Raw genomic sequence first — 249,347 nt, forward strand, 5'->3', positions numbered from 1 at the left:
CCTCCTCTTTGTGTTTGATATTATGTGCCCTTTCAATTCCAGCCTCTAACATCTGTTACAGTGGCAGGAAGTTCTGAGGTGGCTGGTTGATGCTGTGATGTAGCTCATCACTCAAAAGTCATCAATTCAGGATACATACACAGCATTTGTTTCGTACAAATAAGTATTACTGCATTAAGCAGTGCTTTAGCATCTTTGGCAGATGTGGATTTCTCTGTAAACAAACCCACAATCTTCCCTCAGTCAAAAAAACACTACTTTGCATTGATCTATTACCAGTTCCCCTTGTAACATTGCAATGGAAATGAAGACAGACAAGGGAACAAAAAATAGCACCAGGTTTGAATAAATATAATTTTTAATTGCTGAAGATGGTGTCTTTGAATACAATGGGGTACAGTCACTGAATGTAACACATAACATGCCAAGTCTGCCTAAAATAGTAAAAAAAACAAAGAAAAAAAACACCGTGTGATTTGATAGATGTAGTGAAAAATACCTCGGACACATTTTATATAGAAAGAGTAAAACTGGACATTGCAGTAATTGTTGTATGAAATGAGCAGAGGTCAATACACAGCATGCCAAAAACTGGACATCTGACTTGCCAGATTTCGAAACAGCAGCTCAGAGCAACAAACACTGATCAGGGCCACACTCAGACCAATACAAGAGGCCATATTTTAACCAAACCCGCCTGGCAGGAACAGAGTGGGTTCGAGGCGGTTGCCCAGTTTAAACCCCGCCCAATCGGACAAGGTGAAATACAGGCATCCAGCCCAAACCGGCTCTGTCCCTGCCAGGCAGGTTAGGTTAAGATCAGGGCTTAAGATTTTTCAATGAAAAGTTCTTCATTTTTCTTACAAAAATTCACATTTGCCATTAGCTTAGGTTTTTACTTTTTTAGTGACACCTGAATTTATGTGATAATCTGAAGTTGTGAAGTGGAGATAATATAAAATATAAAACCCCACCAAAGTGAACGAATTCAGTGTAAAATATGACACACATGGTCCAGTTCCTAAAAGGGGAGCAGTTCCTAGATTCAGCAGATATATGTCGTCCCAAGTGAAACCTCTTTTTTTAAAAAAAACACTAATCTATCTGTTTTTCATGTAACCTACATGGCATTTTCATGCTATATACAAGCTCTGTTTATAAAACTAAACTATTATATAGATCAGCACTTGTGGCTTGTGCGTGTATGTGAGAGAAAGAGAAAAAAAGAGAAAAAACGCTATGCATTGGCTCAGAAAATGATCACATTTGATACTGATCTTATTCAACACAGTCAATGATTGGTACAGTCATTTTCACTTAGCACGAGTACCTGATAAGGGTATATTTCCATCTACATGACACCTGCACATTACCAACTACAAACAATGCAGCAGAGAGAGCAGCAAAACTGCATCTTGGTCCAGACAGGATGGTTTTGTAAGAGTACTCCCTGCATTTGGAGCTGATAATGCAGCTCGGGCACAGGGGCTGCACATATCCTGCACTGGCGTGCCTGCGTTCCGCTGGGCCGGCCTCACCCGAAAGTGCGAATTGAATTAATTAAGATATTTTAAGAGGTGCTCCCTGAACTCTGCCAGTTCCCTGGGGCTCGGGGTTGAAATGTCAGGTGGCAGCATCTGAGTGGTCTTAAAACGCTGCAATTTTTAAAAAATAAAACCCTTGCAATATAAAGATCTCTTTGTCAAATTGGCCACTGGAGGGCAAGGTAATGGCGGGACATAAATGCTAGATGGCCCTGTTACAAGGAGAGGGTCACCCAGGAGAAAAAAAAAATGTTTTATATCTAGAGTTCTGCTCAGATGCTCCAGTCACATTGTGTGGAGGACCTCTCTTTTAAATACAACTTACGGCCTTAAAAAGCCTTGCATATAGTTGGTGCACAGGCTCCTACCTTGCTAGGCCCTCCCATTCTACATTGTAGTACACTAGGTGCATAGTTACGAAGTAGGCCTCATTTCTCTTATGCTCAACAAATTCGGCCTTGGTGCTTGAAGCATTGCTTCGAGAACCTGACTTCATGTAATTGGCCCTCGTAGTTTTCAGCAGTAGAACAAAGCGCAGTCAAAAATAGTTCTACCTTTTTTTTAAAAAAAGTTAATTATTCTTCATTTCAATAACTCGCTCAGATATTATTAGAAATATATTGCTGCAATGTGTTGTTTTATGAAAAATTCACATCAATGCGTCCTCCCAAAGGGGCTTCCTCAGGATCTTGGCTCATTAAATGATACTGACTCACAGCCTCTTTGAAGCGCGTCTGCTTTGTTCATTCTCACAGTGCTTGGTAAACCAATGGTCTGCTCTCCACCTCGAAACACCAGACAGTGCAGTAATCTACCTATTATTAGTAAATAGCAACCGAAAATCCCAAACCATTTTCAATCCATTCCTGCTTAATTTTTGCACCGGTACCACATTTGATTATGTTTATACCTCAGTTGCACACCATTACCTTCTATGCAATGTCTGTGACCTCGATTATCCTCTCCTGGTGCACAGTGCATTGCCATCTAGCGAAAGAATAAGGAAGATTCGAGTTAAGATAGGGGAGTGAATTATCTCTGAAGGTTTTGGGGACCACAGAATTTTTGAGTGCGTCAACATTGGAAAAACCTGCACCGAATCTGCAGGAATTACTAACAATTTTTGATAAGGTTCTATTTGTAGAATGCATTGCCAGAGAGGCCAGGCCTTCAGAAGGATCAGAGCCATATATGCACAAGATTAGATCTGAAGGAATGTATTGCAAGGTACTGCAATCTGGCCCAATTTCAATCAGTGGGCTCCCTCATTTTTTGCAATCTGCCAAACTACAGAAAGTTTAAATTCATTGCAATAAGAAATTAGACAATCTTCTGTTACAATTAAATGGATAAAACAGATTGCGTAACTGTAACTGAACATAACTCGAAAGATCTTAGTGGACCAAACCTCATCCTTTGCTGCTAGTTCATACCAGGTTTATCCAACCCCTCTAACTGACTGGCCCTGCCCTATGTGACAGCCCCCGCCCCCAGGCTTGTCAGCCATCTTGACTGCAATCCACACAAGAAATGGGATTCAAAATCATCAACAAGTCCAAGGACACATACATGCGGAAAACAGTGAACACATGCATATAGCTGCGTACATCTCAAAGGATTCCTCAACACTAATTCATTCCCACAAAAATTTGAATTTTCTCTTCTGACTGCTAACCATCCAAGCTTGCAGAAGATGAGTTCCTGAAATGTCAACACATTTTGTGGTGAGCAGGTTATTCAGTCAACAAGCACTGGCTATATTGTCAAACGTACAAGATGAAATAGTTAGTCTTATGATGATCAATAGAACAACTACTTGCCTGATAAGTAGGTGTTTTATTGGATAAATTTCCTTTTCCACCAATCTACAACTATCTCTTACTCCTTTTATTTCTCTCCATATCCTAGTCCCCTAAAAAAAAGTTCACCAGTACTGATTTCCAGTTCGAGTTCGGTCATTGCCCTATTATGGCTGATTTTGTATCTTCATTTCAAAAGGTGTGAATCGCTCACTAATACATTTTTGTATCTTTGCAAAGTCCGCACTGAGTACGGAAATTCACAGTAACTCCAGATTAGATATAGAATTTCTCGTCTAAATCACGTGAGATACTGTAATACCAAGCGCTCGCTCCAATCTTCACATAAGAAATAATGCTGCAATATCTTAGGTCATTTTTCTTAGCCGCAGGGAGATGGTTATTAGCTTTAGACATACACCCACCCCTGAAAGCATAAAGCTCATGTAAAATCACAATTTGAGGTACAAACATTCTCAATGGGCTACAAATTATTATACATATTAGCTCGACTGATTTTTTTTTTTCCTTTAAAAAGCTAAAATTGACGTCCCTGTCCTGGAGAATATTGTTTGCATATTTTTATTGTTGTTTTAAAAAATGATGAACTGTACTTAAAAAAAAAACTTGCACAAGATGAGGCCACGTATGGATCTGTGCTAATCAGGTTATCCTGTGCTGAATACAAATCTATCTACTGGAGCTTTACTCTTAGGACTGGTCGACACAGGCTAAACTACCTGGAGTTAAGTGCAAGGCGCACAAAGTGCTTCCATGAAGAAGCTAAACATGGGCTCTTGTGTTATAAAATAAAAAAATAGGTAAGCAAGTTTATGTATGTATATTTCTATAGTTTCTACTTACAACTTTCATCTCTGTATACAGTGTGGCACTGGGATTGGTGCAGTTAATGGCATTCTTGAGGCTGTAAACCCCATGGTTCAGCTTCCCTTCCCCACTCAGTAACTGGCAAAGAGTGCTAGCTAAGAGGTGTACTAAATTGTGTGTACTAAAAAAAAAATTACTTTTTGAAACGTTTTATTGTAAGTGGAAATATTTACAACAATTTTTGTTTACATAATTTGAAAAGAAAAGGATTTATGGAGTATCCCTTCCCTCAGGGCCTAGTGGTTGCTCCCATTGAGCAGCTTTTGTGAAGGCTCAAATGAGAGTGGTCAAAATTAACTATACTCCACTGGATTTGAAGGTACCACATGACCCATAACACAGTGGCATGATTGGATGAATGCGAGATGGTGATTTGTAATAATCATATGCTGCCACAGTGCTTTGTATTTACATGCGTTGTTGTGCTTTGACGATGTCATAACATCCAAACTAGAGTTTACGGAGTCCTTCATTTTGGCCAAACTCAACGTCCAAAATTGGACAAGTCAAACGGACTCCTTTAACAAGCAACTTTAAAAAAAAAACAATCTGTAATATTAGTACTGTACCATTTTATCAAAGTTGGTCAGTGTTTCCAAAGTATTATGGTATAAATGATGTCATACTTGCCCAGCTTTAATATGGGGCACTTCAAAATACTGACACATTATTCCTCTGTTTGAACAATTCATCAGAACAGCATTTTCAAAACTGTTCCATAAAAGAACATAAGAACAAGGCGTAGTCACAATATGCCTACGATGTCAGAGACAATGCTGCAGAAAACTCAACTCTCGACTGTGCCCATACAAACGAAAATATGTTTCTCTTAAATGGCACAAAGACTGAAAAACTACTCGTCTCTCTACCTCTAATATACAGGCTGCTATAGAACGATCTGTAAAATTGACGGCAAAGTTTTTAACTGGCATTCCACCACAAGGGTTAAATCTGCTAAAACTATAAATGGTTTTTAAAAAATAACATTCATAAGAAATAACAGCAGATGGTCAAACACCTTTGGGTTACATTCTGTGAACCATCTGAATAAGAATTTAGCTTTTTTATTGTGCAGTTTCCTTCTTTGAAAGCATTGGTACTTGTTGCTGTCTCTGAATGGACACTTTAACTGGGTATCTGCTGCAGGGCAAGTGGTTATTTCAAATTCTCGACACAAGAGATTTTAGTCAAATATATAGGACATGATTGTAGCTTGGAAAAACAGATGGGTTGGGGGCGGGGCGGGGGGGCAGTAACAATTGCAAAAATCTAAAACCTACCCTCAACTCGCCTACTTCCAGTTTTCACAGGGGCAGGACGAGGGGTGGGCAACCAACCCGCTTTTAGGAGGCAGGTTGGGCATTAAAAGCTTTTAAAGGAGGCTGCGCGCCTCCATTTTGAAAACTTTTTTGATTTTAGCCCCTGGGGGCCGGGATTCCCGGGCCTTCTCCTTCATGCCACGTGAGAAGAGGCAAGAAGGCCCGAAACTGCAGGTAAGTGCCTTTATAGCACTGCTTGTGGGCCCGGAGGAACAATAGTGCTTTCCCCAGGCCCAACAAGCCTACCTGCAGCGACCCCCACCACGATCTCCGTCCCCCCCGACGATGTCAGACAGGCCCCCCCCCTCGGTGACCCCTGACCCCTCCCCCCACCCCCATCTAACACTTACCAGTTCACATCCTCTTCCTTCTTCTTCTCCTGTCCGACTGAGAGCCAGCCTGTCAATCAGGTTGGCCTGTTGGATGGGAAACCGGCAAAAAAAAACGACGTCCTAACAGCAAAATCATAAGGACGTCCGTGAAACCCGTACATCCGGTCAGGAATTCGACCTCTCCGCCCTCTTCCCGGCTCTGGGCTAAAATCATGCCCTTAATTTCAGTAACACATATGGATAAATTCACTAGTCCAATACTGGCAATGGGGAGCCACACACAGTGTTCTGCCCCCATCTCTGACCCATGCCCAGGTCAAGTGTGGCATCAATAAGATTTACCCCAGTGGGAGAAGAGGGGACATATAGCTGGCATCTACTCAACACCATGACAGGTAAAGCAGAGACTTGGCCTTGTAAAGGTTAGCTCTCCAGTTTTATTTTAATGCTTGCCAGTGGAAAATGCTGCTTGTTCTCATTCCTTTTTTTTTGAAAAAAGTAGTGTTGCATTTTGTAATTACTTATCGTGCAGACATTCATGATGTGATGAGAATTAGATGGTTGCTGGGAGATGGGAGGAAAAGAAAGGCGCCTAGCAAGCATTAATAGGAGTCATGGAAACTGTTCCAATTGTGACCATATCCCAATTAATCCCAAGGATCATTTCTGTAATGCAAAGGGCATTTAGAGACTGAGCACCAGTATAGTGGAATTACACACAGCTTATAATTGTACCAAATCAGTCAGGACATGGTCTAACCATTGAGAACTCCAAAATTCTGCACATCTAGAAACATCTGAAGTCTTCTTCATTATAAAATTCATACTGCAAGCCTGCATTTGAAATGGGAATACTGTAAAACCTGTTCCGTTCATGGGGAATTTCACAGATTTTGTGGATTCGTTTAAACATCCATAAAAAAATTAATGCAAGCCTTTAATAATACAGCTTTTAGCGTTAAAAAAAGGTCAAATGTATTGACTATCTCTGTCTTTTAAAACCACAAAATTTTAATCCCATGAAACTAAGATGGTTTTAAAGTAATCGAATAAAGCTTCAAATAAGACAAATTGCAAAAAGGCATCAATGAAATTTCTCTGAAATAAGCTTTACACAGAACAACAAAATCAGAAAGGAATATTCAGTTTAAACACAGAGTCAGCCTTTCACAGGATTCACCAGCTGACCTTTCTTCACCCCCCACCCCCCCCAACTCTGTCCTTTTACATCAGGTTAAAAAATCCGGCCACACATCAGGCTAGTAGTATCATAACAGACCATTCACCTCAACACAAGAGGCAGAAGTGAAATAAATCTTCTTTTAAAAAAAAAATCCAAAAAGCCAATTGATTAAAAATTTCTGAACTTCATGCGACATTTAAAAAGAACTTTCTAAAAAAAAAAGTGAGGCACACTTCTTCGTGCACTTTCCCTGTGTTGTTTTTCAGTGGCTGGCTGGAGTTGGGGCAGTTAAGGCCTTCTTCCTCCTTTTTATCAGCAGGGGGTTGCAAGACTCTTCTATCTTTTTGATTTTAATTTGTTCGTAGTCAACCCTCATGGTTGCTAAGGCACTGGTCATTTCCTCCTGTTGTGAAAGAAAACTGTATTAGAATTGAGAACCAGCACCATAGAAACGACAGAAAATATTGTTTTTGTCCTTCTCATTGATGGGGTCCGTGCGCCATGATCGTCCCAGTTGAAAGGATCAGCAGTGACTTACTCCTAAGCCTGTGTCCAGAATGCTCTCCAACTGGCTCCCAAGAGATGCACAGGAGCAGCCTCCAGTAAACTTTCTGTCGAGTTTCTTTTCTTTCCTGAGTGGAAGCATCTGGTCTCTAATGCTGGTACTCAGCATAGCTCAGGTTCGTAACTCATTGCATGCAGAATTGCGGGCACACAATTGTGGGGCGACACCTTGGGGCTCCAACGTGATCTGGCACCCTAACTGAGCATTTGGGCAAATTCACCGATCCCACACTCACTGTCATGCTCGAAGGGAGTGCAGGTTGGAGAACTGGGGTGGCAAAAATCAGTGAGTTTATTCTTGACTTTTGTAAATTTTTTACATTTTGTTAGGGCGGAGAATAGTATAAAGTGAGAATGGATTTGATGCATGCAAGCTTTTTAATAACTCGGGGGTGCGTGATTCAAACTTTGGTGAGGTGTCCACACTGTCACACGCTACAATAGTGTCACTGCAGCATCCATTAGAACTCCTTATATCGTGTTTTAAACACAGAAATATACATCCGTTTCATGGTTTTCTGGTGCTATGTGAAGTAAGCAATATGACTGCAACGAAAAAGGAGAAAATATATCTTTCAGTATTGTATCCAAATGAAACCTTGAAATTGGTGAGGTACATAAATGCAACTATTTTTTATCATTTTTTTTAAAAAGAAGAACTTGAGAAATGATAGTGAGAGGAATTCAACATTGGATTTTTCCTGCATATGGGGCATGTGCTTCCACGGACTCAGCCTGAGATAAACCAGTTTTGCTGACAGTTGTGATACAAGAGTAGACTGAAATCCACTTTTACCTTTACATCTTCCCATAGATCCTTCTCTTCTTTCAGGACCCTACTGGTGTGAAGAGGTGTCTGTGGTACCTGCATTGATTGCTAAAGAAGGGGGGAAGAAAGAACAATATGTCGAGTCATATTCAAAATACTGAATCAAGAAACAAAATGGATGTGACCTGAATCTGCAGGCTACAGGAGCACTTAAAAGTGTTAAATTTAAGTTTGGTTGCTTCGAGGTTCAAATTAGACTGTTATGGTCTCCTTTAACTTGTGAGTCAAGGTACAGTATCTGAAAATTAAAATTAGATTTTCTCTTACATTAGAAATAAAGAAAATTTTATTGTAAACCTTATCGTTGTGAATTTAAAAGGACTGGCTATTAAAAGGAGTTATTGGGGTTTGAGAAAATATTCAGCCAACCAGACTAAGGCTCAATTTTGAAACGGAGCCGGGAAGGAGGCGGGGGGGTCAATTTGAGGTCAGGAAACCCATTAGTACGGGTTTCCAGGGCGTCCTTACGATTTTGACGTAAGGACGCCCTGGAAACCCGTACTAATGGGTTTCAGTCAGACGGGAGACCAGCCAGGGAGAGGATGTCTGCAGGTTAGTCTTTGTTTGCATTGGGAGGGTGGGGGGGGGGAGAAAACAGGGGCCATGGGTGGGCAAGGGGCACAGGTGAGCAGGGGGCTCGCGAGTCATGGGGGATGGGATCGGGGTTCAGTCACGGGGTGGGGGGAGGGTGGGATCAGGGTCATTGCGGGGGTCCACAATCATTGAGGGGGAGGGTTGGGGGATCGAGGTCAGGGGTCCGCGATCGGGAGGGGGGCTGGGCCCACGATGGGGTGGGGGGGGTCAGTGCAGGTAGGCTTGTTGGGCTTGCGGGAAGCACTCCTGCTCCTCCGGGCCCACATGCTGTGCCTTTCTAGGAACCTACCTACAGCCTCGGGCCTTCTTGCCTCCTTTCACGAGGCGTAAAACAGAAGGCCCGGGAATCCCGGCCTCCCGGGGTTGAAATCGGGAATTAGTTAAAAATGGAAGCCTGAAGCCTTCTTGAAAGGTTTTTAAGGCTCCACCCGACTCCTGGGAGCGGGTTGGCCGCCCGCCCCTCATCCTGCCGTGAAAACTGGAAATGGGCGGGTTGGAGGCGGGTCTGAAATGGTGGCAATTTTCAATGCTCCCCACCCCTAACCCACCTGTTTTTTTACTTGTAAAATCGAGCCTCATGTTTCTGTGAAGAATCTTTGAAAGTTTTTCTACATTAATGGTGCTATATATATGTAAGTTGCTGTTAATGCATTTGTCTGAAATTCCTCTCTTGCTATTTTAAAGAAGACTTTAATCCTTCTAAAGGGTTAATATCGCTGCTAAAATAGCAGAAAGGAATTTTAGACAAACCCATTAAGCATTTGGCTGCTAGCATGGCAGGGCTATAATTTTTTTAAATATTTAAAATGGAATGCCCACAGTCCGAGTGCACAAGCAAGAGTCTAAAACAGAGATTCACAATGCGGTCAACTTGGAACAATACTGGCTTTTAGTGCAGACATTATCGGGAGTTGTAAGGGAGCGGGAAGTAAATAGATGTGCCAAGGGAAACAATTCAATATAAATATAATTTTGTCCCTTGGTAGCCAGTTAGGTTATTGACTCATCAAATCAGTCCAGCTGTCGGTAGCTTGAATTATAGTTGGCTATTGACTCATCAAATCTGATAGTCTAACTCTATAGTAGCCTGAATTACAGGAGATAATGCAGTTCCATAGTCATTAGCTATACTTATTATAAAGAACTTCACTTAATAGTACAGAGGAATCGGAAACCTCTTAGCGGTTCTCTCATTGACTCAGTAACTATATCCAGTAAGTAGCCAAGACATAAAGATCTGGTAGGTCCTAGGTTCCATTCCCAATTGGGTTACCTCAGTTTAGGCAAGGTAGCAGTAGGGGCAATACAATTGGCCTCATTGGATAGGGAAGAGGAAAAAAAAACAAAACGAGTGTTTCCAATCCTGGTTGCTATCCAGCAACCCATGCTGGAACTGCACATGGATGGAAGTCTGGTATGGACAGAATGGAGCTCAGTCGTGACCCTCTCCTGCGATCAGATAGCCTGCTAGCTCTCATTGTCTGTAATCGCACAAAAGATGGCCACCTTTACAAGGTTGGGGGAGCTGTGGAATTATATTCCCGTAATGAATTTGAAAGAGGTGGAGAGGAGAAATTTGGCGGAAAAAGGGGGAAGATTCTATAAGGGAAAAGGAAGTAATTTATACTATAGGAATGGCTTCTCTTAAACCCTTAAAGCCCCATTCCGCAATGAATTACGTACATTAATCCACGGATGGTTCATGAATTCCATGATGGTCATGCGCTGTGTTGGTTCAGTCTTCAGGAGATGTCTGATCAGCTGTTTGGCTGAAAAATTCAACATGAACAGATGCAATTTTTTTTTTTACAGACAGGACATCTTCAGAGTATGCAGACCAAGCATTCTGTAAATTGCAATTAATTACTGTCAATTACTGTCAGCAGTAAAATAGCAAGAAAAAGAATTAGCTCCATTTCGCTTTATTCTGTGTAATACACAATGCGACTGAACATACTGTTGTATGAGGTGACAAAAACACAACTGGAGTCAAAATCAAAGTCAAATCCACTGATATGCAAATCCCATATAAGCAATCTTTACCAAGTGAATTTCTGTCCTACTTAGCCCTGGTGTGCTCAGTCTGGTTATGCACAAGTCTGGTTAAATTTAACTCCTTTGCCTATCTGGATCTTCTGTGTAGAACAAGACCTAAAACACATTTCAGTGCTGTGCCAGGATGTTTCCGTCTTTAGAGCTTTTAAGTTTATGATCTTTTTGATCCCATTTCAGGAGAGGAACCACTTGTGCCATGCTCCCCACCTTTTAGACTCCATGTTGGGAGCCAGGCTCTGTCATGGTGCTGGTCTCCCCTGCACTGAAAGAGCCAGAACACAAACTGAACTGTTGAAATTGGGAGATACTATTTAGAATCATAGAATCTTACAGCATAGAAGGAGGCCATTCAGTCCATCATGCCTATGCCAGCTCTTTGAAAGAGCCATCCAATTTGTCTCATTCCCCTACCCTTTCTCCATAGCCATGATGTTAGTTAGTGATTTGGTATGGCGAGCATTCTGTTTTGGCTGGAAGAAAGATTGACCATACGGAAAATATAAACCCCTCGGGGATTAACAGTGATAAATGTTTTATAGTCAATTTCTCTATCTAGCAGTTATATGGAAACATTACAATGAGGACCTCTGCCTTTACAACGACAAGGATTAAATATGCTTTACTAAAAATGTAGCATTTACACAATGGCCTGTCATTAAAATCTCACCATGGTGTCAGCAGCTACTATCATCTATAAATGTAAGTTAATGTATTATCATTGCCATGGGCCAGGCTTGTGTTTTTTTCGCAATATAATCCACATTAAACAAACCAGATCTGTGTAGATGTTAACATTCTTTAAAGAACGATTCACATTCACTTTAGTAGATTGTCTAAATACCAGTCACTGCACTCCAAAATTAATTCATTGCCTGAAGCTTTTTGAGATGATTCAATTATATGACAGAACTTTTATAAAATGCAGGCATTTCTTTTTTAGATAGTCTTATTGCGCACAATAGGTACTATATCAGGGGGGTAACTGACTGTATCACAAGCTATAAAAGTACAAAAGTACAGAATTTAATTTTAAACTACTGTACTTCTTAAAACAAGCAGATTGGGATTTTGATTCTCCTTTAAGCAGACAGATAGGGCTATTGCTCTCCATTTTTAACATGCTACCAGTTTTAAAATACCATTTTACAATTCAGCATTGTTTGGTTACTGCAAGGTTAAGGATGAGGGAATGTTATACACATATATATTTATTTATTTGGTGAAATATAAAGAGTCAGGTATTTCAAGTCAGTTTAAGGAAAGCTGGATTACCCTCCTCTGACACTTCTGACCACTCCGGATTGGGGAATTCGTACTGTCCCATTCGGATTCGTTTCTTCATTCCAGGTGAGATGGCCAGTCCATGGTTAGAATAGAATGGAGGATAGCCACACAACCTATGGATTTATTTTTTAAAAAGGGTTATACAGATACATGACAGGTTAAAACACAGCAGAACTGAAGATTATCTTTGGACAATAAGTAATACATTTAAAACTGTGTAATCAGTGGCTGTCGATACCACCACTTTCGATACAACTATCTTTCAGTTCAAGCAGTACATTTTCCCTATTTAAAAAGTAAAATCTATTTGTCAATGAAGGAGAGAACCGACACAGGATCTGTACAATGCTTGACTGGTCTCGTTGTGAGGCATGATCGGCAATTATATCTGATCTCAAATTGCTCCAATGTTCTTACACAAGGTTTATTTGTGTCAAATCTATGCATCTAGTAATGTAAAATTATAGTGTACAGTTGGTCAAATTTCACTGACCACTCCAGAGACTTGAGCACAAAAATCTAGGCTGACACTCCAGTGCAGTACTGAGGGAGCGCTGCACAGTCGACAGTACCATCTTTTGGATGAGACGTTAAACCGAAGCTCCATCTGCCTTCTCAGGTGGATGTAAAAGATCCCATGGCACTTGACGAAGAGCAGGGGATTTCTCCCCGGCGTCCTGGCCAAAATTTATCTCTCAACCAACATTACTAAAACGGATTATCTGGTCATTATCACATTGCTGTTTGTGGGACCTTGCTGTGTGCAATTTTGGATGTTGTGTTTCCTACATTACAACAGTGATTACACTTCAAAAGTACTTTATTGGCTGTAAAGTGCTTTCCGACATCATGAGGTCCTGAAAGGCTCTATATAAATGTAAATCTTTGTGTTCTGATAGCTGCACCATGAAAGATGATGAGGGCAAGATCTAGGTTGAGTACGTGTGATTTTCATGATTTTAAAAAAAAAACAGATTCCATCTAAACTGCAACATTGTATTATTACAGTTTCAAACATCAAGTAAGTCATACTGACACAGTTTGCTGCAGATGATGGAAAATGACAAGAGTTGCTACTGCACTGCAATACCAAACCATCGAGACAGCTTTCTGTTTCGACCAATGCAAAAACTGAATGGATTGCATTTTGGTCATCTGACAAACTTCCAGCGTGAAAATTTCATATGTATAACTGCATGAAAAAAACACTAACTGGTAGCATTATGCTGAGATAAGATAGAAGGGTGCTACCCAAGTATTCCATAGGTAGATGAACCTGTAATCCAGTTTCTATGGTATACTGTTGCGGTTGCCATCTTTATTGAATGCATCTTATCTGTCAAGTTTTGATACAACTGTGAACTTATCAGCCTAATGTGCAAAATCAAAACCTCAAACTAGTCAGTCAGAGTGAGAGAAAAAAATGATATTCATTGGCACACTGCACCAGATAGATCATCAACAGATATCGATAATATTAAAAATACAATTGCTTGATGCAAATTCAGCTGTGAATTATTGAGATTATATATGCATTACATGGCCATATTAATTTTTGATCATCTCTTTTTAATGGCACTGATCTTGACTCTTCAATGAAAATGCCAACTGAATGGCATAACTCAGCATGAGCACCCCTTTTTGCTTTTATGTGGCAATACTGTTGAGTAGAAGAACTGAAACACAGGTCAATACACTTTCAGAACAAATACATCAACCATTTCAAAAGGAAATTCATGACTTCAAGTCAGCTATAGTTTAGCAATACAAGAAAAGCTTTTGCAGAAGCAAAGTCACCAGTGTTGGAACTCTCAGAAGGTATGGGGATAATACGTCAAAATCATAAACAAACTTTTCACTGTGTAGCAGGGATCTGTAGTTTTAACAATTTTTTCAGGTTTTCCCACTCCACAAGAAGCTACTCAACTGACCTCAATAAGCAGCTCCACTGAAAATAGCATTAGCAGCATCCCTTTCCTGTGCTGGTTGCTGATCGGGAAGCATCTGGTCCTGGAAAATTCAGGTCCAACCGAATAATGAATCTTCCCAACTCAGACACTTTCACAGGTTAGCACCAACAAAGGGAAAGTGCATCAACATATGAATTTCACAATGGAGCGACTTATTGATGATTTAGGAATCGCTGGTGTGAGTTGAGCAGCCCCGAGTGGGAAGCTCCGAAGTGATGGCGAAAAGTCGATGACAAAATTACAAACCTACCCTGTGTGGAAGGAGGTAATTTTGCTAACTACTAGCAGATCCCCCATGATGTCGCTCACAGTGAGCTCAGAATTAGGTGGGATTTGGAAGTGGGAAGTGATGCAAATCTCAACTGAAAGACTTTGGAAAGAAGCTTGTAAAAAAAAGAAAATCACCCTAAATAGCGGAGAAAGTGTTTTTTGATTGATTCTGGAAAATAAATAGATAGTGGTTTTCTTATCCACTGGAGACAGATATAAATAAATAAAGCTACTCCATCACACACTACATAAACAAACAAACTTTGGCAACTTTTGTGATGGGAATCACTCTTGAACAAGCTACCTGCAGATGAATAGCTTGCCCAGCAAGCTTGGCCAAAAGCACACTTAGTTAGGGAGTGCAAAATCCGATAAGGCAGCAGCTTACCCAAACAACGGCAGTTGTGGGTTGTAGCAGAGAAGTGAACTAGTTGTTCACAATGGCTGTTCCTTTGATGCTGAAGGTTTGAAGGCCCTGCTGCAGGAGGTGATTTTAATACCTCCGATAAAATAGTGGACAAAGGAATTTGATATGAATACATTAAGCATTCATATGGTAATATCGCACAGCGCAAGTTCCAGTCATGTACTACTTAGAGGAAGTATTTTATACTGGAAATTTTCCCCTCGCTTGCTCTTCTTCAGGTATACCTTTTAATTTTTGTCACCTAATGCATAAATGAAGAAAAGAACTATTTGAAACTTACAGAATGTACATTATTACACCCAAGGACCACATATCACATGATTTGTCATACTTTTCAGGCCCAAGAACTTCAGGAGCTGTAAAATAAAGAAAAAACATAAGTTAGTTGTATTGGCCCATCACTGTTGGATTAGTGACTGCGGAAGTTCAAGTGTTATAGTACATAAAAATACATAGAAATTACGAAAAGGAAACAGGCCATTCGGCCCAACTGGTCAATGTTGGCATTTACTCGCTGCACGAGCAAATACTTCTAATCCCCTTTGCCCACCCGGTTCCCATACCGCTTCCACCCCTTTTCTTTGATCCACCTATCTAATCTGATCGTGCAAGTTGACATAGTTATAATGTACAGCTTATCACAGGTTTGAAGCCCATGTTTCTAAACTTCAACGGTCACTTTGGCTGGTGGAATGAACGCTATTAATGTGAAAGAGCAAACAGGGGGTTCATACGTAATGCACCTTGGAAAAATTGACTAGTGCAAGGAGCTGACTACTTAACAGCAGGTCAAAGTTTAAGGAAATCAAATTTCCTGGAAATTCCCTACCTACAGCTGACTAGAGGAAAAAAAATGAAAGGTAGATCACCTCCTCCTACAGATTAAATAGTCTGCATTGGCCCTGAATATGAGGTCTAGGGTCAACAATAAGGAAGAGACTGTGGTAAACAATACTAAAACCTCTGACTGGATACTTGTCTGTTGAATCGCTCAGTAAAGAAACAGGTGACAGTGGGGTGGATGGAGGGTCAAATGGGTCACGTGCCCACCCTGTGTAAACTACTAACTCTTCCATTTCACACCACACCATTCTAGAGGAATACACCCATGACTGACCCACCCTCCTGATTTGGATCATTTCTCTGAAGCTAGAAAGATAGAGATTGAAATAACCATCATCAATTTCCCCTCTCCCCTTGCTTACTGCAAACTCTGTTCCACTCAAGAGTTTTGTATTCCTAGTCATTGCATAACAAGATCATTTACATACACATATCCTGTGATACCAAACCAGTCAAGAGAAACTACCACAGTATCACTTTCCCAACTGCATTCTTGACTCATTGGAGTTACTCTCATTGACCAGTCTTGAACCCTTGGATCAAACATCCTATCTTGATATGATTTGCAAATTTCAATACCACTCCCTCTAGGTCTATGTCCAAATCATTGATACTCAGAGTTAACAGAAGTGGCCCAGAACCGAACCCTGTGGGACACCACTACCCACTTCCAACCACTCTGAAAAACTCCTACTTCCGGTTTCTCCCTTCTAATCAATTTTTAATCCAGTTTGCTATCCTGCCCCTAATTCCACACCACTTAATCTTCTCTAGTAATCCTCTGTGCGGTACCTTGTCATAGGTTTCCCTAAACTCCATGTACACTGCATTTCCCCCATTTACCATATTTATTACCTCCTCAAAGAATTCCATCAAGCACAATCATCCCTTTTGCAAACCATGCTGACTACTTCTAACTATTTTCTCTTTATTTAGATATTTGGTAATTTCATCCTTAATTAAAGACTCTAACATTTTCGATACTACAGATGTTAAAGCTTACTGGCCTGTAATTATCTGGAATAGCTGTCTCCCTTTTCAAAAATGAGTACTACGTTGGCCACTCTCCAGCCCTCCAGCTAACATCCACATTCAATACTGCCCTAAAATATAATTTTTAGGGCCTTTGCAATTATGCCCCCTCAGGATCCTTGGGTGTATCCTGTCGGGTCCTGGCAATTTGTCTTCCTTCAGCTTAGCTAACTTATCTAAAATGTTCCTTTTATCCATCATACTATTGTTCATCTCACTCTCAACCACTTCAGGATTCACCTCCTCTCCAATATCTGTTACTTTATTAAAGGCCGATGCAAAGTATCTACTAAATACCTGCACCATTTTTTGATCATCTATATACTGACCATCCTCTCCTCTCGAGGATCCCACCTCACTTTTAACAATTCTGTTATAGAATCATAGAAAGGTTACAGCACGGAAGGACGCCATTCGGCCCATCAACTCTGCAAGAGCAATCCAGCTAGTCCCACTCCCCTGCCCTATCCCTGTAGCCCTGCAATTTTTTTTCCTTTCAAGTACTTATCCAGTTCCCTTTGAAGGGCGTGACTGAATCGGCCTCCACCACCCCCTTAGGCAGTGCATTCCAGATCCTAACCGCTCGCTGTGTAAAAAAAAGTTTTTCCTCATGTCACCTTTGGTTCTTTTGCAAATCACCTTAAATCTATGCCCTCTGGTTCTTGACCCTTCCGCCAATGAGAACAGTTTCTCTCTATCTACACTGTCTAGATCCTTCACTATTTTGAATACCTCTATCAAATCTGTTGTTACTTATAGAAAATACTTTATTGTTGCTTTTGATGTTTTTTGAAATTTTTCCTCATATTTCTTAGCTTTCCTTAACTTTTCTTATTTTCTCAAATTCTTCTTCAGGCTTTTCATTTTTACTCTTATAGTTCTCATAGGCCGCCTTCTTCAATTTTAAATAGTTTCTAACCTCTTTATTTATCCATGGCACCCTAAAACTATGAATAGTTTCTTTCCTTTTTAATGGGATATACTTATTCTGTAACTCTGCAATCTCACTGTTGCTCTACAGCCAATTTCTCCTTCCACCTCATCTCAGCTAGGTTGCGCCTCACCTTCCGAAAATCTGCCCAATCCAATCAGGTGTTCCAGTTTTTGCACTGATATTTTCCCTTTCCAGTTGGATCTTAAACTTATCATATTGTGGTTACTGCTCCTAAGGTGCTGACCCACATTTAGTTCATCTATCTGATTTATTTCTTTACTCATAACCAGTTCTAGCAATGCCTTTGCCTTTGTAGACCTACTAACATACAGCTTGAGGAAGGAGTCCTGTGTGCATTTTAGGAATTCCATTCTCTCTTAATTTACTCTCTGTCCCAATTGATAAGTGGGTAACTAAAATCTCACTGAACAACAATTCTGTTATACCTGTTTATCTCTCTAATCTGACTGCAGATTTCCTCTTCCATTTCCTTCCCACAATTTGGAGGACTGTAATACACCCCTACTAATGTAACAAGCCCCTTTGATCTTTGGCCTCTAACCATATTGACTCTGTCTGTACTCCTCCTTCATCTACATCAACTCTCTCTACATCAAATGTAAGGAATCTTACAACACCAGGTTATAGTCCAATTGTTTAATTTGAAAATCACAAGCTTGCTTGTGATTTTCAAATAAAACAGTTGGACCATAACCTGGTGTTGTAAGATTCCTTACATTTGTCAACCCCAGTCCATCACCAGCATCTCCACATCAACCTCTCTACATCAGGTATTCCCTCTTTTATAAATATTGCCACTCTGCCTCCTTTCTTAACTTTTCTATCCCTCCCAAATATATTGTGCCCCGATTTGTTTATTTTCCATTATTGCCCAATTTTCAGCCAGGTTTCTGTTAATGTTATTAAGTTTAGATCTTCCTGTAAAATAACTGCCCCAAGTTTATATCCCGTGGTCTGCACATTTCAATACATGAATTTTAATCATTGTTTGCTTTCTTAAAAAAGTCTCTTTCCCATGATTTTTTTTCTCCATTCTACGCCCGACCTTTACTTCAAACTTTCCCCAGTTATAATCAGCCCATTTGATTTAATTCCTCTACACCATATCTCGCTTGCTAAATTGTTTTTTTGCACGAATATTATCCTCATCTAATTCTCCTTTCTTTAATAGCTGTTCTTGGTTGGTTTCATTTTCCTAGCCGCCCTCCTTCTTAGTTTAAACACCTCGTCACTTCTCTCGGTTGCGCATTAGTTGCAATGCATCAGGCCTCACAGGAAGTACGCTGAATAAAGTTGTGGTAAACAGAGTAAAACTTAGCTCTCATTAATGCACTTTCAGTGTGCTAGCAATAATGTCAGCCCTGAGGAGTTTAAAATGGCAGCTTCAACATAGGAGCGATACAAGCAGTGGAAATGTTGCCGCCAATGTCATCATTTTCCCACGTTCAACAAGCTGAATTCAGCAATTCATACAGGTACTGAAACTTGGACATTATGTTAGGCACTCTAATATATTTGAGCTGACAAGCGCGAAAGGCAAGGACTGGTGCAATAATAAAGGAAGCATTAATCTTGGCGTGAAACAGTGAACTCTTTCATTAAAAAAAAATTATTTGCCACATCATGATTTTATGACAAGAGTTTCACCCATCGAGGGACGTCTGAATGACTAACTGCAGCAAGACTTTCGAAACTTAACATCTTAAAAAAAACTATGTTGCGAAAGAGTTTCACTGTAAATGGTCATACGGTTATGCCTGGTGAAGTCGAACGTAGCAACTTACCCACATAATATGGTGTGTAGCAAGGAGTGGCTAATGAATTGTAGCTGGTGGTTTCTTTGGCAAAGCCGAAATCTGTTAGTTTTAGAATAGCATTGGGTCTTTTGGTGGTGTACAACAAATTTTCTGGCTGCAGAAGAAATACAAGAGTTTTTAAATTGAAAAAAACACCGCAAAAACAAGCTGTTAATCTTTAAACTCCAACATGCTTTATTCGGAGCTATTGCATTTAATTGAGCTTTTAATAAAGCTGATTACAGTTTTCACACACCAAAGAATTTTTTACAATTATTGGGCCCATTCATAAACTTGGGAAGAGATAAATATTGCGTAACACAAAGGTGACAGTGTTTGGATGGTTTAAAAAAAACACTTTCACTTGTGGCAAGGTGAATGCCCAGAGAAGTGAGCAATGCTCTCAAACATCCCCCACAGAAAACATTGGCAACAATGACTTTCAAAATCATTCAAAAGGGCTGCGCCAAAATGATTAGAATGAAACGAAGCAGCTACAGGAGCTGATAGTAACAGAAAATATGTTTTATTCTAACCAATCCGATAATGATAGAACACCTCTAACCTGCTGACCTATGAAAAAATGCAAACTGTGTGCACATCCCAACAGTGGAAATCAAAAGGTCGTTGCTGAATTAAGAATAATTACTTTTTTTAAATGGGCATCAAAACAAGGACTGTTAGTGTTGAGGAATGGAACTCTTCGCACCTCAAGCACCCATTGTCAACATCAAAAACTCGCAGGTAAAAGTACAGCATAGCCAAATGCATAGTAAAGCTCCCTCCACTCTGCCCAAGAAAGTGCCTCAGTCCCAAACCTCCGAAGGGCATCCATAGTTCGTGAATAACACTTTTTGGAGTGAGTTAGTGCCAAATCTGTTTGTGCTATAGACTATGCCCACTAGAATCTGGACCGAGACTGGATTTCACATAGGATCGAACACTGGATTTGAACCAACGTCCCAGAAGTGAAAGGCAGTGTCTAATCTACTGCACTAGCCAGCCCCCTCTTCAAAAAAAAAGTTTTCTTTTCCATTATGTGAACTAAAGAGAAGACCTGAATTTCAACTTCCATACAATGACGATCACCAGCCCCCCACTCCCGCCATCAAATTTTCAGTAGTCCTAATGCTCTTCATAAGATGTCTGTCTATTATAGCAACCTATTACACAACAGGCTCCCTCCTCCTTGTCTCACTGCTTGATCAAATTCTATCACTCCTGTCAGGAATTAACTAAGATTGCCTACTTGCTACTACCTTTATCATTCTTCAAATGTAGACATCTCCACACACTACATTCACACTCTACTTTCCCTTTGCTAGAGAATGTGTGGAATCTTGTATCACTCCCTCCTTTTTCTGATTGAGGGCCAAATCAAACAGATGGGTGCTACACCAGCAGAGCCTTGTACTGCACAGCAACAAGGGGCTCACAAAGACAACATCCCAATGTGAAAACCAATTAAAAGGGACATAAGTAATGTTTTTTTTCCCCAATTGGAACATGTTCCACATTCCTGGCAAATCCAGTGTGTGGAGGATCCTCTCCACTCAAAGAATGAAAATGATCTTATCAATTAGGTAATCTATATCCAATGATGGGATACACTCTCATCTGGGCTCATTAAATAAAGCAACATTAATTATCAATCCATTTATTACCATTAGGACTGCAGACCAATGTTGATGTTGATAAAGGATTACTTGTACTGAAACTGGGTATTAATAGAAAGAAGTGTTTCACAATTGCTGGTTTCCTGTAAATTTATTAGTAACAACTGGGACAATTTGTACAGCCCTTGAAAATCGGACATAGAAACAAAAAGAACAAGATTTCTTCATTCCAATGGGTTTTCAATGTTATTTGATACTATGGTATAAAATTAGCCGAACAGTGAAACCATGAAACAAAACCATTTTTTTTTAAAAGATGAACACCAGATGACTGATTAATCAATTGAACTTATCTAATCAGAAGGACAAGCTTTCACAAGTGCACAGAAGAACATAAAGGAAAAAATTACAATATAATCATTGTCTTATCACAGGATATTAAATGAACCATTTTTTCCCGGAGTTAATAGAGAATGCAAAATTAAACCAAAACCTTGCTGAAACAAGTGGAGATTCGGTACACATCTAGGAGGTGGCAAAAGGAGCTTTTAAAAGAGATACTGCCAATCAGTGCACACAGGCAGTCAATATGGGCATGTAATTCTAGATCTGCAATATTAGGAAATGGTCAGATTTGTGGTTTGCTGGCCTGCTGATGCAGGTGGTTCACCATGTCCAAGTGGGTGTTCAGACTGCTCTTCACCCATACACTTAAACCTAATGGACTATAAGCTTCTGCTTACCTTCACATCTCGATGTGCAATGTTCACTGAATGTAGGTGTTGTACTGCTTCCCCAATGCTTTTCATGATTTCTGAGGCCTCTGTAGAAGATGCAGAGGCACAGTACATTACTCCTGTTTTTAATCCTGCATTTGTTTTTCCCTGTATAACTTCCATCGTTCCTCTTTTTGCTAAGAGGATAGGAAGGTGATCTGGACAGTTGAGACTTCTAATTTCACTTCAGGATCTGCTGACAGTAGGTGCACATCTGTTGTTTAGGAATATCTGGTCATCCCCCCTTCATCTCCAACCCCAGAGATGGCAACAAAACAATGCAATAGCTTTCAGCAAACAAACCTAATAAAGTGGGCAGGCGGATCCTAGGGGCTGTCCATAACTCGATTTCCAATAGACCCTCCCTAAAACCCACCTCTTTGGCCAAGTTTTTGGTTATCCCTCCTAATATCTCATCTTTAATATGCTTATGTAAAGTGCCTTGAGACATTTTTCTATGTTAAAGGTGCTATATAAATGCAAGTTGTTATTGTACTATTGTGGGGAGGGGATGTTACATGCACAATCATCAAAAATCATAACTTTTATAGCGTTTGAGATGGAATGAACAAAAATGGCTGCTGTTTGAACTATTGTGAAAAAGTCGAGCACATGGAAGTCCCCTGATTATAATACAGAAATAAATGCATCGGATGCCACCAACAGTAACAATAAAGAACTACTAGGGTGACAGGTCAGCTCTGCCTCTTTGTAGAGGTTGAGCCTCATTTTATCTCTGTGATATTACTTATTAGTGCAGAACCACTGACCATCAGCAATACTCTAGCAAGTTACTCATACTGAATCTGTTAAAGATTGGATAAAGTTTAGCATTTACCTCTTTCTGTGAATGCCTGATCCCCTCGGTCCTGGATTCTGCTAAACAACTCACCTCCTTCCATACTGCAAAAAAAAATCGTTGCAAGGTTAAAAATGACAAAGGAAATTAAGTTGATGGGTTGAAATCAAGCTGGACAATATTAATGGCGAATGTGTTAGCACATTCACATGACATTCCTTTGTCCCCTCCTTAACGAAGGTAATAACACATTTAAAATTTTAAAAATTGTTAAGTCAGCAGACAAAGGAATGTGACATAAACACGTGTCTAGTACTAGTATCACAAAATGTGATTTCAACCCAATAGGATATTGACAGGATGTTAAGAGTTTGACATTATTGACTTTCTCTCCAGCGTAGGAGGGCTCCCATCTCATTAAGGCAGGTCTGTCTGCCTCCTGGGAGTCTGTGCTAGACGTTCCTTATTGATAGATAGAGATTTTTGTATTAACATAGCAGAGATATATATATATATATAAATAAAATATATATATATTTATCTGCTATGTTAATACGAAAAGCTTTCGAAGCGAATGATGTGTATAAATATAACAGCACGAACTTTTACAGATACTTCAATTTAAAAAAAAATGTATTTCATCAGTCAGATATATAGATTAGAAGTTCAGTGAAAGAAAGAATAATTAAACCTGACCCTCCCTAAGGACTGAAGCAATATTGTGCAGGAAACAAAAGATAAACTTGAAAAAAAAACATTTTGTTTTGTTTTAGCCATGAAGGTAGTGACTCAAACTAGGGGCATATTCCACATGTACCAGCAACCTCCAGTCTTCCTTTATGAGCTTAAGACAGGAAGGGTCGGCAGGCTATTCTACTGTACAGACGTAACAGTCAAACCCAATCCGCCCTGCACTTGATGTCCACCAATGGATACTTCACAGCAGGAAGCACTGGACAGAGGTCAACAATTAGCCAATTCTTTTTAACCCTCTCAAGCCCAAGGACCCTGAAGATGATTGCAGTGACTGACCTGATACAGATTCGCTAACTCAGCAAAGACCAGGGGCTCAATTTTAAAACGGAGCCAGGAAAGGGGCAGGGGGGTCAAATTGAGGTCGGGAAACCCATTAAGACGGGTTTCCCGGATGTCCTTACGATTTTGACGTAAGGAGGTCTTTTTTTTTGTCGGTTTCCCGTCCGACTGACCGGCCTGATTGACAGACCGGCCTCAGTCAGACAAGAGGCCAGCCAGGGAGAGGACGTGTTCAGGTAACTCTTTGTTTGTATGGATTGGGGGGAGGGGGGGGGGGGGGGGCACGGGCAGGCATGGGCTGGCACGGGGGTCGTGAGTCATGGGGGAGGAGGATCGGGGAGGGGTCCGCGATCGGGATGGGGGGGGTGCAGGTAGGCTTGTTGGGCCTGGGGGAAGCACTCCTGCTCCTCCGGGCCCACAAGCTGTTAGTCTCGGGCCTTCGCCTCCTTTCATGAGGCATAAAACAGAAGGCCTGGGAATCCCGGCCTCCCGGGGTTGAAATCGGGAATTCGAGAAAAATGGAGGCCGAAAGCCTCCTTGAAAAGTTTTAAGGCCGACCCGACTCCTGGGAGCGAGTTGGTCGCCCGCCCCGGTGAAAACCGGAAATGGGCGGGTTAGAGGAGGGTCTGAAATGGTGGCAATTTTCAATGCCCCCCACCCCCAACCCACCCATTTTTTTAAACTTTGAAAATTGAGCCCCAGAGATCAAAACTATGATCTTCCTTCTCTGTATCGCTCAATGCCATACCATGTGGTATCTTTTCTCACTAAAACACTATTAAAAAAAAAAAAGCTGAAGTGTGACAAATGCTGAAACAATTTTTGGCTCCTGATGCCGCTCAGATACTTTTTTAATTTTTTAAACAAATGCCTTTGCTCCCATTTTTTGTTGCTCCATCCTTTCTTTTTATTATCGTAGGTACAATTTTCCAACTTCCCACTTCTGGCAGGGAGCCTCACCTGGAGGGAATTTAGACTGGAAATCTGGAAGCACACTGCCCATGATTTTCCAATATGCGCTTTCGGCAGGCAAGGCTTCCCTTCTGGAGCACAAAGTCAGAAAGTAACTCCTCGTGCCATTGAGGCATCTGTGGGGCAATGTGATCTATTCCCCTTCAATTTGTGGAAAATCACCGGGGGCTAAATTGGGCCACATAGCGCTTGTTGTGTAGGCGCTACGCGGACTCCTAAGGACCCAAAATGGCGTCCGAGATGCGTGCGCACACTTCCAGCGTGATGTGCACAAGGCAACGTATTGGTAAAGGCGTTTGCGCACGCGCATTTAACGAACGCCGACAGCATGTAAAGTAGGGAGATTATGCGGTGGATCAGTGTGCAACACTGACTTAAAAAGGGACAGATGCGATTTTGGAACTCCACGCTCCAGCCAACACACTGTCTTAACCTCACACAGCTGATCAAGCCTTAAAGGGCATGGATGACCCCCCAGCAGCGCTATTTAAAGGGATCATGCAGGAGTTACAGGTTTGTGTTGGATTATTGCTTCTGGCTGCTGATGCATTTGCACCTGTTTTTGGAGGTCTCCAATACTTGAATACTAGGACTTGTGGACGTAACTCAAAAATTAGAGCCAGGACTTTCAAGAGTGAAGTTAGGAAACACGTCTACACGCAAAGGGTGGTAGAAGTTTGGAACTCCCTTCCGCAATTGGCATTTGATGCTAGCTCAATTGTTAATTTTAAATCTGAGATTGATAGATTTTTGTTAACCAAAGATATTAAGGGATTATGGAGCTAAGGCAGGTATATGGAGTTATATCACAGATCAGCCATGATCTCATTGAATGGTGGAACAGGCTCGAGGGGCTAAATGGCCTACTCCTGTTCCTATGGTTCCTTTAATAAAATTTCAATACTTTATAGGGAGTGGGCTGGCGAGCTGACAGGCAACAGCAAGGGCACTGGCGGAGTGGGACAGGAATGCTGTCATCCTGAGAGGACAGCAGGTTCATGTTCCATGGCGCCACTGCCACTTGCTGCTTCCTGTTATGTGCCACCTTCTCCCGCAAGAAAGCAGGATGTGTGTCGGTGAGTGCCCTGCAGAATGTTTGGGTGATGTGGCTGTCATGGTTGAATAGTTGCCAGTGTGTGAGATCTGTGAGTTGTGGGTGTGCAGCTTGCAAAAGTGGTAATGTATGAGGGTGAGAGGAAGCATCGGATTGGAAGAGTCGAGTACTGATTGAAAGTGTTTGTTTTTGTTGGTAGGTGGGTGATGGGGGATGTAGTGCTGAGCAACAGTCAATGCTTCGAAACATAAGGACAGGACCTGCATCTGTGTTTTACGTGTGCGATTTCTAGTCTCCGTTCAGATCCGTATCGTATATTTTGAAAATATAGGAATCCTGCAAACTTTGAGCAGCCAAATTGTTGCTCATTAAAAATTCCAGAGTTCCCATCATCACCATGCTTCACTATATTGCAGCCCCGATTCACTTCACCATTGACTTCCACCATTTCCTGCAGCAACAGTGCACCTCCCCTTTAAGAGGTGCAGGCTGCGTTTAAGTGGTGCTAGCCACTAGTGATATCTGGGCCCCCTGCTGGTGAGCAGCCACTCAACAGCGCAGGTCGGCCTGGCTGCACGCAGCAATCATGTAAATCACCAGGCAGCACGAATGTTACGTGCTGCCTGCATCTCAACGACCAGGCGCGGGTTAATTGCGCACCGCGATCCCTGCGCCCGTTTTCGGGGGTTAACCAATTCAACCCCCACCATGCCCCCACACAGCATCTCCCTCAGCAAGCACGCTCAAATCTGCAAGACTGCTTTGGAAGCTCGGTGGGTTCAAACTTGGATTCCTACCTTCTATTGGCAGAGTGCAATAGACTACACTGCCGGGACAAATGTGGCTTTAAAACTGTTCAACACCATATTTGTGAGCATTTTAAATCTGTCATTCTAAGGTTGAAAAAGGTCTGTTCAATTAAAATTACCATGAATATATTAAATCCTCACTATATTGTAAATTTCTCTACTACAAAAACAGTTTATACTTGGATAGGTTGTAAAAACTACAAATGGAGCATTCCACTGTCAGGGGTTGAGGTCCAACAGGGTGATTGGGTTGATTAGCACTATTTAACGTCAGCAGTAAAGCACACTAAAATCAGCAAAGCAATGAATAACAAAATGCCAGCGCAGCAAAAAAAAGAGCGGATATAATTCAACCAAAAATCAGCTAATTATTACCGGATGAAAAGTGCAGGACCCAAAGGGTTAAGTATTGTTTATTGTGGCTAATTAACAGGGCATTAATCCGAATCATTAAATAGAAAGCACATGTGTGCAGTAACTGGATTGTTATTGTAGCATGCCTCTTCTTTCACACCTCCAGCATTGCATCAAGTGTGTGTGGGCGGTGCGGTTTTCCTCGCCTTACATTTTAGCAGAGTCATACATTACCCGATTGGCAGCTTTGTTTTTCCTACCTCCACTCATTCTGCACGTGGCACTGCCTGGCCAAGTAAAAGTCACAAGCTTATTGACAAACAATGGGATATTAAGAACAGTGACGGTGAAAACATTGAGCAACACTGCTGCTGTCTATTATAGAGGGGTACGACGTGTCTATGACACAATATTATTTTAATTCAGAGCTGAAGTACTGGGCAGAAACTTTATTCCGTCCCCTTCCAAAATAGCAGAAGTTACAAACCTACTCTATTATTTTCTTAACACTTTGGTTCCTATAACAAAATTAGCTTGCATTAGAAACCAACTATTTCTAGGTAAATTCCACAGATGGATGCAATACCTACATAGCAAGAAGGTTAAATAAAGAATGACAAGTATAATGGCTGGTAAAAACTATTTCAAACTTAGAACTGATTTAGTCCCCCAAACAATAAATGAAAGTACATTCAAAATAGTGGCAGTCAGTTGTGTCTTAGGGACTATAAGGATGTTTCTCATTTCCAGCAGTTCAAGCTGTTCTTTGTAGCCTCATTAATGTCACATTAACTTTCACTCCATGTATAACAGGAGCTGCCAAGTGGCCACTGTCAACACTGATGTCATTGGGAAAAAAATTCCCAATGTAAATAAAGTGGGACTATATCACAATTGGAGGCGACAGGCACCATTGAAATCGGGCGATTTCAGCCATGTCTCTGCTGCCTCAAGTTCCTGTTTAAACATCAGAATGGGTATGCTTTTGAAGAGAGAAGTAGGCAAAAACATGGCCACCCCCATGGCTCCCAAATGTCTCAGTCTAAGCTTTTGTGGACTTTTCCTATTGAGGAAGGCATTAACATCAAGGCAATTTATGCAACTTGTGAACAGCTGCACATGTACAGTTTGTTTTTTTTTAAATGAGAAACCAAGGCAATGGGCCAAGGGCCATAGCGCAAGGAAAGATCCAAACTGAAAAGAGAATGACATAAAATGAGGTACGTCAAGAACTAGTGATTAGGAGACACTGAGCTTGTGCGTTGTATGAGGAAGGGAAGACTTGAGGGAGGTGGAGTTCCACAGTTTTGTGATCCTGGAAAAGAATGAGTTAAATTAGGGGATGAGTCTTGATTTTGACACAATAAAACCCTTTTAAAGTCAATCCAGTTGTGAATTGACTGTCCTACAATATAAAGGGGAAATTGAAGATACACTTCTCCAATATAAATAAGCCAATAATTTTATATTTCTTTTCTAATAATCTCCTCCAAGTTCTCGTTTTTTTTTCCTTCACTCATTCCAGTTACTTTGCCCATGATGAAGATGCTGGGGTTGTGACTCAGTTTCTAATCGACAGACCATCCTTAAACTGCCAGCTTAATCCCACTTCTGTATTCACAACACAATCTTTTCATCTCACACCTGCAAACCACTTCCCGACAAAAAAGTCCAGCCTCCCTTCCTGTGTATTTTGTACAACACTAAAAGCTTTAGTTTCAACAGGAATGTGGTAACCATACTGAAATAGTTTGCACCAATCCAAAAAGCAGGCCTTCATGTGCAAGCTTTGAATCTCCTTCTCTCTGCAGCTTAAGCATTACAAATAGCAAAACAACGCCTGCAGATTTGGTGCATGTTCTATTTCAACCTGATTACAAACAGCCATTATGTTGCTGCATCATACAAACTCAATATGTTTGCCAAGTGGGCAGGAGGTAACGGGCCAGAAAATAATCCTCCTCCTTGGCATTCCAGCATCACAGCCAGTTACTAAGGAAAGTTAATTATTTTGCATCTACGTGGTGTGATGACTATGTCAACTAAAATGAAAACAGAAATACTGACAGTTACATAGTTTGTGATGAAGTAAAATACAAATTCTGAAGTTGGTAACATTTTAATTAATCTAATCTTCACTAAAATATATTTTTAAAATCCATACGCTGGACTTCTCGCAACATGTGGTTAAAATTGTATTTCCCCCTGCACAATTTGTGACATTTTTGATGCCATTTGGTGGCATGCGAAACAACTTGTAAGGCATGCTGCTGGTACAACTACGTAATTCCGTGACGGCGCAGACTGTTTCCAGATGCAGGTTTGACATTGTCTAATCAAAACGAAACCACACGTGGTGTCTGTATTCATGTCACAGCACTGTTCTTCTGAGCCAGTTAACACCACTTTGAATGGCTGATATGAGAACATCCCTCGTCAAAAGTTGCAGCATCTGCTTTCCTATGTCTCATCTGGGGCTTTTGTTGAAATTGCTTTTCAAGCAAACAGTGGATCGGTTCAAATTTCTCAAATTATTTTAATGTTGAGCATTTTAAATAGTTGGAAGAATATCACTGCAGTGAACTCATTATCTTGCTTTAAAATGTTTAGGTCCAGTGAAAAGAGAGATTAGTTTCATTTGCTGAAAGTTTTACAAAAGCGTTTTGTTTGCATAGCATTATCAGATCATCATTTGAAAAGTCCAGTCAATAAATATTGTTTTACGACAGAAACCAGTGGTCACCTGTATCAACTCTTATAGACCCACATTTCTTATCCATCTGTAATTGTACAATCATGTCCATACCAGCCAGAAATATTGGTTAAGGAGCTCATTGGCATGTGGCAGTGCAGTTACCGTCTTATAGAGGAAGCTTACAGGCCTCGACCAGTGCAGTTACCACCTTGTTGAGGGAGCTTACTGGCATGTACCAGTAGAACAACTGCCTCGTTGAGGAAGCTCTCTGGTACATACTCGTCGAGCTACTGCCTTGTTGAGGGAGCTCACTGGCACGTATTGGTGCAGTTACCACCTGGTTGACTGAGCTCACTGGCACATATTGGTGGTAAAATAAAGGCCACTCATTTATAGTTTTCACAGAATAGGCAGAATTTGATCCTCAAAGCACCGGCAAAAATCTCAGAATACCTTTGCCTCTTGCGCGTCCCTGATTTCCTTCGCTCCACTATTGGCGCCTGTGCCTTCAGCTGCCTAGGCCCTAAGCTCTGGAATTCCCTCCCTAACCCTCTCAGCCTCCCTACCTCCTTTGTCATTCTTTAGAACCTACCTTTTTAACCAAGTTTTTGGTCACCTGTCCCAATATTTCTTTATGTGGCTCGGTGTCAAATTTTGTCTGATAACGCTCCTGTGAGGTGCCTTGGGACATTTTACCACAATAAAAGCAAGTTGTTGTAATAAAAAGTGATAACAATAATATTATCCCTTAGTCTCCTACATGGCACAAACACCCCTATTGTTATAAAACAACATATCCGCCGACTCTGTGAGCAATGCCATGGGACATCTTCTAAAAGTACATTAAAAATGTTAGCACTCACAGACGTCACTACCAAAAATGAAGCTCTGAATAACTGGAGGTTCTGTTTACCTAACAATTAAACCTTGTGGACTGAAACGGGTCTACCTCAGCAGAATAATACTTTGTGCTTTACATGTATAACGCTTCTGTCCTTATAAAGTGTGTCATTTGAGTTATCACCAGCAACTCCATAGGAAATCGACATGTCAAATAAAGCATTGGAGAAGTGGTCCACTGGAATAGTAGGGAAAGCAACCACAAGGAGTGAAAACTACTCATCAGAGTGTGCCTCTCTTGTAAGATATCCTGGCTAACCTCTTCTCATAAGAGGCAAGCATTTGTTAATCTTCCTGCACCATCACAGAAGATGGAAACAGATGCTCCAGTATTAGGTGGGGGACAAAGGGAATAATTAAGAGAAGAGCAATTTTAGTCCCCTGATCCCTCGGCACCTCCAATCTAGATGGTTGAGGAGAGTTTAATGATATTTAATCATTGATTACTCAGTATTTTTAAAACTACAAACTGGATGAAAAGACAATACCTTCTGGAAACTAACAGCAATAACCAACCTTCTAACCGTCTCATGAAAGATATGCTGAATGGCACCTCAGAGTTGATGAGTTGCACCTTTCGGATTATACAAGTTCATCATAATGTGCTGAGTGGTAAAAGTGATAGAACAAAATCTAGAATTCGAATCTCAGGCCATACTTGACATGAATTTGAACCTTCCAAATGGGCAAACAATGGTAAACACTCATGAGAACCAAAAAGAGAGGAGTGATGAACAATCGGGTAAGTTCACTGATCCTGCGGGCCCTGCACACCCGAAGGGTTGGGGACCAGACCACTGTACTGCAGATTCCCTGACCTGTCGTCGCTTTGATCACAGCTTCCCACTGGGAGTACAAGATTGGATAATTTATCCTAATATTGGTAACATTGGAAGGTAATAAGGGAGCTCAATGGAAAGGATGACAGACTGCAATTGGGCACTACATAAGTACGCAAATAAAAAAGAATCGTCAGAATTTCCTAATATGTTAGTGGATGCATCATTTTGGTAAAGGCACAAGGAACAGGGAAGGTAGGAGCAATAAAGTTAGAATACTTGATCTATCCCTCAGATCCCTACCCCACAAAGTCTCCATAGGAATGTCCAAGTTGGGAGAGTCAAAATGTAGGAAATTTTAACGGCCATTAAGATGAGAGTCAAATCTTCAGTTGCTTGTCAATCCAAGGACCGGTTAGCAAGGGAGGTGTTTTTCCTTTACAATTACTACCCAAGGATTGCCACCTTCAGATGAGGAAAAAGTGGTTCCCAGAACAGGTCAAGTTGTAGTCCAGACTCACGTGGACCATAATTAAGTGAAATGAGTAGTACAGCTACAATAATTCACCAATTTTCACAATGCAACTGTGACAGGATGTTTTGGCTTCTCCAACTCAGCATCCAAATCATTGGGAGTTAGCTGATACACTTTTCCAAACATCCTGCAGTTGATTGTTTGCAATGTAACACCAAATACTGTAGAATAATGGCAGCTCAGCTGACAGCATTCTCTTTACACTTCACATTCTCATTTGTCTTTGATGAATGCACAGTAGCCTTGGAACAGAAAGAGCTACAACGGAAGCCATCCAGAACTAGATAACACATGAGGAAGGCTGGCAATTCACATGACAAGAAGCAGTCATGCAGTTGGTGTCTTTGAGTCATGAGATACTAGAAAACCCCTATTTATCTCCAAATTGCATAACCATATGGGCCCAAACAAACTAATGGAGGCAACTACCAAGATGATTCCTAGCTTTAGGCTAATAGGTACAAGAAGGGACTGATGGAAGTTAACACATTTTCAAATGGTTATACCCATGTGAAAAGAAAGTTTGCTTCTGGTAACATCATCTTTTATATTGGACAGATTTCTACACTAGTACTTTTGGTTGATATTTGTATAACGCAAAGTTAACATCCAAATGACAATATTATAAAGCAATCATTTGCCTACCACCATATGAAAAATGGACTGAAAATGCTTAATTTGGACTCTTGCTATAAGAATCAAATACAAAACTTTAAATTTCCAAGGCTTGAGGGTACTCTGAACCATTTCACAATCACAATTTGCATTATGCTTTAAATGAACCTGTTCCAAGTGATCAGGGGAGGAACTTATCCATTATACATTACAGTATCAGCCTAGTTCTATGCTTGTGAAAGACATATTTCATCAACTACTACTAACAACAACAACCACATAGTAAAATGTCTCAAGGTGCTTCACAGGAGCGTTATCAAACAAAATGTAACCGAACCACATAAGGAGATATTAGGACAGGTGACCAAAAGCTTGGTGAAAGAGGTAGGTTTCAAGGAGCGTCTTAAAAGGAGGAGAGAGAGGTGGAGAGGTTTCGGAAGGGAATTCAAGAGCTTAGGGCCTAGGCAGCTGAAGGCACGGCCGCCAATGGTGGAGCAATTAAAATCGGGGATGCGCAAGAGGCAAGAATTGGAGGAGCGCAGAGTTCTTGGATGATGTGTTGAACTATTAATACACATTCAACAGAAATGAAAACATGGGAGGGAGAAGATTTCCTCTTTGTGCCATGTGTAATAAAATTGTAAACCCTTTAATAAAGCACAAGCTTCCAATCTTGTGACAGAGTGAACAGAGGAAATCTCCCCATGATTTTCAAAACAGCCAGGGTAAAGGTCTCTTCAGAACCTAGATAAAAAGCTACAGTGCAAGCTCATTTTACTTTCTAGATCTTGACATATTAAAAGGAAGTATGACTTCTTTGAAATCCTGAAAAGATCCCGTTAGCGATAATAGTTCTTTGCAAAGAGAAAGACCGATTACAGTATGTTAATGATCACCTTGTGGTTGAAATGTGGGTGTCATTTCTGTGAATAGGAAGATCAAAAGGAACAACAGAATGACAAACCTTACAACCACCAGCCCTGGTCAAATCTACTACTGGCAAAAAATACCATTTCTGGTACAGTATGGCTTTACTATAATGATACTTTCTACGAATTTCAAATCCGTAGATCACAGAATTTTTTATGCATTTTCCATCACTATTAATGGCCCGTTATAAATTTATACTTGCTGATATTGCACCATTTGCATTTGCTACTCATTAAAAAGGTCAGGCTCAATAGTAAATCAGAAAAAGTGCCATTCCCTTTTAAAAATCATATGAAGCAGCCTTGTGTTTATTTATGTTCTTCATACAGTGAAGAGAACTCAACTCATTCCAAATCTTTTTGCTGGATTTCTCTTACTAAAGCTGAAGTCCCAAGTTTTAATGTCTCAACATTATGACAGTTGTTAGATAAACAACCAGTAAAAATGCTCTTTTCCTTATGGATAGAAACTATCGCTTTCAGATAAAGAGATGATATGAAAAGCTATTAAATAATGCTGATCATTTGCGAGCATCATTAGCACATGTAGAAGTATATTTTGAGGGTCCTAAAAGGTGGATAGGGAAGTGTTGGGGACTGAGAACCAATATAGGTTAGCAAGAATGGGGGCTGATGAACGAGCAGAGCTTGGTGCAGCGATATGATATGGGTAACAGAGATTTGGATGAGCTAACATTTATGGAGGGTGGAGAATGGGAGTCAGGTTGGACACTGGCCAGGACAGCCAGCGTAATGGTCGATGGGTGTTTTTGTGACTGGAAGGCTGTTTCCAGTGGGGTTCCGCAGGGCTCAGTACTAGGTCCCTTGCTTTTTGTGGTATATATTTATGATTTGGACTTAAATGTAGGGGGCATGATTAAGAAGTTTGCAGATGACACAAAAATTGGGCGTGTGGTTGATAGTGAGGAGGAAAGCTGTAGACTGCAGGAAGATATTAATGAACTGGTCAGGTGGGCAGAAAAGTGGAAATGGAAATTCAATCTGGAGAAGTATGAAGTAATGCATTTGGGGAGAGCAAACAAGACAAAGGAATACACAATAAATGGGAGCATACTGAGAGCAGTAGAGGAAGTGAGGGACCTTGGAGTGCATGTCCACAGATCCCTGAAGGTAGCAAGACAGGTAGATAAAGTTGTTAAGAAGGCATATGGAATACTTTCCTTTATTAGCTGAGGCACAGAATATAAGAGCAGGGGTTATGCCAGACCTGTATAAAACACTACTTAGGCCACAGGTTGAGTACTGCGTACAGTTCTGGTCACCACATTACAGGAGGGATGTAATTACACTAGAGAGGATAGAGGAGTTTTAAGAGGACGTTGCCAGGACTGGAGAATTTTAGCTATGAGGAAAGATTGGATAGGCGGGGGTTGTTTTCTTTGGAACAGAGGAGGCTGAAAGGTGATTTAATTGAGGTGTACATAATTATGAGGGGCCTAGATAGAGTGGATAGGAAGGACCTACTTCCCTTAGCAGAGAGGTCAATAACCAGGTGGCATAGATTTAAAGTAATTGGAGAAGAATTAGAGGGGAGCAGAGTAAAAATGTTTTCACCCAGAGGGTGGTAGGGATCTGGAACTCACTGCCTGAAAGGGTGGTAGAGGCAGAAACCCTCATCACATTTAAAAAGTACCTGGATAGGCACCTGAAGTGCCATATGGTACAAGGCTACGGACCAAGTGCTGGAAAGTGGGATTAGGCTGAGTGGCTCATTTTCGGCTGGCGCAGGCACGATGGGCCAAATAGCCTCCTTCTGTGCCATAAATTTTCTATGATTCATTGGGGTAATAGTGTTTGGAAGCGACAAAGGCACGTATGCGGGTTTCAGCGGCAGATGGCCTGAGGTAAGGGCAGAGATGCTACGGAGGTGGAAGTAGGCAGCCTTTGTGATGGAGAAGATATGTAGTTGGATGCTCAGCTCTGGGTTGAATAGATTGCGGAGGTTGAGAACAGTCTTGTTCAGTCTAAGACTGTGGCTAGGAAGGGGGATGGAGTCAGTCGCAAGGGCCAAAGTCAATGGTTTTGATCTTCCCAATCTTTAGCTGGAGGAAGTTATGGCCCAACCAAGACCGGTTCATTTCTCTGCAAATCCTCATCTTCCTCAAGCCCCATGAATTCCCAGAGGAATGCCCGTCGTCACACATTAGGGTGATAACGAGTTTTAAGCTTCCTGAGATGCTGTAGTGTGAAATAAGCAAAATAATTTAAAAAAATAATGTACCAAGTAAAAATCAAAAAAGGAACCAAAATGTAAAACATGTAACTAGCGGAGAAACAATCCTGAATGAGCACCACATCCTTTTATTAAAAAAAAGTCAACAGCCAGGAATGGCTTTCCACTGCAACCACTTTGGGGGCCTAGAGTGCTGGCTGCACAAGTCCCAGGCAAACCTTGGGCCGACTGAAGTTCTACGATTTTGCAGCCTTAATGAGGCTTTCACTAGGAGCAACAGCCTCCAATAATCCAAGCACAACCTGGCCTCCCAAATACAAGCTGTGCACTCCCGTCACAGGTGGCAGGTACAGGGCCAAGGCCTCCTCCTGGGATTTTACACGCAATTCGCACATCACATTGTAAAATCTTTCCTTTCAAGCCACAATGGTGGACCTGGAATTATTATGGAAAGAGAGGGGCAATGAAAATTGTTATTTTTTTTAAAAAAAGAAAATTGCCAAAGCAGGGTTTGTATAGCTAGTTTTAGTTATCTTTATTATGGCACAGAACTCCTTGAATGAATAAAAGGCAATTTTCTTTTAACTTTAATTCACTGTCTGGATTTATAAACATACTTGGGTCCACGCTCTCAAATTCTATTCACAGTTACATTTGAAATTTGCATAATGAAGGTTTTAATTGGTATTTTATGTAGGAACTTGCGCCTACAGTATTCTGAAAATTCAAAAACATCGTTAGTAAATAAAAAAGGTTAAGTGCAAATTATTGTATCTTTCTCCACAATACAAAAAGTAACTTATCAAATTCTATGAAAAGTTTATAATCGTATTTTCCATAGTTTCGGGTTTACTATCAGTAGAAATTACATCAGATCCGAACTAGGCTGCCTGAAGGGGTTCCACCACTTGGGGAAAAACTGACCAATCCAGCCTCTCCATATCTATAATAGGGGCTCACGTAAATTTTACACACCTCTGCCCATCAACCAAATGAGCAGACATGCGCCAACAGACCCTTTCATTTGTCAGCAAACCCAACTGAAGAAACTTGGCAGTGGTGAGAGACAAAACATGGGTATCGGTGTGATCAGACGACATGAAAATGGAGATTTGTGAACCGCTTCAAATCTTTCTGATCCAGACATTCAAAGAACGTTATCTAATTCAAATTCACCGACTAAAAATACCAGAGAACACAAGTTAATACACCTAAGTGTGTTATTGGACCATAGCGTTTCCCAGCCTCTTTAAAGATGATTGTGAATGTAATGAGTGTCAGCATTGCACCAAATATTTCATGGCTTTCGTTAATCAATGGCTAAAATGAAAGCTTTCTTACCTAATTATAACACCAATATATTTCTCATTCGTTAAAATCTTCTAGAAAGCTGGAAGATCTTGGAGGTGAATTGCGCCCGTTTATAATTTTACTGAAATCCTGTTTTTCACTCGTGCTGACCTTTTTTTGCTGAAATTATCAACATGCGGAATTTGGCATCCTCACCACCCCTTACTATTTGATCGTAAGCAGAAAGCACAGCTCTCAACATCTGGGAAATGTTAGGAGTGACATTAATGCACAGGATGAATAGCAGTTTGCAAATCCACTTAAACATAAGAAAACCGTGTTCATTTTTAAACACAAATCAAAAAGCTAACTTCTTCAGCCAAAATACACAATTGCCATTCCTAATAGATGACACCTGTCAACTCTGACAGTTTCTTAAGATTTGCTGACTTGCCAGACAAAAATGGATGCATTTAATCTCAAGAGATCTTTGTACTTACAACAGAACCAACACCAACTTTCTGCCAGTGATATATTTGTAGCAGACTCCTTTTTGTAAACGTTGTCCTCCTCTTGTTTGTTAACTTTAACCAGATTTGCCTCAAGATATCAATTCAGCTTCCTTAATTTCTAAATGATGCTGAACATAAAAGGACTAACTCTGGTCGTATCTTTTCTAATCTTCCTACAGATTCCAAAACCCTGCAATTTAAATTCAATACCATGTGCTAGAGAGGCACACATTTCTGTTATCCCTTCACATCTGCTGCTCCATGTTCCTTTAACTAAAACATCTTAATTCAAATGCTTCTAGCACTCAGGAGTATACAGTTTTCCTCCAGGTGTCAATGAAAATGAAAAATATAGACATGAACTGGCCAGTAATCTTGGTTGGCCGACCGTAGGGTCGGAGATGATGTTGTGATTTATCAGCGCACATGCTTCAGCTAGCAAGTTGGTAAGAAAAAGTCAAAGGAATCAGGAAAGGTTGACTATATTGGGTGTCTCAAAGAGAGCTGCGCTGTTGGTAGGTAGAACAAATCAGAGTGAATCGGCAACATAATTTTGTCACAAAGTCTATTCACCAATTTTGCTACTGCACTGAATGACGAAGATGTGGAGGAGCTATATTGCAGAGGATTGGAAACCATGGGAGGGGAGTAGGGTGCAATGTGCATGACACAAGATGCATAGTAGCATGCAATTGAGTATCCACCAGCTTAATGTGCAGTGAATGAGCCAAATGGGAGCACAATATTCCACAACTGAATCGCAGAGTGCGAGAGAAGATGAGTGTAAAGTGGAGGCGCTTTCTCCTCAGGCAGAGCCGGAAAGTTTGCCGATTAGGTTATTTCGGATTTTGACTTTCTCAGCAGTTTTCAGTAGATGGCTTACGTAGGTTAGTGACCGGTTGAGGGTGACCTCCAATTAAACAAGGTGAGCATCGTGTTTAAGTAGTTGAGCATTTTTAATGATAGTGAGTTCATGAGAGGCACTAGCATTGTGCAAGTGAAAATCGGAGGACACAGAACTTCTGGTACTTGATTGAAGACACCATTTCTGGCAGTACTCTGCCATAAGTGTCATATTATTATTGAGTGTGGTTCCCAGGGTGGAAAAGTTACTAGCTTGATGCTTTCTTTTTCATCTTCAAATACTGAACCAGCAGTTCTAACAACCCACCACCAGGACCCCTGACTCTCTTTCCTGCTCAGCTATCTCAAGCAAATTGCCATTTAATTAAAAGGATCTGTTTCAGTTGCAACACATATACAATTTACCAAAAATAAATTCAACGATACTTATGAGAAATGTGGACTATGTAGGCGATTGACCTACAAACACCACAAGCAGTGTATGATGGGAAATTATGGGCTCTATGTATCACGGCAAATGTAAAGAAGCTGCATTTCACCCCCCCACCACGTTTGTTTCATTTTTTTTTAAAACTCATAATGACCGTAAATGAATTCAATTTTCTAATAATGAAAATGGATAAAATACATAATTTGTGTTCATTTCCCCATCCCCCGATACTTAGCCACACTGTGGTATGCTTACTGAATTGCCCTCACTAATTTATGAAGAGTGGGTGGGGAGAGCAGAATACTCATGTAAACTGCCCCCGATTGCTTATGGTTCAGGCCCTCCACCCACGAGAGTTGCCAAACTAACGCTGTCAGAAGTAAAACAATTGGGCAGGATGCTTTCGCCACCCAGAAATGTATATATAATTCCCCTGGAAAATGCCAATGCTTTGTATCGTCTATATATGTATTAAAATAAATCAAATCAAATTATTGACCTTCATGCAAACTTTCCCCACAATTTTTTAATGTCTTAATTTCAAAAGAGACATGATGCAACTGTTTGCCCCAAAACACATTTGCACCACGTGAGCTTAAATTTTCTCATCACCCTGACTGCATTTTTGCAGCATGTGCTTAACCAGTTCCATTTTTGGCTCTGTCAATGATATTAAGAAAAGTAGTGTGTTGAAGTGGTTAGCCCACTTCCCGTAACATTACGGACATTTCACCGACTTGGAGACTGCTCAGTAACAGAAGAAAGCACATAATCATTTAAGTACCTATGGCCAACTTCAAATGAAGCAGGGCTCAAGTCAAGCCTGGTCCTTTGTCATTAAATTAACCTCACACTTTGGCTAAATACACAGTATGAGGCAACACCATTTAAAATCTAAATGACAGGATCACTTTCTTGTAAGTGCTTCCTGCACAATTTGCACTAACAGTTCTTGTAAGCAATATCACAATCTCATATATGCTCTACTTTCTTTCATTCTTGATGCGTGAGCCATCGTTATCAGCCTAAAGATTTCAAATAGGTTCAAACTACTATTTACTTTTCAATAATCCTTAGAAGACTGGTCATTTTATTTTACTATGCTTGCAGAAATAACCAACACTGCAAAACCTTCAATTTAGTCAATGAACATGATTTGTACACAGACCTTTTTCTGTCACTTAAGTGCACCAAACAGGGACTGAAATTTCTATTGTTCAAGCACCCAAAAGGTAAGAAGAGTGCATAAAATAAAACAAAATGCATTCGGCCTTTGGGAATAAGAAACACACACGTACGACAGCTGTCTAATAATTCTTTCAGAAGAAATCTTTGGGGGATTGGGAGGGTTTAACTGTATTTTATAACATCTATGAAACCATACACAAAAAAACTACATCACATGGCACAACAGAATGCACGAAACACTCAAATCTAGGGCACCATGTACCATAACATTTTTGCTGAGAGTCCAAAAATAGGTGAAGCATTTTATCTAGTTTTTAAACAAAGATTGTACATGACTTTTTCATTTTGTTGATATGTTTAAAATCTAGCTACCACTTAGACTGGTTAAAATTATATTTCATGTTTCATAGCCTGAATGTAAATGTTTTCAAACCTCAGAATGAATCTGGTATCAAATTGTTCTTAGCTGAGTGCCATTTGTTTTTTTGTAGAACTTAATTCAGTCCAATTCAAATTAAGCTCAGTAACCTATGAGCCTCAATGGACCTAAAGTATCCCTGTACCTATAATTGTTATATACAAATACTGAAAAAGCAGCTTCCTGGTAACCCCACCATATCAGGGCACCCAGTCAGAAAATACCCACTCAAGCCTTGGCCACATCAGCTGTTTTAAGCACCTGATCAGCATGCAAAACATAGGAGGGAAAGATGCCAAACCCTACTCAACTTAATAGTTGGCATTAATGGATTAGCTTCCCTGCCCCTCGCCTCACAGAGTATTGTTTTCAGGGATACCCACATTGCCAGTTTCTGCCAACACCCCCAAAATGAAGAACACTTGGAGATAAACTTAGGTCCCATCCCACGTCACCCACACATATCGTGTTTTCCAATATTCTTCACAAGTCACAAAACAGGGGCATTTTTTTGCAGTGTTCATTCTCAACATGCAAATTTATCAGTTCTGGTATAAACAGTGGCTTTCTCGTTAACAAATGATAGTCTCATAACTCAGCTGGCATTTAAGAGGAAACCCACAGATCCCATAATTCCTTCAGCAGGGAGCCACACTTGAAGGTTTGCGTCTTTAGTTCTGGCCCATGCTCCCTTCAAATGCAATGCATATAATTGGTGAATTTACCCTCAAAGTATGCCAATGTATGGAAACCACCTTTGTGCTTCCCCAGTGGATCAGTGCTGTCAACAGGATGGTGCTGATCCTCACAGATTAGGAAGACTCAGATTCAATCCTTAGTTTGGGCTGAGTTGGCTAATCTCAGTTGAGCAGCAGTTTGAAGGGATTGGGGGGGGGGGCTGTGGCAGCAGTGGGGGGGGGGGTTGTGGGGGGGTGGGGGAGACTGGCTTCCTGTTCCCTTGGCAGAGAATCAGATGGGGTTCCCACTCTCGATTGATATTCACTTCCCGCATGCGTGACTGTTGGTTGAGGATAGGATTGGGCTCAGCTATGTTGCGCCCCACGGTCATATATTCCACACTCTCTGTGCCTCGGCCAATTGGATGAGGTACTGAAGGACTGTCAGCACCCCTGCATAGCTTATCACCTTTAAATAAGGGAGAAAAACTAGACAGGATAAAAGTCACAGAAGCTGCCTTTGTCGTCCCTACTTAAATATATCTGAAAATAAAACTTAGTTATATTTCTTCCGCTATTTTTACATTACTAGTATCAAGAGCAAAAAGTAAATGTGAAAATTTGGCTTAGAATTGAATTTTAACCCAATTTGAACAGTGAGGAACATTGGTGTTGCAATGTTGCTTAGTGGTTTCCCACCTTCCTTCATATTTCGTCTAACAACCTGGTATCTTAGCAGCAAGGTGTTAAATCAGTGTTGGATGAGAGGGCATTTATTGCATCCTTTATATTATGCTGACAGCAATATTATTTTAATTGTAAACTCTGATTCATCACTTTGAAAGTGATAATGAAAACAATAGTTTACTTGATTTTGGTCACTAGAAATTCAAACACAGCCTGAGTTCTGTAGCTACTAGAAAAACTTGTCAAGTAAGAAAATTATTTTAAAAATGTAAAATTTTCTGTCGGTCTTACAACATTTTGCTCAGGTTATACAAATTCATCCCACCATGTGAGACTAGGGCCACAACCATAGCATGGTTTGAAAAAATAAATCTCTTCTTTCTCTCTTCCTTGCTGAAGGTACAGCATGGTGTGCCAATCATTCACTGAGAATGTCATCAGGAGGAAGTACACACAGGTGTGTGGATGATCCCAATTTTTAGAAAATACTATTTTGACACTAAGATTAGTTTGTCCTTGCTGTCTACATGTGCCATTTTACAGCAGCACAAAGTAATCAAAAAGAATACATTAAGGACTAGGAGAAGGAAATACTTCAGATGAAGCATGAAATATATAAATAGTGACCAAAACTTGGATTGATTAGCTGCACACTTGTTAATTTGAAGCTGTTTTTTGCTTGAAGAAAATTCAAATACAGAAATTTAAATTTCCTTTAGTGGGGGAATCCAGAACAAGGGGGCACAATCCTAAAGAGAGAGCTAGGCCATTCAGGAGTGAAATCAGGAAGCACTTTCACACAAAGGGTAGTGGAAATCTGGAATTCTCTCTCGCAAAAGGCTGTGAATGCTGGGTCAATTAAAACTTTCAAGACCGAGATCGATAGGTTTTTCTTAGGTAAGGGTATCAAGGAATATGGATCAGTGGTGGGTAAATGGAGTTGAGGTACAGAACAGCCACGATCTAATTGAATGGCAGAACAGACTCGAGGGGCTGAATGGCCTACTCCTGTTCCCATGTTCCTAAAATATGACTAGATTTCCTGAGACCTCACATCTCACTGTGCTCAAGGAGTCAGAAAGCTTACTCTATAGTCTTCAATATAAATGAAAGTGTGCATACACTGAAGTAAAATCATTTCAAATTAAAGAAAGACTTGCATGTGTATAGCTCCTTTCATGACCTCAGGACATCCCAAAGTGCTTTAGCCAATTAAGTACTTTTGAAGTGTAATCACTATTGTAGGAAACATGGCAGCCAATTTACATACAGCAAGGTCCCACAAACAGCAACGTGATAATGACCAGATATTCTGTTTTTAGTGATGTTGGTTGAGGGATAAATATTGGCCAGGACACCAGGAGACCACCCCTGCTTTTATTCAAATAGTGCCATGGGATCTTTTACATCCATCCGAGAGGGCAGACGGGGCCTCGATTTAATGTCTCATCTGAAAGACGGCACCTCTGACAGTGCAGCACTCCCTCAGTACTGTACTGGAGTGTCAGCCTAGATTTTGTGCTCGTGTGAAACTAAATTATTGACCATGTTGAGAAGATGGGACTGTACAAGAATACGCCCATTGTTCTTTTATTTCAACTTAACTGAAATTTAATTCAGTCAGAAACAAGAGAGGTCTCATTCATTATTGTCTCAAATAAATTAAATCTGGATAATCTCAATCTATTTTCTCATGAGCATGGGTTCACAACAGAAGTGCACTCAAAATTAACCACCAATCTGCTCCATTCCTCTAACACAACCATTTCTTACAGAATGCAGACAATCAAGTTTTAAAAAAAATTAAAATCAACGTTTTTAAAGGAACAATAGTGACTAATTTCAATACTCCTGCACCAATTTGATTTGAGGTACTGAATGGCCAGTCAAACAACTGAAACCAATATATAAACCCACAACAGCCCAAGAGACTGAAGGGTGAAGGTCATACAGTGTTCAGCACCAATGCTAGTTCTGACAAATCTTTGAATTTATTGATAGTATATATACTCATTTTTTAAACAGTTAGTGACAAAACATAGTGCAGAGTATCGATCTTTCTCCTGGACACTCTGCAACCCTCTGGTCTGAACATTAACTTTAGTAACTTCAAACTGTAGCCATATCCTCCATTTTCTTGAGTGTGAGCCCATTGTCAGAACAGTGTGGTTGGGGGAGGGGGGGGGGAGGAAAAGAGTGGGGCTTTGCCTATGCTATGTTTTCTCTTGGCGGAACCTCTGTATTTTGCCAGGATTTTTTGCTTTTATTTCGTACCTCCTGCAGTTGTGGGTTTTTATTTTTCATTCTCTTTGATTTTCTCACCTTTTCTTTTATGTGGGTCACTCCATGTCTTTTCACCCTCCTCTTTTCTTTTTTTGTTTTAAAATGTCTTTCCATTGCCTGAAACGATCTAAAACAGTGGGTCATTTAGCCCATTAACTTCCTCACCCTGACTGGAATATCTGCTGTTTCGTCCCTTCCCCCTTTTTTCTCCCTTACTGAAATGCTTGCTTATCTTGTCATTTTCAGTTCTGATGAAGCATGTACACCCAAATCACTAACTTGTCCTTTCTCCTTTCTGATAGTGACTAATCTGCTGTACTTTTCCTGTGTTTTCTCTTTTTCTTTTAGCAGTTCCCTGTACATATATAAAAAAAAATGCAGGTGCTACCACGATAACACATTAGACCAAATAACGTCAACAGCTAGGAAATCATTCCAATAATCCAGCTAGTACACCTTCCCACCACTCTACCTACAGGTCAGAACACTCCTTGTATAAATTTTATTACCTTAGTGATGAGAATCCCGCTTTAGTATTCATGCAGAGTAAGATTTCTAGGAATAAATTACCAGCTAAAAGTCAAATCAGGTTTATAAACATTAGAACTCCCAGAATTAATTATAGCCTTTAAATTCCTTCCTAGGTTTTCTCTTATACTGTTTATGTTTCACATTGAAATTAAAAACAAAGCTAGATCTAATGCAAGAATACATTTCAAGGTGGATTTATATAGGGGATGGTTAAACAGTGAAGTATTTAATGCTCTGATTTACCATGCGCCAAAGCCAACACTAGTACAGTAAAACCCTCCAACATACAGGAACATCAAGGTCGTAGCTCAGTGAGACAAACTGTTCATTCCAATTTCATGTTAAGTGCACAATGATACTAAAGTTGCAACCTAGAGCATTTCACTTAACCTCCAATTTGACCTGCTGCTGTCAATCCAAAAAATAATCCACGTGGAAAGAGATAGAACTTTTGGGGTCAGAGGTCAGCACCTTCAACTCACCGAGGTACCAGTTTTCTTTTTAAAACAGGAGGGTTGATAGTGGTATGTTCACAAATGCCCTGATATGGACGAGATTGTGTGGAGAAGCTGCTTCTCTAGAAAAAGAAATATATAAAAACAGAGTCTTTGGAGCAGCAGAGACCAGCTGTAGGCTGAAATAAACTACTGCAAGCACTGAAACTGGGCAGAAAGGAGGGCAAGCAAAGAAAAAGAAGTTGAGAAGAGTTGCTGGAAAGCAGGGAAGATGGGAGAAGAAAGAGACAAATAAAGACAAAAGAACGAAGAAAGAGAAGTGTAGTGAAAAGAAAAGTTTGGCCGAAAACACTGGTCACTCAAATTATTTATTCACACAAAACCTTACTACTAATTAATTAATAAAATATTTGTTTACCAACTCCAAACCTTTGTATATTTTTTTCATTTAGTGGCTGTGGTGTAGGAGACTGGATTTGCATTTTCAAAAGAGGAACCATGCTACAAGCAAAAGCAAACTTCCAACGTAGACTTCACAGCCCAGCTGACCGCTTTGAGATAAACCACCGAAGGTGACAGTCAACAAGTGTATTGCGTCAATAGGTAGGCTCAATGCCTAACTACTGGCAGGTACAGGTACTCTAGTTAGTGTTTCTGCTGAGAAGCCACAACAGAAATACTCTAGAGTAGGTACAGATTACTCATTCCTTCTCACCATAAGAATGCTGACTGATTTGTAAGCATTTGTTTGGCTTGCAAAGGTGCACCAAGAGCAATGCTTTCTCATTCTCTTCTTTGAAATGGCGTCAGCAAATAGTTCAAATTTGTATTGCTTTCTTACAACTCAATTCTTACCTTAGATAAAAGCATTGCACCTCAAGAATGACGCACATGCATGTCTCACGTTAATTCCTAGTACAACACTGAATAATGCGCAATCCGATAAGACATGTACCACGCATAAAATAGGTGCGGCCAACCTTTCCAAGTTCAAGAGCCAGAAAAAGAAATTGTATACTGAGGAAGAATCCCAAGTTACATAGAATGTAGAGTACAGAAAGAGGCCATTCGATCCAACAGGTCTGTGCTGGTGTTTATGCTCCACACGAACCCTCTCCCACTCTACTTCATGTTACCCTATCAGCATTTCCTTCTTTTTCTTTCTTCCTCATGTGTTTATCTAGATTCCCCTTAAATGTATCTATGCTATTCGCCTCAACTACTCCTTGTGGTAGCGAGTGCCACATTCGAACCACTCTCTGGATAAGGAAATTTCTCCTGAATTCCCTATTGTATTGATTAATGACTTTGGCTAAAGAAAAGAGCCCCAGCCTGTTCAATCTCTCCTGATAGTTATAACCTCTCAGCTCTGGTATCATTCTTGTAAATCTTTTTTGCAAACATCGGTCTGGAAATTCCACGAGGGTTCTCCGGATCTCCAGCCGTAACTTCGGCAGGAGGTGGGCTGATCAGTCGGAGAAAGGCGACCACGAGAATACCGGCAGTATTTCAAGGCCAAAGTACATAAACTAGTATGCTGTCCAATATTCTGACTGCAACTACAACCAGTACATAGACTCTGTCTCAAAAACGCTTATATCAGTGTGACTTTTAAAGTGCTTTGAGTACTTAAAGTCTGGATTGCATTCTGATTCTTTTTCTCTCCCCATCTCATGTGGCTACATCATTCACACTGTGCACAATTCTGCATGGCAGTTTACACATTCTAAACTTATCCACAAAGCATGGCAGAGACCCCTATACATAAATTGCAATGGCATCTTTATAATTCCATTATATTGATTCTTACGTGCAAACTCTACACTAACGCTACTGTGACCACAATGTTTTACTGATTACGCAAAGGCAAATAAAGTTGCACAGGCTTAATGAGGTACAAACACGTCTGCATCTGATGCGTTTAAACCCAAGGTGTGATTCACTGAGTGTGACACTAGCATGAGATCATGACTGATGCTGGGAAATGCAGCAATATCAGCTGATGGTGACATGAAAGAAACATTACATTAAGGAAATATTATTTGTATTCATTTCATAATTTAAAGAGAGGCCAAAGGGTAGAAAATATCACACTGGGGCATTGGGGTAAAATAGATGAAGCATCCAATTCTTTGCACCTGTTCAGAGACAGTGTTTAATATTTACATTGGGTGCTTGAACTGGAAAGTATTCCAATCCTAGCACTAACATCTCACACCTTATTCACAAAAAAAATTCATTTAAATACAGTCCTCCCCGCTTACAGTTGGTGTTAACACGATTTGCCTGCTATATGCGGTAGATGGTGCAACCAAAAAATTGAAAAAGAATACTCGCCCCCTTCCAAAGGAAAGCTCATGCAAAAGCAGGAAAGACGAACGCAAACGTAACTACAGCGACCGCAACAGGGCCTGGGCCCCAGTCCACTTGGCTGCCGTCCTCGAGTGCCTGGCGACCGAGATCCTGGAACCGGCGGGCAACATGGCAAGGGACAAGAACGCACGCATCTTCCCCCGCCACCTGCAGCTCGCCATCCACAACAAGAAGGAGCTCAACAAGCTGCTGGGTGGGTGTCACCATCGACCAGGGCAGCGAGCTGCCCAACATCCAGGCTGGGCTCCAGACCAAGAGATCCCACTGTAACCCTGCCACCAGTGGCGGTAAGTCAGTTGACTAGCAGCAGTCACAGGAGAGGCCCTGGGTTGGGGAAGGCGGTGGGGGGGGGGGGCGGGTGCTGCAGGCAACAAGGCTGCCTGATTCAAGTCGCAGAAATTATAAAAAGGACAAGAAAAAAAAGTCACCATTGACATACATACACACCACTAAAATAGCGAGGTGCGAACAGCTGATTGAAGCTGCTGGAACTGCCCGAAATACGTTATAAGCAGCGTCTTTGAAATTGCCTCCTATGGTAATGGGAAATGGTTAGCACTAATTGCCCAATGTAACTGTGTAAGTGGTGAGGACTGTAACGGAGGTGACCATGGCAACAGCATATTGTACAGCACCAAAGTTCAGAGTTCACTGTGCCAAAAACTGGATTAAAGGCATTGTTATGCAATGATATATGAGCACTGAATTCCCAATTTTTGAAATGTATATAAGGTATTCTGTAATTTTGTAGTGATAAATACAGAAGGAGAAAATGGGCAAAATAATTACTGATGGTACACTCTAAATAAATCTAAAAATTTAATTTATTTTTGGTGCAAGAATGTAAATGTGGCTGTTATTTAACCTTCTCTATATATCATTAATGTATAAGTAGTTGTAATTTCGCAGCATCACAATAGCAAAAATATTCCTGTGCCACTGGCCCTTCCGATTGTGGAACACAATGTACTGGAGGGCTTTTCTTATAATGTTTTGTAACTTCCTCATCCAAATTCAAGGCCCACAACTTATTTCAGGAAATTGTTGAGACAAGAGCAGCCTGGTGAACCTCAGCGCACTATTTGTAACCGATACCTTCCTTTGGATTATAGCTTTGTAATACACTGAGGGAATGCTGCATTGTCGGAGGTGCCGTCATTCAGATGAGATGTTAAATTGAGGCCCCGTCTACCCTTTCAGGTAGATGTAAAAGATCCCAAGGCAGTATTTCAAGAACAGCAGGGGAGTTCTCCCCAGTGTTGTGGCCAATATTTATCCCTCAAACAATATTAATAAAACAGATTATCTGGTCATTATCTCCTTGTTGCTTGTGGGACCTTGCTGTGTGCAAATTGGTTGCCATGTTTCCTACATTACAACAGTGACTACACTTCAAAAAATACTTCTTTGGCTGTAAAGCACTCTGGGATGACCTGAGATCATGAAAGGCGCTGTATAAATGCAAGTTCTTTCTTTTCTTTAACCCAAATATTTCTCGAGCAGCATTTCAAAAAGTCATGACTCATTTTTCAGCGTATTCAAAGATAACCATTTAGGTTCTTTGATGCTCATTGTAGATCATCACTCTTGTCAATTTGAGGAGATCAAGCTATGACTCATGCTCCCTACCATGCCAGAGAAAACAACATGAAAAAGGTAGAATCTGAATACTTTTCTAGTATTGGCATAGCGACCTTGAAATGAGAAACAATAATATTATTCAATATATGACTTGTAAACACTGTTCCACAATGCAAGTGTCTATTAAAAAGTGCAGTCCACAGTTTTGTCTGGCTCTGTAGAGACATTTCGTTGAATAAAAGACTCAAGTAGTAAAGAAAGAACTTGCCTCTCGAGCCTGCTCTGCCATTCAATAAGATCGTGGCTGATCTTCTACCTCAACTCTACTTTCCCGCCCTATCCCCATATCTCTTGATTCCCTTAGTGTCCAAATATCTATCGATCTGAGTTTTGAATATACTCAAACACTGAACATCCACATCCCTCTGGGGTAGAGAATTCCAAAGATTCACAACCCTCTGAGTGAAGACATTTTTCCTCATCTCAGTCCTAAATGGCTGATCCCTTATCTTGAGACTATGACTCCTAGTTCTAGGCTCTCCAGCCAGGGGAAACAGCCCCTCAGCATCTACCCTGTCAAGCACCCTCAGAATCTTGTATGTTTTAATGAGATCACCTCTCATTCTTCTAAACTCCAGAGAATATAGGCCCATTCTACTCAATCTCTCCTCATAGGACAACCCTCTCATCCCAGGAATCAATCTTGTGAACCTTAGTTACACCCCCTCTAAAGGCAAGTATATCCTTCCTAAGGTAAGGAGACCAAAACTGTACACAGTATTCCAGGTGTGGTCTCACCAGAGCCCTATATAATTGCAGCAAGGTCTCTTTACTCTTATACTCCAACCTCCTTGCAATAAAGGCTAACATACCATTTGCTTTCCTAATTGTATGCTGTACTTGCATGTTTGTGATTTATGTACAAGGACACCCAAATCCCTCTGACTACCAACGTTTCTTAGTGTCTCACCTTTTAAAAAATATTCTGCTTTTCTATTCTTCCTACCAAAGTGGATAATTTCACATTTCCCCATATTATACTCCATCTGCCACCTTCTCGCCCACTCACTTAACCTGTCCATATCCCTCTGCAGCCTCTTTGTGTCCACCTCACAGTTTACTTTCCTGCCTAGCTTTGTATCATCAGCAAACTTGGATACATTACATTATACTTGGTTCCATTCAGCTAAGTCATTGATATATATTGTAAACAGCTGAGGCCCAAGGTCCTTGCAGCACCTCACTAGTTACAACCTGCCAACCCGTTTTCTGTCTGTTAACCAATCCTCAATCCATGCTAATATATTACCCCCAATCCCATGAGTCCTAATCTTGTGTAACAACCTCTTGTGTGGCACCTTATCGAATGCCTTTAGAAAATCCAAATATACTACATCCACTGATTCCCCCTTATCTACCCTGCTAGTTACACCCTCAAAAAACTCTAATAGGTTTGTCAAACACAATTTCTCTTTCATAAAACCGTGTTGACTCTGCCTTATCATAATTCTGATTTTCTAAGTGCCCTGTTACCATGTCCTTAATAATAGATTCGAGCATTTTCTCTATTACTGTAGTCAGGCTGACTGGCCTATAGTTCCCTGTTTTCTCTCTCCCTCCTTTCTTGAATAGCGGAGTTACATTTGCTACCTTCCAATCTACAGGGACCGTTCTAGAATCTAGGGAATTCTGGAAGATCAAAGGCATAGATGAGAGATTAACTGGCAGACAGGCTAATGTAGGGGTAGAGGTGGGCAATGCTATGAAGATAGAAATAGGTCGAATAGGACATATTGGTTACAAACAGTCTGGTTCAGCCTGAGACAGTGGCTGGGGAGGGGGATGGAGTCAGTGGGGTGAAGTTTGTGGCACAGACTGAAGTCAATGGCTTTGGTCTTCCCAAAATTTAGCAGTGCCCCAACATACTGTACGCAAACCCTAACATCAGATATACTCCCTATTAGAATAAAATATTTCCAATTCCCACACTATCTTTCAGTTAGGTTTGCTTCTTTTGTTACTTATCATCCTGAGAGTATTTGAATTGGACACCCAATAAGCTTGTGAGTGCATTCCATTTCTTAGTCAATTGCTTTAGCTTAGAGCCTTCAACAGGGATTATCTATATACAGTATAGACATTAGTGGGGCCTGTGATATTGGGATAAAGGGAGGGAACATTAGGGTAAATCCTACAATCTTGCACTCCCAGCAGGAAAGCTGTGCTCAAAGCGAGTTGGGGTTGGTGGACATGGCTACAGCACTGCAGTCCCAATTCTCCGACCCACGCTCCAGGCAAGCACAGCTCCTTGCTGAGAACGTGGGATTATCCCAGTTCTCTCTAAAGTGCAGTAGGCCAGGAATGAATAACCTGGAATTTTGTTTAATTACCTTTGGGAATCAGGGAATATTTATGCACTAAATATCTCTTGGGGATTAAATGGGTGCCGTTAACTCCATAATAGCATTGATTGTACATAGTTTGTGGAGGAGCACAATTGATGGACTGGAAGGTCTTTTTCCATCATCTGCGTTCTTGGAACAAATAGAAATGGTCTACAGGGGAAGAGGAAAATATTGGGTTTGTATATTAAGTCAAAAATATACATTTCCCCATATTTTAAAAAAGTAGTACTTTTTCTCATCGCACATCTCTGAATTGCTGCACATAAGTATTTACAGTCTATTTTTGGAGCACTGAAAATTGTTCCCAGCCTCTGCCAATGCCGCCCTCTGTACACTCACTAAGAGCTGTGTAAATTGGGCCTGGATTGACTCGTGCCCCTAACATTCTCTCCCTCCATTTTGAGAAACTTCGCAGCTGGGCTCTGAATTTTCCTCTGTGAAGCTCCAAGCTGCCTTAAAGGGTCAATAATTGAACAATTACCACCACTAGTATATAAAATAATGAACGGGCTGGATTGCGTGCCTATTGATAGATTGTTTCAGTTTGACAGGTCAGGAGGACCAGAGGACGTGCATTTAAACTACGCAAAAGTAGGAATAGGCTAGATGTTAGGCGGTTCTTTTTCCAGAGAGTAGTGAGCCTCTGGAGTACATTGCCGGCTGAATCTCTGCATTGCCTTCAAGAGGGAGCTGGACCAGGTTTTCGCTGGGGCAGAGGTTGCATCGTATCGAAGGTAAATGGATTAACAGTCAACATACGCTTGGTCAATGTGATCTTCTTGGCTATTTTCGCTCCCCTAAAGGGGTCAGAAATTAATTTTCCATATTTTCCCCCCCCCCCACTTATTGGCCTTGTTTTTTTGCCTCTCTCAGGAGATTACATGGCTGAGCGGTGGTGGTGGTTATATGGTCATTTGTGCTGCTTGTGCGACCTAGCTATGCGCAAAATGGCTGCTACACTACTCACAACAGTAATTGCACTTCAAAATATTCTATATGAGGCACTTCAAAACATTTCTATGAGATGCGATAAAATACGATAGAAATGCAAATTAGCTATTTCTAAGAATGAGCACAGTCAGCAGAAATCAACATAATTTCATTCCAGGTCCCTTTCACAAAAGCATTCGTTTGACATGTAGCTGCTAGTAACCAAAAAATCTGAGAGACATTCGCAAGGTAAGTTTTACACTGACAGGACCTGCCCCTAAATTGATCATCTTATACTTTCTCTTTTCAGCCCTTGATGTGTTTCTATTTTTATTTTAAACACACTCGAGACTATGTTTTAACCTGGATTTAATTCTAAAGGAGTTTCACCACCAAACTTCATTTTCCTTAACTAAATGCATACAAGTCTGTGTACCTCGTTCTGGAAGAACTTACCATTCCATTACTATAAGTAGGCACTTCCTCCCCTGATACAGATTCTCATAGACATCTACAATTCGTACAATGTGAGTACAGCCGGACGCTCGCCAGTGTAGATCCACCTCCCGACGGGCTTTTGGGCAGTCCTGCAACATCTGAAGAGGAAAAATATCATTGAGCAAAGAGGATTCTTCACTTAAATATGGGTGATAAATACATTAACCCAGTGCAGATTTATTTGAGAGAATTTGATACAGAGGGTGTGAAAATAGTCTAAACGTTCCTAGATTTCTTCTCAAGGGAAAAGCTGGGGTCTTCCCTGGAGACTCACTGAGCATCAAGTGAGTTGCTGAGTCAGATAGACCAGGAAGGTCCAGATTCAATCTGGGATCTGTGCTGAGTTATCTGATTTCAGCAAGAATGGCAGCAGGGACACTATAACTGTACTCAGTCCTCCGGGTTAGGAAATTGAAAACTTGGCCAGAACTCTCACTCCTGACAATTATCCAATGGCCCTTTGTTGGAAGTGTACAAGTATGGATGTTGGACGAGGACAGGATTAGGCTCAGCTACGATGTTCTTCATGGTATCGTAGTATGTACAGCAGAGGAGGAGGAATCATGAAGCTACCTGGCAAACTAATTCCCTCGAACGAGAAGAAAACAAACAAACATTCAACATTGATGTTAAATTTGCTATGTATGCCGTGTGCTCTTTATTGGGGCAACTCATTTTGTGACACACAATCATGCCTGCAGCTGCACACTTCCACCTTTAGATGATGCCTCAAAAGCTCCAGAAGCTGAAGAACCCCACAAGCTACCGATATATTCACTAAAGCTTCGCCACAACTTTCTGTGGGTAAAGCCATAGGAGATCCACCAGTAATTATGATTACAGAGAGTCAGTCCACACTGTGTACTCCCCATCCCCAATACAAGTCCCCCAATTTGACCACCCCACAGACAAAACTGTGGAAGTGGGGCACCTTTCTCTTTTTGGAGGGACATATTACTGAGAAATATAGAAGGGGAAAATTGAGGGTAAAAGATATCCTTTGGGGATGAAATTGGTCTTGGGGCATAGTGAGCTGATCAGCAATCCATTTTACACTCCGCCCAATTTTCTTTTCCATTGAAGTTACAGGAAAAGAGAAAGAAAATCGGTCGGGATGTAAAACGGGCTGCTGATTATCGGCCGTTTTGCACTGCCGCACAAGACCAATTTCACCCCCTTTGTCCCTCCAAGTAGTTGATGCATTTTGGACTTTTGAAAAGATATACATCCTTCTTTGTCACTATCTTCAGAACTGAAGGCTTATATAATGTTTTATGCCTATTGTAAAACAGTATTACAGAAGCATCTAGAACTAGAATGGTTCACATTAATTAATGCAGTGGAACCCATGTTGTAACTAGTATTTTTGTTTGCCAGACTGCTGGTACACCTTTAACATACATTTGCAATTAGCAACCAGTTAGTTCCCTTTTCGTCAAAGGAACAACACAGTCACAGTAAACATTTTTTGTTTACAAGTGCACATCATCCCTTGTGTGCAACATCTCAGAGATAAAAATTACACATGTCTGTTTTGGTCCTTGTCCTTTCCCAAACAAATTATTTTACAAGTGTTTTTTTAAATAGCGAGACAGCATCTAGTTACAAATACAAACAGCTTCTGCAATATAATCTTGTAACTACAATCTATTTACAGTACTCAGGAAGGGAATCAGGCAGTGGTCTAGGTTTAACACCCAAACCACTAAGGTGTTTGTACTGTTGGTACTGTGTGAATGGAACAATGCCAGATCTTGATAACAGGTCATTTGCTTATTCTTTAACCTAATAGGGTTCCCAAACAACAGAACCGACAACACAAGCATTCATGTGTAATCAAATCAAAATTTACATGGATTATCACATCCATTCTTGATGCGAGTACATTCTTCTTAGTCTAACTGTTTATAAATTAGTCCGTTGGCTGGTGTTATACATAAACTCGGTTATCACAGGAACCAGTCCGCGTCCACTGTGAGCTGCTAGTTCCTGGACTCGGATCGGTTCCTGTGATAACCTTTTTTTCAAAAAAGGAAGATACAGCAACAATCCTCAATAAAGTAAAGGGGAGGGTTGATGAGGGTAGTGCAGTCGATGTTTACATGGACTTTCAAAGGGCGTTTGATAAAGTACCATATAGTAAACTTGTTAGCAAAATTAAAGCCCATGAGCTTAAAGGGACAGTGGCAACGTGGATACGAAATTGGCTAAGGGACAGAAAGTGGTGAACGATTGTTTTTCAGGCTGGAAGGAAGTATACAGTGGTGTTCCCCAGTGGTCGGTATTAAGACCACTGCTCTGCTTGATACATATTAAATCACCTGGACTTGGGTATAATTCCAAAGTTTGCAGATGGCACGAAACTCGGTAATTAGTAAACAATGAAGGATAGTTACAGACTTCAGGATGACATAGACAGACTGGCAAAATGGGCAGACACATGGCAGTTGAAATTTAACACAGAGAAGTGTGAAGTAATACATTTTGGTAGGAAGAATGAGAAGAGGCAATAGAAACTAATTGGTACAATTTTAAAGGGGGTGCAGGAACAGAGAGACCTGAGGGTGTATCTACACAAATCTTAGAAGATGGCAGGACAAGTTGAGTAGGCTATTCAAAAAGCATATGGGATCCTTGGCTTTATGGAAAGCAAATGGCATGTTCGCCTTTATTGCAAGAGGGTTGGAATACAAGAGTAAGAAAGTCTTGCTACAACTGTACAGGGCTTTGGTGAGACCACATAGAATCATAGAATCATAGAAGTTACAACATGGAAACAGGCCCTTCGGCCCAACATGTCCATGTCGCCCAGTTTATACCACTAAGCTAGTCCCAATTGCCTGCACTTGGCCCATATCCCTCGATACCCATCTTCCCCATGTAACTGTCCAAATGCTTTTTAAAAGACAAAATTGTACCCGCCTCTACTACTGCCTCTGGCAGCTCGTTCCAGACACTCACCACCCTTTGAGTGAAAAAATTGCCCCTCTGGATCCTTTTGTATCTCTCCCCTCTCACCTTAAATCTGTGCCCCCTCGTTATGGACTCCCCTACCTTTGGGAAAAGATTTTGACTATCGACCTTATCTATGCCCCTCATTATTTTATAGACTTCTATAAGATCACCCCTTAACCTCCTACTCTCCAGGGAATAAAGTCCCAGTCTGTCTAACCTCTCCCTGTAAGTCAAACCATCAAGTCCCGGTAGCATCCTAGTAAATCTTTTCTGCACTCTTTCTAGTTTAATAATATCCTTTCTATAATAGGGTGACCAGAACTGTACACAGTACTCCAAGTGTGGCCTCACCAATGCCCTGTACAACTTCAACAAGACATCCCAACTCCTGCATTCAATGTTCTGACCAATGAAACCAAGCATGCTGAATGCCTTCTTCACCACCCTATCCACCTGTGACTCCACTTTCAAGGAGCTATGAATCTGTACTCCTAGATCTCTTTGTTCTATAACTCTCCCCAACGCCCTACCATTAACGGAGTAGGTCCTGGCCCGATTCGATCTACCAAAATGCATCACCTCACATTTATCTAAATTAAACTCCATCTGCCATTCATCGGCCCACTGGCCCAATTTATCAAGATCCCGTTGCAATCCTAGATAACCTTCTTCACTGTCCACAATGCCACCAATCTTGGTGTCATCTGCAAACTTACTAACCATGCCTCCTAAATTCTCATCCAAATCATTAATATAAATAACAAATAACAGCGGACCCAGCACCGATCCCTGAGGCACACCGCTGGACACAGGCATCCAGTTTGAAAAACAACCCTCGACAACCACCCTCTGTCTTCTGTCGTCAAGCCAATTTTGTATCCAATTGGCTACCTCACCTTGGATCCCATGAGATTTAACCTTATGTAACAACCTACCATGCGGTACCTTGTCAAATGCTTTGCTGAAGTCCATGTAGACCACGTCTACTGCACAGCCCTCATCTATCTTCTTGGTTACCCCTTCAAAAAACTCAATCAAATTCGTGAGACATGATTTTCCTCTCACAAAACCATGCTGACTGTTCCTAATTAGTCCCTGCCTCTCCAAATGCCTGTAGATTCTGTCCCTCAGAATACCCTCTAACAACTTACCCACTACAGATGTCAGGCTCACTGGTCTGTAGTTCCCAGGCTTTTCCCTGCCGCCCTTCTTAAACATCTGGAGTACTGTGTACAGTTTTGGTCTCTTTATCTAAGGAAGGATATACTTGCCTGAGAGGTGATGCAACGAAGGTTCACTAGATTGATTCCTGGGATAAGAGGGTTGTCCTATGAGGAGAGGTTGAGTAGAATGGGCCTATACTCTCTGGAGTTTAGAAGAATGAGAGATGATCTCATTGAAACATACAAGATTCTGAGGGGGCTTGACAGGGTAGATGCTGAGAGGCTGTTTTCCCTGGCTGCAGAGTCTAGAACTAGGGAGCATAGTCTCAGGATAAGGGGTCGGCCATTTAAGACTGAGATGAGATGGAATTTCTTCACTCAGGAGGTTGTGAATCTTTGGAATTCTCTACCCCAGAGGGCTGTGGATGCTGAGAAGTTGAGTCTATTCAAGGTTTGGATTCTAAGGGAATCAAGGGATATGAGGATCGGGCAGGAAAGTGGAGTTGAGGTCAAAGATCAACCATAATCTCATTGAATGGCGGGGCAGGTTCGAGGGGCCATATGGCCTACTCCTGCTCTTATTTCTTATTTTCTAATGTTCTTACTAATAGAGGCATTAAGTAAAAAAGCAACAAAGTTATGCTAAATCTTTATAAAACACTGGTTAGGCTCCAGCTGGAGTATCATGTTTAATTCTGGGCACCACACTTTAGGAAGGATGTCAATGCCTTAGAAGAGATTTACTAGAATGGTACCAGGAATGAGGAACTTCAGTTATGTGGAAAGACTGGAGAAACTGGGATTGTTCACCTTAGAGAATGTTAAAAGGGGATTTGATAGAGGTGCTCAAAATCATGATCGGTATTGATTAAGTAAATAACAAGAAACTGTTTCCCGTGGCAGGAGGGTCAGTGAACAGAGGACACAGATTTAAGGTGATCGGCAAAAGAACCAGAGGTGACATGGGGAAAAAATATTTTATGCAGAGTTGTTGTGATCTGGTTAATGCACTGCCTGAAAGGGTGGTGGAAACAGATTCAATAGTAACTTTCAAATGGGAATTGGATAAATACTTGAAAGGAAAAAAATTACAGGGCTATGGGAAAAGAGCAGGGGACTAGGACTAATTGGAAAGCTCTACCAAAGAGCTGGCACAGGCATGATGGCCCGAATGGCCTCCTTCTGTGCTGTCTCATTCTATGAAAGGACACCATCACACCAAGTCATTCCATTCAGCTACCTGGCACAGCCATGCTCCCAGCATCTGCAGGCTGAACTAAGTGACCAGCGGCTCTGAGACTTTAATCCGTAACCATTGGCTTCAAAATCAAGCCAGTAAAGTGTTCCATAGATTATGCTTTACCATACAGCCACTCCAATCACCACTGTATACCATTTGGGTGTCAGCTGTGGCTCAGATAGTAGCACTCTTACTTCTGCGTCAGAAGCTTGTTAGTTCAAATTCCACTCCAGAAACTTGAGCACATAATCCAGGCTGATACTACAATGCAGTACTGAGGGAGTGTTGCACTGTCAGAGGTGCCGTCTTTCAGATGAGACTTTAAACCGAGGCCCCTCAGGTGAATGTAAAAAATCCGATGGCACTATTTCGAAGAGCAGGGGAATTCACCCTGGTGCCCTGGCCAATATTTAATCCCTCAACCGACATCACAAAAATGATCTGGTCATTATCACATTGATGTTTGCGGGCCCTTGCTGTGCGCCAATCGGCTGCCACGTGTCCTACATTACAATAGTGACTACACTTCAAAAGTATTTAATTTGCAGTAAAGCGCCTTGGAACGTCCTGAGGTCATGAGAAGTGCTATATAAATGCAAGTCTTTCTTTCTTTCTATTTTATACTAGGATTTAGATGCAGTCCAGTTCAAGTCAAGTCAAATTTGATAGAACATCAAACCACATCTCTACCACAAATCAGTCCATGCAGCAAATCAGCTCATCTTATACTATCATTTTCATGAAGGATTTTTTTTTACAATTTATTAAAGTTACATCTTTTTCTTTCATTGAAGAAAGTTATGGTTCAAGTCCCGCTCCAGGCTTTGAGCTCATAGTCAAAGATGATAATTCAGTGCAGTACTGAGGGAGTGCTGCATTGTCAAAAGCACCATCTTATAATAATAAACTCAGATCCCATATGCCTGTTCATCTGGGCGATAAACATTCCACCGCATGATTCAACCTCACGATGCTCCACTTTTCCAGCTTCCACCCTAACCACGTCAAAGAGGCCATCCCCTATGGACAGGCCCTGCGAATACACAGGGTCTGCTCAGACGAGGAGGAATGCGATGGACACCTACAGACGCCGAAAGACGCCCTAGTAAGAACGGGATATGACGCTCGACTCATCGATCGACAGTTCCGACGGGCTACAGCGAAAAATTGCATAGACTTCCTAAGACTAACACGGGACACAACCAACAGAGTACCCTTCGTCATCCAGTACTTCCCTGGAGCGGAGAAACTACGCCATGTTCTCCGCAGCCTTCAACATGTCATCAATGACGACGAACACCTCGCTATGGCCATCCCCACGCCTCCACTACTCACCTTCGAACAGCCACCCAACCTCAAAACAACCATCGTTCGCAGCAAATTACCCAGCTTTCAGGAGAACAGCGTCCACGACACCACACAACCCTGCCACGGTAACCTCTGCAAGACATGCCAGATCATCGACACAGATACCACCATCACACGAGAGGATACCACCCACCAGGTGCATGGTTCATACTCCTGTGACTCGGCCAATGTTGTCTACCTCATACGTTGCAGGAAAGGATGCCCCATAGCATGGTACATTGGCGAGACCATGCAAACGCTGCGACAACGGATGAACGGACACCGCGCAACAATCGCCAGACAGGAGGGTTCCCTCCCAGTCGGGGAACACTTCAGCAGTCAAGGACATTCAGCCACCGACCTTCGGGTAAGCGTACTCCAAGGCGACCTTCGAGACACTAGACAACACAAAATCGTCGAGCAGAAATCGATAGCCAAGTTCCGCACCCATAAGGACAGCCTAAACCGGGATCTTGGGTTCATGTCACGCTACACGTTACCCCACCAGCGAACAAATGTTATCTGTTTTTAATATAACGGGTCAATTGCTGTCTTTTCCTTCTGGATGTTTCTATGTTTCTACCTCTCTCGCTCTGTTTTTTTTAATTGGCATCTCCACATCATCTGTTTTTTTAGTTCTGGCCATTTGTATATTCGGTGGGCCTGTAGGTAACACCTATCTGTCTGAACACTTTGGTTGCCTTGGCAACGGGCAGTTGAAAAGACTCTCTGTAATCACCAGGCATAGTTCTGTGATTTATAAATGCGATAGGTTCGAGGATTTCAGTTCCACATTCACCTGAGGAAGGAGGAAGCCTCCAAAAGCTTGTGGATTTTAAAATAAAATTGTTGGACTATAACTTGGTGTTGTAAAATTGTTTACAATTGTCAACCCCAGTCCATCACCGGCATCTCCACATCATGATTCAAAGAAAAGAAGGGTGTCCTCCTGGCATCCTGGCCAACATTCTTCCCTCAGTTAACACAGACTAACTGGGCATTTATCTCATTGCTGTTTGTGGGACCTTGCTACATGCAAATTGGCTGTAGCATCTGCCAACATAACAACAATGACTGCACTTCAAAAAGGTAATTCACTGGACTTAAAGGCACTTTGGGATGTACTTGGGACATGAAAGGCACTATATAATGCAATTTATTTTTCTTTGTGAACTCCAATTAGACATCTGGTCCCGATTGCATACCTCCCATCCTCAAGATGTGTCCCTCCGAACTTAGCCCTGTTCAATGCTATCTCCTTGATTTTTAACCATTCGTGTCATTTGCTGTTTGTGGGATTTTGCTGTGTGCAAACTGGCAGCCGTGTTTACCTGTCTAACTACACTTCAAAAAGCAACCTATTGGTTGTGAAGCGCTTTGGGACACTCTGAAGATGTAACAAGGTATGATATAAATACCAATTCCTACTTTCCTTACTGGAACTATTTTCTTTTGTATATTTGTATGAAAAGAATGTTAAAAATATTAAGATTCCAATCCCAGGTCACCGAACATTAGCCCAATTGTACTAGCACCAGCTCCATTGTAAAGGAATACTGAAGTGAACATTTAATGCAGCCAGCATCTGCAATTTTTTTTTGTTCTACCTTTTTTAACCTAATTCCTATTTTAAGTATGATATGAACATAATACATTATGGAGAGCTGATGAATGAGCTATATCACAAATATACTCGCCCAATATCTGACAGGAGCTGAAGTTGGGAATTAGAAATAGTCAGCATTGTGGGCGCAACACAAGTTATATCACACAAGTCTTTGTAATGAATCCTCTGTATCTTCCGCCAGTATAATGCTCAATACATTGTTACCCGCCCCACTCCATTAGCCTTTCAACATATCTATATTGTGTTCTCCTTCTGCATATCTCTCTTCATGTTATCCTCCTATTGTTGCTTTACATTTCCTTATTGTTTCCCTCCATTCAACTTGCACTTGGTAATTATCTGCGTGGCCTACTTCAGCCCATAACCATTCACATAATTCTTCACCTTATAAAGGCATTTCTCAGTAATGGCAGCTGTGCTTCTTAATTTTCTACATTTTAACCTTTGATGAATGGTTTTTGTGCTTGTCAAAGTAAGGGGAGATACTGCTGGGGAATGGAACATGTTCCCATTGTGAGCACCCAGCGTCAGTAACAAGCAGTCCCAGGTCAGCTCTACCATGGTTGAAGAAGAGTAAAACTGCCCATCTCTTGGCTTAGCATTAGCCCAATTAGAACCCCTTTCTCCCCCCGCCCCCCCAAATCAAATATATATATATATATATATATATATATATGTGTATTCCATTTTAGATTGAAACTGAACTACATTTGAAGTAACAAGGGCAATGGCCTCTTCCTTTACATAGAGTCTACAGCACTGAAACAGGCCATTCAGCCCAACTGGTCTAGCCGACGTTTATGCTCCACACCTGCTCCCACCCCTCTTCATCTAACCCTATCAGCATATCCTTCTTTTCCTTTTTCCCTCATGTGTTTATCTAGCTTCCCCTAAATGCTTGTGGTAGCGAGTTCCACATTCTTACCACTCTTTGGGTAAAGAAGTTTATCCTGAATTCCCTATTGGATTTATTGGTGACTATCATGTTTATGACCCCTAGTTTTGGTCTCCCCCACAAGCGGAAACATCTTCTCTACGTCTACCTTATCAAACCCCTTCATAATTTTAAAGACCTCTTAATTTGTTGTGCAAGGCAATTTAAAGTATCAGTAGATATCAGTGTTGTCACCGATGCAACAATTTGCCTCTCGTTGCAAACTTTTGAATAACGTCCTGAAAAATCAAGAGGTGCTTTGCCGAGCCTTGCATTTCCTCTCTGCATCTGATGTGGTGAGAGTCTTTTGAATGAGGATGTTCCAGGAACTGAGCTTACCAGGAAAGATAAAACTCCCCCACCCAGAGGGCAATGCCCATTTGAAACAATATTATAAATTACACTTCCAGGCTTGATAATAAACAAATGAACGAAGCCAACGGATGGCCCAAAAAATAATTTTCAGAAGGAGTTCTTCATAATAACAACATTTGATCAATATTGTCATCAAATAAATATATCTTGCATTTCTGTCCAAGTATCTCTGATATCATCACCAACATAACCAATAAACCCAATTCTCACACATATTTAACCAAGTCTAAAGGCTGTATCTGAGGGGATTCCAGTAAATCATTAGCACTACTACACGGACAATCTTTACCCAGCCCTTTTTTGACAGGAAATTCACATTGTGGCCTGTGCTCTGTGCTCTGTACATGGTGAAGCGATTACCTCGGCTGTTATCTGTGGTGAGTGATATGCAACATTTTCAGCATGTAAACCACATGGAAGTCATGGTGTGAAGGCTGGTCCCATACTGGTTTGGAATGCAGATTGTGTCAAAGAACATTTAGTCTTTAAAATGACTAACTGAACTTATTTCCAGTAAACCAAATAGCGGCATTCTCAGTATCCGTGGTGCTAACCCTATAGACATCTTGCGGCATTTTGGTAACCATTAAAATTTAATGTGCTGGTCTTTTTCCCACACAAAAAAAAACTAGTATTTTCTCTTCTGCTTTCCAGTTGCCACCTCCTGGTTTCACAGTGGGACGTTTTGGAATGTATCATTCTTCATCATTGCCATTGCATGGTGGGCCTACTACTTAGGGTGTGCAGTCACCAGGCAACCCTAGGGTTGATGTTGTAGTTCCAGTATAAAACTGGCATTGAATGCTTGATTCCTGGTCAAATTCTTTCTGCCACACTTGCATTATAATACGCTCATTCTGAGCGAGATTTACACTGAATGCGAGGGGGGTTGAGGGATGGACGTACTTGGTTTCCCTTGAATAAATTGTCCAGTGCAAACAAAGCCCCTCCAGCTGAGAGTACAGGCACGTGAACAGTACTCTCTCCAGGTAACAGGACACACAATGAAGAGCACTTGCTGCAGACAGAGACACAATGACATTATTGCAGAAGGAATTGTTCTAGTCACTATTTGTAGCAACATTAAAAACACATACTTTTTGTATCCATTTTTCATGTTGCTGTATATAGGCGACCAGAGCAATTCTTCCCTGGGGGAAAGGATGTACTTCCACAAGGTTTCAAGTGGAGGAAAGAAAATATCTTCCTCACAACTGTGTCGAGGTGATTCGAATCGCACACAGACTGTGGAAAGGCAAAATAAGTATTTATTTTTGTTTTATTTTCCAACTTTCTCTCCCTTTCTTCTACTGAATGCACTGACTCATGTTGGGGAGCATACCATCTCTAGCACCTTATCTAACTAGCCATTCGTCATATGCGAGCCTAGACGGTGAGTTTTGGCAGCTTATCTGGCCACAGACACATCAGATCCAAACCCAATCCTGTCCTTGCTTGACACTGAAACACAGACATTTTCTAGCACAGGTCAATGGATAACAATCAGGAACAGAAACTCTTGGCTGACAGTTCCTCCTTCCTTGTTCAGGGATGCTGAGGCCAGTGGTATGGTCCCTACTATCACATCAGCTGGCTCAGAGCAGACTGGGGATCATATCCGGGATCTTTTGGCGCACACGATATTCTTCTGGCGAGAGCAGGATTTATGTGCGTTAGTATCACAGTGCGTGGTATCCTTACTCGCTGAGCCACAGGAACAACTTGAAGTGAACATCTTAATCAGAACATTAACAGGTCAACTCAACTAAGGGGTACTGAAAAAGAAGATTTAGAACAGGATCTTCTTGCGTGCCTACTATAAATATTTGGAGTGAATATTAACACCACTGTGTCAGCCAATGTGTTGGAGGTAGGGTGGGACTTGTGGTTTTAATTTACAGAATCTCCGAAGTCATGACCGAAACTATGGCAAATAGAGTCTCCCGGGTACAGCAGGATTATTTCTCCAGCCAAATGCAGTGAGTGGATTAAGTGCATAAAATCAATCCCAGTTACTTTCAGCAATGTGGTCTCCAGGTGTGATTAACGGGGGAATTACCCAATCATCTCCATTCTGGCCAGTGCTTGTGGTGTCATTATATGCAGCCATGACTATTAAACAACACAATAGGATGGATATTTTGAATGAAGTTTAGTTAAAACACCCCTGTAAATCTGGTGTAAGCAGTTCATTTTTGAATGACGAGTCATTCCTGATTTAAATTTTATTGACAGTGGAGACTTTGCATTGGATAAGCCATTCATTTCTTCAGTGTAGATGCTAAGGTTAAACTGCTGCTGCAAACATGCCCACGCTCTGGATGTTCTGTTCTAGTATTCACCAGTATATCCTCAGTATACATTGGCAACAAGATCAATATGACATAAAAACAAGCTTTACATCATAATGCGTTAGTATCTTGCAAGGGTCCCAGAAGCAGCAAGGTAGGTCAGAGATTTGTCGTACCAATGCAGCAGGACTCAAAGATTTAAAGAAGTGTACACACTGCTGTCCAGGGCTCACAGTTCCAAAGATCACCACACAAGTAACAGGGATAAAGGTGAGCCAAATATCCCCTCTTAGGAATGGTTTTCCTACCAATCTCATTTTGTTTGTCAAGAGCACCTACCATGACATACATGAAAGCAACTTAGTAAATACTCTACACCTGATTTTGCTTACTGCTCCTTTGCAGGCGGGCACTTGGTCTCTGCTCATTGCTTCTCCTGAGATCAGGAACTCAGCAGAGAGAGAGGCTAGCCCCACCACACCATGGTGCCACCAGTTAGTATTCCAGCAAACTATGGAACCAGACCCAATACCAACCCTATTAGAGCAGCTCCTGCAGCCAACATGATGGCAGGGAGAAGGCCCTCTACTGAAATAGCCAACTCTCTTACACACAGGTCTATACTTTTCTCCTGCGGGCTATAGCGTTACATCAGGAAATGCCATCAGTGCCCATGAAGATATCATTAGATGCACTGAGCCGATACACTCACCAACACGTGTAATGCAGCACATGGAATCATGTCATGCATGACTTAGCAGTGGAGTGAAACTCAGGGGTTTACATCCACTAGTCCCTATGGTTTATGAGTAAGAAATTACTCAATCCTATTCCTGTACAAGATTTTCCTAAAACTCAGTGAAGAATCCCCTTTATAGGAGCATTCTATTGCTACCCAACTGTGAACTGCGCTACAAAGCAATGATTACAGTACAGCATTAGCAACTTCCTGCTCATATGATTAAAATAATGGTCAGGTATGCTTAAAAGCAAAGATTTCCCAATTTACAACACCACAAACCACTCATCGCCAACAAGTTTGAACAGATCATGTTCCTGCTTGAACCAGGATACTTTCCATTCAACACAGCTCAACACCTCCGCCCCAGCACTCCTTCCTACAATCTGGGGTTAGACCGACAGCTGCATTTAATACCCAACAAGGATGTTCTATTATCCATGTAATTCCTTTAAGCAGTGTGAAACGCAACAACCAAAACAAGCAACAGAAATGCCCACATAATCCAAGCACAGTATTAGGTATATAGTGTTCAGCCGTGTTGTATGCATGGTTTGCTCTGCAGAGAACGTTTCAGACAATGCAGCGTGGGTTTCACTGTTGTCAATCAGATTTCAGTGGTGTAAATGGCAGCTGTGGGAAACTTTCATGCAGTCACACTAGCCATTTTTTCACTAGCATTTCGGTAAAGCTGCCTGGTGGGTGAGAGAACTTTCATACTGTACACACTCAAAACTAGAGATTTTGGTGCTAAAATTCCAACATTTACTAATATTAGCAAAAAAGTAAGCATAAATAAAGTGATGCATCTACGTTTTCACTAAAATCAGCATCGGCAGGAATTCATGCAATTTTTGGTTCTGCAATTCAGTTGTGGGTGGGGTGGGGTGGGGTGGGGTGGGATGTTGATTGGAAACTAATACTTTGAACTATGCAATAGTACGGTTCGTGGGTGCAACTTGGTTACAGGTCTTGCAAGTGTTTAAGATAAGATTTAAGAATGTCATGAGAAATGTGTCACACAGCGCTGATGCCTATAGGTTTCAGCTTACGTGTGATTTTTTTTCTCCCCATAAAGCATCAATATCAACAGACTGAACAAACCCTGTGACAAAGCTCTAAGCTTGTCCAGATTAAGCTGTAAACAATTTTACAACACCAAGTTATAGTCCAGCAATTTTATTTTAAATTCACAAGCTTTCGGAGGCTACCTCCTTCCTCAGGTGAATGATGTGGAGGCTACCTCCTTCCTCAGGTGAAGACAGCAACTGACCCTGAGGAAGGAGGTAGCCTCCGAAAGCTTGTGAATTTAAAATAAAATTGCTGGACTATAACTTGGTGTTGTAAAATTGTTTACAATTGTCAACCCCAGTCCATCACCGGCATCTCCACATCAGATTAAGCTGGGCAGTACAACTACACAGCTAGTTCCTGACTATACCTCACTTAAATCATCTTTCCAGTCACTATTTATATAACACTTTCCACGTCCGACACGTTCCAAAGTGTTGGTCAGGGAAGGAATGTTGGCCAAGACACCAGGAGAACTCCATAATCTTCTTCAAGCAGTGCCATGGAATTTTGTACGTCCATCTGATCAGGCAGATGGGGTTTCCGTTTAACTACTCATCTGAGAGGCGCACCTCTGATTACACAGCACTCCCTTATTACTGCACTGAAGTGTCAGCCTAGGTTATGCGTTCAGCACCCTATTCGACCCAAAGCTCAGTTTCCAACCCCATATCCTCCCCATCACAAAGACCATCTATTTCCACCTCCAAAATATAATCCGCCTCGGCCTCTGCCTTAGTTGATCAGCTGCTGAAATCATAACCCATGCCTTTGTCAGCTCCAGACTCGACGATTCTAATACTCTCCTTGCTAGCCTCCCATCATTCATGCTTCGTAAACTTCAGCTCATCCAAAAATCTGCTGCCCTTATCCTAACCCGCACCAAGTCCCTATCCTTGTTGATCTACGTTGGCTCCTAGTCCCCAATGCTTTCAATTTTAAATTTTCATCCTTGTGTTTAAATGCCTTCATGGCCTCTCCCTAACCTCCTTCAGCCCTACAATCGCCCCCCCACCCCAAAAACAAACTCTCCATTCCTCCAACTCTGGCCTCTAGTGCATCCCCCTTCCCTTCACCCTATCACTGGCAGCCGTGCTTTCAGCCTTCAAGGGCACACGTTCTAGCATTCCCTCCAGGAACCCCTTCGCTTCTCCCATCTGCTCCAAGTAGACCCTTTTTAAAACCCACCCTTTTGACCAAGCTTTTGGTCACCCCTCCAAATATCTGCTTCTTCAACTTGGCATCCACTTTTGTCTGATTATACCTCTGTGAAGAGCCTTGGAACGTTTTTCTATGTTAAAGGAGCAATCTAAATGGATATTGTTGTTGACGTCCTGGATTGGGGCTTAAACCTATAATCTTCTGACTCAGAGGCACGAGTACTACCAGCTGAGCCAAACTAAAAAACCCTGCAGGGACATTTCAGAACCATAATCGTCTTTATATAGTGTCCCATTTCTGACACTTTAATATAGCCAAACCTGTCTAGAATTCTCTCTGTGGACAGCTAGTTTCCTAATGTGGGTTTAAAACCAATTCAGCAGCCTTGTTTACACTTGAGACTTTGCACCAATATGCACAGAAGCCTGGGAATTGTTTCAGATTCTCCAGTGTAAACCCTCGAAAATAATCCTCACCCCTGAACCCTGGCTCAGATCCGCTGTGTGCTGCAAACTGGAGTGAGCTAATGTCATTCTAGTGCTTGGAACTAACTGAGGCAGGCACAGGACTGGAGAAAAGCAATTGTGGATGTATAACCTGGAATGATAATGTTCAGAACTAGGGGGTGTAAGAGATATATCTGGGGTGAGCTGAACGGTGTGTTGACAAAACAATGTTCCGGTGAAGTGCATGTGACTAGGGTGGATAATGACTACCTGAGGAAGGGTGCCGATCAAAACTAAATGGTGACTGGTGGCTTGAATCATGGCAGAAGTATGATGGAACAATACTACCAAGCTATTCGAAAGTGCCCAAATGGTTTTGTACCTGCTTAAGCAAACTTTATTTTTTTTCTATATCAACTTGAAATTGCACTATGTGGGTTAATGTCTCCGTTAAAAGAGCAGATAAAACAGCTTCATATGAACTCATTGGCACACGTTACAGATTTTGCACATCACGATTACAAGGTGTATGTGCTTATTTTTTTTAATTTTATTTTTTTTATTCGTTCACGGGATGTGGGCGTCGCTGGCAAGGCCGGCATTTATTGCCCATCCCTAATTGCCCTCGAGAAGCAATAGTACGCTGTTTAATTTTGAACCATGGGGTTGCAGATGAAAATGAACCCTGAATTTCAGAAGGACTAGTTATAAACTGTTCCTAAAAGCATATTCCACTTCTAACTGAGCACAGCACTGTGTTGAAAGAACTGCTGGATAAATACCGCAGGATACAACTGCAAACGTGACTGCCCGTGCACTGCATCTATACCTTCAGCTTTGTAAGCTCCATTAAAACATTCGACTGTATACCTGGTGAAAGGTCATCTCAGGTCAACGTGGGAAACTTGGAGCTGGAAGGGACGTGTGCTCAAGAGCAAAATTCACCTTGCGTAAAAGTGACTGAAACCTGGGAGGTGGTTTTTGTATTGAAAACCACAGCAAAGTTATCGCAGAATCAAACTGGAAGGAACAAAAAAGAGCAGGCAGGTTAAGTAAATATATTTTTAAAAAATAATTGATACAAGAAAAATAAATTAGTCAAAAGAAAAGAAAGTTGGCCTTCATACTCAAACAACCGAAACCCAGAATGGGACCGAAAGGAGGCCCAAGTATCGCCTGTAAGGTTTCACTGTCGTTGACAGCGTGCCCAAATAAATGACTCGAAACACTCTACTAAATGCAACATCAACATATCTTGTATGGGCTGAAGAAAAAGGTGATTGTTTCTGAAGGGCCAAGTGTTCTAAACGAGAATACTGGATTCTGAAACGCTGGTGTTACAAGGTCGTACTCTATTCTTTCTGTGTTAAGTGTCTTAAGAGCCAGAAGGGTACAAGTTCCATAGGAACAGGAGTAGGCCATTTAGCCCCTGAAGCCTGTTCCACCGTTCAATGAGATCATGGTTGATCTGTATCCAAACTCCATTGGCTCCATATCCCTTAATACCTTTGGCTGCAAAAATCTATCGATCTCAGATTTAAAATCATTAATTGAGCTAGTGTCTACTGTTTTTTGTGGGAAAGAGTTCCACACTTCTACCACCCTTTGCATGAAGATGTGTGTCCGAACTTCTCTCCTGAATGGCCTGACTCTGATTTTAAGGTTATGTCCCCCTTGTCATAGACTCTCCCACCAGTGGAAGAAGTTTCTCTCTATCTACCCTATCAATTCCTTTCAAAATCCTAAAACCTCAATCAAATCCTTCTATATTCCAGGGAATACAAGCCTAGTTTATGTAATCTCTCCTCATAATCTAACCCTTGGAGCCCTGGTAACATTCTGGCGAATCTGCGCAGCTCTCCTTCCAAGGCCAATATATCCTTTCAAAGATGGGTGCCCAGAACTGTACACAGTACTCCAGGTGTGGTCTAACCAGGGCTTTGTATAACTTTAGCAAAACTTCTTCCCCTTTATATTCAAGCCCTCTAGTTATAAAGGCTAACATTCTATTAGCCTTTTTGATTATTTTTTGTACCTAAATATCACATTTTAGTGATCTGTGTACATGGACCCTTACATTTCTTTGGACCTCCACTGTTCCTAGCTTTTCAATACTTGGGTCTATCCTTTTTTGGTCCAAAATGGATGACCTCACACATACCTGCATTGAAATCCATTTGCCACAGTTTTGCCCATTCACTTAATCTATCATATGTCTCTTTGTAATTTTATGCACCCATGTACTCTACTTACTATGCCACCAATCTTTGTGTTATCAGCAAACTTGGATATATAGCATTCTATTGTCTTTTCTAAGTCATTAATAAATATAGTGAATAGTTGAGGCCCCAGCACAGACCCTCGTGGGACACCGCTAGTCATTTCTTTCCAATTCGAGTACATACCCATTATCCCTTCTCTCTGTCTTCTACTGCCAAACCAGGTCAATAATTTGCATTCAATTCCATGAGCTTTAATTTTAGCTAAGTCTCCAATGTGGAACCTTATCAAATGCCTTTTGAAAGTCCATATAAACTACATCCATAGACATTCCCCTGTCTACTACTTGGTTACTTCCTGAAAAAATCCAATTAGGTTTGTTAGACATGACCTACCCTTTACAAATCCATGTTGGCTCTTTCTAATCAGCTCAAATTACCCTTAAGTGCACAGTCGCGCTGTCCTTAATTATAGGTTCCAATAACTTCCCCACAACAGATGTTGTACTAATAGGTCTATAATTTCCTAGTTTCTTTCTCTCACCTTTCATAAATAATGAAGTTACATTTGCAATTTTCCAACCTAAAAGGACAATTAAGGATTCATTGCAGGACTTTGTGAATAAACTAAGCTGGCAATTTAGTTCTGTATTTTGTGAGGTGCCAGCTTTCAGATGAGGCATTAAACTAAGGCCCAGTCTGCCTGTTTGAGTGAGTATAAAAGATCCAACAGCATTATTCAAAGAGGAACGGTGAATTCTGCCGCTGTCCTGAACAGTATTCCCTCGACCAACATCAGCAAAAAAACAGATAATTCAATTATTTGCTATTTGTGACACCTTGCTGTGACCGAGTAGGCTTCTCTGTTTGCCTATAAAAATTATAACTGTTCTTCAAAGCAATCCATTGGCTGTGAAGTGCTTTGAGATGTCCCGAGGATGTAAAAGGTGTTGTATAATTGCAAGTCGTCTTTTTACAAAAACCCATGTGGTCCTGTTGTTCAGATGGCTTGTTGCCATCTCTCGGGTTTTAAGTACATGGTTTGCTGAAAGAACATTCGAAAAGGATATATCAGTTAACAAAAACTGATCATAACAACATTTAATGCAAAACTCCTATCAAAATTAAACAGATTCCACACTGCTTCAGGAGGCTTTGTTGCTAGTAAGAAGGGCTCAGCAAACTTTTTCTGAGCGCGTATATATATATATATATATATATATATGTATGTATACACACATATATACATATATACGTACTCCTGTGCATATGTCTAAATATATTGACACATACATAAGGTGAGAACAAATTTGAAAATTATACCAAAATAGGATGGGTAGTGTATTTGGAGGAAGCTGTTCAGAAATTACAAAAGTGCACAGGAAAATGGCAGATGAAATTTAATGTGGGGAAATATAAAAGCACAGAGGAAGGAAAAATGGCCAATACACACGAACCATGAACACAGTTAAGGATGAAGTTGAAAAGAGACCTAGAGTCTCAGTAGATTCGACCCTCAATATGTCCAAACGAGTAAACGGCTGATATCAGGAAGTTATTTACACAAAAAAAGTGGTCCATATATGAATGGACTCTGGGGCAGATGCAAAAACCCTGGAATTATTTATGAAAGAACTGGATGCTGCAATGAGGGGACTATAGGGTCGTTCTGATGAATGAACTAAGAAGGGTTAATTGGCTTTCCTCACCTGTAATTTGTCTTGTGATTGGGTTTGGGTGCGGTGGTCCATTTTTAAATAACCTGCCAACACTCACCATCTTTACCCACTTGTGAAGGGCACCTACTTGGGACAAGGTGCAGGATGGAGGCCTGCACTGAGGGGAATTGTATCCCAGCAGGAATCATGGCCATGGGAAAAGGAAGGGAATAATATGGGGCGGGGGGGGGGGGGGTGGGGGGAAGAAAAGAACTGGGAACAGAAATGGTTTTGACAAGGTTGAATGGAATTTGTGGAGGAAATGGTTTGTTTCAGCTGTGTAACAAACACCTTCAGAAGCCTAAACTCACCTGAATTCCCAATATCCTTTCTCAATATTTAAATATTCCTTAAATCAATAGGTTTTTTTTTCAAGAGCAATGTTGTAATACTTCCCAGAAACTATCCAACACAACCAAAAGATGACGTTATTGGGGACACATCTTACATCTTGCAGGAGCCTCAGGATGGTGAAATATTACTGGCTACCTCTCGTTAAACAGGAGGCAGAAACAGTGCAGGTCTCAACACATTAACTGAGCAGAAACTATTCCACTATGCAGTCATTGTCTTGTGCAAAAAAAAAAGAAAGCTTCTCTCATTTTGCAAGTTCTGCGCAGATATGCAAAAACAAAACTAATTACTGTTGACTTCCTCTTTTGAACGGTTGCCCTCCCTTGCCCAGAATGCAGGTCTTTGACCAGTGCAGAGACCCGAGCAGCGTGGGAGGAAAGAGCACCTGAGAGTTCAGACTGCGTGGAAGGTACAAGTGAGGTATATCAGCTGCAGAATTGAGTTATTTTAGCGGTCTGTGGTACACTGGTCTTACTGACGTAATTAACTGTTGCAGTCAGCAGGCAAACTGGGAAACCCAACAAGTCCATCAGTGATGTCCCTGTCTATACTGCGGTTGCAACTCTACAGCACTTTCACATTTACTGTATACAATGAGATGTTGTTAAATATGCTGAAATAATTACCACATCTAGGCCTTGGGGATGCATAAGGCAAGTTCCAAATAGCACAAGGCAAATCTCCTGCAGATTTCAGTAAAATTAAATTTTAAAAATGACTTAGAATATGCAGACAATTTCATAACTCCTCCACCAAAGCCAGCTCAGATAGTTCTCAGTGAACGAGATCTGCATTAGCCTGGCAAGTTGCTGTTACGTTAAGGAAAGAACTTGCATTTAAGACCTCAGGATGTCCCAAAGCGCTTTGTGTGGTCACTGTGGTAATGCAGGGAAACGAGGCAGCCAATTTGCACACAGCAAGATCCCGCAGGCAGCAATGAGATAATGATCTGTTTTAGTGATGTTGGTTGAGGGATAAATATTGGCTAGGACACCGGGATGAACATTCCTGCTCGTCTTTGAATAGCACCATTGGATCTTTTACATCCACCTGAGGGGGCAGACGGGGCCTCGACTTAATGTTTCATCCGAAAGACTTGCCATGCTCAGACAGTGCAACACTCCTTCAGCAATGCACTGAAGTGTCAGCCTAGATTATGTGTTCAAATCTTGAACCCACAGCCTTCTGACTCCGAGGTGAGAGTGCTACCAACTGAGCCAACATCTGCTCTAATACCGTTGGACACATGGGTGTTGTACAGCCGATGGCAATACCAGAGTAAATGTGCTGGATTTGCTCAGTCCAGCAGCTGGGAAGGACCATTTATTTTTTTAAAAAGTCACGGTGCCAGAGCAAAACAGAAGCTGCTAAAGTTCAACAGCCTGACTGAACAGTTCAGAGACTTGCCCCGTCTGACAGCAGGTCCTGGAGTGCTCAATGGATCATCGGCTTCACAAAAAGTGTTTGAAGTGGCCGTGGAAACCAAACAGTTTTCTAGCAAATACTTTAAATAAAACAGACAACCACATGAATGAATATTTTAGCATTTCAGTCATTCTCAGAATTTAGTGAGGAGGACTTAGTCACTACGACACTGGAGCACGGCAGTTCCAGCTGGGAGACGGAGCTCGAGTTACAGACCCTACTGACACTCACAACCACCTAGGCCAGGCACGCCAGTCTCGACTGGGAATACTGGACAAGGATTCCCACCCTGACTGCGCAGGAATACCTCGGACCAGGATCTCCAGCTTGGTTTTAGTCACCGGTTGCTGCAAAGAGACATTGACACTTTCTAGTCACTGCATATAGGTGCTAGCCACAATGTGGAGCTGCATTGTATACACCGAATACAGCATTCTGTTTTTAAAATCACCAGCTACTGTAACACGATTGATCGCAGTCTCTGGAGTTCAAGAGAACACAATGGGCCTTAACTTGCAGTAGCAGGGCATCGAACGGTGTCTGCCATTAGTTAGACTTGTCCTTTCACATTTAGGTTTCTAAATTTTTTGAACGGCAAGTTGCTGAAAGTGCGAGCTGATAACATCGCAGCGAGAGAAAGAGAGCACCTGCGACATGAATGAATACGGCAAGCAACTGTGTATCTTCTTAACCAATCAGATTGAAGGATTGTGAAATTAACACCGCAGGGAGTGAGAATGAGGGTGAATTCGAGTGGGTGAATTCAGAGTCAATTCAGGTACAGAAAGAGAAATAAAGAGGGAAAGAAAGATTGGATTGAGAGAGAAAGGAAAAGTTTAAAAAAAAATAATTTCCAAATTTTACATTTTTAAAATCTCCAACAACTAAAACCTGAAGGAATGAGATTCCACACTTATAATAGATAATTTTCAGTGCCAGAGAGATTGTTTAGCAGTAATTATTATGAAGTTAAAGGGTGCTTAGCCTCAAATGCGCAAGTCTTAACTTTCTGTGGCGAGTTTAGTTATAGAGTTATACAGCACGGACAGAGGCCCTTCGGCCCATCGTGTCCGCGCTGGCCATCAAGCCCTGTCTAATCTAATCCCATATTCCAGCATTTGGTCCGTAGCCTTGTATGCTATGGCATTTCAAGTGCTCATCCAAATGCTTCTTGAATGTTGTGAGGGTTCCTGCCTCCACAACCCTTTCAGGCAGTGAGTTCCAGACTCCAACCACCCTCTGGGTGAAAAAGTTCTTTCTCAAATCCCCTCTAAACCTCCCGCCTTTTACCTTGAATCTATGTCCCCTTGTTATAGAACCCTCAACGAAGGGAAAAAGCTCCTTAGTATCCATCCTATCTGTGCCCCTCATAATTTTGTACACCTCAATCATGTCCCCCCTCAGCCTCCTCTGCTCCAAGGAAAACAAACCCAATCTTCCCAGTCTCTCTTCATAGCTGAAGCGCTCCAGCCCTGGTAACATCCTGGTGAATCTCCTCTGCACCCTCTCCAAAGCGATCACATCCTTCCTGTAGTGTGGCGACCAGAACTGCACACAGTACTCCAGCTGTGGCCTAACCAGTGTTTTATACAGCTCCATCATAACCTCCTTGCTCTTATATTCTATGCCTCGGCTAATAAAGGCAAGTATCCCATATGCCTTCTTTACCACCTTATCTACCTGTTCCGCCGCCTTCAGGGATCTGTGAACTTGCACACCAAGATCCCTCTGACCCTCTGTCTTGCCTAGGGTCCTCCCATTCATTGTGTATTCCCTTGCCTTGTTAGTCCCTCCAAAGTGCATCACCTCGCACTTTTCCGGGTTAAATTCCATTTGCCACTGTTCCGCCCATCTGACCATCCCATCTATATCGTCCTGCAGACTGAGGCTATCCTCCTCGCTATTTACCACCCTACCAATTTTTGTATCATCAGCGAACTTACTGATCATACCTTTTACATTCATATCCAAGTCGTTAATGTAGACCACAAACAGCAAGGGACCCAGCACCGATCCCTGTGGTACCCCACTGGCCACAGGCTTCCAGTCACAAAAACAACCTTCGACCATCACCCTCTGCCTTCTGCCACTAAGCCAGTTTTGTATCCAAAGTGCCAAGGCACCCTGGATTCCATGGGCTCGTACCTTCTTGACCAGTCTCCTGTGCGGGACTTTATCGAAGGCCTTACTGAAATCCATGTATACCACATCCACTGCGTTACCCTCATCCACACACCTAGTCACCCCCTCAAAAAATTCAATCAAATTAGTCAGACATGATCTTCCCTTGACAAAGCCATGTTGACTATCCCTGATTAATCCTTGCTTCTCCAAGTGGAGACTAATTTTGTCCTTCAGAATTTTTTCCAATAATTTTCCTACCACTGATGTTAGGCTCACTGGCCTGTAGTTCCCCGGTTTTTCCCTACTCCCCTTCTTGAATAATGGTACTACATTAGCGGTTCTCCAGTCCTCTGGCACATCTCCTGTGGCCAGAGAGGTTCTGAATATATGTGTCAGAGCCCCCGCAATCTCCTCCTTTGCCTCACACAGTAGCCTGGGATACATTTTGTCCGGGCCTGGGGATTTATCCATTTTTAGGCCTGCTAAAACCGCCAATACCTCCTCCCGCTCGATGTTAATATGTTCGAGTATATCACAGTCCCCCTGCCGTATTTCTATGTCTACATCGTCCTTCTCCATCGTGAAAACAGATGCAAAAAATTCATTTAAAACCCCTCCTACATCTGCCGGCTCCACACACAGATTGCCATTTTTGTCCCTAATGGGCCCTAGTTTTTCCCTAGTTATCCTCTTACCCTTAATATACTTATAAAACATCTTAGGATTTTCCTTTATTTTGCTCGCCAGTGTTATTTCATGGCCCCTCCTTGATCTCCTAATTTCTTTTTTAAGTATCCCCCTGCACTTTTTGTACTCCTCTAGGGCTTCCTCCGTCTTTAGCCTTTTGTATCTGCCAAAAGCCCTCCTTTTTTTCCTAATCCATTCTCGTATATCCCCTGACATCCAAGGTTCCCTGGAGTTCTTGGAACCACCCTTGACCTTTACGGGAACATGTTGCCATTGCATGGTCTCAATCTCCCTTCTGAAAGACTCCCATTGCTCCGATGCGGATTTTCCTACAAGCAGCTGATCCCAGACCATTTTGGCCAGATCCTGCCTTATCCTATTAAAATCGGCCTTCCCCCAATTTAGAACCTTTATTTCCGGCCCCTCCCTGTCCTTTTTCATTTGTAAACAATTTTACAACACCAAGTTATAGTCCAACAAATTTATTTTTAATTCCACAAGCTTTCGGAGGCTTCCTCCTTAGTCAGGTGAACGGTATGGAAATGACATTTTCAAATCCTTCGCATTTTAAAATCACAGAACAATGCCTGGTGATTACTGCCCGTTGCCAAGGCAATCACAGTGTGCAGACAGAAAGGTGTCACCTAAAAAGGCCACTGAATATACAAACCCCCAAAAAAAGAGAGAGAGAGAGAGAGAGAGAGAGAGAAGGAAGACAGTCAATGACCCGTTATATTAAAAACAGATAACATTTGTTCGCTGGTGGGGTTACGTGTAGTGTGACATGAACCCAAGATCCCGGTTGAGGCCGTCCTCATGGGTGCGGAACTTGGCTATCAATTTCTGCTCGACGATTTTGCGTTGTCGTGTGTCTCGAAGGCCGCCTTGGAGAATGCTTACCCGAAGGTCGGTGGCTGAATGTCCATGACTGCTGAAGTGTTCCCCGACAGGGAGAGAACCCTCCTGTTTGGCGATTGTTGCGCGGTGTCCGTTCATCCGTTGTCGCAGCGTCTGCATGGCCTCGCCAATGTACCATGCTCTGGGGCATCCTTTCCTGCAACGTATGAGGTAGACAACGTTGGCCGAGTCACAGGAGTATGAACCGTGCACCTGGTGGGTGGTGTCCTCTCGTGTGATGGTGGTATCTGTGTCGATATCGCTGTGTATCGCTGCGACAGTTTCAATACTCAACACCAACAACAGCCAATCTCCAGACGCCATCATACAACTCATCCGCTTCATCCTGGATCACAATGTCTTCACCTTCAATAACCAGTTCTTTACCCAAACACACGGAACAGCCATGGGGACCAAATTCGCACCCCAATACGCCAACATTTTCATGCACAAGTTCGAGCAGGACTTCTTCACTGCACAGGACCTCCAACCAACACTATACACCAGATACATCGACGACATTTTCTTTCTATGGACCCACGGTGAGGAATCACTAAAGAGACTACACGATAACATCAACAAGTTCCATCCCACCATCAAGCTCACCATGGACTACTCCTCAGAATCAGTTTCTTTCTTGGACACACGAGTCTCCATCAAAGACGGGCACCTCAGCACCTCACTCTACCGCAAGCCCACGGACAACCTCACGATGCTCCACTTTTCCAGCTTCCACCCTAACCACGTCAAAGAGGCCATCCCCTATGGACAGGCCCTGCGAATACACAGGGTCTGCTCAGACGAGGAGGAACGTGATGGACACCTACAGACGCTGAAAGATGCCCTAGTAAGAACGGGATATGATGCTCGATTCATCGATCGACAGTTCAGACGGGCCACAGCGAAAAATTGCGTAGACCTCCTCAGAAGACTAACACGGGACGCAACCAACAGAGTACCTTTCGTCGTCCAGTACTTCCCCGGAGCGGAGAAACTACGCCATGTTCTCCGCAGCCTTCAACATGTCATCAATGATGACGAACACCTCGCTATGGACATCCCCACACCTCCACTACTCGCCTTCAAACAGCCACCCAACCTCAAACAAACCATCGTTCGCAGCAAATTACCCAGCTTTCAGGAGAACAGCGTCCACGACACCACACAACCCTGCCACGGTAACCTCTGCAAGACATGCCAGATCATCGACACAGATACCACCATCACACGAGAGGACACCACCCACCAGGTGCACGGTTCATACTCCTGTGACTCGGCCAACGTTGTCTACCTCATACGTTGCAGGAAAGGATGCCCCAGAGCATGGTACATTGGCGAGACCATGCAGACGCTGCGACAACGGATGAACGGACACCGCGCAACAATCGCCAAACAGGAGGGCTCTCTCCCTGTCGGGGAACACTTCAGCAGTCATGGACATTCAGCCACCGACCTTCGGGTAAGCAAACTCCAAGGTGGCCTTCGAGACACACGACAACGCAAAATCGTCGAGCAGAAATTGATAGCCAAGTTCCGCACCCATGAGGATGGCCTCAACCGGGATCTTGGGTTCATGTCACACTACACGTAACCCCACCAGCGAACAAATGTTATCTGTTTTTAATATAACGGGTCATTGACTGTCTTCCTTCTCTCTTTTTTTGGGGGTTTGTATATTCGGTGGCCTTTTTAGGTGACACCTTTCTGTCTGCACACTGTGATTGCCTTGGCAACGGGCAGTAATCACCAGGCATTGTTCTGTGATTTTAAAATGCGAAGGATTCGAAAATGTCATTTCCACACCATTCACCTGAGGAAGGAGGAAGCCTCCGAAAGCTTGTGGAATTAAAAATAAATTTGTTGGACTATAACTTGGTGTTGTAAAATTGTTTACAATTGTCAACCCCAGTCCATCACCGGCATCTCCACATCATGTCCTTTTTCATGACCACCTTAAATCTCACCGAATTATGGTCACTGTCACCAAAGTGCTCACCTACTAGCACTTCTTCCACTTGGCCGGCCACATTCCCTAGAATTAGGTCCAGTACTGCCCCCTCTCTTGTAGGACTTTCTACATGCTGGCTCAAAAAGCTCTCCTGGATGCACGTTAAGAATTTTGTACCCTCTAAGCCTTTTACACTCTGAGTATCCCAGTTAATATTGGGGAAGTTGAAATCCCCCACTATTATTACCCTATTATTTGTACAATTTTCTGAGATTTGCCGACATATCTGTTCCTCTATCTCCCCCTGACTGTTTGGGGGTCTATAGTACACTCCCATCAAAGTGCTTGCCCCCTTTTTGTTTTTAAGCTCCACCCATATGGCCTCATTAGAGGAACCTGCTAATATATCATCCCTCCTTATGGCAGTAATTGATTCTTTAATTAATATTGCGACCCCCCCTCCTCTTATACCTCCCCCTCTGTCTCGCCTGAAGATTCTGTACCCCGGAATATTGAGCTGCCAGTCTTGCCCCTCCCTCAACCATGTCTCTGTGACAGCAACAATATCATACTCCCATGTGTTTATCAACACCTTCAGTTCATCCACCTTATGCGCAAGACTCCTTGCATTAAAATAGATGCCATCCAGCCTTGCCCTTACATATTTGCCCTGTCTTCCAAGCTGACTTGTTTTTTTCTCTATATTTGGCTGCACATCACCCCCTATTGTAGCTCCACTCTGTATCCCATCCCCCTGCCAAGTTAGTTTAAACCCCCCCCAACAGTGCTAGCAAACCTCCCCGCAAGGATATTTGTCCCGCTCTGGTTCAGGTGCAACCCGTCCGACTTGTACAAGTCCCACCTTCCCCAGAAGCAGGCCCAGTGATCCAGGAAACTGAAACCCTCCCTCCTGCACCAACTCTTTAGCCACGCATTCATCTGTTCTATCCTCCTATTTCTATACTCACTAGCCCGTGGCACTGGGAGTAATCCAGAGATTACAACCTTTGAGGTCCTGCTCTTTAATCTGCTACCTAGCTCCCTAAATTCTTGATGCAGGACCTCATCTCCCTTCCTACCTATGTCGTTGGTCCCAATGTGGACCACGACCTCTGCCTGCTCACCCTCCCCCTTGAGAATGCCCTGTAGCCGCTCAGTGACATCCATGACCCTGGCACCAGGGAGGCAACAAACCATCCTGGAGTCACATTTACAGCCACAGAAACGCCTGTCTGTACCCCTTACGATAGAATCCCCTACCACTATAGCTCTTCCACTCTTTTTCCTCCCAGCCTGTGCAGCAGAGCTACCCTTGGTGCCAGGAAGTTGGCTGCTGCTGCCTTCCCCTGATAAGTCATCCCCCTCAACAATATCCAAAGCGGTAGTTCATACCCATCACACAAATACAGCAACTTCACACCATTCAATGCATTTAAATCGGTGAGGCAGACAGCGAGATGCTGTTTTCACAAAGCCAACGGTGGAGCAGTGCAACTCGGTCACCAACTTTTGAATATTGGAGTTTAACCGCGCACCTGCCCCTCGCCTGAAGTTGCTGTACCATTTGTGCATAAACAACAATGAGTGCCATTAGCCTCCCTGTTATTTTGACAGCAAAATCTAAGCTAATGTTAACAAGGAGAAAACTGGGTAGATTAGGAGACAGTGCTGCTCTGCAGTAAAGCAGCCAAATATTGGAACATGGTTGTGTCAAGACCAACAAAGTCTTCCTGAGTTCCATGACGTTCTTAGTCCGTAAAACAATACAGCTGGGTGAAGGGTTATAAAAGGTTTTTTTTATTTGCTGTACTGGGAGATTTTCAGAGACACTGCACCAGTAAACTGATAATGCACTAAAAACGCTGCACACAAACTTTGTTTGCTTTTGATGGGGATTATGGAATATATATTTGGAGGGACACCATTTCACACCAGAGGGCAATGGCAGTTTAAGTGGAAGATTTTACCTCAGGTCAGAGTAAGAAAAAAAAACAACGATCTCAAACTGAAACTTCAGCCCTGTTACATAAAGAAATTCATCTGTTTCCACGGGAACAGAATTTGCTCTGATTCATACAGACAGAAAGGATTCTTGAATAATGAAACTTTAAGCAAAATTGGAGCCTGCAGTGAAGCAGTGAAAGGTTAATTAGCAGAGAGAGTGCCAATGAACTGATTTTTTTTTAAAGGGACGTGCAGTCGTCCCAGACACCAATATTTCCCATTCATGTGTTAACTTACTGCCACCTAGTGGAAGTATAACAACTTGTAGAACAATTTGGGTTATTTTTGACTGTCCCATTTCTTCATCAATTCCCAGCTTTCCTGGAATGTCTAAGAGGTCTCCCAGTTCACCACACTGGCTTGACTGCTAATTTAGGGTCAGGTTTTATTCCAATTCAGACAATTATGGCCTTTCTGATTGAGATCCTGCTCAGAAGCCTCGAAGCTGATAAAAATTCCCTCCCAATTCGATAAGAGCTGCTGCTTCCACCTCCCCCTCCACAACCCGCCAATAAACAGAATAAAACAAAACAAAATATCTTGGGATCACTTCACTATCTTGTACCTCTTCTGCCCGACTGTTCCTACTAATTTTTTTCCCACTACCCTATCTCTTTTGAAGGTGGTAACTTATACTGGGATGAGGTTCCTCAACAGTGGCCCTCGTCTACCTCACTCAAGCCCCCATGTTTTGTGTGTGTCCCTGGATAGTGGTGTGGTGAGCTATTCAAGCACAGGTGTATAACCGAGCTCAATCTTGTCCTTACCTAGCAGCCGCACACATCTATCTTCTCTATGGGTCACCTGGTACCAATCAGCAGCTGAAACCCTGGCTGCTCCTTTCCCCCTCTTTCCTAACCTAGAGACATTGAAACCAGTCTTGCTGCCTCACTGTACAAAATTGGCCAGTGCAGCACAGGCCAGGAATCAAATCCGAGACCTTCCTGGTCTGTACTACTCAGTGGCACTTCACATAGTGCATTTACCCATTGAGTCAGTGGGGATTCCTTGGGGCCCCTGGAGTTGCTCTGTTGAGGGGGTGAAAGAATGGGAGAACAAAATAAATCATAATTAGAACCATAGAAAAGATACAGCACAGAAGGGGGCCATTCGGCCCATCGTGTCCGCGCCGGCTCGAAGAACATCCAGGTGCCCATTCTAATCCCACCTTCCAGCAACCGGTCCATAGCCCTGCAGCTTACAGCACTTTAGGTGCAGGTCCAAGTACTTTTTAAAAAAGAGTTGAGGGTCCCCTACCTCTACCACCAATTCAGGCAGCGAATTCCATGCACCCACCATAAAAAAGTTTTCCTCATGTCCCCTCTAATCCTTCTGCCAATCAGCTTAAATCTACGTCCTCTAGTTCTTGAACTCTCCGCTAGGGGAAACAGGTACTTCCTTGTCTACTCTATCTGAGCCCCTCATAATTTTGAGCACCTCAACCAAGTCACCCCTTCACGAATTTACGAATCAATTTTCTTTGCATTTACAAATAGAGACCAGCATCATCGGGTCGACTATCGCCGGAGCTCCACGGCTCCTCTTTCATTGACTTGTTCTGTACGGCAGCTGCGTCTTGGCCAGCAGGTTGTCAATGCTGTTGGCTCATCCACCTTTCGATGGCATTTCCTCCCTCAAGGGTTCCACTGCCCTCCTCCAGGCACTCGTTCACCCAAAGCCGTTGGCACTTTCTACAGGAGGCCTGGCTTTCCACCGCCTCCCACCACTCGGCGTTGATCAGTCACAGGTGGTACATGGGGTTGCCAACTCTGGTTTGATGTATTCCTGGAGGTTTCATCACATGACCTCTCACCTTGCCCAGTCAAAACAGCTTTTTTTTTCCCCCCCCCCATCTCCTATATTTTATAACAAATAAACTATTCAAAGAAAATTAAAAACCCTGTAATTTTTCTCCAGGGTTGCTCGCATCAGTGCCCAGGAGATTAATCTTTAATTCCTGGAGACTCCAGGACAATCCTGGAAGGCTGGCAACCCTAGCAGTACCGTCTACTGTTACTACAGTAGCAGGTTTTAACACCTGACCTAAGCGAATAGAGATAACCCAGTATATAATTATAAGTTGGTGCGCCAACACACACCCAACCAGATGTGGATACTGCCCGATGTTAAATGCTGCAACACCTGCGGTGGGAAAACACTGCAGCATTCCAGCAGATTCAGATCAGCAGTCAGAGAATCTGATCAGTGTTACGCAGTACGCTGCTGCCCTCTTGTGGATTGCTAGAGGAAAATCAAATCAGACAAATTATAAGAACATAAGAAATAGGAGCAGGAGTAGGCCAATCGGCCCCTCGAGCCTGCTCCGCCATTCAATAAGATCATGGCTGATCTGATACTAACCTCAAATCTAAATTCACGTCCAATTTCCTGCCCGCTCCCCGTAACCCCTAATTCCCTTTACTTATGATCGCTGTTAAACAAATACCCTGTGTAGGCAACATATGAGCTTCCCCCAATGGCTTGGTGAGTACTGCACAGCTCCTTGAGTAATTTACAAAAAGTGAGGTCAGCAGAGATCTGGGAACAGCCTACTTGGCCATTCTCTTGACCACTGGGTGCTTCAGAAAGCGTGTGACTAAAAAAAAGTGTGTTTTTAATTTTCTTTGATTATTTCAGTTTATTTGTTATAAAAATATAGGAGATGGGGCGGGGGGGTGGAAGGAAGCTGTTTTGACTGGACAAGGTGGGAGGTCATGTGATGAAACCTCCAGGAATACATCAAACCAGAGTTGGTAACCCAATGTACCACCTGTGACTGATCAATGCCGAGTGGTGGGAGGCGGTGGAAAGCCAGGCCTCCTGTAGAAAGTGCCAACGGCTTCGGGTGAACGAGCGTCTGGAGGAGGGCAGTGGAACCCTTGAGGGAGGAAATGCCATCAAAAAGGTGGATGAGCCAACGGCATTGACAACCTGCTGGCCTGGAAAGTAAATACTTACTAAAAAGTTTGACGCACGCAAGCAAATGGGTGTAGAAGTCCAATTTGTGTAGAAAAACAATTGTACACATCAAGATTATCTCCAGTCAGGAATTCACCTTTGCACTGCTACTAACAGATTCCAGATACAGAGGGCTACACTGTTTCTAAACCAAGCTTCGAAAGCATAGCAACTTCCTATAAGCCAGAATCGAGAAACAGGTCTCAGGCAATCCTGGGTTCATTGAGATTTTGCATTCAAACTGAAGTGGAAGCAGGGGAATAACTTAAAAAGTAAACAGTTCTCTTCGTCAGGAGTTTAGTCTGGAAATGAAATGGGAGGGGGGCGAGGGGCGCTCGTATTGAAATGGAGCAAAAATATAACAGCTATAGTGACTAGAACATATTAACTTTGTAGCCGCACAGCCTGAACTGCAGCAGGTTATTTTAATACATAACAGGTCTAATTTCCTCTGATGTTGCACTACTTAATGAGCTTGTGCAAAACTCCCCAGTGTGCTGCTTTAACACAATCATTCACTAGTTCAAAATAAGTGGATTATCAGCAGTGTTCAAACAGCACACACTGAAGTTTTGCACAATTAAGCATCATGCTACCTGAGGAAATCAAACCCATGGTCTCCAGCTCGAAATCCCTGTAAATGGGTCACAGGGAGGGTGAGGAAAGTTTGAGGTTTTTTTTGCTTTAGACACATACTGCCCCCAGGGTACAATTCCAGGGGTGCTGATTACCCCTTGGTACACTTCACCTAACTTGACAGTGGTGAGTGAACCCTTCAGAATGAACTCCGGAGGGTACATGGAGAGATTTAGAAGATGAGCTGGGAGCTCTTTTTAAAAAAAGCACAGCGGCACGAGAGGAATGGTGTGAGACATAAGATCCAGGAGAGTGTTGACAGGTGACAAATTCATCAGTTGGAGGGAGGGGATGATGGGTGTTGTGATATATCTGAAGATCAGCATTCCCTCAAAAGTATGAGAACTTTAAAGAGAACAGTGAAAGCAGAGACTATTTTAGGGAAAGTTTACAAATTTGCTTTTCTAGTAATTTAATATCCAGTATTAATTAGTTCCTAAGAGGACTGAACCCAAACCACTGTGTTGCCAGCAATTAATATCCCCCTCTAGATTTTCGTTGTCCTTTACAATAGGATGACACTCCACTCAACCCTAGTTACTGAAGGTCCTATTTTAAGAACATAAGAACTAGGAGCAGGAGTAGGCCAATCGGCCCCTCAAGCCTGCTCCGCCATTCAATAAGATCATGGCTGATCTGATCCTAACCTCAAATCTAAATTCATGTCCAATTTCCTGCCCGCTCCCCGTAACCCCTAATTCCCTTTACTTCTAGGAAACTGTCTATTTCGGTTTTTAATTTATTTGATGATGTAGCTTCCACAGCTTCCTGAGGCAGCAAATTCCACAGACCTACTACCCTCTGAGTGAAGAAGTTTCTCCTCATCTCAGTTTTGAAAGAGCAGCCCCTTATTCTAAGATTATGCCCCCTCGTTCTAGTTTCACCCATCCTTGGGAACATCCCTACCGCATCCACCCGATCAAGCCCCTTCACAATCTTATATGTTTCAATAAGATCGCCTCTCATTCTTCTGAACTCCAATGAGTAGAGACCCAATCTACTCAACCTCTCCTCATATGTCCACCCCCTCATCCCCGGGATTAACCGAGTGAACCTTCTTTGTACTGCCTCGAGAGCAAGTATGTCTTTTCTTAAGTATGGAGACCAAAACTGTATGCAGTATTCCAGGTGCGGTCTCACCAATACCTTCTATAACTGCAGCAATACCTCCCTGTTTTTATATTCTATCCCCCTAGCAATAAACGCCAACATTCCGTTGGCCTTCTTGATCACCTGCTGCACCTGCAAACTAACTTTTTGATTTTCTTCACTAGGACCCCCAGATCCCTTTGTACTGCAGTACTTTCCAGTTGCTCGCCATTAAGATAATAACTTGCTCTCCGATTTTTCCTGCCATAGTGCATAACCTCACATTTTCCAATAAAATAATAAAGACAAATAAAAAAAACAATTAAAATCTTGTACAAATATCCTTGTTCAGGTGCAATACGGTGCATTTACGATAACCGTGAACCTGTGCAAGTGGATGGCCCATGACACACTACGTTTAGTGTAAAATGATACATCAGGAGAAAAACCTAATGGAGCTCAGACACTGCCAAATTTCTGGTCTACTGAAGGGCCCTGGTCCAGTTTACTTCGGTAAGGGGTTTACAGAGGAGCTGTCTTCCCATCACAATTTCTAGCCTAATTTGTTTTTTCCTTGTCGCTCCATGTGGGCACATCTGCTTAGATAGTCAGTCCTGATCAACCTGGATTGACCCAGGTCTCTTCTTCCACAGCCCTTTCCTCTTAGATTTTTCTGCAAACTCACCACTCATAATGATGCAGCTTCACAGGGAGGGGATTCTACCGCAGAGTTAAGGCCTCTGCCATATGGACAATGGGTCTATAAGAATGTAGAAGACTGAAGAGACCATTATTTTTCATCCAGCCAATGCAGACATTGAAAAAAAACACACTACTCTCTGAGATACCCCTCAGTTGCTTTCACTGCCAAATATCTATCAAATTCCCTTCTAAATTTCCCAAAACTGTCCATGTATTCAACAACCTCTGTAAAGTAGTTCAATCTAAACTATTCCCCTTCCCTCTTCTGCACTGAGTTGATTCCCTGCTACGGCAGAAGTCCATGCCTGAGGGTAATGGAAATATGGAATTCGGGCCTCCAAAAGGCTGTGGATTCTGGGTCTTGAAGACCGAGATATAGATTTTTATTAAGTAAGGGAAGGGTATCAAGGGATATGGATCAAAGGAGGGTGAATTGGGATAAGGTACAGATCAGCCATGATCTAAGTGAATGGCGGAACAGGCTCGAGGGGTTGAATGGCCTACTCCAGTTCCTATGTCCTCATGATGATCTCTACTATCCTATGAATACTTATAACATAATTACTTCACTAAAGACGATGCTTTCTAAATCTCATCCTAGAGGGTAGAAATTCTAATTGACAAACTTCACATATGAACCCCTAATGTGTTTGTACTTTTTTTTTATTCATTCATTCATGGGATGTGGGCGTCGCTGGTGAGGCCGGCATTTATTGCCCATCCCTAATTACCCGAGAAGGTGGTGGTGAGCCGCCTTCTTGAGCCGCTGCAGTCCGTGTGGTGAAGGTTCTCCCACAGTGCTGTTAGGAAGGGAGTTCCAGGATTTTGACCCAGGGATGATGAAGGAACAGCGATATATTTCCAAGTCAGGATGGTGTGTGACTTGGAGGGGAACGTGCAGGTGGTGGTGTTCCCAGTTACCTGCTGCTTTTGTCCTTCTAGGTGGTAGAGGTCGCGGGTTTGGGAGGTGCTGTCGAAGAAGCCCTGGTGAGTCGCTGCAGTGCATCCTGTGGATGGTACACACTGCAGCAACTACATTTCTGCACGCTATTTTTACACCGGTATTAATGCCTGTGCAAAAATAACACACGGGAACATCAGCGATCATAATTTCTATCCGTAAAAGTCCAAGATCAGGATTCACAGCTTCTACCAACCACGGGTCTTTATTCACTTCTACGAGTCTCCTGGGCACCAGCTAATTCTGATCGACTTGAAGGTAAGTAGACATGAAAGTAGCAATTACAGAAGAGGAAATGGAACACATCTGCCTCACTACAAACAGGATAGTGATTAAGAATCTGCAATCCTGCACGGTGCACAGTGCTGTTGGGATCTCTTTGTCTATCTCAGTATGTCTTATGACTTGGCTACAAAGAGGACCTGAACCAAAAAAGGAAGAACTTGCACCTTTCACGACCTCAGGACGTCCCAAAGCACTTCACGGCCAATTAAGTACTTTTGAAGTGCAGTCACTGTTGTAATGTAGACCGAGGCCCTCAAACGGTTTCAATGGACAGCACGGAAATTGATGTGTAACATGCAGAGGTGCATGTTACATGTTAAATATCTTTGAACTCCATTTTCATAAAAATGCTTATACGCAGACATGTGCTGTACGCACTGCACACCTGGGTTTCGAACCTATGCAACACAGTGCACGCTGAGCGATAAACAATGGGAACATTTCCCATGTAGCTAAAATCTAAATGAATTAGCACAAGAGGAGAGCTGGGAGTCGAGTGATTTGAAACCCTAGGTTCTCAGTTAAAGTGGCCCATTAAAATCATTTCAGTTCTGCTCTCTCAAATAACTCATGCCGTTTTCATTCATTCCAATAACACTAGTGCAGAAGTTCTAAAACTGAGCAACTGCATGCCAAAAACTAGGGGAAGGAGGAAAGACTAACTATTTAGGTGCAGGGGTCCTCGTAGTGTTGCTTAAGAACAACTAATTGTAGGTGAAACAAGCAACAGGGGCACTGACCACATACCAGCAGGGAGGATGGCCACGTGTTAAGCAAAGATGATAACGAGATACCTTGGAGCAACTCGGTTTGAGGAAAGGAAGAGAACTAACAAATAATGGGCCGGAAAGAACCATGAACAAAGGATCAAAAGCAAAATACTGCGGATGCTGGAAATCTGAGATAAAAACAGAAAATGCTGGAAATACCTCAGCAAGTCAGGCAGCATCTGCGGAGAAAGAAACAGAGTTAACGTTTCAGGTCGAAGACCTTTCGCCAGAACTGGAAGATGTTAAAAGAGTTAAAGTTTTTGAGCAAGTACAGAGCCAGGGAAAGGGTGGGGGGAGGAAGGGGAGGGGAGGAAAGAACAAAAGGGAAGGTCTGAGATAGGGTGGAGGGCACGAGTGATTAAATAACAAAAGGGATGATGGTGCAAGGCAAGGAGGGTGGTAATGGGACAGGTTACAAAACAAAAGATTGATCAGGAGTAGCTGTAAATGGCAGCAGAACCATTACCAGCACTGGCTGACCGAAAAAATAGGAGCAGTGGTTATGATCTGAAGTTATTGAGATCAATGTTGAGTCTGGAAGATTGTAAAGGACAGAGGAATCATTCTGCAGGGGAATAGGGCAGGGGTGGGGGTCACAGAAAGAGCTTTGTTCATGTGCAAATTCACCCTTAAGACGACAATAGTTCCTAGGTATTGGAAGTGCCCCAATCAAGGCAATGCCTTTCTCAACTGGGAAGTTTGCCAGTATAACCAGGATTAGGTCATTTCTGGAGAAGAAATTTTTTAAAGGAACACACCTACATTAAAAGAGCCAGTTTGGGATAAGATCCATCAGTCCTTGTACACATTTCCTCAGCCATGGTTCGGTGGTAGCTCTCTCACCCGTGTCAGAAGGTCCAAGACCCACTCCAGAGACTTGGGCACATAATCTAGGCTGACACATCAGTGCAGTACTGAGGGACGTCTTTCGGATGGGACGTTAAACAGAGGTCTCGTCTGCCCTCTCAGGTGAACGTAGAAGATCCCATGGCACTATTCAAAGAAGTGCCCAATTAAACTGTTTTGGTTAAGTGATAAATGTTGGCCAGGACTGGCCAACATTTATCACTTAACCAAAACAGTTTAATTGGGCACTTATCTCATTGCTGTTTGTGGGGACCTAGTTGTGTGCAAATTGTCTGGTGCGTTTTCCCACATTACAAAAGTGAAGCGCTTTGGGACATCCTGAGAGCCTGATAGGAGTTGTATAAACGCTAGTTCTTTCGACTGGTACTTGTAATGTAACTAGTGAGCTACCTGCAGCTTGCCTCCCCCTCATTTGTGGCCCTCAGCAGGACATCTATTCCACCAGATCTGGGGAGAAACTAACACGTGGGTAGTGGGATTGATGTCCTTGACAAGAAGTTGGTGAGTGACTCTGCCCTAACCTCATGCAGGGTCAGTGTCTATTTCTACACTGACATTGCCCATAAGTATTTAATATTCAGATCTGCTTTCAGCAGTTTAGTGGTTAGCTCGGTAAACCACCAGTGTGATCGCTTAGCCCTTTCCAAGAAAGAGCAGGCAAACAGCCTGAAAGAAAAATGTATGACAGTCTTTGGAAAGAATGCAACCCCATCCATGCAGTGTAAAGGATATTCTCCCCACAGTACACACACGGCAAGTAACCTTCACAGTGAAGAGCCTGCTGAACTGAGTCCAGGCAGGTCACATTCCTAAGATATGTGCTATTTAAAAACTACTCCCCACCACCACCACCCCTCCTCCTCATCCCCCTTCCCGGTCGAGTCTCCAGAATTCTGGCAAATGAAATAACTGTTGCCTAATTCTATAAATGAAAGCTACATGCACAAAATCTGACTAAACTAACTGGAGCGTTTGCCAATCTAGTTCAAAAAAGTAACTATTTTGAACATCAGGATCATATCAAGTTCACCATTCATGGTAAAACGCTGTGTGTCCGGTCCTCAGCTGCCCCCTCTGTGGGACCCTCACAGCTGCCAAATTATTTTAATCCAACATCCAGGTAAGGACGTGGACCTGTCGTTGCAAATCATTTCTAAAGCCATCAATTACAAAGATATTCAGGCAGTACAAAGGAGCGTTACTTCAACACACAAGCCCAACCACTGTGGGCCGGGGGGGTGAGGGGGTGGGGGCAGGGGTGATGAGGTGTATGTGCTCCTCACCCCGGTCAAGTTTTTGGTATAGATTGTGTCCCCCCTCCCCCGCCCTTGGATTTGGAATTTTGCGCCTCTCCTCTGCCACAAGACTTTCTCAACTCAGCGTTTAAACTCTTGTCTGCTTTTACACCATTGGGGGAGTAAAGGAGTCACTTTTAGGACAATCACTTTTGATGGGGTGCTACATTAAAGTAATACTAAGGGGGTGGTTTTTGTGTCATTAGTGCCTTGTGTGCACCAGTTTACAGGGTGTAACAACACAAGAGAGAGAGAGAGGCGGAGAACACATCTCCGCACTTTATGCGGGACGCGCGTTTCTGGCCAGCCCCGGGGGTGGGGGGGGATTTTAATGCCAACCTGCTAGGCAGAAATCAGGCGAGCGGACAGTTAAAAATGAGCGGATTACCTACCCAATTGAAATTCGATCCTTTAGACCTGCGGGATTCTGCAGGAGGATAAAGAGCCTGCCTAAAGCAGGGTCTCCTGCAAATCGGGGTCCCAGTACGTCAAAGGGGGCATGATTGAATTTTAACTGGGGCCCCGACACCAGGCTGAAACAGGTCTGCAGCCAGAAGAGGCCCTCCCCAAGTTAAGTGTAAAACTTTCCTTTGTGGGGCCAGGAGGAGCAGGAGTGCTCTTCCAGGCTTCATAAGAAAAGTCGCGACCTCTCCTTCCCTCCCGAAACCCCCACGCTCCCCCACCCACCCACCCACTCCCAACAACTTACCTGCCCGTCAGGGAGACTTCCCTTAGTGCCAGTCGGACTGATCTTCCTCTCACCCGCTGGTCAGCTGTCGTTTTCTGCCTATTTTGGGCGGGCCAGCTGACCAGCAGTGTGTAGGCAAGGCCCATGAGTCAAAATACCCCGGGGCTCAAACGTAGGCCGGCGAGTGAGTCTTGTACTCATCCCACCTCCCACCTGCTAGGGGCTAAAATCAACCCTGAGGAGTGAGTGCGTGAAGAGTTATAATAATATTATAATGGCACAGAAGTTACATAATAGCATCTTTAGTGTCATGTTCCAGCCATCACACCAAGTGCAAATCCTGCCCATCTACAATGGGCATCCAGAGTTACTGGGTGGTGAGCGCAGTTAGTTTGAAAGGTCTATTACGATTCATTCAGTAGTTACAAGGCCATTTCTGCACTGTTTGTTCACTTAAATTGGCACTTAGGATCTCCCATCCACATATCTGGAAGAAGAGGGCCAACAGAGGGATGCCAGACAAGACAGGTCCCACAAGAGGTGCTTTGTGCCGACCCAGCAGTCCCAGAACTGGACCTCACTAGGACACAGTGATTGGTGCCTGCAGAGGCTCCTTTTCCCAAAAGAAGCTGGGACAGTAGGCCCAATGGTGCCACTCATATCTAAATGTCTGACCAACCATAATGTTGGATGATTCTTCAGAAGTATCCAAATCACCGTACATCATACACAGAAAGAAGGCATGCCAGGATGATTAACAACCAGCAAAGCCTAATTGGTTACACCCGCCAAGACACCATCAACCATATCAGCAAGCATTCTCACACGTACTTAGCAACACCTGTGGGAAATTGTCCTTACAGGGTCCAAGTCAACAGCAAGCCAGGTGCAGAGCTGTGCCATCTGCTGCTAGGACACTTGTAACCACCTTGCAGCACTGGACTGGCACAGCCAGTGCCAACCATGGTCAAGCCTGCCTCCACTTCCTGATGGTACCACACGGTGGCGCAAAGGACAACCCTCTTTGTAACCACCTCATACAGCACCATCTCTAGTTCAACAACCATCAAAGAAAGGGGTCAGGTGCTGGGCCATTGCCTGCAGCCTCATGCCTGGACATTGGGTTTCTTTTCCCTTCATTTTTGCCCGTCACTTATTAGCCTTCTCCCCCTTTAGCCTTGACAATGGTTTGATGCCTTTTCAAACTTTCAAAGACTAAGAATTTTTGCCCTCCTTCAATTGTCTGCAGCCCTTCAAATATCACTTACACACAATATTCTGCTCCCAGTATTGGCGGGCTCCCTACAACTGTTCAAATTTGCCCCTGAAGCTAAGAATAATGATGCAAATGGTGTGCCCCATGAAATGTAAGCGCTAATCAGCACACGAGCATTCTGAGAGAATTAGCACCAGTTCTTAACCATTTAGAACCTACTGAACACAAAAATCAGTCCCCATGAGTTCGAGAAATTTCAGAAAAAAGGAGGAATAATGCACTGCTCCGCCGCAGTCATGGGCTTATCGATGGGAACATGGAATCTGGTTGGAGAGGAGCCTCAAATTCATGCTATGTCTCCCCTCACCTCTTTATAGAGGGCTGGAATACAAAGTGGTGGAAGTTATGTTACAGCTGTACAGAACTCTGGTTAGACCCCCCACCCCCACTCTGGAGTACTGCATTCAGTTCCGGGTACTACACCTCAGAAAGGATATATTGGCCTTGGAGGAGGTGCAGCGGCTAATGGGTTTAAATTATGACAGGTTGCATAGACTTGGCTTGAGTATAGAAGCTTAAGGGGTGATCTAATTGAGGTGTTTAAGATGATTAGAGGAGTTGATAGAGTAAAGAGGAACTATTTCCTCTGTTAGGAGAGTCCAGAACAAGGGGGCATAACCTTAAAATCAGGGCTAGGCCCATTCAGGGGTTAAATCAGAAAGCACTTCTTCACACAAAGGGGAGTGGAAATCTGGAACTCTCTCCCAAAAAACTGTTGAGGCTGGGGGTCAACTGAAAATTCCAAAACTGAGATTGATAGATTTTTGTTGGGCAAGGGTATTAAGGGTTACAAAACCAAGGCGGGTAAATGGAGTTAAGATACAGATCAGCCATGATCTGATAGAATGGCAGAACAGGCTTGAGGGGCTGAATGGCCTAGTCCTGTTCCCATTTGTGGTCGCCCCTCTGGCTCAGCACCACGGTGTGGGGATGGGATGGGATGGGATGCAGGTTTAAATCCTGCTCCTCTCAAGTTCCTGATCTGAGCCACCTTGTGCAGGGAGGGTTGGATTATCTCTTGGTGTGGGGGGGGGGGGGGACATGGAGAAGAGGAGGGAAAAGCAGAGGTGGGGGGCTGTGCTAATTACAGAGGAAAAACCCAGAGGGAGAAAGCAGGAGTTAGAGTCCCAAAACGCATAAACCCAGCCCTCCTCCTAGAAATCACAGAGCCAGAACCACAGTTAGCAGGGTCAGTGCACACATTGTTCCTTCCTGAAAAGACTCCTGAGCGCAAGGAAAAAAAAAACCCTAATTATTCTCCTAACAGACGATGCTGGCAAGAGAAGACAGTGCTCCATATTCAAGTGCGGTGGGGCTCTAAAGCTTTAAAAAAAACAGGGAAATGTACTGTTCAACCGTTAAAGCTAGAACAGAAACAATGCAGTTGTTTAGGGTGCCAATGTTTGAATTTACCATCTGTGAGACAGCCAGGCCTCTCGCTGTTTCATTAACAGACACATCCTTCACAGGTTCACAGCAATAGTGATCATAGCCCCTTGGGAAGCACTTTGTATTCCAAATGCCAGAAGGTAGTTGTCCTAATTAAGACTGCAACTGATTGAAACAGTTTTGATTCCAGTAAACAAAAGGAAGACATTTAAATCGTTTGCACTTATTTCTGAACTTGACAGTGCTAACAACTTCCTGAACGGTGTCGTTTTTATTTCATTAAATGTTAGGAACTTATCTTGAATCATTGCTCGCAAAATTGGAAATGGAAACCAGAGTAAAAGTATTGTTGATTTGATGGTGGAGTCACATTCCACATGTTTAGACTCAGTCAGAAGCCAAAACCACTTCACGCCGACACTAAACTTGGGAGTAGAATTTGAGTACGGCGGCCCAAACTGACTCCGAAGCAACGTGAAGCTAAACTCTCTCCTCCAGTGACTCTCATTCCACTTCTCTCTGGTGTTAAGGATGGGCCCTGATCCCAAGGATGGGCCCTGATCCCAGATTCAGGCTACATTTACATCATAGCCACAGCGTCGGTGCAAAGTGAAGCCAAGGTGCTATACAAGCACGAGTTCTTCTTTACACGAGGAAAGAATCCACAGATTTTATTCCAATGGTTCAAGTTTAAAATAGCTGAAGGTATGCAGGCTGATAGACCAGAGACAAGGAAGGAAATGGTAGTCATCATTCAGGATTCATACTTACATAGGATGAGCAACAAGGCTTAATATGTGAGGTAACTGTCTTCAGTAGATTATCAAGGTATTGTGTACGTAGACACGTACAAAAATAAAATCACTTGGACAGTGATCACTGGGCTAGCTTATTGGTTGTATAAACTACCAAGAAACAAGAAAAGGCAGCAAAACTCAGAGGGTAGTAGGTCTGTGGAATTTGCTGCCCCAGGAAGCTGTGGAAGCTACATCATTAAATAAATTTAAAACAGAAATAGACAGTTTCCCAGAAGTAAAGGGAATTAGGGGTTACAGGGAGCGGGTAGGAAATTGGACATGAATTTAGATTTGACGTTAGGATCAGATCAGCCATGATCTTATTGAATGGCGGAGCAAGCTCGAGGGGCCGATTGGCCTACTCCTGCTCCTATTTCTTATGTTCTTACACCAAGAGTAAAGTTAATCTTAAGCCACAAGGGTGCCCAATTTTTACAGCAACTGTCCCCTACACATCCTCAAAGCACAGACTCCCTGGCATTACTGATAACAAAGGCAAATCTGGAGGATTGCAATTAAGAAGAATCTATTGTTTCTCCACTATACCAAGCTCAAAAAGAGTCCAGAATTTAAAATTCCAGCCACGACACTGTTACTAGCTTTAGGAATTACAATGGTCAGCGGGATCCAATCTCGTCTGGGTCACTAGGTGCAGCATCAGTAACAGGTAAAATACCGACCAGGTCAAATATCTACAACTGCCCAACACACCATCCATTAAAAGTAAATCATTAAAGATAGAAAGCACTGGCCTTCTTCAAGGAGGAGAGCTTCAGCTCAAAGCACAGTTCGGAGAAGTTAAATTTTGTTTGAAAGGAAGGGGGGAAAAAAATTAGATATTTGGCCAGAAATTCCTCCCTTTCACTAGTTTATTTATCTGGATATTTTTAAACTGTCCTGGATTTTGACATTTATGTCAGTGGAAATTGTTAGACTCAATGGGGTAGATCTTGACTTTGTGCGATAGTGTAAAATCAGTGATAGCGAGTCGGCAGCCCGTTTTACATCTCTCCCGGGAGCACAGAGTCAAGATCTACCCCAATATGCTTACTGCTGGGTGACACTTGCAACATACCCTGTGAGGGCTTGGAGTGTGAAGATGCAAGAGATGAGGCCCATTTCCCACCTCTTCCAATGCATCTTGGGCTTTTCTCCAGGAGAACACCTAATTATCCTATGCTGCTGTGTGCTTCCGCTATACTACTTTATTAAGACAGAAACTCTGGAATATCACTTTAACATGAAAGTGTTGGAGGATATTCTGTTCACAGGTTTAGAACTCGTTCTTTATTGTACCTCTTAAGCATTTTGATATTGGACACAAGTCTGCTATTGCTCAAGTTCCGCCAACATTGTGTGATTTCTGCACTTCATCTTGAGATGGAAGATGCATTATAGACAGCTCCACTTTAGTAGTGAAGGCAACCAGTGTCTATGACTTTTTGTGTGTGACTCTTGTCTGAAATGTTAAAGGTTGATTTCATTAGGGCTCCACTGTATATATGGTGCTGTTCAGGAATCTGTGGCCTCGGGAGTGAGCAAATACATTGCAAATTCCTGTACAGTATTGTAATCTGAGGGCTATATAATAAAAGGAGCTTGCTTGTTTGCCATTAACTATATTACAGGCACAAACCATTAATCTCAAACATTAGTCATGCTGTCTCTTCCTTTAATGGTAGCTAAAGTTATGAAGGCCGTTTGGTCATTTGTCTAAAAGGATTTACCTGCAAGGATAATGTACTTTTAAAAAATATATACATATAGCCTGTCAAAAGTAATCCTAACATAACTCCTGGATTTTGTTCAGTAGCAGCGCTCTTTCTACAAGCAGAAAATTTTCTTGCTACTTTTCTTCAGTGCTATCCTGAAATGTTCTTCTATTAGTTAGGTCTGGTCATGGAATGCCATGGTCTAACGACATGCACTTGTTGCTTTACCAATTGACATGCTGATTAGGGGTATCCACTCAGGATATCCTGGCTAAGCCTGGAGATTAGTTCTCAAAGGTTTCCTGTCTAAAGGTGGCGCTCAGACACAAAATAATTTAGCTGATAAAATGATATCTGCCTGTTTTTGCAAAGAAAGAAACACATTTTTGTAGACTTCCTCAAAGCTAGACAACTCCCTTTTCAAAAGATCTAAACAGTTTAAAACTGACAATCAGCGTAAAGTTCTACTTAATGTGAGCGAGAATCTAATGAGAACAAGTCTATGACGTGATCGTTTCTTTGCTCCGCTTCTATGTGGTGGAAGAGGGTGGAGAATTTATAGATTGGTGTTAGTGCAACAATAACTTTATATAGTGCCTTTAATGTGGTAAAACGTCTCAAGGCACCTCACGGGAGCTCCATAAGCATCAAGGTTAATTGGAAATTAAACAAAGACACTGTTCCAAATTCCAGAAATGTAATTTGAAAATCAATCCAATTAAGGCTGCATAAATTCTACACACACACAAAATCATCTCACAATTCATAAGCAAACTTTAATTACCATCAATCTGCATTTCCAAGATCAGAAACAGTAAATGAAAAACATAAACAAAAAAACATTTCTATGAGCTGGGAAAACAGAGACAACCTATATCCCAATGGAGCTCGGTTATACACAATGATCAGGACTGAACGTCCAATATTTCAGCAAAACTTTAAAATGCTACAATGTGGCCCTGTGTCACCTGTAATAGAAAACTGCAAACACAGACTGATGCACTGTTTCCCCTTTGATATGTCGCACCAATTGGTACAGGTCCAAAAATACCAGACTAACAAATAGAAGGAAATTCTGGATAACACTGAAGAAATGCAGAAGAAAAAGCATCTCTGCTTGTTGAAGGGGCAAATTTATCGTACAGGCCTTCGGGTGACCAATGAAGTGAAGTGAAAATTCATTTTGAATGCAGTTTAATTTTAATTCAGGTTGTGTTTTTGGGCAAGAAAACCTTTTAACCTGGTGCTAAAAATGGATTTAAAAAGACAAAGCATTTTTCATGATAAACTTTTACTCTGGGTGTTTTATCCTTCACCCAAAAGAAATCAATGTCAAAAGTCTTTTTTTTTAAAAACCAAGTATTTGGGTCAAGCAAGCCTCCAGCCCTACATCCCTCCAAGATCTCTACGCTCCTCCAATTCTTTCCTCTTGCGCATTTCCAATTTTAATCACTCCACCATTGGCGGCCGTGCCTTCAGCTGCCTAGGCCCTAAGCTCTGGAATTCCCTCCCTAAACCTATCCGCATCTCTACTTCTCTCTCCTCCGTTCAGACACTCCTTAAAACCTACCTCTTTGACCAAGCTTTTGGTCACCTGTCCTAATAGCTCCTTATGTGGCTCGGTGTCAAATTTTGTTTGATAACGCTCCTGTGAGGTGCCTTGGGACATTTTACTATGTTAAAGGCGCTATATAAATGCAAGTTATTGTTGATGAAAGATTAAACGTTCTACGGGGTCCTTTGTGGAAAGATTGCAGATGGGACAATGAACATTCAAGGTGACAAGATATTTTGTTTTGTAAGTAACTTTTTTCAGGCTAATTCTCCAGTGAAATTTTACAGCACAGTTGATACCTTATATTAGACACTCAATGACTTGAATTTAAAGGAATGAATTCCATTACAAGAAACAACTGTGATGTTAACGTCTCCCCCCGAAACCCTGTCAATTGAAATGGTTTAATTACGACAAAACAAAAATCCAGCAAATTAATATTACTGACAGGGCCAGAATATTCAAGCCTGCTCTTCACCCACTCTCAAGAGGACTCCTGCCAGATAGTGACAGGCATAGCAGGCTCCCCAGTCACTGCAGCCCATCAGGAGGCTGCCATCTATTGGGTCAGAAATGCAATGCAGCAAGTTCAGCAACTGAACACTGTTTGCTTTTGAAGTAGCCTTCAATATAAAAATATATTTAAAAAAAACATTCAAGAAATACTTTCATTTTTGTGGCAATACCAAGAGAAAAAAGGCCTGTGTACAGATTTGAACACTATTCACCCATGATGGATTAGAGTGAGCAAATCCCCTTTAGGCTGGTGTCTGGTGCAGCTTTCAAATGTCTGTATAACATCAAAACACAAAGAAACCATTGATAAGGCCCTTAATGCCGCACACCATCTCTGACACACTTACAGATCCTACCATTATGTCCCTGTAACAAGTAAGGATGGAGTGCACATAATCAATATCATCGAGCCAAACTGACACTTAACTATAACAGTTCAATGAAGGGCAAAGGTCATTATTACCTTGCCTAAACTTAGACAACGAACTGGCATATAAAATGGAAGTGCATCAAAGTCTTTTGTCAAAAAAAGCTTTCTGTTCCATATATGCGACTCTCAACATTCAAGAATCATAACCTTCTGTTGAAGTAGTGGTTAATGAACAGTATGCACTGACATAATGATGGATACAATGTCATCACATTGACGATGAGGTAGTTGCTGGATTTCTTAACTTTCACAGGATAAAAGAGAACAGTGTTAAAAAAATCTGAAACCAAATCCCAGGACCCTAAATATCTCCTATTCCTTTACTAGTTAGGTTTACTGTCTGGACCATGTGAAATTTACTTCTTTTGAACACCAGTAGAGAAAATGTCATTCCATTCAGGAGTACCTTATTCTTGCTGTTAGGTTGGACTATAATCAACTTCTGTATGTTCTGTAGGTTACCATAATACTGGATCGCATCCAGTAAGTGGTGCTGTGCAGAAATGAAGACTTCTAAATACAGTTTCTGCCTAGTCCCAGTGCCACCTATTAGTTCAAATCAATTACTCATAGATGTGTCTTGGCACCCTCGAGGGGCAAGGATTAATTTCTGCATCCACATGGTGACATTTACAAGACGGGTTTCAAGAGGATTTTTTGCTGGTCCAAAGCGTAAAGAAATAAAAAAGGACGAGAGAAGTTTTAAAAACTGAAGTGAAGAGAAAACAATTAAAGATTAAAAAAATGAAACTTAAAATGGGAGGGGGAAAAAGATAAAAGGGAAGAAAGGCGAACCAGAAATGAAAATGAACGGTATAGAAATCCATAAGAAATTTGATGCTTTCCGCGCAACTATCTGCACCCAATAATGACTCCGAAGTTGGGAGTCTTCAGTGAGCAGTGGTACTGGGCCAGCAATAATTAACTACACATTTTCCTGCAAACACAAGCTTTTAAGTGTTTTTGAGCAGTGAGGTGGTTTGTAAGATTCATCATCCTCAGAGATTCCTTCCTTGCAGCATTATTTCTCTGCATCAAAACACTTTGGTACCCTGGGCTGCGGACAGGCAGCTCATTCTGTGTCAGGTGATACATTCCTTAAATTGTCCTCAAAGTGGACGCTATGGATATGCCAGGCTAATGGACATTGTCAGAACATTGCTAACATATGTTCATGCGGAATTCGATATATTCTGGTTTTATGTTGAACTGGGGCAGGATTCACTGAATACAATTCCACAAATATTTTTAAAATTGATACATTAGGTGGTGTAACTACAGGGGCAGACAAATGCCTCATGAATTTAGCGCCAATAATTATTTGAGTAGAGTAACTGTTAAACCTGAAGTATTAATGAGCTCAGATAACACTATGAAAACACTGTCAATGCTATATATAGATAGCAATGACCCACACATCATTTAAATGGAACTTTTTTTTTTATTCGTTCATGGGATGTGGGCATCGCTGGTGAGGCCAGCATTTATTGCCCATCCCTAATTGCCCTCGAGAAGGTGCTAGTGAGCCGCCTTCTCGAACCGCTGCAGTTCGTGTGGTGAAGGTTCTCCTACAGTGCTGTTAGGAAGGGAGTTCCAGGATTTTGACCCAGCGACGATGAAGGAACAGTGATATATTTCCAAGTCGGGATGGTGTGTGGGTTGGAGGGGAAAGTGCAGGTGGTGTTGTTCCCATGTGCCTGCTGCCTTTGTCCTTGTCCTTCTAGGTGGTAGACGTCGTGGGTTTGGGAGCTGCTGTCGAAGAAGCCTTGACGAGTTGCTGTAGTGCATCCTATAGATGGTACATAGGAATATAGGAACAGGAGTAGGCCATTCAGCCCCTCGACATGCTGTAGCCATGGTGCACCAGTGGTGAAGGGAGTGAGTGGTGGATGGGGTATCAATAAAGCGGGCTGCTTTGTTCTGCATAGTGTCGAGCTTCTTGAGTGTTGTTGGAGCTGCACTCATCCAGGCAAGTCGAGAGTATTCCATCACACTCCTGACTTGTGCCTTGTAGATAGTGGAAAGGCTTTGGGGAGTCAGGAGGTGAGTCACTCACCACAGAATACCCAGCCTCTGACCTGCTCTTGTAGCCACAGTATTTATGTGGCTGGTCCAGTTAAGTTCCTGGTCAATGGTGACCCCCAGGATGTTGATGGTGGGGGATTTGGAGGTAATGGCATTGAATGTAAAGGGGAGATGGTTAGACACTCTCTTGTTGGAGATTGTCATTGCCTGGCACTTGTCTGGCACGAATGTTACTTGCCACTTATCAGCCCAAGCCTGGATGTTGTCCAGGTCTTGCTGCATGCGGGCTCGTACTGCTTCATTATCTGAGGGTTGTGAATGGAACTGAACACTGTGCAATCGTCAGCAAACATCCCCATTTCTGAGCTTATGATGGAGGGAAGATGGTTGGGCCAAGGACACTACCCTGAGGAACTCCTGCAGCAATGTCCTGGGGCTGAGATGATTGGCCTCCAACAACCACTACCATCTTCCTTTGTGCTAGGTATGACTCCAGCCACTGGACAGTTTTCCCCCCGATTTCCCTGACAGCAGTACAAAAAGCCATTGCAGAAAATGCTGCCTGGTGACATGGGTTGGTAATTGCTTGACATGAGGGAGCAACGCTCTCCAACCCCCACCCCCAACCCTAAGTTTGCTAAATATGTGCATTGCTAAGCACTGATGTCTGTAACTCAAAAGTACGAAATGCACCCTAGTTTTGATATTTGACTTTCCACTCCTGTTAACACAAGTTCAATTGCTTTCAAATTGCAAACGGAGACACTTTCACTGGGGTCGGTACCTTTGCCAATCACTAGTTGGCTGCAGCAAAACTACTTCATTGCCGCAATGAAACGGAGCACTCAGCTCGCCAGTGGCTGAAAAGCATAGCCAGCTCTACTTCCAACAGCATGCTACTTTGTATTTGTGCTTCTGGCTGTGATGTCGGCCAAAAATCACCTATTCTGGCACTACTTCCAACAGCTCAAGCACTACTTCACTTATACAGTGTTCAGAGTTTACCACAGTCTTTAGAGGTACCATCAGTGACTCAACATAAAGATAAATGCACTGGTTTCTCCCACTTCCCCCTCTACTTTTGAAACTCAAAAGTGCAGCCTTTGCCAATTCCACTGTTCTAGTCCTACAAATTGGGGAGACAGCTGGCAGGAGCTTTAAAGAAAGAGAGAAAACAATGTAAATATTGCTTCAAAAAGGGAAAAGAAATAGATTTATGCAACTCAATTCAAAAACAGTGTCTTCAACTGAAAAGTGAAAATCATTAATCTAATAACTACCTAAACCTGCAAGGACATTATTTTTAAGATGTAAAATGGCTGCTTCAGGCATAATACAGTGCCTGCAATTCATTGTATGTGAAGTGCTTTAGGATGTTTCTACGAGGTGTGATGAGGCGCTATATAAATGCAAGTTCTTTCTGGTCGCAACTGAATTTTCTTTTTCTGAAACACAGAATGGGCATTAATGGATTTCAGACTAAAATAGTTATCTGCAAACTGACGACATCGAGCTCTACTTCTCCACATCTCTCTTGACCCCTCAACTGCCTCTTTGCTGTCAGACTTCTTGCTCAACATCCAGTCTTGGATAAGCTACAATTTCCTCCTGCTAAACATTGGGAAGACCAAAGTCATCGTCTCGAGTTCCGGCCACAAACTCCTCACCCTTGCCAAAGATTCCACTCCTGGCCACTGCCTCAGGCTGAACCAGACTGTTGGCAACTTCAGTCTTTTATTTCACCCCAAGCTAAGCTGCTGACCCCATATCATTTCTATTACAAAGACTGCCTACTTCCATCTCTGAAATTTCATCTACCTTCACCCACCTCGTCCCATCTACTACTGAAACCCTCATCCATATCTTTGTCACCTCCAGACTCATCTATTCCAATGCTCTCCCACCCAGCCTCCCATTCTTCATAAATTTCAGCTCATCCAAAACTCTGCCATCTGCATCTCAACTCGCACCATGTCTTGCTCACCCATCATCCCTGTGCTCGCTGACCTACATGGTCATCCAATACCTCAAATTTAAAATTCTCTACCTCGTGGCCTCACTCCTCCCTACCTCTGTAACCTCCTCCAGCCCTACAAGTCTCACCACTCCCATCCCCCAACATTCAATTCTTCTGACTCTAGCCTCTTTTGCATCCCTCACTTCACTTTGTCCCACCATTGGCGGCCGTACTTGCAGCCGCCTAAGCCCCACGTTCTGGAATTCCCTCCCTAAACTCTCTACCTCCCTCTCCTCCTTTTAGGTTTTCCTTAAAACCCATCTCTTTGACCAAACTTTTGGTCGTCCTCCTAATAGCTCCTTCCTTGGTTCAGCATCCATTTTTTCATTACGCCTCTTTGGGACGTCATTCCTACTTTAACGGTGCTATAAAATGAAAGATGTTGTTGCTATGGATTTTATTCCCCGACTAAATGGCCCAGATCTTCCTGTCAAAATAATGGCAGGGCTAATGGCCCTCGCTGTTATTTATGTGCAAATGGTACAGCAACTTCAGGGCAGGGGCAGATTTGCAGTTAAACTCCAATATCCAAAAGTTGTGCCATTCCACCATTAGCTTTGCATGAGCAGCATCTCACTGTCTGGCTCACCATTGAAATGCACTGAACGGCATGAAGTTGCTATATTTGCGCGGTAGATACGGACTAAACTCGCCACAGAAAATTAAGTTTTGTCCATTCCAGTCTAAGTGCCCTTTTAAATATTAATTACTGCTAATCAACCTGTCTGGCACTGAAAATTACCTATTACAAGTGTGGAATCTCATTCCTTCAAGTTTTAATTGTTGTTGGAGATTTTAAAAATGTAACATTTAAAATTTTTTACTTTTCCTTTCTGTCTCTTTTTTCTCTCTCTCTCAATCCAATCTTTCTTTCCCTCTCTATTTCTCTTTCAAGCTGATTTGACATTGAATTCACCCACTCTAATTTACACTTCCTTCTCAGTCCTTGCGCTGTTAATTTCACAATCCTTCAATCTGATTACTTAAGGAGATACCCAGTTGCTTGCCCTGTTCACTCAGGTCCCAGATGCTCCGTTTCCCTCGATGCGACGTTATCAGCTCGCACTTTCAGCAACTCACCACGCAAAAAATTTTTTAAAACTTACGCCTGCAAGAGCGAATCTAACCAATGGCAGATACTGTTAAATGACCTGCTGCAGCAAATTATGGCCCAATGTTCTAAGGGATTGGCTTTCATATTTGGAACCTGAAAAGTGGTTTAAAAGTAACAGTTAAATGGCTGTTTAAAACTGGGTTCATTAACATTAACTCAGTCAGAATCCTAAGTACTTTCTATAGACTATAATCTTGCTAAATGAAATACTCAAATGCAGCCTGTGCTAAATATTGTTGTTGCTCGTGTGATCTCCTCCTTTCTGTCGGATGAAGCATCTTAGGTTGCAGTTATTTAAGGAAATGTCTGTAACACCACTTTGTGGCAGAGAGGGGGAGGGGAAGGCAACACACACCACATCCAGGCTTGGTATAGGAGGAAGGCATTTTAAAAAGATTCCACCATCATTATTCAGCAAGTGGTGTTCCATTTTAAAACAAACTGCAGATAAAATAAAAAGAAATCTGAGAGTTGAATCTCAAATAAATAAAATAAACTTTATAGTGTGGAGGAAGATGGAGGGAAGAGCTGCAGGAGGCTATGAAGGATGACGGCTGGTGATGGCGAAAGAGAGAAAGCAGCAATAGGTGACGGATGAAATACACCCATTATTTAGAAAGATGGAAGAAGGTATTTGCTTGATAGATGCCAAAGATGGAAAACTACTTTTCCCTTAAACAATTTCCTCCCTCCCCTCCCCTCCCCCCCCTAACCAAGCCAGTGAGAGAAAGAGCTTCAGGCAAGGACAAAGACCCACATATATAGTGACGACAACAACAACAACATGCATTTATACTTGTATCAAGCCTTTAATGTTGAAAAATATCCCACGGCAATTTACAGAGAGAAAAATAAAACAAGAACAGCAAGCCATGAGTTAGGCGAGCTGACCAAAAGCTTGGTCGAAAGAAGGCTTTTAAAGATCGGGAAAGGAGTACTGCCAAAGCAGCTAGAGGTTCTGACACCAGTGGTGAGGTGAAGGGAGAGCGGATGCGGAGAAGGCTGGAGGAAGTTGCAATGGTAAGGTGAAACGAAGCTGAGAACGAGGAGTTTAAATTCAATGCACCGGAGCCAGTGGAGATCAGAAACGGTGAGGATGAAAGGCAAGTGAAACAGTCCAGGAGTGGATATGGGCAGCTGAGTTTTGAGTGAGTTGGAGTTTATGGAGTGAGGAGGGCAAGGGGCCAGCATGGAAGATATTGGAAAGATCGAGACTAGAAGGGGACAGAAGTGTAGATACTGGTTTCAGCAGCAGTGCAATGAGGGGCGGAGGCTGGCGATGTTGCAGAGGTGCAAATCAGCAGTTTTGGTGACAGCAAGGATGTGGGGTTTAAAAATCAACTCAGTCGAACTGGATGCTAAGGTTTCGCAGTAGACTGACTCAGTCTGAGATGAATGGCCAGGGAAGGAAATGGAATCAGTGACAAGGGAGCGGAGTTTGTGCCAAGGGACATAAACAATGACTTTGGTCTTCCTGGTGTTTGGTTCAAAAAGAAAAATGCCCTTTGTAAAATATATTGTTTTATAAGGTTCATTGAAAGAGGGGTATAATGCTACTGCTGTAAGATTAATTCAAATAGATTTTAAAAATAAGATATTAGTTCAATCTGTGGCTTAGTATCCAACTTGGTGCCAACTATCCAACAATTTGTTTACTTCCTTCACCAATTTTCTCCTCTCCTCTCTTGAAAATGTCGACTCCGAACTTCTGTACGGCAGCACTGGACACTCCCTGGCTGCTTACCCAAGCAACCACTGTTCAAGTGAGAGTCTCCACAGCGAGTGCTAACAGGCTATTCCAGCTCAGGGGATATCATAGCCGAGCCTGATCTTGTCCTCATCTGAAATCTACACAGGGACGTGTGTCCAATTCTTCTGCTGTTGCCCTGTCAGAAAATCAGCTGAAGATGATCACTTACTCATGACTTCACAAAAAATAAAAGCTGAGTTTGGCACTCTGCACCTCAAGTTCCACATGTTCCCACTTTCTCTCCAAGCTCTGGAACCACAAAAAAAGCTTAAAAATAGCTTGCATGAATTGTAGTTGCCACAAGTGATCTCTGGCATTGAACCCATGGCACATTCTATGTTCACATTCTTCACCCTCCCCCCAGTAAAAAAAAAACTTTCATGTACTGTACAAAAACTAAACAGAGTTATAAACTGCAATCATTGTGAAATCTCAGGCTGCAAAGGCTGAGTGCCCCTAAAGAATGGACAACGTTGGCTTTCGACTACATCAGGAGGTTAAGCCAAACACAAAGAGCAACTACTAAACAAGCCAATGAGACAAAATTTGAATTGTGGCAAAATGTCAGTGGGTAAAACACCATCTCCAGTGGGATGTTAGGGGAGAGGGAGCTCGCCAAGTCCACTTTTGTCTGATTACGTCTCTGTGAAGCACCTTGGGTCATTTGGTTCCACTCTTGCCTATCAAATTATAGCTAGCACAGCTGGATAAGCCGCAATTTCCTCCAGTTAAACTGTGGGAAGGCCGAATCGATCATCTTTGGCCCCCACCATAAACTCCATACTCTTGCCACTGATTCCATCTTCCTCCCCGGCCATTATCTCAGGTCGAACCAGACTGTTTGCAATCTCAGCATCCTGTTCAACTTTAAGCTGAACTTCTGACCCAATATCCTTTCCATCACACAGACTGACTACTTCCACCTCAGTAACAGTACCCGTCTCTGACCCTGATTCAGCCGATCTGCTGCTGAAATGCTTACCCATGGCTTGGTCAGCTTCGGACTCGACTATTCCAAAACTCTCCAATTAGCCTCCAATCTTCCACGCTTTAACTTCACCGAATCCAAAACTCTGCTGCCCATATCCTATTCCACAACAAGTCCCGCTCACCTACCACCCGTCTCCCTGCTGAGCTATATTGGCTCCTGACCCATGCCTCCAATTTAAAAATTCTCATCTTCATGTTTATGTCTCTTCATGGCCTCGTCCCTCCCTAACTCTATAACCTCCTCCAGCCCTACACCTCCTCCCCCCAAACTCCATTTCTCTGCCACCTTGGCCCCATGCTCAAGAACACCATCCCCTGCATGTTCCCCTCCAAGTCACACACCAGCCCGACTTCGAAATATATCGTTGTTCCTTCATCGTCGCTGGGTCAAAATCCTGGAACTCCCTACCTAACAGCACTGCATGGGTTCAAGAAGGTGGCTCACCACCACCTTCTCAAGGGCAAGTAGGGATGGGCAATAAATGCTGGCCTCACCAGCGATGCCCACATCCCATGAACAAATTTTTAAAAAAATTCCCTCCCAAAACCCTTCCGCCTCTCCACCAAGATCCTCCTTAAAACCAACCTCTCACCCTTTCTAATATCTCCTTCTTTGGTTCAGAGTCCATTTTATGTCTCTGTGAAGCACCTCGGGACATTTTTCGGTGTTATAACGGTGCTATATAAATGCAAGCTGTTTTTGTTTTAAATGGATGCTTTGAAGTACTTTACAGCACAAACCAAGCAGCTGTATTAGAGAGATTTTATTTTGAAAATATATTCAGATATTTCACTCCAGAATGAAAGCCCCTTCAACAAACTCAGGTAATACCCGCATATCTGGCGTATAAGGGGATATCTCAGGTAAGTGCTCTGAATGCAATGTAAAATTATAAGAGAGGTAAAAAGAAAAAGGATGTTTGCTGGAAACTTGAAATAAAGTTTGGGTTTCAGTGTTGCCTCATTGAGTGTTGGCATCAAAAAATATTCAGAGAAATTTCACTTTAATATTGGGCCAAACACTTCTTCTGTGGCACTGTTAAGCCATTTTTATACTAGTGTAAGTTTTAATTCGGAGTCAGGGAGACCGACATCTGTGAGCCGGCTCATGTCATTTAAATTGCTAAATTTGACTCTCTTATCCCAGCGGAAGACTCAGAGTCTCCATCTTTTGTGGGTCGCAGTGCAAATGCCAGAAGTTAGCCGATCTCCCAGAATCCAAAGTAAAACAAGCATCAGTATAAAACAACAACACAACAACTTGCATTTATATAGCGCCTTTAACACAGTAAAACATCCCAAGGCGCTTCACAGGAGCGTTATCAGATAAAATTTTGCACCGCTCTATGTAAGGAGACAGTTAAGACAGGTGACCAAAAGCTTGGTCAAAGAGGTAGATTTTAAGGAGCGTCTTACAGGAGGAGAGAGAGGTAGAGAGAGGTTTAGGGAGGGAATTCCAGTGTGTGGGGCTTTAATATATTAAAAGTGGCTTTAATGGATTACCTCAAATTGCCACCAGGTCTATAACCAGCAATAAGTCACTACCAACAATCCTCCTACCCACCCACGTTATATATATTCCAGAATCATCTCTCTGGATACAGCACAAAATTGAAAGAAATCTTTTACTGTATGTCTTCCACAATTCAAGTGAATGTTGTATAACTGTTCACACTCTCACCATTACAGGTCACTAAAACCATTGACAACACTCTGATCTATTGACAGATTACACCCACAATTTTAATTAGCTTCTCAGATGCTAATCAACTTACTATTCTTTTTGCAGCATTTTCTGGTTTTAGATAAATTGTACACGCCATAACCACAAAAAACCTTTGTTGCATTCCCACAGAAAATTCAGACACTGCGACCAACACTCTCCCTGAAACAGCTCCTATTTTGTTCTTTTACCTGGGAACCATAATCAAGCTCCATCTAAATGGATACATTTACCTTTGAAGGAATGACTCTGGGCCCATTTGCATTGGTTTATTTTTGTCAACTTAACTACCAATTAAATGATTTAACTGCAGCATCTATCTACAGAGACTGTAGCACCAACATCCATAAATAAATCAGTGGCAATGATTTTATTGATTTGAAGAAATTATTCACCAGTTCAACTGAAGGTCAGCATTTGATGGAAGGTTTACTTGGTTTGAAAGAGGTATGTGTCTATGTCCGTGTATAAGTCCTTTATGAGGAGCACATAAATGATTGTAGTGCTAAGTGAACTTCAGGATTACATGTTCCTCATAGTTACAGACAATAGCCCTGCAATTCCTGCTCCTCCAATCACAAGCCTAATTGTTCCTCATTTCATAGACTATTTAAAAACCCATAAAACAAGTGGCAGCAACAACATGCACATACACAAAATTTCCGCAAAGAAGCCGGCAAACCACTATTGTTGTTAGGGCCCCAAGCTCCTGATTACGCTTACATTTCCAGCATCTTATGCTTCCGCCCCTTCCTCTTTCACCCATCCACCTCCAAAGGGATTTTTTTCTCCTCCCATCCCCACTACAAAATTTCTCTCCACTTCCCTCCATCTACTCAATAGGGCCTATCGCCGCTCTTCCATCATCGACTCAACAGGGTCTCTCTCTGCCCCTCACATGGTCTCTATTTCCTCTCCTCTCAAACACTCAACAAGCTCTCTCTCTCTCCTCTCCCTGCCCCACCAGAACCCACAGCTGTGCAGAGGAGAGTCTAGAAGTAGGAGGATGGGGAGGTGGTGCAGTAAAGAGTACTGCCTAGAATGGCAAAGCAGCGATGAGCAGAGCCTGGAGTGGCAAATCTATGTGAAATGAAACCCAGAGTGGCAAGACAGAATGGTGAGATTCATAGCCTGACTTGGGCCAGGAGAAATCTGGAGCACTGGACGGGCCCACCTGCACCAGGATTGGGCACTCAGGGAAGGCTGAGAGAATGCAAGATGGGGTCCTGGATTTTTTGCTGTGGTGGTAGGGAGAGATTGGGCAGGAGAGTGGGCTTGGAGGAAGTTAGCTGGGCATGGAGCTCCAGGATGGAGCAGAAGATGGCAGTGTTGTTAGTCTGACATAAATATGATTTTTTTTCTTATTGAATAAGTCCCTCAACATACTGACTCTACTAACACAAAGTAAATGGAATTTTTTTTAAATTGTTAAGTTTAACTAGCCAAGATGAAGTCAATGTTCTCTTCAACAAAAAGGGTAGATGACTGCATAAATCAAGCAAACAGTGGACTGCCAGCAAGACAGTTGGAGCCAAAATCTTAGGGAATCCACAGTTGAGGCCATCCTGTGGGCTTGTGTTCTACCGCCTATTTCCGTCATAGTAAGTCAAACAGTGCAGTGACGCGAGTGTTGTGACTGATGGTGCAATGATTATATCCAGCGGCATGTAGTATCAAGACTAAGAATATATTTAGCTCCAGTTATAATTGCTTTGAAGGCTTGGCACTCATAGGAAAGATACTTTGTAGCAATCGGTACATCTCACTGGCTCCAAAGTGGAGGCATAGTTCATGCAAAAGCTGAATCTGGTACCAGTTTAGCTTCGGCCATGAGACTGCAGGAAGATATCTTGGTTGTAGAGTGAGTTATCAGCATGTAAATCGAGGTCAATTCACTTTAGAGGACCAACCTGAGACTACACATCAGAAGACCGGGGAACGTGATGTGATGCCATTAAATTCACTTCAATGAGAGATCACCACATCAATCAATCAATCAATCAATGTCCCTACCACATGGGTCAGTACATGTTCTCATAACTTTATTCATTTTACTTGAGTAGGGATCACCCAATTCTCTGCGAAGCTGTCGTTGTGCAATGAGTTTGTAACCAGCATCTAGTCTTTCTTGATCCAAGATTTATTTAACCTGCAAACACTGCCAACAACATGAATTTAGCGCAGCTCCACTCTAGAGCAGCTCGCCAGTACAACAGGCTCTAGACAGGTCTTACCCCTGCAGCAACACATTCACGGTCTTATCAGAGTGTAGTAAAAGGCACCTCATTGCCATGTCAGCTGTGGCTCAGTGAGAGCACTCTCACCTGTGTCAGAAGGTAGATTTAAGACCCCCTCCAGAGACTTGAGCAATAAGTCTAGGTTGACACTTCAGTGCAGTTCTGAGGGAGTGCTGCACTGTCGGAGGTGCCGTCTTTCAGATGAGATGTTAAACTGAGACCCCATCCGTCCTCTCAGGTAGATCCTATGGCACTATTTCGAAGAAGAGCAAGGGAGTTCTCCCCGGTGTCCTAGCCGATATTTATCTCTCAACCAACATCACTAAAACAGATTATCTGGTCATTATCAAATTGCTGTTTGTGGGACCTTGCTGTATGCAAATTGGCTGTCACGTTTCCTACTTTACAGCAGTGGCTACACTTCAAAAGTACTTCATTGGCTTTAAAACACTTTGAGGTTGTGAAAGGCGCTATATAAATGCAAGTCTTTCTTTAATTAGAAGCTCATCCTGGCATTTTACTCCTCTCCTCCTCATGTGTCACCCAACAACTGGGCACTGTAATTGGATTCCACCATGTACATGTTCCACAGCTAATCAACTGTAGTAAACAGATTGAAGGTCTACTGTGACGTAAAATACTGCAACGCGAGGATTACAACCTACAGCCAAGAGGCACTCGGTACGTACAGATGCAAATACACCAAATCCGAATGGGAATCACACAAATTTGGCAATTTTGTTCAACTTGATTTGTTGTTATTTACTTTACGTGGAGTTGGTAAATCTCAGTACAGATAAACCACGCCTATCGTGAATAGTGGCGCCCTCTGCAAGCAGCAGAGGGCACCGCACTTATAAACGAATGATCAGTCGGTCCACAATAATGCATTTGAAATTCAGAATTGCTCCGAGTTTGAACTGCTTACACGAGTTCACGTCCAGCTCAAATGAGCAGCCCTAGAGGAGGCGGGAGCTTGATCTACACAGATTTTTTAAAAAGGGTTAATTCAGTTCCTCCAGAAAATTGTTTGCTTAGATTCTCGGTGGCCGGTATCTAGCTGTGAATTAGCTGTTTTCACTTTATTATTAGTTTCTTTGAATTAAAATACACAGCTGGACAGTGCTCACACCCTGTTGCAGTTCCACACCTCCTACTGCTTGAATACTAATTTTCCCCCGAGAGCTTTTAAAAGAAAAACTAATCGAATTGCTCTTAGATCTTAAAGGCAACAAGAAGGTCCCTGAAGCCCTGCTTGCACGTCCGGTGTTACACAGGGAATCCAATTATATGTAACAAAAAAAAACTTTCACAGGATTGACTATCTTACTACCAATAATTTAAGCAGCAAAAAAAAATTGGTCTGGTAACAATTTGCCTACATTTCATTGCCAGCTCTTCCTGTGAGAAGGTGGTTTTGAACATATCAATATGGAGAGCACTCCCATCAGAAAGCTGGCTCCACAAACACTACCTGCATAGTGATAATAGCATTGAAAATATACCTCCCAATCCGAGGGCTTTATTCCCCTTTCATACCTGTGCCTCCCAGATGAAAGAGATTAGGTACCATGCAAGCAGAGTTGGCATTTTGCCAAACATTATTAGCAAGTGTTTTGTAAATATAACACAACTGAGTCTGGTTGGTAATTGCAACTAGAACATTGTATCAAAACAATAAGAAACTGGGACCAAAGAGGATTCAGAACCCTTCCCTATAATATTTTTTAAAATTTAAAAAGTGGGAAAAAAAATAATTTTAAGCAGGTTATGTTGGGGTTGCTAAATCTTGTTCCATCATCCAGGACTGCAACACTGAGCCACAAAAGCAGGTTAAAATCCCCAGTCCGCTCAACAGAAATCAACGCAAGATTTTTCCAATTTTGCCTCTTCTGTGAGGGGATTTCTGCCTTTGTAACACCATACTTTATATTAATCCTTCATCCCCCCCTCACTCTGGGGACTTCTGTGTGAGGCACGATGCCTGCTTGATTTAAGAAGTAACCTCAGAGACCGTACGAGTCAACAAAACCGTTCCCACACACTAAATTAAAAGTACACACACCTCTGTGTCAATCACAACCCAGCAAAGGCAAGGATCTCTCCCTCTAATAGAGCGGCTAGGCTTTCTTCAGAAGAGGTGGCAAGATATAATCTACGGATGGAGGACATCTGCGGTCCTCCTCGAAGTGCTAGGATTAAAAACTAACTGATTTACAGTTTAATCAGAGAAACTGAAAAAGTATTCCATTCTACATTAGACGTTAGAATACCTTTTAATGGGATGGGGTAGGAAAATGCATTGTTGTACAAGACGATGTTCAGTGTTGTCATTGGTACCGATACATTATTTAGGGGGAAAAAAATAATTGCACTTGGCAATATGCTTTATTGTTATGCCAATAAGGTTCTGTAATTCATGACCTCAATCTATAACCAGCAGGGTTATATTTCATATGCTCCATACACAATCCACAATTGGAAGCCTAGAATCTATAATTGCCCTGCTGGGTGTTATTTTTACAACTCAGGAGAGAAAGAGAGAGAGAGAGAGAGATGAAGAGACAGAGGGGTTTAGGGAGGGAATTCCAGAGCTTAGTGCCTAGACAGCTGAAGGCCAGTGGTAGGGCGAAGGAAACAGGGGATGCATAAGAGGTGAGAGTTAGAGGACACAGTGTTCTTGGGGGGGGGAGGGGGAAAAGAGGCGGCATTGTAGGGCTGGAGGAAGTTACAGAGTTAGAGAGGGACAAGGCCATGAATGGATTTGAACTCGAGCATGAGAATTTTAAATTTGAGGAGTTGGAGGACCAGGAGCCAATGTAGGTCATCGAGCAAAGGGTAAGGAGTGAACGGGTCTTAGTGCAGGACAGGATACAGGCAGCAAAGTTTTGGATCTGAAGTTTCTGGAACATGGAGGATGGGAGACCAGCCAGGAGAGCACTGGAATACTGGAGAAAGGACGTGACAAAGGGTGTGGATGAGGGTTTCAGCAGCAATCGGCCTGAGGCAGGGGCGGAAGTGGGTGATGTTAGAGGTGGAAGTAGATGGCCTTTGCGATGGAGAGGATTATGGTGTCGGAAGCTCAACTCGCGGTCAAATAGAATACCAAATTTACAAACAGTCTGGTCCAATCTGAGAGAGTGACCGGGAAAGGAGATGAAATTGGAAGTGAGTGTACGGAGTTTTTAGCTTTGGCTTTGGTCTTCCTAATGTTTAACTGGAGGAAACTGCAGGTCACCCAGGACAAATGTCTGCAAAGCAAGCCGACAAATAGAGGTGGCGGAGGGGTAGGGAAAGGTAGAGCTGGGCGTCACCAGTGTACATGTGGGAGCTGGACGTCACCAGTGTACATGTGGAACCTGACACCATTTCTTCGGATGATGTTGCTGAGGGGCAGCATGTAGATGAGGAAGTGGAGGAAGCCAAGGACAGATTTTTGGGGGTCTCCAGAGGTAACGATGCAGGGGTGGGAAGAGAAGCTATTGATAAAGATGCTCTGGCTATGATCGGATAGGCAACAGTGCAACCAAACAAGGGCAGTCCCACTGAACTGGAAAATAGAGGATAGGCTTTGGAGGTGGATGGTATAATCGAAGAATGCAGAGAGGCGGGGAACGACGAGGGGGGATAGTGCACCATGGTCACAGTCAGAGGATGTCATTTGTGGTTTTGATTAGGTCAGTTTCATTTTTGTGGTAGGAGTAGAAACCTGATTGGAGTGATTCAAACATGGAGGTGTGGGAATGATGGGTACGGATTTGGGAGACGACAACAACATTTAAGGACTCGAGAGGAAAGGGAGGTTGGAGACGAGGCGGTGGTTTGCAAGGACAGAGGGGTCGAAAATGGGATTTTTGAGGGTGGGGGGGGGGGTGATAACGGCAGTTTTCAAAGGGAGCGAAACATTACCTAAGGAGAGGGAACCCCCCGTTTACAATATCAGCTAGTTTGGGGGCCAAGAATGGAAGTTGGATGGTCAGCAGTTTGTTGGGGATGGGGGTCAAGAAAGCAGGAGGTGGGAGTCATAGACAAGATGAGCTCAGAAAGGGCACAAGGGGAGAAACTAAAGATTATTCACACTAATTGCAAACTGGAGCACGTCAAAAATTGGAAGTGTTTGTCTCTAACTGGACAAACGCGCAAATAAATGAGCGGAGAACGCAGTACCATTGTAAAGTTTATAACGTCTAACTCCTGGTACAAAATTGCACTGAATGAAAGTGCACAAAAGCTGGGAGAAAAAGAGGTTAAAAAGAATACAAGTTTAAACATGCATTTGTCTTAATTATCCATCACTACAGAGAGCATCTTGCTCGGATTAAATCTGTTAAGTAAAAAAAGTTTCTCTTCTGTTCAGGAGGCAAGAAGTCAAAAATAGAACTAAACTAAGTGTTCCAAATCCATTTGGAACTTCCCTTTCCAGTAACTGAAATATAAATTCACTTCCTTTAAACAAGATATTTAAAGCCAGTAACAAAAAAAAACCGAACAACTTTGTAGCACTTCTTCAAACTGATCAACCCTACCAAACTTTCAAAACTCAGTTTGCAGCATAAACTTTATTTCAGGATAAATGTGGTACAGATTTGAGCATCAACTATTAAAAATTACCAAATCTGCACCACTACAAAGGTCAGCGGACAAATATGCTACCCAGCGTGGTACTGAGGCAAACAGACCAAGTAAGTCCGAGGTTCAGTTAGCTGATATCAGACGCATGTAAGGAGTCTTACAACACCAGGTTATAGTCCAACAGCTTTATTTGAAATCACAAACTTTCGGAGGCTTCCTCCTTCATCAGGTCACTCACCTGACGAAGGAGGAAGCCTCCTAAAGCTTGTGATTTCAAATAAAGCTGTTGGACTATAACCTGGTGTTGTAAGACTCCTTACATTTGTCCAGCCCAGTCCATCACCGGCATCTCCACATCATCGATATCAGACACGGTGGTGAAGCTGCTACAATACACAAAATAAAACTAGCCACAGGTTCTGCTCCTGATCAGTAATCAACAGCCCCTGCTGGAGGCGCATGTGTGAACACAAGGTGAGGACAGGATAAGGGTCAGCTGTGACATCTATGGTCAAATAGCGTGACAACACTCACTGTCTAGATTCACAGATGTGGAGATGCCGGTGATGGACTGGGGTGGACAAATGTAAGGAATCTTACAACACCAGGTTATAGTCCAACAGTTTTATTTGAAAATCACAAGCTTTCGGAGATTATCTCCTTCGTCAGGTGAGTGAGTGAAAGGTTCTCAAATCGCATGTATGCGATTTGAGAACCTTTCACTCAACTGACGAAGGAGATAATCTCCGAAAGCTTGTGATTTTCAAATAAAACTGTTGGACTATAACCTGGTGTTGTAAGATTCCTTACATAGATTCACAGATGAATTAAGATGACTTGGATGAGATACCCAGCAAAGAGTCACTCCTTCCACAAGGGGAGGGAAGAGAGAAAATTGACCAAAAAAATCCTAACAGCCCTTGTTGTTTACAGCCTGTGGAGATGCAATATGGTAATACCTGCAACATCTAATGTTTTGCTGTCGTAGGTGTCCCACTCTAAGCCACTTATATAAATACTCCTTGCTGTTATAGGTGGGTAAGCGGGTTCATATATTTAGAGGGTCCACCAGAATTGGCCAGGTGTTAGTCTGATCAAACACTAGGCAATTGATTGAATTGTATCATAAATATGCTCAAAAGTACAATCACATGCCATGATAGGAGAGTTGATGTACCAGAGGAATAAACTTAGATGGGCTGAATGTCCTTTTATCATCGCTGATTTTCCTTGAAGACGACAAACGATTAGAGGGTAAAATGGTCACATATCAAACAATTCTTCATATTTCACTGATCTAATAATGCATAAGTGACAGTCACAAGTTGTGTGGCCCATCCTGATCAGGAAAGGAGAACTGGACTTTTCACACTTCTCGTTATATAGTTTGTTTAAAAATATCCCTATTTAAGTATTAAAACTTTGCAGGCAGTTACACAAGAGGCTCTATTTTTTTTTTAAAAACTGGTTTTTAAAAATAGTATTTTCATTTCTCCTGAAATGATTCCTTGCCTTAATTTAAACTGTACCAACATCCCTCAGTGCACCTCTGCCCAAACCAACTGTTGGTCAGGTACACTGAACACATTCACAGAGAAAGTGTGCTGGCAGTCCTTTCAGTGTCAACAGCAGCTGGCACAAACAGAAATACAAACCAAACTAGGAGACAATTACAAGGAAATATTTGACCTTGAGATACATGTGCTAGTTATACTATAGTTTATGACAACATATGAATCTTTCGTTATATGCTTCCTTATAATCCTATTCCCCAGCAGGAACCTATTATTCTGTAGATAAACCACCTGGCTCTTTCAATTTGATTAGCCATTATATAAATCACCTGAATTCTTCAGTTAGGTTACTGCCTTGTAATTGTAGCCATTATTATTCTATACACATATAAAGCATCCTTTTCGCTCCCTAAATTACTGAAGTATAATCACTCCCAAGTATTGTCTAAGCAATAAATACATTACAAGTGCACAGGGCACTCAATGTCTGTGACTTTAAACACAGTTAACATACTTCTGTTGGTTTGCAGTAGTAGTTTCAGCTATCAGTGATGAACATTGCTATAAAACACTGAAAATAATTTTAAAGACACACTGTTCCAAGTAGTCATGATGTGGAGATGTTCCAAGTAGGAAAGAGGACTACACACTAAACACTACAAGAACGATTGAAATTGTAGTGATAAGACCAGTTTACTTTTAAACATAAATATTAAGGGAGTGTTTACAACATTAGTAAATACCTTTGTTGCACATAAAGAACTTGAATTTGCATAATGTCTTTTACATCCTGAGGATGTACCAAAGTGCTTCGCAGCCTACAGGTTGAAGTGTAGTCACTGTTATTAATGGAGGCAAATACAGCAGCCAATTTGCTCCGAGCATGGACCCACAGATAGTATTGAGATAAATAACCAATGAATCTATTTTGGTGCTATTGGCAGAAGGATAAATGTTAGTCAGAACACTGGTAGAACTTCTTAGCATATCGGCAGTGAATCTTTAGCATCCACCTGAACAGATGGACGGGGCCTCAGTTTAACATATTAATCTGCAAGACACCTCCAACAATGCAGGTCTCTCTCATCCTAAGTACTGCACTGAAGTGGCAGCCTAGATTACATACTCAAATCCTGCAGTGGAGCTTGAACGCACAGTCTTCCGACTCAGAGGCAGGAGTGTTAACACTAAGGCAAACTGGCACTTAACTGGCCTTTCAATGTGCTGATTAACGCTACATATCAAAAACAAATACCTGAAGTGACACTGAAGGAACTAATTTAATCTTGGGCTTCATAGGATATTGCCAAAATGTCTGAACTTCGTTAATTGTTAAGGACATCACAACTGGGTCAACTGAAGACAAATGTAGGTCCCTTATAGTCAGAAATGGGGGAAATTATAATGGGGAACGAAGAAATGGCAGAACAATTAAACACATACTTTGGTTCTGTCTTCACAAAGGAGGACACAAATAACTTGCCAGAAATGTTAGGGAACCAAGGGTCTAGTGAGAGGGAGGAACTGAAGGAAACCAGTATTAGTAAAAAAAATGCTAGGGAAATTAATGGGGCTAAAGGCTGATAAATCCCCTGCACCTGATAATCTACATCCCAGAGTACTAAAGGAAGTGGCCCTGGAAATAGTGGATGCATTGGTGGTCATCTTCCAAAATTCTATAGACTCTGGAACAGTTCCTACAGATTGGAGGGTGGCAAATGTAACCCCACTATTTAAAAAAGGAGGGAGAAAAAACAGGGAATTTCAGACCAGTTAGCCTAATATCAGCAGTGGGGAAAATGCTGGAGTCTATTATAAAAGATGTGATAACAGAACACTTGGAGGGCATTAACGGGATTGGACAAAGTCAGCATGGGTTTATGAAAGGGAAATCATGCTTAACAAATCTACTGGAGTAGAATAGATAGGGGAGAACCAGTGGATGTGGTGTATTTGAATTTTCAGAAGGCTTTTGATAAGATCCCACACAAGAGGTTAGTGTGCAAAATTAAAGCACATGGGATTGGGGTGAATATACTGGCATGGATTGAGAATTGGTTGACAGACAGGAAACAGAGAGTAGGAATAAACGGGTATTTTTCCGGGTGGCAGGCAGTGACTTTTTTTTTTATTCGTTCATGGGATGTGTGCGTTTATTGCCCATCCCTAATTGCCCTTGAGAAGGTGGTGGTGAGCCGCCTTCTTGAACCACTGCAGTCCATGTGGTGACGGTTCTCCCACTGTGCTGTTAGGAAGGGAGTTCCAGGATTTTGACCCAGCGACGATGAAGGAACAGCGATATATTTCCAAGTCGATGGTGTGTGACTTGGAGGGGAATGTGCAGGTGGTGTTGTTCCCATGTGCCTGCTGCTCTTGTCCTTCTAGGTGGTAGAGGTCGCGGGTTTGGGAGATGCTGTCGAAGAAGCCTTGGCGAGTTGCTGCAGTGCATCCTGTGGATGGTACACACTCCAGCCACTGTGCGCCGTTGGTGAAGGGGGTGAATGTTTAGGGTGGTGGATGGGGTGCCAATCAAGCGGGCTGCTTTATCTTGGATGGTGTCGAGCTTCTTTAGTGTTGTGGACGCTGCACTCATCCAAGCAAGTGGAGAGTAGTGGGGTACCGCAGGGATCAGTGCTTGGGCCCCAGCTATTCACAATATTTATCAATGATTTGGATGAGGGAACTAAATGTAACATTTCCAAGTTTGCAGATGACACAAAGCTGGGGTGAAATGTGAGCTGTGAGGAGGATGCAAAGAGGCTCCAATGTGATTTAGACAAGTTGGGTGAGTGGACAAGAACATGGCAGATGCAGTATAACGTGGATAAATGTGAGGTTGTCCACTTTGGTTGTAAAAACTGAAAGGCAGATTATCATCTGAATGATGATAGATTGGGAAAAGGGGAGGTGCAACGAGACCTGGCTGTCCTTGTACACCAGTCGCTGAAAGCGAGCATTCAGGTACAGCAGTTAGGAAGGCAAATGGTATGTTGGCCTTCATTGCAAGAGGATTTGAGTACAGGAGCAGGGATGTCTTACTGCAGTTATACAGGGCCTTGGTGAGACCCCATCTGGAGTATTGTGTGCAGTTTTGGTCTCCTTATCTGAGGAAGGATGGCCCTGCCATGGAGGGAGTGCAACAAAGGTTTACTAGACTGATTCCTGGGATGGCAGGACTGACATATGAGGAGAGATTGGGTCGACTAGGCCTATATTCACTAGAGTTTAGAAGAATGAGAGGTGATCTCATCGAAACATATAAAATTCTAACAGGACTAGACAGACTAGATGCAGGGAGGATGTTCCCGATGGCTGGGGAGTCCAGAACCAGGAGTCACGGTCTCAGGATACGGGGTATGCCATTTAGAACAGAGATGAGGAGAAATTTCTTCACTCAGAGGGTGGTGAACCTGTGGGAATTCTCTACCACAGAAGGCAGTGGAGGTCAAATCATTAGATGTATTCAAGAAGAAGGAGATAGATATATTTCTTAATGCTAAAGGGATCAAGAGATATGGGGAAAAAGTGGGAACAGGGTACTGAGTTAGACGATCAGCCATGATCATTTTGAATGGCGGAGCAGGCCCGAAGGGCCGAATGGCCTACTCTTGCTCCTTTTTTCTATGTTTTCTACATTTCTAGATTATTCCTTGTAATTCCCTTCGAGGTGCATTATCAGTTGGACTTGGTGTGTTTCAACACGAACACTGCCAGAGTGCTGGTGAGACACTCCCAAATGCACATACAACCAAGAGAAGTGATTCTTCACTTTCCCAACACATCCACATTAACAACAAACACTTGTTTCTATACAGATTTGGTGCAAATAGCAGGTCTCCTCTCCAGGCGTAGGTATGCAGCAAATAAAGGTAACATTGTCCTACAGAAATTGAAACGTATTCTCCCGTCTCTACTTTAAGCAAATGGAACCAATAAGATACAATGAACGTGGATGATGTCTACAATGAGTAATCACTGTTGAGTCTGCTCAAAATGACAGTGGGATGGGGCACCAACTCATTACAGTCACTTCCCGCGCCCCTGATTAAGTGGGGTAGTGACTTCGATGTGCTGCCCATGTCTGCCAGCCATCTGAAGGAGATGATGCAGATGAAGTAGACATAAAAGTGTCAACAACAAGTTATAATTTACATGTGGCATTCCTATTAAAATGGCAAAACCCAGAACATAGGAGGTTGCACTACGAATATGTCCTGTTCATTTATATTCAAAAGTGTAGCTTCAAATATTTCGTATCGAATAAGCTGTGCATCCTGGCCCCTAGCCTACGGAAAGCTCAAGTTACTGGCCCAAACTCTTGCAGCATGTGGTTCATTGCAAGCCTTTCATTCAGGTGATGTCATTTGGCCAGTTGTCACTGAAGCCATCTTGCAAATTCCACACTTGCCATAAATAGCCCATCAGAAAAAAATGGGACCTTTAAATAACTCTGAAGCCCAGAGGTCCACTTAAACCTGGGTATCGTGGGATGGTCTTTTGGAAATCTTTATGATCACTCCAGCTGGTGTATCACGAATACAGCAGAGACTGGGTGAACATATATCTGAACCAAGCATACACTGCAACGTAATTTCTCATACATTCACTCTCATTTTAGTTTAAGGACTAAAAACATCACAGAATTCAGCAACAGTTTGAGTCTTCGCTACCCTGCATATGCCTTTGATGTGGAGATCCAACTATGCAGAGCCACTATGAATGAGTCAAGTGGAACCAGTTGACACTGCCTGTATGAAAAGCCTAAAAGATGCTGGTCTGGAGTTTCCTCCTTGGACGCAACCCGAAAGTTAGACCTGAAAATGCGCTTATTTTGCCGATGTCAAGTTGCACCCAAGTATCCTCCCAATCTCATTAGAATACGCACAAACTTAAAATTAGCATAAATCTGCATAAACAATCAGGGCCCAAGGAAATGCCGAACCCACATCAGTATATTTATTCTTAGTCTTAAAATTTAAGTTGCAATTCATTTAACCATCATTCATGCACATCAGGCACAGCATGTTTAAGAATGTGCAATCGGGAAAGCTTTTCAATTTTTGTGATTTATACTTCGCCATAAAACTCCATTCAAAGAAACTGAAAATACAGATCAGGTCTCTGAGGATAAATGTTTTAAAAATGCTCAAAAAATTGCAATTAAAAGACCAGAAAAATGACTGTTTCCTGCTGCGCCTGAAAATCTGGTCACAATATTGAGAAACCCCTGGACAAGCGCAATTGTAGGATACTCGCATTTGAGAGTCAGGGGCATGGCCAATTTTGTGGGCAGAGATTCGGTAGGATGGAGGGTTTGATGGACGGATGTAAAAGATCGAGGTGTCTTGTAGTTACGCAGGTAACACCCAAATTTCCGGGATCTTTTAAGCCATATAATCAGTTTGAGCCCAGATTTCGGGTGTATCTGGGTGCAAATGCAGAGGAAACGCCAGGCCGTTGTGTCTTTTTGAACTCAAGCAACAGTTATCCATATCATTATAAGCATGTCCTAATCCACTACAATTACGAGACGCTTTTGGTTTTAACTCTATTTGAGTTTTAGTCAGAAAAGTTCAAAGCAATGTTCAGACGGTTGGATCCTTTCATTGCTTAAAGGATGGTTATTCCCAAGATGGAAGGGGGTAAATGAGAAGCCCATTCCAAGTGTTAATGTGCTACAATATATGACGAAGTCTCCTGAATTGCAACAAAACAATCATTAATCTTCTTGTGTGAGCATCATCGTTCAAAGACGTGGAGTACACTAATAGGGGCATCTGCATAACAGTAATTACTGGCACAAAATTGTGCTCCCTTACACAACTATATTAAAAGTTTTGTACATAGCCTGCAATTCCTGAAAGTGTCACAATTCCCACCACCCTTCAGCATATCCTCTGACTCACCATGAGCAACTTCTAACGTATGCTAACAGTAGACTGCAGGAATGGTTTTTAATCTAATCATGGGATTCAGGTGATGAGCATCAATCGAGCGTTGCACCCTGTTTAGGACATTGTCTTAATCTTAGACCATGTCTCCAAGATTTCTAAATATTCAGTACAGGTGAAGCATTTTATGTTTTTATTATGAATTTTTAATATGGTGCTATTCCCAATGTGACCTGAAAAGAGACTTCCTTAGACCATTATTCAACACCTCCATCTATTCTAAAAAAATGCGACAGGTTTATAATCAAAGCATTCACCAACAGCATGCTGTCTTGCATAGGTCCACGAATGGAAATGCTTAACTATCTGGTATTTTTCCGCAATGTGGCAAGTCAGTCTGGAGCAGTTAGCACACCACAGAATGTCTTAACAACAGCTGTGTTGAACAGCTCATTGTGGAAAGGTTTTAACCTTGTACTGCAGGAAATTTACTGTACATGTACAGAAAGAGACCCCATTGCTCTGTAATTTTCCTTTTAAAGAGAGAGACCGGTGCTGTATGTAAACAGTGTCAGTGACTGCTGAGCACAAGCTTTGTGAAGCAGCAACGAGCTGTCACCAGATTCCCTGGGCTTCATATTTTGCAAGGAATCTTACAACACCAGGTTATAGTCCAACAGTCAAATAAAACTGTTGGACTATAACCTGGTGTTGTAAGATTCCTTACATTTGTCCACCCCAGTCCATCACCGGCATCTCCACATCATTCATATTTTGCAAGCAGGCAGGCTTTGCTGTAGAAATACCGCCTTTCTCAACTGTTCCTTTGAAGAAATACTGTAATTAAGCTCAGTGCCAGGAGGAGTGTTATGTAAAGCCACTACTATTCACTCTTGGGAACAGATTACAATAAAACAGACACTTAAATCAGCAGGATGTCTAACTAGCTGTCTTCACAAATAATTTGGGATTTTATCTGTGCATGTTATATTCACAGATGAGAGTTACCATGTCTGGGCTTTTTAAAACATGGGAACGAGGCCTTGCAAAATGAGATGAAAGATAGTAAATGGTGTGGTACTGCAGCTTTAAGGCTTCAGTCTATCTTTTTGCCTGTTTGGAAAGTCCTAACAAAAGAAACCTACTGAATTAGTTGAACATTCCTGAAAAAGTTTTTTTTGGCACGGCTCAATGTGGGAGCATTATTGTGTTGTGGACCCCTGAATGATGTACAAGTAACTGACCTCCATTCCTACAAAATTAGCTTTTGTAAAAGTCTTACAGATTTTACTCTTTCCCCTCCACCCCAATAAGTGGGAGAACAGGAGCATTGTGAAAATAGCAATCAGCTTCCCTCTTCCTTTCCCTTCCCTCTATTGCCACCAAGTTTGAACGCCATACTCAGGGGAGGCAGCTAGCAGTTTGGGCAAATGTGAACAAAAGGTATCCTAATGATGGACATCTGATTCAAATGAAAGGCTACAGTGAGGCTTGAACTCATGGCAATCTAGGAAAACGATCACTAAGCAGTGTGATGCCTCTGTATGCTTTTTTTTTTAAAAGTCTGTTTTAATACATAGACTGGTTACAGCACAGAAGGCGGCCATTCGGCCTATGCCGACTCTTTGTAAGAGCAATCCAGTTAGTCCCATTACCCGTAGCCCTACAAATTTTTTCCCTTCAAGCCTTTATCCAATTCCTTTTTGAAAGCTACAATTGAATCTGCTTCCACCACCCTTTAAGGCCGCGCATTCCAGATCATAACTACTCACTGCATAAAAAGGTTTTTCCTCATGTTGCCTTTGGTTCTTTTACCAATCAATTTAAATCTGTGCCCTCTGTTTCTCGACCCTTCTGACAAAGGAAACAGTTTCTCTTTATTTACTTTATCTAAACCCATCATGATTTTGAACACTTCGATCAAATCTCCTCTCAACCTTCTCTGCTCTAAAAGGAGAACAACCCCAGCTTCTCCAGTCTATCCATTTAACTGAAGTCCCTCATCCCTGGAATCGTCTTTTCTGCACCCTCTCTGAGGCCTTTACATCCTTCCAAAAGTGCAGTGCCCAAAATTGGACACAATACTTCAGCTATGGCTGAACCAGTGTTTTATAAAGGTTCAACATAATTTCCTTGCTTTTGTACTCTATACTTCTATTTATAAAGCGCAGGATCCCGTATGCTTTTTTAATTGTTTTCTCAACCTGTCCTGCCACCTTCAAAGATTTGTGCACCCATACCCCCAGATCTCTCTGTTCCTGCATCCCCTTTAGAATTGTACCATTTAGTTTATATTGCTTCTCCTCATTCTTCCTGCCAAAATGTATCACTTCGCACTTCTCTGGGTTAAATTTCATCTCCATGTGTCCACCCATTCCACCAGCCTGTCTGTCCTCAAAGTCTATTACTATCCTCCTCACTGTTTACTACACTTCCAAGTTTGTCATCTGCAAATTTGGAAATTGTGCCCTGTACACCCAAGTCCAAGTCATTAATATATATCAAAAAGCAGTGGTCCTAGTACCGATCCTTGGGGAACACCACTGTTTACCTTCCTCCAGTCCGATAAACAACTGTTCACCACTACTCTGTTTCCTCTCACTTAGCCAATTTCATATCCACGCTGCCACTGCCCCCTTTTATTCTATGGACGTCAATTCTGCTGACAAGCCTATTATGTGGCACTTTAACAAACACCTTTTTGAAGTCCATATGCACATCAATCGCATTGCCCTCATCAACCCTCTGTTACCTCATCAAAAAGCTCAATCAAATTAATTAAACACAATTTGCCTTTAACAAATCCATGTTGGCTTTCCTTTATTAATCCACACTTGTCCAAGTGACTATTAATTTTGTCCCGGATTATCGTTTCTACAGCTTCCCCACCACCGAGGTTAAACTGACTGGCCTATAGTTGCCGGGTTTATCCTTACACCCTTTTCTGAACAAGGACATAACAGTTGCAATTCTCCAGTCCTCTGGCACCACCCCCATATCTAAAGAAGATTGGAAGATTATGACCAGCACTTCTGCAATTTCCACCCTTACTACCCTCAGCAATCTAGGGTGCATCCCATCTGGACTGGGTGACTTTTCTACTTTAAATACAATCAGCCTTTCTAGTACCTCCTCTTTCTCAATTTTTAGTCCATCTAGTATCTCAACTACCTCCTCTTTTACTGTGACTTTGGCAGCATCTTCTTCCTTGGTAAGGCCAATTTACTGCACCAATGCTGATGGCCTTTGTAGGATCACTGAAGCAACAAAGCCTTGAAGGAGTGGGACATCAGCTGTTGACATCAATAACTTGCATTTATATAGCACCTTCAACGTAATAAAACGTCCTAACGCGCTTCACAGTACCAAACAAAATTTGACACCGAGCCACATAGAGATATTAGGACAGGTGACCAAAAGCTTGGTCAAAGAGGATAGAGAGGTGGAGAGCTTTAGGGAGGGAATTCCAGAGCTTAGGGCCTAGGCAGATGAAGGCATGGCCACCAATGGTGGAGTGAAGGAAATCGGGGGTGCGCAAGAGGCCAGAATTGGAGGCACATAGTGATCTCAGAGGGTTGTAGGGGTGGAGGAGGTTACAGAGATAGGGAGGGGCGAGGCCATGGAGGGATTTGAAAACAAGGATGAGAATTTTAAAATCAAGGCGTTGCTGGACGGGAGCCAATGTAGGTCAGCGAGCACAGGGTTGATAGGTGAACGCGCCTTGGTCTGAGTTAGGATATGGGCAGAGTTTTGGATGAGCTCAAGTTTACGGAGGGTGGTAGGTGGGAGGCCAGCCAGAAGAGCATTGGAATAGTCATACAACAATTGACAGCACACAACACCCAACATTCCCCACGTGTGATTGTTTAGAATTGAATCTGCACTACAGATAATTGAGCCTGCATCACATGAGCTGGGAAACCTGCGAGTACTGACTTGGGAATACTGTACCATCAGCATCCCCAAGCCTCACATTTCGGTGTTTAGCTCCTCGCTTGACATTAGTGAGGCTACTTTATATGCAAGAGTAGAAAATACACACTGGCCTCCAATAGCAGGAACAAAAGAAGACACGAAATGGCCCATAAGTACAGATTTATAAGTACAGAGTATTCTGACCACAGAAACAATGGTGAAAAATCTTAACACTGAAGAGAAATGAAATGTCATTTTACTAGTATTACCCTTTCCCATTAAGGGCTAAAAGGTAAAAAGAAAGTGCACATATCTTGCCAATCACCAATATAAAGTAGTTACAAATCTCATACCGCATTCCCATGGAATGTATAGTTTAACCAGGTGTTCCAGTATAGAAAAACATCAAGTTCCCACAGTAGAAATGGGATGTATTGGATGGTGTTCCGGCACTCAAGTGTTCTTTCTGGAATAACTTTCAGCTACTTTAACAAGGTAATAGAAATGGCTTGAATCCGTAAACCATGGTAGGGGTTAAGTATTATGGTCAAGATTCAGTGTGCATGCACAGCAGTAATTCTTTCGTTGTAGTGTTCCAACATGCTGGTGGAGTTTTTAAGAAGATGTACCTGAACAACAACTTTCATACAGCAAATATCTCTGGGGCACTTCACAAAGGAGAAATGGAAGCTAAGCGGCAACAGGGGAAATGACAGAAAGCATGGTCAAAGAGATAAATTTTGAGGAGACTTCTAAGAGGTGGGAGTCCATCATTAGGCTCAGAGCCATCAACCATCTCAGTCTCATTCTCCAACTCCTTCCTTGAAGTCTCTGTCCCTCTGCTCCACATTGAAACCACTGGCCGCTGCCAGTCACCGCTTGCCCTCCTCCCCCTCCCCCAATCGCTGCCTCCCTCGCTCTCTCGATCGCTGCCTTCCCCCTCCCACCTGATCACAGACCCTCTCTCTCGGTTGCCCCCCTCTTCCCTCCCAGATCGCTTATCGCCCTATTCCAAGATCTATCAGAGGGCCAATGCCAGTGGTGCAGTGGCACGAAATTCAAATTGTCTTTGCCGGCGAAATACCTGGGGATGCCCAGTAGGGCATATTGAGTGGACCTCAGGCCTACACATTCCGGCACAGGGATCGTATCCCATGCCCTGTTCGCAGTGGCAGGCCGGCGTTAACTAATTTCTGGCTATTGTGTGTTTACCACAACTACCTCCCCGGCTAGCTATAACCGGACATTTGCAATTGTTATCTGTACCAGTGAGGTTATTGGAACAGATTTCCTCATTCAACAAGGATCATATAAACATAAGAAATAGGAGCAGGAGTAGGCCATATGGCCCTTCGAGCCTGCTCCACCATTCAATAAGATCATCTTCCACCTCAACTCCACTTACCTGTCCTATCCCCATATCCTTTGATTCCCTTAGTGTCCAAAAATCTATCGATCTCAGTCTTGAATATATTCAACGACTAAGCATCCACAGCCCTCTGGGGTAGAGAATTCCAAAGATTCACAACCCTCAGTGAAGAAATTTTTCCTTATCTCGGCCCTAAATGGACGACCCCTTATCCTGAGACTATGCCCCCTAGTTCTAGATTCGCCAGCTGGGGGAAGCAGCCTCTCAGCATCTACCCTGTCAAGCCTGCTAAGAATTTTATATGTTTCAATGAGATCACCTCTCATTCTTCTAATCACCAGAGAGTTCAGGCCCATTCTACTCAATCTCTCTTCATAGGACAACCCTCTTATCCCAGGAATCAATCTAGTCAACCTTCGTTGCACCACCTCCAAGGCAAGTATATCCTTCCTCATGGAAATGCTTGACCACTATAGTTCTCCTATGCCCAGTGATATTCACAGTGCCAAACCACAATTCCCAGAGTGTCCTGTGGGCAGAGGTCTGAAGTTAATCCAGTATCCTACTTAGTACATGCACAACAGGGTTTAAATGTACAGCTGGACATATGCTTATTTTTGCTTTCTCTTTCTCCTCCCACATTCCAAACAGTTCTTTTGAAGTGAAGGATGTGTAATTAAATAGACTGGAAGTCCAGATTCAGAGGATCCAGAATTCAAATCTTTGAGGTTTCAGCAACAACTTGCATTAATATAGCACATTTTACTACGTTAAAGGTGACTTGCTCAGTCAGATGTACTCTCAATGAACACAAGGCATAGTATACCATTCCTGTCCATTCAAAAAGAAACCTTGGCGGCTTTTTACAACGCAACATTCCACAAACGAAAGAGAACTAGTAAGAAACGCGGCAGCCAATTTGCACACAGCAAGGTCCCACAAACAGCAATGAGATACATGACTGGATAATCTGTTTTTTGTGATGGATAAATATTGGCCAGGACACCAGGAGAACTTCCCTGCTCTTTTTCGAAATAGTGCCATGGGATCTTTTACGTCCACCTGAGGGTAGAGGAGTTCTCTGTTTAACATCTCATCCAAAAGACGACACCTCCATCTGTACAGCATACCCTCAGTTCTGCACTGAAGTATCAAACTAGATTATGTGCTCAAGTCTCAGGAGTTTGGCTTGAGCCCACAACCTTCTGACTCAGAGGCGAGAAAGCTACCATTGAGCTAAGGGTAACACTCACGGCCAATGCTGAGATGGTGAAGACATTTTAGATTGCTAAAATCTTTGTAAAGCGTTCATTTGACCAAAGTACTATTTGGTTATGTGTCAGGAACCACACTTGTAGAAGTGAAGTAATGCATAAAGACTTGATGTGTGTTTTTAAAAAAAAACTAGCATGCATTTCAAAGAGCCTTTTAGTTCACAGCGAAGAATCAGTGTGTTTGCCAAATTGTAAACAGATGTTAGCAATCACTTTGAATTTTATTGTGACTGGATTTGGTTCTTAAACCACAACAAAGTCTAAAAATCAAGGTTTATTTTTTCAAAGGTTTTATTTTTTTTTAATGTGGAATAAAATGTTTAATTGTATAAAGTGCCTTATCGGGTTCATTCGGTGGAATCAACCAGGATTAACCAACACCTGCCTTAACATTTCAAGTAAGAGCCTTTAAAAAAAATTAACCCCTAGTCATGCAAGTACTTCTCCAATTCCCACCAGTTATTTGATGAATTCAGAATTCAATACACCATCAAAGACAGCAGTGAACCTACTGCACTCAGTGATGCACCTGCTATTGATGGGATGGGGGAGGTGATAAATAAGGTGACCATGCAAGGCAGAGACTGTGTGCATAAATTCTCTCCGACATGTTACACAATCATAAAAACATTCTGCTCCCACTAACAACAAATCTCATTGGATGTGAGGAAAAAGTACTAAGGCTCATGACACAGGTTAGCTAATGAGGTAGAGGACCAAGCAGGAAAAGAGGGTTAATACCAACGGTCGAGTTTGGGGTATTGGGCTTAGTTCGACAATGGTTATACCATTATAGGTCCACCCTATTACATAGCTGACAGCATTTAAAAACTTAGAACATGACCAGTTGGACTTGTAAACCGCCTTCAGAAAGGGAATCTATGCCTTCAGAAAAAAAGAGGAAATTAGCAAGGTGTGGAGGGCAAGTTTTCTTGAAATAATGTCTACGTGCAACAGTTTATGTATGACATGCCTTCAGGGAACTGGAATGTCGGCATTGAAGGAAGTACCCAAATAAGAAGGATTACCCATTGGCCCATTTAAAGTGGGCTCAGAATACTCAAGTGTTCTTCAGGCATTTCTTCCAGGCTAATTCTGCACCCAAATGTAACATATTTGCCTCCATTGCAAAACGCCAGCATTGTCCTTCAATCTAAGCTATTCTTCAATTTGGTAAATACAATCCCTCAACACAGTACAATTAGGCCTGATGCTTTTCTTTACTGAGTCTCTCATAAAGAAGAACTATATTTTCCAATTTTCAAAGTTCAGTTTTTTCAAATCATCAAGCAGTTAAAAATCCCCATTGAAAGCAGGCATAATTTATCTGCACCAGAATCATCCCGAGTGCTGTGTAAGGGAAAGAAAAGAGAAATTCTTTCACCTCACCCTCATCCCAAACAATTCAGCAAAAAAAGTATCCAAAAAAGTTGCATTTTCAACACCTGCATGTAAACTGTGCCTACACATATCAAAATCAATTTCTCTGTGTTTTCTGATGCTGAAAGTATTACAACACATGTTTTACTAGAATATCAGTATTAATGAAAACTTTCTGTTGTAACTTTTATTTTAGTGGCAGTCAATAAGTCTCACTTGGGTTAATACCCAATTGATTATTTGGGCACGGTAGGCTGCACGTAGGCCTGGTTTTCCTCAGGGCAAACCAATCCTGCAGTAGGGTCCTGAAACAGGCGTTAGGCCCCTTATTGGCACATGCAAAGGATCCAACGCCTGTTTCAGGCTTGGGCACTGCACATCAATTTTTTGGCTTTTACCAATATGGCAGGTGGCGCACTTCCAGCACTTAATGAGCATATGCTTTCTGTCCACCAGGAGGCCAGTTTGTACCTGAATGTGTCCCTACAGGAGTAGAAAATAAAATGGCCAAGGGCACTTGTGTACTTGTTGGACCATTACTAAAGTTAACTAAGATGTAAACTAGAAAGTTGTGTTCCTTGCACCTAAAAGTTGGAGAAGATGAGTTGCTGCATTTGTTATAGAAAAATAACATTGTAACAGACTATAATGGTAAGAATTAAATCTAACACTTGTAAGAGTTCTTGGTAATCAAATGATATCCACAGTTTGAGGCCAATGTTCACTTTTCTTTCTCTATGCCCTCCCTCAAACTTAGTGCAAAAGGAGTACTGTAATACAGTACTAACTGAATATAGTATTAACTACATGCACTGCTCAAGGACACAGCATAAATCCTAGAATTTATACACAACAGTTGGATTACATCAACCATGGTCATTTGTTTTATCTGACCACACAAATCCACCAGGCTTTTGACACAATACTGACTGTCAAACATTTTTCTAGATACTCTACAATTCAACCATGACGCTCAATACAGGTTATTGATTTGTACTTACTGGAGTTTTCTAAAGCATTGCTTAAAATTCTCCTTCCTAAGCACTTCTACCTGACAGTTACATTGCTACACAGCAAGAATTATAGCATGCAAACTTAAATACAAAGGTAACACCACCAGAAGTCCTAGCATGGCCTTCTGTTTGAAATACTTTTGTGAAGGCTGTGTAGAATGAATTGATTCGTGGAGTATGTTTCTGTTACCAGATTGTGGAATCTAAATAGATTACAATTTTTTCTTTAGGAGTAAGAAAAGTCAGGAGGGACTTTTTGCAAAGGATTGTGCAAGTTAAAAGGGAAGGCCATTGAAGTGGGCAGAACAAAAGAGTGCATGCGTTGAGAAGGAATTGAGGGATTATATTTAGAAAGTGGTTAAGCGGAGTTGTTCAGTCAAAAAGAGATACAGGCTTGTTAGGCCCAATGAACACCAAAAAACTACAGATGCTGGAAATCAAACAAAGAGAAAATGCTGGAAACGCTCAGGTCAATCAGCATCTGTAGAGAGAACAGACAAGTTAATGTTTGTCAGAACTCGTTGGGCCTAATGTTCTTTTCCTGTTGTAAAATTCTTGCCTGGTTGTTCTATTTGGTCCTCCAGTCTGAAGATGTCATTCTCTTTTACAAGATACCTAACAATGAGGCATTTCACATTGAATGACTCAGCAGTAAATATTGCCAGGGCGTTTCCTTCATTTTATAAAAAAAAGTTGATGAAGCTTGTGCCTTTTGGAGTTATAGCCTGGAGGCTCCACACATGCCATGTTTACATTGGTCAACAAACTAGTGTAGTTCTTGGCTTTATGGTCCTATATTGTGAACAAATTTTTCTTTCTAATGTATTTTAATAAAATATGAACGGATGTCAATCTAAAAAGTAAACTAACCAGGTGATAACAAATTTAATTTATTCTGAACACTACTCATGTTCGGTGAAATCTCAGTTGATCAAAAACTGCTGTAGACCAAAGGTGAACTGATATGCTATTTTATCAAATAATTTTATGACTAAGCCCTTTGTGCTGGGGAGATGAAGTCCTTTTTACGTCAATTGGATTAGTTTTGCATTGACGTTTCTGTTATGACCATGTGAGGGAGGTCATGTCTATACAGAACGATCTGAATGCCAGAAAGACCAAAAGAGGTTCCAATCTCAGATTCCAGTTATATTTTTCTCCCTTAAATGTACTTTTATTGACTTTTTAGGTTTCCATATCCCATGTATTATTTGTCAGCACGGGGGGGGAAGAGAACACATGCCCAATCCAAAAGCTGAAAGTGCTGCTCCTGAGCAAGCTCTTTTTGAAGAGTTCAAAGTCTCATTTGCCCTAACAGCCTAAGAGCAGCAGCAGGCACGCCACTGCTTCTGTTGCTACTGAATTCATGAATACCAACTACACATATGTTGAGCTAGGGTCCCTTCCCTCAGTGGCTGATCATGTCAGCAATGCCAGCCCATTCATTTTAAATACCCAGAGGCTCTCAATTCAATCATACAGCATCATCCACCAGCCTCCAGTGAGGTTTAAGTATTATCTTTATTTCCTTAACAAATAACTTTATTTCCTCAACAACTCATCTGTGCCTTCCACATTCAGAGTGCTTTTACTGATTTGTACTGAAGCTGGTGCAGGTGTAGCTCTGTTCACTTTAACCCTTTTTTAAAAATATTCTTAGGATGTGGGCCATAAGGCTGTATTTATTGCCCATTGGTATTAAGAGTCAAACACGTAAAGACATGGCAGGTTCCCTTCCCAGCTGCTTTCATAGTAATTTTCTTCTGGTACCAGCCCACAAATTACCAGAGTTGTCAAATTCAATTTTCACAACTTCCCACGGTGAGTTTTGAACTTATCTCTAGGTTGCTAATCCACTATCATAACCACTAGGCTACCACATTCTATGTGCACCTTTCCTCAGATTTTTATGTTCCCTGTTGCCCGATCTTCTATTCTTTACCCCTCCCCCATTTTTGCCTCTTTCATAATTCATATTGCCATAATTCCATCTGTAAAAAGCTCGTGTGAACATACTTGCATGAACAGACTCCACAATTATTACAGCTTACTTCCGAATCATGCAAAATATTAGTAATGCCATTAAGGAAAGCTGTAGCTCTGCACACCAACAGTTACTACTGGATTTCCAGCCACCAGGAAGAGGAGTTTAGCTCATATTACCCGAGATTAGTTTACAAGACGCCACAAGAAATTTCGGATTGGAAGGAATGTGCTCATGAAAGGTACGAATGTGAAATACAACATGTAACTTGTAATGGCAAAGGCTTGACAGACTGAGAATAATGACAAGATGGACTGGCACAGTTTTTCATCCATCTCCATATTGCTCAACTGCAAAGTTACAATGCGCCTATTTATTTAGATTTATGTGATGCTTATTATGCTTCCATGAGCTACTTAATGGACAAATTCCAATTTTAAAACCACTTAGACAATGTATTACAGAAAAATGACATCCGGACTACATAAAGCATCTGCTCTGTGGGCTATATGGTCGCTTAAATTTAATGATATGTCACTGCTGACTGTCCACCAAGTCCAAAGTAAGGCATCTGGGATAAATGTCAATTCACTTAATTGGAATTTCAGCTACTTTCTTCCTTAGGGAGGAAAGGAAGAGAAAACACAACAAAGATTGTTCTAAATACATGGAGAAATAAAAATCCAGCAAAATAGAAAAGGGCAACTGTTCAGCCTGGTTTATTAGGGCTCAAAGACCTTCATGCGTTTGTGAAGAATGAAAAGTCACTTCTCACAAATATGTACTCTGGTCAGCGCAAAAATCTGTTCATTTTCACTGGCACCTTTAATCTAAAGCAACGTTTCTTTAACCTTTGGTCAAGCTTGGAGCTGGAGTGCAGATCACAGACCTGCAGGTAATGCAGAAAGTCTTCTCTCTTCACATCCAACTTCAGGTCTTCTGCACAAATGCCCTCATCAGAAATCTTACCAACACTAATTCCACTGAGCTGTTGAATTTCTAAACAGTTTCATTCAATTACTTAAAGCTTAACAACTTTCTCCAGAGCTGTGCAAAACTGAGGAACTGCAGCCTAAATGGTGACTGACACTTTGGGCTGCAACCTTCCTACAAGAGGGAGATGGAACAGAGCAGTGGTGACCTAGTGACAGAGTGAGGCAATAAGGTGGATTGCCGGTGAAAAGGCACCGAAGAGCAGGGTCCAGCCAGGACAAGAGAATGGACTAATACAAGTAAAGGACATGAAGGATTGTAATAGAAGGTGAAATGACAGCAATGGTTTATGTTTATTGTCACCAGAATGGTGAAGCTCACAGGGCTACTGTTGTGAACGTTGTTTGTTTGCTCATTGGAGCTGAAGGTGAGGATAGTGTAATTGGATGATAAGATCAGCATGTTTCGATTGACGAGCGTGAAAGATTCATGGATGATACATGGCTGGTATGTGGATCAATACAAGAAAACAATGAGGATGGGGAAGCTGGAAGAGATGAACAAAGAGCATGTTGTGGAAGTGATAATGCAGAAGGGACCAACAGGAAGAAATGACTGGGTTAACAATAAGAGGACTCTACAAGAAAGACAGGAAGAACAGTGTGGTAAAAGGAAGAACTTATATTCATATAGCGCCCGATCACATTCTCAGAATGTCCCAAATCATTTCACATCCAATTAATTACTTTTGAAGTGCAGCCAGCCCTGTTTCGTAGGCAAATGTGACAGCCAATATGTACACACTACAGTTCCAAAAACAGAAACTGGAATGAATGACCAGTTAATCTGGTGGGTTTTTTTAAAAATTAGGGACAGATGGTGATAGTCCATGAGCAAACAGTAGGATACAAAAGAATCCATCATATTATTTGCAGAAGAGCAAGGGATTCTCCCAGTTACACGGCCAATATTCATCCCTCAACCATCACCACCAAAACAGATTATCTGATCATTTCTGATTTGTTGTTTGTGGGACTTTATGGTGCACAAATTGGCTACTGCCAACAAAATAATAGTGACTACACTTTAAAAAGTAACACATTGATTGTGAAGCACTTTGGACATCCTGAGGATGTGAAAGTCCCATTCACCCATCAGCCCTGTGCTCACTGACCTACGTTACCTCTAGGAATGCCTCGGCTTTAAAATTCTCATCCTGGTTTTCAGATCCCTCCATGGTCACGCCCCTTCCTATCTCTAACCTCCTCCAGCCCTACAACTCTGAGATCTCGGAGCTCCTCCAATTCTTGCCTCTTGTGCATCCTCGATTTTAATCACTCCACCACTGGGGGCCGTGCCTTCAGCTGCCTGGGTCCTGTGCTCTGGAATTCTCTCCCTAAACCTCTCCACTCCTCTACCTCTCTCTCCTCCTTTAAGACGCTCCTTAAAACCTACCTCTTTGACCAAACTTTTGGTCACTTGTCCTAATATCTCCTTATGTGGCTCCGTGTCAAATTTAGTTTGATAATTGCTCCTGTGAAGCACCTATGGATGTTTTACTATGTTAAAGGAGCTTTATAAATGCAAGTTGTTGTTGTTGTTGAAAGGCACTACATGGGGGAAGTACAGTCAGAGGTGTTCAAAAGTAGCCTTCGGCATATTGCTGGGAAATTGGAAGAAAGGGTTGTAAAGCTGAGGATTTTTACAGCTCTTTGGAAAAGGCACATAGTTCATAAAATGGAATTATGGAGGTAAATGAGTGAGTTGCCAATTAGTGCCAATATATAACAGATTATTTTGGAGGTAAATCAAGGTACCATTGAAGAAATGAGTCTGAACTCAACTAGACTGGATAAGAGAAACTATACATTAATATAGAGATGAGAATTTGTTTTTAAAAACAAACTCAAATGGAATAAATAATCTAAGAATCAAGTACAGATTACAATTAAGTACCTATACCAAAATACTGAAAGCATTCAGACTTAGATGATTCAGTTAAAAGGCACAAATAGCAGCAGGAACTGGTTATAGGGATTGCAGAAACATGGTATACCCCACAAAATGGGAATAAATTCAATGTACAGAGGTACAGGGTGTTCTGGAAGAATAGGAAAGAGTGGGGGAAGGATAGCTTTACATTTTGAGAGCATTTGGAATTAAGAAAGGTGAATTGATATCCCAGGGGTAGATTCAAAATTAAATCTGGGTTATTAACAATCTGGGCTGCAGAAAAGACTGAATGCTGGTTTCATTTATATAAAGTTTGGATTGATAAATCAAAAACTTTAAAATAGGTTTTGTCTTGATTTAACTACCAGCATGTTCCTTTTGATTGAAAATTAGCCTGTTCCATTGTGATTTGTATGTCTATTCAAAACTGATACGAGGAAAAACGTCTTTACTCGGAATGATCAATGTCTGTACAACCTGCCTGGTAAATTGTTCCAAAAATACTGGGCACGTTCATACTAAACAAACAACAACAACAACTTGCATTTATACAGCACCTTTAACACACGAGCGTCATCAAACAAAATTTGACACAGAGCCACATGGAGATATTAGGACCGGTGACCAAAAGCTTGGTCAAAGAGATAGGTTTACAGGAGCAACTTAAAAGGAGAGAGATTTAGGGAGGGAATTTCAGAGCTTAGAGCCTAGGCAGCTGAAAGTTAAAGTGAGAGAGTCCGGATACTAGAGGGAAGAGAAATAATTGTCTAATTGTAAACCTAAGAAAATCAGGTTCGCCAACAAGAGAAACTCAAGCCTTAGGCTAAGCTTCAGTTACAAAAATGTGGTAGGAGAGATTCTATACTTGGAATTGGTGTGACAGCCTGCTACTGTCCACCCAACCAGCATCGAAGGTGTGATGTTGCCATGATGGAAGGTGTGACACGTCACACTGAACTTGCCAGTAGTAATACAATCCAAAGTGAAACTTGTGTAGTCAGGCCTGCCAGACCAACTAAGGAACAGAGTGTACTGAAGCTGACTGAGCCACTGGGATTTCCATTGAAAAGTTGTCCTTTAGATGTTCAGTCTAATGCCACAAGTTTCAGATTGGTTAACAATAACTTGCATTTATATAATGTCTCTAACATAGAAAAACGTCCCATGGCGTTTCACAGAGGTTTAATCAGATAAAAATGGATGCCAAGTCAAAGAAGGACATATTAGGATGGTCATACCCTGGAGCTGAGCCATTACTGATGATCTCGTGAAAAGTTGATTTAAAACTACTTGATTTTTGGTCGTCTTGAAAGAGCAGCCAGCAAAGCTGTGTCACCTAGCAAGGAGATAGAAACTGGCTTAATTTACATTGTTTGCTTAATGGACTATTTGAAACTACTAAAATTTTAGTAGGCCAAGTACATTTTGTTACAAATCTAGGATAAAACTACCTAAGAATAAGGCGGCCACAATATCACATCAATTGTTTACTCTGCAAGGATTTTTAAACTCACTTCTGAAGATCTTGCCTTCTGCCTTTTCATTTACTTTACTTTCCTCTTTTCCTCACAGGGTGAAGAGAAAGGAAATCAGCATACTCTCCAAGGATTTAAAACAATTAGCTTTTCCCACTGTCATAAGGGTATTCTTTCTACTTTTGAGGTATCAGGAAAAAAAAGCATATTGCAAGTACTTAAAGCAAAGTTTATATCATTGTTTAGGATTTTGTGCATTTCACATTTAACTAACTCTTTACGCAGACACTTAAAATGCCTTTATTTCAAATTCTATGGAAATTTGTACCATTAATCCACAATACTTCTTCAACCCATTTAAGCGCAAACTGCATGCAGTATTTTGGCCAGCTCCAAAGTAGGAAGTATGGCAGCTGCAGTCTAGGTTTCCCTGCTGCTTCTTGACAAAACTGTAGCAAAATAACTTCATTTTTACTGCTTTGAATATCAATTAGGCTTTAGCCAACAATGAATCTGCCTCCAGTTCGGATAAATCTTCAACTTTCTGTATCCTGTGTGCAACAGATGTGCCTGCATTCAGCTCTTGAGGAGGAGGAACAAAAGAGACTCTCCAAAAGCATGCAGGGTGAGTGGCATAGCTTCGGTTTAAGAAAGGATCCACCTGCTCCCCTTCAAATAAAAGGGATTACATCAGTCACCCAATCACTTTGCTTCTACGCCTGAAAGAAAGGATTTTCATCAAAATACTAACTTTTTAAAATTAAACTTCTCACCCAAAATCCAGTTATGTTGGGGTAGATTTTTTTTTAATTGTTTAAATTTAGCTTTCACTATTAGCAGCATTGACTTGAGTAAATCTTTGGGTGATATTTTGTACCTGTCAAGACATCATTGCAGGAACATACGCCAGGAAAGGCAGGCCAGACTGCATTTACTATAGGTGGACCTAACTGAATCTTATTCAATCCAAATGCTTTTAGAATGTGAAACTAAAAGACATGCCAACATGCATAATCTGCCTCAAAAGCAAAGGCACCACTTAAAAGGATCACAATCCAGTTAATTAAAACAAGGAAACAGCATGTCTTTGCCTCTTAAAACATGCTCAGAGAGTGAAGCTTTAGACTTATTCATAATACATAGAATTTACAACACAGAAACAAGCCATTCGGCCCAACTGGTCCATGGTGTTTGTGCTCCACATGAGCCTCCTCCCACACCTCTTCATTTAACCCTATCAACATAACCATCTATTCCTTTCTCCCTCATTTATCTAGCTTCATCTTAAATGTGTTAAATACTACAAGTATAATATTTTGCTGACTATATTTACTTCACACTGGAATGATTCTGGGACTCCTCATAGGGAGGAATGGAACCTCATAATTCCTTTATTTAGAGGCCATTTACTCCACACAAGAAGGCTACAGCTGATGGGTGGTGTGCCTTTCAAAAGAATACTGTAACCTAAAGATCAAGAAGATCTTATCCTTAAAGTTACCTTAATGCAGTGATTTTCAATCTATTCTGCATGGGGACATAGTGAGAAACCTCCTGTCATAACTTCTGAAAAAGAGCTGGTATCAATTGCCGTTTGCGGAAGAGAGTTCCAAACTTCTACAACCCTTTGTGTGTAGAAATGTTTTCTAATCTCGCTCCTGAAAGGTCTGGCTCTAATTTTTAGACTCTGCCCCCTACTCCTAAAATCCCCAACCAGCGGAAATAGTTTCTCTCTATCCACCCTATCTGTTCCCCTTAATATCTTATATGGGCTGGGAGACCATGGAAGAGTAGGACAAAAGGGATGGGTTAACATCTATAAATTTTAATAAATTTGTCAAGCAAAATTAGAAGGTCAACTTTCTTAGTTTACAAAAAAAAAGTACTTTATCCCTGATAATGTTATCAATGTTACTTTTAGTTTGTGTACGATGAGACCCGCCAACAATTCCTCTTCACAAATGGGCCTTTACGACTGAATACCAACTCTTAGCTATTCCTCAGGACAACATTACACATCTTTCCATGAATGTCACTTGATCCAATAATTGTCATGGAAACAAATTTACTCTGAAGTAAAAACAGCCGTTTAAAAGTAGCAACAACCTGAATCCTGGCTTCACTTAAGTATCGCCTGGACCGTGTTAAAGGACTTCCATCTGTACTGTTATCAGTACAGTGATAATCAATATTTGCATTTGAACGGTACCAGTGATAACTCCAAACCAGTTTATTGGAGCAATTTGTCAGCACCAGCATCAGCCAACCATGATTGAAAGTGCTGTACAACTACAGTTTGGACTGATTTCCACACGTCATAATCAATGAAACTACAAGTCTTTCACTCCATCTGTTTTCTACATACAGCCATCAATGAATGTAAGGAATCTTACAATACCAGGTTATAGTCCAACTGTTGGACTATAACCTGGTGTTGTAAGATTCCTTACATTTGTCCACCCCAGTCCATCACCGGCATCTCCACATCATGGCCATCAATGAATGGCACTGGGGTCTCTGTTTCACATACAGCCAATACTCTCTACAGACAATTATGTGCTCATTTCTTTAGCTGCAGACGGATCATTAATGATTCTTACGACATTTGCACAAATTATACACGAACTCATCTACTTTGCAGAGCAAGGGGCCCTCCTGCAAATCAAAACTGTACAAATGTTGAATGTCCCAATCCAGTTTTCATTGTATTCATTACATATTTCAACAATGCATCAAATATAGGAGAACGATATGACTACATATAGTTGATTTGCCTCTCCCAGGAGATTACATGGCTGCTGGGGGGTGGGAGGTGTCTAGTCATGATGCTCTAGGCATCGTGAGTGTGGTGCAGGCTTGTGATGCTCATCATTTTCATATGCTCGTATAGAGTTTCAAAGAAGCAGTTACTTCAGATTGCTGCTGGCTGCCCTGATTTTAACTCACAGGGCAGGAAAAACAAACAACGAATCACTTGCATTTATATATTGTCTTTAATGTTGAAAAATGTCCCACAATACTTCACACAGGCGTGAGGAGAAAGCATGTTGAATTAAAGGAGAGATTAGGAGGGGTGGCCAAAAGCTTCAGTGAGTTTTATGGCAGGTCTTAAAACAGTGAGAGGGGTGAAGAGGCAGAGGGTTTTATAGAGGTAGCCCTGAGACAGAGATGTAGATGGCTGACGGCACAAGAGGCCAGAGTTAGAGTAAGGGATAGTTTGGCTGTTGGAGGTAGGGAAAGGCACGGCCACGAAGGGGTTCGAACACAAGCACAAGAATTTTCCATCTGAGGCGTTGAGGAACCAATGTAGGAAAATAAGAAGCAGTTAGTTTTGTCTTGCAGAGAACAAGTACACCAACAGAAAAGCACAATTAAAGAATCTATAACTAAGCCCCATCATATTCACTGATTAAGAGATAATAGAGACACGGATACACCCGATTAATGCGCAAAGTGTGGGATTCTTTATCTGTGGATATGAGTTGGCGCAAAGATTGGCAGTTAACTGGTACAGAATGGCTCATGTTCTGTTATGACTACTTCCTCCACAGTGGCAGTCACAGATTGCCTGAAACCACACACACTCTTCCCTGCCCTTGGTCAAGTTGTACATGTCTTTTTTTTTGGGGGTGGGGGGGGCGAACAAAAAAAATGAAAGAAAGTTGAATAGTTCACAAGGGACGTAGCTGTACACCGGTAAATTACTATCACACATCATTACCACTCTCGCTAGCACAGGGCTGAAATACCCCATCAGTTTAGACTCCATTGGAAAATATGTGCTGCTATAAAGTTATTGCTTTAACAACAAAAAACAGAGCTGAATACTCTTTTATGGAGAGGGACCCGATTAGCTCCCACTTAGACTTCTTCACCTTCCCTTTCTCTGTGCCTTCCTTCTTCCTGCCCTTCAGCACTGGGAAGAGGGAAATCTATAATATTTTTAGGTGATGTTTCAGAATAAAGCTACAGTTAAAGGGATACCAACCTTTGAGAGTTTGTCAAACTTTTTGTTCGTGGAGGGGGAAAAGAAACTAAAACGGGATACGAACCAACCTGAACGTATAATTAACCACTGTCGTGCTGCTTATCATTATTTGAAGCAGTCCAAAGAGAACAAAATCCAACGCCTTTACTCTAATATTTTTAAATGCTCTGAATCGAAGATTTAAATGAATACACTAATCATTCAAATGCTTAAAGGCATCCTTGGTTAACCCTGGCCCACAGGCATCCTGCCAGCAACACACGCCCACAACTCCATCTCTGTCGTTCATGATCCAATCGCAAGAAACTACGTAAGCATGGGCCAGTGATAATTCCACCCCCTCTTCCTCATTTCTTTTGAGTAAGTGTCGGTCGCTGTTTAACTCCTTGCCACTGGAGTATTAATCATCAACAACAACTTGCATTTATATAGTGCCTTTAAAGCAGTAAAACGCCCCCAAGGTGCTTCACGGGAGCATTATCAGACAAAATTTGACACCGAGCCACATAAGGAGATATTAGGACAGGTAGCCAAAAGCTTGGTCAAAGAAGTAGTTTTTAAGGAGCATCTTAAGGAGGTAGAGTGAGGGGTATGGGAGGGAATTCCAGAACTTCAGGCCTAGCCAGCTGAAGGCATGGTGGAGGGAAGGAAATCAGGGATGCACAAGTGGCCAGAATTGGAGGAACGCAGAGTTCTCAGGATAATCAGATCAGAACCGCTCCATCCCATCAGACTGACAATGCATATGTGGTGTATTCAATTTTACAAGCCTTTCTGAATGGAATGTAGCTTCACATAAGGTGACCTATAAGCAAAACATTAGAACTAACTTATGAAAAGGAAGGAGGGGTTGATTTCAAATCCAGAAGATAATGAATGTCCTGTTACCACCCACTTTTTAAAAGGTTAAAATCTGGCAGCATGGGCCTTCAATTTGTCAGCGTGATTTTAAATGAGCTTGTATTAGAAACAAGAGTTATAAATACAAGGCTGTTTCAAAAAAATTGTACTATACATTTTCCAATGGACTGCTTGAAAATTAGAAGTCAGTTTTTCACACAAAACATTTATGTTCTCTATACATAGTATTGCAGCTGGATTTTTTTTTAAGAAGTGGGGATTTCCATCTGTTTATAGAGGCAAGATCCTTTCATAGAAATTGGGTTTCTTCCAAATCTCACTCCACTTCAGCTTCTCAAAGCTAAAAGCAATCAAAGGAGTAAACGTTTGAGTAAACCCACAAAAATTACCACAAGAAAAACTTTCCACTTTGTTTCTTGGATGTTCAAGTAACATGCGTCAAACGGATGATGAAACCTGCAACTGTAAAGCAAAGGAGTTATAATTACTGCAGAATGTGGGTGACACCATACTCAATCTCTGCTTTACTTCGACCTCTTTAGTACAAATTTAAGGGACACGTGCCCCTATTTGACCTATAACAGAGTGTCAATGCAGGAATTTGTTGTACTAGTTGAGATAACCTGGCAACTCAACCATTTTAGAAGAAAAACAAACATCCTGTGGTGTAATCAAATATGCAATCGCTGTTCAAATGACCCTCAACCCCAACAAGTAGGCTCAAAGTTACAAAGCATCTCCCTTTAACAGATATTGCTGAATTTTTTGTATATAAAAAAGGCACAAATCATGACTTCCACAGATATGAACAAGACATTCCAGTAATAAAAGCTAACTTCTATTTAATCAGTAAACTTTAATTTGTTTCCTTTTCTAAAAAAAAGCATCCTCTAAACCATGAAATGTCCATGCAGATCTCCAGAAGCCATAGTTCCCATTAATATCAGGACTAAAGAGACAACAAAAAACACAAAACAGGCGCGAGGGAAAATGGATGTAGTATTGGAGTTGTATTAACATAGTGTTGCATGACTTTGACTTGTGTGAAATACAATGCCAGGAGTGAAGTTACTAATGCTACAGTGGGAAGAAACCTGCACACACATCTGTACAGAAGGAAATCTTAAGAATAATGAAAGTTTTAATACAATGAGAGGGTTCTGGTCACAATACTAATCAAGGTTAGCTTTTGCACCTCAGGTGGTTGTCTGCAAAACCACCCAAGTGGGTTACTGCCCCATTTAATGTACAGGCAACAAATCACTGAACTCAATGCTAAATAATTGGCACTCCTGAGATTAACACCTTTTTATGAATGTTTCCATCATGGACTTCGCACACTGTGAAAGAACGGAAAGGTAGGGGTAGCCCTGATAATAAAGTATGACATAAGGACAGTGATGAGAAAGGATCTTGGCTTGGAGGATAAGAAAGTAGAATCAGTATGAGTGGAAATAAGAAATAACAAGGGGCAGAAAACACTGGTGGGAATAGTTTGTAGGCCCCCTAACAGTAGCTATACTGTCAGACATAGTATTAATCAAGAAATAATAGGAGCTTGTAACAACGGTAATGCAGTAATCATGGGGGATTTCAATCTTCAAATAGACTGGGCAAATCAAATTGGCAAAGGCAGTCTGGAGGACGAGTTCATGGAATGCCTTCGAGACAGTTTCCTAGAACAATAAATCACGGAACCTACCGGGGAACAGGCTATTTTAGATCTTGTATTGTGTAATGAGACATAGTTAATTAGTAATCTCACAGTTAAGAATCCTCTGGGGAAGTGTGATCATAATGTGATGAATTTCACATTGAGTTTGAGAGTGACATACTTAAGTCCAAAACTAGAGTCTTAAACTTAAATAAAGCCAATTACATAGGTATGAGGGGCAAGTTGGCTAAGGTAGATTGGGAAATTAGATTAAAAGGTATGATGGTAGATAAGCAAAGGCAAACATTTAAAGAAATTTTTCAATATTCTCTACAAATATACATTCCATTGAGAAATAAAAACACCAAGGGAAAAGTGATTCATCCGTGGCTAACAAAAGAAGTTAAGGATAGTATTAGATTAAAAGAAGAGTCTTATAATGTTGCAAAGAAGAGTAGTAAGCATGAGGAATGGGAGAGTTTTAGAAAAGGATGACCAAAAAATTGATTAAGGAGAGAGAAAATAGAATATGAAAGTAAACTAACAAGAAATATAAAAACGGATTGTAAGAGCTTCTACAAGTATGTAAAAAGGAAGAGAGTAGCAAAAGTAAACTTTGGTCCCTTATAGGCTGAGACAGAAGAAATTATAATGGGGAATAAAGAAATGGTAGACGTTAAACAAATATTTTATCTGTCTTCACAGTAGAAGACACAAAAAGCACACAAGAAATAGTGGGGAACCAAGACGCTAATGAGAGTGAGGAACTTAAAAGTAATTAAAAACAGTACAGAAAAAGTACTGGAGAAATTAATGGGACTAAAAGCCAATAAATCCCCTGGACCTGATGGCCTACATCCTAGGGTTCTAAAAGAGGTGGCTGCAGAGATAGTGGATGCATTGGTTATGATCTTCCAAAATTCCCTAGATTCTAGAATGTTCCCAATGCATTGGAAGGTAGCAAATATAACCCGACTATTCAAGAAAGGAGGGAAAGAGAAAATAGGGAACTACTGACCAGTTAGCTTGACATCAGTTGTCGGGAAAAGGCTGGAATCCAATATTAAAGAAGTGGTAACAGGGCACTTAGAAAATCGTATTATGATTCGGCAAAGTCAACATGGTTTTAAGAAAGGGAAATTGTATTTGACAAATTTATCAGAGGTTTTTGAGCATGTAACTAGCAGGGTAGATAAAGGGGAACCAGTGGATGTAGCATATTTGGATTTTCAAAAGGCATTTAATAAGATGCCGCACTGTCACTAGTGGCGTGCCGCAAGGATCAGTGCTTGGGCCACAGCTATTGACAATCTATATTAATGACTTAGATGAAGGGACAGAGTGTAATATATCCAAGTTTGCTAACAGTACAAAGCTAGGTGGGAAAGTAAGCCATGAGGAGGACACAAAGAATCTGCAAAGGGATATAGACAGGTTAGGTGAGTGGGCAAGAAGGTGGCAGATGGAGTATAATGTGGGGGTAGGAAGAACAGAAAAACAGAATATTTTTTAAACGGTGAGAAACTATTAAATGTTGGTGTTCAGAGGGATTTGGGTGTCCTCGTACAAGAAACACACAAAGTTAGCATGAAAGTACAGCAAGCAATTAGGAAGGCAAATGGCATGTTGTCCTTTATTGCAAGGGGGTTGGAGTACAAGAATAAGGAAGTCTTATTACAATTGTACAGGGCTTTGGTGAGACCTCACCTGGAGTACTGTGTACAGTTTTGGTCTCCTTATCTAAGGAAGCATATACTTGCTTTAGAGGCGGTGCAACGAAGATTCACTAGATTAATTCCTGGGATGAGAGGGTTGTCCTATGAGGAGAGATTGAGTAGAATCGGCCTATACTCTCTGGAGTTTAGAATAATGAGAGGTGATCTCATTGAAACATATGAGATTCTGAGGGGGCTTGACAGGGTAGATGCTGAGAGGATGTTTCCCCTGGCTAGAGAGTCTAGAACCAGGGGGCATAGTCTCAGGATAAGGGGTCGGCCATTTAAGACTGAGATAAGGAGGAATTTCTTCACAGAGGGTTGTGAATCTTTGGAATTCTCTACCCCGGAGGGCCATGGATGTTCAGTCGTTGAATATGTTCATGGCTGAGACAGATAGATTTTTGGACTCTAAGGGAATCAAGGGATATGGGGATCAGGCGGGAAAGTGGAGTTGAGGTTGAAGGTCAGCCATGATCTTATTGAATGGCGGAGCAGGCTCAAGGGGCCGTATGGCCTGCTCCTATTTCTTATGTTATGTCACCAGTATAAATGAATAGGACACCCACACCCAACCCCTCAACTAACTGACAGACACCTCCTAACATAGCCTCACAGAATGTAGCAGTAAATGTTAAACAGGAGCAATCAATGGCCCCTCCAGTGAAGATGAAAGATATAGAATATCAGAATGTTACAGCACAGAAGGAAGCCATTCGGCGCACTGTGCCAATACCAGCTCTCAGTGGTCCACTTAGTCCAATTGCCCTGGCCTTTCCCCATATCTTTTAAATATTTATTTTTCTTAGCATTGTATTGGGAGGGGTGGGGTGAGAATGGGTTGGGGGGCAGTGTGTTCATTCCCATTTGTTTCGGAATATTTTTAAAATAGAGCAAATACACCTCAAAAAAGGTGTAGGACACTGCATTAGGGGAAATAATGTTTCTTCTTAGTCAGCAGTACAGTTCTATACAGAAAAAAAATTCTTGGTTACTCTTTTTAATTCCAGATGGCACAGATCATTTTACAATTACAGCCACACGCAACAGCAAAACCAAAGCCAATTTACATTATTCCATCTTAAAACAAAGCGAGCATACGCAATGTGCATCTTCAGTGACACTACTGACACAAAATTATTTAGCATTCAAACCGTTACTTTTGGGGATATGGAAAAAGATACTATAGGTGAACAAAGCCGAGTCATAATCAGCCTGTTTTAAAGTAAGGATGGACAATGACAAAGCCTTGTTCGCTATCAAAATCTATAGTACGCCTTAAACCTCCCTTAGCAGCAACCTCTGATACAGAGAGTCAGCAGACACAGTGGGCTCGATATTAGGAGGGAGGCGGGTTGGCAGCAGGTTGTCGACTGGGCGCGTGGGTAACGTGCCCAGTGAATTTGGGGTGCTCCACACGCGATCGCAGCCTAATTGAAGGCACTTACCTTGGCTTCCGGGTTTTGCGCTGGAAAGCTGCGCAGCGGGCGGACTGCGCACCCGCATCATAGGCTGTCAGCTGGAGGAGCCCTATTTATAGGGGCAGTTCTCCACTAACTGATGCTGCAGAAAGAAGTCAAAATTACAGCATGGAGGAGCCCAGGGGGAAGGCTGCTCCCAGGTTTAATGATGCCTCAATCCATGTCCTACTAGATGGGGTGAGGAGGAGGGGGAGGACAGCGATCTTCTCCCCGGCGGGCAGGAGGAAGTGGCCTGCCTCTGCCACCACGAAGGCCTGGCTCGAGGTGGCAGAGGAGGTCACCAGCACCACCAGCATATCACGCACCTGCACACACTGCAGGAGGCGCTTCAATGACCTAAGTAGGTCAGCCAAAGTGAGTACACTTACTCATTTCCCCCTACACTCCGTCTGCCACATCACCGCCCCCACCCCACATCTCCTTCTGCACTGCCAACACTACTCTATCACATCACTCCTCACACCCACTCAAAGCTCATCCTCATCTTACATGCACTTACTCAGCTCGCCAGTACTCATCCCACCACTACCACTCAACCCAATCTTCATACAATCTCATGGCTCTGTCTCATACTCACCCTCTCGTGCATCTCTTTCACGGTCAGCCTCACTCAACCTGCAACTACCTGTGCTGCAGCCACAGGGCATGCATCACATATGTGTAGTAGGAAGCGCAAGGCAAACGTGTCGTGAACATGAAGGGGATGCACAAGGGTGTTTGAGGGTTTGTCATGGTTTTTACTTATACTTGATTTCTGATCAACTCACATTACATATTACATTGTCAACACTACTGCCACGTCTTTGCAAATCTTGTCTGGTTTGTGCAAAAGTGCCCTTTCCTGAAGATCACCATGAAGACCCACAACTGATGCCACCTATTATGTCACTGTAGAGTGGATGGAGGTGTATTTGCAGGGCTCTTTCGTACAGACAACGGAGAGATGTCGGCGATGTCCCCGGTGGCACCCTGGAAGGATGCAGAGGAGAAGTTGTTGAGGGCAGTGTGACTTTGACAGCGACAGGCAAGAAGATGGTACTCGGGCCAGCCAGGAGCAGCTCGGCATGAAGGAGGCTGCAGATGTCCACGACTACATGTTGAGCGACTCTGAGCCTCCGTGTGCACTGCTGCTCAGAGAGGTCCAGGAAGCTGAGCCTCATTCTGTAGACACTGTGGCAAGGGTAGTGCCTTCTGCGACGCATCTCTCTCGGTGGTTGCCCTCCCTCCTGCTGTGCAGGTGGATGTGTCACAGCACTGTGTTGTGGAGCTCCACGTGTCAGAGGTGGAAGACGTGGCCGGCGAGGCTGGTGATGCTGTTCGTCCTCCGAGGAGGTCATGACTGCAGCTATGGCGGCCCCCATCCGGAAGATGTATGTTTGAGGGGGTCCGCAAGGTAGGTAAATGTGTCTGGACACCGGGGTTGAGTTGCAAGTTTGTGAGTTTTATTGTTAGAAGGAGGGTGGTGGAGGCCAAACTTTGTCCAAAGTGACAGAGTGGCCTCCTGCAATGAGTGAGGGTCTCCCCCCACCCCACCTGTCAAATGGACCTTTGCAGCTGCCACAGGCTGGTGGCTGCAACACATCCATTTCAACTGGGAGTGTTTCCCCCAGTACGGGAAACCTGCTCAGTTGAGTAGAAAATCCCACCCCTCGGAAAATATCCTACAAATCCTGAACTATTCAATTAATTACCTTAAGTGGGATCCCGCTGGCTTTAATTGCCGGCGGGAGTCCAGCACGCGGGGGCTGCGCGCACATCTAAGCGCGTCACTGGGGAACCTGGAAGTGGGCGGGCTGGAGCCGGGCTCCGGACCCGCCCCGGGAATCCCCGATTTTCGGATCCCCCCCGCCCCGCCACACACCCGCTGGCTCGGACGTCCGAAAATCGAGCCCAGTGACTCCAGGATACACTGCAATAATCACAACCACAGAACGGCTGTCTTTAGTACTCGACACTTAAAATGTATTTTTTTAAAATGCTGCCTATAGCAACGCACGGCTTTCTTACAGTCGAGTCGCACTTTAAATATATAAAGTGTTTACTTACCTTGTTCCAGCAGCAATGGAGATCAGAGGGACGATTTTTCTTAAGCAACCACCCCCGCACCTCAGCATGTTATGTGGAATAGACCTGAAGTGCACTCCACCTGACTTTCTGGCTTCTGTCATTTTAATAGGCCCAATGCTCCTTTGCAGAGCCTGCATCTAAAAAGTGATAAATAGCAGTCAAAAGGCACTGAAGCCCTGCCCCTCTCAGATCCTCTAACCTAGGGGTAAGGCCCACTGCTATTGGTGAACTTCTGCCATGGAAGGTGGAGACCAAAAGAGATAGGGATGCTTTGAAACTGCGGAGTGTCTATTTACACCACTGTGTCAGCCAATGAGTTCAAAACTGGGCGGGACTCTCAGCAAACGAGTGTATTTTAAAGCAAGCAGCAAAACAAAAAGTCTATTTAAAAAGAGTCTCCATGAACTGCAGCAAACAGAAGTCCTGACCAAAACTGCAGCAACTTCTCCTGATAAAAGTAGGGTGGTTTCTCCAGCAATATGCAGTGAGTGGAGGATAATTACATAATACAAATTATGTGCGTAAAATCAATCCCAGCCACTACAGCAGTGTGGTCTCCAGGCGTGATTGACAGGAGAATTACCCAATCATCTCCATTCTGGCCGGTAATAGTGGTGTCACTATATGCAGCTGTCTCACTGCTTCTACCTCATTTCCATACAGTTAGAAATACTTACACCTGCTGTAGGCTGAAGCAGAAAATCGTCCCTCTGCTTTTTTGTGAACTGCCACCAAATTTGCTAATTCTACTTTTGGCCAGCATATGCTTCCAGATGGAAACATAGACTGAGCCATTACTGAGACATGGCTGCAAGACGGTCAGGACTGGGAACTGAATATACCAGGTTAGAAGGTCTGCAGGATGGAAAAGGAAACTGGTAGAGGGGGAGGAGTAGCCTTAGTGACTAAGGATGAAATTACTTTAATAATAAAGAGAGGATATAACAAAAGGTAAGCAGGCAGTGGAGGCTTTATGGGTAGAATTAAGAATTGGAAAAGGATTTAAGACGGTAGTGGGAGTTGTGTATTGGCCCCCCCGATAGCAGCTGTGAAGTGGCAGAATGTATAAATGCAGAGATCAGAGATGTAGCGAAGGCAGAATGGTTTTAATGGAGGATTTTAACTTTCATATAGATTGGGATAAACAGACAAGCTCATGTCAGAAAGGTAGTGAATTTCTTGAGTGTGTTCAGGTCAGCTTTCTGCAACAATATGTCCTAGAACCAACAAGGGGGCAGGCCATATTAGATTTAATAATGAGTAATAAGCCAGATTTAGTTAACAGCCTAACCGTGCAGGAACATTTATCTAATAGCGATCATAACATTCAACGTTGTGTTTGAAAGGGAGTAACCCGTAACAGCTAAGATCCTAAATTTAGGTAAGGCCGACTTCAACGGGATGAGACAGAGACTGTCCACAGTGAACTGGGCAAATCTGTTAATGGATAAGAGTGGGAGGTGTTCAAAAAGGAATTTAAGAAAAACAGAACAGAGAGAGAGAAACTTTATCAACTCTACTTAAATACAGCTGGGATTTTATTGGATTTTTTTTTTAAAAAAAGGTTGCTGATATCCTAAATTTTTGATTGTAAAATGACTTAGTAACAAATCCGACATATTTTTGTTATATCATTCAGTGCTTTGCGCATTCAGAAGTACATCTGGTACCAACAACATATATTGTTTTTCATACCACAATCAGTTAAACAGTAAACACCACCCAGCAGTACAACTGTAGATTACTTCCAAACTCAAGTTATATCTGGAGAGAGCATTGAGTTGTGTAACACAAGAGTTGCACAACTCAAAACACTTCAGTGGTTATAGGTCTATCACTGATAGCCACAATTGAGGTGGAACCAATTTCAGGATCAATTGAGGACGTCATTAAACCACATCAACTTAAGTGCAATTTTTCCTATAGCCTATTGGTACCAATATGTTTGTAAAAACACTGATTATAGTGACAATTTAAAAAATATATCTTCTGTTCGAACACAGATTTTTGTTATGCATCTAGAATATTGCACAAGTCAGGAGTGTCAGAATATCAAATTTTGCCAATATAATTATTCATCGATATGCACTGTTTTGGATAAAATTAAAACACTTCAAGCTGACTGATGTAATGGAGCCTAGATAAACACTAATCAAAATATAACATTCACCAGGATTCAACTGTATAAACAAGAATCAGAACTAACTGGGGATTATCAGATGCTACAACAATGAAGGAGATGGGAATAGTGCTTCCTGTTAACTTTTTTTTTAAAAAGAAAAAGGAGGTCTTAAGCTATCTCTCAACTTTAACCTAATTAGGCATCAGGTTTCTAGAGTCCTGATTCAATCAGACACTAATAGCATTAACACTTAAGCACATTACCCTTCACCAGCTTTAGTATCACAGGAAACCCCTGTTGTACTAATAGAACTACTACTCGGGAAGTTGAGGGGGCGGATTAAGATGGACACTCGAGGTGTTGAATGGCCTACGCCTGTTCCTGTGACACCATGATGCAAAACACCTCCAGTATTTTCCAGTCCATACAAGAATTCAACTAGTGCAGTTTAAAAATAATTAAAGGACCACCTCCCTTTGAGTGGCGCCACAGTGTTTCTATATAATTGGCTGGCGCGTTCAAGTGCTCCTGAGGAAAGATGTCTGAATGGCTGGGAATGGGTATTAATTGTCAGCAGCATCTGCCAATGCTATTTTTTTAAAATTTTGCCTGCAAGCTCCAGTCAAGCTCAGGCAAACACTGTCAAAGACATGCAACTGGAATTCAAAAAGCTGTACAAAAGAGGAGTGCGTTGTGCATTTTATCTTCCGGCCAATTCTAAATATTTCTAAGTACATTTAAAAACTAAAAAAAAAATCCCAAACCGTTTTCTATTACAAAAAACGCAGCTAAACGGGGTTATGTCATGTGATTGTTTTTAGCCCGCAGCACACATTACGGTGTGTTATGCTGAATTTGGACTTGCTCAGGTGTTACACTGAACTTGAATAGAAATAGAAATTCCATAACAGTAAAATAAGCAACTTAAGTTTCAGAATATCGTGCCAGTGACACATTGGGCTGGAAATTACTTAAAAAAAAAGAACGGTGAGCCAACAGTGGCCAAATTGAGGAGCAAATTCCAGCATTCACACATGCGCAGACAAACGCCGAAATCCAGAACTTGCTCTTCCTGGTTCGCCAGCGACCTGTTAGCTTCGCCTTAAAAGGGTCATCGCCAGCTGCGATCAACAGAATCAACGGACCAGTGCCAACTTGCTCTTCTGCCCAGCTGGAATGTAACTAATATCACAAAACAGGTATGCTTAAAAATACGAGGTCGAAACCAAGTTTTAACAGCGCAATAAGTCTTAAATGACTGCTTAACAATTCAAAATTAACTTTCAAAAATGTGCAGTCTCATTCTCCTTATTTTAAGAGTTTTTGGTAATTAAAATTTTTTTTTAAACTCTTAAAAACTATTTCTTTTTACTTTTTCCGTCTGCCTCATTTCATTCGATTATTTCTTACCTTCTTTTTTTTTGCTGTCTATAACTGTTCTTACAAATGCTTTTATTGTTGCAGTTTCACTTCCTGGTTCTAACATGGCAGCTCATTTTGACTCTTCGCGGCCTTTCAAAAACGCTGCAATCTGATTGCTCCCCTCGACCAATCGATTCTCTCGCTTCTCTCACGGGTCCGAGCTTCGCTGGAGCTAATGCTGGGCTCTTCTCAGCTTCTTATTAGAGGAAGTGCCCACAGTAAAGACCGCGCTAAGTATAAATCTATGGAGCCGTGGGCGCTGTTGGTTTGTGCTCAGAGCAATTATGTGACAAGACTCGTACACAAATATTTCACTGCAAATTCCTTTTTTTGTATTTTAAACACCTTGGGACGTTTTACTACATTAAAGGCACTATATAAATGCAAGTTATGGTGTTGTATCAGTATAATTTTATGGAAAACAGGCTTCATGATCCAGCATCTGCTTTAAGTATTCAGCTTCAGCCCCTGCCAAAACAGGCAACAAATATGGTGACAGTCAATAATTTGTCATCAAAAGTCCAATTCAAAGATTTAAGTCTCAGAACAACCTTCAGAATTAAAGATATTTCTAAAGCAATATTTTTTCCCCCTCTAGGAGTTCTAAAGTGGAAAATATTTGTAGTTAAAAAGCACAGGAAAGAGCTCATTTCAAGGCTTGCAGCCGGTTAAGGAAAAGGATTTCATTCTGGACCGAGGATCTTCCAATAATCAGCTGGGTATACTTGTGATAATATTAACATGATTACTAATCGGCCCACGTGAACATCACTGTGCACCAGTGGATTAAAAACATTGACAAAGTCCGCATGGGCAACATCAAAACTGGCCAAAAGCAGAATGACCCCAGAAAAGACCAAGTCATAAGGCACATCCTATAGGATTATCAGCCATGTGTTTTTTTTTGGCCAGACATTCCTTTTTAAAATTTATACTGGGCAGCAAGCTTGGAGCAGACCCTGTGTTCCTGGTTTTCATTCAGTTTATCAGGCCACACACAATCAGAGATGCCGGCAGACCTCGAGTACAAGTCTGAATTTTCTCGGAGTTTGCCAATTTGAAATATACAGCAAGGGCTATGGGCCCCGACAACATCCCAGCTGTAGTGCTGAAGACTTGTGCTCCAGAACTAGCTGCGCCTCTAGTCAAACTGTTCCAGTACAGCTACAACACCAGCATCTACCCGACAATGTGGAAAATTGTCCAGGTATGTCCTGTCCACAAAAAGCAGGACAAATCCAATCCAGCCAATTACCGCCCCATCAGTCTACTCTCAATCATCAGCAAAGTGATGGAAGGTGTCGTCGACAATGCTATCAAGCGGCACTTACTCACCAATAACCTGCTCACCGATGCTCAGTTTGGGTTCCGCCAGGACCACTCAGCTCCAGACCTCATTACAGCCTTGGTCCAAACATGGACAAAAGAGCTGAATTCCAGAGGTGAGGTGAGAGTGATGCCCTTGACATCAAGGCAGCATTTGACCGAGTGTGGTACCAAGGAGCCCTAGTAAAATTGAAGTCAATGGGAATCAGGGGGAAAACTCTCCAGTGGTTGGAGTCATACCTGGCACAAAGGAAGATGGTAGTGGTTGTTGGAGGCCAATCATCTCAGCCCCAGGGCATTGCTGCAGGAGTTCCTCAGAGCAGTGTCCTAGGCCCAACCATCTTCAGCTGCTTCATCATTGAACTTCCCTCCATCATAAGGTCAGAAATGGGGATGCTCGCTGATGATTGCACAGTGTTCAGTTCCATTCGCAACCCCTCAAATAATGAAGCAGTCCAAGCCCGCATGCAGCAAGACCTGGACAACATCCAGGGTTGGGCTCATAAGTGGCAAGTAACATTTGTGCCAGACAAGTGCCAGGCAATGACCATCTCCAACAAGAGAGTGTCTAACCACCTCCCCTTGACATTCAACGGCATTACCATTGCCAAATCCCCCACCATCAACATCCTGGGGGTCACCATTGACCAGAAACTTAACTGGACCAGCCATATATATACTGTGGCTACGAGAGCAGGTCAGAGGCTGGGTATTCTGCGGCGAGTGACTCATCTCCTGACTCCCCAAAGCCTTTCCACCATCTACAAGGCACAAGTCAGGAGTGTGATGGAATATTCTCCACTTGCCTGGATGAGTGCAGCTCCAACAACACTCAAGAAGCTCGACACCATCCAGGACAAAGCAGCCCGCTTGATTGGCACCCCATCCACCACCCTAAACATTCACTCCCTTCACCACCGGCGCACAGTGGCTGCAGTGTGTACCATCCACAGGATGCACTGCAGCAACTCGCCAAGGCTTCTTCGACAGATCCTCCCAAACCCGCGACCTCTACCACCTAGAAGGACAAGAGCAGCAGGCACATGGGAACAACACCACCTGCACGCTCCCCTCCAAGTCACACACCATCCCAACTTGGAAATATATCGCCGTTCCTTCATCGTCGCTGGGTCAAAATCCTGGAACTCCCTTCCTAACAGCACTGTGGGAGAACCTTCACCACACGGACTGCAGCGGTTCAAGAAGGCGGCTCACCACCACCTTCTCAAGGGCAATTAGGGATGGGCAATAAATGCCGGCCTCGCCAGTGACCCCAACATCCCATGAACGAATAAAAAAAAATCTATTACAATGATGGGAGATGACGTGAAGTACGTGGCTACCTGTCCAATTCCGCAGGCTGCCTCATGAATCCCACAGTTTACGTTGGTGGATTTTTTCTGTTTGTTGGGATTCTCTTCCATGGAGGTGTGAAGCAATAAGATTTGTGTCTCCATAATAAAAAATGAGATTGGGCCAAACGTATGAGATCACAGGATTTGGCACAGATACAACTGCTGTGGGTGGGGGAGGTAAGGGGAAGAGAGTTACATGTTGCCCTCTCGCCCAAATTTTGTTGGCATTGATTATGTTCCCTTCCTCCCCTCCTGCAAATCCTGAAGTTACTCATGTCCAATCAAAGTCTTTGTACATAGATGCATCTCTGGGGTATGGAATAATAGGTTTATCACTGGACCAACCTGTAGCTGCACCCATGTGTAAAAGATATTTTTGATATCTCCACTGGGCTAATTATCAAATAAAGAAAGAACTTGTATTATATAGTGCCTTTTACATTCTCAGAGCATCCCAAAGTGCTTCACAGTCAATACATTACTTTTGAGGTACAATCACTGTTGTAATGTTGCAAATGCAGCAGCCAATTTGCACACACCAATCCCAGAAACAGCAATGAGATTAAGTGACCAGTTAATCTGTTTTATTGGTGTTGTTGAGGGATAAATGTTGGCCAGGACACCAGGAGAATGCCCCTGCTCTTCTTCAAAAAGTGCCATGGGATCCTATACATTTATCTGAATTGGCAAATCAGCCTCGGTTTGATATCTCATTGGAAAACCAGCATCTTTGGCAATGGAGCACTCCTTCAGTATTGCACTGAAATGTCAGCCTGGATGATGTGCTCAAATCCCTGGAGTGGAGCTTGAACCCATTGCCTGACTCAGGAGAGGGTGCCACCATTGGATCAAGCTGACACTTGGTTTGACTTAAAGCCACAGCATGAGGTAGGAGACTATTTGAGTGCTGCATGACACAGTAAGGTGAAGCGAGCGAAGGGGGAGTATGTGTGTGTTGAGGTTGGCAGTGCTGCAGCAGTTTTATACTAAAGCCATTATTATTCTGCTTTCTTCCATGTCCTCCAGGTGAAAGTACTGCACTAGATTTGATAGTACACTGCATGGAGATGTATGTTGCATCTGACTGCAACAAATGTTGTCAATTGGGCCAGTTAAAAAGATTTCTACGCCAATTTTCGAAACAGCGTAACAGTAAATAATAAAGCAATTCTTTTTTACCTAAGTTCCAAAAAGTTTTTTTTTTTTTAAAAATCACCAGAATCGGCACTTGTTTTAAGCAGGGCATTTGGAAATGTCCAAAATACAAATCAGATACCAAAAGTCTTATTTCTGTAGAGGGGTGGATCAATGCATGGGCCTACGGGGCACATACCCAGGCCCCCAGCCAAATAGGGGGCCCCCTCCAGTCTTTGATGACCTTATCTATTATTCCTGCCCCCCTTCCTTAAAGCTTGGAAGAAATGACCAAAATGTATGTCTTACCTTTTTAAATGATGTTATATGTGGGTTTGTATTTTTTTCATCATTTAATATAGCAATACCATTGTGTAATCAAAGCGCAGGGAATTTCTATCAAACACATATACACGCAAACTTTGTGTTTGTGATCATTGCATATTTGGTAGCCATTGTTACTGAAGCATATTTTTGTATGCGAGTGCATGTGACAAAATTAAGCAATTTCATTTAAGCGTAGTATATTGTGATATGATCTGCTTTATTATTAATGCTGTGTATAAACATTCTACGGACCAATTTCTTCATGCATTTTACTACACATTTGTGTTTTAATGGATCGGAGAGGGGGATTGTGCAGGGGATCGGGGTGGGGTGAAGAGGTGCCTCGGATGTTCGTAGTGTCCACGGCCCCAAGAATTCTTAATCCGGCTCGGTTTCTGTATCTTATAATGTGAAGGCATCAGTTATTGAGGGTTTAAACTCACTTTCATCAGCAGAAAAGCAAACCTCAATATTAGAGCCCTGTTCCCTGCCCCCTGCCCCATTCTTGTCCTACTCCCTTCCCACTTTGGACTTGACAATTTGCCAACATCCTAAGTCAGCCGAGTTCATATCTCATGGCTCTAACTCAATTAAAAAGGCACAGTTTTGGTCTGGATTTGAGGAGGGGGTGGAGTACCTCAGAGTTAAAGTACTTCCTCCACAGAACTGCTTCAAAATATCATCTGCCAACATCCTCACATAAGCAACAGGATATTGACCTTGGGAGGCTTTCCCTCCCATCTGTTTAAGGATGTTCCCTCCTGTTTATATTGGAAAATTGATTATCTGGGTGGGAACTTCAGCTCAGTGAAGCAAAAGGAAGCAAGGCGAAGATAAAACGGACAAAAAAAAAGTAACTTAGTAGGAAGCATTTCTTAAAAAGGAGACATGTGTCACCATTTTGATGTAGATCAGATTGCATTGGATTAAAAACAATATAAAAATGGATCACAAAATTACATGTCCTATTTGATGATGGAAGCATTGATGCTGATGGTGTGTTTGGTGACTTCTGTGTAAAATTCTCTCGGCCACAGATCAAGAACACAGCAAAGCTCAGTGTTTCAACAACTGGGAACTTCTCCATTCACTGGGAAAAAGCAGTGGCCTCGCCGACTCATCCCTCAGATTACCCACGGCAGCTTGTAAGAGGGCCAACAAAAGCATTTCCCAGTACATGAAAGCTGACATCTCTGCCAAGAAGGCCAATCAGCACTTTACTGTAAATCATTCAGCTACCATTTGATGTGCTCCCAAATGCATCACTTTCTACTAAATCATCTGATGGCAAATTAAACATTTGTCTGCAGACACAAGTGAAAGGGTTGCAGTATGAGTCAGATGCTTTAAAAAGGGCCAACTCCAGCGTAATGCAATGTAGCGAAATCCTCAGAAAATTTGCATCTAATTGCCTAAGGATTATGTCTGGACCAGGACTTTTATATAATCATTCCTGGGTCAAAATTCTGGAATTCTGTACCTAACACTATCGTGAGAGTACAATCACCTGCAGAAATTTAAGACCGCCCACCACGACTTTCTCATGGCAACTAGCGATGGGCAATAAACGTGGCTTTACCAGAGTTGTTCACATCCCGAGAACAACAAAGAAACAGGAATGGTACACTGGAATTCTTCGCTTGGTGAATTCCAGGTAAAGGCAAAGCAGGACACTAACTGGTTTGTAAACAGAGGCAGAAGCAATGACATCAATGATAGCACCTACTATTAATTTTGTTTTTAAAAATACAAACATTGCATTGAAATTGTCTGTAATGCTCATCAGTGACCAACAGGAACAGGAGTAGGCCATTCAGCCCCTCGAGCCTGTTCAGCCATTCAATTAGATCATGGCTGATCTGTACTCCAACTCCATTTACCCACCTTTGATCGATATGCCTTGATACTCTTACTTAATAAAAAAAATCTATCAATCTCAATCTTGAAAATTTCAATTGACCCAGCATACACACCTTCTGGGGAGAGAATTACATATTCCCACTACCATTTGTGTGAAAAAGTACTTCCTGGTTTCACACCTGAATGGTCTCTCTCTTATTTTAAGATTGTGCCCCCTTGTTCTGGATTACCTCGCCAGAGGAAATAACTTCTTTGTATCTACTCTATCGAATCTTTTTATCATTTTAAACACGTAAATTAGATCATCCCTTAACCTTCTAAATTCAAGGGAAAACAAGCCAAGTTTCTGCACCCTGTCATCATAATTTAATCCTTTCCTGAGGTGCGGTGCCCAAAACTGAATGTGGTACCCCAAATGGGGTCTGACGAAGGAAGGCTCGGTACAGCTGAAGCATTACATCCTCTCCTATGTATTCCAACCCCTTGGAGATGAAGGCCAACATTCCATCAGCCTTTTTAATTACTTTTTTTACCCATGCACTAGCTTTTAGTGATTTGTGTACCTGGACACCCAAATCCCTTTGCTCCTCCACAGCTCTTAGTCTCTCGCTATTAAGAAAATATTCCGATTTGTCTTTCTTGGATGCTAAGCGGTTGACATCACACTTCCCCACATTGAACTCTTTCCGCCACAGTTTTGCCCACTTACTTAATCTGTCTGTGTCCCTTTGTAAAACCTCATGGTAGTTTGGCAGCAGATCTCTTTTGGTCAAGTTGTTGCCAGGTTAAACCTTTCACTTGCCACCTTTCTTCTTCCACCAGGCGCTTTCTGTCATCTCTAGAGAAAGATTTTGGTTTTTGTTTATAAAAAGGCACAATCCATTCTACTGCTCCACAAAAGACACTGCCCCAACTCAACAAGTCCATCACCAGATTTGTTGATACTCTCTGAATTAACCAGATCCCAGGGACTTTGTCAAATTAGCCTGATCCCCAACAGCGTATGGTTCCCAGTGCATGCACAATGTACCAGCTATCCCAATGTACTCCACTGTAAGTACCATGTTGCTAAACTTTACAAATATATGTGCCTGTTTTTTAAAAAATTCAAAATTAAACAAATGTAGGAACATTTTTTGTTTGGGTAATAACAACAAAAGAACTTGCATGTATAGAGCACCATTAACGTACAAAAAACCTCCCATGGCATTTCACAAACATATAAGGAAAAATGGGTGCCAACCCAAAGGAGTAGGGTGACCAAAAACTTGGTCAAAGAGGTGGAGAGACAGAAGGGTTTAGGGGAGGGGAACAGGAATTCCAGTGTATGGGATCTACACAGCTGAAGGCATTGGGGGGGGGGGGGGGGGAGGGAACTCAAGAGGTCAGAGTCAAAGGAAGACAAAGTTTGGGGGTGAGAGTTTTGGGCTGGAGGGGGTTTACAAAGACAGGTTCAAAGGCCAGTTTTATGTCAGTAAAAAGCCAGAATAATGAGCACCCACATGGTTAACTGTGGCCGGATCAATATGCGACAGTTTCATTCATCAAAAACAGGGAGGGGTCGAGGGTGAATGTGCAAACAACTGTTGACAACACACAAAGGAAGAGCATGCCTTATGAATTATTGTAAATCTGCATCTTGAATTCTTCTGGCCAGTGCTAATGTTTTGGGCTGTTCATGAGCTCATGTGCCCTTTGGGCAAAATGAAATTAATCATAAGCTCATGAGCCATGAAAGACAAACAAAATAAATTGTCAACTTTAGGAAAGAAATAAAGAGACTACACGATAACATCAACAAGTTCCATCCCACCATCAAGCTCACCATGGACTACTCCTCAGAATCAGTTTCTTTCTTGGACACACGAATCTCCATCAAAGACGGGCACCTCAGCACCTCACTCTACCGCAAGCCCACGGACAACCTCACGATGCTCCACTTTTCCAGCTTCCACCCTAACCACGTCAAAGAGGCCATCCCCTATGGACAGGCCCTGCGAATACACAGGGTCTGCTCAGACGAGGAGGAACGCGATGGACACCTACAGATGCTGAAAGATGCCCTAGTAAGAACGGGATATGACGCTCGACTCATCGATCGACAGTTCCGACGGGCCACAGCAAAAAAATCGCATAGACCTCCTCAGGAGACTAACACGGGACGCAACCAACAGAGTACCCTTTGTCGTCCAGTACTTCCCCGGAGCGGAGAAACTACGCCATGTTCTCTGCAGCCTTCAACGTGTCATCAATGAGGACAAACACCTCGCTATGGCCATCCCCACACCTCCACTACTCGCCTTTAAACAGCCACCCAACCTCAAACAGACCATCGTTCGCAGCAAATTACCTAGCTTTCAAGAGAACAGCGTCCACGACACCACACAACCCTGCCACGGTAACCTCTGCAAGACATGCCAGATCATCGACACAGATACCACCATCACACGAGAGGACACCACCCACCAGGTGCATGGTTCATACTCCTGTGACTCGGCCAACGTTGTCTACCTCATACGTTGCAGGAAAGGATGCCCCAGAGCATGGTACATTGGCGAGACCATGCAGACGCTGCGACAACGGATGAACGGACACCGCGCAACAATCGCCAAACAGGAGGGTTCCCTCCCAGTCGGGGAACACTTCAGCAGTCAAGGACATTCATCCACCGACCTTCGGGTAAGCGTACTCCAAGGCGGCCTTCGAGACACACGACAACGCAAAATCGTCGAGCAGAAATTGATAGCCAAGTTCCGCACCCATGAGGACGGCCTCAACCGGGATCTTGGGTTCATGTCACGCTACACGTTACCCCACCAGCGAACAAATGTTATCTGTTTTTAATATAACGGGTCAGTTGCTGTCTTTTCTATGTTTCTACCTCTCTATCTCTTTTTTTTTGTTTGTTGTTTTTTTTTTTGGTGATTTGTATATTCTGAGACCTTGCAGGTAACACCTGTCTGTCTGCACACTGATTGCCTTGGCAACGGGCAGTTGAAAAAACTGTCTGTACTCACCAAGCATTATTCTGTGAATTGTAAATGCGATTTCATTTCGAGGATTTCATTTCACATCGTTCACCTGACGAAGGGGGAAGCCTCCGAAAGCTTGTGAATTTAAAATAAAATTGCTGGACTATAACTTGGTGTTGTAAAATTGTTTACAATTAGGAAAGAAAGGCATAGAATGGATTATTCGTAGTTCAAAAACAGCACAGGAGTAAATCTGAATCAGCATGTCCTTCTATCCCTTTTACAACAACAACTTACATTTATATGGAGCCTTTAATGTAATAAAACATCCCCAGGCGCTTCACAGGAGCGTATCAAACAAAATTTGACACCGAGTCACATAAGGTGTTGGGACAGATGACCAAAAGCTTGGTCAAAGAGGGAGGTTTTAAGGAGCATCTTAAAAGGAGGAGAGGCAGAGAGGTTTAGGGAGGGCATACAAGAGTGTAGGGCCTAAGCAGCTGAAGGCATGGTGGAGCGATGACAATTGGGGATGTGCAAGAGGTGAGGGTGCATTTACACTATCGTTCCAAGACTGGTAGCTGTAGTTCAGGCTCCAGCCAGATGGAACCTGGTTTACATTGCTTGGTTCCTGTCTGACTGGATCTTTAACATTCCTGCCAAGGAGTTAGCTCTAAATATGCAATAGTTAACAATTCAAATGTTGAGAGACAGCGAGGGGAGAATTTTTATTAAGTCGTTCATGGGATGTGGGCGTCGCTGGCATGGCCAGCATTTATTGCCCATCCCTAATTGCCCTTGAGAAGGTGGTGGTGAGCTGCCTTCTGTCCGTGTGGTGAAGGTTCTCCCACAGTGCTGTTAGGGAGTTCCAGGATTTTGACCCAGCGACAATGAAGGAACGGCAATATATTTCCAAGTCGGGATGGTGTGTGACTTGGAGGGGAAGGTGCAAGTGGTGTTGTTCCCATGTACCTGCTGCTCTTGTCCTTCTAGGCGTAGAGGTCGCGGGTTTGGGAGGTGCTGTCGAAGAAGCCTTGGCGAGTTGCTGCAGTGCATCCTGTGGATGGTACACACTGCAGCCATAGTGCGCCGGTGGTGAAGGGAGTGAATGTTTAGGTTGGTGGATGGGGTGCCAATCAAGCGGGCTGCTTTGTCCTGGATGGTGTCGAGCTTCTTGAGCATTGTTGGAGCTGCACTCATCCAGGCAAGTGGAGAGTGTTCCATCACACTCCTGACTCGTGCCTTGTAGATGGTGGAAAGGCTTTGGGGAGTCAGGAGGTGAGTCACTCACCGCAGAACACCCAGCCTCTGACCTTCTCTTATAGCTACAGTATTTATATGGCTAGTCCAGTTAAGTTTCTGGTCAATGGTGACCCCCAGGATGTTGATGGTAGGGTATTTGGCGATAGTAATGCCATTGAATGTCATGGGGAGGTGGTTAGACACTCTCTTGGTGGAGATGGTCATTGCCTGGCACGAATGTTACTTGCCACTTATCAGCCCAAGCCTGGATGTTGTCCAGGTCTTGCTGCATGCGGGCTCGGACCGCTTCATTATTTGAGGGGTTGCAAATGGAACTGAACACTCCCTACTCTACAAATCCCTTCTGTACCTCAATTTAAATTTTTGTAGAGCAGGTTTAAAAAATGCCTGGTAGGTCCAGCAGACACCTTCCTCCCGTAGTTTATAAACCAGGTTTGACACCGCACTTGATTTACACTCTGTGCGTTTTCAAACTGAAGCAGTAAGCGATTTCTCGCTCCAGGGAATCTCGCTCTCCGAGTCTGGTCATGTCCTGACTCTGGATTCACACTACAAGTTTAGCGTCCATATAAAAAGAGAAATTGTTTCACATACAAAAATCTTTGAAGGTGGCAGGACAAGTTGATAAGGCTGTTAAAAAAGCATATGGTATCCTGGGCTTTATTAATAGAGGCACAGAGTACAAAAGCAAGGAAGTTATACTAAATCTTTATAAATCACTGGTTAGGCCTCAGCTGGAGTACTGTGTCCAATTCTGGGCACCACATTTTAGGAAGAGACTAGAGAAGCTATGATTGGTTCAAGCTACCCCCCCTCCCCCATAACAAAATGTCTAGTCTTTATTCCAGGATCGTAAGGAAGTGCTGATGTGGGAAATGGAAGTGTTATATTCAGGATTACTTTGCTGAGGGCACCCAATACTGTGACCCAAAGTGGAAGTGTTCTTTCCGCTACACCGACACCAAGTTAAATATTTTCTCCTACTAGTGGTCCAATCAATGGATAATGCAACATGCAAGGAAATCTCTGCAGTTTCTGATGAGAAAGGGGTTAGAACTATCCTAACAAACAATTGTGACAGCGCCTTTAACAAGAACAAACAACAACCACAGATAGGAAACTTTCATCATAAATCAATCTGTACTGGATTTGAAAGCATGGTGCTCACAAGGGCTGTACTCCAACTTACTATTCTTCCATTATTATCCAGGCAGCCTTAAACTGGTACTGCTCATGAGGCAGTTTCACAAATTCAAAATACGAGGGCATAAATCAACTAACTCATTACGATTTAGCTTGTATGTGATCTCACCATCGGCAAAATGATACATGGCCCTTCTTTCTCCCCAAAGCTTGCTGCTCATTCTTTCTGGAGTGTATGTCTTGAAATCAGTTTCTCAAATCACATTCTATGTACACAAATCCTGCAAGCAGTGGAAACTTTTTCTCCCATCACCAAACTGGATTAGTGCCAACCCACTGTAAACTCTATTTTTACAGGCCTAAGATTGTCATCAAAAAAAGGGGGTATTATTAGTGTTCTCCTATCGTCCAAATCCATCCCAATCTTTTCAAACTGTTTCCAAAGGAAAAAGAGTTGGTTGTAACTGCAGTAACATTTTAGTGACTCCTTCCATTACTCAGCACTATGAAAAACACCAGATGCACAGTTAAGATGCAGCATAAACCCAGCAGCACACAGAGAGACTCACATCAGTACACTGGGTAATTCATATGAAAATGCAGCACATATACAGTGCTGTTTTCATAGCAGGATAATCCATCGGGTTACTCACTTTGGTTAATTAGTCTTCAAAAACCTGCTAAACCTGCTTATGTTTTTTTTTGTGACATGACCTACTTAGAAGATGTTTTTCACAGCCTCCGTCCAGGCCTTAGTGGTTTTCCTCTTTTGTCACAGTGCTACTTTCAAGGACTTTGTATCACTTTTAATCTATTGCCTGAAGGTCAGACCACACTCAGACATGCAAATAGATCCCAAGAATATAACCACAATGAAAGCATAGTTCATCCAATTCTGCCATTTTGTGGCTATTTCAATTGTTCACCATCACCCAACTGCCAATATATATGCACAAGCCTTGATTGTGAGTGCTGATAAGCTATTCAACCATGAGCAACATCACAGCCAAACCCAATCTTATCCTCTATGCATTCTGCAGCAAGGGTCCCTGGTTAACGTGCAAGATCAGGAACCTTGCTGACTTCCCCAGCCATTCTCCACTGCATCACACCCCCTCCCCGCTGAATACCAATGGCACCAAGGCCACCCATAGCCCCACTACTGACTGCTGCCTTGACTAATTTGACACTAACCAGGGATTGAACTTTGGATTTGCCTGGTCTGTTATGACTTAGCACTACACCAGGCAATGCAATTACTCACTAGTTCACAGGGAAATATTTCATCTTTACTTTAGTCTCTAAAACTATTGCTTCTGAAAAAAGAACTTTTTTTGCTATTAAAATAATTAGACATTCACAAGTTTCATTATGTTTTCAGTGTGCACTAGTATCAACAATGTCAGAGAACTAAGGGGGTGTGATGTTGGAACCTTAACATTGAGAATGAAAAATCACTGCATCCTTAGTCACAGAAGTTATTATGGAAACAAATCTGGTACACTGTGAAATGAATTTGGCATTAGAAACTCACTCCTGCCATCAGCAGAGAGTAAATGCGATGCTGGTTTGACGTTAAAATGAGCCTCTAGCCACTTCCATATTGTTCCAGCGTAGGGTTGCCAACTCTGGTTGGAGGTATTCCTGGAACTTTCATCACATGACTTCCCACCTCCAATCGCCCCGACCCCTGCTCCCGCCATTGGTTACCCGACATGTCCATCCTTGTGGTGCACCGCCTACCCATGCCAATTGAAAAATGAAGAGACTCTTCATTACTCAATTGGATGATTCGACTGTCAGTTAAACAGCCTTTTTCCTTCATCTCCTATCTCCAATATTTTTATAACTAATAAACAAAAATGTTCAAAGAAAATGAAAATAGAAGTGTCTTGGAAATTAATCTTTAATTCCTGGAGATTCCAGGAGGGTTGGCAACCCTACTTCCAGGACTTCAGCAGAATGGTGCCCAACCTTGGAGCTTAAAGAAACCAATGAAGATGCAGAATCTCACTCCAGCAGGTAGTGAATTGTCCCTAGAAGGTTTTTTAATCTTGTTATCTGTCTTGACAGTATTTTTGTGTTAGTTTTGCCATCTACACTCCTTTTAGTATCGGAAAGCAATTGTTTTCAGGACGCAAAGCTGTGTCGACACTCAGAAGTGGGTCACATTCAAATGCAATTCAGATAGATTTCTTTTAGAAAAGAACACTTTGGGATACAGTACATGAGTAATTTGAGTTTGACGTGTGGCAAGTGCAGCATATTTGAGAGAAAAAGTTGACTTTGTACCTATGGTTCCCAAAGCTCGTCACACTGGGGTTTTCCTTGTGTCTGGCTCTATTGTGGACTAACTGATAGAGACTGATTGCTATGATTAGTCAAAAATTCCATTATCATTGTATCATGCGACTACCACCGTGGTAGAAGGCGAACAAGATGGACCGTGATCTTTTTTCATCGAGAAATTTCTATTTTCCTTTGAAAGCAGTGCAATGGCATACCCACTGAGTGTTCCACTGTTCCTGATCATAATGGAAGGGGTTGCTTTTTCTGTACTTAATGGGTCAAGAATGTTCATAGATTTCACACATCTACCCTGCTATTCATTCAATAACTTCTCAAGGACTAATACAGCAATTCCCAAACACAACTGAGTTACAATGTCCTTTTCTTCGGTTTGTTATTTTTAAATTTTCTTACTTTACCTTTCAATCTCTTTTTTCTCTCTCTCTCTCTCGCCACTCTTTCTGTCTACATTTCGTTTGATTCTAAATTCACCCTATTTCCTTCTCAGTCTTTAGCTCGGTTTCTTTCTCTATCCTTTTCTTTCATTGGTTAAGATGATAAGCCATTGGGCACAACATTCACGAGGTCCTAGCTGCGAGATTGACAATCGTTGCACCATTATTGGATCGGCATTCCAGCAAATTGCGGAGCCAATATAGTGTGATGTCAATGTGAGCAAAGAAGTCCAATTAGCATTGTTCACCGCCACTGCAGCAATTTCTGGCCCATTAACTCAAGACCCCATCTACCCCTGGTTCATAAGAGTGTTGAATATCCCATAGCACGATGCAAAGACAAGAGAGTTCGCTCTCTGTCCTGACCAACATTCCTCCCTCAACCAACACTGCCAGAAACAGATTACTTGGTCCTTCATCTCTTTAGCTGTTTGTGGTACCTTGCTGTGTGCATGTGGCTGCCAGGTTTCCCAGCTTAATAATAGTCACTGAAATTTCAAAGTAATTCATTTTATGTGAAGTGCTTTGGGACATTTCTGAGAGATGTGACGATGTGCTATGCTATACAAAAACAAGTTGTATTTTCTTTCACTGTCCTGAATGAAGAGGCAAAAATATACACATACATAGAAACTATTCCCAAACCCTCACAACCAAAAATGTTTTGATGTGAGAGCGAGATTCTTTGCCACCTTGGTCATTAGTGGGCAAAGAACAAATGGGATAGATTCAGAACAGATCTAGCAGCTCAAAACTGGGCATCCATGAGGCGCTGTGGGCCATCAGCAGCAGCAGAATTGTATTCCAGCACAATCTGTAACCTCATGGCCCGGCATATTCCTCACTCGACCATTACCAACAAGCCAGGGGATCAACCCTGGTTCAATGAGGAGTGTAGAAGAGCATGCCAGGAGCAGCACCAGGCGTACCTAAAAATGAGGTGCCAACCTGGTGAAGCTACAACTCAGGACTACATGCATGCTAAACAGCGGAAGCAACATGCTATAGACAGAGCTAAGCGATTCCACAACCAACGGATCAGATCAAAGCTCTGCAGTCCTGCCACATCCAGTCGTGAATGGTGGTGGACAATTAAACAACTAACGGGAGGAGGAGGCTCTGCAAACATCCCCATTCTCAATGATGGCGGAGTCCAGCACGTGAGTGCAAAAGACAAGGCTGAAGCGTTTGCAACCATCTTCAGCCAGAAGTTCCGAGTGGATAATCCATCTCAGCCTCCTCCCGATATCCCCACCATCACGGAAGCCAGTCTTCGGCCAATTCGATTCACTCCACGTGATATCAAGAAACGGCTGAGTGCACTGGATACAGCAAAGGCTATGGGCCCCGACAACATCCCAGCTGTAGTGCTGAAGGCTTGTGCTCCAGAACTAGCTGCGCCTCTAGCCAAGCTGTTCCAGTACAGCTACAACACTGGCATCCACCCGACAATGTGGAAAATTGCCCAGGTATGTCCTGTCCACAAAAAGCAGGACAAATCCAATCCGGCCAATTACCGCCCCATCAGTCTACTCTCAATCATCAGCAAAGTGATGGAAGGTGTCGTCGACAGTGCTATCAAGCGGCACTTACTCACCAATAACCTGCTCACCGATGCTCAGTTTGGGTTCCGCCAGGACCACTCGGCTCCAGACCTCATTACAGCCTTGGTCCAAACATGGACAAAAGAGCTGAATTCCAGAGGTGAGGTGAGAGTGACTGCCCTTGACATCAAGGCAGCATTTGACCGAGTGTGGCACCAAGGAGTCCTAGTAAAATTGAAGTCAATGGGAATCAGGGGGAAAACTCTCCAGTGGCTGGAGTCATACCTGGCACAAAGGAAGATGGTAGTGGTTGTTGGAGGCCAGTCATCTCAGCCCCAGGGCATTGCTGCAGGAGTTCCTCAGGGCAGTGTCCTTGTCCCAACCATCTTCAGCTGCTTCATCAATGACCTTCCCTCCATCATAAGGTCAGAAATGGGGATGTTCGCTGATGACTGCACAGTGTTCAGTTCCATTCGCAACCCCTCAGATAATGAAGCAGTCCGAGCCTGCATGCAGCAAGACCTGGACAACATCCAGGCTTGGGCTCATAAGTGGCAAGTAACATTCGCGCCAGATAAGTGCCAGGCAATGACCATCTCCAACAAGAGAGAGTCTAACCACCTCCCCTTGACATTCAACAGCATTACCATGGCCGAATACCCCACCATCAACATCCTGGGGGTCACCATTGACCAGAAACTTAACTGGACCAGCCATATAAATACTGTGGCTACGAGAGCAGGTCAGAGGCTGGGTATTCTGCGGCGAGTGACTCATCTCCTGACTCCCCAAAGCCTTTCCACTATCTACAAGGCACAAGTCAGGAGTGTGATAGAATACTCTCCACTTGCCTGGATGAGTGCAGCTCCAACAACACTCAAGAAGCTCGACACCATCCAAGATAAAGCAGCCCGCTTGATTGGCACCCCATCCACCACCCTAAACATTCACTCCCTTCACCACCGGCGCACTGTGGCTGCAGTGTGCACCATCCACAGGATGCACTGCAGCAACTCGCCAAGGCTTCTTCGACAGCACCTCCCAAACCCGCGACCTCTACCACCTAGAAGGACAAGAGCAGCAGGCGCATGGGAACAACACCACCTGCACGTTCCCCTCCAAGTCACACACCATCCCGACTTGGAAATATATCGCCGTTCCTTCATTGTCGCTGGGTCAAAATCCTGGAACTCCCTTCCTAACAGCATTGTGGGAGAACCGTCACCACACGGACTGCAGCGGTTCAAGAAGGCGGCTCACCACCACCTTCTCGAGGGCAATTAGGGATGGGCAATAAATGCCGGCCTTGCCAGCGACGCCCACATCCCGTGAACGAATAAAAAAAAACAAAATAAAATTAAGCCAATTTTTCTAGTTTTATCAAAATGTTCCAAGATATTTCAAAAGAATACATTGTTTTTCTGCTTACAGGAGGCCATATCACCATTGGAAATAATCAAACATGATTATGTGAAATACTGACATCAGGACGTCCTCTTGTACCCACCTGGAGATGCCCAGTGCAAATGACTCAGTGATGTGGTATAAGATATCAGACATCATTGCATCAATTCCAGCCTTCTATCTGAACAGCCAGCACATAACAAAACCTTTAAAAAGTCACTCTATTCCTCCATCTCCTGCAACTACTGAAAGCTACACAGTACTTTAGATCTTGGGGCTGACTTGGTGCACTGGAGTTCTGGTGTGCTGTGGTAAAGAAAAGGAAAAGGGCATTTATCAGAATTAGCAGAGGAGGAGGGAAAACAGAGAGAAAGATGAGGAAATGGGAAATGGCTGCTTTATCTACAAACAAGCGTCACTGGAAAGAACAGTGTTTGGAAACTCCAGGTCTTTATTACAGCCCAATGTAACTTTCATACTGGGCTTTCACCAAGACTTCTAGAGTTTCTTTAGGTCACGTCATAGCTTGTATCATGGCTTGAATTCAGAGCAGGCTGACATAGGAAAATAGGAACAGAAATAGGCCATTCAGACCCTCAAGCCTGTTCAACCACTGAATCAGATCAGGGCTGTTCTGTACCTCAATTCCATTTACCCACCATTGCTCCAAATCCCTCGATACCATTATCTAACAAAAATCTATTGACCTCAGTCTTGAAAATTTCAATTGACCCAACATCCACAGCCTTTTGGGGGAGAGAATTCAAGATTTCATTTGCCCTGTGTGTGTTAAAGTGCTTCCTGATGTCACTCCTAAATGGCCCAGCTTTAATTTTAGGATTATAGCCCCTTGTTCTAGATTCCCTTACCAGAAGAAATAGTTTCTCTGGGTCCACACTATTGAATCCCTTAATCACCTCAATTTGATCATCCCTTAACCTTCTAAACTCAAGGGAATACAGACCAAGTTTATGCAACTTGTCCTCATAATTTAACCCTTTAAGCACGGATATCATTCTTGTGAATCTGCACTGTACCCCCTCCAAGACCATTATATCTTTCCTGAGGTTCGGTGCCCAAAACTGAATGCAGTACTCCAGATAATGGTCAACCAAGGCTCTATACAACTGAAGCATCACTTCCTCCTCACATTTGAATTCTAACCCCTTTGAGATAAAGGCCAGCATTCCATTAGTCTTTTTGATTGCTTTTTGTACCTGTACATAGACACCTACATGTTTTCGCTTCTCCACAACTCCTAGTCTCTCACCATCAAGAAATTATTCTGATTTGTCTTTCTCAGATCCAAAGTGGATGACCTCATACTTCCCCACATTGATCTCCATCTGCCACAGTTTGTCCACTAGCTTAGTCTGTCTATGTATCTTTGTAACTTCCATTTCCCATCGACACAACCTACTGTGCCTCCTAATTTAGTGTCACCTGCAAATTTGGATATACAACTCTCTAGTGCTTCATCCAAGTTGAAAAGCTGAGGCCCCAGTATAGATTATAACTCAAGAAATTATGGTCTTCAAACTATGTTATGGGATGATATTGTACAAATGCTTAACACATTACCCGAAAATCTCTCTACTATTTTAAACTGAGATGTTAACCTGTTTAAATAGATGAGTTCACACTTCCACTAAAACTATTTCAGGTGAACTTATGAAGCATCTGTATACTATTGCCCGCAGCCCAATTTCAACATCACCAACACAAGCTGTCATAGTCAGTGCTACAATCCTTCATAACATATATATGCAATATATATGTTATGAAGATCATACAGCAATTGATTGGGTAAAAGTATTAACTATGTTTGTACAGATTTAATTTATTTTTGGAATCTGATTTCAGTGAAACACTTTTCCAACAATGCTGTTCAGATTATAGGCAACCACAGCCATCCACATCACTTTAAAAATAATGACGCAATAAACATTACACTTAATAAATAACATTTTTTTGAAATTAGTAACTGGCATTACAGATTCAAAAAAGACAAAGAAAAAAGTTCCCATTAATAATGTAATGTAGCAATATCATCCCCATGGAATGATTTTCTGTATTCCACTGTGATGTCATCCTTATGGCATTACTCTGGTACTTACTTTATTAAAGGGGCATTATCTTCATTAAATGTTTTGCTTTGGGAAGCTAGAAGAATTATCATTTTGTCATGGCATGACATATCAGTGACTGTATGCATCCAATGTGACATCAGATTGTTTGTAACAAATGAAAAAAAGTCCAGCATGCATTTTTCCCCCATGAAGACTGTGCCCCTTGAAAGTTATTTTGAGATTTGTTGTGCGTATGTAGCATGAAGTTTAACAATCGCTTCTGTTCAAGTCACTATCCTTTCACTGAAGTAAACAGTTAGGTTTTATTACAAAATTACAGCAGCAGTTTATTCATTAAAAATACCAGGAATATTCTTTTACACAATTGAAAGGGCACTGTGTATACAGAAGTTGATGTCTGCTATGGACATCCTTGGGCCAAAAAAAAAACATTAAAACAAGTAATTCATGGGAGTTGATGTGAAATTTCCTGTTGAAGTATCAAGTCCATCACTGGGAGGGATAGGGTGGTGGATTGCTATCCAACATTATCCTTATGTCTCCCTGTCCTGGGTACAAAATCAATCCAGCCATATGGGAAGATAGATCTGTTACAAACCATTGGGAAGGATGACAAAGGACTTTTGATAGTCTTGAGTCTCAACTCATTTCACCAATTACACAGTTTGTGAACATTATGAATGGTCTGTTTGAGAAATGGAAATGTCACCCTTGTGTAGTCGGAGGTGGTCTATTGAGATTGAGGTTAAAGCACAATGTTGAGGTAATGTAAAGTCAAGCCATGCTACTTCTGACCTGCGTTTACTTGATGTACAGTAAATACACATCAGTTTTAACATTAATTGAACTACAGCGAATCTGAGTACTTTATCTGGATCCCAAGAGCAAAAGGAAAAAGGTTCTTTCCCCAGCACAGTCAGCGCCCTGCATAAGAAAGTAGAAAATGTCCACTTTTCCGCACAAAGACGTTCCTCTCAATACATTAATTACTAGAATACTGAGAACTATAACATATTCAAGCTTGGCTCTCACTATTTCAGTTCAACAAATGTGTTACGATCCCTCTACACAAAACACGCTATTATTTTTATAAATCTGTACTTTGCAATAAATTGTCCATTTCTGTCACTTAATGCTGTATCACAATGCCTGTTAGAAAAAATAGTTTTATCACATAACATAAGCAGAAGAGGGGGATTCCAAAACTAAGGGTGGGAGGTGGGGGAGAGAGGGGCAGTAAAGAAGTCAAGCATACAGTCCATTCACCATTTATAAACAAACAAACAGTCAAATCAAATTTTAAGTGTGCTGTGTAAAATAGCAGTTGGTGAGGAATACATCAAATGACTCACAATCTCAGGGTTTTGACAGGATGAGCAAAGCATTACAGCTTAGAACACAGCCTTAGTCACTGGGAGCAGGTTACAAGGCTGCTGCATATTTCAAATCATACTGGGGTATGGTAGTGTAGCGGTCGTGGTATTTGACAAGCAACCCAGAGATTAAGAATCCAAAGCAAGTTATGAAATGGAATTCAATAAATCTGGTCGTTTATAGGCTGGCACCAGGAAAAATGACCATGATGAGCTGTCATTTTGTAATAAAAATCCAACTAGTTCATTGATATCCTGAAGGGAAGGAACCTGCCACTCCTACCAGTCTCCAGTGCCACAATGCTTGGTTGACTCTTACTGCCCCTTGATGTTATAAAAACAAACAATCAAGAAAACAGCCCACCACCTTCTCAAAGCAGCCTTGCCAACGTCGCCCACATCTCAAGAACAAATAAAAGAAATATCCACAACTTAGGTTGCCCCATCCAGCCCACATATGGGGGGCAACCACAGGGAGAAAAATAATATCTGGCAACAGATTGAGTTACCATGTTACTTCTTGTACCACTTCAATAATACAAATTGTAGCAAACTACTGATACCAGGAGAAAATCTAGTGCCAAAGTTGGGCAACCATTGCAAAAAGCTAGAGAACATTTCAGATTAAAAGTGAGTTGTTTACACAACATCCTGAGTGAACAATGTTACATATGCTCACTTTGAACCAGCGCCACTGAGAATGTCAGCAGGTGATACGCAGAATAATGGAGAGGCAGGGTTTACACAGCAGTAATGCAATTAAGAATTTCAGATGATATCAAATCACAATGGTGCATTCAAATGGTCCGTACAGGCCATCTGGGCCCCCAGATTATGCTATGACCTTTAATTCCCTCACATTTACTTTTGAGATGGCTACAAACCACAGGAGTATGGTAATTGTAAAAAAAAAATATTTTACACTTGAACAAAAGTTAGATTACTAAAACAGATTCTACAACCAGTAGTTTTCCACAACACCACACATGCTTCCTGATTCCCCATCTAGATGCCTGCTCATGCAATCAAAATTATTCATTTGGACACTGTGCAAGAAACTAAATTGATCTTTCTGTCACACCGTCTCCAGTTAGAAAAATCCATCAGTGTTTTATATTGGTGCTTTGGGAATCAAGTGTCTGAGAAAACACCAGTCAACTTGTAATAAATATGTCACCTCAGGAGAAGTAAGGAGAGAAATCACAGTGGGTGAAATAGAGAAAGAGAAAAACGTTTTTTTTTAAACATGCCAAATGCATATGAATCAGGTGTAAAAACTGGCCATCTTTTTACAGCACATTTTGAAAAACTGGAAATGTGAAAACAAGACCATAACACCAGTGAGCAATGATCTGTGATACACCTTTGACCTTTCTTAAACGTGCATACAAACTAATCGTGAACTCAAGGACAAGCTATTTCATGTAGCAGTTTGCTGTTCAGTCAGCTGTGGTAAAACACGACAGACATGTTTGTCAGTACTCAGAACAGTGAGTCACCTCACCCACAAGCTTTGAGTAGAAGTATTGATAGTACAATACAATCCAGTCATACAGTGTCAGGAGCTGAAAAAAAATGACCAGCTTCAGAAATGATGAAAAATCATACAAACCATTTCATGATCGTCAGTCCTAATATAATTTTCAAGTATGCCAGATTTCTTTCTTCTTCAAATTCAAGCTTGTAAATCTAATCACACAAACACACAAAGAGAGACAACTGGGACATCATGTTCCTGTTACCCTGATATGTCTGATCATAAGTGAACCTTTCTGGCATATCAGGGCAACTGCTGTTTCGGCAATACTGAGGCTTTTTGAGGCAGGTTAAGCCACCTCAAATTTAGTCAATTTCCACTTTTCACAATTTCAATTCTTTTTAAAAGCACTAAATTCCCACTTCCCTATGTTTATTTATATTCAATCTATTTAGCACAAAGAACAACTTTGATTTTTTAGGAGCAGACTGTGTGCATGCATTCTGTTACAAATTTAAAAGATATTACACTTATAGGTTAACTTGGATGCTGTATACGTCTTTGGTTACATTTGCATGTACCTACTCCAGGATTACTGTTTCTGTACGTTCCTGCATTCAGTCAGAAAAATAGGGAAGGGGCAGTGGAAGCTCTGAAGTGAGTAGTAATTCCATGTTCAGAATGATAATGGAAACTCTATAACACGTAATCTTCTACATTACACACAAATTCACACTGAACACCAACTCTAGCCAGGAGAACATATATTACCTGTGATGGGCTCACTCAAATAACAAAAAAAAATACTTGATACTCTATTTAAGCAATGCATGGATGTATCCTGGATTCCTCACATATATTTTATAACAAATCACCACACTTGCTACACACATATTTACAAGTCACTTATTGAAGAGTTATGATCTGGCACAGCGAATCAGGAAGCACAGTTCACTCAAACCTGATGCAATGTGGCTCATGAAAATCCAAGTGTCAACTCCTGTACATGAATACTACAGGTTCAACAGTCACATTACACAGCTGTAAATATGAGGGGGAAAAAATCAATGTGCTGAACCAGTTCAACAATAATGTGCCTTGAACTTCTCCTATGTCACTAGCAGAAATATAATATAATGAGGAAGAGATCAGGGTTAGTTTTACTCAAACAGCTTTACTTCTTAGCTAGAAATAGATTAAAGTGAAGGAATGAATACAATCTAACAAAAAAATTACTGCCAAAATAGAAAGCAATCTACACACTAAAGAATTATTAGCCTTGATTCAATAAGGCTTCAAGAACTAAAACATTAAGGAATTAAGTACAGCTGCATCACCTTGCTCGGAGGGTTAAGGCTGAGTACCAGCAATAAAAATGTTACTTTCAAGCCACTGCATAGAGCTACAATTATCTAAACTTTCCTCGCTTGTTCTTTCTAAACTTCAAATATGCCACCAAGTTGCTCTTTCCTATATCCCAGTACATTAAAATCCAGAATCACTGCACTGTCTTCTGGTCTATCTCACTCTTTTTCAGGACCTCAAACCATAGAACTAATTTGCCTCAGTTTTCCCTCCTCTTACAAGCTTCAGACTTTCAAAATCCAAGGGAAGTGTCATCGAACCACTGCTTCTCAATTTAGCTAATCTTCTGTTTTACTCTATTCAGTCTGAGTGGTGTCCTACACTGTGGGTCTTATCTTTTCACCTTGGTTCTTCAAAAAACAGTAACTTCTAATCAGTATGATAGCAGCAGACCACTGTGATCTAAACACAATGTTATTGTGCCCGAAGCTCAGTGTGAGAACTTTATAAACAGAGCCACTGATACGGCCCCAGTGGGACAATCCAACTCCATCTCTGGATTCTGCCAAAATCAGTTAGAATCTTTTAAACAAGGCTTATTTTTTTTAAGATAACAGGGAGCTGCACAGAGACTGTAATCACACAGACCTGTTTCGAAACACTACTGAACCACTTCAAATGTAAACTGGCATGTTTGGAACATGTAGGGTATTCAATCCATTCACAATGGAGACAGAGTCAGACATTCATCATCAACAATGTGTACAAGCTTATCTACTAGACTGAACGTTTGCTGAATTGAACCACATCGAAACACAACTTACTTGGAATAATCTCTTTTTGTCCACAAGCAGTTGAATAACCTTAAATTTGATAAAATATACTGCAGCCTCCCACAAAATAACAGCAGGAGGGTTGGCAGTGCTAAAGTTGTTTCCTTTTAGCAAAGTGTGTCTCTCAGGAGAAATGCACATGTTATGTCATAGAATCAGAACTGTTACAGCACAGAAAGAGGCCATTCAAGCCAGTGTCGGCTCTCTGCAAGAGCAATCCAGCGAGTCCCACTCCCCCATCCTTTCCCCATAACCCTGCAATTTTTTTCCTCTCCTCATTCTTCCTACCAAAATGTATCACTTTGCACTTTTCTGCATTAAATTTCATCTGCCACTTGTCCGCCCATTTCATCAGCCTATCTATGTCCTCTTGAAGTCTATGACTACCCTCCTCACGGTTTACTACACTTCCAAGTTTTGTGTCATCTGCAAATTTGGAAATTGTGCCCTGTACACCCAAGTCCATGTCATTAATATATATCAAGAAAAGCAGTAGTCCTAGTATCGACCCCTGGGGAACACCACTGTATACCTTCCTGCAGTCTGAAAAACAACTGTTCACCACTACTCTCTGTTCCCTGTCACTTAGCCAATTTTGTATCCATGCTGCCACTGCCCCTTTTATTCCATGGGCTTCAACTTTGCTAACAAGCCTATTATGTGGCACTTTATCAAACACCTTTTGGAAGTCCATATACACTACATTAACCGCATTGCCCTCATCAAGCCTCTCTGTTACCTCTTCAAAAAACTCACTCAATCAAGTTAGTTAAGCATGATTTGCCTTTAACAAATCCGTGCTGGCTTTCCCCAATTAATCCACACTTGTCCAAGTGACTGTTAATTGTGTCCCGGATTATCGATTCTACAAGTTTCCCCACCACTGAGGTTAAACAGACTGGCCTGTAGTTGCTGGGTTTATCCCTACACCCTTTTTTGAACAAGGGTGTAACATTTGCAATTCTCCTGTCCTCTGGCACCACCACTGTACCTAAGGATGATTGGAAGATTATGGCCACTACCTCTGAAATTTCCACCCTTACTTCCCATCCCTTACGTCCCACAGCTCCTTCCTAGGTCTACAGTGCCAGAAGCCCATGAAATGTCAGATTGATCCTAGGACCATCACAAACCTATGTACAGGCATTATGTAAGAATATCTGGCATATCAAAATGGCTAGAGGATGAACTACACTCTCCCCAGGAATAGTGAAAATAATGCACAGATATAACCATACTTTTCCATCCGATAATTGCCCAATGATAAGCGAGGGGTCGGTACTAGGACTACCGCTTTTCTTGATATATATTAATGACTTGGACTTGGGTGTACATGGGACAATTTCCACATTTGCAGGTGACACAAAACTTCAAAGTGTAGTGAACAGTGAGGAGGATAGTGATAGACTTCAAGAGGACATAGACAGGCTGGTGGCATGGGCAGACACATGGCAGATGAAATTTAACACAGAAAAACACAAGACGACACATTTCGGTAGGAAGAATGAGGAGAGGCAATATAAACTAAAGGGCACAATTCTAAAAGGGGTACAGGAACAGAGAGATCTGGGGGCATATGTACACAAATCATTAAAAGTGGCAGAGCAGGTTGAGAAAGCAGTTAAAAAAGCATACGGGATCCTGGGCTTTATAAATAGAGGCATAGAATACAAAAGCAAGGAAGTTATGATGAACCTTTATGAAACACTGGTTCGGCCACAACTGGAATATTGTGTCCAATTCTGGGCACCGCATTTTAGGAAAGATGTGAAGGCCTTAGACAGTGTGCAGAAGAGATTTACTAGAATGATTCCAGGGATGAGGGACTTTAGTTACGTGGATAGACTGAAGAAGCTGGGGTTGTTCTCCTTGGAACAGAGAAGGTTGAGAGGAGATTTAATAGAGGTATTCAAAATCATGAAGGGTCTAGACAGAGTAGAAAAAGAGAAACTGTTCCCATTCTTGGAAGGGTCAAGAACCAGAGGTCATAGATTTAAGATGACTGGCAATCGAACCAAAGGTGATATGAGGAAAAACTTTTTTTTTTAAACACAGCGAGTGGTTATGATCTGGAATGCACTGCCCGAGGGGGTGGTGGAGGCAAATTCAATCACGACCTTCAAAAGGGAACTGGATAAGTAATTGAAAGGAAAAAATTTGCAGGGCCACGGGAATAGGGCCGGGGAGTGGGACTAGCTGGATTGCTCTTGCATAGAGCCAGCACGGACTCGATGGGCCAAATGGCCTCCTTCCGTGCTGTAACCTTTCTATGATTTTACTACATAAAGCTAGCATTAACAATTGGTCAAATCTGTATAATGTATCAACTTTATATACATACACAAATAGAGGGTCCCAGACATTGGATTTTTAAAAAATATCTTCTTTACAATAAAAGAAAACAAACATGAGTGAGATAGCTAGTAGGTAAATATTCTCTTCCCCCACCACAAACAAGCATAGTGAAAATAATTTTAAAAGCACCAACACCCAACGTTGATAAGTAAACTTGGGATGCGTATTACGCACCCCGTTTCTGCAGAATGAGACGATCCGTACCATATGGTTATTGCCTACGTTGCTGCACACCAGTACAGCTATAGTACCAAACAGAACATGTGTTACTGAAATGACAAACTTATTACACTCCCGAAACTGGGGAAGCCTCGAAAGAAAACCCATGTGTCCGTACTATAATTAAACATCAAAGAGTCTCGGATCAGTTCCCTTGCGATTTCAATACGCAGGAGAGCAAAAAAAGGCAGATGGGCAACTTCACTTGCTGGAACCCAGCCATTGCTGTACACGTCCTGGTCTGACGGAGCGGATCCGTTTTGTCCACATACCATTAATTCCCTTTCGCATATCTGGGGCGGGGGGTTGTTTCCGGGAGAGGTTTCAGTGTGACAAACTAGTACAAATAAATAAATAAATAAATAAAGGTGAACCACTTTCCAGCAGGGATCAGGAGTGTCTGGGAGGAAATACACCTGCTGTGAACTGAGAACATTTTTGAGTGATTAGTTCAACGTCTACATTTCGTCTTCTTCCCAATTCTGAGGAGCCTGTTAGGCCCAACTGGAAGAGAGCGGATCATTTAACCTTTCAGTTCTCTCAGCTACTTCAAAGATTCTAGTGAAAGCAAGGTATCAACACTGCCCCCAGCACAATGTGAATGTTAGAAAGCTGCATTCAAATCACTCAAATTAAACACAGGCAGATTGAAATCAGTATGTTATAACCCTAGAGAAAGGTTCTGAACTACACCGTGGTGAATCTGTCTATCCCCAATCATCAGGCTGAAAGGGAAATTACTTTAGATTAAACTATATATAAACGGTGAAAACGAAAGTGGCGGCGATCGATCGGACAATGTTGGTCCGGTGCTGTCAGTTGGACGCTGGAACTTACCTTCAGGGCAAATTTCTCGCCCATTTTCTTGTTGTAACATTCCAAAACTTTGCCATTGATGCCCAGTCCCAAAACCTGCGCCGTGACCTTGTAGTCGTCAGTGATGGCGTTTTTCTTGGTCTGAGCGCCAGTTCTCTGTAGCTGGAACTGAACCGGGGGCGGAGGAGGGTATAGGGGAGCCGGGGGCGGAGGAGGGTATAGGGGAGCCGGCGGCGGAGGCTCCTGGATCTGGTTGCCTTGTTGCGGGTCCCTGCCTGTCGCAACGTTCGATAACATTGCTACAATCCGCGGTTCGCCGGGGAGTTCGATACTTTGTAAACCAACAAGCCTTGGGTTCTCAAAACAAAGTTGCAGACCTTGGCACCAGAAGGAAAAAAAAAAGTGACCGATCCCCAATCCAACAAAGCGCCCAGACCGCCGGACTTCTTGTCAGTAATATTTTTTTTAAATAAAGAAATCCCCTTTTCTAGTTAAAAACCCTTGATAAAGATCCCACTTGGTCAGTTTCACAGCAGTTCTCTTCCAATTGAGTTTCAGTGGAAACAGACGTGCTGACGTCAAAGCCTCGCTACCAGACGGAGTCATGACAGTCTTTTCTTAAAGGAGGCCGGTGGTAGACTCTTAAAGGCAATGTCCGTTTAACCCTTCTTGAAGGACTGAGATGGAATTTCTGTCGCAAAAATTAGAACTATCTCGATTGTGTTTTTAAAGGATGGTAATGGGTTAAGAAATATCATTGCACGTAAGAGTTAAGAAGAAAATTGAGATGATGAGAGTGACAGGAAGGACTACACATTGGGCCAGATTTTCAGTCATAAGTCAGCCACATACCTGAGGCCCCACCTTGTAACAAAAGCATGAAAATAGTTGAAAGCAGCAAACTGGTACAGTCACATAGGCTGCGGTTATCAACGTCTAATGGTCCTCAGTAACTGATTTTCCTCATCATTAGAGTGACCAAGTCACATTTCTTGGTAACTAATGAAGTGTTTTTAAATGATCACCAATGAGAAATCACCTGACAGGTGTGATCTCACACTAGGAGGAATCCACTGCCTGAAACTCAAATGCAGCCAGTGCCAAAAAAAAACATTTTTAAAGCTAATGCATACTCTGGTCAAAAAGCACCTGAATGACTAAAGAGAACTAACCATCTTGTCAGGTATTTTCAATAATTACATGTCTCATCGTTGGTTGGAAGTTGCTTAGCAGTGCTCCATACATATATTTAAGTATTGTGCGTGGAGCTCTGTCTTCCCCAATACCACAACACAAACAAACAGTGAAAACAGCCCATAGTGCATTCTTCAAAGTGGCATAAATGTGGCATTAGTATAGTTTTCTCTTTTTAACCTTCTTTGTCTTTATTCTGCCATTCTCTCTCTCTCTCTGCTTTCCCTTTCATATGCTCCTCATTTTCACTCTCTTCTTTTCTTGTCTCTTAACAGCCCATCCAGCTCACATTTTTGTCTTCCATTTTCTTGCTGGAGAGTTTCCAGTCAAACTGAGTTCCGGGTTTTGATGATACACCCAAAACGATAACCTATCTTTTTTCAATTGTAAACAATTTTACAACACCAAGTTATAGTCCAGCAATTTTATTTTATATCTTTTTTCAGGTTATGACAGACTTGCTATGTATTTCCAGCGTTTTCTAAATTAACTTCAGATGTCCGGCAGTTGCAGTCCATTTATTTGTCTTTATCCTGCGTCTTACTAGGTGCCATTCCCAGCCAGTGCATGACTCAGACTCCCCGTCCCACAGCCCAGGCACAGTTGCAGTGTTGCTTCTCCACTAGAACAAGACAACTTCGGCTGCTGAGCCACCATCAGCCAAACCTTTGGAAATGACAATCTGAAAATTCTAAGAGCACCCTGATTCTCAGCAAATAGGAACATGTTCTTGTGACAGTGAGACTGATATGTTTTCCTGAAATGCCCCAAAGGGAAAAAACACCAAGAAGATTCCATACTGCTGTTTCAGGCATATTTCCCAACTCCAGCTGTAAACAAATCCTGGTACAAGTCTTTAAATGAGCTGCTCTCAGGTTATCTTCTGAGTCAAACCTTAAAACTGCATTTTGGCAATCTCACAAGATCAGTCCTGTGCATATATTGATGCTATTTTAAATTGTTTCCAAAATTCTAACACAAACATATAAGACATTAAATGTTACTGTTTATCGTATTGAGTAGTTTCTAATAGAGAGAACTGTTATTACCTCTTTTATTGACATTGACCCAATTGTCACTGTCCACTGTATTTTTTTTAACAAGTTATGACTTCAAGTATCAGCAATAAATGTTGATATTGTGTCCAGTTTTATGGAGTGAATATTGACACCACTGTGTCAGCCACTTGGCAAGGGCGGGACTTGAGCATCCAATCAGTTGGAGGCAGGGTGGGACTTGAGAGTCTCCGAACTCATAACCGAAACTACAGCAAACAGAATCTTCCTAGTTTTATTCCATACTCAGACACAAACTGTGACTATGATAGAGATGATGCAGCATGTATAATGAAGCTTTCAAATGGAGTTTTACAGTGACAGGCTCTTGCACATGCAGAACATCTATTAATTCGACACCACTTGTATCCAATATGCAGTTGTCTCCCCATTAATTTGTCTTCAATCTTTCCAAGTCCCCTCATGCCGGGCAATACTCTTTGATTTAAAGGATGGGCAGATAAGTTGCCTACACTAGGAGCGGCCAACAGGAGATGTGGAAGATCATGCCGGGTTGACTCCCCTCCAATGTTCTCTCTTTATATATGGGAAAGTGGATTTGCATTTCCCTCCATCGACTCAGTTGAGATTTGGAATTTGTTCTGTGAAGATTCATGACAATGAGCCACCAACAAGCTACACCTCGATGCCACCTCTAATTGGGTCACTAATAAGCAAATGTTGTCACCAAATCTAAAGAAGCAGGCCAGCTCCTAATCCTTCAATTTTTTTGATATCTATGGAGTCCTTGTACCTGATATGACAGGCCTGAGAATAAACTTGCTTCATTCTTTAAAACTTGTTACAAAAATTAGATACAGCTCATTTAATACTTTCTAATGTGACATTCACTACTGAGTTTTTCATACAGTCTACTTTGTATCAGAATTTGAGCAGACAGATTGACAATTTGTGGAATCCCACCATATTGATGATAGACTGTGACATACAAGAGATATTTGTTGTATTACTTAGCTTTAGGCAAAATCTACATTAAATGCTAAATATGCAACATTCTCTACTGGTAACAAGGCACCTCTTACTCTTAAGTAGTGCTCCAGGGACCTGCACCACTGATGTCATTCCTGAGGGTGCTGCCAGCTTCCAATATGGGGCTGTACTTACATAGAAATTACAGCACAGTAAAAGGCCATTGGGCCCAACAGGTCTATGCTGGTGTTTATGCTCCACACGAGCCTCCTCCCACCTTACTTCACCTCATCCTATCAACATATCCATCCATTCCTTTCTCCCTTATGTACATATCTAGCTTCCCCTTAAATGCACCTACGCTATTCGCCTCATCTACTCTATATGGTAGCAGGTTTGTATTTATATTTATATATACTTGGTGTGTGTGGTGCTACAGAGTTAGGTGGCAGGGTCCTGTGGAATCAAATGCGGTTGAAGAAATAAAAGTTTTCTGTTGCCACTTCATCTGACTTGCTTTCAGTGCATCATTATATTATAATGAAATTAAGTTATTAAAATATTGCATCAGTTTCAGTCCACATCCAGCCCATCAGAGAGTCCACATTCCAAAACTCAATTTTCGGAGCATGCTGCTGGTGTAATTATTCCTCTCATCACTAATGAATGATTTGTTCCAATCATGCAGTCACAGAATTACGTGAGCACAAATAGAGTGCATCCTATTGAGGTGGACCCAAGTCAGAAACATAAATTTATTATTGCACAAGTATGGCACATTTTTCATTCACTGCCATCTTCAATCAAGGGCAAAACCAGCTCAGTCTGGGACATTATACAATTAGAAAAATACAGGAATGATTTTAGAAATTCAGAGGCAGGTGGGAGCTTTGAATATAAGATCATTACATTTCCATTTAATTTTTAAAAATGCAAACAGTGAATTTGGAGATATGTGTGTCGAGTTTTTGATGCACACACTTCATGTTCATTATTACTCAGGCAAAAGAAGGAAATAAAGGGCAGGGTACAATCATGCAGTCCTCTGTGTGAGTCTTCTGTTCTGGTGCTGGTCTTATTTAAGCAAAAAGAAATACATACGAAAACTACTCCACAGCCCACATTATTTATGAGACTTTATTGACTGCCAACACATTCAGTTACTGTTTCAACTATCACTGTGGGAAAGATGTTGACTGAGCACCTTAACACATTTGATAATGTATTGAAAGCAATTAGAATCAGAGGTGCTTCTGCAAATGCAGTTGGATGGATAAATGGTGTGATTAGGCAGGCTGAAGACTTTTATCTAACAGAGGAACTAGACATATTTCATTACCTTTCATTGACTACAGCCTATTAAGCAATGATTTGTCAGGGTAGACTTCTGAACACAGCAGAAATCTCATTATCGGGCCAGCTTTGGCAAATAAATGAATCTTTGGTGAACGATTATCACTATCAGTACATCATTTAAAAAATCAAAGCTACTAAAGATTCGGTTTTAGAAAAGTTTTGAACAGGAGAATCTTTAGGAACGGAGAAAAACTATGGCCCAACAAACCTGTTCTTTTTAATAGATCCCCATCAAATTTTCTTCTCACCATATCCCTCTCAGTCCCTCTTTCTCCAGAAACCTACCTAATCGTCCCTTCAACCCATTTATAGTGTCTAGCATCTATGGTAATTTATTCCAAAGTTTATTACCATTTTTATTAATGATAAGCATTCACATCATCGGGACAACTAACTTGAAACAGTTACTAAGTTTGATGATGCGAAGGAGCTGAGTTAATGCCAGTCAATGCAGTCTTCACTCCAGGCATTTCAATAATTTTGGGATATCAACTATAATTACTCATTTCTATCACAATACTGCGCTCAGTAACTTTTCCATGTTCAAGAATGGCATTGGGTGGCACTGCCAATGATTCTATGGGCAAACATAACAACCAAGATGGTATTCAGCAAGAGACAAGAAAGATCCCAGGTTCAATTCTTGGTCTAGAATGGGTTAACTGATCTTAGCTGGGTTGGTGGGTTAAGGGCACCACAACTGGCCTCTTCATTCCAAGGCTGCGGAAAAGAAAAATCAGCCAAAGTTCCAGCTCCTGATCACTATCTAGTAACCCTTCCTAAAAAATATGTGCATGCAGACATCAGGTGAGCATAGGATAGGATTCAGTGGACATGGGACGAAAACAGGACGCATTATTAATATTATCACCACTACAGGATGAATTGTGATAATAATATTGTTGGATTTCTATATTTCCTTATCACGCCAAAACATTCCCAAAGCACTTGATACAATGAATTACTTCTGAAATATGGTGACTGTTGTTATGTTGGCAAATGCAGCAGCCACTCTGCACAGCCATGTCCCACAAACAGCAATGAGATGAATGGCTAGTTAATCTGTTTTTTTTGGTGGTATTAGTTGACAAAGCAATGTTGGCCAGGACATTTCCTGCTCCTGTTCAAATATTGATATGTTATCCTGCCTAATATTTATCCCTCAACCATAACTAAAACAGATTATCCGGTCATTTTCACATTGCTGTTTGTGGGACCTTGTTGTGTGCAAATTGACTGCCATGTTTCTTACATTACAACAGTGACTGAACTTCAAAAATACTTAATTGGCTGTAAAACACTTTGAAATGTCCTGAGGTCATCAAAGGGGTTATTTAAATCCAAGTTCCCTCCTTCCTCCCTGCTCTAACTCCCTTCCTTTCCTTTGCTTTCTTTCTTCACACCTGAATTGGCAGACAGCAGCTCAATTTACGTCTCAACAGTTTGCTAATAGTCATTATGTAGCTTCATACATGAAAAAAGTTCACTTTGGCAAGGTAACAGAAACTGCTTGCACCATTAGAACTGTACCCTCATAAGAATCACTGCCTGCAGGAGGAAAGTTCCAATTTTTTTTTACATGTTATGTCCCCCTCTTGATCCAAGCTCCAAATTTTGAAAATGCCACCGATTCCTCCCCTCCCATATGATTGTGCTTTTTCCCGGCTGCACTGCCTCCCTGAGGGCCACTGCTGGTCTGCGATTGCCCCTCTTCCTACACTGCTACTCTCCTCAGGACTTACCTGAGGGCCGCTGACGACGAGACAGGCGGCCCAAAATTTGCTTCTGCAGTCAGGCGAGCTGCCTGCAGAGGCAAGACAGGCACCTGCAGCTCCCCACGATTATTTAGATGAGGCCGGAAGACCAATTATTCACGATCATCAGACCTCTGTGTCTTCGGGCACAAAGATCGTCCCCTGTGCCCAATTGGCGTCTGAAGATTAGCCAAAAAGATTTTCTAGGACTTGATGTCATTATAAATGTGTTGCAGTAGGGGTGGCCAGATAGTGGAAACCTTGGCTGATTATAGCTTCCATAACCAATGGATCCTGAGGCCAACTGTAGTGCCTCTACAACCGACTGGGCTAACTCAGGATGAAAATGAACCTCGAACCCGCCATCTGTATGGTTCAGCAACTTTCTAGATAAATGTGCTGAGTCACTGAGGGTAACAGGGTAAAGCACGCCTCAACAACAACAACTTGCATTTATATAGCGCCTTTAACGTACTTAAACGACCCAAGGCGCTTCACAGGAGTGTAATCAGACAAAAAATTACAAAGAGCCAAAGAACAAAACATTAGGACAGGTGACTAAAAGCTTGGTCAAAGAGGTAGATTTTAAGAAACATCTTATAGGAGGAGAGGGAGGCTGAGAAGTGGAAAGGTTTAGGGAGGGAATTCCAGAGCTTAGAGCCTAGACAGCTGACATTCCTGGTGAATGTATCAAATGTTTGATTCTCTGTGTTGGAGTTGCAGAGGTAGGAATTACACCCCTGTGAATTCATTGTATGATTAATATATAATTACTGAGCTTTAGTAAGTTCATAACACAAATCTGCTGTAATTTGGTACTAATTATATATGTTTCACTCAGAAGAAAAAGATATTGAAAATAGTAGTTAAGGGTGGGAGGTGTTCTTCTGCTGCTGGGATTAAACCACAATCTTTGATTAATGTGGAGGGAGCCTGACCCTTCAGCTAACCCATGGTCTACAGACCCCAAGTACTTGCGGCACCGATTTCTATTCATCAGCACTAATGTCCCTTATTTTAGATACAAATGAGCACCTCCACCTAAAAAATACCCTAAATATAAACTAGACAAAGTCTAATCTGTCTCTGAACTGCTCCAAAAATTTTATCATTGTAAAATCCAGACAAATATTGAAGCAAGTAACAGTTAGGACCTTACATAGGAAATGACTACATTGTGAAGCTTGAATCAAATTTAGTGGGGTATCACAATATATGGGGGTGGGGGAGCCTCTGGAAATATTTGATTCATGGCTGCAGATTCCCTCTCCTGTTTGGTTCCTACCCTCCATTAAGTGTACAGGATGCTTCCAACCCAGTGCACTTACAGCTGTAATCATTAGACATTGATTCACTGACTTATTTGCAACTAATAGATTTTTAAAAAAATTATCTTTATTACCTTCCATTTTTCTTTGTATTCCCTCTATTCTATTTTGCTTTCTATATCATGTATAATTTTGCTTTTACTGTAAGAAATGCAATTTTAAAATGCACAAAAATAATGCAGGCAGTTTTCATTTTATGAGAGTGTTAAAAGCTCAAAGTGTGCAACAGACTGGAGGCAATTGTGCTGACAGATTAAAATAATGAATGACATTACAGTTTCTAACCTTTAAAGAAAATGACTTTGTTCTTTATGCTTGTAGTAAATTTTGTGCCTATTAATGGGGAACATCAGCACCAAGGACTGGAACACTTTTTAGCCTTGAAGTTACACCATGAGATATTAGTGTACGAATGCTTAACACCTGATTCTGACATTTCTCTCTTTGATGTATTAATGGGAGTTTCAACCCATTTATTTTAAACAGGTTAAGTCCCCTGCTAAAATAGTGAAGCATGGAATTTCAGATGAATGCATTGAAGCACTGGTAACCCATGGTATAGTTTGACAGCCGTTGACTATTTTAAGCACCCAGTGTTAGCATCAAGCACATAAAATCAGTATGCAGCATATACATCACTGACAACAAATTTTAATATCTATTTATAGAGATATATATATATATAAACACATATCTAGCTATCTAAGTATATCTTATTAAAAATCCTGCATAGGTGCTCCATTGAAAACTGATATCTAAATATTTTGTATGGGAATTGCAATGTTAAAATGTCAACATTGACCTATAAATATTACCTGTCATGCCATTAGGTGGATCTTTAATGAGAATTCCAATATTAAATGACAGCACTGACTTGTCATGCCACTAGGCGGCACTGCAATGAGAATTCCAATATTAATACGATCACTGACCTGTAATGGCTCCTTGTCATATCACCAAGTGGCAATGTATTATTAGTGGTGATGTGAAAGAGGTGGGTGGGCACTGGCACCCCACTCCCCCATCCCCGTGCCAACATTAGAAGAGGAGGCAGGACTGGTAGGATATCACCCACCAGAAATCCTGCCAGGTCTGCCTCCTCTGTCCTAGTGCAAAGTATGCCTGCATGAAAGAAACATTCCTGAGTTGCCAACATATCATCTTGGCAGATGAGCAAATCCACAATAACAATTTCCTACCTCGTGTCACACTGAACGACCAGCCATTTCTGATTTGACTTTTATTCCAGAAGGTTATGACAATTTTCAGAAGAAGAGTTAAAGATAGTGATCAAATTCACAGTATCCTGGAAATCCCCCATCAAAGTACTAGCTGGACTGCTAAATTTCAACCATTTGTATCCCAGGCCAATTTAGACAAGTTAGGAGACTGGAGCAGCCAACTATACCATGGGTTACCAGTGCATCAATGCGTTCATCTGAAATTCCATTTGTACTGCCTGGTGATTTAAATGATTGCTGCGTGCAGCCAGGGCTACCTGCGCTGTTGATTGACTGCACACACCAGCAAGGGGCCCCGATATCGGGAGTGGCTAGCACTACTTAAAGGCAGCCTGCACCTCTTAAAGGGGAGATGCTCTGTGGCAGCAGGAAGTCCTTTGGGAACCAAATCTGTGCTGGAAGATATTGAGGAATGGCTGCATCTGGGGAAGAGTAGCACAGGTTCTCAGACGGTGCACTGGAGGACTTGGTAGAAGAGGTGGTCAGATGGAGGGGCATCCTATAACCAGAGGGGCAGGAGGCCCTCCAGACATATGCTCAAGAAGCAGTGGGAGGCTGTGGCGGACGAGGTAAATGCCAGGATCATCACTCCACACACCATGGATGCAGTGCAGGAAGAAGTTCAATGATTTGACACGAGTGGTCAAGGTGAGTGAGTTCAACTGTCAAGTGGCATCGCCTACCAACTGCAACACTAGCCACATCCACTGCTTCATGCACAACACCCCCCGTCACCCACCTACCAACAAACTCTTTCAATCAGCACTCAACCCTGCAAATCAGATGCTGCATCTCACCCTCACACATTTCCACTGTGGCAAGCCGCACACCCACAACTCAAAGGTCACACGCACTGGCAGCTATTCTACTACGACAGCCACATCACCCAAATATCTTGCAGGAAACTCATTGACACACTTCCCTCTTTCTTGCAGAAGAAGATGGCGCACAACACTAGGCAGCAGGAAAGAACTGGGGTAGGACAGGCACGGCTACACGTCCTCACCCCCATAGAGGAGACAGTGCTATCCATCATTGGATGGGCCATCACTGAGGACGTGGCCATTGGCGGTGCTGGAGGTATCGATGATGAGGATCTCTGCATACCTAATCCTCCTTCTCGCATCCCACTTCTCCCTCAGCCCACAATCATCTCTGACTTATGTGCTGCAGATGGTGTGAGCACGCACGTCTTACTTTCTTCTCTCCCACAACTCAAACCGTGTCCCTTTATCATTTCAAATACCCAACAACTGGAACCGGCACAGGTCAGAGGAGACAGAGGAAGATGACAGTGATGATGCAGACACACCGTCACTCGATCTTACACTCGCAGCCACCAGCTTGGAGACTGACACTGCGCATACATTAGAGGCTAGGTTAGAGGAGGGATCTGCGCGTGGTGAGACACCAGGCACAAGTGCGCAGGAGTCGGGGCAGAGGGAACGGACACAACAGGTGCCAGCTCGCTGGAGGGCGAGGTTGCTCACTACTTCTGCAGCAGAGGAGTCAGATGATGACTTCGAGGGCCAGGCTACAGAAGGCGGCTGATGGGCGTACACAACCAAATACTTGGTGCACTGGAAAGCCTGCCAGACAGCCTGTGCACAATGTCAAGGAGCATGAAGGAGTCCAGGTCCAACTTGGCACAGGACTTTTCATAGAGCTTGGAGCCCATCCTTTACCACATGGAATGGGTGGTCACCTCCATCAGCACACCTGTGGAACCCACCATGATGCAGCGTCTGATGGCTGATGTCATTGATGTTCATTGCAGCACAAACATCTGCTATCCAAGGTCTGATAGCTGCATTTGGAGCTCGGACTGCTGCTATCTTGGCCCTGGGTTCCTCTGTGGAGTGGAGCTTCCAGCGCATCACAGCAGTCCAGCAATTTGTTCTCCAGCAGATAACCAAGATTGCTGGGACGCCGCCCGGGAAGAGTGGCAGTGGCGCCATGGAAGACGAACCTGCTGTCCGCTCTCAGGATAACAGCATTCCTGCTCCCAGCTCTGCCATTCCACCAGTGCTCTTGCTGATGCCTGTCAGCCAGCCAGGCCAGACTGTTGCAGCCCAGGCCGAGCTGGTGCAATCTGAAGCCGGCCCTCCCGGCCCAGAGCTGCTCGAGGTTGTCCTCCAAGGCCATCTGCACTGTCCTCCATTGAAGGTCAGCAGCCTTCCACCACCCATGTTGCAGCTACTGGAGATGCACCTCGTAGGAGCACTAGGAAAGGTAAAGGCACATGAACAGCAGGCCTTAAGGGAATGTACAAGGGTGAATCATTTCATGTGTAAATCTATAAATGTGGGTATGAATTTGTATTTGGTGTTGGTTTTCATTTCTGCAATGAGCTGAGGGAGGAAACTATTTACAATCTATATTAATGACTTAGATGAAGGGACTGAGTGTAATATTTCCAAGTTTGCTGACAGTACAAAACTAAGTGGGAAAGTAATCTGTGAGGAGGACACAAAGAGTCTGCAAAGGGATATAGACAGGTTAAGTGAGTGGGCAAGAAGGTGGCAGATGGAATATAATGTGGAGAAATGTGAGGTTATTCACTTTGGTAGGAATAATAGAAAAACAGAATATTTTTAAATTGTGAGAAACTATTAAATGTTAGTGTTCAGAGAGATTTGGGTGTTCTCATACAAGAAACACAAAAAGTTAGCATGCAGGTACAGCAAGCAATTAGGAAGCCAAATGGCATGTTGGCCTTTACGGCAAGGGGCTTGGAGTACAAGAGTAAGGAAGTCTTACTACAATTGTACAGGGCTTTGGTGAGACCTCACCTGGAGTTTTGTGTACAGTTTTGGTCTCCTTATCTAAGGAAGGATATACTTGCCTTAGAGGTGGTGCAACAAATGTTCACTAGATTGATTCCTGGGATGAGAGGGTTGTTCTATGAGGAGAGATTGAGTAGAATGTGCCTGTACTCTCTGGAATTTGAAAGAATGAGAGGTGATCTCATTGAAACATATAAGATTCTGAGGGGGCTTGGCAGGGTAGATGCTGAGAGGTTGTTTCCCCTGACTGGAGATTCTAGAACTAGGGGGCATAGTTGCATAGTCTCAGGATAAGGGGTCGGCCATTTAAGACTGGGATGAGGAGAAATTTCTTCACTCAGAGGATTGTGAATCTTTGGAATTCTCTATGGCTGTGGATGCTGAGTCATTGAATATGTTCATGGCTGAGATGGATAGATTTTTGGACTCTAGGGGAATCAAGTGATAGTGGGATCAGGCGAGAAAGTGGAGTTGAGGTCGAAGATCACCCGTGATCTTATTGAATGGCGGAATAGGCTCGAGGGGCCGTATGGCCTACTCCTGCTCCTATTTCTAATGTTCTTATGTAATCATAAGGAGGACGATTTGATTGTCATGTGGGAGTGAAAAGATAAGGAGTGTGGGACTGTTGGTGAATGGGGAGGTATCCTTGAAGTTACTGGTGTCTGTCATTAGTCATCTGATCATGCAGAGCCCTGGCAGACAGGGCCTGTCAGCTTGTTGCCTCTCTGCCTCTTCCTCCACTTAATCCTCCTCGTCCACTTGCTCCTCCAACTCTTCCTCCTCCACCTCATCCTCCGCCTCTTCTTCCTCTGCCTCTTCTTGTTGCTCAGGTTCTCGCCGGATACGCAGTGGCGAGGGCTGTTCCCTCATAATGACCAGGTTGTGCAGCATGCAGCATACAATGACAAATCTTGATACCCGCTCAGCTGAGTACTGCAGGGCTCCTCCAGAGTGGTCCAGGCAGCGGAAGCGTTGCTTGATGACAGCTATGGTGAGCTCTATGATGTTCCATGTGGCAGCATGGATCTCGTTGTACGACTGCTGTGCATGTGTGCGTGCCTTCCGGACCAGAGTCATGAGCCACTTCATGAGGGGATAACCCTGGTCGCCCAGAAGCCAGCCTTTGACTTGCCGTGCTGGTTGAAATATAGGTGACACGTTGGACTGCCGCAGAATGAAGGAATCATGACTGCTGCCAGGATATTTGGCATTGACCTGCGTGATGCGCTACATGTGGTCGCACACCAGCTGCACATTGAAGGAGGGAATCCCTTTCTGTTCATGAATATGGCCGAGTTCAGATGTGGAGCACACGTGGCAATGTGTGTGTAGTCAATGGCACTCTGCACAGTGGGGAAGCCTGCAATGAGAGCAAACCCCTGTGCTTGTTCATGCTGCTTGTCTCTGGCCAGAGGGAGCGAGATGAATCTGTTTCGGAGTGCGTACAGAGCCTTCATTATACAGCGGTCGGTGCACAGGAAACTGCGAGATGTTGCTTATATCTCCAGCAGCAGCCTGAAAGGAGCTAGAGCCGTAAAAATTAAGCACCACAGTTACCTCGACAGCCACAGGCAATGCTTCCCTGCTCTGAGGCTGCAGTTGTGGCTGCAGCAGTTGACAAATTTCAGTCACGACCTCTTCAGTGAACCGCAGCCGTCGGATGCACTGATCATCACTGAAGTTGAGGTAAGAGAATTGTTCCCTGACGGCCCTCATTGGATATGGCCTCCTGCTTAGTGCCCTGTGCCTCCTCCTCCTCCCTCTTCTGGCAGCTTGTCCTGCTCTGCTTGGCCTCTCTGCATGCTCCCAGTCATGTTCAATTCCCAGAGGAAGCCCTAGCAGGCCATCCACGTCTGGAAGCAACGTTGTTCAGCGCACTATTTTAAATGCCTCGAACAGTACTGCAAGACCATCCATACCACTCGCTATAGAATATTGCAACTTTCTCCAAGTATAGGAAACTTCTACAAATACGCACAATTGTACCAGCAGCCAGAATAACTTATCCAGCAACTAATCTGTAAATCCTGCAGGATCCCTTTTGAATGGGTCTTTCATGCTGTTTAAGTCCTGTTCCGCTGTGCGAGATTAGGGCAGTGTGTTGGGTGGAGCAGGGAGTTCCAAAATGCCACCGGATGCTTCAAATCAGCGTTGAACACTGATTTAGGTCATAATCTCCCTACTCTACATGCTGCTGGTGTTTGTTAGGTGCACGTGCGCAACCACCTTTACCAAGATGGCATCCTGCGCACTTCATGCCGGAAGTATGTGCGCGCATATCAGACACCATTTTCAGGGCTTAGGAATCCGCATAGCACCTAGACAATGGGCGTTACACTGCCCAACTTCGATCCCATGTCTTATAATGTGAACAAATGCAGATTTGTGCATTTAGGTTCGGGAAACTCCAGGCCTGTTTATACCATTCTGGAGTGCTCATTAGAGGTAATGGATCAAGAAATAAACCTGTGGGTAATAGTTTATCACTCATTAAAGGTGCACAAGCAGTGTATGCTGCCTCTATGGAAAGTAAATAAAATTTTAGGTTGTATTGTGAAGACTATAAAGTAAAAAATGAAGAGTGCTATACTTCAGCTATATGAGATTCTGGTATGTCTGCACTTGGAGTATCATGTCCAGTTTTGGTCCCGCACATAGTAAAGAATATCAAAGCTCTTGAGAAGGTGCAGAGAAGGGCAACCAAAATGACAGCTAGCTTAAGTGTTCTTAACTATAAGGATAAGCTTTTACAATTAGGGTTATTCACCCTGCGGAAGAGCAGACTCAAAGGGGTTTTTAAAGGATGAAGGGATTTGACTCAATCCAGTTGCATAGGTTATTTGAGATGGATAGGGATGAAAGGACGAGAGAATATGCTTAAAATATCTGTAGGCAAAAGAGTTAGGTTAGATGCCAGGAAGTACTTATTTTCAAAGAGTCATCGCCCACTGGAAAAGGAATTTGGTAAATTCCTGAGAGAAAAGTTATAGAGGGTAAATTGCTGATTAGTTGGGATTATAAGGAGTTGTGGGCTACCACAGGCTCCTGGAATCTTGCTTCATTGACTTGGGTAGTGGAAGGGAACCTGGCTGACTTTACTTCCATTTAAATTAATGGAAGGGCAACCTGGCAATTTGTGAAATAGGTCTGTGATCCTCACCGTCTGATTTTCCTCTCAGACAGTAAAGACAAAAATCTGCTCTCATGTCCAAAAAAACCACTACAAAGTGCAGCACATTTTATGGTGATTTAACATGATAAACGGATTAATTCAGGGTGGAGTAACAGTTTGGGCGAATGCATTCGTTCAAATGATGCTGGAGTCAATTCCGATACAGGAATATATTGAAAAATTTAATTTGATCCCATCAAAATAATATGCAAATTAGTCAACTAAAATGGTGAATTATCTGACAATATTTTAAAATCAAAATTGCTGCACAATTTTTTGATCCACATCATTAATTTGATTATTTTCAGAAGTTAATGGCTACATTATACACCAATTATGTAACAAAATCGATTATTGTAATTTTTTAATTCAGTTTAAACAAATACCTATTAAATTGATTGGGGCAAATTCCAACAAAAAAAGTTTGAAGAAAAATCTCCTTCTTCTCCTGAAGGTGCGGACTCTTGCTGGAGGAATCGTTCCGCAGGCAACAGCTGCACTCCACACTTTACCCAAGTGACCTTCCTTCGTGTGTGAGCCGAGCCAAGTCTGATCTGTCTTCACCTGGTCACATGGTCACTTTCCAGCAGGGGTCACTGGACAGCGATCAGGAAGATGAATCTTTCGTCCAGGAGCGCTTAGGCCAATTATAGCATCCCCACTGCCCGAGATCAGCTGAGCAAAATGGTCTAATGAATTAAGTTGTTGATTTACTGATAACCAATGATTTGTTGAATTAAATGCACTAAGTCCCAATTTTAACCTAACCCATCTGACGGGAACGGGACAAGTTTCGAATGGATATTCATTTTACACCCCGTCCGGTTTTACGCTCCATTGAAGTCAACGGAGCATAAAATCGGGTGGAGTATAAAACAGACACCTGGCCCGAACCCACTGCAGGTGGGTTAGATTGAAATCAGGGCTATAGAGTAATTCAGTGTCCGAAGCCAATGAGTGTCTGTTTCTAAGGTAATGCAAGTAATTTGAAATGGATGAATGAATGCTACAATGCTGATTATTTGATGTGACACCATATAGTAGAACATTCATGTCAATATATCCAAGAGATCCAGTCCACATACTTCAGGCAACTATTTGCCCATTTGCGTAGCCACGTTGAGATACGTCAGCATACATTAGTAATGTGGACTCCAGAATACAAAAGACATTTTCAGATGTTGTGATAAAAATGTATCCTGTATAAATTTCTATTGTAATAAAACGTGTTTGCCTAGAAACGCGATTGCACCATGCCCGTTTTACAGACGTAAAAAGGGGGCCTAAGGGTCCAATATGGCAGGCAGCATGCACGCGCTCATTCCATGCCTGAAGTGCACCACCAGCCCATATTGGATTGAGCTCATCTGTAGGCATCTAGGGCGCACGTCGGAAGTATTTAAAAGCCTCATTAAAATATTTAAATAAGGGTCCTAGGCTTGTTGTATGAAATTATTTATGAAATTGGTCTGCCCCAACATTTGACTCGCCACATGATAAACTCGCTCTGGAACATGTGGCGCTAACAGGCAGCAAAGACTATTCAGCAGCGCAATTTAAAGGGCTCATCCACTATTTCCAAGTTAGTTGCTGGTCTGTCCTTATTTTTGACTATTTTTTTGCCTCCTATATCTGATTTCTGACTTCTAACAAGTTTATGCTGGTCCTTGACTGCTTTTGTCTGCCTTCACAACAGTTTTATTGCAGAAAGGAAGAGACGCAAGAAAGAGAGCATGAGAAAGAACGAGAATGAAAAAGAGACAAAGATGGAGTGAGAAAGAAAGAGGGAGCAAGAAGGAAAGAGAGAGAGAGAAAGGGAGAAAGAAAATTTTCCCTGCTGTCTGCCACCACAGTGCACCTCCCCTTTAAGAGTTGCTGGCTGCCTTTAAGTGACATCAGTCAAGCCTGATTTCCCACCCCACAAACAGGTGCACAGCCAATGAATGGTGGTGGTGCTGGCTACACACCTGAGGTGCCAGCTTCAATTCTACATGAATGGGCAAGTGAAGCATACACCTCACTTCCTGCACACCCATTTTTGGGCCATTCTTTTTTAACCAAAGTTTCAATGACTTGGAGGATCATCACATTCTTTTTCCATTATCCATTCCAATTAGGAACAAGTCAGGTAGCTTTTATAAAGGACAGAGCGATGGAATCAGTATGTATTCCAACAAGGAAGATCAGCAGTGAAACATGCAAATTGTTGAGGCAGCACTTCAGCAATAAAGGAGAAACACAACTACTTTACACAGCAGTAACAACATAAAGAAACAGGCAGTGTGTGCTCAATGTAGAGATGGTGAAATATGTTCCTTTGCCCTAGATAGCAGTGACCTCTCACTGATCCTCCTTATATCAAAATACACATGGCATTCTGATTAAAGTAGCCGTGTAGTTACACATTGCTTTTCAAGCTCATTTGCCAAATTGCCCTGCTGCTAAACCCTATCAAATTTGACACTGGGGAACAATTAGTGCTGCATTTGCCTCAGTTCAAACTTTTGTTATTTTTTTCTTTTCAAAACCATACTTCATCTGAATGATACTTCTTTATCAGCTATCCCCGCCAATGTAGGAGGAGGTGTGGCCTTATGTTGGAGAGATTTCAGGCACATTGAGTTCTCTCAGTTATCCTCACTAGTACAGGAGAGTGTCCTCATATTGGACAGATTTCAGGCATGCTCATTCCTCATCGCTTTCATAAGCTGTGCAAGGGAAGATCCAGTTATATAACTGTGCACCATTTGTATCATTGGGTACATTATGTCTGAGTAGGGTTGCCAACACTCCAGGATTGGTCTTGAGTCTCCAGGAATTAAAGACTAATCTCCAGGACACTGCTTTTAAAAATTTCCTTTGAACACTTTTGTTTACTAGTTATAAAAATATTGGACATAGGAAAAAGTGCTGTTTGACTGACAGCCAAGAATGATCTAATCAGGTAATGAAGACCCTATTCACTTTTTGATTGGCTTAGGGAGGCTATGCACCATGAGGATGGACATGTTGGGCGACCAATGGTGGGAGTGTAGGAGTGGGGCAGTTGGAGGGAGGAGGTCATGTGATGAAACCTCCAGGAATATGTCCAACCAGTGTTGGCAACCCTGGACTAAATTTTAACCCCATGAACGGGTGGCTTGGCGGCAGGCGGGAAGGTAAAAATAGTAAAAAAGTAAAATCTGACCCCAACCCGCCTACTTCCGGTTTTAACGGAGGCGGGTTGAGGGGGGGCGACCAACCTGCTCTCAGAAGGCTGGTTGGTCAGTAAAATCTTTTAAGGAGGCTCCATTTTGGCAAGTTTTTTATTTTTAACTCCTGGGGGCTGGGACTCCCAGGCCTTCTGCTTCACGTCACGTAAGAGGAGGCGAGAAGGCCCAGCTCAGCAGGTAAGTGTCTTTATTGCACTGCTTGTGGGCCAGGAGGAGCAGGAGTGTTTTCTCTAGGCCCAACAAGATTACCTGCCGCAATCCCACCCACACGATTAGCTGACCCCCTTCCCATGTCTGATCCCCTCCCACAATCTCTGACCCCCCCCATGATCTCTGAACTCCCCTCACAATCTCCGAACCCCCACAATCTCCGACCCCCCCAAGTCTGTCACCCCCATGACTGAACCCCCGTTGACCCCCAATCCCGATGACTGCACCCGATGACCAAATGGCCAATGACTCCCGATCCCCCATGACCCCCCCGACCCCCAGATGACCCCTCCCCTCCTGGTGACAGATCCCCCGATGACCTCCGACCTCCCCGTGACTGACCTCCTGATGACCCCCAACCACGACCCCCCCATAACTGACCAGCACCACCCGCCCCCCCCAACATCTAAGACTTACCTGCTGGCATCCGCTCCCTGTCAATCAGGCTGGCCTGTCGGGCAGGAAACCTACAGAAAAAAAATGAAAGACAGCTTTACGTCAAAATCGTAAGGACGTCCGGGAAACCCATACTTCCGGGTGTCCTGTCCGGAATTCCCCCCCCACCCCCACACAGCGCCTTCTTCCCGACCCCCCGTTAAAAGTTAACCCCCTATGTCTCTGGCCATAACATTCCTGCAGAGGCCTGAGCAGAGGTGGCAGATGGGGTGGAACGAACCTTCCTCTGGTGCATTGGCCCCATCAGGAATCCCAGGCTCAGACTAATTTAGATGTCTTTTTCTAGGGCACCTGCCTGACTTGCAGGGAGGGTGGAGGGGTGGCGGGAGAGAAGAATTTTGCTGCAGAAAAGTGTCAGCAGGCTTGCAGGGTTTAAGAAAGGTCATGAAGAAATCATTTTAAGTGGGGCTTTCCTCATCTGCAGCCTCAGACTCTGTGATCGATTGCGTTGCAAGACCATACTTTTAAATTTCAAACTCCTCCCCCACCCCCCTGCGGCCCTAGCGACATGGAACACCAGGGGCTCACAGGCGTCCCTGGCACCCATGTTGCTAAGGGCGTAAATGAGGAAAATTCATCACAGGATATTTTTCTCCTCATTTTCATGCTATTGTAGTACGTTTACCCGCATCGGTGTATTATGGGCCTGGACCCGAAACTGCTGGGATTTCTGACTGGGCCAAAAAAGAACCCTGGTGGACTCAAATTCCACAACCCTCTTCATTGGCAGCATGCCACTCTTGCCCCCTTCCCGGTCCCAGGAATTTTGGGGCCGGAGAATCTAAGTGTAGCCTGTTCAATTGGGCCAAAAGTTTCATTTCACTCATCTCTGGCTGGGTTTTGTGTAAGATAGAATCATGGATCATATGTAAAAAAGTTCAAACATAGAAAAAGTTACAGAGCAAGTCTTCACTTGTACTGTTGAGTTTAGTAGATCTGGTTGCAGCTTGAAGGGATTCGATGTGGTTTATATTGAGTCAATTTGAATATCCAAATAAAGGCCAGTTTGTTTTTCCCTACAGTTTTTTTTACTTCTCAGTTGGAAGCGCCCTCATCTTTGAATCAGAAGATTGTAGGTTCAAGTCCCACTCCAGGCCATACGCACATAAACTAGGCTGACAATCCAGTGCAGTATTGAGGGGATGTTGCGTTGTCAGAGGTGCTATCCTTTGGATGAATCATTAAAATGAGACCCCATCTGCCTGTTCAGGTGGGTGTTAAAGATGCCATGATACTATTTGAAGAAGAGCAGCAAATTCTCCCAGTGTCCGAGCCAGCATTTTTCCTCAGCTGACACCACTGTAAGAAAATATAGGTTTAGAAGGTATTTAGGGGAACCAGGCTCAAAAGGGTGAAATAGTCAAAGCTTTAGCTGAAACTACAGTTTTTAAATTAACTTACTGCAGCTGCAGGCACTAACAGTCATGAGAATCTTGTTATTACAAACTAAGGGAGAGACACAATGGTACCCCCACTCCTTCAGACATACTGAAATGCTGAAGCTAGCCAGTACTCCTGTTACTTTCAAGGCCTATAGGGTGATTTACCAACTGCAGGAATTGAGGAACATTGTGGTAAGGAGAAGGAAGGATAACGGGGGCCACAAGGCACTGTCTCTTCTGGGCCAAGTATGTGCTGTCTATATAATTGGGTAAATTTTAAGGGGAATACTTTTGGAAAATACCTGATTGGATGTATTTTGAGGCAGTTCTGTTTTTTGGGGTATAACTGGGGAGTCTGAGCCTTTGTTAAGTGTAGAGGACAGAAAAGAAAGTACCAGGTGGGTAAACGAGAATAAGAGTGCGTGAATGAAGGAACAGGGAATGAGGTCGCTGCTTCTACCCAAAGGACAATGAGGTAATATAATTCTCAAATATGCTTTGCAAACTACTGCTTAAATACTGTAATGTATTGATTCTTGCTTATGCTAAACAAAGTAATATGGCTATTAACCATTATGGTATCAGTCTCAAACAATTGAACAGAGTCAAATTGACTACACCACCAAAAGCAGATTAGTCATTTATCTCATTACCGTTTGTGAATTCTTGCTGTGCACAAAATAGCTGTCAACTTTATCTATGTAACAGCAGTCTCTACACTTCAAAGTAATTCAGTGTATGTGAAGCACTATGAGACATTTCTGAGAGACATGAGAGGGCGCTATATAAATGCAAGTCTATTTTTATGCTGTTAAAAGTCCTTAATTGAATTGTCTTGATGAACACATTAGGTGGCAGCATACACAAGGTTTTAACTGGATCAAGTTTGAGTTCATGATAACAATATTTGATAGTGCAGATAGTTTAAACAAAAGGGAGTTGTTTTGATTTAATAAGAACACCGTTTTTGGGACAGGAAAAAGCCATTTGGTCCAAGAAGCCCATGGCTTTTTGAGAAGTAAACCCACTTATCTGCCTTCATATCCCTCAATCTCTCCTCTACAGAACCATATCTAATTGTCTCTTTAATCCATTTACTTCATTTCTATGACTTTAAAAAAGGGTTTCTTTTCATCAGTGTGGCATTGTTTTCTCATGGAACTATTTTGGTCTGTTACAAACTAATCACTGCCGACCTGTGATCAAATTTTATCCTGAAACAATCATTTTACTTTAGAGACCAAAATAAAGGGGTTAATGCCACTTAAAATAACAGAAAGAGGAATATCATATGAACGTGCTAAGCATTTATCTGTCAGTATTACCAAAAATAATTTCTGGGCTCATGTGTTAAGTCTGCTAGTGCTCAATTTGCCCCAGGACAGAAGTTAGTGCCCTGATGGTAACACTGAAGCAATGGTATCTGCAAAAAGACTGCACATGTGCAGTTGTTCAAGACTCACAATTGTGTTGTAAATCAACTGTGCATGTACAATATTGCATGCTCGCAATTGCTTCCATGTTGTATTTGCAGATTTAATTTGCTGGCCGTGAACCTTCCCCAAGGTTGGAAAAAGTTCCGCATTGGATTTTGAATTTGCATCCCTCCTGCACAGAGTGATGCAATCTTTACATTGCAATCATGTACGAACCTTTCTACATTACAACAGTGACTACACGTCAAAAGTACTTCATTGGCTATAGAGCGTCCTGAGGTCATGAAAGGTGCTATATAAGTGCGAGTTCTTTTTTCTTCCCCAATTTGGGGAGAAGTTCCGCACAGGCTAGCGATGCGAAAGCTGCATTGATGCTCTATGGTCTATACGAGAGAGCTGAGAGTTCAGAATAACATGATAGCAGAAGGTATCAAACAATGACGGAGATGGCTATTGACTTTTGATGCCAGTGACACTTCACCTCCACTAGCACAGGGAGCTTATGAGTTGGGTTTCAACACAGATGGAGCCATGAATACATTAATATTGCAGCAAAAAATAATAAATGGAGAAAAAAGTGCTTTCACACAGAATATTTTAATATTACACAGCTTCACTTGTCACTGGATGTCTCACGACTATAAGTGATTTGTTGCAGCACAACATCTCACAGCAAGTCCCACAAATCTGTTTGTGTAGCACTGCCCAAGTTTCTCATGTTACATGTCAAGGGGGCAGTGAAAATGCTGGTTTCTAAGCAGATGTGAGCGATAACAAATCAGTTGCCTCAACAAATCACTTACCCTACACATGACAACTTCATATGACTGTCCCCGTAGCAACCACATCGCAAACCAATCACAACATGGAAACTAAGTACAAAAGGCCACCGACAATGATAAAGATTCCACAAAAAAGCTCAAAGTGCTAGTAAACAACAGATTGCAATTAAACAGCCACACAACCCCAGAGCCCCTCTTCGAAATAAAAGATGAGTTTCTATATTAAGTCTTAGAATACTCCACATAGACATTCACAAATACTGGCATAAAAACTGTACACGGATGCCAGAAATTACTACAGAAAAATGTAGAAACAGCAGAAATGATAACCAGAATAGAACAGAACAATCTGGACTTTCAAATGCAACACAAATCAACAGCAATAGAAAGTGGACTAGTCACAGAACAAGGGCCCTCAAATCAACCACAAGCGATAAATTAATAATATCAAGTACAGGTCATATGTTACAGATATAAAAAAAGACTTGACACTGCTATCAGTACAAATCAGAAACGTTACGAGACGAATCATCATTAAGAACTGCCTATACCACACTGCAGGATACTTTCAAATTCATGCTCCAAATGCGAACCGAAAGATTTGAGCAGTCTCTGAACACAGCAGTCTCAGAGGGATATTGTCAAGCATAGACAGACAGCTAAAAGAGAGGAACAGAAGAAATGATCTAAGACGGCACGGAATGGGAACAAACCTGTCAGCTCTTCAAGTCTGCTGCTTTCACAGACCATGCAATCTATCCTATCGCAGAGTCTAGTTCCCTGCCCCAATCTCCTGAGTGATAGTTATACATACATACTCTCATATCCCCAAAGCTAATCCAGCAAAACTCCAGAACATCTATTCATCTATAACATCTCCTGTATTCAATCCCAGTTGGCTGTCTGCAAACAAATGCCTCTGACACTACAGGAAACATCATGGGGTATTTGATCATTTCAGTCTATGCTTAACACTATAGCCTTCAATCTCATTCCTCACCAGATATTTATCAAATTCCTTTTGAAAGAGTTAATCAACACAACATCAACTGCAATTAGTGGGAATCTGTTCCACATTTCCATTACTCTGCATGGGAAAAAAATAGTTTTAATCTCTACTTGCTGTGCGCAAATTGGCTGCCACGTTTCCTAAATTACAACAGTGACTACACTTCAAAAGTATTTAATTGGCTGTAAAGCTCTGTGGGACGTGCTGAGGCCATGAAAGGTGCTGTATAAATGCAAGTTCTTTATTTTTTTCTCTATTCTCACTTGAGGCTTGTTAATTTTAACTTATGTCATCTTACAATCATAGAATCACAGAAAGGCTGCAGCATGGATGAAGCCATTCAGCCCATCGAGTCCGGGCCGGCTCTATGCAAGAGCAATCCAGCTAGTCCCACTCCCCCACCCTTTCCCCGTAGCCCTGCAATTGTTTTCCTTTCAAGTACTTATCCAGTTCCCTTTTGAAGGCCATGATTGAATCTGCCTCCACCACCCCCTCGGGCAGTGCATTCCAGATCCTAACCACTCGCTGTGTAAAAAAGTTTTTCCTCATGTCATCTTCGTTTTTTTTGCCAATCACCTTAAAATCACATCTAGATCTGTACTCACAATCCAACTTAAATACCTCCTTGTATTTACATCAGCTATACCACTCAGCATTTTAAAGGCCATGGGGGGAATTTTAATTTTGATCACTGGGTGAAAAACAAGTGATAGCAAATCAGCTGTCCATTTCAGACCCAACCTTGTGGATAAGAATAATAGGCGGGAAGTAAAACGAGCAACCAATTTGCTATCGCCCGTTTTTGGCCTGGGAATAAAAGTTAAAATGGCCTCCCTGAATCATTGCCTCCTCCATTCCCTCCCTCTCCCCCCACCGCAATCTCCTTTTCTAATCAAAACAAGTTCAGTTCTGTCGATTTCTTTTCATAATTCCCGGTACTGTACTTATCACTCTTCTTTGAATGTGCTTTTAGTGCATCAAAGTCCTTTTGAAGGCAAGGGCCCTGAAATTCAGTGGAGATCCTACTGATCTTCTGCTGTAAATTCAGAGGGAGATCTAAGGAACCCCCAGGGAAATGGTGTCAATGACTGAAAACAGCCACTTACGTTGTTTCCTCTGGGGTTCTGCTGGTCTCTGGCTGGGGTTACAGCAGGAGTCCTCTGGAACTGCTGTGGAATCTTAGGGCCAAGGCATCCAGAATCACACACAACATTGTGATGTGGATTCCTCAATTTACACAAAAATAGAATGACTTGTTTTGATTTATAGTCAATTTCCTTTAAGATATACGGTTATATTTAATTTGCTTTGTTGATAACAGCTAGAAGTTTGAAGTGAACGATTAACAAACATACAAAAACCATTTCCTTTTTTTGTTTTCACTAATGAAACAACAAAATAAGACCTCTTTACACTGCTGTGAATGTGCCCAATCTTGTCTGATCTCATAAACTAAGCAAAGTTAAATGTGGTTAATACTTGGATGGGAAACTGGTTGGTAATACCAAGTGCAGTGAACATTCTACAAAATAGGACCATTGTGTCATGCACACATGTTCTATGTGTTCTGCTGCAACATACATTTCTATAAATCATCAATGACCTACCCTCCACTGTAGGATCAGAAGTGGGGATGTTCGCTGATGTTCAGTGTTCAGTTCCATTCACAACCCCTCAGATAATGAAGCAGACTGTGCCCACATGCAGCAAGACCTGGACAATACCGAGGCTTGGGCTGATAAGTGGCAAGTAACATTCAGGCCAGATAAGTGCTAGGCAATGACCATCTCCAACAAGAGAGAGTCTAACCATTTCCCCTTGACATTCAACAGCATTACCATCGCCGAATCCCCTACCATCAACATCCTGGGGGTCACCATTGACCAGAAACTAAACTGGACCAACCACATAAAAACTGTGGCTACAAGAGCAGGTCAGAGGCTGGGTATTCTGCGGTGAGTGACTCACCTCCTGAGTCCCCAAAGCCTTTCCACCATCTATCTACAAGGCACAAGTCAGGAGTGTGATGGAATACTCTCCACTTGCCTGGATGAGTGCAGCTCCAACAACACTCAAGAAGCTTGACACCATCTAGGACAAAGCAGCCTGCTTGATTGGCACCCCATCCACCACCTTAAACATTCACTCCCTCCACCACTGGTGTACCATGGCTACAGTGTGTACCATCTACAAGGTGCACTGCAGCAACTCATCAAGGATTCTTCAAAAGCACCTCCCAAACCCGTGATCTCTACCACCTAGAAGGACAAGAGCAGCAGGTACATGGGAACAACACCACCTGCACGTTCCCCTCCAAGTGACACACCATCCCGACTTGGAAATATATCGCCATTCATCCATCGTCGCTGGGTCAAAATCCTGGAACTCCCTTCCTAACAGCACTGCAGGAGAACCTTCACCACACGGATTGCAGCGATTCAAGAAGGTGGCTCACCACCACCTTCTCAAGGGCAATTAGAGATAGGCAATAAATGCTGGCCTTGCCAGCAATGCCCACATCCCATGAATGAATACAAAAAAAAATTCATGTTAAAATCCATTTGCCATTCCTTAGAAGAGTAATTCATGTATATGAGCTAACAAGGAAAAATAGCTGAGATTAATTGTAAAAGGCACAAAGTCAAATGCTGAAACAAATGTACTGTCATAGGATAGCACTAACAAACTCAACAAATGCCAACAGCTTTCCCTTTACTTTCATAAAGCTTCATTCGCAGGCTCACACCCATACTACACTTGAGCAGTGTCAATGGGGGGACATCACACAGATTTTTAAAAAAAGATTTATTCTCACAATGTGGGCAACGATGACAAGGCTGCATTTATTGCCCATTCCTATTTGCCCTGACAACTGAATGACATGCTAGGCTACCTCAGAAGACTGGAGTCATGTGTAGGCCAGCCTGGGTCGGGGTGGTAGGTTCCCTTCACTGAAGGACATCAGTAAACCAAAACACTACCGTACCCGCATACACTGATGCAGAGAGCAAAAATATTTTTAAATTTTAAACGAGATAATAGTGTAAACAAGCATAAATTCCAGATATGTATGAAAAATCAACCAAAAGTGTACAATATAACAACTCAGTTACCCAACGTGAAACAGAGATCACAGACCTGCTAAAATGAATAGAGATGAGGCATGATGGTGTGTAAATATGAACACTCCAACAACGGAAAGGTAGTGATACAAATTACAACACATGACTATAGAGAATATTGGAAGTCTGGGACCATCCTCCAGCCTGGGTAGCATATGGTGGAAATTTATTTTTATGCTTATTTCTTGGAAGAGCTGGAAATAATTTTTCCATTAACTTATCTCAACTTTGTCATTTCCTTAAGCTTTTTTGGATGTTTTTTAAGTTGCAAAAAATCTCACTGAAGGCTTTTAAAGGTCAAGCGAAAAACTTTTGAATAAGCTGGCGCTTTAGATGATACTTGTCTCTGTGCTACAAGGAAGAAATGAGTTGATTGCATTTGAAAGTGAATGCTCACTTCCATTCCGTGGGCTTTTGTTATTCATCGGCAAAGAGGTGGAATGTCTGTAGATAGTTTATAAATAGCAAGTTTATTCATAACAGCAGTCTGCGTTCATCAAACAGAAGCCTCCTCCGTACTGCTGATGAGCTGCTCTGCCCTACAGTGCTCTACGAGTACAGGACTGTAATTAAATGAACGCGTTAGTCCATATGATTGGTACAGCGGGCAACTTTGCCAGAGTTTTATTCGGCTGAAAATAATTCAAATTCTGAAAAGCATTGAATTAGGAAAGATAAAGAAAAAATTAATTGAAAGGTTGAACTCTTCAAGTAAATTGCTGACATGAAACTTGATTCTCTCATTTCGTGATGCTGCTCTCCATTTTAAAATCTTGCAACTGGCATAGATACCATTGTTATGATTCAGATTTTCTCATTTTTATCACAAAAAGCAGCTTCCCTAGGTAAGCATGCACTCCCTATGATTTGAAACTTAACCTTATGCACCTTGCACCTGGGAATTGGCATGCCTCAGGATAAACAATCTGCTTTTATTGCAATCTTGCTACTGGATAGTACTTACAATTCCACTATATCTCAAATCAGTTCAGAAGACAGATACGATCAGCCATGCCAGATACTTTTTTTTTGTACTAGGCTAAACTATGAAACAGGTTTATTCATAGATACAGCTATTTATAGAAGTGAGTAATATGGGTGAAATATTGAGCAATGCCGTACAGTAGAAATCTGGATACAGTTTACAAGGGCTAAATCAATCAAACCAGTCATACAAGACTGTTTGAATTCCTCTTACAGAACTTAAGATGAAGTACTTCCCAAAATGAAATAAGGAACTTTAATCCTCAGTCTGGAATACAAATGTAAATTCACCAAACCAAAACTCCCAGCTATGAATTACGTTCGAAGGGTTGGAGATAGCGCCAACTCTCTAGCACTGATTCTTCAATCCGTACTCCCTATTTTCTGGGAGAGTGGGATTGGTGAAATTTCTGTGCAAGTGAGATGTATACAAGCATATGGAACCTAATTGAACATAGAAGTAATTGTTTGGCTAGGAACAAGAGCATCAAAGATGAAGGCGAGGGAACAATTTTTGTCATCAGCAGCAGAGCCGTCATGGGTGGCAGAAGACCAAATCAGACTCTGTCATGATCAGTACAACCTCTAAGCCTTAGCATTGTACTTCCACCTGTCTTGATTCTGTTGTTTCTGACCACGTGGATGTCACTTCGCAGCTGCATTCTCATCGTTTACATTTTATCTTACTGTCAATTGGTTGCAGAGTTGCAACTGTCTGATGTCATTGCAGGTCTGTTGACAATATCAGATCCGTGTGAAAATCATAACTTTGTCACAGTGTAACTGTAAATAAATGGCGATTGCCACTTCTGTGATTAAAAGCAGTGCAGCATTCTGTTTTAGTATACTTTCTATGACTCCGATCTTTGCTAGGGCCTGCTTGCCTTTATAGGAAACGTGGGCAGAGTCAGTCACTGGTGCTACTGCTAATCTGTTTCCAGTAGTTATGGCAATTACAACCCTATTTGAAGAGATGTGTCTAAACAATGAATGAAAGTATTAGGTATAAAATGCTTTGTATTCTTGTTTTGACATGTTGAGCCAGTTGGAACACAAAACAAACTCAGAAATAATTGTCTGTTTACATTATTGTAAAACCTACTGTGTGACATTTCCATGGAGAATAAATGCTCTGTTGCAGATTTTCTTTTCACAGGGGAGTTATTTGTGGCTTTTAATTATCCAGAAATCCCTTTGTAATGATCTGCACTGTGTTTTATCAACTAAGTATATTCATGTATTTCAATCTCTAATGCCTGCACTTTGTACCTCCATTTTAATCACTTCTCTCCTTTACGCATCCCTCAACTATTATTTTTAACTTGTATTCTGAACTTTACTAATGAGCTTTCTATCAAATATTGCTGCAAACAATTTGAAATCCAGCAGACTAGAGCTGTGCAGAGTGTTAGAGTATCAAGAGCTGCACTACAGAGTAGTGAGTTGTGGATTCGCCCTGTGGTTGCTCTAGAAAGATGTTAAATCGTGACTCTCATCTGTACCAATACCAGCGAGGCAAGAGTAAAGGCCAGAGAGTGAAATTTCTCTTGTTAACAAAACAAAATAGAATACCTGTTTTTCTCAATAATCAATGAGCCACTAACAAAATTGCATTCTCAATAGCATTTCAAAGCCATGCATTCCGGCATGCTTGTTAGGGGCTTGCTATTTACAAAGATAAACAGGGATTCTCCTATTCTTTTGTTAAAGAGCACATTCCCCAAATGTTTTCGCCTCAAGGTGGCAAAGAAAATTTTGACTTCCAGATGAGTGATATTGTAATTTTCACTGAGTACTGTAAAGACAGCAGTCCATCTGAATGTGGTATTTTTGTTTGGGTTGGGCAAAAACTGAGCTATGAAAATGTCACATTTCATTTTTTCCTGCTGCATCAAATGGCACTAAATTTTAACTCCACAGTAAATGGTAACTTCTTGCTTAAAAAGATAAGAAAGCTAATGCTTCTTTCTGTTAGCGATCTCTGAGTGTTGGAAACATAGGGCCAGTTTCTCTATACTGAGGCACCAGGAAGAGTTATTTTAATACAATGAATGATATTGTCCCTCATGAAAAATCCAGACCAAATGGAGGAGCTTGCATTCCTTAAAGTGTACTTGTTTGTTCAGAATTGTCATTACGAAGTTAACATATTCATTACGAAGTTAACATATTCATTAATCATAGAATCATAGAATGGTTACAGCACAGGAGGAGGTCATTCGGCCCTATGAGCCCATGCTGACTCTTTGTAAGAGCAATCCAGTTAGTCCCATTCCCCTGCTCTTTTCCCATATCCATGCAAATTTTTTCCCTTCAAGTATTTATCCAATTCCTTTTTGAAAGCCATGATTGAATCTGTTTCTACCACCCTTTCAGGCAGCGCATTCCAGATCATAACTACTCACTGCGTTAAACAATTTTTCCTCATGTCGCCTTTGGTTCTTTTGCCAGTCACCTTAAATCTGTGCCCTCAGTTCTCAACTCTTCTGCCAATGGGAACAATTTCTCTTTATTTACTTTATCCAAACCCTTCATGACTTTGAATACCTCTATCAAATCTCCTCTCAACTTTCTCTGCTCTAAGGAGAACAACCCCAGCTTCTCCAGTGTATCCGTGTAACTGAAGTCCCTCATCCCTGGAAACATTCTAGTAAATCTTTTTTACACCCTCTCTAAGGCTTTCACATCCTTCCTGAAGAGCGGTGCCCAGAATTGGACACAATACTCCAGTTATGGCTGAATCAGTGTTTTATAAAGGTTCAACATAACTTCCTTGCTTTTGTACTCTATGCCTCTATTTATAAAGCCCAGGATCCTGTATGCTTTTTTAACCGCTTTCTCAACCTGTCCTGCCACCTTCAAAGATTTGAGCACTTATACCCCCAGGTCTCTCTGTTCCTGAACCCCCTTTTGAATTGTACCATTTAGTTTATATTGCCTCTCCTCATTCTGTGTTAAATTTCATCTGCCATGTGTCCTCCCATTCCACCAACCTCTCTATGTCCTCTTGAAGTCTATTACTATCCTCCTCACTGTTTACTACACTTCTTAGATTTGTGTCATCTGCAAATTTGGAAATTTTGCCTGTACACCCAAGTCCAAGTCATTAATATATATCAAAAAAAGCAGTGGTCCTAGTACCGACCCCTGGGGAATGCCATTATATATCTTCCTCCAGTCCAAAAAATAACCGTTCACCACTACTCTCTGTTTCCTGTCACATAGCCAATTATTTCATGGGCTTCAATTTTGCTGACAAGCCTATTAGGTAGCACTTTATCAAACACCTTTTGGAAGTCCATATACACAGCATCAATCGCAATGCCCTCATCTGTTATTTCATCAAAAAACTCAATCAAGTTAGTTAAACACGATTTACCTTTCACAAATTCGTGCTGGCTTTCCTTTATTAATCCAGGCATCTGCCATCTCGAGTGATGCGGGAATGTGCACAGCAAGTCCCGTTCTGGTAGCTGAACATGAGATTTCTCTAGCCAAGTGAATATTAATTTTGTCCTGGATTATCATTTCTGAAAGCTTCCCCACCACCGAGGTTAAACTGAATGGTCTGTAGTTGCTGGGTTTATCCTTACACCCTCATTTGCAATTTTCCAGTCCTCTGGCACCACCCCGTATCTAAGGATGATTGGAAGATTATAGCCAGCACCTCTGCAATTTCCACCCTTACTTCCCTCAGCAACCTAGGATGCATCCCATCTGGACCAGGTGATTTATTTACTTTAAGTACAGCCAGCCTTTCTCGTATCTCCTCTTTTCAATTTTTAGCCCATCCAGCATTTCAACCACCTCCTCTTTTATTGTGACTTTGGCAACATCTTCTTCCTTGGCAAAGACAGATGTAAAGTACTCATTTAGTACCTCAGCCATGCCCTCTGTCTCCATGTGTAGTTCTCCCTTTTGGTCCCTAATCAACCCTATCCCTCCTCTTACTACCCGTTTACTATTTATATGCCTATAGAAGATTCCCTTTTTAATTCCCTTTTATGGTCCTGAGTTGTGGGTTAAATCATGAGCACCTCAATTAATTAAACCTGTAACCAGATAAATGAGACAGGACTTTTAACAGGCCTGTGGATCATGTTTGAATTTCACTATCATGCCTTGTAACGAAGAAGCAAATGATATAACTGAGTGGAAGAATGTGAGACGCTATTGTGGACAAACCAGAAAAATTGCACCACGCGAAAGACAGGAAAAACAACAGCTAGAAACCAAAGTCGCTGGAGAAGGCAGAAAAAGTAAAAGTTTATATTGTATCATAGGTCAGGCAGGCAAGAGTATTCTAACATTAAATAAATAAAATGCTGATTCAGCCATGTTAGCTGTCAAATGCGTTCTTGCCTCGTGTCCATTTCTTTTTATTAATTGCAATTGTTCTTTGGTTCCAACATATTGACATACATTTCTTGCTTTCTTTCATAATGTCTCAAACAACACTGACCATGTCAGAAGCAAAGCCAAGAGCTTACTGATGTTGAGGTATAGGTGGATCTCAACAGGAAGGCCCAGAATACAGCGAGCTAGGTATGTTTCAAAGGAGAGCTTAGTGATCTTTTTTGGGTGGCATGCGACACCTTTTGCCAGTAGGGCTGGATCTTTGGACATGACTTGAAGGTCATTTTCTATTTCTAAATAGGAATTTTAGTTCTCAACAACAACATCCCTGGCGGCCACCTAAAACATGCCATAGGCTCCTTGAATCTGTAAGTGTATTAAAAAGAAATTAAAAAACCTGACTCCACAGTATCCAGATTGCCACCATTCACCACCCCCTCCCCCAGCACCTCCCCCCACTCCCTTCTTGGGACTTAACTTTGGGCCACTGCCGGTGAGGCAAGTGACCTGACATTAATTTATTCAAATTGGGGAAGCTGCCTGGGGAGGCAGGACAACACAACAACTACATGCATTTAAATAGCGCCTTTCATGTGGTAAAAACGTTTCGAGGTGCATTACAGGAATGTAATCAGGCAACAGTTGACACCAAGCCAAAGAAGGAGGCATTTGGACAGGTGAGCAAAAGCTTGGTCAAAGAGATGGGTCTTAAAGGAAGAGAGCTAGGCAGAGAGGTTTAGGGAGGGAATTCCAGAATTTAGGGCCTTCACCGCTGAAGGCACGGCTGCCAATGGTGGGACGAAGGAAGTGAGAGATGCACAAGAGGCCAGAGTCTCTTCCTGTATTTGGTTCAATTTGGACTGAGCTAATTCAGAAACTCAAATCACACACCTTACTTGTGTGCTTATCCCTATTTCATGACTTTGGGGGAGAAGGGGGGAGGGGAAGAGGTGGAGAAGGGGTGGGAGGGAGTAGGGGTGGGAGGGAGAAGGGGGTTGGGGGAGAAGGGAGTAGATGGAGAGAGGAGGGATGGGAGGGAGGGAAGTTGGGGAGGGGAAAAAAGGGGAGATAGGGGAGGGGAGGAGAGGGAGAGGGGGGAGTGGGAGAGGGGGGAGTGGGAGGGGAGGGAAGGGGGCGAAGCCTGGAGCAGGAAAGGCCCAAGATTTCCTTGCAGGGCCTAGAAGAGCACTCCTGCTCCTCTGGCCCACAAGGAAACCTAAAATAAACAAAAATGACTTACCCTATCAGCCCAACCCTTTTTAAATTCAATGACATCCTCCAAAGTTGCCCCAAACACGTCTGTTTAAGTGGCGCGGAGCGTGAGTACAACGTGGACACTGTGAGTACTACGCTGGCTCTATTTTAACTCCCAGAATCCTCCGTTCTCATCGGATTGGGTGGGGGGTGGGGAGTTAAAATCGGTCCTAATATGTGTGCATGTCACTAGAATGTATTAACCCCAATCTTCAACTGATATCATACACTGATACACAAGAGATACAATTCTGCCAGTCACTTTGTCTAGTCCGAACTATTGGGTCGAAAATCCAATTGTGTGTTGTGTGGATTTAACTCATTGTGCACTGAATTTAACTTAACAGCAACATCTTAACATAAATGGATCAGAATCCCTCCTAGGACAAATAGCCAGAGATCTCAAAATATGACAATATTAACTGATTCAGGCCCAGCTCCTGCTCCATTCTGCCATATCAAATTTAGCAGAGCGGGCCTGAAACAGGCATTAGGCCCCTCATTTACATATGTAAGGGGCCTAATGCATGTCTTAGGCAGCTGCTGGGAATGCCTGAAAAATCACCTGAGCCAATATCGGGTAGGACGTCTTTCAGGTGGCCTTTGTGTGCGGGAAGTTGGTCCCCGAAATTGGCCCTGTTTTATGCCTGTAAAATGGGCGCAACGAGGTCCAATTTCCATCCCATTCCCTTCCTTTCCTATACTGCAGCTCTGTCAGCTTCTCCCTCTAAATACAGATCAGTTTGCATTGGTTATTTACTGAGGATATTAGATCCTGTGCTTTTCTGAACTCCAGTAGCAACAATCAATATTACACACTGTGGCCATTGTGCTGGCAAAACAGCAATGATGTCTGAACATAAGTCACACCCCTAGCTTCAGGTCTTAAAAGCCTGCAAAAAGCTACAGTTTACACATTGAAGCTTACTTAGTTAAATTAATATTCTAATAATGTATTTCAGTCGATTAACAAATGATTTCACTGGGAGCTGAGGCAACAGAATTTCAGGTATTACCCTTAATACCCAGAAATGTTGCTTTTGGAACAGTGTAGTGTAGTGAGAACATTAAAAACAAGTACTGGGCTAGATACTTCCACCGTCATCATGGGCTGTAAATATAACTGTTTGGTGTTGCTTAAAGAAAGAAAAGAAAGAACTTGCACTTATATAACAATTTTCATGACCTCAAGGCGTCCCACAGCACTTTACGGCCAATGGGAAGTACTTTTTGAAGAGTAGTCACTGTTGTAATGTAGGAAACATGACAGCCAATTTGCGCACAGCAAGGTCCCACAAACAGTAATGTGATAATGATCAGATAATCTGTTGTAGTGGTGTTGGTTGAGAGATCAATATTGGCCAGGGCACCGGGGAGACCTCCCCTGCTCTTCTTCGAAATAGTGCCATAGGATCTTTTATGTCCACCTGAGAGGGCAGACAAGGTCTCGGTTAAATGTCTCATCTGAGTGCAGCACTTCCTCAGAACTATACTGAATATGGAGCCACGCTTAGGGAAACAGCTGGGAAACTGAACAGAACCCCTCCCCCGCGTCAGGAACATGTCAAACACAATTAAGCAAGACATCCACTTCCATTAGGCAATCTGGCACTTTAAAAAAGTTTTGACAGGTGTTATTGCCATAGAATCGTAGAATGGTTACAGCATGATGGAAGGAGGCCATTTAGCCTGTCGAGTCCGTGCTGGCTATCTGCAAGAGCAATCCAGCTAGTCCCACTGCCCCACCTGTAGCCCTGCAAATTTTTTCCTTTCAAGTACTTATCTAATTCCCTTTTGAAAGCCACGATTGAATCAGTCTCCACCACCCCCTCAAGCAGTGCATTCCAGATCACAACCACTCGCTGTGTAAAAAAGTTTTTCCTCATGTCGCCTTTGGTTCTTTTGCCAATCACCTTACATCTATGTCCTCTGGTTCTTGACCCATCCGCCAATGGGAACAGTTTCCCTCTACCTGCTCTGTCCAGACCCTTCATGATTTTGAACACCTCTATCAAATCTCTTCTCAACCTTCTCTGCTCTAAGGAGAACAACCCCAGCTTCTCCAGTCTATGCATGTAACTGAAATCCCTCATCCCTGGAATCATTCCAGTAAATCTTTTCTGCACCCTCTCTAAGGCCTTCACAACCTTCCTAAAGTGTGGTGCCCAGATCTGGACACAGTACTACAGTTGTAACCGAACCAATGTTTTATAAAGGTTCATCATAACCTCCTTGCTTTTGTACTCTATGCCTCTATTTATAAAGTCCAGGATCCTGTATGCTTTCTTGACCGCTTCTCATCCTGCCCTGCCACCTTTAATGATTTGTGCACATATACCCCCAGATCTCTCTGTCCCTGCACCCCTTTTAGAATTGTACCCTTTATTTTATATTGCCTCTCCTCGTTCTTCCTACCAAAATGTATCCCTTCACACTTTTCTGCGTTGAATTTCATCTGCCACGTGTCCGCCCATTCCACCAGCCTGACTATGTCCTCTTGAAGTCTATCACTATCCTGCTCACTGTTCACTACCCTTCCAAGTTTTGTGTCATCTGCAAATTTGGAAATTGTGCCCTGTACACCCAAGTCCAAGTCCTTAATATATGTCAAAAAAAGCAATGGTCCTGGTACTGACCCCTGGGGAACACTACTGTACATCTTCCTCCAGTCCGAAAAACAACCGTTCATCACTACTCTCTGTTTCTTATTTGTATCCGTGCTGGCACTACCTCCTTTATTCCATCGGCTTCAATTTTGATGACAAGCCTATTATGCGGCACTTTATCAAACACCTTTTGGAAGTCCATGTACACCACCACAACCACACTGTCCTCATCAACCCTTTCTGTTACCTCATCAAAAAACTCAAATCAAGTTGGTTAAACACGATTTGCCTTTAACAAACCTGTGCAGGCTTTCGTTAATTAATCCATACTTGTCCAAGTGACTGTTAATTTTGTCCTGGATTATCGTTTCTAAATGTTTCCCCACTACTGAGGTTAAACTGACTGGCCTGTAGTTGCTGGGTTTATCCTTACACCCTTTTTTGAACTAGGGTGTAACATTTGCAATTCTCCGGTCCTCTGGCACCACCCCTGTATTTAAGGATGATTGGAAGATTATGGCCAGTACCTCTGCAATTTCCACCCTTACTTCCCTCAGCAACCTAGGATGCATCCCATCCGGATGGGATGACTTATCTACTTTAAATACAGCGAGCCTTTCTAGTATCTCCTCTTTATCAATTTTTAGCCCATCTAGTATCTCAACTACCTCTTCACTTACTGTGACTTTGGCAGCATTTCTTCCTTGGTAAAGACAGATGCAAAGTACTCATTTACTATCTCAGCCATGCCCTCTGCCTCCATGCGTAGATCTCCTTTTTGGTCCCTAATTGGTCCCACCCCTCCTCTTACTATCCGTTTACTGTTTACATGCCTATAGGAGACTTTTGGATTCCCTTTTATGTTAGCAGCCAGTCTATTCTCATACTCTCTCTTTGCCCCTCTTATTTCCTTTTTCGCCTCCCTTCTGAACTTTCTATATTCAACCTGGTTCTCACTTGTATTATCAACCTGATATCTATCATATGCCCCTTTTTTCTGCTTCATCTTACTTTCCACCTCTTTTGTCATCCAGGGAGCTCTGGTTTTAGTTGCCCTACCTTTTTCCCTCATGGGAATGTATCTTGACTGTACTCAAACCATCTCCTCTTTGAAGGCCACCCTCTGTTCAATTACAGTTTTGCCTGCCAATCTTTGATTCCAATTTACCCAGGCCAGGTCCGTTCTCGTCCCATTGAAATTGGCCCTCCTCCAATTGAGTATTTTTACTTTAGAGTGGTCCTCGTCCATTTCCATAGCTAATCTAAACCTTATGGTACTATGATCACTGTTCCCTAAATGTTCCCCCAGTGACACTTGCTCCACTTGGCCCACCTCATTTCGCGGGACCAGATCCAGCAATGCCTCCTTCCTCGTTGGGCCGGAAACATACTGGTCAAGAAAGCTCTCCTGAACGCACTTCAAAAATTCCTCCCCCTCTTTGCCCCTTACACTATTACTAACCCAGTCTATATTAGGATAGTTGATGTCTCCCATTATCACAGCTCTATGGTTTTTGCACACCTCTATGATTTCCCTGCAAATTTGCTCCTCTATATCCTTCCCCCTAGTTGGTGGCCTATAGACAACCCCCAGTAGTGTAATGGCACCTCTATTGTTTCTTAACCAGGGTGGAGAATACGGTCTGGCCTGAGCCAGGTTCCACGGGCAGACTAACCACTGAGCTGACATTACTGGTTATTTGTCCAATGCCAGCTTGCACAGTTGTCTGCAACTGTCACTCCTTATCCATCTGGGTGAGGCCAGAATCGATTGCACCCTCCACATGTCTGCAATGTCAGTCTGGTTAGCAGATTATACTTTGCAATGGCAAGGTTCCATGTTTCCTGCAGCTTCAAGACATCTCACAGGAACACCAGACCAAGAAGGCTGAAAGGTTATGATTATTAGGAACATAGGAACAGGAGTAGGCCATTTAGCCCCTCGTGCCTGCTCCGCCATTTGATAAGATCATCTGTGATCTAACTCCATATACCTGCCTTTGGCCCATATCCCTTAATACCTTTGGTTGCCAAAAAGCTATCTATCTCAGATTTAAATTTAGCAATTGAGCTAGTATCAATTGCCGTTTGCAGAAGAGAGTTCCAAACTTCTACCACCCTTTGTGTGTAGAAATGTTTTCTAATCTCGCTCCTGAAAGGTCTGGCTCTAATTTTTAGACTCTGCCCCCTACTCCTAAAATCCCCAACCAGCGGAAATAGTTTCTCTCTATCCACCCTATCTGTTCCCCTTAATATCTTATTGGATGAAATAGTTTAATTTCATATAAAATATTTAATGTAAAGCACATTCAGAAAAAAATAATAAGCAGGTGGCCTCTAGAGAAGGAGCATTGCCACCAACAGTGATGAGGGAATGGTACCTCAGATAGTCTATCTCAATCTCTGAGATGAGTAAGGACAAACCTTTAGTCCATGCCTCAGGGAATTTCTTTCCCACAAAAAAGCAAAAGTATAAGCTTGTGGGGAAAATATCCAGGAATGAGATCACGCAAAGTAACATCATTGTTACATCTTAATGTTGACCATTTGTCATTTGTATTTTTTCTTTATTTTTAATGTATTCATTATTTGAAACCATTTCTAATGACCCATATTCAGCAAGTGAACAAAAACCAATAATTGTAATGAAATGCTAAAAGCATCTTAGTCTGATTTCACTAAAATGGGTTGTGACAGTAATTCCACCCAGAACTCTTGAGACAACACCAGGAGCAGGAATGTTGTCCAGGGTCTGGAGCTTGGCTGCTCCATGTAACTCTACTCAAAAGTAGATTATTGCAGCATCAGTGTTAAAGCTGAATCTATCACCACTGATTCAGTGCAATCCCTGAGGGAGAAAGCTTCCACCTCGTGCACAGCAGGAGTTAGCGCTAAAAATAACTGGCGCAATTACTGGAGCCTGAGTGTACTCAGTGCCATCTGCTTACAAGATAAAATATAAATAAAACCAAAGAGGTCAAAAGTATCTTTGCAAATTTAGACCGTGAGGTCAAGAGTTCCCATGGCTTTCATGTTGTCTCAAACAGCTGGGAGTATCAGTCAAAACTTTACAAGGTCATTGTACTAATAAAAATAAATTAAAAGAAAAGAATTCTTATCAGGAAATAAGGTGCCCTACATGGATATTGTCACACGCATTTATTAAAATTAATTTTTCCCCCTTCTATCAGTCCCTTATGGAATATACTGAAAATTAAAATATAAATAAAGATGGAGCAACATTGAAAAATTAATTCATACCACTTTAAAGCTTCCCAGATGAATGAGGAAAGTATGAATGATAACCACTCATGTTGAGATCTTATCTTGAAAACAGTTCTTTATCTTTTGGTCTCAAAGCCAATTTCACATTATTTTTAATGCTGAACAGTTGAGGGATGTTAAAGCTAGGGAATGGAACTGTCGTGTTCCTATATTACTTCAGTTGATATGTCAAACAAAGTGCCGTGAAATTCCAATTAGGACCAAAGCGCAAGTGGGGCAATCTCTGGTCCAGGGAGTTCCCCCCATTTGCGCCTTTAGGAAAAAATTCTGGTGATGGAATGAAGCTTGGTAGATCTTCTGGCCATCCTCCCCACAGAGGGGGCCTGTCTGAGGGAATTCTTGGGCCAACCCAAGAACTGACATGAGTACCCTTGAGGCCTTTTGAACGACTCCAAATCCTCTGCAGGCAAATTAAATTGGTCCTAGAAGGTGAATAAGATTATATACAGGGATGGTACAGGTATTTTGGAGATATTGTCCAGCAGTTCAGATGCAATAATTTGCTTCAGTGTCCCTGAGCTGGGGGCAGAAAATCATCCAGGATTCGCTTTACTTATTCCAATCTAGCGACTCCTTCTGGAAAAGTATGCGTGTGAGATATTCGGTAAAGGCAGGATTGGGCTTGGCTGTCACTCACTGTGTAGGCTGATAAGTGAAGAATGGCCTCATGAGAGAGGTATCAGAAGGCTGATGGTGTTTGTGAAACAACAATCCACCAAGAGTAGGTACATTCAGGAGGGGAGAAAACTGGGGAAAAGAAGCAGAAGATATATCCCAGCCAGAGTGCAGTGACAAACCCAGCAGTGACATTTTTTCACACGGATGTGCACTTAATCAGGCGTGAACAACTCCCATATGTCTGCAGTTAAATCCAAACAAATGTTTATAATAATTAATGAACTGCCAACAATTTTCATCATGCAGCAAAACTGAGGCTTTAGTTTGTGCATGCTGTTACCCACACTCCCTGTCAAGCAGAAAATCTTCCTCTTTAATTAGATTTAATTAATCTATTCAATATTAATTGAATTTCTTAGTCACTTGAGATTAATATTTTAGTGAAAAAAAAAGAAAACTGAAACAATGAGGGGAAATTACAACAGAATTTCAATTGATTTGCTTCCACAAATAAACTGGTAACAGCATCATTTTATTTCCTTTTTTTGGTGACAAAAAGTCCACAATCTCTGCCAGGTGGGGTTCATTTACAAAATTTATGCAGATAGGGTAGTGTAGTGCTGTGCATAAATCAAACTGCCGGAAAGAACTGTGATTATCTTCAAAATGTCTTTCTTTCACTATGTTGATTTTTACAAATATATTTGTTCAAAATAACGAAAATAGAAGACATTAGGGAAAGTAGTGAAAAGCAGTTTCTGAGCCTGTAGTTTGAAGGATATGAATTAACATCACTGCATAAAGTCATTGACACGGGTGCTTAGGAGACCTCTCATTCTACGTTCATTCATCTCCTTCCCACCATCATACTAGGTAACTCCTCTCAACCAATTTCTACTGTTACGTTATTAGTATTCATTCTTATTGACAGTTAGCCTTAAAAAGAAAGACCTTGCATTTATGCAGCGCCTTTCATGACCTCAGGATGTCCCAAAACACTTTACAGCCAATGATGTACTTTTGAAATGTAGTCACTATTGTTACGTATGGAAGCGCGACAGCTAATTTGTGCACAGCAAGGTCCCTAGATTCTAGACTGGTCCCAGTGGATTGGAAGGTAGAAAATGTAATTCTGCTATATAGGAAAGGAGGGAGATAGAAAATAAGGAACTACAGGCCAGTTAGCCTGACACCAGTCATCGGGAAAATGCTGGAATCCGTTATTAAGGAAGTGGTAACAGGGCACTTAGAAAATCATAATATGATTAGGCGGAGTCAGTATGGTTTTATGAAAGGGAAATCGTGTTTGACAAATCTATTAGAGTTTTTTGAGGATGTAACTAACAGGGTAGATAAAGGGGAACCAGTGGATGTAGTACACTTGGATTTTCAAAAGGCATTCAATAAGGTGCCACACAGAAGGTTGTTACACAAGATAAGGGCTTATGGGGTTGAGAGTAATATATTAGCATGGATAGAGGATTGGTTAATGGGCAGAAAACAGAGAGTAGGAATAAATAGGTCATTTTCAGGTTGGCAGGCTGTAAACTAGTGGGGTGCCGCAAGGATCAGTGCTTGGGTCTCAGCTATTTACAATGTATGTTAATGACTTAGATGAAGGGACCAAGTGTAATGTATCCAAGTTTGCTGACGATACAAAGCTAGGTGGAGATGTAAGCTGTGAGGAGGACGCAAAGAGTCTGCAAAGGGATATAGACAGGTTAAGTGAGTGGGCAAGATCGGTACCTGATTACTCATTCTTGGCATTAACACTTTTTCACTGAAAGATTCATTAGTGGATTATAAAGTATATAAAGAAAAATTATCACCACACATGTATGAATAAATACATTTCAGGGATTCATAAAAAATGGTTTATTTGTATAAAAAGCCACATCTTAATGACTGGAACAGAGCTGCAGCCTTTTTATGCCAGAAGAGAGGCAAGATAATTGGATTTCATAGAGTCTTTTTTTCTCCCAGTCTCAATGTCTTTCAAGGACCATTCGTGCTTTTTCTTGGAGGCCTCTGTCTTTTTACATCACATATGAGCAGGCTGCAAAGTTTACAGCCCTTTGTGATATCCAAAGGAAGAACTAATTATAGAATACAACACAGATTCAAGCACAGCTTATGGTAGAGAACACCAGTGATACATTAGCTAGAACCAGTGGTGCTTTCAAACATGACTGTTAGCCTTTTGTTCCCATGAAATGAGCATTTGAAATGTGAATGAAATTAAGTAAAATGTAATTTGAGAATTATTTCAATTTTTTTTTCCAGAGAAGTAATGTTTAGAATAATATACAAACTGATTGAAAAAGATCATAAAATAAGAAAACAGAAGCAAGCTTGCAATACAAAGTTGCTTTGAAACATTGATGATCATAACCAACAAGCTAAGCTACGAAAATCATGTCTCACGAATTTGATTGAGTTTTTTGAAGGGGTAACCAAAAAGATAGATGAGGGCTGTGCAGTAGACGTGGTCTACATGGACTTCAGCAAAGCCTTTGACAAGGTACCGCATGGTAGGTTGTTACATAAGGTTAAATCTCATGGGATCCAAGGTGAGGTAGCCAATTGGATACAAAATTGGCTTGACGACAGAAGACAGAGGGTGGTTGTAGAGGGTTGTTTTTCAAACTGGATGCCTGTGTCCAGCGGTGTGCCTCAGGGATCGGTGCTGGGTCTGCTGTTATTTGTTATTTATATTAATGATTTGGATGAGAATTTAGGAGGCATGGTTAGTAAGTTTGCAGATGACACCAAGATTGGTGGCATTGTGGACAGTGAAGAAGGTTATCTAGGATTGCAACGGGATCTTGATAAATTGGGCCAGTGGGCCAATGAATGGCAGATGGAGTTTAATTTAGATAAATGTGAGGTGATGCATTTTGGTAGATTGAATCGGGCCAGGACCTACTCCGTTAATGGTAGGGCGTTGGGGAGAGTTATAGAACAAAGAGATCTAGGAGTACAGGTTCATAGCTCCTTGAAAGTGGAGTCACAGGTGGATAGGGTGGTGAAGAAGGCATTCGGCATGCTTGGTTTCATTGGTCAGAACATTGAATGCAGGAGTTGGGATGTCTTGTTGAAGTTGTACAGGGCATTGGTGAGGCCGCACTTGGAGTACTGTGTACAGTTCTGGTCACCTTATTATAGAAAGGATATTATTAAACTAGAAAGAGTGCAGAAAAGATTTACTTGGATGCTACCGGGACTTGATGGTTTGACTTATAGGGAGAGGTTAGACAGACTGGGACTTTTTTCCCTGGAGAGTAGGAGGTTAAGGGGTGATCTTATAGAAGTCTATAAAATAATGAGGGGCATAGATAAGGTAGATAGTCAAAATCTTTTCCCAAAGGTAGGGGAGTCTATAACGAGGGGGCATAGATTTAAGGTGAGAGGGGAGAGATACAAAAGGGTCCAGAGGGACAATTTTTTCACTCAAAGGGTGGTGAGTGTCTGGAACGAGCTGCCAGAGGCAGTAGTAGAGGCGGGTACAATTTTGTCTTTTAAAAAGCATTTGGACAGTTAAGATGGGTATAGAGGGATATGGGCCAAGTGCAGGAAATTGGGACTAGCTTAGTGGTATAAACTGGGCGACATGGACATGTTGGGCCGAAGGGCCTGTTTCCATGTTGTAACTTCTATGATTCTATGAGTGTTTGTGCATTGTGCTGAGTCAGAGTTCCGGCTTTTTGCCAATATCATTAACTCATATAAATGACTAGACATCAGTTTACAAAGCATGAATGGAAACCCTCATCTTATCCTCTGCTGTGCTTGGGGTAGTGTAGCAATAGTCTAACAATTAATCCCAATCACAGCAAATTGCCTACTGGATAATACTTAGGACGCCCACTACATCTATCACCTTGGAAAACAAAACATATCACACTGCTAGACTACATTATACAGGCTATTCTATTGTTCATATTTACGCACAAGTGAAATTATGCAAAGAAGCAAAAGACATAGGCAAACTACAAACCGGCAAAATATTAAAAAACTGGAATTGTTCCATAAGAAGTTAATATACCCTTTTAGGCAAGTTGCCTCTTACAGTCTCTTGGCACGTAACAATTTGGATGAAACAACAGAACTTTCTTTTCCCTAAGTACATAATCTGTGGAATCATCACTGATCAGTTCCATTCCTGATCTTATCATGGACGGGAGGTCATTGATGAAGCAGCTGAAGATTATTGGTTTGAGCACACTACCCTGAATGACTCTTGCAGCCATGTACTGGTGTTATGATGATTGGCCTCTAACAACTACCTTTCTTTGCGTCGGATATGACTCCAGTCACTGGAGGATTTTCCCTTTAACTCCATTGACCTCAGTTTTGCTCGGGCTCATTGGTGCCAAACTTAGACGAATACTGCTTTGAGGGAGAGGGCAATTACTCTCACCTCTTCTAAGAACTAATTGCTTGCTGTACCTGTATGTTAACATTCTGTGTTTCGTGTACAAAGACACCCAAATCCCTCTGAACACCAGCATTTAATAGTTTCGCACCACTTAAAAAATATTTTGTTTTTCCATTCTTCCTACCAAAGTAAATAACCTCACATTTCCTCAAATTATACTCCATCTGCCACCTTCTTGCCCACTCACTTAACCTGTCTATATCTCTTTGCAGACTCTTTGTGCCCTCCTCACAGCTTACTTTCCCACCTAGATTTGTATCATCAGCAAACTTGGATACATTACACTCGGTCCTTTCATCTAAGACATTAATATAGATTGTAAATAGCTGAGACCCAAGCACTGATCCTTGCAGCACTCCACTAGTTGCAGCCTGCCAACCTGAAAATTACCTGTTTATTCCTACTCTCTGCTTTCTATCCATTAACCAATCCTCTATCCATGCTAATATATTACCCCCAACCCCATCAGCCCTTACCTTGTGTAACAACCTTCTGTGTAGCACCTTATTGAATGCCTTTTGAAAATCCAAGTGTACTACATCCACTGGTTCCCCTTTATCTACCCTGTTAGTTACATCCTCAAAAAACTCTAATAGATTTGTCAAACACGATTTCCTTTTCATAAAATCATGTTGACTCTGCCTAATCATTTTCCAAGTGTCCTTTTACCAGTTCCTTAATAACAGATTCCAGCATTTTCCCGACGACTGATGTCAGGCTACCTGGCCTGTAGTTCCCTGTTTTCTGTCTCCCTCCTTTCTTGAATAGCGGTGATATATTTGCTACATTCCATTCCACTGGGACTGTTCTAGAATCTAAGGAATTTTGGAAGATCACAACCAATGCATCCACTAGCTCTGCAGCCACCTCTTTTAGAAGCCTAAGATGTAGGCCATTAGTTCCAGGGGATTTGTCGGCTTTTAGTCCCAATAATTTCTACAGTACTTTTTCTTTACTAATATTAATTACTTTAAGTTCCTCACTCTTATTAGACCCTTGGTTCCCCACTATTTCTGGTATGTTTTTTGTGTCTTCCACTGTGAAGACAGATACAAAATGCTCTCTGGCATGGAGCTCTTGTCTGGATCAAGACTGTGACGAGATCTGGAGCCTAATGGTTCTGGCAGAACCTGAACTGAGCATTGGTGAATAGGTTATTGGTGAATAATTGTCATTTGATGGTACTATTGATGACTCCTTCCATCACTTAATCACAATTGAGGGGAGGCTAATAGGTGGTAATTGGCCAGGTTAGATTTATCCCGTTTCTGTGAAGAGGACATACCTGGGCAACCTTCCCCATTTTGGATCGATCTACGGCTGGATGGGTCACTTTGCTAAACCACTCTTGCTTTCCTACATCTCTCCCAACTATAAAAGCCGCCTCAAAATATATTTCCTCAAGTCCTCCTTTGATCACCTCTCGCTCTATGTCCAGTACCACATTTTTGAGAAGCACTTTAGGGTGTTTCACTGTGTTAATGGTATATGAGATTTTTTGACCATTTATTCCACAGAAAAGATTTGGAAGTGAGTTACATTTAAGTGATGTGCTTTAAATGAATGTGGGTTCACAGGTTTAAAAATCTCTTCAAAGCCATGTGCTGCAGCCACTGAGACAAAGAGGTTATTGGTTAATGGAAATAAAAAACAAAGAACTGCAAATACTGGAAACACTCAGCAGGTCTGTCTGCATCTGTGGAAAGAACAGACAAGTTAATGTTAACTAATCAAAATGGGAAAATATTACAAATTAACAGTGTTGAATGATTGTGAGGGGAAAGCGCACACACAGAAATAGAATGACCTGTAAAGTGGGAAAAAGGACGTCCCAAAGCGTTTACAGCCAATTAAGTACTCTTGAAGTGTAGTCACTGTTGTAATGTAGGAAATGCAGCCAATTTGCATGCAGCAAGATCCCACAAACAGCAATGAAATAAATGACCAGATCATCTGTTCCAGGTATTGTTTGAGGGATAAATATTGGCCAGGACACTGGGAGAAATTTCTCTGCTCTTCTTTGAATAGTGCCGTGACATCTTTTATGTACACCCGAGAGGGCAGACTGGGCCTTGGTTTAACATCTCAGTACTGAAGTGTCAACCTAGACTTTGTGCTTAAGTCTCTGATTCAAGTGGCGAGAGTACTACTCACTGAGCCACAACTGACAAAGAACTTATAAATAGCTGAGCCAATGGCAGTAGAAATGGAAATATGAAAAACTGGCAAAGCATACTCGTGATCCAGGAACCTGTGACAAGCAAAAAGGTAGACTACAAGTGTGCAGACTGCCCTACCAGCACTGTGTTCTGATGAAGGGTTCCCACCCCAGAAATACCAATACACCCATTCAACACCACCAGCATCTCCTGAAGAGAAAGTAGGAGCTATAGTTAGGGTCTGAAGTTTAATTAAAAGTAAATATTAAGGCAAGGCAGCACTTTGAGACATTTCCCCACCAATGCTGACTGACCTATTGAGTGTTTTGAGCAATTTTTGCCTTTGTTTCTTATGTGACTATGACTGCAGCTGTTTTCTCTCTGATGCTTTTGAAACTGTTGACCACTCTGTCCTTGCAAACTACCGCACCATCTCCAACCTCCCTGAACATGTTGTCACCTCTCAAATCCGTGCCCCTCTTTTCCACAACTTCACGTTTGAATCCCTCCAATCAGGTTTCCGCCCCACCACAGTACTGAAACGGCCTTTATCAAAGTCACAAACGACATCCTACGTGACTGTGACCGTGGTAAACTATTTCTCCTCATCCTTTTCGACCGGTCTGCGGCCTTTGACACGGTTGACCACACTATCCTCCTCCAACGCCTCTTCTCCGTCATCCAGCTGGGTGGGACTGTGATCGCCTGGTTCCATTCTTATCTATCCATTTGTAGCCAGAGAATCACCTGCAATGGTTTCTCTTCCTGCTCCCGCACCATTACCTCTGGAGTCCCCCAAGGATCTATCCTTGAACGACTCCTATTTCTCATCTACATGCTGCCCCTCGGCGACATCATCTGAAAACATGTCAGGTTCCATATGTACACCGACGACACCCAGCTCTACCTCACCAATACCTCCCTCGACCCTTCTACTGCCCCTCATTTGTCACACAGCTTGTCTCACTGAGCAAAAGTTTCCTCCAACTAAATATTAGGAAGACCGAAGCCATTGTCTTTAGTCCCCGCAGCAAACTCCGTTCCCTAGGTACTGACTCCATCCCTCTCCCTGGCCACTGTCTGAGGCTGAACCAGACTATTTGCAACCTTTGCGTCCTATTTGATCCTGAGATAAGCTTCTGACCACATAGCCGTTCTATCACCACGACCGCCTACTTCCACCTCCGTAACCTCGCCCATCTCCGCCCCTGCCTCAGCTCAGATGCTGCTGAAATCCTCATCCATGCCTTTGTTATCTCAGACTTGACTATTCCAATGCTCTCCTGGCTGGCCTTCTATCTTCCACCCTCCATAAACTTGAGCTCATCTAAAACTCTGTTGCCCGTATCCTAACTCACACCAAGTCCCACCCACCAATCACTGACCTACATTGGCTCCTGGTCTGGGAATGCCTTGATTTTAAAATTCTCAGCCTGGTTTTCAAATCCCTCAATGGCCTCACTCCTCCCTATCACTATTACCTCCTCCAGCCTTGCAGCCCTCCAAGATCTCTGCGCTCCTCCAATTCTTGCCTCTTGTGCATCCCCAATTTTAATTGCACCACCATTGGTGGCTGTGCATTCAGCTGCCTAGGCCCAAGCTCTGGAATTCCCTCCCTAAACCTGTCTGCCGCTCTACCACGCTCCTCCTTTGAGACGCTCCTTAAAACCTACCTCTTTGACCAAGCTTTTGGTCACCTGTCCTAATATCTCGTTATGAAGCTCGGTGTCAAATTTTGTTTGATAATGCTCCTGTGAAGCACCTTGGGACGCTTTACTACATTAAAGGCGCTATATAATTGCAAGTTGAACATCTCTCCTCCACAGTGCACCACAATGGCTCGTTTCCACTGCTACCCATCACATCAGACATTATATCCTCTCGAATGGTTTCTCCTCTCATGTCCACACAATTACCTCTGGTGTACCCCAGGATTCCAACTTTAGCCCTGCCTCATCCTCACTTACATGATATCCCTCAGTGCAGTTATAGGATAGCTTTCACATTAAAGCTTATGACACCCAGCTCTGCTACGCCAACTGCTTAAACAACATTAAAATCTGGATGAACCAAAACTTCCTCCAACATGTCAGCAAAGCCAAACACCATTCTCTTTGGCTCCTATCTACATGTTTCTGGCATCACCTCTATCTATCTCATCAGCCATCACAAGCTAACACCAGAGGTGCAGAACCTTGGTGTACTGCTTGTTCCTGATCTCCATTACCTTCCCACATTCAATCTGTGCCCGAGACTATTTCAGTTAATATTTGCAGCTTCAGCTTTCCAACCTTGCAACCAGACCCGGGCCAAGTTAACATTTACACTTCAACCACAGTGATTTGTGGTTTGGGCCTATAAATTGGGGAGTGGGTGGAGAGGCGTCCCAAGACATTAGCATGTTCCAATACCAGGAGGAAAACCCTTGCATTGTTCTGGTCTCCTGTCAATCAGTTGGATTAAAACAAACCTGGGTTATTACCCTGTGGCATCAGGCCACCTTCCCAGCTCAGTGTGTGTATACATAGACAAGAGATCCTTTGAGAGAGAAACTCATGGAAAAGTCTGTGGGAGAGGGGAATCTTTTTGTAAGATTATGGAAACGCTTACCTCCCTTTTAATGATATCTTTCAGAGCTCTCTTCCACACAGAACCATGAGGGATTAGATACATAGCTCTCTAACAGCAAAATATATCATGAGACGGTGAATAAAAAGTGTTGCCATTTTTATTGCTGTTAAATATTGCAAATATTTCTAAACTGTAATTTGACCTGTAAAATGCCATAAGGAATTAAACAATTTCTACATTTGTATACTGCAGCTAACAGTTCAGCATGTTCAATCAAGAAAATAAAGTCAAATTTTGAACTATTATTTCCTTAACATGAATATCACAATCTATTCTTTATATAAAGAAATTATTCCCAGTGAATCTCAAAGGATTTTACACTGAATAAGTTAGTAACTTGGTAATGGATAGTGGGCAGTTTATATAATGGAGTCCATTAAAAAGGGACATGTTAATAAGTGATTTGAAACAAAACTATAGTTATTTAGAAGATAGGTGAAAGCACGTAAAGTAGTTTGGAACAGAAATTGTACACTTCAATTATATAACCTTCAAAGTATAGAATTTAAAAATGAAGCATGACAATCTTTGTGCTGTAAGTGTAGTAGGTACAATTTTTAAATGCAAGTTGTTCTTGATGCCAAGGTGTTAATTGTATCCATGTGATTTATATCAATTAGTGTTAATTATATTCAGGTGGCACATATCAATTGGGAACTCTCTTGCATCCATTTATATGAGCGCTGATCTAGGGTGTGATGTAAGTATAAATGTGGAGCTCTGTAAATAAAGGCCTGGAAGTAACTGAAGACTAGACTCTAGTATTCTATCCTTCAACACCTGGCCATCCAATTTATAACACAAGGTACCATATAGAAAAGGTTTTATTGAATTAGATCTCAATACAATTGTTTGATATTTCAATATAATTTCCATTCTGAGTGAAAACAGTCTCCAAACTGTAGTAAATTCAGTTGCAGCCAATACTATTGAACTTCAGGTGACACAAAATAAAAGAATGAAATTCAATTTACATTCAAATCACTTTCAATACCTTATTTATTTAAAATGCAATTCACTTGAACAATAAAACACATAGCAAAATTTTCAACATTAACATTACACTGCACTCAAGGATTGATCAGAAACCCTTGAATATCACTGTATTGTAGAGTGGTTGCGTCAGTACAATACCTGAAATCTATATAAGGCACACTACAAGAGACCAGAGACATATTTGGGCCCACGTAATCAGTGTACGTGCTTTGTTTCCTTCAAGGCTTCAGTTAATCCGTATGTTCCTTACAGCACATGTACATCTTCAAGAGTGTCTACCAGAGGTAGTTTAAGAGTCACTACCAGCATTAAATAGCTGTTTAAGTCTTATGAACATGCTCCAGACAGGATATTTGATCACACTTTAAAAATGTTGAATTCTGGCAAAACAACAACAGTTTTAAAAATTTATACTTAAATGAAGAATGGGTTATTAAAATCTGTACTATTGAGTAATAAATTCTGGAATTGAAGAAAATGTTCAGTTGTATTTTTCCAGGACATCTGCAATAGCTCAACACTGCTGTAACATTCACAGCACAAATGGCAAATTTTCCCCCTATAAGGTGATTGTGCTAATTTAAAAAGGCACTCTATAAAAACAATTCATACCATGTTTTGCATTAGTGTCTTTGGGAACACTTTCCTCTAGTTTCTGATGTAGTAAAACCATTTAAAAAAATTCTACCACACAAATAAAATTAATCACAGTTTAAGGTTATTTTACTTCCAATGTTGGCAGTTGTTTTTTAAAATAATACAAAGAGCTGTACAACTTGACTATCTTTAGATCAATTATCTACACTCTAATCAAAATGTGGCTTTCAGAGTAGTAGATAATCTTAGATTTAAGATATTGTTCAAGTTAAAACAACCTTTGAATTAAAGGGCAAAACTGTCAATCTTCTCAACAGACCTATTTAAAAATCCCATAGTTATCTCAGTAGGTGGGGAAGTTCCTTACAATTACTGTAAAAATTCAGTTTGAATCTGGTCATATAATTTACATGCCTGCAAGAAAGATGGCTGCTGCTCAATGCAATCCACAATAATCTTTTACTTAAAAGATCATGTACATTGAGAATTCTATTAAAGGTGGAAATGCTAAAGGAGCATTATTAATTGATAAAATTCTGAGTAAGGTAACTTATCTACAGTAGACATGCAATTCTGTTCCTTGAAATAAACATGATTTTTTTTTTCCTATTTGGCCATTTTAATATTGCAGGGTGTCATTTTCAATAACACAGAAGTCTACTTTCCTTTGTGAAAAAAGAAAAATCCTCTTCAACCTTTGGTAATTAGTTTTGTAAAATATTTTTTTTCAACTTTACAGTGGAAAATATAGCCTATGGAGATTTAAACATATGGAAATTTTGTACTGATGAACCATATGACAATAATTTACATTAAATTAAATATTTTGGTATGGAAAACACAAGATTTCAGTCAATGTAGACATTTAAAAGGAAAAAAATAAATCCAAGAAACATGCTTGCTATTGAATGAGGTTTTGCTATATTTACAGTAGAGGGGTGCCAGATAGATTCTTTTCAAGTACATGTTTAAATTCAAAACATTGCTGTGAATTCCAATCATAAATATTATTAAGCAGACAGTGGTAAACAGCTGTTTCCAAATCTTATTGGCCTTCTTGGAGTAATTTAAATAGTTTGACTCATTTGCTCACCTTGCATTCTGGCATATTTCCCAATGCTGGATGACAGACAGCTTCTAATAGCTGGCAAAATTCTAGAAATGTCAGATTCAGTCTACTAGCCTATAATAAACAGGAAGCCTAGCTAATTATGGCACAACAGGCTAAAATTCAAAACACTGATATAACGCAGAAAATTTTGGTAGTGCTCACTAGGTTTGTATTTCCCCTGATTGTCTAGTACTGTTGTAAAAGTAATTGTGTGGAAATTCCAGTTGCTTCCTCCCCAAAGTATGTACTTTTGAAATACTGATGATTTTATCAGTTGTAGAACTGTTGTTGGTAGTAACCAACTGGGCTAGGATTGTTGCAAGGTTTGTACATCCTAAAAGTAAACTCACTTCTACAGGAGAACCTATTACAGCAGTCAACTTGTGTTTTATGTTTTGACAGGGATGTCCAAACTTTTTATCTCAATGAGCCACTTAGCTACACACCATAGAGCCTTGCAGGAACATATAATGTTTAAGTAAATACTCATTAGTTTGCATATATCTCAAGTTGCCAAAACTAACAGATCATAGGAGGGTAATTTTCATCTTCCCCGTTTAGATGGTAAACAAGCAGAACGGATCACCCACCAATTATAGAATTCCATCGCCGGGTTCTATAAATTGGCAGATGATCTGCTCAGTTTACTGCCCAAGTGATGACTGTGCAAATTACCCCAATTTAGGATTTATCTATCAGTGAGCTAATAACATTAAGAACAGGCTTTTCCAAACTTTGAAGTTCACAAAATTCAAACAGGACAAATCAGTTGGTAAAAAATATAAGCGCAAGTAGAATTGAGATGTCTGGATTTTGTGGACTGGACTGCTAGGGCCCAAAGGCCACAGTTTAAACACTCCTGGTTACAACTGAACTGTTCTATTTGCAAAAGGTTCCAGTTTGTTACTAAGGAGCTCTCCCCAAATCAAGAACAGCAGTAAAAATGCCAGCTGCACTCTCCTCTTCCTCCCTCACACTCCAAAAATCTTAACAAGAGGTTGCCAACACCTCCTCCTGGTGTGGATTTGAACTTCTAACCTTGAGACATTATGCAAGAATATGACGACTTGTCACCAAGTCCAGAGCAAATCAGTGTTTATACTGTTATGCACAGGCCCATTCAATTCTATTCTACAATTATTTAGTGAGTCACCAGTTTCCAATACATTTAATTGACTCATCAGTGCTCATTGTGAAATATTTCTAACGTGGTGCTGCTGAAATTTCTTGCATGTTCTGAACTGTAATCCACGATTGTCTGAGGCAAAGCATTTCATGTGGTTGAGTTTAATGTGCTGCAATTTGATAGATTGCAGAAACAGAACTCATGCAAGAGGAGATGGTAATTTGGGCTGTAAACATAATACAATGTGAGGTGTAAACAATTAGATGTATTCAGTTCAGAGCAGCACCTACAATAGTTTAGGCAGAAAATGGGTTTTCCATTCATATTCACTTATGAAGAATGGATTGAACAATACATGCCCATATACTGTTTTATTGGTAATACTGGAAGTGACTGTGCTTTGTACTGTCTGCAAAAACATGAATCAGTTATATGTAAATGATAAAATCCAATCACAGCTCTATCATTTCCCTGCCTTACCAGCACAGTGGTTGTTTTATACCAGTTTAATTGTACATGCGGAGAACAAATTAGTGGACAAGGATCAACAAGTAGGAAAATGTTTGCATCACCAGCCTCCCAAATTTGCTTCTGGTTCAATCTTTAACTTATTCCAAATAATAATCTTCAATCAGTAGACCACTGGTCCACCTAGCCTATCCATCCAACTTCCCATAAGTAGGGCCATAAAGCAGCAGCATGCACTGCACATAGTGCAAAAAGAGAAATTCCTCTTCCTCAAGCACAATCTTTGAAAATTGGAACATTAACAGTTAGAGTATATTATACTTCAGATTGAAAATGGTGTTTTGCAGGTAAAGCATCTGGTATTTCAGTCTACTGAAATTTCAGTAGACCTATAATTATTCTGATGGATTTTTTCAAAATTTTGAACCAATGGATTTTCTTTATCTATACACTTTTTTAAAAAGCAGGAGAGATCAATTTCAAGATGAGGCCTGTTCAATTTATTTTTTTGAAAAAGTAATTAGCAGTTTAGGTCTTCATTTAAACATTGAATAGTTACCAAAAAGTCACTGTGTTGAAATATTAAAAACTAAATTATATAATTGTGCACTGCTCAGGTTTAAAAAGATTAAAAACATCCATCACATGGAAACATTAACACCTCCTGCAAAGTGATGCTGGATACAAACAGGAGCATTTAGATTTACACCACTGGGTATTCAATCTTTAGTGAATATTGTATAAATTGTGTTTTGTACCAATATTTTAAATTATTTTAAAGGGAGTATGAAGGAGATAGGAAAAATCAAATGGAGGAGGTCTTAACTTGGCATTTATTAAAATTTGCTGATACTGGGTAAGATTTTTGGATCATCCCTGAAATGGGATAGTTTCATTCCAAAAAATAATGACAAAGGTGTGATGTCCCCACATAGTGAACAGGCCTTTCCTGGAGTCTGAATTTTACAATCTACATAGGGCCGGTGATTGTCTTTGAGGAACTGGCGCACGCACACAAAAAGGTTATTAAATGGTGATGTAAAACATTTTTTTTTAAGGGCTATAATAAGTTTGTTGTGAGTTTCCATTTTTTCAAGCAATGCCAAAATGTGCCTGTTTAAACATCTAAAAAAAGGTTACACTGTTGTCTTTAATATGCAGTAGTGGCCAGATTGCTATAATGATACTGAATCAGATTGCTACATTGGTACTTGCGCTACTGCAACTCTATAGGTTCTTGCTGTGACACCATTTTCCATTTAACAATACCTTTAGATGATCAGTGGGCAGTGAAAGTAAGCTTTAGAGCTTGTTTGCCACCATACAAAACAACTCTTATTACAAGTGTGCACCCAGTCTGCCTGCTATTAATTCTGGCCTTTTAATCAACAGCTGGTATTAATCCTTAAATGAACATTTACAAAGCCACATTTTCTAAAACTTTTTGTAAGATGCTACCTAGATATTATAAAACTCTACAAAAATGAATGCGTGTGTATTGCGAAGCCATCTTCAAAAACAATTATTCAGAGAAAATGTTAGGTAGAATTTAACTGGCACAAATCTTGCTCAAATTTTCCAATTAAAAAAAATTTAAAAGTTTGTACTGAGAACAATTTTTCTTTTTCTATCAAAGGAAGTTAAGAAGTTTAAAAATGGGAGATAGGACCTAGATGAGGAAGCAGGACAAGAGACAGGCATTCCAAATTTTGAAACCTCTAGCTGAAAAGCTCAGAAGGATATATTTATCACACAAAGCCAACCTGTGGAATAAACTGTTACCCAGAACAATTGAAAGCCCTGGTTTATTTCAAATGGGTCATCAATAGGTTTCAACTGCAGTAGCATATAGGGGGCTAAAAGCTTACTCCTAGATTAAGATGGTAGCTAGATATTTTGAGATTTTGCTAGAGAATAAAATAGAACTAGATTGAAGCACCAATCCACAAGTGAGCTGCATGAACAGACTGGCTAAAGAAATCTAGTGGTAATTAATTACCAATGCCTAGATGTTTCAAATCAAATCGCTGTCTGAACAGGATGTTAGTGGCTGGATATCGATTCCAACACATCCACCAAAGCCTTACTAAAATAGAAGCTAGCTTTTGTTTGTGTGTGTTTGGGGGGGGGGGGGGGGGTTAAAAGAGGGGGTGGAGAAGAGAGTTAATTTGTTAATGTCTTCTTTTATCAAACAGGATCCTTACTCAGAAACTAACTTGTGTACTATAGGAAGCACAATAGGAAACTGTATCTTAACTGATAAGATCAAATTAAGTTCTTTAGGGCACAATTTGATTAAGTGGGGACTGATATAGAACAAGTCTTGACCACAATATTTTATACCGTCATCCCACCTGCCAGGTTATTTAAAAAAAAAGAGATTTAAAGAAGCACAGTGCATTTACTTCATATTACTCTCAACAATCTTGGGGCACACATATTTTAATTATATTAAAAACTACAATAGTCTTGAGAGGGTCAGATGGATAAAGAATAATTTTATGTACTTTAATGTAAGTTGGAAATGAGTTTTTCAAGGTTGAAATACATAATAATGAAATATCTGCTAAGCATTTTACCAGCAAAAAGACCTATATAAGAAAGACTTTTTTTTTTCCATTTGACATGTTCTCAGGTTTAATTTGCAGCACGCAATAGCCTTAGCTAACTAATTTTGGAAGCACAGTACGTAGAGGTATATTATTTCCATTTGAATCAGCCATTTGCACCAAATTGGTCCTTAGTTTGTTGGTTGTGCCAATAGTTGGGGGTAACTTGGAAACAATTCCAGGCAAGGAACTACTGCCATCTGGCGTACATTTAGCCTGCGTGATCTTCTCCATAGCGGGTGGTTTGGGTAAACGTCTAGCTAGCCATGAATGTCTCAAAGCCTGGGTAGGTGTTATGCGACTAGATGGCTCCCAATCCAAACATCTCTTTAGGAAGTTGATGAAGAGTGGGTCATCACAACCCTTTAAGGCTGTCACCCAGTTCTTGCCACCCGGTGGCCCTCGCACCTTACCTCTTTTAGAACGACCACCATTCAGAACTACTGTGCTATCTGGGAGTGTGGTGGTAGTGCAATAGCGAGGTTGATTCTTGGAGTTGAAGAAGTTCTTGGCTCGTTTGCACTGATCCAACATTTTTTGAGGTGGCAGCCCCAAAAGTTCTATCATGCAAGCCAACTGATCTCCTTCATCTTCCCCAGGAAAGAGGGGGTACCCAGTCAATAGTTCAGCAAGAATACAACCAAAGCTCCACATGTCAATGGGCATCCCATAACGCGAGCCAAGGATAACCTCAGGAGCTCGATAAAACCGTGACTGGATGTATGTGAAGATGCGCTGATGCTCGTAGCAGCTGGACCCGAAATCAATTACTTTGATGCCACTACGGCCTTGCTGCTTCAGCAAAATATTTTCTGGCTTCAAATCACAATGAATGATCCGATTTTTTTGCAATGCTTCCAGGCACTGTAGGATGGAATGGGCAAACTTCCGCACCAACTGAAGGCTGAACCCCTGGAACTTGTTTCTTTTGATCAGTTCATACAGATTCATGCTCAGCAGTTCAAAGGTCATGCAGGTGTGGCTGCGGAATGTGAAATTCTCCAGCATGTGGATAATGTTCATCTGATAGTTCTTGTCTTGCTTTTTCAAGTGCTCCAGGATTCGGATCTCCTCTACAGCCTGCCGGTGGAATCGCTTCTCGTTTCGCACCATCTTCAATGCCAGGTGTTGCCGCAGTTTGTGGTCATACACCTTAGCCACTTGCCCAAAGCTTCCCTTCCCAATAACTTTAAGTATCTCATACCTATATGCTATATGGTCATGAGGCAGAAGTATGTAGGCTGCTTGATCATCATCATAACCACAGTTGTTTGATCCACCCACTATGCCTTGCCGCTTCTTTGCATTTAAACCCATAAAGTAAATTTCAGGATAGTTGAAGATTTCCTGATGCTCAAAGGAAGACAGCTGGTGCATGTGCATCTTCATGGCTTGGGTAGGTGTCATAGCAGCTTTGGACTTCAGCAAAATGCTGTCTGATTTAGCAGAGGCTGTACCATCCAGATTCTTTTCTTTAAGTGAAGGTAGCACTGTTTTACAAGTACGAGACACAGTGGGGTGCGAAGTTACATTATTCCGCCTGTTTCCGGCATCTTCAAATAGATGTTGCACTTTGACCTGAGTCCGACATCCAACTGGCTGATGGTCCTTCATAGTGCTCTTGCCAATCTAAAATTTGTACAAAAGAAAGTGCTCAGTTTGTCTAAATGTACTGTAAGTTTAACAGTGGTAAAAAAAAGTACAGTAACAAATCCTTTTCATTAGGACCTTTTAAAGCAGAGTTATCCAATAGAAATCGCTGACTAGACACAGATGTGACTACGACGACAACGTAATAGCCACATTTTAGCAAACACCTTGCATACAGTTTCACAACGTGGGTAAATGTACTTCACGTGTATATTTACTTAAACATCTACCACCATTCAGTAACCAAGGAAGTAGAGCTCACAACGATCAAAAAACACTCGCACACTGATTTTCATTTTACAACACATGTACAAAAAGGTTGAAGCACACATGCATACATTGTGTGAATGAGTACTGAAATCACATGCCCAACAGCGGTGTCTATTACTCTTTATTTATTAATCAGAAATGCAATTAGACGCATCTGGATTCTCAATTAGCCACATGTGGCTCGTGACTAATGTATTAGACAACACTGTTTTAAAGTACCGTGTGTCACACCAAATGCTGAATACAATCAAAAAGAATCAGAGGAACACAGATGCACAAAAATTTATCTGCATTATTCTCAAACAAAGTTCCATTTTCTTTTCTATTCTACACCCCCCCGCACAAACCAAAAGGTAATGGTGGGAAGGCAAGTACTGTGGAAAGGACCATTTTCGCCACTAGTAGCACCCAGTATTTGTAATAATGCAGCTACAGATACCACATAGGGCAATGCTCCTTTTACTTGGCCTTGACAGCATACATTAACCTGGCCCTCAAGTGGCACACACCGTTACAAGTATAATTTTTCCATTGAATTAAACTGCCCAATTAGTACTGAATTGGTTCGAGAATGCTACATTATTTCATTTTGGGCCCTTTCGGCTGGCCAGAGATTTTTCATTCATCAGTACAGAGGACCCAGTGGTGCTACCCTGTCCCCATCAGCTTGTCTTTGGTTCTGTACATTTTGTTTTGTTTTTCCTCTCCAATGTTCTCCCCTCTTATGCCACAGGAGCTAACATTTGCTCAGATACTACTCAATGCTACCTGCCATTCTCTGACATGGCCCCCATATGGCCATTCACGTACAAGGACTACAAATTTGACAGTGGGTAGCATCACAGCTGATCCTGTGCTCATCTGACATCCACATTAGCACACTTTCCAGGAGGAATCATTGAAAAGCAAGCAGCATTGAGAATCCTGGCCGACATTCCTCTCCCTAGGTCAGGGACGCTGAGGCCAAATGTATCAGCCCTACTGCAATCTCAGCCAAGGCCTGATAACTGGTAAGATCTTGCATTTCTGTGACATTATAATGAAATGTATATAGTTTTAAATGAAAATGTATGTGGTTGTCCAGAATCATATTTTTTCTCTCTTCTGAAGGCACCGAGGTACAGTTCCATGGTTGCGATGCACTCTGATATCGTAACTAACCAATTTTCAATGATTATTCAACATGAAAGGCATCACAGCCCAGCTTGGTCTGTTTAGCACCTGATGCCCACGTATATACACTTGAGTAGCACATAGGAACATTTTAAGAAATGAAACCTGTTCGACTACTCCCGTTCCTAGCTAAGGGGTGTGAAGGCCAACTGTAGCACCCTGCTGCCACCCATGCTAAGATCAGCTAACTCAGCGCATACTGCGATTTGAACCTGGGACCTTCTTGGTCCGTTTGAGACTAGACTGTACCATTACCAGCTAGGCTCTTGGTTAGCTACATTATCAATATTTCGATAATTTACTATTGCATAACATTCAGAAGCAATATTTTAACTCAAATCATTTCTGGAGATCACCAGCATTCAATGCTGAAGGACAGCCCTTCCTCAAAAGGGAAATTGCTTAGAGGATTTAAAGAAATATTTGTAAATTGCATCCAAAAATTATAACGGTTCAAATTTTCCTCTTTCTTGAGACCACATTACAACAGAAAAATGTTCCATTCAATGCCCACACTTTTTTGTTTAGGTCAGCGCTAATACTCAGCAATAGGGTTTTTTTCCCATTTGATATTTGTAGGCACATATGTGGGCATTTCTTTCAAGCCAAAAATAAGAAGTACTTCAGTCAACTAAAAGTTAGTACAGTACACTGTACATTCCTTTCATAGCAAAAAAAAACCCCGAACCCAATTTAGACACAGGACATTGGCAGTCGTCATCTCCTTTTGCTTCTAAAATAGCAGAGTAACTGCATAACGATACATTTGTAGCTGAAAATGGAAACCGACCAAAGACCAGTGTGAAAATACTTGACTAGTGCGATAACTGAGCTGTCCAGTTATAGTCGATAGTAATGTATTATTTGATGACTCAACAACAGTGTTTTAATTCATAGATGCATGTTGGATTGAAAACTGACTTTTGTACTAAAATAACCTGTTTATTACACATGATGCACAACATGGGATTGGGCTACAGTTCAGAATATTAGGGAGTCAAAATTACATTAACAGCAGTGATACAATGTAACCAGTCACAACTGATGTCTCGTTAAATCTTTTCATAGCTATTTCAGAAAGACAAGTTGTGGGCTCCTGTCTACCTCCTGGCAGCTACAGCAAGGGGAGGATAACGAGGCCCGACAGCAGTTTATATCCCAGCTCACTCAGCGAAGGTGGTGGGAGGGGAACAAATTTAAAAATGGGTCAAAAATGATCAAATGAAACAGGTTATCTATTCTTTCCTCTGGTCACTTTGGACCACCTTATGTTCTTTTCAGCCTTTCAAACTAATCCACTTTCTTTGTGTCTTCTCCCCAAATAATACCCTACGTTCATAGTAATAAATGTGCCTACCAACACATCAGTAAACTTCCATATATCTACAGGCACTTGTCATCACCGCCACTTTGCATTTTCTGTCATGATATAATGTTATTCGGGCAGTTTGAAGAGTTCTCAGAGTTGAAAGTGCATACTTCTTATTCTACAGGACTGTGAGGCATTAACTGCCTACGGAAGTTGAAGATTTTGGTAAAACTGTTGCAAATGGTGCACCCGTTATTTTGCAGCTGCATCACCTCCTTACATGGCTGTTTTGCTATTGCTGAAAGGAGTTTCTTTGATCACACCGTACCTAGAAATATATGTATGGTTGCTTAGTTATTAAGCATACTGCAGTTTTAACAGAGGATTGCACATGCTGCTGGGAGTCTTACGTTCTCTGCTGAAAGTGCAAGCACTGAGGAGAGGTCTATCCAGACAGGTGAAAATCTTGAAATGTGATTGCAAACCTTTGCTGGTGGTTCTCTGCAACTAGCTGTTGGGATGTGTGCAAAGAAAGCAGTACAATTTTCCTCAGTACCTCTGGGCTGAATACAATTTGGGATTAGGAAGGGGGGGGGGGGGGGGGGGAAAGAAACATATCAGCCAAGGTCAACTTGGCCAGTCTCTCAATTGTGGTATGGGCGTGTGCCCTTGGGTCTAAAGAGCATGAGAAATATTTATAACAAATACTATTGAGTTACAGAGTTAAAAGTGGTTTAGTATCTCCACAACAAACATTACAAATTCAAGTGTCTGTAAAAGAGTAAATGCTGTCACCAAAAATCCCAATCTGATGTAGAACCAAGTAAGCTGAAGAGGCAAGGGGGAGTAAAAGTAACACATGTATGTACTTCTTCGAAATTTATATCTAGAAAATATCCCATGCGTGTGAATCTACTTACTTTTAAGCCCAATTATCTGAGATCCAGAGAGTTCGTTGAACCTGTCTCATAGGTAATTGCAACAGAAAGATAAAACCTCATTATTTAATAGTGCACTAGTCCATACTGTGCATGCACTTACCGTTAAGCTATTAAGAGATGGTAATCCCACGGGGCTTCCTTTCTCCACACACGAGGCTTGGACCTCAGCCTGATCTACACGCATGTAAGAGTCATACAAGACATCCCCAAATCGGGCTGCAAACAGGAAAGTCAAAACCATACCATTACTGGAGTTATGGACTCAACAAATAAGTATTAATGAGTAAGAAATATGCAGTATATGCAATTCCCAGTTGCCACTTCTTGTTTTCCCCACTGAAGGGTTCACTAAAATGTACAATGATTTTTCATTCTCTTCTCCCCATCAAAAAAATGCATGTGTGGCATTTTCAAAACACAGTTTGAGTATGGAAAGTCTGAACCTTCTTGATTTGTGAACCGTGGAAAGCGAGCATGAAGAGATGCCAATAGCACTTTATTAAAATTAATTTCTCTCCCATACTATCTGCATATGGGAGGTTGTTGGAGTTTTCTCCAGATCAGCAGCTGCTTGGCTCTCCCTTCTTTAAAAAGGTGCCCCAAAAAAATCACAATATAAAAAAGGTAATTCAGTTGAGATTTGTTGGTGTTTTTACTTGTGATAGTCTGGAGTGCATGTAGCCACTCATCCTCCACTCCACTGAAGCATAAGAGGAGCTGAGAGTACAAAGTGTTACTTGAATCACAATTAGCCTTTGAAGCTGGGTCAATCATGACATTTAAAAGGCACCAAATAAGCACTTCAATAAGTAAAATATTAAAGGTGTTAATTGTATCCCTGTGATTTATATTAATGTGTTAATTGTATTCAGGTGGTGTGTATCAATTGGGGTTCTCAGGGGCATATATGAGAGCTTATCTAGGGTGTGGTATGTGTAATGTGGAGCTGTGTGAATAAAGGCTTGGAAACAACTGAAAACCAGGCTCTAGTATTCTATCCTTCACCACTGGGCTATCCTATTTATAACAAAAGGCAATGGGAAAAAGCAGGGAAATGGTATTAGACTGGTTATCCAAATGTAGAAATAGTATCAGTATAGCCCTAATGAGCCTAATGGTCTCCTGCAGTGGTGAGATTTCTATGGTTCCAGTACAGCTTTCATTGAACCAAGGCAAGGTGTTACAGGTATACAAGATAGCACTGAACAAAATAGGGTTTGAAAAAGAAACAGGTCTTGCCTCTTCAAATTTGGTAAAACTACAAATAGGATTTCATCGTATTCTTCTATCATGGTCACAGATGTGGACACAGGTTTATTGTTATCTATCAACATTACAGGACTATTAGTAAAGGATGTAACATTAATTCCAAGAAAGGATGATTTTTAAAAAATAATAAATTAACAGCTTGCAGTAAAGTTCATGAACTACATTAAGAAATCTGTAGAGTACAACATACTAAATTAGTGCGCCACTAATTAATTAACTGGAATAACAGACCTAGGAGTATGTGGTAGCCTAATGAAAGAATTCAAATGAAATCAGACTGCAAGAGACGCTGGAGTCACTTATAAGATTGTCTGAACTACAAGATTACGTTACCTGCTGCAGGTTAAAATTTCAACCATTTTTGGGTGTGTTCACGAACCTCAGTGCAAAGCTCAATAATGATGATTGTGGAAGGGCATTATGTAGCAACATGATTAACACTTATAAGGGTGCAATCTGCAGATATAACATTTCACTAATAAGTAACTCCTAGTCAATTAAGCTGTTCACGAGTCATTTTTTTTTTAATAGACTCGCAACTATACGGTAGACCCATTGATTTACGACATTGTTATATTAACATGTACAGTGAAACAATTAATCTTACATAGATTTGCTGCATTCAAAGAATCTGTACAAACTAAGGTTCATAAACTCAAGATTGCATTAATCAGGATTTTTTGGTTCAATATATACTTTCTCAAAGCTTTCCGATCTGGCACTGACCACTGACAGCACACACATGGTGTCCACGTAGACTGGGAACCATGGAAACATCCACCATTGTTAGGTCACAATTATTTAGGGTCATCAGTGGATGGATTCTAACCTTGTTTTCAAAAAAGGAAGAAGAAACATATTCCAAATTTATAGGAATTTGTGAAATCTGAACAGGGCAGCAAGTTTAACAGCCAAAACTCTCAATTGATCCACACTGAAAAGTAGCCCACCCTTGAAACCAATATTTATGATACAATATGAGCAAAATTGACAGGTCAACTTAAGTCATCATAAAACTGGATAACCCAAGCAGGCTTTCTGAAGGATAGAAAACACTAATATACTATATGATACTGTGACTAGAACAAAAAACATTTCACAAGGGGATATTAAGTATTCGCTGCTATATACAGAGACTCTTCTACTTTTATAGCGGCACCCACAGGCATTTCAGTACTCAAGTTAATATCGAAACATTTACAAGCAATTTCCACTCAAGTGAATTGTAATACTCATTCCTCTGTACTGTGGGTGCATGCACTAAATGATCAGATCAAAGAGCAACGCGGGGAATTTCACTTCGAAGGATGTCCTGAACAGGAAGTTTGAGCTGTTTTTTTTAAAAAAGGAAAATCGAACATGCTCGCAAGAGTGAGATCTAAATCAAACAGAATAAAACGAGTGGTACTGATTGTATAGTACGAATAATGGAGTTTAAAAGCACATTTGAAGTATCTGCAGTTTAAACCCTTGGTGCACAGAGACACATTGAAGGGTAACCCAAACTACAAGATCTAAATCCTCAAGCACACAATCAAACGAATGCAAATGTATTTCAGCATAAATATATATATATATATATATATATATATATATAAAAAAACACAAAAATAAAGTGTTGATCGGATTTAAAAAAAACACAAAATAAATGGCAAAAGTGGGGAAATACTAACTCCGCATCCAACGGAGATAGAGGGAAGGTATCGAAATGAGCACATTATTAGCAGGCACACATGGATCTGATTAGTGAGTTTAGTTTACCCGTGGTTATATGTCCTGGAGCCGGTGCTTTCCTCGCTAACATGGCTGCTAGAAAGCGTTCAGCTGCCTCCAACCGCCGGCCATTCCCCACCCAGCTTCCCCCAACTCCACCAAATTCCCATCTGCCTCTCCCGGAGCCGGTGGGGGTGGTGGTGGTGGAAGGAAGAGGGGAGCGGTCGGTTACTGGGGTGCGGTCGGTCTTCTGGGCTGGGCCTGGGTCGGTCCGTCGATTGATTGATTGATTGATCGATCGATCGATCACTCTGTTTGACGAGCCGCTGGCTCCCGTTCACTCGCGCTCTCGTCCGGCCGTTTGTCCGTTAATCGCGCTCCCGTCTCTCAATCTGTTGCTATGCGCGGCCCGGCGTCACTCACTCATCAAGCGGGGAGAGAAAGAGGAGCGCCCGCCCGCCCGCTGCAACCCTTCACCGCCAGCGTGCCAACACCCCGCCCCCGAGCGCCAGTAAAAACCCGCCTGCGCTTCGCTACCCCTCCCCCGCTCACTGCTGCCCCCTGGTGCCGGGAGGACCTCCACCACAAGGAGCTGTTCCAACTCACAAGATCATAATTCCGGATAAGTCATTTACATTTGGTTCCATTCATCCATCCAGACGCACCCTTCATTGCAGAATCTAATTGTTTCTTAAATGCATCTGGGATTTTTTTTCTGCTTCCACTGCTCTATGGGGAAGTCCATTCAGAGTAATAAAAACAGAAAATGCTGGAAATAGTCAGCAATTCAGGCAGCATCTGTGGAGAAAGATTTAATGTTTCAGGTCGATGACCCTTTGTCAGAATTGGAAGAAGTTGAAGGTTATACAGTTTTTTAAGCAAGTGCGGAGCCAGGGAAAGGGGTGAGAGGGAGGGGAGGAAAGAACAAAAGGGAAGGTCTCCCATAGGGTGGAGGGCAGGAGTGATTGAACGACAAAAAGGATGATGGTGCAAGGCAAAGAGGGAGGTAATGGGACAAGTAAAGAAACAAAAGATGGATCTTGAGGAGCTGTAAATGGCCACAGCAGAACCATTACCAGCACCGGTCAGAAAAAAATGGGAGCACTGGTTATGATCTGAAATTATTGAAATCAATGTTGAGTCCAGAAGGTTGTAAAGTGCCTAATAAAAAGAGATGCCGTTCCTCGAGCTTCATTGGAACAGTGTAAGAGGCCAAGGGCAGAGAGGTCAGAGTGGGAGTGGGACGGGGAATTAAAATGACAACAACCAGAAGGTCAGGGTCACGCTTGCGGACTGAGTGGAGGAGTTCAGCAAAGCGATCACCCAATCTGCGTTTGGTTTCATAATGTAGAGGAGACTGCATTTTAAGCAGCCAATACAGTATACTAATTTGAAAGAAGTACAAGTAAATTGCTGTTTCACCTGGAAGGAGTGTTTGGGGCCCTTGATGGTGGGAAGGAGGGAGGTGGAAGGGCAAGTGTTGCATCTCCTGCGCCTGCACGGGAAGGTGCCATGGGGAGGAGAGCGGGTGTTGGAAGAGTGGACCAGGGTGTCACAGAGGGAGCGGTCCCTTCGGAATGCTGAAAGGGGAGGAGAGGAGAGGGGAAGATGTGTTTGGTGGTGGGATCGTGCTGGAGATGGTGGAAATGGTAGAGGAAATGGTGGAGGATGATACGTTGAATGTGGAGGCTGGTGGAGTGGAATGTGAAGACAAGGGGGACAAGTGGTGTGGAAGGTGGCATAGGCAGAACAGATGCGACGGAGATGGAGAAACTGGGAGAAGGGAATAGAGTCCTTACAGGAAGCGGGGTGGGAGAAGCGTAATCAAGTTAGCTGTGGGAGTTGGTGGGCTTATAATAGATGTTGGTTGACAGCCTATCCCCAGAAATGGAGATAGAGAAGTCGAGGAAGGGAAGGGAAGAGTCAGAGATGGACCATGTCAAGGCGAGGGAAGGGTGGAAATTGGAAGCAAAGTTGATGAAATTTTCCAGTTCGGGGCGAAAGCAGGAAGCCGTACTGATACAGTCATCAACGTAAAGGAAAAAGAGGTGAGGGAGGGAACCTGAGTAGGACTGGAACAAGGAATGTTCCACGTATCCCACAAAAATGCAGGCATAGCCAGGACCTCTGGTTCCCATAGCGACACCTTTTATTTGGAGGAAGTGAATGGAATCAAAGGAGAAGTTGTTCAATGTAAGAACAAGTTCAGCCAGGAGGAGGAGGACTTGCTGAGTATTTCCACCATTTTCTGTTTTTATTTCAGATTTCCAACATCTGCAGTATTTTACTTTTGATTTAGAGTCCACTCCTTGTGTTGAACATCCTCAACATCCATCTCTTCACTCACTCAAACTGTTACGCAATAATGCTTAAATCATTAGGAAATTAAAGGGGCATTCTCTTCACAGAAAAATGTTTGGCACACCTTTAATTTACATACTCATAACATACTCGCTACATGGCTTTTTCTCTCCAGCACCCCCCACCACCAGAAAAAGGTTTACCAAACATTTTCACAAAGATAATGCCTGGTAAAAGGTTCTTCTGCCACTTCTAAGTGATGATTTTGCCTTTTTCAAGGCTCCTTCCAGTCTTGAAAGGAGCCAAATCAAAGGGAAAAATCAACAGAAATGTTAGTCTCCTGATTCCTCGTGTTCATTCTAGCACCTAGTCTAGAGGAACATCGTGAAGGCCTGGGATCCAACTCCTAACTGGCTATCTGAGCCAGTGAGATCAGGGGAGCAAAACAGAGTATTTAATTTTAAGAACATAGAACTGCCTGAGGGGGTTCAATATGAACGGTACCATCTAGCAAGATGGTTGACTATGAGCCTGGCAAAACCTTTACACTATTTATGAAGAGTCTAAAGAATGAAATCAATTACACTATTTAAATGCTTCACAACACCTCCAGTTCTCTAACACTGGCTTTTCACTGGCCCCTCACTCTGCACCACCATCGGACTGCTTGTTCAGCCACCACACACCTGCCCTCTGCAATTCTTTACCTGGTTCTCTCCACTTTGCTTACTCTGCATGCAAAAACCTCCTCAAAATCTTCCTCTTTAACTGTGTGTTTGGTTCTCCATTCTGGCCTCTCTACTCCCCTTCCCTCTCCCTATGCTAGGTGTCCACCATATTCCTTTTTACCTTATAGTAAAACATTCCAAGATGTCTTCCTGTACATGAGGAGGTTTATGTAAATGCAAGTTGTTGTTAACAGACTTGCCTTGTTGGATGTTACTGATCAGTTGGTTTATTTGTTTTATAGATTTTTAACATAAGAATTTTTAATGACAACTGTATGAAGAGGACAACCACACTTTGAAAGGAGTCATACTAAATATTTTTCACTATCGAGAAAATAACAGGTTTTTGGAACAGCAAGATAGTTCTGATTGACAAATACAGGTCCATAGAGCAGATTGTCCAACTACTGTACATTTTTGTACCTCTCCAGCTCGACGATTGCATGGGACTCATAATGTGGCCTAAGTGTCACGACACCTGTGCTGGCATTGCACAGACACAAATAGGCAGAGCTCACAAAATAATGCAAGATCTATCCATAACTTGTTGACACTCTGGGCATGTCGCTCAATGATATGCTGGGATAACCAAGGCCATATTATTGGGCACCAGCAGCAGTGGGAAGGCTGCTGATTACCTGTTGTATGCTGGCCATTTTCCCAGTGTGAGGGAAGGGCATTGGGCATGGGGAGGGCAAGTGACACCAGCTACAAACCTTACTTCCCATTGTCACATTTTTATCACACTTTCATGTGAACTTTTTACAATTTAAAATCCTATGCAAGATTTATAATGGAAAGTGCCTATGTAAACTTGTCAAACCTAATT

At 42.1% G+C, this 249,347-nt stretch overlaps 2 protein-coding genes across 2 annotated transcripts; both read right to left on the minus strand.

Annotated features, from left to right (window-relative positions):
- Positions 1 to 6,296: 6,296 nt before the first annotated feature.
- Positions 6,297 to 182,050, minus strand: LOC137344501 (MAP kinase-activated protein kinase 2). Its single transcript, XM_068007535.1, has 10 exons — positions 181,520 to 182,050; positions 52,827 to 52,966; positions 22,915 to 22,979; positions 22,044 to 22,123; positions 19,673 to 19,799; positions 15,339 to 15,414; positions 12,380 to 12,504; positions 10,736 to 10,821; positions 8,426 to 8,506; positions 6,297 to 7,468 (listed from the first exon to the last, which is right to left on the minus strand). The coding sequence occupies exons 1-10, from the start codon at positions 181,793 to 181,795 to the stop codon at positions 7,328 to 7,330; spliced, it is 1,197 nt and encodes a 398-aa protein (XP_067863636.1). The 5' UTR covers positions 181,796 to 182,050; the 3' UTR covers positions 6,297 to 7,327.
- A 49,176-nt stretch (positions 182,051 to 231,226) lies between these two features.
- Positions 231,227 to 245,679, minus strand: dyrk3 (dual specificity tyrosine phosphorylation regulated kinase 3). Its single transcript, XM_068007536.1, has 3 exons — positions 245,538 to 245,679; positions 242,608 to 242,723; positions 231,227 to 238,793 (listed from the first exon to the last, which is right to left on the minus strand). The coding sequence occupies exons 1-3, from the start codon at positions 245,578 to 245,580 to the stop codon at positions 237,216 to 237,218; spliced, it is 1,737 nt and encodes a 578-aa protein (XP_067863637.1). The 5' UTR covers positions 245,581 to 245,679; the 3' UTR covers positions 231,227 to 237,215.
- Positions 245,680 to 249,347: the final 3,668 nt, after the last annotated feature.

The sequence above is a fragment of the Heptranchias perlo genome, chromosome 27 (assembly GCF_035084215.1).
Source record: "Heptranchias perlo isolate sHepPer1 chromosome 27, sHepPer1.hap1, whole genome shotgun sequence".
In the NCBI taxonomy this organism is placed as follows: domain Eukaryota; kingdom Metazoa; phylum Chordata; class Chondrichthyes; order Hexanchiformes; family Hexanchidae; genus Heptranchias; species Heptranchias perlo.

Excerpts from the sequence above, each read along its gene's own strand:
- LOC137344501 (XM_068007535.1), bottom strand. The coding sequence starts at position 181,795 with ATGTTATCGAACGTTGCGACAGGCAGGGACCCGCAACAAGGCAACCAG. Across the intron at positions 22,980-52,826 it reads CTACTTATAGTAATGGAATG|TATGGAAGGAGGTGAGTTGT; the intron begins GTAAGTTCTTCC and ends TTTTTTTTGCAG. Across the intron at positions 7,469-8,425 it reads ATCTATGGGAAGATGTAAAG|GAGGAAATGACCAGTGCCTT; the intron begins GTAAAAGTGGAT and ends CTTTCACAACAG.
- dyrk3 (XM_068007536.1), bottom strand. The coding sequence starts at position 245,580 with ATGTTAGCGAGGAAAGCACCGGCTCCAGGACATATAACCACGG. Across the intron at positions 242,724-245,537 it reads TCCAGGACATATAACCACGG|CCCGATTTGGGGATGTCTTG; the intron begins GTAAACTAAACT and ends TCCTGTTTGCAG. Across the intron at positions 238,794-242,607 it reads CATCTCTTAATAGCTTAACG|ATTGGCAAGAGCACTATGAA; the intron begins GTAAGTGCATGC and ends TACAAATTTTAG.